Genomic DNA, 254,588 nt, shown 5'->3' on the forward strand with positions numbered 1-254,588 from the left:
GGTTTAACATTGTCCACCGGGGGGTTGGCTCAGTTGAGTATCTAACACCATATATTTCTCCTCATTGTAGTTGGTTTTAAGGTATTTGATGACCGCTTGTTCACTGATTTGAGGAGGACAAGACTCTTAGACATGAAAAGGACACTGTCCCTTAGCTTCATTTTGACCCTCCTTTGTGAATAACAGCACAAGGAAAAGCTCTGATTAATTGTTTGGCCTTTTGCTTCCTTTTCACAGACAATGGCCAGCTGCTCTCATTGCACCTGATATTGTTTCTACTGTAACACCTCCTTAAGACAAGAGCCGAATATCCATTTCCCTTTAACCAATTCACAATTTATTTCCCTCCCGCTTCCAATCTCCCTTCCATTTATTATGCATTATTCGCCCCTTTTAAACGATTTTCTACTAAACGCCTTATCTAATTTGGTATTCGGATATGGTTAGCGCTGTTAGCTCAATTAATACAATGACAAGTCCTAAATGCATTCTCTTCACGATCCAGGTGACATTAGGACACTGGCAGCTTCCCACTTTGCACACCATGATCTATACTTTTAGGAATTAATTCATCAGGATAGGTGAATAAATAAAAGAGACAAAGCAGGCTCAATCTTCTACAGGACTGTGCTTTATTTTAGTCTAAGCAGAATATAATGAACTAGAGAACTACAGAGTTCAGGAGCACTATGGGAGATATCATCCCGAATCAGGGAAACGGACCCGAGCCAACGCTAATTCAAATTACATCTTTGTTTCAAACAAGACAGAAAACAGTAACTCAATTTGTTAGAGTCAAATAATAAAATACATGATTACTTTTTTCAATGTGAATTTAAATAACTAAATATACTGCGATAAATTAATTTTGAATGACAACAATTTAAAACAGTGAAATTATATAGTGAAGCTGGGAATGTAATGATCCATGATACAAAAATCAATGGTGCAAAATGACCTATGACTAAAGGTGTACGCTTTAAAGGCTCTCGTTGAATGTTTGATTGACGCAAACTGCTCAGTTAGCTGAGTTTGTTTACATTTTGGTCCTTGTAACCAATGAAAATGGAGGTGGATGACCACATCCGTATTTGTGTCAAAATGGGCTTGAGGCAAAACTGACTCTGGCTAAGTGTTTGTTTGAAAGAGCATTTGGCATACCCAGTATACAGTGTCTGACCGCTGTTAACAGGTAGTGCTGTCAAAGAGAACAGGCTGGGTTTAAGGCAGAATTCCCTCCTCACTTTAACAAACCAACTTCACTGGAGTAAAGCAATGTGACACAATCTAATGTTGCCACAGTGTCTTCAGTGGATGGAGTCACATTAGTGAAGAGACTGTGGTAGAGACGTAAGAAAAGAAAATATGAAACTCGAGAGATATGTAGGTGGGTGATCACAAATAACCATCCAAAAATAAACCAGGAAAAAAATAAAATCATAAGGAAGAGATATACAAGAAAACCAACCATTGTGAAATCAAATGAGATGACGATATAGGTCCAATATAGAACCAATGGGATGGCAAAGTTTGATCATTTTTGTTTGTTTGTTTTCAGTCTTATTTTTTCTTCTCAATACAGCAAAAGGCCTCACATAAGACTGATTCATTTGAACTCAGTTGTGCAGTGGACTTTTTTTTCCTGAATCCATAGACCAGTGTCATCAATCATCTTTTTGCAGTGCAGTTTGCTAATTTTAGTATTGATTTAACAGCTCGCAGTGAGCAAAATCTCTTTGAACTTGCCCATCCACAGGGGATTTCACTAAGGGATTGTGCAGCCAAAACATAAAGAAAAATGATCAAAGCATATCCGAATAAACCTCATGACAATGGGTCTACCCCAGCTTCAGCCTGTAATAACACAACAAAGAAAGAAAATAAAGAAACATTTATCAACATGAGTATAAAATCCCATTTCTGAACATCAGTGCTTCACTATACAAGAAATAAAATCATTTATCTTCTGTTTTTGATAAATTATTTCATAGGTTCCTTTTCTTAGTTTCAATGAAATATATTAACTATTCCTTTATTTTTTTTTAGATGTCTGAATGTGATCTATTGTATGGCCTATAAAGAATGATAAACAGAATTGAAAAATAAGCTATATTGTATGTACAGGTATAATGCAGCTGTGTGGTCAGGAGAGCAATGGTAGATTGAGTCAAGCAAGCACGGAGTTCTGCTGAGATCTACAATAGTTGGTCTCTTGTTTGTCCCCTTCCTCCAGTCTCAGCCTAACCATGTATATATAGTGTCAGCCTTGTGTATTAAATGCTCGATTCCAAAATGGTTTATGTACATGTTAAACAAATTGTTACCTGGAGTTTCATTTAGCAAAACTAGCCTCTTTAAATGCTGTAAAGCCTAAACTTTAACTTCCAGAGATTTCAAAAGTCTGGTGGTAGCTGAGGCTTTCTTTTAATTTTTTTTCACACTGTCAAGCAGAAAGCATGCAGATGGATGAACTTTACTGTCGCTGTCATATCTGTTCATCAATGGAATTGGACTAATCCAATTACTGCACAGGCTATCTTTCCTCTGTCAGAAAAATCATGACATGTTGGTGTTCACAGAATCTTAATTAACGGATCACATCGGGGCCGTGGCTTAGGTTTGACACTAAGTCAGATACTTCCTAAGCCTTGGTCCGATGCTTAGGGTTGTAGGATGCATGTTCACAGCCCAAACCTAAGGGGCTTAAAAGGACTAAAACTCTCCTAAATCCCTGCACTGCTGTGGATACATTTTATAATGACATCATTGTCCCACAGAGTTAGGCTTCTCAACACAAGTTGCTATACAACCTCTCCCTGTTTTTGTATTTAAAAGGCTATTTACAGTAAGGAATAGAAAGGGGGGGTCTTTGCCTTCAATACTCTCTGTTGTGTCTTCAAAGTTGGGTGCACACTTCCAGAAGTTCTTTGTATTGGCTGCATGGTGGCCTCTTTTGTTGTGTCTTTGTTATTCTTGGAATTGAATGACGGTATTATAAGTCCAAAGCAAGATTTAGGTGGTTGATCAGCCCCTCTGCTGGCTCAGCGTTCCCCATGATTGGATGTGGTCGCACAACTCCTACTGTCCTCATGTGTATCTGCTCAACCTCCTTCAGGATCAGGGATAAGGCAAGGCTCTGAACCGCTCCACTAATCATGACATCATAATGGCTGATGCCCTGAGTATTGGGAGTGATTTTGTGGAGTTTCAGTTTAGCACACAGCACCCCCACAACCCAGTGCCCATTTTCCACTATTACCATCTCCACCTTTTCCTATTCAAAATCCCATTTCCACAACTAAACCTTTTTCTGCACCAAAATGAGATGACGGAAAAGTGTTCTCCCAAAGCAGCTATTAAATGAGAGGCATTAATTTCTTCTCTCCTGTCCACCAGGTTCCTTTAATTATCTCTCCACTTTCAGTCAATTACATTTCACTTCCTTTCTTTGACAATCACTGCTATTTCAGGGTGAGTGTTATGCACCCAGGGGGTTGGAGATCCGTGCTTTAGCAGTCTTCTGGTCTGTTCTGCCATTGGCTGTGACCCTCTAAGGATATGTGCGACTCTACACAATGAGCCTTGTGAGCAGTGGTGTATAGACAGTTGAAATGGGCATAACACCTACACACGCTTCCTATTTCTGAGTAGATACAGGTATCATTAGCTTACGATTTTTTATTTTTTTGTAATTTTAATTCAAAAAGATTTGTTTGGTCCTTACTGTACGGTATCTTTCAGTTCACCACTGATTTATTTGATGCTCATCAAAGGCAGAACAGTGACCACAGATATGATAGGATTTTTCCTTTTGGAGCTATGCATAACTTTTGACATGTCAGCATAATTTATAATTGTCAGAATTAATTAGATTTATACTTATTCCTATAAACTCAAGTGTCAAATTACATTCCCTCAAAATACATTTTTGGGGAAATATCAAATAATAGTTTTAAACATATCCTTGAGTTCCAGCCAGGCCTACATTTCTCAGTACTCATACAGGTGAAACTTATTGTGAACTAAAAAACCCAACTGGACTGATGCAAAGGGCACAATAGGCAGAGACTAATAAAATAAATGGGTAATGAGATAAGAAAAAAAAAAGCATTCTCTTCTTTATTCCTCTTATTTTGGTAGTTTCACTGTGATCTTTGCTTTTAATGCCCGTCACTTCAGTAACGTCCTCCCTGGGGTGTAAAGGTAATGGGAGCACCCTAATTAAACGTGTTGAAGTGCTGATTACACGTTGCCCAATTTAGCCCTGGCATAGCAGATATGCTACATGAATGCTGCGCTATTAGTCAAGCCAGGCAGTGGGATAGTAGGCAAAGCTAGGTTTTGGCTCACTGGGGAATCAATGTGACAGTAGTAGTGGGAACTTGCACACCATCTGATATACAGAGACAGAGAAGTTCTGTGGAGAGTGCTTGCAAGAGTTATGTGACTATGTGTATTCTAGAGAGGACATTTGGTTGCGCATGGAACATTAGATTGCCCATTGATCAGTTCAGCATCACACAGAAAACACATACTTTATGGAGAACATGGCTTTGCTTTGAGCTAATTCATGCAGCTTCTAGCATTTATACCATTGGTTTAATCAAGGGAAGAGGAAGAAAGGCTGGGTTTAAATGCATTTTTAAAAGCTGTTAATTGATGGACATCATTTTGAATCTGAAGAGCTGTGCTTCTGAATATCATGTTAGTGTTGACCAAAACTGTGCTTTGCAGGTGCCCTGGGATACAAATAAATACAAATAAAGACAGCAGTCTGAGCAAGTCATTTTGTAAAATTGGGTGACCTCTGTTCTTGACTGCTGAAATGCATTTTGTTGCTGAAAAAGAATCACAATAGCACAGCAGCTGCTTCTCCTGGATTGAGCGTTTTGTTGTAAAATTGTTGGTTTCGTCCCAGTTTTAAACAACTCTTCCTGTAACCTTTGTGGTGAACCTTTGTCTGCACCCTTCTATTCTAATTGTTATTAATGTCAATTTGCCTTGCAATTTTATCACCTTGTTATAATACAGAAGGTTTTGTTCCACATCCTCCATTGCCTTTTCGGGTAAATTCGACTGTATTATTGGTGCCAGGTCAACTGTCAGCAGCCTTGCCAGGGAGTAGGCACAAACATAATTCGCACTAATCTTCCTTCTGTCATCCATGTGCATGCAGGGGACCATCTCTACAGTCATTTGGTCCAAGTGATTATCCTGGTCATTTTTCACTTGGTTGCTGCTAATGTATAGAAGCTGATGATTAGAGTGTGATTACAGGGAAAGGTGAAAAAGCATGTCTAATATGGTGCTGGAGATAATTGAAGGGTAGTGAGCAGAGACATTAGCCAGGTTTGAAAATGCTGTTCCAAAGGGAGAGACGATGAACAGTTGTGCTGTGGTTTGGAAAGGCATGGCTGCTGTTAGGACAGTGGAAAGAGGAGGTGGTACAAGGCATGCTGATATTATGGACTGAAATCAAGACCTTCAGCCTATTTAAATGACAAAAGCAGTGCAATATAAACAAGAATTTCCTGGCACAAATGATCAGTTCTTTCTTCTCCGATTTGAAACAGATCCGGTTTGCATCTGAATTTTATGAAAAAAAGAGGGAGGTAATGACAAGAAGAAGAAAAGTCTCAGTAGTGAATATGAACTGGTTGGACTGGTGCCTACAGTACTCAAGCTCAGTCCTGATTAATCCTTAAATCTGGTTCTTTGAAATCATATATCACAAAAATCTATAATGTTTGTCACCAGGGGCTTAATTACAGCTTCTAATTTTATCAGATAAATCATTCTGCAGCAACCTAGAAGCATCAGTTCAAAAAGATCTCAATGTGATAAGTTGTTGACTTCCTTTCTTCCCCCCCCCCCTTCTTGCGTTGCCCTGCCTCTTAATGCCAGCTGTCAGTGCTCAGAGGGCTGGTGTACGGATGTGAGCTGGTGTTCAGCAGAGAAAATTGGGAAGTGCTCATCGTGACTGAAACAGCATTGGTCCTCCCTCTAGACACACTCTAAACATATTGATCTGGTTTCAGAGAGGAGCCCTCTTCCACAACTCTAAAGCAGTCAAAAGTAAAGACTATGGGACTCTAAATCAAGACATGACAGCAGCGGAGTGCTTTGCTCTGTCAGTGTCAGAGAAGCTACAGGCGAGCTGAACAATGGTTCAGAGTGGTTGTTAGAATTATAATAGATTTAGCCTGTTTAAGCAGTAACTTTTTTCTCCCCCATAAGGTCTATGTACAAAATATGAAGAAAGCAGGTCAGTAAAGATGTTTACGGTGGAATTTTTTAACATTATATTTGACAGAGCTAAATGAGCCCTAAAAGCCTGCACTTGTTTGCCATCATTGCAGTAAATTGAATTTGTCTTCAGAGAAATGTTTCTTTTCATCTACCAAGAGATGAGATTTAATTTTCTCAATCAAGAGTTTTGCAGCACCTCCAGTATGAACATACAGTCTTGGCATGTCGCTCATCAACGTCCTGGTTAGTTTAGATTGGCGTATTGTTTTGAGGGAAAACCACATGGCCCAATTCATTACTAAACTGTTAATCCTTCTGGCAGTTACAGTAGCTGTCACCTTACTCCTCCTCTTTTCCTTTTTCGCTGCTCCCCTCATGATCATGCCTCTCTCTTTTAACCGTCTCCTTTTAATGACTTGTGGCTTCATAATTCACACTTCATGATGAAATACAAAAGGTCAAGAAAAAAAAATAACAGAAGACACCCAATGTCCATTTTACTTGGTCTTTACAGTGGATTGTCGCTTGAAGACAAAGGCTAGCGAGAAGCCTTAAACATCTGCACTTCGTCCAGCACAGACATCGATAAGTTCAGTCCTTATTTTCTCTTGTCATCCTTTTTTGTCTTCCAGAACAGTCTTTCCATAGCTGTCACAGAGTGCAGTGACTTACACATCATGATGAGTGAGATATCCAGTGGCTGGTACCTTAACATCCAAGAGACACACAGGGGTAGATGAATGTGTTCCTTTATCCCCCTTTTTTTTTTAACCCCCTTGTCATTTCAACTTCAAGTATATTTTTTAAACAACAGCAAAAGTTAGCAAATCTACATCTTTTTTTTTTTCTAGTCTACTTAACTATTCTACAACCTGGTGCTAAATCAGCATCCAGAGCAAAAGATCAGCCCCTATTCTACGATTCCATGTCTTTTTTATACATTATTTCCATTTTCTTTTATTCATACTTACAGTAGGCCACTGGATATTGATTTGATGATTTTTTTGACTATGAGTAAATTGTAATACTTGCAGCTACAAGGTATGAGTTTTTTTAAATATATATTTATATATTTATATATTTATAATCTTTTAAAAAGCATTTAGTCCTTTGGTCCCTATTTCCTAAGGAATGATGCATGTAAATTATCCTGGATTCTCAACTTGTCTCCTCTTCTTCTTGTTTTCTTCTTCGATCCAGAGCTTGCCCTGTCACAGAGCACAACACCTGTGTAGGCACAAAAACCAAAATGGCAGCAGGCTGGTGTGTGTGTTTGTGTGTGTTTGTGTGTGTGCGCACACGCATGAGTTTGCTTCAGTACTTGTGTTGGCATTTGCACGTATTTATACATGTACAAAGTTAGGTTTTTGTTTTTTGTTTTTCAGTTGTTTTTTATTGTCCAGTTTTTCTTTTAAGTGTAGCTTCTTTAAACGTGTATGTTTGGTTTATTTTCTGTTTGTGTGTTTATCTATATCCTGTGTCAGTATGCATGCTTTGAGCATAATGAGTCTATAAAGGTTTTTTTTTTCCCGTCATGTCTAAAAAACAGCAGCAAAAAGTTGGTCTCTGCAAAAAATCTTCTTCCACAGACGCCAAAGCAAAACAGGGAAAAAAGAGGCATTTGCGAAGAAAGAAAAAATCAAATAAGAGAAAAAAACAACTCTGGGATCCTTCATTCAGTCACCCAATCTTTCAGCGGCCTTCCAGGAGGATCAAGGGACCACCCTTCCTTCATGATATGTAGCAGAACAAGAAGTCTTTGTACTTTTACTGCACTTGTGGAAATAAGGTGTTGTGGCCCTTCATCCTGTGACACAGAGAGAGGAGGAGAGAAAGAGACAGGGGAGAATAAGGTGAGTGGATTCAGTGAGGCTGTGGCAAACATGCTCAGGGTTGCTGGCTCCTGGTTATCACACAGACTGACAGGCACAGCCAACAGCATGAGAAACAGACGGGGAGGAGAAAAAAAAAACGGAGAGTGTCAATCACAGCCAGAAATAAGTGGGCTAGAGGTGGGGTGGGAGATTTGTGTTTAAACCATATGGAACAGACATCTACACTGTGACAGCACTAATCCAAGGAAGGCCTAATTTAAACAGACTACATCTTCCTGGGGGATAAAAAAATTTCCAGAGATGGTGCGATCATTTTTCTTTATTATTCATAACAAACTAAAAAAGAGGAAAAGGAATACATAAAGAAAACAAGACTGTCTGTGGATTGAAATTATGTAATAATTATAATGACTGAAAACTGATGGCTGGAAAGAAATGTACATATATCAATAAATATCCTCTAATTAGGAACCCATAACATTTTTGCTGCCTTTAACTTGAATGTGTCCTTGTAATCAAGCTTTGGATATAAAAAAAGATCCTGTTTACAGCTTATCAACTCTAATATGTTATGAGCTCTGATGTGGGCGAAGAAAGGCTACAAAATCACAGCAAATCAGTCTCTGGGAGTGAACATGAAAGGGTCTGACTTTGTGACGGAAGCCCTCGCCCAGGCACTCTTTGTTCTACCTTTTCATTCCTGTAAATGAGCTTGTTACCATTTCATAATAGATCTGCTTTTCAGATAGCGAAGCTGAGATTCAAACATATTTCTCATGTGTAACAAAGCGAGCCCAGCCATTAGTGACATATAGCTCTAACAGTCCCAATTACAGATGCATTCTTTTGTGCACTACTGGCAATTCTCCTTATACATGTTCCACAAAAGAAACACACTGTGGCTTTAGGATCTTTTTTTTTTCATCTAAGTAAACAACTTCCCTCAAAGCATCAAACTATTTCACCCAACAACTTTTTCAAATAATAAAGAATTTTCTTTTATTTCCTCACAAACTAGCATTATGCTCCACATAATAACCATCTTCTTAGATGGCTCCATAAAGGAATCCTGGGGCCAGATGCATAAAACTGTGTGTATACACAAAAGCAAAAACATTCATAGACATTTAGTTTTGCCACATTTATTATGCATTGAGTAGTTATGGTTCTCTTTAATAAATCTCATTAATCGTGAAGCTATAAGCAAGTGCATGAACCAGATGCCCATTCCCACTTTTGAATGGATGTGAATGCTACCACAGCTGTAATTTACGGGGGATGGGTGGGTTGCAACCCACCCAATAATCCACACAAGCCACCACAACCCACCCAATATGATTTCATAATTATTGATGATGAATGTTAAGTATTATAAACAAGACAATGGGGTAGATTTTCTCAATTTAGCAGTAAAATATAGTGGCGTTTGTCTGCGCCCCCTCCCGCTCTGAGATTTGGTTTTGCCCAACTCAGACCTGTAAGTACATCCGTCCTCCAGTGTCTCCCCATGTGTGTACGAAGCATCCATGGTGATATGAAGACAGCACGAGAGAAAAAGAACCAACAATTTTAAGTTGTTGGTTGGGCAAAAGAATGAAAATAGCTTCCCAACAGGAGGTACGCTACTGAATGTTACAGTCTTTAGTTTTTTGCATATAAAAATTATGTTTGCACCACAACTAAATAAACACAACAAGGAGAACAACTGTAAAGAAGAAGTGTGATTTTACCAATATAGAAATGAGACACTCATCAGTGAAGTGGATTTAAGTTATTTGGTGGTTTCAGCTCTGGAATAATGGCCAGAATAAAAATTGCTTAATGGTAAAAAGTAACAAGTATTCAGCTCTGAGAGTTCAGAACACCTGCAAAAATGCTAATAATTTAATTATAAATCAGTGGTCAAAACGCACAGCAGCTTGCACAGCGACCGGCTCAAACTGCAAATGTACAGATATTCTGAACAGCATACAGTGCTGTATGGCGGTAATCAGGAGGGAGACACAAATGTACAGATATTGCACAGATGTTGGCTGGTTTCTTTACCATACTTTATAACCAGTATTTATAAATCACAGTTCAATCATTTTAATGATTAAAAAAGAGGAAAACTTGTAATGTAATTGTAATTGTGTTACATTAAACTTGGATACCATTCTTTTAATTTCCACCTTCCACTCCCCCTCATGAGGGTCAAGTTACTTTTAGAAGGTGTATGCATGGTCTGAAAGATCAGGTTCCCTCATCCTCATCACACATCCGTCCTTTATAAATACTAGTTTGTGTTTAGCGAAAGGTTATTTTTGTGTGAACGCATCAGTTATGCATCAGACTCCTGGTAGTTGAGAAGCATAGTTGATGCCAGAAAAACTTTCTCTTTATGTGAGTCACCTGCAAGTCGTCTGAGAGAATAAAAATCTACTCACTTCTATCAAGATATACCTTGGAGAGTAGTAACAATTTCAATTGCAAAAAAAGACCACCATTTTTTTTTCTCCACAAAATGTGTTTATGTTATTTTAGTTTTTGTTTTTCAGTTAATCAAACAACAATTATCTGACATATAAATACCAAATATATAAGATCCAACTGATCTGGCAGTATTCTCCTATTAAAAACACAAGAACACCATGCCTAAAGATCTGTGTACAATATGCGCGGTGGACAGTTTTTGGCCCATGTGGGTCTTTGGCACTGCCTCCAGCTCTTCTATTGTAATTGGTTTCCACCCTCATAAATAAATAAATGGGAAGTGATTCTCATGTTGGGCAAACAAAACAATCTTGCAGAAGTATTCCCTGTACAGATGGAATCCACAGAGAAGTGGAGTGTCAACATTTGCCTGTGCACTCTGTGTGGACATTAGAGCTTTAATTGGCTACACAAACATAGGGTCATCTCGGCCATCTCTCAGCTAAACAGCTGTCGATCGTATGGGGAAAAAAGTCCTTTTTGCAAAGACTAATTGAAAAACAAAGAAATAGTTGGGTGAAAGAAGAACACTGTATATGTAAATGTGAAGAAAAAGAGAAATAGAGAGTACAGTACATCCATACACATGAACCCCACAAGAGAAAGTATAACATCACAAGGGCACACGGTACAATGGCACAAAGGGTTAAAGGCCACTTCCAGTTTTAATCAACCACCCAGTCAGCACGTCATGTACATTACCAGCCAAGAAAGGCATCGATAACTGCACTCCACAAACTGCCAATATACAATATACAGTATATATATAAATATATATAAAAGAAGGGCAGAATATGAAGAGATAGAGTTCAGAGATATCAACCAACGCCACGTCATGCAACGCAGTCACAGTCCCACCACATGACGTCATCCAAAAGAAAATGACACCATGGGTTCAACTTACAGCTGTGGGAACTTGGCCCCGTGACAGATGTCGGGGGAGGGGGCTGTGTGGCTATAGCGAAGAAAGGCCACCTCACACTGATTGGCCGTGTCAGGTTGCCAGGTTGATGGGAGTGCAAAAAAACAAAAGAAAGAAACAGTGGGATTTTCTTTTTCTTGAATCAGAATTCAAAGCACCCTTTCTATTTTTGTGATCTACACTCTCACTTTATTCTGGCTGACAAATCAAACAAGATTATTATGGTTATTACCATAAAATTGAAAAAGTAAAGACAGTGAAACAATAGTAAGAGGACAAATGATATTCAGCACAGAAACAGGCTTTTTTTGTGCCTAAATGTGGAGAAATATTCTCAGACTGACAACATTTGCAGGTTAAAAGGTTGAATTGATTGAGTTTTTTTTTATATTCACATAGATAACCCTTATGGCAGAAATTTTCAGAAACTTGTCCTGTTTGCAGTAATTGGATTTGCCTAGCATTATTTGCTATGAGGGTGGCCGTGCAATAAGTGCTTCAGCTTTTTTTCCTTTCTTTTTTTTTTTTTGCATTAAGTTTATCTTTCAGACACAGAATGCAATTTTAGAGTAGCAGGGTTCCTGAGACTAGAAAAAGAGAATGCTGTCTGATCGTGTTTTTAATTCAACTTCAAAGCAACGCTGTTAGTGTTAGAGACAAAAAGGGGCTTCTGAAGTTATGCACATTCTGAAGTTATTTAAGTTTTTACCTATAAGAAGAAACACAAAAGAAAATCATCTTTCAAGTCCCATCAAAAGTTTGTCATAGTAATAGAAGTTAGAGTTGAACTTTGTATGTCTGCAGATGTCTGCCATCATGCCAGAATCCAGAAATGAAAAGGAAACAAAAATATTTTCCCAAAAGATTGTGTTTATATAAGATTCTAATGATTCCTTAGAATCTGTAAAGCTATAACTACGACAAAGAACTGGCTTTGGAAGCCCCAGTGTATTGTTTCTTTCATGCTTTCATAGGATTGGTCTCGGTTTTGCTCTACTGATTTTCTTCAACTCAACAACAGAAATGGCATGATAAGGGAAAAAAAAAAAACAGATATGGTTTTAATTGGACCAGAGACAAAAGAGGACATGGAAAACACAAACACCACCATCCATGCACACAACTCTTGCTGAGGTGATGGAATGTTATTGGAGGGAAATGTCTTAACTTGCTTTCAAAGTATGTCTCGATGACTGCCCTGTCATTCGGTGCTGTTGCAGGATATTTTCCATTTGTCCCTCGTTAATGTGCTAAATCAAATTCTCCCACCCACTTTCTCTTCTCCGTGTCAGCTTTGAAAGCTTCTCCTCAATTAGCAGGGCATAGCTCTATTCAAATGCTATCAGGAAACTGATAGAGGGAGCATCTATCATTTGTATTGCATATGCCAACCTATGGCTTTATAAGAGTCAAATCTAAAACAAGCAAATGAGATTACCAATCTTTTATTGATGCAGGAATAGAACTCAGGCTTATGTTATTGTAATGAAAAGTTGTCCAGCCAGTTGGGTTCAGAGAGCATGCATCTATATTATTTTTGCATTGGCAGCTGCGGTTTGTAACAGATGGGCGATGATTATTTGAATCAAGTGTGACACTGTGAAATTAATCTATTGAGGGATGGTGCTGCTAAAAGCAATCTGTATTTTTATTGTCATGTATGAAAGCTCTGACTTTTTTCGGGGTCAAAATAAGCACTAATGCTGATATATGCCAGCAGATGCACCATTTTCTCACCCCAGAAAGGTAACCACACAGCAAATTTTGCAGTATGGCTATCAGGAGTTCACAAAAAAAAATTAAAAAAGAGTGAGGTGACAATGCTACTAAAGCGCCAGAATTTTGCTTACAGATAACACAGTATTAAATCAATGTATTGTGTTTAATTAAGACTGATATTACTGTGCAGTACATTTTGAATATGAATGTTGGCTTTATCATAAAGATGTGAAATACCATTTAATAGAATCCTATTTATTAATGCTTAAAAAAGAGGTGCATAGGAATGTCTAGATTGTCATTACTCTTTAGTGAGCAGATAATCTCCCATTAAGTAACAGAACGTCCTCAGAGTTGCTCCTGAAATGATCAGCAACATCTAAGTGCTTGTAAAGATTTTTGGCACTCTTGTTGGAGAGCTGCCAATAGTTGACCAAATTATATTTGAAATAGTAAATATAATATAATTACAGTATAAATATATTTTTTGTATATTATCCATCCTATCTATGTTTTTTCCTTCCCAAGTTGATATTGAGAAATTCATGTACAACATTTCGAAACATTAACTATAACTTACATACGATGGGGAGCGATATATAGAGAAAATTCCAGAACTAAAAAGTAACACTGCATAAACATTTGAGAAAAGGCTCATTGTTTAATATCTGTCTGCTTCAGGGTTCATGGAGACCTACTTTAACTTAAATAAACTGAGCGCAGAATCATACAGCAGAGGGCTTCCCCAACGCTTGTGTACAGCTGCAGATTTCACAGATCATAGGGAATAACCAATATTCAATAAATGTGTCTTTAAAAATATTAAAAAATGAATCACCAAAACAGAAATGATCTTGCTAATGTAAATTAGTGTTTAGATATTTAGCTAAAAATAAAAGTCAGTGGACAAACTTTTGGAAAGTCTAAGTATAACCAAGATATAGGTGTGATTTAAATCTTCAGTGATCGCCATTAATGGATGGGTGTGTTATTTTTGTACCTTGGCAACAACTTAGCTGATAATGTCACACTGTGTTGGCAGGTGATCCAGGTGAACTGTCCTAGTGGATAATATACGCTCCTTCAAGAAACATGAACTGTAACTGTTTTTAGTTGAGAACAGATGTGCCAAACAGCAGTTGGAACAACCAGTGTTGCATTAGGCGGTTAGAGTAGTTCATAATAGAAGCCACTGCAGCAAGTAAATGTTTTTCCGTTGAGCATCTTTTACTTTTTGGCCAGCACATATCATTTTTCTGTCACGTCACAAGCACATCTAGATTTATTCTTATTCATCTCCTCTCAGATTTTTCCAATCAATCAAGGTAAAACTTTTAGCAAGTAGTTGACAGAAATGCTTTGCTGAGCTAATTTAGGAGGGAAAGAAATGATATTTGGTTTTATAAACTTGTATTTTAAGACCTGGATTTCAGTGCCATTGTCAGTAGACAGATATCTTTTAGCACATCTGGGTAGCAATGATATCATAAGTCCTACCTGTAACTTCCCGAAAGTGTGAAAGAGATCAAACAAACTCCAGAAGAGAAAATGCATTTCTGTGGAGCCGGGTCAGTGCTTTAGATGTAGGTTCTTGTTTTCATATTAATATAGCATAAATATTACTGCTGTGGCATACCAGCAAGACTGACTTTGTCCATCACTACATTTCCCAAGTGAAATGGATGGTTTTCAATGTACCATAATGTTTTATGGCCTGAGTGTCACTGTACCTGGGTATGGACAGCAGACGAGTCAGTAAGGTCGGTTGGCATCCTTTGGCCGCTTTAGCTGCACCTTCAGCCTCTTCATGCCTATTTGAAAGCCGTTCATGGCCTGGATAGCGGCTTGAGCACTGGATGGGTTATCAAAACTCACAAAGCCTGAGTAGAGATCACAGAGCAAGGGAGGGATGAGACATGAAGAGAGAAGAATGGGAGGGACGGACGGGAAGAAAAGAAAGGGGGAGAGAAAGAAGCAAGGAGAAAAGACAACTAAGATGAAAGAAGAGAAGAAAAAAAATCTTTTAAACTCTCAACAATGACATAACAATAGCTCTTTGTTTTCTCTTTTCAGTAGATTAATTGAAAATCTCTGAATTAAAAAAGATTACACAAAATACCATAAAGGCTAATAACACAGATATTAAAAATCAAACAAAGGGTTATTAGTAACCAGGATTTGAACTCAAACAGAGAAAAGGAAAAGACATAAAAGGTGTTCAAAGATTAAAGAGGAAAAAAAGCTTTTCAGAGAAAAGCAGTGTTTGAGCCACACAAGAGCAGTAGGGCTGTGTGTGTGTTTTCATTTTACGTGTGTGACTGAGCATGTATCTAAGTAAAGAGCAAAGGGCAGGGGGTCGCGATGAGATGCTAGGAGCAAGGTGTGTAGGACGGAGGTGCCTGCTGCTCTGAGTTATCACTTGGGTGTCGAGGCAGAATGAGCCCACAGCTTTCCCCTCCGGGACTCCTTGCCTGCTCTTATCAGACACCTCTGTGATTGACGGCCAGAATTTTCCGCCTGCCAGCTGATTTGATCACACTGCTATGGGTCCAATTTAATTTGGGGGGAGAGGGCAGGCTTTTGTCAGTGCTGGTGAGATAAGGCTGCTGCTTTTACAAACCCTTTAAACAAACTGAGCAGGGAAGGGCCTGTCAGTTGGTAGTGATCCCCCTCCCAGTCCTACACACACACACACACACACACACGCACTAGCTCTGGCTGTAATGAAACTCTATACCTCACATTTACATCCTCATGCCAAGAAGTTGATAGGATTTTTGTTGTGCATAGGAGTAGTACAAAGAGTACATTGCAAACTTTTTTTTAATCCATTAAAAGCTTAAGGCTCATTAAAGCAGACATATTATTGCATTTTTGTTTGTTTGTATTTGCCTTTTCTATTTTTGTGTTATATATACAAAGTGCACACTAAAGAGAGTTATCAACAAAACTTTTTGAAATAAGAAAAATAAATCCAGGCGTCTTGATATAAAACTTGAGAGAAGTCTTCAAGAATTTCTTCAATTTATGTTGATTGTGATTATTTTTTCATGTCAGTGTGTTTAGTCAATGTTTATTCTCTAGAGGCGGAAACAGCCGATTGTTCATCTTATAAAACTTTTGAGTGACATCAGATACTCAGTAGCAAAAGGCATTTACATCTTTCCTAATGTGCATCAACTCTTTTTCAAAAGGGAGGAATCGAAAAACCTTTTTGGTAAAATATAGGATTCTTTAAAGATATTTGGGCATTTTTATTAACCTTGTCCATTTCCAACTTCGAAAGGCACATAAAATGTTGATGGAATCATCAAATATTGTCTTCCACAGAAAACCTACTCTTGAACTGTCCTGAAATGCTCTGTTGACAATCTAGACAACTCTTCAATCACTTCTCTTTGTCGTCATATTTTTCCTGAAGAGCTTGAATAAGGGCAACTGGACTTCTTCTTGGATCTTGAAGACGTTTCACCTCTCATCTAAAAGGCTTCTTCAGTTCTAAAGATGGTGGAGAGTATCAGCTTCTAAGGTCGTTACAGTCACATTTGTCATTGAATATCCTCAAGATCCAAGAGGAAGTCTTGACTGAGAATCTACACCAACATATGTCACATTTGAACAATTTTTCCCCAGCAGCTGGACACGCCCACGACCAAACTTAAATAGACTGAACAGGAGCCTTGCCACCTCTGCTGTTTCTTTCCTTGTTAGAAACGATAATGATTACTATAAAATATCAAAGCTACAAGCAAGACAGAACTCAAATTATTGTTCCATTCCTCTCTGAAGCAATGGGAACCAAATGGATCATGTTTTAGTTTTCCTGGCCACTACAGCAACGTGTAAATACTCTTTTTTTCTTTTGTTTGTTTTGTTTTGCTTCACAAGTTGTTCCATTGACGTAAGAGTTGTGATTGGTCTGCAATAATATTCAAGTGGATAATACATGTCAAAGTAACATCCACATCGGTACCATGACCTAAGTTTAGTCTTAGGTCTAAATAGTCTCATAACAGAATGATCAGTCAGTGGGTCTACATGATGAGATTAATTCGAATATAGCTATAGTTGGATTATGCTACTTATTTGAGCAACGGTAATTATCCAAGTAGACATGGTGGTGAATAAATGGAATCATTGGTACAAAGCATGTCATACCCCGGTACAATAGGTGGTGCTGTACCCATTTCAACTATTGCTAATAGAGCCACTTCTGGTTGACCCCTTCACCACCACTAACAACAACAACAACAAGTTCAGGCATTCGAGAAAGATGGCGAACGAAGAGCAAGATGAAGCTGCGTTCTCTATATTTCGTTTGTGATGAGCTGGTTATTGCACAAACGCATGCACAACGGCGCATTCTCCATCACTTTGTTTGTTTCTTTCCAACAGCGGCGACAACAACAGTAATACTGTCTCCTTTGACTTCCAGTTCACAACCCCGGGAAAATATTTCAAGCATGCGCAGAACGTAAAATATACAAAATATACAAATATACAAGTATGTTTAGTGTGACTATCAACCGAGTTATCTCGGGGTCTTAATCCGACTGCAAGTAATCCGATCTGGTCCAATTTTTAGTCAAACTAAGGTGTCTACATGAACTCAGTGTTACTGTAATTTAGCTATTAATCTGATTCTTTACAGTGCCGTGTTTTGATTTAGTTTTTGAACATCAAAGCATATAAGCCTGGTCTAATAGGTCCACAAAATTACAAAAATACAAGTATAGTTTAAGCTCCTAAAAATAATCTAACAGCAGAATATAATATTTGAACTGAATTCTCCACATGAACTGGCTGATGTTTGATATTTTCCATTCAGCACCAAGTATGTAGTACAACGCAACTCAAACCCAAGCATTTCTACTGCTTGTGGTTTATTGCAAGTATCCATGTCAGAGAATACAATACACATTGTAATGTTATGCATTTTTGATGAAACTAATCAGAAAGTTGCAGGCATTATTGGCTTGAAAACACAAGTCAAGGACCAGCTTGAGCAGCAGAGATGACTGCTGCACCTGAATTCTTATATTGGTTCCCCCACCCAAGGTAACAATAAAAGAAAAGAGTTGCTGTGACAATGCTGTGTACTACACATGTGTAATGTGATATTTGTTAATATGAAAAACATTTTCTAATATTAATTTAGTGGCTGTGGCAGTATATAAGTTAGGTCCTGGCTCTTAGCATAGTGTGGGAATCAAAATATGTAATGGAAAACTTCAAGTACATTTGATTTTTATTTATTTTATTTTATAAAAATTTTTTGGTGGTTGATTATATTTGCAAGTATTGATTGCATATTTGCCCTTTTATTAAGCAGATATGGTTATAGCCTAACTGTAAAGTGGTATGTTAACTGATTTGTGCAGACAGAATATATAAATGTATGGACCTGCACTGACGAGAGAAATAGAAATACAACTTTATTTAACTTAAAAGTGAATAATAGCTAAATTAAAAAAAAACAAAAAAAACAACCATGATAAAAATACCGGCAGGGAAAGAAAAATCAGTTTTCAAGACACCTTTATGTACATTATTGTAAATATAATTTTTATTTGTATTTCAAAAGCATACAGCTTCTTAATTTAAGATGTAGTGTTAGTCCTTTCTCAAAAGACCTTTTGAAATGATTTTTAAGATAATTCCAGCTAATTGCACTGAACAGAATAGATCAATTTTAAAAGTCAATATGAAGTGACTGAATACAGAGGCTTAAATCTATGTCAGAAACTCATACATATTTTGTCACCCCGCAAATAAAAGTACTTAACAAAACAGACAGCGATGCATCAATTTAAACTACTGTATCCTCCATGTCCTACTTCAGAGTTAAGTGCCTCTTCAGGGACCTTTCCATAATTTGAAAATTTGCAAACTTCTTGGTAAACACTCAGAGTTAACTCTACTCAAATTTCAATATGTATGTCACTTGTGCAACAGAAAATTAGGCCTTGTCTTATAGATAATTCTGGTAAAACTCACAAGTTACTTACTGCATTGACAAGCAATTTGCCAGAAAAAAATTTGGACATATCTTGTCTTAACCTACACTTTGGAAAATTTCTCTCCAACTAACAGTAAGATCAATGACTTGTTTGTGTAAGAGGCTATTTATTTAGAAGATACTTTTGTGGTGCTTTATGTAACTGGCAAGCTAAGTACATCTCTTTACTTCGACATGAATAAGATATAGTTTTTTCTGCATTTTAAATGAACCATCTATCTCCTCGTTTTTTTTTTTCTATATCTGTATACTGTATGTGGAATCACGTACAGTATATGTACTAATGTGCATGTGTTTGCAGTACCCATTAACCACAACGTCAAGAATAAACACACATTTTTTTTAAGTGACTTATTTCAAGTTCTTTGAGGCATAATAACGTCTTCTTAATCCACTACATCTTTTTCCTCATTTAACGTACTACAAAAGAGCCGTGGGGCTCTTACTATAAAAAGGCAAGAGAAATTAGTGAAAACAAAATCATGAAAAATCACAAGTTAAATAGCTCTGATTCAGCTTACATCCTAATCACCAGCTGTGGTGAGACTGATGGGGTCATTGCCTTTTTGGCCTCACCCCCCTTGTTGACTGACAGATAGTGTTAGTAAGCGGCATATGTTCAGAGGACGACACGCACAGTGGGTGAGAGAGACAGAATGTCCTGAGATGGAGAGATGAGACAGGTGAGGAAGAAGAGAGATGCTCCTAGATATGCCGTGTTGAAGAGAAACTGAGAGAAAGCCAATGATGGGAGTCTCTCTCTCTCTCTCTCTCTCTGCCTGTCTCCTGAGTGCAGCTGTCCAACTGAATCAACAGCAAGGCCCACACCAGTCTATTATTATCTCTTTAAGTCCATGGATTCCACCTGCACCGCCTCCAACCTGATGAACTGGTTTACCGTGTGGGAGGCGAGACATGAGGAAGGGAGGGGTGGCGGGAAGCTACTTGGTTGCCTGGCTTGAGGATGGCGGGCAGTCTGGGAAAATGCTTTTCTCTAGGGTGAAGAAGGCTGGGGTTTGCAAGAAGGGAAATGGATACTAACTGTGTTAGGAATACTCTAATAAAGATAACAAAACTGTTTGGGGGGAAAATGGCAGTTGTGTTTGTGATTTGAGGATAGAGAGCATCTACCATCATTTGTTAGCCCTTACTATTCTAGAATTCTATAAGAGTATAGCCATTAAGACATTACCCATTTGTGTGTTGACTTCTTTTCTGAAGCCTCAAGCTCAGCATCTGGTCATTACCATTTTGAGTTTTTGCAGACAGATTCTAAATGCAAAGCATGGACACCACGTATCTCTACAGGGTAACTGACCTGCCACCTACAGCTTCTGTCTTCTGGTGTTTCTGTTCTGTTAGCTTGGGTCTCAAGTCAGAATTCCTCCCTCCTTCTCCAAACTAAGAGTGCTCTGTTCATTGTTCAATGCAGTTAAAACACTGCTCATAAGTACTTCCCATAATGCCACTTAAGAAAAAGGAATATTCAGAACATATAGAATATAATATAAATATATAATAAAAATATAAAGAACTAAAAGAAATCATTGCCACTTCAGTTGTCTTGAAGGGACAAATCAGTTATGGAGACCAAATCCAGCTTGTGAATGTTGACTTGTTTATTGCTCTTGTAAAGTTGGTCATTTCAGCATGCAGGTCTACAAGGACTGACCTGCTTTTGGAGCCAATCTCAAGGGCCCACTCGAGGAATGTCAATTTTTTGGCACTTGGCTTTGGCTCCTTAATATCCCTCCTCACATTCATTGTGTTGTGGCATGTGACATTACTTTTAAAACATCAACTGCAGCTCAATTAGGAAAGACGCTCAGAAAAAAGGAAAAAGCAAACACTAATTGTTGGGAAACAGCAAGAGTCATGAGATCAGTGCCAAACACACACCACGTGACTTTCTTCATTTTTGTAGATTTTTTTTCCCCCTTTCTTTAACCATTAGTTTTTGACTCACCGAAGCATTTGCTCTGATTGGTTGCTCGATCCACAAAGACTTTGGCGGAGATGACGTTGCCAAAAGGTAGGAACATTTGCATGAGCTCAGCGTCTCCAAACTCCTGGGGCAGGTGATAAATAAACAAGTTGCAACCTTCTGGCCCTGGTGATGAGAGAAAGACAGCAGGGGGGTTATGTGGGATCATAAACAGGAGATGCCCTGTGAGAGGAAGACTGGCCACAATAACATGAGTGGAAAAATAACTGTAAAACAATCAAGGACATAATGTAGGCATGGAGAAAGCATTATATTTGTTAAACCAGATTATTGTGGCATTTGTAGAGCTTAATCCTACTGTCAACATGTTGTTTGAACAGCTTTTTCCATTTCAATGTCTTTTTCCTTTTGAATCCATGGGCCCCATTCCCCATATGCTACTGTAAAATCTAAAAAGGGAGGGGTTTATTTCACTAACTCATGCTATGTACTTACATTTGACTACTTTCTTAGAAAATATCCTGGGAATAACAACATATTATCAAAGAGAAGCAAAAATACAAGGGGAGTAAAAGACAAAAACAGCTAGGGATTTACGCACAGACAACAATAATTATTGATTGACAGAGAAACACTGAGACGTTTACTGGGAAACTGGAGCAATGAGACATGGAAAAACACAGAGATAAGGTAGAGAACACATTAAGACATAAACCAAGTTTTTGCTCCAATTACTATGTGGCAGTAGGACTGTCTTCCAATCTCTGTCCATCCCTCCACATTCATCTAGCCAGCTGCCACATATTGTACAGACCAATCTGGATAAAGGCAGGAACTGGAGGGAGACAGGACAGAGAGAGAGCAAGAGAGCCAAGTATGGACGCAGAGAGAAAAAGAGGAGAGAGGGTGTGATGGACTCAGTGACAGTAAGCTTGGAGCTGGCTGCCTGGCTAGCTTTCTCCCCTGTCTCATTGCTCAGGGTGATAGCATGACGAGATGAGACTGGCTCTGGTGAGAAGGCTGATAAGAGGGCTGCAGTGGTTACTGGCTGTAGTGTACTATGCCTCAGCGAGATAGAGGAGACACACACATATGCACACACGTAGGTTGACAAAGAGGTTATTAATATAGTTTGAATCTTAGTTCTGTCTGTTTAGGGTTATGTGTCAGATAGTGGTGAATTCTGTTTCCATAAACAGTTTTTTTGACTGAATAAAATACCCTTAGATCACATGACCACTTCTATTAAGCTTTGTCAGTAAGTTTTGGCTGGATAGATATGTCAATAAGAAAATCCTACTTCTATTCCAGCACCATTTGTGGCACCAGGACACGATTCACAACAGGTCTTGTGAGGTGGTCAACTTCTTCTATATCACCTGCATATGTAATGATGACCATGTATATGTATTGATAATGCTAATTAGCCATGTGCAGCCAGGAGCAGGCTAGTCAGGTGAAAGCTATAGTAGATTTTTTTTTTTTAATGATGATGATGTTTTTCATGATGTAGTGATCATGCATTTGGAAGAAAGAATGCTCAACGTATTGCATGAACCAGGAGAGATATTGTGCTGAATTAAGATCTATACCAGAAGATAAGCAACTCAAATGTTTAACCCTTGGTTCACTGTTAAAGGGCATATTTGGTAATGCTGGAACTTGAGCTAGGTGAACAAACTCTGGATGCAGAGAAGCCTCCCCCTATTTGCAGCATAACTTAAAATGTGAGACATTTTTACCTTTCTGCATTTTATTTTAATATCTTACACCATGCTGACTAAGATGCTCTAAAAAGAGCACATTTTCTGTCAGAGTACAGATTTGTTTGGTTGAAATCACAGTTTGGGATTTGGAAGGATTTTCTTTCTTGACACACGCTGAGACACGGGCTGATAGAATGTATTGTTGAAAGTGTTAGCTCTCAGTTGAAGCTGAGGCTTGACTGTGCCCGTGTATTCAGGTTTGGATGTATCTTGTTAAATGGCAGGGCTGCAGACTGTGGCAGTGGACTGAGACAGGCTGGGACAGCAGCCAAAACCCTGAGGAGGCCAGAACTCAGACAGGCCACTGGCTAAACCAAGAATAGTTCTCTGTGTGTGTCCATGTGTGTGCCTGTTTCTGTGTTTGTGCTACTGTGACTTCTATCATTCTTGCTAATGAATAGAATGCTCCAAAATATAATTGAAAGATGGGATACCCGTAAATACTGTGTGCTTTTTCTATGGAAGGAAATTATTCTGGCATAAAAATGGAATAAATCACTGAACTATGTAAATATGTGTATTTCAGTTGTTTCCTTATACGGTTCTGCTCTGTGACCCTATGGACAAAATTCAAACATAAACTAACTTTTCCACCCGGCAATGTTGGAAACATTCAATTACAAGTCCAGATATTGAATATTCATGCCAATCTATGCTGTCTCATATAATCATTTAGATGAACATTTGAGACTGAAGAAATGGCGTCAAAAAGAGTGATTTACCGTCAAAGTATATCCTATGCTTTATTACATCTGATGCTGTGGCATAAGAGTGAACACTTCACAAGGAATGGTAGTAAATGATTATGCATGCAGCTAATTAATCTGATGAATATTTATAACCACTTAAACACATTGTAATGGACTGATTAAGCAGTCCAACGCTGCGAGTTTGAATTAGTGTAGTTTTTGAATAATGACAGAGTAACTTTCCATCTCACTGCTAATGTTCTTCTCTTTAAATGGGGAGCCTTTTTTTCACATTTTCCCCAGCCAGCTTTTTTCCCTCCCTCGCTAATTCAAAGCAGTGCAGCTACATTAGAATGGAACATGGCAATTATCACCTTTTATCTTGGGTGGGCGCGCTTGCTCGCTCTTACCTTCCCTCTGTTGCTGGGGAATGATGGTTGGTTGCTGTGGGAACGCTTGGCTGATTGGCGCATAGGCGGCAGGGTAGGCTGCTGTTGCAAAGGGAGAACCAGAGTGGAATTTTTCACATCTCCATTTTCATATTTGACACAACAAAACTCAAATCATTATTCCATTGTTCATTTGTGTCCTCTAGACACTGCATTAATAAATTGCATTATGACTGGGAGCTGGGGCTCATTTGGCTGGTGGATCGCTACACAAAGAGAATGGCAAAAGGGGGAGTGGAGTGCAGTTCAACTAAGCAGACATACAAAGAAAGAGAGGGAGACTTACACCATGTTAATGAGAGATGATGTCAGGCACAAAGCAATGGTTATGAGAGGTCTGTCATCGCTCATGTAGGAGGCTATGGCAGATTCAAATCCTCAGCTCTCAGTGTACTTCAGAAATAAGTTTTTGTAAGGCTGTATAATCAAGCCAAGTGAAAATCCTTTTGTAATCCTAATGTAAAAGTAGCCGAATCCAGAATAAAATTGTCTGGTCATCTGGCTATCTCTACCTGTCATGATGTCTAGTGATGTGACAAACCAAAAGGGAGAGAGGGGCTGCGGGGGGGGGGGACAGATGGAGAAAGTGAGAGAGTAGAGCTAGGGGAGACGGATCACCTGCATAGTGCTGGACACCAGCATAAGCCTGTTGGAGAGGGTCAGTCACTGTTGGACTCTGTGCTGCAGAGATATGAAAAGAGAGACAGAGAAAGAAGGGTGACAGTGAAAAAAATGGAGGCAAAGAGAAAAAGGATGCACACTGGTCAAGACAGACACAAAGACCAAGCTATAGAGATAATCTTAGAGATCAAGAGAAAAATTGGCTTTGCTGTAGAGATCCATCAGGCGGTAAGATCCCACAGGGAGTGAGAGAAATTTAGGTTGTCATATCTTGCAGTTCTTCGAAGTGCCTGTTTGCCCCAGATGTTTGCATCAAATATTAACAACGTGCCAAACAAACCACTTTGTTGTTCATTACGATTGCAGCTGCCTTTTCAGAATGCAGAAAAGGGGAGTGAGTCTCTGTCAGTTCTTCAGGAATTAGTCCCAGGCAACATTAAGAAGCTGAGGATGGGTTGAGACGCGTCAAACGAACTATAATTGACTGATGGATGAACTGATTGATTCATCATGATACTGGGGCAGGCTTCTCAGAAATCTGCCAGAGACTGTTGATTTAGCTTCAAACCACAAATGCTTTAGTTCAAATCAGAGAAAAATGTCATTGAATAAGTGAAATTGAAAAGACCCTTGTCAAACTTTAAACAGTATTGTGTGATATAATACAATTTGTCATTACAAACATATTGAACTTGCATTCTGGAAATTAGATGATGTTCTTATTCAGATCAAATACAGCCCTACAATAATCAAACACTCAAAGATCAGTTTAAGCAGCTAACAAAGTCAGGGTCAGAGCAATGGAGTCAGACAATATATGCAACAGATATATATTATGTTTTCTTGATGTAAATTGGAATGGCTCACCTGGGTAAGGATGAATACCATTGGTGTAGATAGGCTCAGATGTGGGTTGGCCGTTGCTTTGAGGCGGGAGGGTACTGAATCCATTGACCCCAATAGGGGTGGCTATGCTGGGCACGGCTGTGGCAGAAATGCCTGGGGGTGTGCTGGTGCCTGCAAATAGATGCTGAGTAAATATGGGAACTGCATGGTACAGACTCCACATGCTATAATCTCAAAATCTGAAGTGTCTTTTTTGTACTGTAATGTATATTTCCTAACCTATTCTACTGTCTAGCATGCACGTAATAGCCACAAATGTGTATCTTGTGAGTCCTTATGAAATTATACTGTATTTTTGGTATAAGCTGGTACTTATTCTGCTGAGGTGAAGGGTACAGTTACAAACACTCCATCAACACACTAATTGAGGGTAGTGAGAGGAAAAAGCATTGATTCACTTTTGGAAAATGTAATAATGACCACTGACACAGAGGACCCTGAAAAACACAGTGTTTGTGTAGCAGGCTGTACTGCATGTCTGTCACCTTGCCTGTGGCCTTTTGTGCTGATGGATTTTTATTATTTTTCTTATCCAGGTGAAGGGCATTTAAGTCATGTAGGATTATGTGTGATGGGTATTATCAGGACCATGTAGGCCTTGTGGATTACAAATGCCAGGTACAGCATCAAGTCACTTTATATAACACATTTGCAATGGCCTTGCCGTCAGGCGGCATGCCTACTTAGTGTCGAGCCATCAAAGCTCTTCATGACAAGGGCCGAAAAGACAGTTCAGACTGGGGTCCAGGATTATCTCACACAAATCTTTGCACTTATATTGTATAAGCCAAGGACTCTGCATACAAAGTCATCGGATTGGCTGTGTTCCCAGAAAACACACAGTCAGAGACACAGAGGGGGAGAGTGACAGACAGAAAGAATGAAAGAGAGATAATGTGTGAGCAGAAGAAAGGGAGAGACCATAATGTGGCTGCCAATGAGCATATAGAAATTCTTTACATCTTCTCTTGCCACACCTCACTCAGTGCAAGGCTCTGCTTCCTTTAATTCAATGCTAAAAGTCCTTGCTTTTACCCTGAAAATTAAGCCTACATCTTAAAAAATTCAACAAGGGCAACTTCAGAAAGACCTTGAATGAATATATTACTTGTACTTCTGTAATTCTTCCTAATGATGAAAATGATCTGGGGCAGCAGTAAGAAATGGAGAAAGAAAGAGACCTCCTGCATGACTATCTCCGGTGTCACTTAATGGTGCATTCATGTTAATGTACATACCTGAAGATGGTGTCATGGGAGTAGCCACCAGGCCGTTGACATTGAAAGCTGCCATTTGCTGCATTTGCGCGGCAGCGATGGCTGCCATAGGGTTCAAGTAGGACCCTTGTGTTGCTGCCATCAGGGCTGCTTGCTGTTGCATCATCTGCTGTAGGATTAAAGAGCAGTGGGGAGAGAGGCGGATGGAGGGAAGGACAGAAAAGGAAAGGAGGGTGAAATAGCCGCAGGATCAGAACGTGTTTACTCTCACATCTCTGTTTGCTTGGCCCATGCCTTGTTCTTGAACAGAGTGATCTTTGTTGCCCTGCAGCTTTGCTTCTAAACTACTCCACGACTACTCTGGCCTTGTGCTCATTGTTCTTACATAAGATAAAGGCTGTGTGGTGATGAGTTTAGGAAGATGGAGTCTATGTACATCATTATGTTCTGTATATGTGTGTAAGGGAGTAAAAAAAGGGGTGGTTAGAGAGAGAGAGACTGTGTGCAAGTGGGCGATTCTCACCTGTCAGGGTGAGTTGTTAGCTACTGTGTGAGTGTAAAATCTCACAGATGCCAAACTCAGGCTGTGACTTTCATGTGTGAATATGAAATAAGGGTGGGGTGGGCTGACAGAGAAAGAGGTAGGGCGTGATCGGGTGTGCTCTTGGTTAATAACGTGCACCTCTTTTCTTTTGGGGGGGGGTGTGTTTGGGTGAAATGTTAAACAGGCAGGCCTGGGTTGGCAGTTTAAATTATCTTACAAGTCAGGAAATATGGAAATGGCAATAAGTGGTAGATGCTATTTGTATGTAATATTGCTGGAAATTCATGATAATCAGCTTCCCTGGACAAAGAAGGGGATAAAAAGACACAATATCCAAAAAGCTACAGTAATTTTGAGATCTTACTAGTCATTTAATAGTGTGAATCACTTTAGGTCTGTTCACTGGGAGAGTCACAAGCCTAGTGGGAGAGAGAGTGAGTTCAAACCTCAAATCACAATAGTTTTTGTTTTCCATTTTTAAAGCTCACCGTCTCCTCCCCCGCCGGGCTGAGACTTACAGCATGAGAGTAGGCGCCATAGGCCCCAAACTGGATGGTCATGGGACTGAAGATGCCGAGCTGGCCTGCCATCTGGTGCATCCTGCGCAGGGTCCTCTCCTTATCTGTGTCTGCAAATTTGACCACCAGGCTGGATGAGGCACCCTACAGGGACATGTGTATTTTGCAAGGTTAATGAAATATGCAACTTAACTTCAATATTTAGCCATATTTTGTAGATAGATTCATCTTTTGGGTTTTTCCTATGTAAGTGGTCTTTATTGAAAAATAGCTGGAGTTATTAAGTTGATATTTAAAAATAACAAACTCTATGACATAAAATCAATTATTTAATTTAAAACTATGTTTTCAATTAATGTTATTATGTTATTAGTATTTATTTACTCTCCTAAATCAATTATTATGTTTTTATTTCCTTAGAATGAACCATTTATATGTATTAATGTTGTGGGTCCTTGTGTATGTGAGAACCCTTATTTTACCACCATACCATACTGTCGACGAATTATACTGTTCAGAGAGCAACAAAGAGATGGAATGCAGAGAAATGAGTGGCAGTGTTACCAAAAATTTTAGGGTTTATTGCATAAAAGTTGTTGGCTATGTAAGTTGAACGTTGAACTTCATGCAGAAAGATTTATCATAGACCTCTGCCCCTCTCCTTTTCTGATACACACAGGAGATATACAGTGAGAAAAAGCATAACCGTGCTGTTGAAGGAGTTCCTGCAAAAATAGAGCATCTTGTGGTTTAGTAGGCCCATTTTAAAGTCTACAGGAGGTTGCTTGTAGTTTTGGTAAGTGTCTTAATTTTAAATATCTGTCATCTCGTTCATTACAACCCTTTGAGTGGAAATCTTTTGAGAACTTTTTCAAGTTATGTATATACCGTCACTTCCCATGTCAGAATCACAAGCTCACGAGTGCAGTTTGAAGGCACAATTACACACATATTGTAAGTTCTGCAGTTACAGAAAGAAGCCCATGTGAGCTTATGCTAATTACAAAAGTGGTGTTCTAGTTAACATTCTCTACCCTGAAATCTGCACACATTTTAGTGTATTCAACACTATGAATCAGACCACGATCAAAATATAGGTCATCTAGAGACAAACTGATGCATACCCTTTACGTGCTTTATTGTGTGATTAAAAATAGATTTCTCACAAATTTGCAATGTGTGTTCCAAAGGGAAATGACCTACAACAACCTAATGGTTACAAAAATTCTTCTGTCCTGTATCAGTTCTTCCACAAAAGTTAAGAGTGTGAACTTTCTTCAGAGAAGAAGAGACAGAGTGGTAATGACATGTTTAATTTCTATCATCTGATGTTCAGAGTAATTTGCAATCCAGATTTTTAGACCTAATTTCTTAAAACCAAGAGAGCCAGTATGCACCTCTCTTGACTATAGTAATTTAGCTGTGAGCATTAAATGAGAGAATAGTGAGTGATATTTGCTTTTGTGAACTTACCAACTCCACTGTATACACTGGGGGTGAACTGTGATCCTAACCAGATCCCACAGGAACCCCAGTCCCTCACTGGTAAAGCTTCACTGAATACAGCACTGGGTAATTAGGTCTGACAAAAGCCTGTGGCATGTGAAGGGCAAAGTATTGACTAATGGCTCTTCCTTATGGCAGATATAGTTCTGTATTGATATCTGTGCTCCTGAGTTTGCATCCAATTAAATAATTTGAGAGACAGAGACCAGAGTCCATTCCTCATGTGACATTCAGACAAAGAGAGTAAAAGAGGAGTGTCTGTGTGTGAGTGAGAAACAGATACAGAAAGAATGAGGGTGGATGAAGACTCTGTCAGGCAGAGACATCAGCCACGGACACAGTCAAAAGGACCAAGCTCCTATTTAATTACAGGCAGTGCATGCTGGGAAAGAGCACTGAGTACCACCAGGACAGAAGGACAGAAAGAGCCAGCGGCCAGTTAGGATATGATTAGTAAGATCATAAAAGCAAAGACACGGGGAAAGAAGGACTCAATAATCACAACTTGGATTCATCGTTCACAAAATCTCTCTTCCTGACAGGGTCAGTGCAAATGCAGGCTTTGATTAAAATTTCCATATTTTCTTAGACGTGTAGAAATTAAAAATGTCAAAGAACTGCAAGGGACACATAGACTGACTAGAGGGAGTGATGCTGCATTCACCTGTTTCCTGAGCAGGATAGTTTTTGACTCTCTGTGTCAGAAATAGAAGCGCACAAAAACCTCTGCAGGTCCAAGTTTAAGCTAAAGTTGCTAGTTACACATGACACATGACTGAAGTGGAGCGTTCCAAACAGAAAATCAAAGAAAGAAACAAACATTTGCCCTTAAAAGGGAAATGTTTTATTTTAGTAATTCCTACAAAATATCTATTCTGTTTTTGTGATGAAGCTTTCAGCAGGAACAGCGATCGCACTCCCTCTGATTAGTTATGACTACAAAAACTCACCTTGCATAATAGCTCCAACATTCACCCTGCCTAAACTCAACATTGATTATTGATTTTGTAAAGGTCTTAAAAGGCAATCATTATTTTTAAAGCCATGCAATCCCCTAATCATTAATTTTACTCCACTCTGAATCTAATGTTTTCTGTACTAAACTTATAATTATACATGTCCTACATGGACAAGAAAGTAGTTCTTGTATATAAGTTTTTGCAAGGAACCCAGGTTAAATGTCTCTCATAAACAGTCTATTAACACAACCAAGAAAATGTGTTGAGTGTAGATAACCATAAAGGAAAGCATCAGTATGGACCTCGGGGACAATGCATCTTAGATGGGAACCTATCAGAGCCAGCCAGCACCTCACCTCAGGCCAGAGGAGACACATCTGGTACTTCTCTCTTGGTGCCATTTCAATTAGTAAAATCAATACTCCGATATGGCAGCGTTAACGGCACCATTTTTCCCTTTCTAATTTGATTTCATTCCACCTCCTGACCTTGTTTTTTTCTTTGTCAACTTTGTAGGCCAGTTGAAGAGACTGGGCTGTTGGATTTAATGAGGCTGGCACTGAGCAAACATCTTCCTCCAGCGTTGTTGCTCAACCCGGCTCACAGCGGCCTGGCATTTAGATTCGCTCATTTTCTGCTTTGTGTGTCTGTGTGTTTTTTTATTTTAATTTAAAACCTCATGAAGAATGCATTGTGAGCATCATGACTGTGAAAGCCAGAGGCTGCCTGTAGTCACTCCACCATGACTCAAGATTAGGTGAGTCTGGCCTGGTCTGGTTTCTCCAAGCAAAGTGCTCTAGCTTACACAGCAGCACAGGAGGAGACCCTCTCCGCAATGTCTCTACTGAATGGTTTTGGCAGCAACTCTAAAACTCTACCCCAGCCTCTGTAGGTGTTGACAGCAGTGAAACTCATGTTTCAACATTTCTGACTATCATAGCAAAAAAATATCCCTTAGAAAAAATGTCTCATCTCTTAACAAGAATTTCATATCCTCACATCTACAAGTAAGGCAGACTTAAGAACAGATGAAAGGTCTAATCAGACAAGAAGATTTCAGAGTATGAGCCTTTTTACAGGCCAAGAGTTCCTATCTATAGAAAAGAAGAGAAGTATCGGGATAGGTAATGAAGGAACAGGTGGTGGCAAACAACAAGCACTGGATGCAAAGCAGATCCTACTCACTGGCAGCAGAAAATCACTAGCTGACAAACAAACAGAATAATAACCTCCAACAGCATGACTCCTATACCTGGAGAGAAAATGAATTTGCTGAATTTGATAAGGGCCAACAGGGGAGCCGTCACTTTTGACAGGTACAACTAAGGAATTTGTCACAGGTTCAAAAACTAATCTAATTTCTTGAACAACACACTTGACTTTTGAAAATCTCCATTATTGGATTTTGTATAGAGCTCAAAATGTGTAGATGGTAGAAGGCACAATGGTAATTGAGGGATTAGAACACAACTACAGCAGTGAAATGGCATAATGCTTTTATCTTCGTATTACTGTGATAGAAAAACACTGTTGTGAAGCGTCTATGCACAAGTAAACAGACACTTATTTTCTATTCTCTATGGAGGCTTACGTCAATACAACATAACAAACATGTCCTATGAACCATCTTTCACCAGTATTTGAAGCTACTGTGAAAGCTACTTTTAAAGTCCTATGCTAGTATGTATTAATCACCTAAAGATTCCTCTGTGTTTATCAAAATTGTACATTTAAAGGTTTTTCCCATGAAAAAAAATTACTTAGGTATGACCACACCTTTGTCTTTATTCAGTAAATTGGGACCTATGTAAATGTTCATCTGACTCCGCCCACATATCCCCTTGCCAGCAGCAGCTATCAACTAGGCTGAGTTCCTACGATGAGCACCCCCTAGCCTCTGGCTAACTTTTCATCATAGCTTGGACTACCTTCTCATTTCCGCACATTTCCTGAAACATAGTTGTACAGCTCTACCGCACAAGTAGTCAGCATTAGTTTCTCCAGTCATCTTTGTAGGACATACAGACTGTCTGACCTCACTTTTCTGAGGCTGTAGATGCTGCTCTGCTGATTTAAAGCAGAAATCCCTAGCAACAGCACTGATGGCTGATATTGTTCATATTCATGTTGTAACACAACTTTTGGATGTGTTAAAATGGTTAAAAGCTTGACTTTTAGATGAGGAGGACTTTAAATAACAATTGAAGCTTCCCCAATTGTCTTGGCTTATTATAGATCTAAGAAACTAATATTATCAATTGAGGATTTTTAAGAAATGAATTCAACAGACCATAAGTTTGTTTGGTAATTGGTTGCACCCTCTGTGCCCTTTCTGAAACCTGCTGCATCTCTGTAAGCCTTTTGGAAAGACACTCTCTCATTAGCAGTGGAATACACAGACTTGGTGTAGCCTCCCTTCATATTATTACAAAGGCCTGTCTGGCTGCATCTGCTTCCACACTGAATCATACCAAAAGACACTTGAAAACATTTTCATTCATACAAAAATTTTAACTTGCTGGATATTTTAAAAAAAAATGACCGTGTGAATATCAGTATTCACCTGAATACATAAGGAGCACATAAAAGTCATTGTTATTCATTAAATATAGTCCAAGATCTTGCATGTGTCATTTGATTAACTGTGTTTTGCACTGACAGTGTTCTCTGGCTTGGTCTTATCTCTCATTAATCCAGAGCTATAGTATCACAAACAAGTACACTGTTGTTGCTGCCAGCATTGGAAAACTCCACAGGCCCTGCCAGCCACGCTGTGACACCAAACATGACAATGTCTGCAATTTGCTGGGTGTTGTGTGCCTGCCCCTGGCTTTGCCATTTGAAGTTTTGCCACCTGTGCCTCTGCAGCCTTACAGTAATTCAACAGCTGAACCAGTGAGCGTGCCTGCTCTGTGCTCAATCACCTTTTAAGTTAATTTTGGAAGCACCTGCAATCTGCAATAAACATCAATTAAAACTGTGACCCCATCGATCAGCACATGGCCTTTGGTAACATCCCTAGCCCTTAAGCTTCATTAAAGCATTTCATTGTGGGCCAGTGGTTGTATATACATGTGTATGTTGAGAGAGCATTAAGAGGAAAAGAAAGACAGAGTGAGAGACAACTCTTTGTTCAGGGTTCATTCAGACCTCACAGCTGGCAGCAAGCACTGTGTGGAGCAGCCCACTGTCTGAATCCTGCCTCCTGTTAGGCTGTTCTTGACGACATGTGGCAGAGATATTATCCAAATTAACTGCACCCCCCATCGGTACCAAAGCTTTAGTTGGATACTAATGGCCACCTTGGCTATTAATCTGAGAGGAAGTTGGATTTGGGGAGAAGAAGATAACAGGTGCAGGGATAGAGGGAGAGAGCTATGGTTAATATAGATTATTAATGAACTTTTGGCTCTCTCTTGATCCAACCTCAGTCTCTTTGGGGCTCCATATGTTGCCTTGGACAGTTCATCTGCAGGAGACCTCAGGTGGCTCAGTGGCCTGATCTAATACAACTGTGCCTGAGCAGCTAGACAAGGCAACATGCACAGAGTGCACAAGAGCAGTCAGGATGAGCCAAATATCCTGTGCAAGAAATCAAAACACAGCCTCACAAGAGTCAATTATGTAAATCTGCTGGATGTAAACATATTCTATTGATTGAGTCAACAAGATATTTTGAGGAGCGGATGAATATCCTGATTAGACTCAAATTTCAGTAAGAGGCCTGTCATAATTTTCTAAGATCAGTGTGCTGCATGATTATTTCTTGGCTCATCGTCCACTCCTTATTAAATTTTGGCCCTCATGGTTCACTTGCCAAGAAAGTTTGGCGTCTGCTGTACACAACAACCACACACAGTAAACTGACTCTACCACTTATTTTTTCCCCTCACTACTTCAATGTAATGTAAAATGAGGCGGCATCAAAAAGATGTGTAAATTACATCTGGCTTCCTAGGACACTATCTGGCTGCCAGGAAGCATCCGTAAATATTTATTGCGGAACATCAGTAAAATGTGCGAAGGTGCGGATGCCTGCCAGAAAGAGTGGGTGCTCATGTGTGTATCCAGCTGTGTAGCACTGGCAGCAAGATGCCCGGAAAATCATAATTTATTTTACTGAAGGGTTTTTGCGGCCATTATCAAGCCAAACAAAAGAAGACCAAATCATAACGAACTGTTGCTTGAAAAGAGAAGTTTGGCACCTTCTTTATTTGAAGTTTTTAAAAATCAGCACCTTCTACAGCTATTTCATGCCTCTCATAAATACTATATATCAAACTGTGTAAAGTGTTTAGACTTGCAACCAAACACAAGTGCTCTATTCTGTCTATGAAATGAATGATATGACTCTCATGAATTCTGAATTACAGTTGGCCAAAGTGGTAATATAACTAGTGTTGACAGAACAACATTAGTCTACAACATATCAGGATAAACATTTCCAATCCTCGAAAGATGATAGCCATGTATTGATGAATAAATATAGAAAAGCCTAAAGTTAAACGAGAGCTGAGGAACTGCAAGTTTCCCACAATATAATAATAATAATAAGGGCTGTAATATAAAATATCAGGAAGCAGTTAATTGAGCAAAAGCAGCCTATTAATCTGACCTCATTTTGAAGATCCATGCTAACTCTAGGGTGTTATTATTATTGACTTACTTATTATTATTAACCTGCCCTCTTGAGTCTGTAATGAAGTTTCTCCTGATAGGTATATATTTTGAATGTTTAATAGTCTTTAACAAAAAGTAGCCCCATGGCAGAGGCCAAACTGTCACTGGTTTTGGCTTCGATAAGATATTTCAAAGACATATCTACCTTGTTGCTGAGAGAAAGTTTTACTTTTGTGAAGCCCTTTACCTACTATATCCTTATTAAAAACTGCTCAGCTGTACTATATTGTCTGTCTCTTATACTATGGTGAGTAGTTGAATTTATTTTTAGAGTGTGCTACTGGTAGTTCAAATAAGGATTTTACTTATTCTCTACAAAAATGTTAACACCAATAAAAATTTCATGTCTTACTCTCAGTAGAACTGTAAGTCAGTTTTCATTCCAATTTGATTTAATTATTTTTCAAATTCCTTTTTAAATCTCAGTAAATATGCAGGATTCTATTGGGAAGTACCAATTCTACAAGAAAAACTTTCACTCTTACTTTTGCATGGGTATATCATAATGTAAAAGTCCAAACTTTTTAGCTGTTTTCATAATTGAAAGACATATTTGTGTACGACCTGACATCTGTAGCTGGAACTACCACAAAAGTGCTTTTGAGTTTGAATATCTGGTGGCAGATTTTGCTGTTTTTTATTGTTTCTTTTTTCAAAACTACTGTCTTCAGCCATACAAGATGCAGTCAGAAAATTGTTCATGAGCATAGTTAGATTCCAGTGGAATAATGTTTTGAACATGAGTTTGGTGGATACTGAGTGCTGAAGAGTGCTGGAAGATGGGGTGCAAAGAATGTAGTCATCATCAAAACAAAGGTGCAGTTCAAGATGGGTGTAGAAAGAGAATGCATGGTTGCTGTGACTGATGTGATGTAATGGCAAGTTGAGATTTTGTAATATAAAAAAAAAGAAAAAAATATTTGCCCACATAGCATTAAGTACAGTGATCAGATATGTCATCCTCTTTTTTGCACTTCTATCAGGTATAGCTTTTTCTCTAGCTCTCCACTTGCAAATAAATCACCTGTATTCCGTGATTGGTTTTTTTTGTGTAACTCACATCATTTACCTTATAGCCCATATCATTAAAGTTTGTCAGCTTTCCATTAGCATTTTCACAGTCAACACAAAATCAATGGATGGCTAAAAGTGGAGTAAACTGCCTGAAAACCTTATACACATAAAATACTTATATTACTTGAAGCACTATGTTAAGTGAACTATAATCACTCTCATAATCTTACATTCCCTTCTTGTTTATGTAATGTACAGTGAGTGGAAAACATCCATTCTTCATACTTGCTATAGCCTGCTCAGAGTTGTGACTAGAGCCTACTGCAGCATTATTGGGTGAGCAGAGAACACATTGAAAAGGTCACCAGTTCATCACATGGCTTACACGGAGACAAACAGCCATTCATGCTCACACTTATACCGACAGTCAATTTAGAATCACCAGTTAGTGTAACGTGGTTCAGGCTATAAGATGAAACCATGTCACTGAGAAAACCACTGCAGGCACATAGACAACATGCAAATGAAAGACACCATCCAGGGTTCAAACCAGGAACCTACATGCTATGAGGCAAATGTGTCACTATCAGATGAAAAAAAATGGAATGGGTATGAATAATTTTTTATTTAACTGTAGTCGGAAATCTTCAAACCATAATAATCTGTGTCAGCATTAGCCCTTGATTTCCATCATCAGTTAGGCTCCAGTTTAAATGCCAGATAATATCTAATTAATCTTCAACAGGTGGCAAGAAAGAGGTCAACAATAGATAGTCATTTTCTTCAGGAAAAGGTAGTAGGGAAATTAATATGATCAATATGAGCTAAATCCTCTCTCTGGGTTAGGTTTTCTCCCCCACATATTACTAAAGTGAACAAATCATTATTACCTATAGGAGTAATTGTGAAGAGTAAGCATTAGATTGTTTTTGCGGATGAAATTTTGCTGTCAGTTAAACTTATGTCTTGTTCACAATGTACAGCAACATCCCATATAATGTTTGTACCATAAATGCATGAAAATGTTTGTAATTGTTTTCATTTCTAGAACTCAACCTGTGTCTGTGCCTCAGCTTCAGTTATTAAGAATATAACATTCAAGAATGTATGTGTTGTGTGCAGTACTTCTAACTTTATAAAAATGAGAACATATATTGTTTATGCTCAAAAAGCTGTATGAATAGCAGCAGAAGGAAACAGATATTGAGTGAAAAGATAGTGGATACAGAGTATCCAGCTGGGCAAATCAAAGTAATGGATGATGATTGTTGAATTGTTTGTGTGCAATAACAAAGAGTGAGAATGTGTGTGAATCTAGGCTCGTCATGTGGTTTTAGTCAGAGTGACAAGCATAAATGTATTGCTTGTAGATAGCATGTGTTCTGTTACAATACTGTGTGTTATTGGCCTGAGTGTATGAGCTATCAAATACATTGAGACACAAAGACACAGGATGCATATGGAAAATGATGGTCAAAGAAAGACTTGTTCATAAAACACGATTTTCAGTTACCATATTTTAACTATCGGGCCAAAGCAGGAGAAACAGTGGGTGTAAGGGCAAATAACATTTCTACTGCCATTCACATGGCTAAAGGAGGGCTCTCTTGGGGCTAGTGGCCAGAGTATTTGACCCAACAAGTACTAAGATGAGGAAATGGGTTTGCTTAAGAAAAAATTTCTGCAGCTCCCCAGCTCACTATTCCCTTCAGCTAAAATGCATTGGCTGACGATGATGTACAAAAACAGATAGACATGTCTGCCATAGTTACCTCACAATCAGCAGAGAGACTGCCTTGGATGTGATGCCACTAGATTAATATTTATTTTGCCTCTAATTTACTTTGTAAACTGAACAGTGACATTATTTAACTCAAAGACTGTATGTCTGAAACTAAAATTCAAAACTGCAATTAGCGGAAGCTGGTTTGTATTAACAAAAGCTCTGTTTTAGGGTATCTTTGATGAACATCTATCTGCAATAAATGTACAGTTTCTGATACGTTTCTTTAAGAGCAACATCATTTTGACATCTGTTATGACATTTATTTTTTATTCAGTGGTATATTTGTACATTTTGGCTGGATTCTTATGACACATGTTGACATCCATGTCCCTGAAAATGTCAGCATATAAACAGCTCTAACTTTACAATTATAGGTACTATATACATAATCAAACATTTGTGTTTGCTGTGATGGATAATTCATGTGGCTTTACATCTTAAGTTTGCCATGATTACAAATTACAAATACACTGTTGATATATGTTGTTGAACATGCTGCACGTAACTGTGCCACCCATTGCCTCCTCATTATAAGGACTGAAAGAGACTGGAAGAGCTGATATGAGTTGTATTTCCCTCCCATTGCTTGAAGGGGCAGTACATTAAAGTTGATTTTAAAGGCAGAAAACTGCCCATATGACCCCTTCACTTGGAGTACTTGAAAAGAAGGCGGATAATGTGCTGGGGACTGCTCAAGAGCCATCAAGGTTTGTTGTGAAAAAAGGTATGTTGCACAAGCTGCTCAATATAACAGACAACACTGCACACCCTTAACCCATCTATACAGCGCACTGATTGAACAAATAAGTGTCAGACGTTCTGTCAGTTAATAATAAGGACAAATACAGGGAGTCATTCCTGTTCACCACAGTAGCCTAACATAATGACTCTCTATAATGACTACTTACTGTTGTTTTGTTTTTAATTCTATATTTTTTTTGTTCTTTTGGTGAATAATATTCTAATAACTATTGTAATAGTAACTAGTAAAGATCAAATATCCTCTTGGATTTAAAAAAGGAGCACAGAATTTGATTCAGTTTAACTCAATTTTATGTTTCTTGGAATGCAGAAAAAGTGAAACAGGTCCACCTGGCAGTTCATATTCCTTGAAGAACTTTCTCCAAAACTAGAGAGAACTAATGGGATTTAAAGACAGCACGGCAGTGATTGTTGTACTTACAGGCATTGTTTGCCCACCATGCAAGCTGTTGATGGCGGCTTGCGCTTCTGCATGGCTGGAGAACTTCACAAATGCACAGCCTGTAAACACAGAGAAAGAGAGGGGAAAATTAGCAAGATGGCCTTGAATATCTGGGGGAAATACCATTCATTACCATTGTTTTTATGTCATCTGGTTTGTAAATATATTCTGCCATTTGTGTGTTGACTGCATAATTTGCAGTAAATCAGTCTGATTATATGGAAGGCGTTAGCTGCTTGGAAGACCCTGCTCCCTGCCTATTTTTAATTTGACCCTCTCCACGCTAGAGTATGGAGCCAAGGCATTCACTATTCTCACTTGTTTGTAATTATTAGTCTGTTTAATATTTACACACTGTGATTTGTGTTCAGTCACTCATAAAACAGATTATGATGATAAAGGCATACCATTCTAATCTGCCCATCTAACCAAATCTTCTCTCTTGCATACAATTTCAGATGGAATGGAAGAGCGGGTAAGGATGAATTTCTTAAGGGGCATTCAAATCATCTTAGATTTGTTGAGTTGTTGGTGCACAAGAGGAAAATTAACTGAAAATGTTGGCCAGATGACAAGGGAGCAGACATTGGCTGCATCATTCTTGAGCCACATGAGATTAACAATTCAAATGACAGTGGAGGTAATTCAAGTTGATGACGATGTACACTGAGAGTTTTGAACTGACACATTTGGACCACATCATCAAACAGTGTATCAGTGTGTAGGTAAGAACAAGAACTAAACTAACATATCATAAAGAGAAAGCTAGTGACCAGGAATGCAGTGGAACTGAAATGTGGTAATTTCCCAAAAACCATTAAATTATAACAAGACATATTTCTTTCAGCTTTATGGTTGTCACAGACTTCACAGGGTATTCTGTTATGTCCTATTCTTATCCTTGCCTTCAGGTAGCTCATGTGTTAAGTCAAGAGATATCTCATTAACAAACTCAGGGATTAATTCTACCCACTTTTCATTAATTGAATAGCACCAGTGACTTAGAACAAGATAGGCTTTTCCAGAGTTCAGTTCTTGTTTTCTTATGGACTCCTCATGGCTATTAAAATGATTATATATATCATATAGTTACTTTATATGACTGACTTAGTTGTCATTATTAATTTAAACTACAATTTACTGTCTGACAGGAATTCTTTCAACATCTCAGGAGTCAGCTTCACCTTCTCGACAAGCAAGCTAATAATTTTCAGACAAAATCAAGGACTTTTAAGGGAAGACAGTGCAGCATGTGTGCATTCAATGAAAGACAGTTTCTACCTTTACTCAAGGCTTTGCATCCACATTCAAACCACATGGTAAAAGGTAAGCATTTGAAATCATGTGTTTTTGTGCTGTTAAATACCCTCAAAGCTGTATAGATCTACACAGGCAAACAGATGAGTCAAAAAAGCCTTTGATTCTGTCACAGCACTCATGCACCCTTTTACTTTACTTGAATGCCCCTCTGGGTAGAGGCAGAAAAGGTCTTCATTTGTCGAACTGAAATGCACAGGCCTACTGTGTACCATCTGACTGCAACTCTGTCTTCGAAGGAGCAAACATATCTAACTTTTATAGTGGGAATGATAAAGGGGGAGTTTGATTTTGGAAAAGCCATTTGACTTTTTAAGCGAAAGTAAAGGGCTATTGGTTTCTTAACGAGGCTATCGCATATTGTACCACTCTCTCAGTAATGCCAGCAACAACCAAATAGAGCAGACACTCATAACTTGGCTTGCACATCTCATGTTATACATGCAAAGTTTTCATATTTCTTGTGAAAAACAGTACAAAGGCCTTTCTTTTTCAGACCTGAAAAGAAGTTAAGGGACAAAAAGCACGGCTTAGCAAAAGAACTAGAAGTGCTACAGCATCATGCATTATAGTGCACTTTTGAGTGTTTGAATTTGATGGCCTCGGAATGAGTTGGGAAAAGGAAAAAAAGGGAGATTCTATTGCTTTCAACGAGAGGATCTGCACAGCCTTTTGAATTCCCGAGGTAATAATATGTATGCATGAATTCCATCCCTCTGGATGGGTGACATTTATAACACAACTTAATTATATACCTAAAAGCCATCTCTCTATTATTCCTGACAATTCGGTGGCTCTATTCAACTCTGGCAGCAAGTGTTGCACTTTAAAAGTACTTTGAGGAGCAGTGCCATAGAGAGATGGATGTTAAACTTCTCGGCCTTTTTATTGGGTGAAGAGGGGTGCTGAAAAGCCTCTGAGTAGCATAAATTTACATCAACAGGGGACAAAGCCTCAACCATGGAACAGATAGCACTGTCAATTTCAAGGTCTGTCTGATTCAAATTATGGAAACCTCATCCCAAGCGAGGCGGTTGGCAAAATAATTTGCCGTAACATCCCGTAATGATTGCGTGGGACTGTTGCACAGGGAGTGATAGAACCAGATACCTATATATATGAAACCTTTGTCTGGTTGTGGCATTCATAGTTAACGTTCCTCTACGTTTTTTCCATTTCATAGCAGTGGAACTTGAAGAAAAGGGAATGATCAAGTAAGTGATATTAGAGACAAATACCAAATCAGCCAATGTATGGCATGTGATGAGTTGCAGTGTGGGGTGACAGAGGGTGAAAAGGGGAGAGAGCTCCTGTCTAATACAGCAGCATGAGCTTTATTTCATTTTATGCGATGCCAATCAGCTTGAGGCATCTGAGCAGACAGAAAGAGAGGGAGCTGGAAAAGAGAGACAGCAAAGGAAGGAAAAAGCCATGGAGGTAGTGGGCTGGAGGGGTGACACAGAGCACTACACCCAGGTTTAACAGCAAGTGGAACAGATGTAGACATAGATAGGTGTGTGGTTCAGTATAGCCAGGCTTTCTTTTTGATACTCTCAGAAGGATTTGCAACATTGCACATTATCAACTCCTGTGTCTCGCCTTCTACACAGCCCTCTCAAACGTTCAGAAGCTGCATATAGAAGAATAAATCATAGTCACCAGAGAGAAAAAAGGGATGTAGGTTCAGAATAATATCGTGGGAATTCTCATTCCAAATGTGGCTGTGACTGAGACAGAGATGAATAAAATGATGATCCAGAGCCTTTTGTACTCTCTGAATAGTCTCGCCTACATCAGACATATTGCAGCCATCTTTAATTTGACCAGGCTTTATTAACCAAATAGCACATAAACCGCAGACCAGAATGCATGAGATGTTCTTGAATGCAGGCAAATCTGACACTCAGTGAGTGACAGCAGCAAACCCCAGAGCCTCGCTGCTTTATTTACAGTAGGACATTATTGTCCAATGGCGTCTCTTGGGAGGGATGATGGGAATGTGGGAAACAAACACAATTACACCCCTATGCTTTTCAGATAACGGGGAGAGGAGGAGAAGAGGGGTGTGTAGAAAGATGAAGGTGTTGTGTGAGTACAAACCCAGGGTGAGAGAAGCTGCTGCGATGAAGAGACAACATAAGAGGAAGATCGGGAAGGAAAGAAAGAAGGGGAGAGGAGTAAGTGATGGGGTGAGAAAATGAAAGGGAAAGGAAATACAAAAGTAGTGAAAAAGGAAAGTGGGAGGAAGGAGGTGTCAGAGCGATGTGGCAATGAGGTATGAGAGAAAAACAAGTGCGACACGTAAGAGACAGTGGAAAAAAAACTGAACAGCTCAAGGGGAAGATGAGTTATTCAGAGCAGAGAGCATCACAGACAATGTCAATGAGAGCAGCACAGGTGAAGCATGGCTCTAAAAATGTAAAGAGCCCAAACAGCACAAGACTTAAGAGGGACAGACGGGGAGGAGAAGAGTGGGAGATGTGTGGGCTCTGACCCTTACTGGCCCCATCAGGCCCTCGAAGGACGGTGCACTCCTCGATCTGGCCGAAGGTCTCGAACAGCCGCCGGACATCGTCCTCGCTCTGCTGTTTGCCGAGCATTCCCACAAACAGCTTCCTGTCTTCTGGATTGGAAGAGAGAAAGGGGAGGAAGACAAAAGAGAAGAAAGAAATGCTACAGCTGATGGCACCATTCTGCAGAACTGAGAGAAACTTGTGCAATTCACAACCCCCAACCCTTCTTTTTATCAGCAGTCTGCTGTGTTGTTGCTGCTGCCGTTGGTACTGTTGTTGATCTTACTGCTGCGGTGTTCCACCCCACCCTGGTATGAGGGTGATATATTCCTGTATCCAGTGAGCTATTCAAGTCTGCTACAGTGATGTTTGATACAGATAAAGTTAGGAGTGCTGTGTATTGCAGGTAAAGGTAAAGAGAGAAAGGAAATATTTTGCTCTGGTAGACAAACTCTTTGATCGTCTGAAAAGGAACACGAAACAACAGCATGTACATTTTTTCATCACCAAAATAGTAGGCATCATAATAAACAAGAGTAAACTCTATGTGAAAGACGAGCAATGAATATCGTGAGGAGTTTTCAAAGCCTTCACACATTGGAGCATGTTGTTAGATAAAAGTAAAACATATAACATTGACAGTCTCAGTCAGTATGTGCTGTCTTCCTATCTATCTTTTCCCACCTGCTAAACATTCTGTTTTAGATGCTATGTAAAATATGTAGTTTGGAGACAAAGTTAAAGCCACTCAAATTTCTCTTGCATGTATGATTGTAAAAGCTTCTATGTTTGTGGACAAAAACTTGAATCTCGATAAATAACTAATGAAGTGTTTCAGTGAGAAGACATTATGTGAAAATGGTTTTCAGACTTATCATTTTTTAACTGCTGCAAAAAACTAGAATTTGATAGATTCACAAAGTGCAGTGGAATAAAAGAAAGATTCATTTTGTATATGTGTTACATATTTTGCATACATTTTCTGCGGTGAAGAGGATATATTATTTCTGCGTTACTTTCTCTTCAACCCTTTTGATGGAAAATGATGTATGTGAAAAGTAAGGGAAGGCATTTTGAAGCTACTATTAAAAGTTCTTATGCCTCACAATAGATTAATGTCAATGTATTAAAATTTGTAGTTCATAACGCCAACTACAGATTTATGTAGGGGTGTTATTAGATATTTTACTTTTTATTCTTTAAAAGAATATGTTATTATTTTTTATTCCTTTATTCTTTTTAATTATTTTTAAAGTGAAATGTGTAGATATATCAGATGGATCCGACTTCATTGTAGTCATCTAACTCCCTTAAAAAACATACTAGGAAAAAAATTATTCCTTTTATGAGGATAAAATTCTTTTGATTCTCAAATTTTCCCTACAGTTGGTCAACACTAACTTACATTTCCATGAAGAAAAATAAGCAAATTGAAGCTAAAAGTTCTAATATTTCCTCAAACCCACTTAATTTTACCTCTCTCTTTTAAAAATGAGCCAAAAACAACCACTTAGCCGGGACTTTATACTGCAGTAAAAAATAAGATTTTTGTGAATTTAAAAAAGAAAGAAAAAACATCCAGAAACTGATAAGGGTTAGAAATTAATCACAAAACTATCAAGGCTACATTCTGACTTTCAGTTGACATCTTTTTTAAAGTTTACACAAAGCAGTTACAGCTTGGTGGTGAAAGTGTGAAATTAAGAGAGGAATCCCTATTTTACAGTTAGAATAGTACTTGATTGTAGAGGGACAATGAAAACCAACTTTTCCTAATTTTTTAACAAGAACTCAATGTGAGTAAAATTTGCAGGGCTGCTCTTTTTTCAACTTTGAAGGGCAATTCTATATTTACCAATCTCCCAACTACTACTCCATGTTCTTGTCCTGCCTGAGCTCCAGAAGGGGGTTCTCATACTCAGATGTATGGAATCTATACAACAAAATTCTCAAAAGTCAGGGAGCTGGATTTTTCTAATTAATCTTCCCAGTGCCCTGGCATTAGACAAAGCATTCATCTTCTTTACATCTCTTACATTATGCATCTGCTATTCCTCTGTGTTGTGGAAGGAAATGGCTACTAGCAAGAACCTATCGCCAGGACTGATGGAAAGTGGCAGGAAGAGGAAGAAGAGTTTATTGGAAATGACACTGTTGATCTTCAGTGTGAGTCATTTGACTGGTAGGGAGCAGGCGAGAAGTGGGGAGGAGCGGAAGGCAAGAGCATCACCTGGGCCTCGACAGATGTGACGCCTCCTGTACCTGCCAGGCCCCATTAGACGCAGCTGTTCTAAAAATAAAGCACCAGGGCTTCCTTATTGCAGCGGGGAAATCGGATTCTGTTCCCTTTCTGTAAAGTTCAAATGAGACACGTGCCTGCTACCCGCTTGGCCACACAAATGAACACCTGCATAATCAATAAGGGCATGCTGCCTGGTCTCCACTGCAGGTGTTGTAGATGTAGTCAGTCAATGTTCCTGTAGCTTCGCCTCACATGTCACGATTTCTAAAAACCACCAACGGAGCCAGATACCAGGGTTGGAAGAACCCTCAGATCTCAACAGCCAGTGATATCGACTGTTGGGAAAAACTACATCTGGCTGGGCATCAGTGGCAAAGCTGTGTAACTGTACAGTAGACAAGTGATAGAGAGAAATAAGCCTTATCTCTGTCTGTGGTACCAAAGGAAAAGGAATGTAAGAGCTCCCTGATATTACAATAGACTTTCCCTTGATTGTCCTCTCCATCTTTTGGGTTTTGACTGAGGTGTCAACGTCACAACCTCTATGGACAGAGTGCATTTTTACAGGCCTTCTACGCTATGTTAATGTTTTGGGACAAAAGTCTCATCTCAGTCCTGGCCTGAGGAGATCTAATGGCAGCTTTACAAGGCTAATTAACAAGCCATGAGCGAGGTAATGAACTTTCCAAATGCGCTGCCAAACGCAAAAATAAATCACACCCCAGTGAAGGCATTAAAGGAAGTGTGAGTGTACTTGTGAGCCTTCCTTTGGGAGAGCCACAGCGAGAAAATGAATTTGGAGCTGCTATCTTTTCATTGCCGGACCTAAGAGTATCTCAGTCGGCCCACTGCATGCCCCGGCCACTGTATAGATTGCTATTAATTAGTCCACTTTGCACCTGTCTCCCCAGAAGCTCTGATCTAATTTCCATCCATTTCTTATGGCCACTCACAAGCTTTTATTTTTATTTTATTTTATTTTATTGCCATTTTCTGATTATAAATAAATATTCTTTAATGATAATTCTATGATTCCAAACAAGTCCAATGAGTTATCAATGAAAACAGTGGAAGGGGGGTTTTATTATCTTGTTAAGTACAGTCATATATTTGCATTAAGAGGGGTGAGGACCTTCCTATGCAACACACTTAGCATAAAAAAGTATGACATAACTATATGACAAAAAATTGAGTGACCTCTTTGTACTTATCTTTCATTGAGAAGGGCCCATTTCATCCCTCAAACTGAGTTGATCCTCAGAGCTCGAGAACATTTGAGCTTTACAGCACTTTTCTACTCTTCTCTGAAGAGACCTTTGTGATCTGCTCTTCAAATATTACTACTACTTTAGAAAAATGTGTGAACTAATAGGCAGCCTGACTATTTTTTTCTAATACTCCATTCAAGAGACAGTGTTTAGCTGGGATATTCCTGCTATTCGACTTAAAACAGGAATACCACATGAAAAGATACAGAGGTGTATCATATTTCCTGCCAGCACATGCTTTCATAATATCCATAAAAATGATATACTGTAAGAGTATGCCCACAGTATGTTGATAATAAAACACTGAAGTTTTATTTCAGTCACCAGCTGGTTCACACTCACATACGCTGTCATCTACTCATCCTCTTTTTTTTTCCCTTCACTGCAGTATCTCCAAGCTGAAGGTGGGAGCAATTGTGTGGAAAATGGTTCCATGTCAGTCTCCAGCCATGTCCAAACTGAGGTGGCATGTGGACAGCCCCGTTTTATGAATGCAAATAAAAAGGGAGATCAAAAAAGTTATCAAAACACTACTGACATCTGACAATTGCTTGTCTCAGGAAGCCTTTTCATTTCATCGCCCGGTATATTAAAAATTAATGGATTTTGCACAGACGCCATATGCTGTCAAGATTGATGCTTCTCTCTCTGGAATAAAGTGCTACTTGTGTTGTAGGCTGCAGTATATGCATATAGATTGTGCTTTTCTTTTCCTCTCTTCTTCTTTTGTCTCTCTATTGCTCTCTGTGTATATTCTTTACCCTTTATTGTCATTCCTCACCCTTCCCTGTCTCTCCAGGCGAAGAATCAGTTGCTGTGAAGACTACTTTTCAAAAGTTTCTGCTGCTGTTTGCCAACAATGGTAGTATTATCTTTAAAAAATATATTCTCCTGTTAAGCTGTTGTGGTAAATATTTCTTTTTTAAATTTTTTATTCAGTGGTTCTATCCCTTTTTGCCCGCTGGCAGTGTAGTCAAGGAAGCTTGGTGGTAGTAAGTGTTCAGAAACCATAGACAGCTGCATCCAACGATAAAAGATGCATACTAGACCGCTGGGTGCATTTCAAATGCAGAGTAATGTTCCAGGCAGAACAACAAAGAAGTTGTGCTTCTTATGGACTCATTAGAAAAGCCTGATGATGGTACTCTGCTGCCTGGGAGGCCTGCCACCAGACACGCTCACATGTGTAGGCGTACTGACTGGGTGCACAAAATGTTTGGAAGGACTGCTTAATATTGAGTTAGACTGAGCTTTTTTAATCATCCAGTAGATTTTCTTTTTGGTGTGGAAGCTGCTGGAGTTTGTTAAAAACCAAAAGGTGCCATTTGTTGTCAGAGTGAAATTTTTCTGGATAATGAGCATTAACTATTTACAAAGCATAGAAAAAAAAAACATATATCAACCACTTACTAGATGTGTTGTCAGCGGCATGATTTTGCTATGGTCAGTTTATTTAAACTCTTAGTCTTCAGATGATAGTGCATTAACCAAAACAATTTATCTTCCTTAGCAGACTGAATTTCCTTTACTCCGGGGAATAATTTACCTCCTAAGAGCCTAATTTAGTTGCACAAATTTTATGCCAGTTAATGACACATTTTGTGAGTACATGGATAGATTATTATGACATTTCTTAGAGAAGACACAGTGCTAAAAGAAGTTAATTAACTGATTAATCATTTGTTATACAAATAATCACTGACAGGGAATGATAATCATTTGATTGAAAAACTGCAGTTATTAGTGGAAACGTAAACTGAGGAAACTGAAAGCAGAAGATATTGCTACATGTCAACAAATTGAATTACCCCAGGAAACCATAAATTATCTTTAAAAAACGGCAGATACATTGTATTCTATTCAACGACACACATCAACTAGTGATACACCATTTGTGTGTGTGTGTTTTTTTTAAGTCCTGACCTGCCCATTCCAGTATTTTTTCTAAGAACATTAATTGGTAGCATAATGAGTACTTTTTTTTAAATTAAGCTGTGTTAATAATAAAACATTCACTCTAAATAGCTGTGCTCCACTTTACTGGACATAAGTACAGTAATTTTATAAATATAATTCAACAGTTACAATATATCCTCCAAATATCTATTCTAAAACTAATTGCTGCTTTGGAAACAACTTTCAGCAAGTTAGGTGGGATGAAACAAGATTAAACAATTGTGTGAAAGCAACATCCCAGAACTATCTCCTCCTGGATGTTGTATATTTTGGGATCAAGCAATGTATCATATTTCCTCAACTGTTCAAAATGGCTTGCTGTCCAATGCCAGGAATTCTATAATTAGCCTTGTCATAGCTTTTTCTTTTTTGTTGCTGATCCCAGTGAATGATGTGAAGCTACTGGTTTGTGTCTGGCTGTGTGCTCTTACTCTGTTGAATTTTAACCACTTTTCTCTGTTAGTTTAATTAAATTTGGCATATTCAGCTAGATGATGTTGTCTTAAGTGTTTGGTGTCTCAAATTTTCACAGAATTTTTCCTCAATGGTTTATTTTTTACCTTAGAGATTATTTTCAAACATCATGAGTCCCAGTTAATAAACTTTCACAATGAAAGCATGCTTGCTCGTGAGTGTGTGTCTGTGTCGTGATGTGCATCATGCATTTGATTTACTGATATCAAAAACTATTTATCTGAGCCTGATCTGTTGGTTACCAATCCTTGCTAGTCAAGCTAAAAAATGGCCAATTCTAGTCATAACCTTAGAGAACTGTGCTTTCCTGATATAAACAGAACAAAGCTGTGAATATACTTTCTTTTAACAATGTGTATGGGTGTTTATGTTGACTGTCTTCTATACCCACCATTTGCTTGGATCATTGTGCACATTGTCAGAAATTAACTGGAATTAACAGAGTAACTTCACGTCACCAAGGGGACTGTTTTTTCCCCCAGTTTTACAGAATATGGGCGTGTAATTACAATGACAGAACAACACTTATAATACAGGGGTTGATCATAAGTTAAAAGAGGCTGGCTTGAATGACCTTCTATGCATGCACTCCATACATGATACAGATTCCCATCATGCAAATACCAGCGCTTAATAAGGATGACTGTTATATGACTGTAGATGACATAGATGACTGTTATAAATTTGACTGTAAAACTTGAGCTTGTTAGCCTGATTGCTATTTTCCTTTATCAACCTTCCTGTCAAACTTCCTCTTTCCTAAATTCATGACAAAAATGTAATTATTTCAACCTACTCGAGGTAAATTCTGGAGGGGAGAAAAATAGAGGGTGAAGTTTCACATGCCCATTAGATTACAGTGACCCATGGGAATAAATTGACTTTCAGTTGACTTCCATACAAATACACAAGTAAGTGGAAACGAGGTGTGACTCCACATGTACTGAGGATGCTATATATCAGTAGAGACATTGTAGGAGCAAATATGAGTGTTTGTCCAATTTCCTTGATTTAGTGATTTCAAATACCACCAACAATGCTGCAACATAAAACAAATGCTAATCTCCTTTATTATTTCCAAGTTCCTTGTTTACATCCTGGAAATACAAAAATGCTGTACAATCTAAACTTACTAGAGTGCCCCTGTAATTGTAATGGTGTAATTGTTTGTGTAACAGATCTATTACAAAGGCAACTATATAAAGGCAACAATTCCACCGGTGAAGACAGCAACTTATGTGAGAGGAAGGTTAAAAGGTACATGTAAAATTTTACAAATTGTCAATTCACAGCACACTAAACTACAAACTTCTAATTATCGTTAAGTTCCTGACCAACTAAAATAACTAATTAGACCCCATCCTACTGTAAATACTGATCATCCATACCCTGAACCTTTCTGCTGCAGTCCATATCTGATGCATGCAAGTGGATTATCCAATATAGTGAGATGATAAATGCAATAATTAGAGGACAACAAACACTTAAATTGTGTATCAGACATGATGAGAGGATACAGGGTTTGTGTTTGTAAATGCATTACTCAGAGCTGTCACATCCATTTAACTAGTGGAGTGGACAGAGGTGGGGGATCTGATACAGATGATCAATAACCAACACAGAATAGTCAGGGGAAATTGTTAGAAATAGCCTGTTGCAGTTTAAGTTAAATTATTCTAGAGAAATGCATGCTCTAAAAGCTGGGCTCAATCAAAAAAAAGCAAAAGAACAAAAAAGAACAACAAAACAATATTTAGAAATAATGTGTGTGTGTGTGTGTGTGTGCATGCGCTTGTGTGTGTCTCAGTGTATTTCACAACACACACAACCACCACCAGGTTTCTTCTTGATTTTTCAGAGTTTTGTTCAACTGTGTCCAGAGGCACAGAGGGATCTTTTGGCTTCATTTGCATGTAAAGTGGTGCGCTCTCCTCTGTGGGCACGAAGTGCCCCCAGATAGCCCCTCCCCCATGGCCTGCCAGACTGAGCCAGCCAGCAGCCTTCACTCTTCCCTACCTGCTGTGGTAGGGCATGACAGCACAGTGCCTAACATCTTAAGGTCCCGTCAATCTCTTTACTGCCCAACTGAGGTCAGCCTTCTGAAGAGCAGCAGGTTGGCAAGGACAAACATGACCCATTCACAAAGACTCCCCTCAGCCAGTCAGACAAAAGACATGGACAAGATATTAAAAAATGACTGACAGCTGCTGAGTATCGAGTAGGGGGATTTCGATGATTCTAGCACCGTATGAGTATCCAATAAAACAAAAGTATGGGGAGCTAATAAACTAGGGTAAGAAAATCTTGAAGACAAATGCACAGTGAGTAGCACATTGTAAAAAAGCCTATGTTGATGGAGGTTACATTTTGGGATGGTGTTGAAATCATCTTATCAGAGTTAATAAAAGCAGAGGGTGTTGCTGACTGACCCGTCATCTTTCTTCTCATCAGTGTGGTCTCCAGTTGCACAGCAGTGGTTTGAGAAGTGGGACCTGGCTCCAAGATTGTGTTTAGATAATGGCCATCTCCAATCATAGATAATCTGGACTCATCTTTTCTTCACAGACACTGCGGCAGACAAGGTCAGGGTGAAAAAGATTCCTGGCGAGCCAAGGCGGAGATAGGGATGGGGCGGCTCTGAGATGATTTACTGCTGAGATTCACTCAGCTGCCTCCATCACCCTCCGTTAACTTTCTCATCCTGTCATCCCTTCGCCTCTCGCTGTTCTTCTCTTCTATCTCTCACTCTTTCGCATTCCTCCATGGGCTTTGTACTGAATCCCACCTCCCCTCTATCACTCGCTTCATTTCCCTGTTTGCAGTGCAGTACCAGTAAAGCAGAAAGGGAGGGAGTAAAAGAAGAAAGGAGGCAACAAAAGATCAAGAAATGTCAAGTGTTCGTCATTCATGCTTGTTCTGGACTGAAGCTAATTGGTTTCAAGTGGATATATAGTTGTGGCTGTTTTCAAAGACCCCTCTTCTAAATATGTCTAAATATCTTCGAGATGAAATAGTGCATGAAGTTTTATGTAAAAAACTGCAAGGTACATGGAGTAGAAGTTGAATATGTAGAGAAGAGGTCAGATGACTCAAGAGACAAAAATAGATTTAAGGGTGCAATGCTTCTCTCCCAGGATCCATTCTGTCTCGAAAATCCAAGGAGAAAAATTAAGTAAGACATGAGTCATTGTAACAGACAGCCAGAGCATCAGCTTTGTGATCCACAATGGCAGCCAAGTGGCAGGTTTGTGTGGTGCCAGTGTCTCCACTGTTCTCCACCCCTCAGCCATTTTATGAGCATTGGCTTTACTTCTCCTCCTGACTCCCATATCCCTAGAGAGATGACGTCTCACAGGGACTGAGTGAGCCAAAGAGGGGCTTCTGGAGCCTTGAAATGGAATAATGGGCCCTAATACCTACACAGGCACGGAATCAAGACCCTGTGCAGGTTTCCATGACAGATAATTGCTGATGTCTTTGTAGTGATAAATGTGACTCAATTCTCAAGGTGCAAATGTCCTGGATCAACCCTGGGTTTGACAGCCTAGTGGCCCCACTGGGATTGGTGTACCTGACTGGTCGTCAGCCTTCCACAGAATCCCATTCTACTTTCTCTTCTTTTGTCAACCCTAGCTGGGTTGTCTATTTTCTTTTAACCACAAGCCTTCATAGTAAATCTCATTTCATTGTCAGCCGCGACTGTGGTTTACTTCCCCAGACTGTTTGCTGACTTCCTGTTGCCATTAACGCTCAATATCTCTGTTGGGGCCTGTCTGCTTGGTCTTATTTCATTCTGCGCTGTGTTCTGTCCTGTCCTCCTATATAGAAAGTTCATCTGACAGACTAGTTGGGGCTGTGCCTGTCTAAGATCCCTCTGTATTTCATTCACACTGGCTGTTCATCTCCCTTCTTTTTCTGCAGAAAAAAGGGTAGTAATTGATATTGGGAGCCATCCATCCTCCCCTCTTAAGCTGAAAGATCCAATTTATCTTGGTGAGAATGCCGATTGGCTCTCTCTCAGGCCTTGTCGGTCAGATTTTGCCTGTTTTTAGATTGCCGTTAATTAAAGTACCACCATGACAAAAATAAGACCTGCATTGGAGTGTATGGCAATGGAAATGGGCCGTCTGATTCACACTTGACCACATAAATCAGCAAAGTGGCTCAGACTAATCTGACCTCGGCAGTCTAAATCACCACTCTAAACTGAAAGCACAAGGCTGACGCAGAACGGTCCAATTAGATCCGATTCAGCCCATGTAAATCTTTAACTGGCTTAATCTGCATTAACTTAACTGATGTTATTCACAAATGGCTTCTGGATGATCTAGTCAATCACTTTGTCAGTGAGACTATAAATGGAGGGAGAAGCTGAGCAACAGATTCAGCACAATGTAAAAGCAGATTTGCATAATTCAGAGTCACATTTCAAGCTTAAACAGATATATTTACATTTTAAAACACAAGATTGCGGCAGGATGTCCAATGTGTTCAACTGGAAGTCTTGCATCACACAAGGAATCATGCTAAAGCTGACTCAGTTCACTTTCAGTTGGTTCATTTGTTTGCATGGTCATGTGACAGCACTGTTAATGGGCCTGATGCACTAGCAGGGAGATGAGCAGGTTAATAAACAGGTAGGTAGACCATTATTGGTCCACTCAGATTGAGTTTGCCACCGTGGATGTCTATTGAAAAATGACTGTAGGTGATGCCAAAATTGGAAAAAATACTGCCTTTTGGAAATTATTTGTCTTTTCAACTTTTAAGAAGCTTACCTCACAAAAAACAGAACATGCAAAAGAGATACAACTCAAAATACTGTTTTGTGTGCATGTGCAGTGTGCATTCTGAATTGTGAATGCTCTATTATAATGAATTCTGGCATCTATTTTGGTAGATTTTACTTCAATAATTCTTTCATTATAGGTTGTGGAAAGAAACAAAATAGACAGAAACAAGAAATGAACTAAAGAAATAGAAACAAATAATGACATGAACATAAATGTACACATTATGTTGTTTATATACCACACTGTCACTTTGATAAACGTCACTGTTATACATGACAAATTTATATTTCTAAACTAAAGACTTGTACATCAATTAAAATCAACTAGAATTTTTTTAATTCTTTGCATTTTTTGACGATTTTTTTAATTTTTGCAACTGTTTAGATTGCACTTCGATCCATTTTTGTGTGCATATAACTAACTAAAAAAAATCCCATATGATATTGACGGGAGCCTTAGACCTCGTGCAGATCTACTCAAATAATCAACTTGATAGACACAAACATTTTTGTGCAGCCTTTTTTAGTGCCTATACTTTATGCAAAAAAAATGTAAATCTGATCAATTCTTTGTGGCTGTAATGATTCCACCATGACTTGAATATTAGGGATTTCTCCTTCATATGGATATTTCTTTTTTTTATTTTACTTAGATTAGAGGTGGGGGAATTTATAAGAATTGGCTCAATTCACATGGAATAGGTAGGGTTGAGGAGGCACTGTAGGTTATGTAATCATACTTATTGTGGACCGAACAAAAGAAGTTTCAGCTTTAAGCTGTTATTAGCTTCATGCTGATGTTTTTGAGTTTTCCTTTGTTACATATTGTATAGATGCCGTAGGTAAACTGAGAGTTGATGCAGTCAATTGACTGTGCTGTTATTTCTCGACAGAACACATGGTTGCCACTTCAAGATTTGTCAAATCAATAGGGTCTCTCTGAGCAGCCTTTGTGTCAGCGTATGTATGGACAGTGAACTTTTCTTGTTGGTTTACAGACTTTACCACGTCAGTGAAAATTGAATGGTGGAAATCCTCCACTCCATAGCTATTTTCCTTAATCTTGTTCTTTCTCTTCTCTTTCTCTTGTTGTCTCTCTGTCTTGTCTTTGAACTACTCTCAGTGACTGTGAACCTGAGACAGCCCCTCTGCTGGCACAGATGGGAAGTCAATAGAAGCAAGTGACCTATATTACGAGCTACTCTACTAACTCCCAGTGTCTCAAGTGAGAACAGAATATTAAGGATTGCATGAGCACTGTTCCAGTGTGTGTGGGTGTGTTTGTGTGTAGGTGCGTGTGTGTGTGTGTGTTTTTTTAAGGGGGGTGTTCAACAGAGACCAGAAGAAGGTTAATTACCTCCCCGTCCTTCGCTGTCGGCTGGCTTCACCTGGATGGGCCGGTTCATCTGGCGAGAGAGGGAAAGAAAGAGGGGGAGAAAAGAGGAGAGAAGAAAGATAAGGGAAATCCCAGGTTAGCTGGAGATGATACAAGCGACTGCTAAATATGTAAAGTGTGAGAAGTAAGCATGAAATGTTGCATTGGTCCTGGTGTCAATCTCTTGAGTCTGTCCTGCTCTGTGATCTAAGCACAAAAATCAAATAGTTACGATGGTGTAAAAAGAGATATATCAGTGCAATACTTCATGCCAGCATGTTTAATTAATCCAGGGTAATGTCTCTAGAGATGCCTGAATTCCCCTCACAGTTCAGCAGAATTAGCACTTTTCAATGACGGAGCCACACTGGGTGTCAGATGGCACTTGGAGATTAATGCCATTACATCAGCCACTCCCTGCACCACCGGGAGAGGTCCTATATGGCTGGCCCTTGCTCTTCCTGTCCCCTCCTGGCTCCAGACTCCCAGCCACCAGTAATATCCTGCTCATCCCTGACCCTCAGCAATCCCTCGTGTGCTGCATCCATCCCTCCCTTCTGTCTTTCCTCAGTACGCAACAGTCCTTTTTGCAACTCAAAACCATTATGCCAATGGTCTGGTCAGCCAACTCCACACTTCACAGGCCCTCTTCTGGAAGCTATTGAGAGCCTTTGCACAGCAAAGCCATGAAACAGTTTGTTAAAGTTAATAGTGAGAAATAGATAAACAACCTTCCTTGATCTATTGTACAGGTAAAAACAAAATGTTGCTAAACCTTTCGTATAAGAAAAATAAGTGAAATCTGAAAGCCAAGAATACCCATTTTTTACTTACTTTTCCCCTTTTACTTTTTTTTTTTCTTCTTTCTTTTGTTATCCCTGGAATTCAGATCTGAAACCCATCTAAATACATAGCTTACTGGAAGTATCTATTGGACTCACATCATATTTGGGATTGTGTTTTTCTGACTTAATTTGGCAGTGGATCTATCTTTTTAACAATGTCATTTGGGAAGGTCCATCATGTGAGTGCCCGTGACTGGCAAACAACACTGCCCTCTCAGATCAATCAGCTAGAGCAATATAGTGGGTGTTGGGTCCTCAGGCAACCCAGCACTTGACAGCAGTTGACATGAACTCAAACTATGGCTAAATATAGAGCTCGATGTGGTGGACATGTAAAGACAAGCATATGCGTGGTGATGCCCTGGGGACAAGTTGTATTCCCCTGGCAATAAGCTGTGACACTGGAACAAAGCTTAGCAAAATGACAGATGCATCACATAAGCAAGCACACAAAGCTGCGTGCAAATGTACACAGAAAAAGAGTGGCAACAAAAGAAATACTGTAAATCATCACTGACCACACTTTGCTCACAAATTTACACATAGAAAAATTATGTTAACAATTTACATACTACATGGTACCAGAAATACAAGGTTAATACATTCAGTTTCCTCCCATATTACTGTTGATGATTTAGGCCACCTCTCTGAGAATAAAGACACTTCCATGTAAACAGCATATTCTAAATATTCAAAGCCCTATGAGGTCATATTTGGAGTAAGAGGTTACTGTGAGTCTGCTGAAGAGAGAATTAATGTCAGCTGGAACATTGTAAGCAGTAAGCTAAGAAGTGCTGTGAGTACATTTTACAGTAAGTGTGTGTGTTTGTGTGTTGACAGTAGCTCAGGTTAGGGGCAGAAACGGTCCCACATAAGAGGTTTATGGTAGTCTAAAATCCCAAGATCCCTTTCCAGTGATCAGTCAGCTTCCAGGTCTTAAATGGCAGTGACTGGTCAGAAAGCTTCATTAGTAGCCCCTGAGCCACTGCAGCAACAACAGTCATTTAACAACCCAAAACTACACTTGGGGTTGCTAAGCAACAAAATGGAGGTGGCCAGCAGGCAGGCAAGGCAAGCTGGTTGTTGGTCTGCAACCAATTGGCAATCCTCTCTTTCTTCTTTTTTTTTCTTTACTTAGTCCAAGGAGGTGAGAGAGGAGGGGGAAAAAAGATTTTTCAACTCCCACCCTCCAGCATGTCCCACTTTCATGTCCTTTTTTAGGGACTGTGACAATAAGTTTTCAGAGCAAGTCTGCTACAACTTCTGCTCCAGCTTCCTGCCAAATTATGCCGTTCAGCTTGATGCCAAAGTACGCGCTTGAAAGTAGTGATGCTATGCATATGGCTGGAGTCTAGATGCCTCTCTGAGTTATTTCATAGTGTCCTCTATGTACATTTACTTGAGCAGACAGCTGGAATATTTGTCGCAAGCTAACTTGCTGCACTGCCATTTTGAACATAACTTTACTTTTATCCTATCTCTCTTTTCTCTTTTTACCTCACACACTGTGACACAAACACACAGAAGCACAAAAGTCTTGGGGCTCAATAACAGCAGGTGGCTTAGGTGACATTTTAATCCCTTATTACTGAGTGCAGGATTAGCCAACAGATCAAGGCAGAGTTAATTATATGAATTCTTCAGAGGCTGCGCGAAGAGGCTGCCTGCTTTCCCCTTGGGCCAGGACCCACCCCCACACCACCACCCACCCTTTGTGCACACACATACGTACAGAATACACACACAAAATGACAAGTGACACTCTATGGAAGCTAGCTGACGTATTAGCATTGCAGTGACAGAAAGCTAAGATAACACATACAGTGGAGCCTCCAGAGATGCTGTAAGACAAATGACATCTAATACCTTCCCGTTGGGCACAGTGAAATGAACTGCATAGATGGCGGGGATGAAGACTACAGGCTTTTTCATCCTGCAGACATGTGGCAGCTGAGAGTTCAACCCTACCCCACCCCTCCCCGTCTTGCTTTATCTTTCTCTCCTCCTGCCCCTTTGGCCTCCAAAACCAATATGCTTCCCACCACAGCCCTTTAATGGGTTGATCAATGCTGACAAATAGGCAGCTCATGCTGTCTTGCAGGGGAACTCGTAGCTCTGTGCCACTGTGCTGCTGCACTTAGAGAGGCCATCTCTCTTTTTCTCCATCTTTCATTTTTTTCTTTGTCTTTCTTTTCTCACTTTTTTTTGCTCTCTATAGTTTCCCCCTCCTTCATGCTCTATTTCCTTTATGTCTATACATTCATTTTTCCCCCTTTGATCTAATCTCCAGGGGCAAATCTATATTTTTCATCCTGTTATGATGAATAAAAGTCAGCTGAAGTCACAGAGACATGGATATCCAACAGTGTGGAAGAGAGGAACTTGCTTGCATTTTCCATTAAAGGACAGTGTATGTAAGTTTCAGAGCATAAGTCTCTGTGCTTGTGTGTGCATTTCAGTCTCTGTGACTTTGGCTGCTGTGTCTGATTGAAAACAGAGCAGTGGAGAGAAGACAGACAAGGACACCACTGGCCTTTGACCGTGTTGGACCATGCTTTGTAAATATCATTGCTCACAAAGTCAGCAAGGAGAAATAGAATTTAACAGACAACTTTACTGTGTAAAAACTTTTCTGTAATTCTGACACATATTTTTTTTCTATGTAATTAGTGTTTTTGGGCATGAAAACCTTTTAATGAAACAAAGTTAAGCTTGGCAAGCAATTTATCCTTTTGATATAGACTTGAATTCTTGTCCTTTCTTGCTTGCTATCTGTATTACTACACAACTGGAAAAGTATGCCTGTGATTAACTGTCTAAAATCATGTGCAAATTCACTATGACTAAATAAGATAACTTGTGCAAGAAAACTACAAAAATGGCCTTCAAGAGCAGATTGTGAAGTTTAACTTAAAAAATAGTGTCTCAATAATGGACAGCAGGGTAAATCTTTAAAACAGACAATAAATCCAAATGTTGATTTTACGAGGCTGCTAGTTCTTCACTGAGCATCAATGCTTCACAGTGGTGTTGGTAAATGCTAATATTAATTGGGAGCAGGGATGATGAATCGTTACCTTCTCAGTCTATCACATTACTTATTTCATAGCCTTTGAACAGTTATACTGATCACAGTGGCATATGACGAATGTGGTATATCAAATTAAATGAAAGACAAAAATATTCACAGTTTATCTGCACAAACAGCACACAGATTGAGGGTCTCTTTGTGATTATTTGATATTCACAGAGTTACTGAGTTTTTGGCCACTTTTTTATCAAGTAGAACCCAACTTTAGGGTAAACGAAACAGTGACCATTTCATAACCACATGTGCAGTTTAACTGTAGTTCAGTGAAATTGGAACATTAGAAACAAAAGTAGAAATGTATACAGTGCAACATTGTCATTTCGGTTCCCTTTTGCTTATTTGATTTAGAAAATGAATAAAGTTGGACTCATTTAGTTTGGCTGTATTTTCCTGTCATTTATGGCCTTATTCAAGTCCTGCATAAGCTGAAAATTTTCCCCAAACTCCTTTTCAGACTTCCACTGAAGAACTTTGGAAATATTTGCTTCTCTAAAACAAATAACTTACGTGTTTTAATGAGAAAATTACATCCATGTTTCTGATTTCCAACTTCAATTTGTTCAAATCAGACTCGACTGTGAAACACATAAAACACAGAAAGTCTTCCTACATTGAAATTGTTTTGAGGCTTCTGTATGTTGTTACACTTTTCCAAAAACATATAGTCACAAATAGTTAACTAGATTGAAACAGATAGTGTTGACTCTGGTTAATTAAGTCTGTCCTTGTTATGTAAGCTCAGCTCCTTTCAACTTAACAGGTATCGTTCTCTTTATTAGCCATCCATTGTTTGATGCCTCTCATTATCATTCTGCACTTTTGCCGTCAGCTCATTCAATGGAGTTCTTGATGCTATTTACAGCCTTTTTAGCTCAATTAAAGATGGATAATGCCAACTGACTTTGCTCATAGAACAAGCAAAGAGCCACTGGCACTAGAGATAAATACAGAGAGATGCCCCATTACAAAAAGGTGGATTCTATAAGGATGGTAAAACTCTGACCTTTGATCATTATAAAGCCCCCTGACCTCTGACATTTCTTTCTGTGCCTTTTGAAGTGAGGAAGATTAAGAAAACTCTGTTTCACTGAATGCAAGTGACATCTTTGTCAATACTCATTCACTCAAATGTTAAGGTTTGCTTGAACATTCAAGGGTTTTTGTTTTGCTTGTTTTGAGGGTAGATTTTTTTATTCTTCATTCAGCATTACGCTTTAAAAGAAAACTGCCATGTAAACAGTAATAGAAAATAGTCAGATAAGAACAAATTTAGACCCTTGTAAATTCATGGTCTAATCAGGCAACACCATGTTTGTTTTATCTTTAAATGTACATGTATCTGTCTGCAGACTTATATCACTGGCAAACAAGCTCCCAGAACCCACACAGCCTATACTGTTGCAGCCCAAATTACTGTTTCCATCACCCATCGCTCACACGTCAGGACATCCTGCTCCTCATTTCTGTGTGGAAGGGAAACAGAGCCACCACCGTGGGAATGAGTCTTTCCCTCAAATTGGTGTGCGAGTTCATAGCGCCCTCCCAGTGAGACCAGCTAGACAGGTTGGATCTGCTGTGTGTGTTGGAGGAGATGGCTTTGACTTGGAGTGATCACACACTCTCTGTCTCCCTCGAAAACACATGAAGGAGAGCTGTGTCTGCCTCACTCTGAGGAAGAGTGAGAGGGGTGCTGACAGCTCAGTAGAGGGTCGCTGTTGGTAAATGTGGCCTATTTTTAGCTCTGAGCCCTAGCTCCTATATAAGGACTAAATAGTAAGGGTCGATTTGGGAAGGAATGAAAGATGGCATCTGCTCAAAAATAAATGGATAAATAAATACATTAAAATTAGCTCATATTTAGCTGACACAACAATCCCCGGGGTGCTGCGGCATTTATGTTTTTTTCTCTATAATCTCTATCTTGTTTTCCATAATTACCTGGCCTTTGATCCCCCGATTGAGAATGGATTTTTAAAAGATTTTTTATTTATCCCCATGAATGTGGTATTGGCTCTCTAGTCCTCTAAGAAGACCATCTGGACTTAAAACCAAGTATTCCATCCAAATCTAGTCTTGGGGACAGTAGTCCAGTTTGCATTCATAAATAGTCCTCTTCTTCTATTCTAGTTCTATCCCATTTCTATACCCAGCAGACCTCCTGTAGAGAGAGGAAATCTTAAAAAGACAGAAACAGTTTGAAGGATCTAGTGATTGTGTTACCTTTTGCTTCATAAAGCCTCTGTTCTTCCTCTGACTGTAGATGGATTGCTGTGTAGATCACTGCAACCAATGGCCAGTGCACTATATAACATTTATTGCCCCCCTCCCCTATCTCCCTCCCTCCTCTTCCTGTGGTTGAGAGGGGGTGGAAAGAAGGACAGGGTGAGTTGGCGTAGAGGTGCATCAGGGGAAAGAGGGGGTGACGATTCGACATAGTGAGACAAGACTAACAAATTAGTCAAAGTGACAGGGAGTTTTATGAGGTCTGTTCTTGTGAGGCGAGTACTGCTCTCGCCTTCTTTCTCTGGGCCGCAGGGACACCATGCCGAGGCCATGTGTGTACGTGTGTGTGTGATACATATTTGCACATCTGATAAGGCGAATAGAAGGGAAGATAGAGGTGGAACAAAAAAAACAAGAAAGTAGCAGTAAGGAAGTGTAAGATGAACAAGAGGGAGAAATAATACATTTACTAGAAAAAATCATATTATTTTGCTACATACATGAATGAGGTATTCAGCATGAAAAGTTCTAGATTCAACAAAAGTGAATATGGGATGATGCTGTAACTGACAAAAGAGAAAGTTTGCCTTGCAAGAAAACCACTTGTGTGCTTATGTTTACATCATCCTTTACACTGTAAAATCTCACATTAGATCAAACTTTTACATGTTTTCCAATATTACCCCAGTGTAATTCTACAAGTTTGTCAATCAATTGATTTGGAAATTTAACTTATCAAAGGAGATAATTTAGAAAAACTGTTTGTTCTGTGTTTAACTCATCAACTGTTGGTCTATTTAATCAATTAAGTAATGATGCTGGACTCTCACTGATTTCAGAGAAAGTGAATCTGTTTCTGTGAAATATGAAATCTGTGTAAAAACAGAACAATGCAAGTTGATGATTATACACCTGCTGCTTTCAGTGCACACACCAAAGCACACAAGGTCAAACGCTCAAACTCAAGCACACAAACAAAAAGTCAGAGTAGGAATTGCAGCAATACCTTTGAAACTCCCCAGGAGCATCTATCATTCTTCAAGGCCACAGTACAAATGTCTCTGAGCAAGTCCAGAAAAACAGTTAAAATGGCTTACAATATAAAGAGGACTGAGAGTATAATAATAAGTGGAAGGTAATGACACACCATGCATCTGTCAGATTTATGACTGTATGTCCCACTCTGCTCCTTTTATGTACCAGCCAGCCAGGTCTCCACTCACACCCGTATGCACCAAAATGCTGATGAGAAGAGTCAGCAGTGAAAAATCACAGAGCAGTGGGAAATGTAGCGCCGGACTGTTGCTCTGCCACAACATCAAACAATCAAACGCTAAAAGCCCAAAGCTGAAATCATATATGAACATTGTACATGCTGAAGTAAACTCCTGAAATCTGTTGCTGTGTGCCCTTCTCAGATGAGGCCCTATCAGGTTATTTGTTCTTCAATCAGTCTTGCCGCACTTAGCTTTTGTTCTACTAGTGAACAGTGAAAGGTGCTCCATTAGTGCAGGATGAGAAAACAAAAATAAGTATATTTTCTTAAAGTTTTGTCAATGGAGTTTGCATGTTTGATTTTTAAACCATAAAGAGACCCCGCCTGCTGACAACATAAGGAAAACAAGTACGCAGTGACACACATAGATTTTGGACACGACAAAACATACACAATGGCATTCTGACCACCAATATTTGCTTTTAGCATCATCTTGCCAATAAAGACTTTATTTGCCTCAAATTACATTAGATCTCATCTTCTTAACACAACTCATTGTATTTCCTTTGGTATCTATCTATCTATCTATCTATCTATCTATCTATCTATCTATCTATCTATCTATCTATCTATCTATCTATCTATCTATCTATCTATCTATCTATCTATCTATCTATCTATCTATCTATCTATCTATCTATCTATCTATCTATCTATCTATCTATCTATCTATCTATCTATCTGTCCCTCTAAGAGTAAAGTACATATAAACATGTATACTAACACATATACTAACACATAATAATTATCTAGTGTTGAATTAGTTAAATAGGCTACGTGAATACAAACATATTTTGATGACATGCACTGGTTGTGGCAGGTGGGTGTGCAAGCTGCTTTAAAATAATAGAATTGCATACATTGTATTTATTGTGCCTTCTGTGATTAAAACAGAAAAATAACCCACTCATCAACCTGAACACCAGAAAAAGATCTACAGAGTTCTTCTGTCAAAGCTCACTATGTGCACATATATATTTTTGTGTTGATTTTTATTTCTATGGTAACAAAGTGATGCATTGAGTTTTACAATTCTATTCTGATTATCAATGATATTCTCATTTAACCTAAATTGAAAAAAGCCTATTTTCATCACTGTTTTTCCTGCCACTGCTAACCAGTCCTCTGTTTCGGAAAATTTAAGGAAGCTAAACAATCTTTTGCCATTCTTAGAAACACAGGCGGCAGATGTAAAATGCAGATAGGAAACACAGATCATGCTCTTGGCAATACACATAAAGGCACAGCGAATTCATAAACATATCGACATGCTTTCACATACTCACAGCCTGTGTATAACAATGGAAAGCAAAAGCAGAAAGTTGCCTATCAAACGGACACTAATGTATTCAAATGGACTCATAGATATACACAACAGAATGAGCAGAAATAAAATACTAATAATAATCCATCAGAATATGTATTATTCTAATGCTAGAGGACTGTGTTACATAAATTCATGCACTTGGATATCCATGTATGTGGCATCATAGACTGTTAATCTTTCTTGCTCACTTTTACACAAAACTATTCATTTATGCACATACATTCACACATACATACATGAACATATGTTGGCAGTCTTGCAAGGAGATACCTTTAGACTCAAACTAGCACACACACAGCTCTGCAAGTGTGTTCCAAGACGCCGTTAGCACAGAAAGGCTGTTTGTGAAAATGATCACATCAATCGGAGTGATAGATAAAAGACTGGGAGCAATTGATAAAGTGCCACAATTATTTGGAAGATGAATGGCTGAATTTGCTTTTGAAATTGGACTGGATCTCAGTGCAATGGAACAGAACTCATCATCATCAATGAGCCTGCCGTTAGATTGCTTTCTGTCACAACCCAATATCAGCGTGGACAATTGGATCCATCTGCCAAATGGGATCAAATAGACCTACTCACGCAACATCAGAGGTGATATATAGTGACCATGTGTAAAGGTATTACACTGAAAATGCACGATACATCATCATGGATGTTGTTTTATGTGTTTAGGTGTAAAACTTAAACGTCATTAAAGGAACACAACTACAACATGGACAGGATTTATACTAACAGCAAGGAGGCAAAAATAAAACATGATGCTTAAATGCCACAAATGAACCCATAAATTCATATAATGTTGCAAATGATTGTAAAGTCACAGTCTAGAGTGGATGTCTCGAGACTGATGTGCAGTTAAAGGTGGCCTTTAACAGTAGGGAGAGGAATCATTTTCTCACATCATCCAACACACTGGTTCCAGGATATTTGTCTTTTATTGTTATTATTTAAAAGAATATTTGCAAAGTTGCAACTCATAAAACTTGCACGATTGTATCACATAATTTATTTAAGCCTATAAATCCTTTGGCTTTTGCAGTTATAAGCCTCATAATGATGCATTGGTTAACACTGCCTGAATATTTGAGCCACATAAAAATGGTAATAGATTAAACCAGGGGAGTGTGTAGAGCTGTAGCGAGTGTGTGTGACTGCGTGTCTGTGTGTGAGCGGAGCTATCAGTAAAGAAGTATTACAGCAGATTACACAGGCCTAAGCATATAGTGGGAAGCATCAGAATACGCTGCACAAAGGGAAAGAAGAGGGACAAACGCAGCAGGAGGTTGGATGGAAATTCGCTAAGTAATGTATTGTGCTGGCAGGGAGGTGACAGGGGTCTGATGATACAGAGGAAGCGTGTAAATGGTCCGCTATTAAGGGAGAGGAAGGCTGAATGATTGTTTATGGCCACTGATCTGCGCAGAGAAAACATCTTTACACCTAAAAATTACTTGTTTACTTTTTGTTTTCACTGTCTGGGGTATCTGTGGCAGCCATTACATCTAATTCACATGCACTATTTATCACATACAAATCTGCTTCATCGTGTCAGTAAGGACAACACTGCAGCTAAGTCTTTATTTTGTATGCTTTGTCACTTGTATGATCTCCTCTATATTCAGTGGTTTCCACTTATAGATGAAGTATCCTATATTTTCACTCTATGATAGCTTATTACAGTATAATATGTTTATTCTGTTGTAGACCAATACCTGTGGTAGCAATAAAGTAGCATCTCTGTCACACATGTTCTTACACACACCTACACTGTATATTTTTCTACCTACATTTGCAAGAAATTGATCTTTTTTCTGCTTGTCAGTGAGAGAATATATGTACACTGCATTCCGACATACCCTTCATAATTTCATCTTGTCTTTTTTTTCTTTTAAAGCATACAAAAATGCCCCCACAGACACAAACAAACATGGAAGCATGACCGTGCATGCACACACACATTCACAGTTCTTGTGCGGTCAGTGTCTGGGGGAGTTCTGCAGGGACCTGTGCTGTCAGAGAGCAGACCACGGAGTGTCCCTGGTCCCTGCTCCACCTGCTGTGACAGCTAATTAGGCTTGGCCACAGTGGCAGGCCTGTCTGGTTGCTCAAGTTGGTGTCATGGCATGGCATGGCAGGGCATGGGATGGGATGGCATGGGGAATAGTGTGACCAGCTGATAAGGTGCCCTGCTGTGTTGTCTGGGGGCTATACTTCACCTGGGAACACCCATGCTCACGGTGGTGTGTCCTCGGTCTTCGTGACGCTCCCCTTCAGTCATTAATTATGCTCACACGCTTCTATTAGTCCTCCATTTAGACTAATCAACAAGCAGGGCCTCCTCTGACATCATTAGCTTTCATAACAGGCAGCAACACTCTGGGAGGGACCCTTTGGAGCTGTTTGTGAACATTAACCCTTCCTTGACAGTAATGAGCTATCCTTATCTTGTGCTGTACCTCAGGGCCTTTTGTCCTGCTCCTGTTGCCCGACACCCCCCAGCCTGTTCTGTCATTAGGAGACAGCAGTAGCTAGCGCCAAAGCTGTGGATGCTCCAGGCAGACAAGGAAGCTTAAATAGCATGGCAGGAACTTAACACTGACAGGAGAGAGAGGGGGGAGGTTGTGGGTGCAGTGTATTTTTGGGAGGGTTAGGGATCAAAGGCACTGACGAAATGGGATGAGACAGGGCAGTCTAAGCCCCTTGGGTACGTGTGTTTCTTTGAGTGTATGTGGCTCGGATATGAGGCAGGGAAGGAAACACAGGTTGGAGAATGGTGACAGGGAGCTCAGCCGTTTGCCTGGACCAGCAGGGAGCATGAAAAGAGAACAGTCCCCTAAGCGACTACACAACCTCCTGGAGTTTGAGCTGTTTGGATGTAAAATTTTAAACACAAACACACACATACACGTAACTACACACGATGAGCTAGAATTTGCCAGTTGTCCTCAAGGTGTAAATATGCCAAACTGCAATGTATGTCAATGCTTTCAGTTGTCATACACACTCTCAAATAGTTTTAGGCATCCTCACATCTAAGCATGCTCTCTTAAATGCAAATAGATTTTATTTGTAATTCATGCCACCTCACACACAGATACTTATTCTTATTTGTGTCCTTTGAAATCCTGAGCCTATCAACCCTCAGATATGTGCCATGGTGCCATGGACAGTGCTGCCCTGTGCAGCAGTTTCAAAATCCTAGACAGCCATGTACACCATGTGGGCAAGTTGTTTGCCATGCAGAAGCAAATTAGGTTATTAGGTGAGAAGCAGGAAGCAATACAAGCTTTTTTAGTGTGCAGTTTTAGTTTGTAAAGGTGTTTTCATTAGATTTAATGCATGAATACCATATCCATTGTTTAATATATCCATGGTAACTAACACCTGTGGGATACCTCTCAGCAAAGATCCTAAAAATCGTAGCTATCTTTACCAAAAAATTACCCTTTCTATAATGCACCAGATGAGCACCATGGACCATACTGAAACAGCAGAAGGAGCACAAAAAATACAATAACATCTGAGAAACCTTCATTATGCTGATGTGCACAGCTTCAAGTTGACACTGGAGGAGCAATCCTGGCCAATTACTGCATCCCAAAACTTATGCTGAGGGCAAATTGGTAGCCCTTTCTGTTCTTTACTTATTAATCCCTGCCAGGCCTTGTGTGTAAAGCCCTGATTGACGGATCATGGTGAAAAATTCATGTTGTCTGATTCTCCTCCTCTGTCTAACTCACTTTCTTTGCAACCACAACTGCCTAGTAACTGAATTTTCTTGTCTTCTAAGCTGTAATTTAGAAGGGTACACATGCACTGCTGCTCCCTGTGGGCTATTGAGGCTGAAACAGGTGAAACAGGGCTTTAAAATTGTTGCTGAATAATGTAGCCATGTTGGTGAATGGTATATGACCCATAAGCTGTGGTGTAACTTTGAAGTGCTAGCCAAGTTGCTGGTCATGATAAAAACACAACTCATCTTTCAGCTACGATTCTTAGGATAACACACAGACTGAGGGATAAATCTCCAATGATGTGTATTATATGCAGTACTGAAATAAGTTTGGGTGTTCATGTTTGTTTGCTTGTTTTCTAAATCATTTGTTGGTTAAATGTTCTTATTCACAACAGAAAACAAACATGCATATGCATATATAATTTGTGTCAAGAGGGTTTAGGTATGTAAACGGTTAACACACTATTTTCTAGCTCTTATCAGTGCTTCTAAAAGGATAAGGGGAGGCAAAGTGAGAGATAGACGGAGGGGGAGCGAGAAAATGCCATTTGGGGGGAGAGCCAAGTGGGTCTGCTAAACGAGTGGATTCTTATGCAAATACATGCTAATTTATGCGCACAAGGCTGTGGCAGCGCCTGAGGCTGCTTTGATTGGCAGTTGCAGGTCTGTGTGTGCTGAGGAGGGACGCTTGGCTTCGGGTGCTTCTGTAAAGTTTAGCACGGCTGCCTCTCCATGTTCTACATGTACTGGATTCACCGACTGCACACGTCTGTAGCTCAGCCTCTCCACCGGACTATAGTCCCACCAAACAACCAGCAGGCTCCTGTCCAAAAAACTCTCCACACACCAAGAGCTCGGCTCAGCCAGCTCCAATTCCTCCATGGCTGGAAGCAGCCAGGGCATCATTATAAAATCAATGCCCCGGCTTCATCTAAACTGGCATGTGTGTGTGTGTGTGTGTGTGTGTGAGCAGTAGGAGTAACGTTCGGGGCTTGTTTGTGTTGATTCTAGGGGGTGTTTGTGAGCAGCAGAACAGCCGAGGCACCGATGCAATACTCTCCACACTCTCTAATGGCCTGACAGAGAGGCTCTAGGTCAGGGCCTCCCATTACTTCAGGAGGGAAACTGGCTAAATGAATAGGAACCTGCGCCCAGCTGCCACCCAGAGGAAATGTAAATGCCATTTGTTTCTGAGGCAAGGTGTTATCATGCAGAGCAGTGGTACATCTTGATAATGTAAACATAAATTTCTGAATACAGTAATACCAGAATAATTGGGTGGTTGCTATTTATCATATTTTCTTTTTTTCTTTTTTGTATTTGCAAAGCACAAGAAAGAAAAACAAATTTAGCCAGGCGAGGATGAGGCCATTACTCTCTCTATTACTCATTCACGCAGGCCCCCAGGCCAATAGAAAAACACTTGGAAATCATCAACATAAAATAGAATATGTTCCCTAAAATGTAGTTTATTTTATGCTACCTCATAAATATACTTTGTCATGATGAGGTTTCTTGCTATGAAACAATAAGATTCTTTTTTTTCACATTACTTCCCCACTTTAATATACTGTATACATATTGTATACAGTGTGTTGTGAACATTTCGGTCTAATGTGAAACCATGCTTGTCCCTCAAGCATAAACACATGCACACCATTTTTTTTCACCCACATGACTGATAATTCCCACTCTGCCCCCTCAAGCTTTTCACACGTGCCAAAGTAGAATGGGTATTTTTAAGGTCTGCAATTATACCCTCTGCAGAGCACAGGCAGTGAAATTACTCAGTTGGCACCCCTGGCACCCCAATCCCACATTCCCCGCACACCCTATCTCAATGGAAAATAAAGCAAAAACCAGTTAGATGGATTTGGAACAACACATCCAACCTTTTGTTTGTCACACCTGGGGACCACAAATGGATTCTCATCATACAGAAGATTGAAAATGTATGCTTATTTACACCGGCACCCCTCCCTCTCCAAGTATTCCACTCATTGTGCCAGACATGCCGTGGTCCCAAAACTGTCCACTTTGTCCTCACTCAACTAATTCCCGCTTCTCAGCTTTTGATGACACCAGAGACATGATGTGATGTTCACTCATCACCCGTCATACACTGCCAAACGTCGGCTTTTTGAAATGGAGCACGTGCCCTATGCATATTTCATCCTTCCTTCCATCGCTGTAGAAGCAATGAATAATACATCTTTTATTATATTATTGCAAGAGATTTGTAACACTTGAAACAGAATGCAATATGCAGTTTATCTCCATGCATTGCGAACACAGGGTGCTTCCGTAGTGACTGTCTGTGTCACCAGGCAGGGGAAGAAAAGAGAACAGAGGAAACAAGCTTGTGTGACTCCTGACAGTCCATCAACTTCCTGGAGCAATTATTCTCCCAGCTGAGGCACTGGATACAGAGACTGGTGACGTTCTTCGTGCATGTCTACACACATGAACAAAGGATGTGTAATTTTCAAACATGTTTGTGTGCTTTGTGCTGCTTTTCAACACAATATATTTAAGAAGCGCCTCATGTCAGCATACATTTAGCATTAATGTCAGTGGCCAAAAGCTTTGTAAGCTGTTGTGACAGTTTGGCTGTTTAACTGGCCATATCACTCAACAGTATCTTGTCTTATGAGCATACACCGCAACATCAACTGATATTCCATGACAGGGACTCTATTATGTATCCCAGATATCATCACTGAAAATGTTTCCACTCTTACTTTGTCAGGGTTTTTGTTCAATTTACTAACCTTTAAAGAAAGAAAAATTATTACATTAATTTCCCTTTTTCTGCAGGCCTGTGTAGAAAAAAAAACCCTGTCATTATTAAAATCCCTCCTAAATCATCAAGTGCCTTTTGTTTTGCCTCTGTAACCATGGTCCATGTTGAAATTTAATTTCCTGAAGTAAAGGGTCGAGAGCTAATGCCATTTTATATGGAATAATTGAAGTGGGTTTTTTTCCTCTATGTGTGAGTAGTACAGCAGTGTTTGTCATCGGCATGCCTTTTCCTCTTAGAGATGGAAGGGTGAAAGCATGCTGAAGGCCTGCAGAAATCCCTCCAGTCTCTATCGTTTAATTTGACGAGGAGGCGTGAGGTGAGCTGGAAGAGGAAATACGTCTTGCTGCTGTTTGCCACTTGAGAGCTCATTCACTGCCTGGGGCTGTTGACCACACCATGTAAGGTTTTTATGCTACAAACACGTCCCCACACAACACTTAAATTACATTTGGAACTTGGCTGGAGTGAGCAAATGCCTGGCTAGAAATCAATGGGTGGACACAAGCCTCAGTGGATATGTGAAGGTGTTAGCTTTCATTCCAACTATTGATGAATGCCAGGTATATTTCATTAAACTACTGTAGCTCACTGAGTTTTTGTACACATGCAGTATCTGTAACAGGGCAGTTGCTTAAAGAGACTGGACTTTCATGAAAGGTTAGACATTTACCATTAACAGTTGGGATATCACTTAAGTGTTCTTCTTTCGGTAGCTCGGCACGGATAAATGTATGAATATCTTGAGGGAGAAGAAGTAAATATTTAAAAAAGAATAAATAGATGGATAAATAAACATTGTATCTTAGCTTTGCTTCACTGAACTGTGACTAACTGGATAGCCATTAAGGTTTAAAAATCCCACAGTATGAAACAGACTGGAACACATTGAGCTTTGGCGTAGCAGAATAGATTTTCATTTCCTTAATCAACTTCCTTATTCATCCTTTTTTTCAAAGAATTAATATAGATCAGTGTTAATGGGAGCCAAATACGTGAGTGGCAGCATGCAGTGAGCAGGCTCAGTGGAGGAGAGCAGGCTTTTCTCCTTCACCAGGAGCAGCATCTGTTGCTCCCCTGCTCCAACACTATTTACAGATAGCTGTCATTGTTTACGCCTGATGAAACTCTATCTAATGTCGTCATTCCACAACATTCACAAAGGGCAATATAAGAATATAAAGGGAAGTAACACAGTGAGATGGTGCATGTAGTTGCCGTATCAGCAATGGCTACAACAGATTTAGAAAAAAACTAAATCATACATTTTTGCAATTTTGCAGACAAAATAAATTTATATTTGTTGTCAAATGGCAGTAAACAGACAGACACTGAGATCCATGCAGCACGCTCTTGATGCAGCTTGTTAAATAATCCAAAATTGTAATCTAATTTCATACTTATTAGTTTTAATATTATCAAAAAGACATTACCTTTTCTATCCATTGTTTTGTCACCATGAGCATTCAGAAGAGGCCAACTAACTGATGCTCTTTAATATAGTGTAGGAGTGCAGTAATGTACAAAATACATGGTTTGTTTCATGATTCACTGAACACTGACAGCTGGATCCTGCTGATTAGCAGCTCACACCGAACAGCACTCTCTGTGTGTTACTACTCAGCTTCCATTGACTTTGCTGAAAATGGGCAAAACCAGGAATGATCTCATGTGATCATGCAGCCCAGTCTTACAAGAAAATGTGTAACTAAGTAAGTTTGTCCTCATATTCAAAACAAAGTCATTGGTAAGGCAGACACTGCAACATGGTCACTGCCATTAAGGCAACGTGATGCAAACCTGTTACCATGTATGTATTCCTATTTAAGACTAAAAGGTGTTTTTTATCTTTAACCCTAGGTATAATATTTCTCAATGTCTTTATCTAAACATAGATTTGTTAATGCCTACCCCTAACTGTGGCTGACAGCAAAGTGGAAAAGTAAACAATTGTTGGACAATATTGGGTTGGAGGGGGCACATACTTGATTACATTGAGCCCTTTTCACGTATCACCTGTGGCTTACTGGCTAAGAAAAGACATTGTTATTAACCAATGTCTTTGGTAACTTATACATGCCAAATAGAGATGGCTCAATCCTGCATTGGTGTGTGCTTACACACATCCACCCGGTGTTGCTGAATCAACTAAGTAACGGCAGCGTTGTTGGCTAGAGTGGTGTTTTCTGTGATGTCCTTTCATACATAGTCTATTACACCTCTGTTACTACGTCCCTTACCAGCTCATAAGTTCATCAACTTGGATACCACATTAAGCCTCTGCACTGTTACTCATGACATCTGTGTGCAACAACATAGCATGTGAGGCTTTTGTATGACGGTCTGTGGTCTAACACCTTTTTATACCTTCCTACCTTTGTATTGTCATTTAATAGTTTTGCAGTATCACATTTGGCACCGTTTCACATAATGCAAAATGTAAGCATATTTCAGTTTGCAAGCGAAAACGTTTTGAGCATTTTTGGAAAGTGGAAGATGATTTTACAATATTTCAGCATGGATCACAGTTTCATGTAGTGCAAAATGTAACCATGGTAAGACTTTAAAAGACAGACATAGATATAAATAATTTGTAGCCCAGTGGTCATTTTACAATATTTGAGCCTTTATTGTAAACTGCTATGTTTTGTACTGTGGACCAATATAGCTATTATACATTCTCGTGTGATACTATCTTACATAAAGACTTTGCGTGCTCTAAGTGTTCCAACTTTATGTTTTTTTCCAACTTATGTCATAAAGTGGATGCTTTAGCTTTGTCCTCTTTTCTAAAAGTTATCATTCTGACTATAGTAGGGGTGAAAAGGTATACCATATTTCGGTATACCGCGGTGGTGTAAAACCACGGTGGTGACACCGTGAAATTTCCAAGCTCACGGGGACGGTAATTAATTAATTATTTTGATATTATGCGGCACTGTATAATATTAAAATTACACGACTCATGTAAGTGGAGTTGCGCCGGCAGCACCGGCAGCGCCACATAATATTAAAATAATTAATTATCGTCAACATGAGCTTGGAAATCTCATGGTGTCACCACCGTGGTATACCAAAATACGGTATACCTTTTTACCCCTAGACAGTAGTTGTATCCACATAATGGGACATGAGATAAGCTAACATGGATAATGTTAGCTAATCTAGGCTACCTTAAATGCATGCATCCTGTAGCAGACCCAGGGCATTACCAAAATGTTACAAGTGGGTTTTGCCTTAAGTTTTGCCTTAAGGAATTTAACTTAGAGGAGTGAGTTTTAAGATAAATAGATTATTTCTCACAGTAATTGTTTGGCTCACAGGAAATACTGAACCACCATCATATTGAACCGATGGTCAGGATGAGTAAGTGTCACAGTTTATGTTTCGATTATTGTTATGTTTCAGGTTCTGTCACGTTTTATGTTTGATCTTCATGTTTTCCGGTTCTTATGTTCCAGGCCATGTTTTTTCCCCAGTCACTTAGTCTCACTCAAGTCACCTGTTTCTGTTCCCAGCTGCACATCATCACCAATCACCTCCCCACAGCATTTAGTTTCCAGGCTCAGTCACAGTCTTTGCAGAATCCTCACTTTCCCTTCGACACTCATGCTGAGAGCTAAGTCTGCTTATGGCAAATAGTCTTGTTTTTTTTTTTTTTCTCACAGTGCCATAGTCTTGTTTCATAGTCTTGTTTGTCTTGTTAAGTTTGCCATAGTTAAGTGTTTTGGATATCCGGCCCTGCCGTGCCCTCTGTTTTTGCCTTGCTCCTTGTTTGTAGAAATAAACCTTTGTTAAATTTTGAAGACTGCATCTGCACCATAGTTGACAGTATGCATACCTTTGCATCCCTACAAGAGACACAATATGTATACTGCGATACACAAATCTCAGGAAAAAATTTTCTCCAATGTAATTGTCTCTCTTCACAGAGTCATTAAACTCTCATGAGCACCTCTGCTTCAGTACTGCGTCTTAACATCACATAGCTCTATGCAAAGTTTGATTTTTCAGCTCTTGGCAAGGTGTGACTGTTATTTTTCAATTGAAATAATGCATTTTGAATATTCTGTGCAAGTCACTGTTTTGTTGATTTTTGGATATCATATTCGCTTTCTGACTTTAGGGACTTCACAGAAAAAAAGATTTATTTATGTCTGAGTTCGTATCCGCGTGTGGGTGTGTGTCTATAACAGTGTGTAAGGAGATGGGAACTGAGAAAGAAATGACAAAACATGTTGCAAAGAGTGGAAGCGACAACGAAACAAAAGAGCAAGAAAGACCAAGATAGGAAAGGAGTAAGTGACAAATGCAACTAGAATAAAACGAGGCGACAGGGAGAAAGAGGGACATAAAAAAGCAAGGCATGTTGAGAGTAAAATAAAGGAGGAAGAGAAAGAGAGAAAAAACAAGAGCAGGCAGGACTCACAGTTCCAAACGGAGAAAGGAAGACTTTAAGAGGGATTGGCTGTGGCAACAAAAATGATCTCTCTATGATTGCAGTTCTCTTTCCAAATAAGATATGGTGTCAGTTTTAGTCTGCTCCGAGCAATAGATTGATGGCTTTCCCACATAAGGACCATTCAGATGTCAGATATTAAATTGTCAAGTGTAAAGAAATAAGTTGGCTTTCAAATTTTCGAAACTGTCATATGTCACCCCATCAGACAGCAAAGTGATGAAAACAAAACAAATATTTGACTTTTAGAGGCAGATATGTGGGTGTGCATTGAAACACCTCCTATCAACACTTGCCTGAAGAAATGTCAACAAAATCTTCCTTGAAGATTACAAGAGAGTCCCTCAAACTGTTTTGGTTCCTAATCCACTTTGTTGTCTGTATTCTAACAAATAGACTTTTCTGTATAAAGCTTTAAAACATACATACATCTGTCAGAGATTGATTTGCTCATTGCTAAATCAAAATGAAGATGGGTTCTTTACATGGTTTATTTTAAGTGTACACACAACTAATTGATTCCTTAAAAAAAAAAAATGAAAATTATGAAAATGCACAAATTGGAAACCCAATATTAACATGCCATGTCATTCCAAAGGAATGCAATGTGGATAAAAGGATAAATAGGGAGAAGCTGTGTGAAGTTACATATTTACTGTCATTACCTCACTTAATGTATAAAAGGATAGATAGAGAGAACCTGTATGAAGTTACATATTTACTGTTCCTACCTCACTTATTTTATGATAGCTTGCACTGTCCATTATCTTTATTCATATATCACTTCAGTAGGAATCATTACTATGATACACATACACAAACACACATTGCACATCTCCCCAATTTTGCCAGGGGATAACCCGATGATGCTATATCGATGCAGGGTGCAGCATCTATAAGCTCCTTTTTCTGTCTATTGAAGGAAAGCGTTCCACCCTGGTACATTATGGTCAGGGGCGATTAAGATCTTTGCTTGACTGAAGAAGGCAAAAGGGGGAAAAATACATGCTCTTTGTAACCTAAAAAAAGTAGGCAAAAAAGGAAGAGAAAAACAGAAGAGATAAAACAGATGAAATCCTTCCCTCACTCCAGAGCCCCAGGCTGCCCAGTGGGTGTGGCAGTCCCAGTGCATGAGCAGCATCATTGGCTTCCGTGTCTTTGAATGTCTCTGTCTTTCTCCCTGTATCTTGTTTATAATTCTCTCCTCACTGAATCTCCTAGCGTCTTTTCTCACCTTACTGCTTTAAAAACAGAAGGAAATATCCCTTGTGTGTTTGTCCTTCACTTTGATCTTTCCGCAGTCAAAGTATTATCAGTACACTGAGGCAACACATTTCATGTCAGATGCTTGAATATGAGCTCAGTCTGCTGTTGCACTTGTTGTTAGTCAGTCTGGGAGAGTGCATTAGCAGTATTCCTGACATGACATAAAAATTTAGCAACAAATAAGCCCAATCAGAATTTTTTGGCAATTCATTTTAGCAGCATTTTTAATGTGGTGGTGTTCCACAAAAGTGAAACTTATCATAGTTTGTCATGTAAAACGGCTAATTCCTCCATTCCCCTCTCAAACTATGGTTTGTCGATGAAAGTGCCAGGTGCATATCTTGGACACAAGTGGAATAAAAGACTGAATATGTCTTGGAGCAAAATTACATAGCATGATTTTTTTTCTAAACATTTTTAATCATTACAAAAACCAAACTATAATGTATATGTCAACAAATCTGTGGGTAGAATAGATTTGGACACTCATCGAGAGCAAATGTAAAAAGTTTTCTGAGTTGAATCAAATAGCTACCCTCTGTGCATATTTCTCAGTTTGTATTGATCGACATCTGTTGACACTCCGCTGCAGCGACAGTGACTAATATATCTGATTGAGTATCACAAAGTCCTGAAATCAGTTACTTTAACCCCACTAATGTCAGCAATCCTTAAACTAAATCATTGTTATCTCTTTGAGAATAATGGAATTTTTCAGTTTCTTTCAAAAGTCATTCATTTTTAAATGCTCTTCAAATCCCATGGTATATTAATCCTGACTAGAATTATGGTTGAAATTATGAAAAACATCACTGAAGCAAACTAACTTTGACCATGAATACATCAGACTTCATGCAAAAATGTCTTTGTTGGTGTATTGGTGTCCTTTGACTGCTTAAATATGATAATAGAAGCCAAAGTCATTTTTAAACTTTTTAAAGATGCCTGATGTCATTTTGGGTGAGACAATTATTGGTCTTTGCTGAAATGCTGAAAAGTGGATACTGTGAGCTACTAGTGCCACAGAGTAAAGTGTATAATTTGCCATAACAGAGGTTATTGTCTGTTGAACTCCCCCTGCCCACAATTTCAGAAGCACTGTCTGTTACAATTATTTTGATCCAGGTCCAATCTTTTCTGCTCAATAAATGAAACAGTCCTCTAGAAAGGATTTCATTGCTTGTGTCCTCAAAGAAGAATTTACTGCAAAAGTGTCCTGAAACTCTTGTCAGGTTTGAAGTCATTACTTGACACAGAAAATTACAGATAATTTCCCAGACAACGCCACGTGCACTGTTTTAGTCATTTTTCCTGTCTGCCTTTTTTCTTTTATTCTCATGTAAGTGAAGGAATTTAAGCCTTCTCTTTTTTACAAGGAACTGACATATATTTATTTTAGAAATTAAAATATTCTCTCTCTATAAAAGCTCCACTGCTTTACTGCTGACCCTCATAAAGAGCCAGGATTTTGGTAGACATTACAGTTTCTATGCACGTTCTTGAAGAGAAGGAGATATGGCAGATAAAAGCTCTTTTTGTGGCTCCAAACCTCTGCTTGCCTCTTGTGCCCAAAAAAATCTTTGGTTATTGGTTATTTTTCTGTTGAGCATGTTTCAGTTGTTTACTAATTTGTTTAATTCAATTGCCAAAACTTTTTGAGACTCATATTGTCACATGAAAATTTGGCAAGATAATGTAAGCTTATTCAGTGAAAAAGAAGTCGGATTGCACTGGAATCAAGTCAGATCATCTCACAACAATGGCATTTTTTTGCTCAATTTTAGAGAGTCTCAGGGCAAAGGAAGATTAAAGGACTTTTAGAAAATAGACATTTTTCACAGTGCTTTCTGTCTCTAGTGCCTGCATTCACTTTGCTCCACTCCCTCAGCCTTAGCAGGCCATATGGCAAAGCATCCCCTTATTCCTGTGAGCTCTCCGTTCCTCCTCCTATCTCCATTCTTCTTAACACACTCACTCCTACAGGAAAAGCGTGGAGTAAACCACAGGGATGCTGTGGCTCCTGCTACAATAGTGCATTGCAGGGTGGATGACCGGAGCAGATGTCCCTCCCTTTCCCTCTGTCTCTCTCATACCCAGCCCTCCTGGCGGTGTGTGTATTGTCAGCTCATGCCAGGGCACCACTCGGGGCACCATGGCACTCCACATTGACTATAATGTATTCATACAGAAGTTGTCTTTGGAGATTAAGCATCTCTGCGGTGTCGGCAGGATGGGGTCAGAGTTAGCTGGTAACGAGAAGCGGCAGCACAAGCGCAGGGCAGACAATAAATCTTTCCTGTGTGCCAGCAGACCCATGAACCTACAACTCACTGAATACTTTGTTTTTTAAATGAGCCGAGTTGACCTTAGCGGTGCAATAATGCATATTTCAGATGCAAAGACATTCTCTCCCAGCTGAAAAAAAAACACTGCCTCTGGCTATATAACAGTGAAAATTCACACATGGAAAAATTGCAAGAGAGGGTTTATTGCTATGACTGTTCACCTTTTTATTCCGACTACAGAATTAATTTCAGCTTTTAAATGCTAACTCTGATGTTTAGCTGAAAGATACTGCCAGTGCAGTGATCCTCAATAAAAGGCTATGAGTGCTTTACATGGAAAGAAACATTTGCCATTTGCAATAGGATGCCCATCGGATCACAAGCTAAAGGCTCAGGGATAAAATTTTAAAAAACCACTTCAGTTTTCATGTTAAGTTGATGCCTCGGTGCACAAAAGCTCTGTCATTCTAGGGTGGGAAAAACATTATTTTCTGTATTCAGATTATGAAACTGTTTATGCTCCACTTGGAGTTCAAATGGTATTTCACACTGAAAAAACAAAGCTGTGGAGATAAAGGCAGCTGGTGTGAAAGTTACAGTGGCTGTGATGCTGCAAACGTCCGTGGCAGGTCCAGTTGTCATTGGCAGATGGCTGCTGTACAGACAGACCAGGATGAGCCTCAGCACAGCGCCCCCATCAGGCAAACTGCTTCCCACCGTTCCCCTGGAGAGGTAGACCCAGAACGGGAAAGTGTTGACAAGCTGTTGTTTCTTCATTAAGGGCTCCTGACTGGCACCAATATATTTTTCTCACCCATTTTGCTTCCAGCACCCCCTGCTGCCTATTTTAGTTCCTGTGAGATGAATATCCAGTGTCCAATTTGCCATGCATCCACAACCTCATCAAAGCTCCCTGTAAAGGCCGGGAGTGCATATAGTCAGAATGCCAAGATGAAACGATATGAAGGGGACACCAAAGAAGCTCTAGCTGGGGCTATATAATAGCCTGTATTTGCCACACAAACCCTTGTGATTTGAGGCCAAGGTCAGACAAGCAGGAAGACACAGCTGGGCGCAAAGAGTGAGGCATTCCAGCGGCAACTGGTCAGCCTTTGATCAGGCGTGTCATTTCTGTCATGAAGGTGACCCACACAATCAGACCCTGACGCCTCGCCAGTGCTTTTGGCTGTTGCCTCAAATTATGGCTAATATTCATACTTTCTACCCATCCTCCCAAGTAAAACTGGAAGAAATCTTCATTTGTGACCATGTCAGCCTCATAACATGAGGTCATGCCCTGAACATAGACCTGTTCCTCTGCCATACCTTAACCTCCTCTTTATGAATGTTTCTCAGAGAGACAGACAGGCTCATCTCAAGAGACCAAATGAAAGGACTATCAACAAAGCAATGTTGCAGTGGCAGCGTCTTGAATAAAACTACACCATCAGCATGATCCTATGTGCCATATTCCCTTTTCCTACTTAGTCATCTCTTCATTGGCTTTTCGGCAAAAGGAAGACATATTGACACTTAAGTTAATTAAGATTTTAATCCAGGGTTGGAGTGTCAGTAGAATACCATGCTACAAAGCGAAACTCAGGCCTATCACGACAGGACTGAACCAGGGAAGGGAGATTTGCATGTGCACTATTTAGTGTGCAACGACAATATTCACTTGCCCTTCTAAAAGTCAAATGTAGTCAGGCAGTTTGTGGGGTGATCAAAATTAGCTTTACATCTAGGTCCTTTTCGTCAGGCTAAGGGCTCAGTTTAGTGCCATCTACAGCTGAAATGATGAGTTCATTTTCAAAACACAAAATGCATAATCAAAAGCCATGTCTGATGTTGTAAACATGAGAAAACAAATTACTCACGATGGTAGGAGGGCGACAATCTATGACTGACTAGAGGAAAGAAGGATGAAATTGACTTGGAGACATTTGAATGCCTCTGTTTCTTGAAAATTCTCTTGTAACTCGACTTCAAAAGAGGACAGTTTGCCACAGTTGACATGTTTGGAGATGAAATATGAGCTTGCACAAAGGCTGATTCATTTCTCATGTTTTTCCACTTAGTTCCGAATCAGATTTGAGGACCTTTCTCTATCAATGTGTCCCCGAGTTCAGTGTAGCCAAGAGTAGGGCCTTCTGGGAAATGAAGTTGGAGTGAAAACACGAGCGAACCGTCCCACTGGCCTGATATCAGATCAGGCAGCAGCCTGCAGGAGAGGCAGGGGCCTATCCCATATTAGGAGGGTTCACCTACGTGGCAGGGTGTGTATGGAGGAATAAGTGGGACATCTCCCAGCAGGCTGTGAGAGCACTGGCCAATAAATGATAAAAGAGCAGGACGAGTCCCCATGCAGCCTTATTGAAGTTTACCTTTGTACATTTACGCTGAATCCCAATTTGCCCTCCCTGCATTTTTTTAAACTCATCTCCCCATTGGAAGTCTGGAGATCATCAGACACATCTAGAACACTCTTACCTGACTGGTCTTCATCAGTGAAGATAAAGGAGATCAAACAGAGCTGTAGGATAACTATAAAACTATAAAAATAAAGTAAAAAGAATTTCCCTGTAGACTTAGAAATATGTTTTTTTAGGCACATGATTAGATCTGTAACATGTCTGGTGTTACAAATTGGTGCCCTTGTCCAACTCAGACAGGGCAGTTTAAGCTGAAGCCCCCATGGTTCCACTTTACAGGCCCTTAGCCTAAGATTAAAGGACCTAGATCCCCTTTAATTACTGTAGAATGCCTAATTTTGTGCCATAGCTTCTTGCATATGTAACAACTTTCCCATTTTGCAGTGATGAGCGAAATGTTTAATTATGCTGTTATTAAGCTATTCATCCCCCTGGACAAGTTCATGGATGGCTGTGAGCACAGCATGGAGATGGGATGAAATTTAATGAATGATTTTTGTGTCTTTTGAACCTTCACTGCAGACAAAGTGAAAGCGCAAAAACTAAAGTGAATAACAATACCCCCCACAAAGTAACTTGTTTTATTCAAACACATTTGAATATCTAACATTTACATGTTAACTAGAAGTTATTTACTTGTAACTTATAATGATAGCTCTGATCTTCATCTCTTAAAGCAAAATGAAGGCCTGTATACATACAGATTATCAGTGTGGTGTTTTCAATCTTAAAAATGAAAATATTTAAATTAGCTGTTGAGCATAAAATGGGTAAACTCAGTGCAAGCGAGAGTTAATGTAAGTGCACATTCCCTCTGCTTCATTAGACCTGAACAGACGTAAGCCTGATAATACTATGACCCATGCAGCTGACCTGAAAACTTTAATCATATTTGCGCTGACTCGCAAACATAAGCACTTTAAGTTTGCTCAGATATGCAAATATGACCCCACAGCAACGCCTATAAGACAAACTGGGTGTTTTTGTTTTTTTTTCCTGTGCCATCCAGCTCAATACCTTTCCACTTAATGTTCTGCCAACTTAATCAGCGCTAGTTGGAATCTAAGAGATCACAGGCACTTTAGCTGCTGATGTGCCTGGTGTTCCTCAAAGGCAATGGCTGATGGATCTCTTGTGTTCATTATGGAGAAAAAGAGTTCACTTTAATCAGCCTGGGACTCACTTATCATAAGGACACGCTGTCACACGTGTATGCGTGTGCACAGAAACTCGCGCTGAAGTACACGTATGGACAAACCTTCATGTAGAAAAGCACAAATAACACAGATATGCACACATTAAGGTGCCTCACCCCTCACACACAGTGTGTTATCAATACACTCACACTCGTGCCCAGGCAGACAAAGGAGACAAAGTAGCCTTGTTTGATCATTGTGCATAATGCACAGCCACAGAGGATGTCTCACACTGCTACACGTGCACACTCTAAAGTCATTGAGAGCTTCTTCCCATTCAGAAGCAAAAAGCAGTTTACAGAGAAATGTTGACATATATCTTAGGACATTATATGAACATGCTTAATTATTCCACTGTTCACACACACAAGCAGCTGTAACTAAGTATAATAAGTCAGCTGCCATATCCTATCTAAATGTGACATGCTGAGAACAATGATTTTGTGCATTTTTAAGACTAAATAAATATTGGGGGTTTTGTGTTCAACTGCTTGTCGGGGGGTGCACATAAAAACATGAATCTGTATTTTTGGGCCTGCACTGTGTCACTGTGTATAAAAATGTGTCCGTTAAGGTGACTGTCATTGTTTGTGGTGTATTCATGTGTTTGTGTGTGTATGCATGCCAATCTCTTTGGCTTGTAGACAGGCGTACACTGATTTAATCACTCCCCAGGCAGAGTGCGGGGGAGGCAGAGGAGGCTGTGAGGCAGATAGGAACAGACAAACGCGACAAGGCGAAAGAAGGAGAGAGCATGCTCGCCCTGTGGGCCAGCTCTGCTGCACAATAAATGCAGACTTGTACACATTGTACTATAAACTACACCTGCATGGACACATAAATACTGTAGATGGATGCATGAGCTGTGGTCTCGCACAGATGAACATTAAAGCACAAAACAAAAGTGTATTAATTTATGATTCCATGTATGATGTTTTTGTGCCTGATTAAACATGTCTTTGTGAGTGTTTCACTACATGTACCCTTGCCTTTGTAAGTACAGATGTGTGTCTGTGCATTCTGGATGCACGTACTGTATATCTTTAGTCTCAGCCAGAGGTCACTAATGGAGAACAGGGTGGTAATGGGCCTGGCAGTTGAGGCCGTTCTGTAATTGCATCACGCTTAACTCAATAAGGTAAAGGTCAGTCTGCCCCCAGTAGACTTCCTGTCCCTGCTTTGACCTGCTGAGACATGGAAGGCATGGCATCACAACTTCAGGGCCACTGATTGCATCAGGGTCAACACAAGAATACAAGAAAACTCTTTTAACTGCCAGTTATTTTGATGTGCAGTACATATATGCTTTGAGATTAGACCTTTCGTTAAAGGTTTTTTGAGTCTTGTCAACTCTCTTAATCTCACACAGTTGGTCGACGACTGGCAAGTCACATGAAAGGGAACATAGAATGGATCTTGCTGTGTCTGATGGACGGATTATATTTGTGTTATGCTTTGTTATGTCAGCCAGAGTCTCTCATGTTACAATAAAACTTGAGCTACATCATATAGTATTCTTTCAATAAAAAGCTTAATTACATCACAGCTGTTCAAGACTTGATAGTCTGTATGGTTATTCTGATCTGATTGCTGCCTCTGCTGTAATCATTATCATAGCCCTTGTTGAAGAATACTTCCTACACTCTGAGATTCACTGAGACAAAATGAGAGAAAATAGGATAAAGGTAAGCTTAAAGTCTCCTAAGAAGTTTTATGAATCAAAATACCAGAATGCCATTACAAGTGCTTCAAAAGGGTTTAAATCAATATTTTACTCTGCCATCAATCACAGGTCCTAAGTTGCTTTTGTTGTTTGTAGTAATCTACAGCTCTAAACTTCTGTTTTTGGATACAACTTTATGTTCCTCCAATTTCCGCAGCGGTATTTGAGCAGTTCAGCGCTGTAATTGTTTACCTTATAAATGGAGATAGCTCATCATCTGGGGCCTACAATTGTCCCTTAGTCTGTGTTCCCTCTTTCCTAATCACTTTATGTTTAAAATTATGTTCAGCTTGAGCTGTGCATTGGCTTTGGAACTGTCTCGAATAGTTCAAGTCATATCTAATAAATAGTAGTTAACATAAGCAAGTAGTCTTCAAAATGCAGACCAACAAACTTGTGCAGTACCCCAAAGTTCCATTTGGAGCCCTAACCTCTTTTCATCATATATGTTGCCCTTGGGAACCATTTCAAAGAAACATAAAAATCCTTTTTTATGGTTTTGGTGATGACATACGTATCTATCTGCACATAAAAATTAAGAGTGAGGGCTCTATCCAGCTTGTACTGGAGTGTTAAAAAGATATTTAAACCTGGATTGGCTAAACTTTCTCAATCTTAATGAAAATAAGAATGGGATCATTAAGTTTGGACAGCCTGACTTTTTAATATATCTTGATGGGACTCTTGGACCTCTGGTTTCATTCTATCGATTATTTGTCATGAACATAGGTGGGATTTCTGACAGCTCCTTCAAATTAATTTGACAGATCAGCTCAGATGTCAAAACCATATCTTTCAGTGAAGACCTAACCTCTAGTAAAGGTCTGCTCCTCTCTTTAATACTTCAAAAGAGTTTTTTAGGGCTTTTTGCTTCCTGTCCATTACAGTATATTTATTTATATGAAGGTAAAGAACATCTGCCTCCTTGTCTTTTGAAGCTGACAAAAAACGGCAAAAAAATGTCTAACATTAACAAGAAAACACAATCATATAACAACCGCGCAGGCCACCCTTCACTGACCTCTTGTCCATTTTAGGCTTGATTTTAAGATTCAGTGCTTGTTTTTAAGCTTTTAAGTGGATACACACCATCATATTGTAGAACGCTCAAATCAACATATTATAGTTAGAGCAATTGAGGTTGACCAACTACACAAAGTTCTGTGATCCAAGAAACAACTAATAACTGTAATTACTACTGAGGATCCACGTTTTCTCATTTGATTTATTTTCATTTTGACACCCTGACTTTATCTTAAAAGTTATTGTGGTAGATCTGCTGTACAAATGTATTTTACTTGACTTGACTGCAAACCCCCCTTAAAGCTTTTTTTCTTCCTCCTAACTTTAAAATATCAAAGTTTAGGAAAAAGCTTCTGTTGTTTTGCAAAATGGTTTCAATTTCAAAGAGGGACAAAACAAATATACTCATGCTGGTAATTTCAGGTCTCTCTTGTTGTATTCTTTGCACAGAAAATTTTCATTTGGGCATTAGCATTTTCAGGGTGACCAGATGATGTTATTCACTCCAGTGCTACATCACGGCCTAATTTGAGCTATTACATCAGAAATAATGTTATATTGAAATAACCCAATCTTCCTAAGCTTTAAGATTTAATTGCATGGTAAAAAGAATAAGGTTGATTTAAAGATACAGTCCCTCTTTCACCTGCAGTACATGACTCTTTTTTCAACGTGCTATGCTTTCTGTTCAACCTTTGAAATATAAAATCAGACTTCAAAAACTGCCTGAAGAAAGGATTTTTCAACTAGAATAAAGCACGTTTCATTAATACAATGTATATATACTTTTCTGATCACAGGATACCAGCACAAAAAAAAAAAAAAAACTGTCCTCTGACTGTCTGCCTCTCTTGCAGCTGTTTGAAAGTTTCTACCAGTATTTGACAGAATCAAACCATGTGATCAATCAAAGCACAGCAGTGACAATGAGGACCAATGGGTGAAAGATTACATATATATATATATATATATATATATATATATATGCACACTCAGTGGAAAGCTGAAACCAGCAGCGAGAATTAATCAAGAATTCCCCGCAACATATATACACACACACACACACTACAAAATGACTTAAAGGTAAAGTAACTGAAAGGTTAAAAATCGTAAAAAGAAAAAAACTTTCTCCTAGGTCTCCATCTACCCTACTCTCAGTTTTCTTACATGGAAGGCTTGCACAGTGAGGTAGGAGCTTAAAGAGTGACCCGGGAGTCTCCCAGTGAAATACTTCTAATCAGCCTCCAGGGATTGTAGCATCCTCTCTGGCTTCTGGCTGAGCTGGGAGCCAGGGCCAGGCACAAGGCAAGGCGCACATACTTGCTTCCCAAAGATCAATAGCTAGACTTCTTTTAAAGAGTGACATGTTGAGACGCAGACAAGGAATTTTACCTCAGAATTCCCAGGGAGACAATCTTTTTACATGACTTTCTGGTGAAACTACCTGACATATAGTGCATACCCGAACATCATGTGTGTTTATGAGTGTTGTGTTGCTTTTGATTACATCAGCCAAATCTTACAGTAATCAAGATGTCGAAGTGAGTGCTTTGGGAGGGGGAGCACATGTCCAATATGTGAAATCAAATACCCATTAAACCAGTATAACAATATGTAGAAGCAAACATTTCTTTAGTATGTATTTTTTCTTCTTGTGCTGTTATAGTTTGTTACTCTGATCTTTTTTATGTGTTCAGTTATATTACTGCTCATACAAGCAATGCAGTTCATGCCCTGTTTAATTGTAATTCAAGCACCACTGTTGCATCTGAAACAGTAAATTTCTGATTTCATACACTAAGCATGCAATATGTTCCAGTATGAAATAAACTGTTAGAAAAAAGTTGTAGATTTTTTAAGTCTTGCATCTCAGTTAAATGGAAAAATGTGGCTCATAGTATTTGAAATAATCTCATAAGATTTCAGCGATGCACTCTGAGAGAGGTCCTCCACAGAATATGTAGTGTCATGACTAATCAGCCAATTTAAGAAAAAACAGCTGCCCAATATATAATTTTCTGCCAATATTTCAGCGTCTCAATGCACACTTTTTATTGTCTTATGAGACAAACAACCAACACCTATCTGGCCTGGCAGTACATGAACTTTAAAAAAAACAGCCTTTGCCAAAACTACCTGTTCCAGACAGGCTTGTGCCTCTGCAAAACTATCCCTGCCATCCATCCCATCTGACATCTGGCACCCGGCTGACTGGGCACAGCTCAGCCCGGCTCGGCTCTATAGCTTTAGGGGAGGTCAGCAACTGGGGGCTGAGCACTGGGCCGTCAGGTAGGTTGTTCTGCATACTGCGCAGCCTGATTAGGCAGAGGAGCACAGAGGGGGCTATAGCTTGAGAGGGCCAGTGGGGAGACAAGCATGACGACACACATCCGTGCAGCTTTGTGCCACCGATGACTAGGTGCTCGATGACAAGTCGCAGACCATCTTCTCCTTACAAAGAGGATGAAACAGGGAAAACTCTTACTGTACACTGATTTCCAGGTACCAGAGGGAAAATATACACTCAATATCCTGAGCAGGACTGGATTAAGTTTTATTCAAAAACAACTTTATGGTCTGTACCAAACAGGTCACTGTGATGGACAAATTATTGACAAATATATAGTGATAATTAATGTTTACATGATACAAAATCGCAGAAGGCAAGAGTAAACATATGTAAAGCGTTTGCATGCTAATTGAGGACATTGTGTATTTTGCTTTAGAATTATTGTCTTCTAAACCACTCTCTATTCACTACTGTCATTATATCAAGAGCAAACTGATAAAGATAATGAGCCAATGACAAGGCAGGCTCACATTAAGCCAAGCACTGCTGACTGCCCAAAGCGATGCATCCCATGCACAGCCTCCATGGACACATTGCAAGTGTGACGGATGATTTGTGCAATACCTTTCCATTCCTTCTCACCATACCTTTCAATCTAATCACACCCTCCTGCACCAAAAATCATCAGCACCAGCATGGAACATGCCCATGTGCATTATGGTAGCTAATGAGTGTTATCAGGATAAAAAATAAAATCAGAGCGACATCAATCAGCCAGTGATTGGGGAAATTGTTTCTGTAACATGGGCACAAGGTTTATGAAGCATCCCTGACGTACATGGAATAATTTTCATTCTTCTGACATTGTCCCTACCCAGTGAGGTGAACAGTTGATATTCTGGGTGTGGAGATGTGGACTTGTACATGATGGCTGAAATGAAAATGTGAGTATGCAGAGACCAATTCAGTGATTTTCTCACATCATTCCCCTTGGCTCATTGTTGTTTCCACTTTGTCAGAAGGGTCTACCAAGGGCCCTGCAGACATTTGCATATATATGCTCAACTAGGTACATTGGAACACCCAAACATCAGGGAGTAAAGGGACCTAAGGCTCTAAAGAGCAAGAGATGGAGTGAAAGAGCAGGAGCAAGAGAGGTAGAAGGGTCAGCCATCCGCTGAGATGATAATGAAAGAATAATAATAGAGTACAGAATGAAATTACTGAGCATTATCCACAATATCTTCTCTCATTAGCGCCAGCACTAATGTTGCCATTTATGCTTGTGTTCTACACCAGCTCCCCCTAATTAGGCATGGGCTTCCAAAAATAAACAGCAAACTAAATAGTGGCGTGAAAGTACATGCAAATCTGTTGATGTACAGGAATAATGGTGGCAGGGTAGCGGAGGAGTTGGGGAGGGGATTAGTGGTGCGCTGCAGACTAAAGTAATTGAGTTGGTTGGTGTTGACACCCAGGCGCAGTCAGAGTGCCCATGTTGTGGAACATGCTGAGTGCGTGTGTGCTACAAGGCTCAGCCGGCATTTGTTTAGAGTGGCTGGTGTCATGGTAAAGGTGTTAGCTCTGGATAAAAGGCTGAAAAGATACTAATCCCTACATTACTTCAGGAGAGACGAGCAGGGTGGAGTCCTCCTCCTGTGAAACAGCATGGAAAATCTGTTGCAACACCTGAGCAGGGCACAATACAAGCAGAACTGGGGCACAGGGCTTGGCACTGCAAGGACAAGGGGCTGTTAGGCTTCCGTCAAGACTAGGGAGAAAAAACTAAATTTAATGCCTTTTTCAAAGAAAAGGTAAATTAAATCATACCTGCTTACATTGATAATAAAAAAGGTAGGGAAATGCCTACTCAGAGAACCACAGTTATATTTCTGCAGCTGCACATCTATGATTTGCTGGAGCTCTACCGCAAACACTATGAGCACTTGACAAGTTCTGTGTGCAACACAGAAAAGGGCACCATGTTTTACTGTATGGGGGGGACACTGCTTTCCATTGCACCACTGTGCTGCTCCCCTGTGAAATATCACTGAGACGAATTAACCATAACAAAGACATCGAACCCTTACAGAGCAAAATTCAAATTCAGTAGCTCTCATATTAAATCCAATATCAATGAAAATGGGGTAGAATGTTGACAGTTTTATGATATGTGGAAGATAAGTTGGAAAATACAGAGATTTAGAATTTTCACATCAAAGTGCCTGTTTAAGCACAACATGGGCTAAGCAAGGCCAGGCACATCCTGATAATGCCTTTCTTATCCTTATCACTCCAACTGTGCAACTTCGAGGAAAGTCTCGATCTCTTGACATTGTCTTAAGTTATTTACTTTCCTATGCTTGCACTTACTTTTAACATATGCTTTTTAATGAATTTTAATCATAGTATTCTCAGAAACTTTAAGAGTAGAATGTTTTCATTGCAGAATAGATGTGTGTGTAGTATCTTACTAGCATTATTGTGCCACCTTAACAATAGTTTAGAAGGCAGCAACGTGATAAATAAAAAAAAAACATATAACTTATCCAAAACTTTCTGTAAAAAATGTCTGTAAAAGGTAAAACTTAAAAAAGAAATGTGACAAATGTTTACAGAGGCAGAAAAATCAACTAAAACTCAAAAGCTCAGTACTCTATCTTAAAGTGTGACAAAGCTAACTTGAATTACAGGGTGAAGTTTCTGTCGCTGCTTTGCTTCTCTGGAGCTTAAAGAGGCGCTTTGTGGTGAAAATCGCTGTAATCCAGTGTATTTTATACCTTATCTGCTTCATATCATAAAACTGCCAACATCCCAGCCAATTCTTGGATATATCAGATGTTATTTGAGAGCTATTGAGCTTGAATTTGTTGCTGAGCGATGTCACTGGAGGACACCAAATCTTTGTTATGGTAATTTCTACTCAGTGAAATTATGTAGATGAAACAAATGAATGGGAGAAAGTTTCAGCAAGAATAGCACTAGGGAAAATGCAGTATTTTTCTAGTTAGTAATCTTTGAGGAATCCGTGTAGCTTGATCAGGACTTTAATCAAAGCAAAACACTATGGCAAAAAAATAGTAATGATAATCATTTTACTTAAAACGGTTTTGTATTTCCTCCCTGGGAAATCTAACACCCCAGATGGAGAATGATTGAGAAAATATAACACAAGCTTGTAATGATGAATAAAATCTTTTCACCTATAAGAGAAACCCTTTATCTTTCAAAAGCTTTTCTCTCAAATCCAAAAAAGGCACATTTTCTTTCCAAATCCTACTGGCCTCAGTGGGTTGTTGTAACCTTAAATGGTTCATTTGCAGTTTGTAGATTTTGGCATCACTCATTTATCCGTTCAAAAGTATTTGCGCTTTTATACTGTGTTCAAAGGGAAAAGCCTGGTGGTTAATTTCTGCCTTGAATGTAGTCCATTTGGCCTCGTTTCCAACCCACCTAAGTCCATTACTGCAGCTCTGAGTCACAAACCTCCAGACCTGAGGCTGTCAGCAAGAGTCACCCTGACTGCAGGGTTTTTCAACACACAGACGAGCAGACATACATGTCCTCGCATGTACACAAATTTGTACTATCTGCTTCTTAAACCATCGTGCACATTAATTTCCCTTTTTTCCTTCTGTCTCTCCCTCTCACATAGACACAGCCTTAATCTCCAGGAATCAGATCTTTTTATAGAGCATCTGTGTGTTGGCGTGGGTGGCGATATGGCCGTGCTGTTTCACCCAGCTCAGACTGGATCTCAGATCAATATCCTGTCCCCTGCCAGCCAGCTAGTTCAGGCCAGGCAAACTGCCTCTGAATGCCTGTCCTCACAGTCTCTCATAAAACAAAAATACCTGGTCATTTTGAACAAACTCTCTGATACATGCAGTACATTGCTTTGTATATTTATACAGTGATATTAAACAACTCTAAATGGACATTGTACTAACTGTCTCAAGTATAACACATATGTGCTTGTCTAAATGAATAATTAACTAAACAAGTGCTATATACCAGGCTGGTTCTATTTGGTTTTTGTTTGGCTTAGCTTTGGTGGTGTTAATCATCAAAATGGAAGCAATCCATTAACTTGTCTGTCCCTGAGATTTGTGATGAATTACTCATTTTCTCTCTCTCTCTCTCTCTCTCTCTCTCTCTCTCTCTCTCTCTCTCTCTCTCTCTCTCTCTCTCTCTCTCTCTCTCTCTCATGAATTTTATTCTAACATGAAATCAAAATCTTACAAGTAAATTTTCATCATAAGCTCTGTAAGGGCATTGAATTAGCTGATGGTTTTCACAAACATTTTTCAAAGAGCCAAATCTGTCCTGGTTCTTTACTGAAGTTAAACTTCAACTGAAGTGAAGTTGACATCTTTAAGCTCTGCCATAAAGAAAAGGCAAGATTTATTCATTGTCTCATGAAATAGGTACAGGATGTCATGGTAACTATGACACAGCAACCAATACTTGAAAAAGTGAACTGAAGTTTTCTTAGTCCAAACTATCCCCACACGTGGCTTTTATAAGAGCATTTACTGCAGCCTCACACTGTCTGTGTGGAGAGGATTTTCCAGTCAGAATATAGAAAGTGTCACTGACTCAGAAAGATCAAATAAAATATGTATTCCATTCATTTTGAGAATTCACAGTTATTATGGATGATTTATTTTTACTTCTCACATTTCGCGCAATTCACTTGACAAGACTGAAATTCAATGTAATAAACTGCGGTTAAAAAGGTAGAAGACAAAGAACAGGAAAAAATAGAACTAGAATAAAAGGAACAAGTAGAATTATTTATAAAATAATCCCACTGATCCCTCATACTGAAGACTAGAAGAAAGGCAACAAAAAGTATAAACTGCAAAGTATAAAATCTGAATAAATGTTTGGTCTTAGATAGATGAAAAAAATTACAGTTTGAGCGATTATAAAGTCACAAAAACAGATTTAGTAGAATTTGATACAGGTTTACAAACTGATTTATGATCTAATTATACTGATTTCCATCTATCTTTCAAAATGTGATTTGAGACCAATTAATGGGCCAAGAAAGTAAAGTCAAAGTGATCCCAAAGGCCCAAGAAGCATTAATCAAGAATGCTAACTATACAGTTCTCTATTTGATTACTCAGGTAATTACATAACATACCTAAAGACCAGTTAACAATTACTAAATTTCTATTCGTATAGTGTCATTTTCTACACAGTTTCAAAGTTGGAAGCTACTCTAAAACCAAATCTCTCAGGTTTGGGATGGGCTGCGCAGACTGCGGTAATCTCTAAGGCTAGTTGGGCCCTTTCACAATCCTGTCAGGCCCTGACGGCCCTTGATGATCAAGGTGACTTATGGGAGAGCGGTTGGCACTATGTTGCTGCGGTCAGGATCTCATTCCCTGACAGATTACAGTGTTGGACAAGCTGCCACTCGCAGCAGTGTGACTGTGATGGCTTTGATAATTGTAGTGCTCAAAGGTGGATGGGTTGGACAGATGAAGCCCTGCTAGTCAATGGATCAATAGTGTAATCGTGAGCTCCAGGTGATGGAGCTAAATGGGCCAGGTGGACTGAGCTTGAATAGAGGCTTACTAAAAAGGTCACGGTGTCTTTAATGTTCACATTTTGTCATTTTTGTTTAAATGTATTTGGCACCCTCAGAATTTTACCATTATGGGAGTAAACAGGTCAGTGCTAATAAACCCAATTTAGTTTACCATACCCTGGGCAATATATGTGATATACAGAAAATGACAAAAGAAAAGAAATATCTTTATAAATGTTATGACAGGCAATATCATATAACCAGTATGGGTTTACGTTTACAGGACTATTGTTTGGGATTTATCCTTTACTTCCTGCTGTTATTGCTTTATCTCTTTAGTCCCATTTTACTGATATAACCATCTATTTGCCTGTCTCCTTCCTGGCAAATAGACAAACAGACTGCTCAACATTCATAGTGTGGCAGCAAACAGATTTCATAATCGTTGTGCGTGTTGTTCACAAGTCAATAGCTATGACTTTATCACCAGGAAAACACACAGACAGTTTGTTCATGGACTTAATTGAATAGGAGTAGCTGAGCCCCAGCGTCATGCACGCAAAGTCATTTTCATATCGCTCAAATGTCACCAGCCGATGGGGTGACAGGCTGGTCTGGCCACCTGTCAAGCCCCCCCTCTGACAAGTACCAACAAAGAAAACACCCTGAGCCCAGGATTAAAAAAAGACTCAGGCACAGAAATGAGCATGTGAATCATATTTAACCTCTATAAACCTATTCATGTTTGGTTTATGGCAGTGAAAAATCATTTAAACTCAAATTGTCACAAAATTCACACAATAAAGGAAGAACAGCAGTGCCTTAATTTTACTAGGATAAAGAAACATTGCAGAATATAGATGCCACTTCATAGATACGTTATTCAGTTAGTAAGCACGTTCAGACAGAACTGAACATAGAGAAAGATAATAAGGTGTGGTTTACCAAATGCAGATGTCTGTAAAAAGAGCAGCTTCAAGGATCTGTGGAGATCAGGACAGAAAGATGACTGGATATGAAAAAGTCAGTGGTCATGATTTTAATCTATTCAGGTCTTTCAAGAATGAGGGGATCAGTCACCAGGAGGTTAGGAGTGTAATCAACTAACCGTAGCGCTAACCTGCACACCCCATGATAATTTACTCTCAACCCTTCCGTGGCTTAGCCTGTATAAAGGTGAAATGCACAACAATGTGTATAGCAGGGGGATTTATCCCTGTCTTTAAATAATAGGAGGCTGCTTGAGTGGAAGGACAAAGGATTACATTTAACCTTTTCCCATTTACTTGATGCTCTCAGTCAGGACCACCAATCAGAAAAGCTTAAACTGTTACATCAGGAGTATGACAAGCAACTGAAGATAAGTACAAAACATGCACTGATCAGTGAGAGGACAAGGTCAGATAAAGATAAATGTAAGATGCTGGGGGCCAGGAATGTGATTGAGCTCTACTGGAAGAAAGATCTGAGATGTTGTTATAGTACAATAAAGAAGAGAGAAGGAAGGAGTTTTAACTAAAAGAGCAACAGTGAGTGAGAGTTGGAAAGCATATCCAGAGTGAATGACGAGCTTTACAGAAGTAGAGGAAGAAGGATGGAACATGGGGGGGGTGTAAAAAAAGTTAACACAGAGACAGTGAAGTAGAGATAAAGAGAAATATCCAATTAGCAGAAAGTCAGCAGGTGGGCTTTCTGGACCCCCCACCCCCCACCCCCCTTTTTTTTTTTTTTTACCCCACATTCTTGGTATGGGGTAGGGGAGGAGGTGGACTAATGCTGTGCGGGCCTTAAAGAGCAGTGAGTTGCTATAGCAACCGCCTGGCACACTCTGTCTCCAGGGAAACGGAAATGTCACAGCTTAAGAGGACTCACAGAAAGCGAGTGGGGAGGAGAGAAACAGAAAAGCTGTTGAAAAAAGAAAAGTTCCAGGTAAGAGTGAAGATACGCTGTGATGGGATCAATGCATTGCTCTTCATCTTTGTATTAAAGCTGTCACACCATCTATAGTTTCTATAAAATCTAATTAATCATCTGGCATCACCAATCTGCCCACTCTCTCCTTAACTTAGTTTACATGAGAACAGATGACAATCTAGACATTAATTTTGAGGCACTGCCTTAGTCTGGTACTGAAACCCAAGTCACCTGAGAACAATGTTGTCTATAGCCAGGCCTGTGAGAACTAATCAACCTTCATTTATTTAATCAAATATTTACTGTCATAGGCAGTAGAGGAACTCGAGGGTGTGGCATGAAAACTGATGCCTGCATCGGTAGCGTGTGGCGAGGGTGAATGTGACCGGTGTTTGCTGCTGAGCTATGGGCTGACCCTCCAAATCACACATTAGCCAGGGCTGACTAGCTGAAAGCCCATTAACCTGAATGGCCGCTGATTGCTCCACTATTAACACAGTCTGACTCCTCTCCTCCAGGGCTGTACCCACTTACACAGGTGCTTCAGTACCCCTCAAGGTCTTGGCTTAATCAGGATAAACAAATGTTGTTTGTCATGGCAGTGCCACTTTGTGTGATGTGTGCCACACATAGCAATTATAGTTGCTCCCACTTTCCTCCCCAGTTTTTTTTTATTTATTTACTAAGTGTGCCCATCTGGTATAATTGACCTTTTGTGTGTGTCCAATCATAACTCAAAAAGGTTGTTTCAACTGGTTTGGAAAGTCACAAAAAAAACAATTATGAGTGTGCTATGTGTGGGTTCTTACCAGCATGGGGACAGTCAGTTGTTGAGGAAAGAAGATGGTCAACTAAGTGTAGCATTTCTCCAGCATGCCACTGCCTGCCTGAGAGTGTGGCCTGGCCATGCCTTATTTATTTCCTCTTTTATACGTCGTTGTCTCCATTCTTCGGTTGATTAAACCAACCTCATGCAGCTATGCTCGACAAATAGCCTAATTGAGTATGACCTTGGCAAATGATGTCAACCCTTTCTTCCAAAAACACCACCAAGTGCCATCTTGGCCGGCCCATCACTCTGTAGGCTGCCACAGCAAGCACAACAAACATAAACAGGGGATTTGCCTCCTCAGCCAGAGTCATTTCTTGCACGACCTTTCTCACAAATCACGGTGATGACACAAGGCTGGATGGATCACTGAAATAGGACACATTTGTATCACTTAGACCTTTCATCAGATGCAAGCAGATACTCATCTATTATTCCCCCTTCCATTTGCAACTTTCACCCCACAGCCTGCACATTGAGGGTAAAATAACTGAACAAAACATTCCCATCTCTACTGTATGCAGCAGCTGGAGCAGACTTAAGCAGCACAGAATTCTCATTAAATTTCCATCCCGTCTTTGTGTTTAGACGGGAGCTGGAATAAGAGAAGAAAGGGGGGCTAGTAGTTTGTGTTCAAAGGGGCCCGCTATAGAAGATCTGATGGCTCTCTCAGCGCAGTCTCTGGTGGGATCTCTCACAGGATACAGATGCCTGCTCCGAGATGGCTTCATACCTAATGAGTCTGAGCTCCAGCAGAGCTGCACACAAAGCAGCACTGCCCTCGATTCTCTGTTTGTTTGCCACTGCCAGCCCCACCCTCGCTGTCTCACCCGCTCGCTCGCGCACTCAGCACTGAGCGATGTGCCTGCCCACAGCTAGTGTGTGACACTGATGTGTTTCTCAGGAGGGATGCGTATCCTGCAGGTAAACACCTGGAGGCTGAAAAATCACCCTCCGAAAGCAGGAGACAGGGGCTGTGCTGTAGCCAGGGACTGTTAACAAAGTGAGACTCATCCCTCTGCCTTTTTCCATGCCTGCCTTGGTCTGTGCACTGAGGCACTGGACCACAGGACCAAATTCTAAATGACATGCCAGATGCTCGAGTCTGAAGCACCGTCAAGATTTTTTTAATTTTTTTTCCTTTTTCGGGGCATTGAACAGATTGAATTCCATACTTGTAAATTGAGAACTTTTGACAAACTGTGTTGGAAACATATAAAAAAAAGTTACAAAACAAAGGAGCAAAGAAAGCTAACTTCAAGTCTTAACTTGTAAACCTTGACCAGTTACCTTTCAGAAGAGTTGAATATGTTGAGTGTAACCAACAAGGGCTCAGAAGCAGAAACTATTTAATTTTCTGTTTGTGAACAAAGGATTGTGTTCAGCAACAACAAATTTCAGTTCTTCATCTTTATATTTGCAGATCAAGTGTGTGTAATTCTATTTCTGTATATGTGGAGTGTAATGTGCCTTTGTGTGTTTGTGTGTGACAGAGCCCATGCTGTGGTGACCTCTACTAAAGACATGGAGAGGACAGTGGCTTGGTAAACAGCAAATCTCCCCTCCACATCCCTCTGAGCCGTTCCGCATCTGGCCTGGAGGTGGGATAGGAATGTGTTGATAAAAATAGGTCACACTGCCAATATACAGCCTGAGAGGATGGCAGAGAGGTTGCCACAGTTAGAAGAGGGAATAGAGGGATGACTCTGTCTGTCCATCATCTTCAGCCTGCTGGGAGATTAGAGCAGAGTTGTGTGGAAGAATAAGGGAAACAAGAGAATTCTGGTCCACTCTTGCCATTGCAGACAAGTCACATACTGTCCTGAACACACGAGCTTTCTGCAGCGCTTATAATTTTCAGTGACAGCATCCACAGGCATCCACTTTTTAAAGTCAAATGAAATAATCACACTGGGGGGTAATGCATACTGTTGCTCATTAAAATTTCACTTTCGAGCTCTTTGACGAGGTTCAAGCTTCAAGACAGCATGCCATCGAGGGCGTGTGAGAAGTCCCTCAAGGCCACTCACAAAAGACAAATTGTAGTGGGTGTCTATGTTCTCTGCCATCAGGGCGATTAATGCATACTTCACTGAGGGTTCCATACAGTCCACAGTCCTCATGCCATTATATGCCTGCCTAGAATGAGCCGTCACCTCACCACAGAGGCCTGCTGTCCCAAGGCAGAATGGCTTTAATCAAAGCCTGTGAGGAGCCAAGAGTCACTAGGGACAAGTTTCATTGGGAGTTAAGTTATAAGAATGAAGGAGCCATGCAATCTCAGCTCCTCCCAGATGGGATAGAGGGATTAAACAGTGACGAAGTGGCAAAGATGGATGGAGAGAGAAGGACATTTCTACATGCCGCTTCTCGACTTTACCTTAGAGAGCTGTCATGATAGCTGGCCTGACCTGCTTATTTATTGAGAGCTTTCATTCACAGGCTGCCTGACTGAGAGCACTTAAACTCACCTGGGTCTCTGCCCATCAGCATGCCTTGCTTAAGCTGTCCCTGCTTCATAACATCAATCAGTTCATAATTTTGTCAAGCACCCCCCACATCACCAACACTACACAGCAGCAGGATTTCACCAATATAAGACCTTAATAATGTATTCCTTTCCACACCTCCTTGAAAACGTACCAGGGGATTTATTAAAAACACTTCCCATAGTTAACAATCTACATATGGCCAATATCACAAGACTTCATTAGACAAATAATCTGGGATCACTTCTCTCCTCAGTTGTTTGTAAATCCAATTATTGCTTTATCAAATTGGATTCCGGCGATATTATTTTTATTTTTCAGGGCGTAGTGTCTGGCAGTAGGATGATGAAATTGGTGCAGTTTAATATCGGCGCTGCTGATAAATGTGTTTGGTTTCATCACTGCAGCTGTAGACAGTCCAAAGGGCAGACGCAGTGCTTTGGAGCATGGGCAACTGCTGGGACGACTCCTGCGTTAATCATATTACAGCACAGCTCCAAGGTGCGCAGAGGACATTTGCACACAAAGAAATGTGTTTAAAAAAAGTGGCAAGCCACCGCAGGGAGCTTACATCACTGCACGAACAGGACAGTTGTGCATGTTTAAAGATGCAAAGAGACTAACTTTCTGTGAGGAGTATAATTAGTTATGAAGCATCAAATAGTCAACAAAGAAAAGACCATGACACTGCCCCTGATGCATATCCTTTAAGTCTGCGAGGAGATGCCATCTTCACAGAAGATTAAGATTCTCCTTTTTGTTTCTCAGACCCTCTGCTCTTTTTTTTAAGGGGCCAGCTACATGTTTTCAAAATTAAAACAAAGGCAGCGGAGGAGAAAGGATTCTCGACGGGGGCCAGTGTAATAGAATTGTTCCAAATAAGTTTTCCCCAGAGGTAACAAGAGAGTGGCAGTCCCCAGAGCGCTTGTGTCCACTCTGAATGATACTCCAACAGCCCTGTTCTCAAGGGAGATACTATTCACAAGGCACAGGAAAGAATGATAAAAAACTAAAGTAAGTAAAAACCTCTTCTGAACACTTCTCTTTGATGCTTCAGTGGTACAAATATGGCTTCTCTCTTTTAACACCATGCAACTGAAAACGTGTGGGGAAGAAAAGGAAAAATGAAACACCCTACAGCGAAAAAAGAGGGTAGAGAGTGAACAGGGGACCATTGGGGCTGTTCATATAAACAACTAAAAAAGAGAAAAAAGTAGAGCATCTTGTTAATGTGCCTCCTACAATACAGCCTTACCTGAATGCCTAATATATCTCAAGGACTGTGAATGTGTTGTCCTGCTTACCTGTGAGCGCATAAAAGAAAACTATCTATACTATATATCTATTTATACATGAACAAAAAAAGCTTTTCAATTGGAAAGCCTGTCGTTTGAGTTTCTGAGTGTGAGGACTGTTGCCAAGAGAGACAGACATTGTGGCACGGTAGGCACTTTTGGATCAGTTTGCTAAAAATTGTGCCTCACTGCAGAAAACATGTTGCCTATGAAATGTAATCAAAAACTGAGTACCACTGTGTAGCATCCTCTCTTCAGCAGTCTGTAAATGTCTGGAAACTGAGTAGACCAGTTTTTGGACCTTTGTGAAAGGAATGTTGGCTAATTCTTGTCTGTCATAGGATTCTAGTTTCTCAGTAGCACAGAAATATGCTGAAATATGCAAGGTGTTTCCTGAAAAAGACATCATTTAGATGGGAGCAAAAGTCGTTGCCATCAAATTCAAGATGACCTGATGTTTTCCACTGTATGGTGGTGTCTCACTTTTAACCTTATCTTTACTATGTTCAAATGTGAATAAGGTATTGGCTTTTGAGATTAGTTTATCACTGCATTGTGTTTATATTTAGATTTAACATAGCTTCCCAACCTTTTTGTGACTTTTTCAATTGAAAGAATGCTTCCTTCTTTCAATTCATCCTTCGCTTGCCACTCTGCACATTGCTGTCTGTTGCTGTTATTTTACAGTTTACAAAAATGAGGACCTGTAGCCCCATCATGAAATGGCATGCAAAGTTGTTTCACATATCATCCCAATAATTAGCTCTGACTTTTGTAGTTAAAGAGATGAATGGCAGCTTACGTCTACTCCTCCCTTGAACCTAATAATTATCATCAAAGAAGTTAACCATTTCAGTGTGTAGTTTTTCAGGATTACTCATCTTGTCATATTAACAGCATTAAAGGGCAACTGAAAATTTTAAAATATGTTGACATGACAAAAGAAAGGTCCTGTCAGCAGCATGTTTAATTTGTAATTCCATGTGATTGTACACTCATTTAAAGTTTCAATTAGTTTTATTTAGGCTATTTAATTGAAGTTCACAAACAAAATGAACATTTGGGCATATTACAGAGAAAGTAAAACAGTTCAAGTATATCATGCTATATATGTCATGATCATGATATTGTATCTCTTCCAGTCTGGGATAACTGGAATATTGGTGAAACACTGAACAAGAGGCATTAGCTCATTAGGCTAAATTTTTAAAATATATTTACTTCTAAAGGCATCAAAAAGACAATACTAAAAACCAACCTGCAAGACAAACCAATTCTATCCATCCTTCCATTTTTTTAATACCGATATAAGGATGGCAGTCGATTCCCTATACTTGGAATTTTTTTTTTTGAAAACACTTTTTCAGATTGAAATTAAAGACTAAATTCTAGATTCATCAAAATGTAAATTGTGATGTAAAAACAATTGCAACATTCTTAAAATACACAGACAGAAAAATCATGAAGAATTACTTGAGCCGTGAAGCTGACAAGCATAATTATAGACATGTTAAAGAGCTAGCACTTTATCAATACCCAAACAGGCAACAGCGCTATGCCAGCTTGTGTCATCTCCTGGGACCTAAATGTGTTTCTGATATAGGCATTCTAATCTATATGTCCTCTCTTGCGTTTGAGGGGGTGAACTGTGAAAATTGGGTTGGGGGCTTAGGTAGCTGTGACAAACAACAGGAAACAAGCCTTGAATCTATGATGTATGGCCAAATGATGCCTTCACATCCCAGCCCTCCTCCACATTCTCTCTCTGTCTGGCTCCCAGACACTTATAATGGTTCTGAGCCATATAGAAAGAGACATTCCCAATGCTATCGGTGTCTTCTGCCTGTCCTGTGCTCGGTCCATCATCATCTATCCATTTATCCTGATATTGAAAATAAAGAGAAGATTGAAAACACACCTTTTGAAATCTTGTTTCTTCATTCAAGTACTTTCCAGCTGACTAAAATTCATATTTATGCTAATATGCTGCACCTCTTTCCGCCTCAACCTCGCATGGGAGATAGGAGCCAGGCTAGAATTAATGACATTGCATTGGCGGTAATGTTTGCCGCGTTTCATTAGCTAGTATATCTTTAATTTCCAATAAACACAGTAATTAGGGAAGGTATCCGTGGAGACAGGCCCTGGCAGGCTGCTGCTGTGGTAACAGCTGTAACCAAATCTGCACTGAAGTAACAGCAGTCAAGGAGGACTTTCAGCTTAACCAAATCCTGCCTCGCAGTGGGAACGGCCTCGATTAAATTATATGAAAATGAAGACCACCACAGATATCAGTGCGTCTGTTCAGAAAAGTTAGAGGAAGGAAAAAAAAAGTCACAGAGAATCTGTGGACACAAGGCTCCATCTATCTTTATGTGCATTCTCTATGTGCATCCATCCATCACAGCATCTTTTTTTTAAATCAAATCTAAATTGATCTAAAAATCAAACAGCAACATAAATAAAGACTTTTTACCTTTCTTAAAGAAAAAAACTCTTAAAGCACTGTCTCCCTGTGGTTCGTGTTACAAAGGCCTACGCTTTCAAAGAGGCCTTGAGAGGGAGGGGAGAACATTCACAGAATGTTCGAAAAATCTACCCCTCACATATTACACTGTCTCTTCCTCACTGTGAGCACAAAGGGCAGGAGAATGGATTAATCCTACACATTATAGTCAAAGGACTGGTGAGACTCATGTACAGAGAGGCAATTTACCATCCTGACCTTTCAATCTTTAAAACGCTCCACATATCCCTCCCTTCCCCCTACGCACATACTTTTGAATTCAATCCTCCAACACAAGTGCTGCAATCATCTGAGAATTTCTTCATCTCAACATGTCTTGATGAACACAGTGAGATAAAAATGGAGGAAGAAAGAATGACAGAAAGAGTAAAGGGATCGACTGGATGGGGAGAAGATATAGGGATAGAAACAAAGAAGTGGGAATTTCTTCTACACAATACTTGCCAGGTAACTGAGTGGCTGTGCTGCGAAGGAGAAAGGAGTAATAATGGAAGCTGACACTGTCTGCATTTCCAGTTCTGACCTCTCGCTCAGAGTGTCCTGATTATTTAGAGACAAATAAATACTGAAGTACAAAGAGCTAATAAGCTGTGTTCGGCACTCAAACTCAGTCACCTCAGTGTAAGAAAAGAATGTTGAATTCAAATTGCAGGGCACCGATCTTACAATGTCTGAGGTTGGCAGGTATTAGATTTTCTTACCTATCTTGGGAAACTGAGACAAAAAAAACATTTCAGCTTTGCACAACAGTTTTCAGAATAGATCAATTTACACCTACATTCAGGGCATCAAGGTTGAGGTATTTATCACATAACCTCAGCATCCATTTCTTAGTTCCCAGATAAGAATCCTTTGTGGCATTCCACTCCGGTCTCTCTGCCCTTGCTTTCACTCTCAAGATACTCACCTCTTACAAACACAAGTATTTTTAGAGCTGAATGTGAAGTCTGATGTACTTAATATCAGTTTAGGTTGAAAATGCCACATATCTGCATTGTTAGACCAGTTCAGTCTCATAACAAAAACTGTAATACCTACATTGGTCCAGACAGCTAAACATTGCAATTTCAAAACAATTGTACAATTGTACGACTAAGTTTTCTAAAAAATGTATTTCCTGTAATGCACTTTTTGTTTATCATGGGTCAGCTTTTGAAGTTGACATGATAATGTGAGGATGTAGTCAACACTTGATACTTTTGGCTTCCACAGTTCTCATACGGCAGATCGCAAATTCAGCTCCTGTCCTGCACAGATTTTCTACTGCTTTCTACTGCACAAATTTTCCCTTTTCTACATCCTGTCCAACTTGTAATTAATTCATGAAGGGTTAGATGAAAAAGATTAGGGTTACACAATTAGGGTTTTAAAAGTGGATTATTCAAAACTATTTGTCCATAGGTTGCCATCTTTCAATTTTTAACCATGAATTGTAATGCAACTCTGTTTTCCACATTTGCACAAATAATTACTGTATGTCTATGTTTTCTTGTGAGGCTGGACTGGTTAGACATAGCATTATTTTGTTGTATACACAGCACAAAAGCCTAATGCATACCTAAAAGTAGCCTGTGACAAATTTATGCTTGTTCCATGTCTGATAATTTGCTCAGAGATTTTAAAGAGATATTATGATGACACTCTTAAATTCATTTTAGTCTCTAGTTTCAGTCATCTCTGGGGCTTTGTTGAAAGTAAAAAGAATATAATTACCTTATTCTTTTTATCTTAGTCAATTTAGCTTTGTATGTTTTATATGTGTTTTTTCACTTGTCCATTTTTTCAACTCTTGATAATACAGCCAATCATCTGCTAAAGATTTGACATACTCTTGTCACTTCTTATGCCATGTCCTCCTGTTCCCAAGATGCTACCCCTCCGCTCTGCTGTTCCTTCATTAAGCACTATACTCCTCACGTGCATGCCAGGTCATGTAGAGGCTATGGAAAGGTCATGGCTCGGCGGTTGGTCCCTGGCAGCCATCCTCCCCCGCTGACCTCCATAGGATCACATTCTGTATCCAGGTTATGTAGGCCACAGAGCAGTCTTGCTTCCCAGTGGGGTCCTTGAACACCCAAGCCCAGTTTGGTCTATCAGCATGGATGATCTGTAATGTCAGACATCTATCTATATGCCCCATAATCATCAAATCAGCATGGGACTGTATGCAGGGTTGTGATTAGCGACAGTGGCTTAACATTCCTGTTCAGACTTCGCACAGGAGAACAATAATAGTTGACGTCTCCATCTGCTGCCATGAATTACTGCTGTTGCCTCTCTTCTCTCTCATCACTGAGAGAAATTCATAAGCAGGAAAAAGAAGAGCTCATACACTTCGAAAAGCTTGCACCCTAAGTCAGAAAGTGACTGGCTCAAGCTTTCCCTCTTTACCCTCCCATTTCAATTGATCTTTGGGTGAACATATGGCATGAGATTCGACAAAGTGCTGTGTCTCGGCAGGCTGGATTAGGGATGGAGTAACAGGCTGTGAGGGAGTGGTGATGGGCACTTTGGCGGGAGCATGCCGTAATCTACCCAGCAAGGCAGAGCACAGATGCTGGGCCAGGCAGGGAGGCTCGTAAAGGGTCCATTACAGTAACGTCCTCGTTAAAGAAACACCACCGCGAGGAGAGACTGTCCGACAGATGAGCAGGAATGGAGAGGAAAGCATTTCATTAAATATTTAACAAATAGTCTCACCATTTACAGAGTGATCATGTCTCAATTTCTCTTAATATAGATATACCAAACTTGTTGGGTTGATCAACAAAAAGCCTGTCAATTTTTTTTTCTTTGCTCCTACATTTGTTTCCCTTTTGCTAAATTTCACCTAGATTTTGTATTCTGCCTGCGCCTGCTGACATGCTTATTTCACAAGATGCTTTTGGTTAGCCAAGCAAGGAGATGTGGCAAGGTAAGACACAGGGAGAAGCCTGAGGAATTCTGCTCAATTGAGCTCTGGGGAGGACGTTAACATGGGACTCTGACACCTCTGCCAGAAAGAGTTAGCCTTACTTGATGTTTCAGTGTTGATTAAGAAACAGGGATGGGAATAGGTTTCAGCTCTGTTTAGCAACGGAGCAGCAGGTGCAGGTTGGGATGTGCCAAACTGATTATGGTTTTCACTATAGCGTCAGTGTGTACACTGTAAAAAAATCTTTTCTCAAACAAGTGATTTATTGTCTTCTCGGGATCAAGGAGAAGAGAAATCCTTCACCCTACCTTGTGCAAATTAAACATTTATATGCTGGTTATATTTATATGTTAAGTGGCATCTTGTGCAACTAGTAAAACCATAATTTCTCTTGGTTTCTCATCAGTTTACATGCTTTGGGGTACATAAACAAATAATTATATGGAGCCATTTGTATCAAAATCGTTTTGTCAGACTTCTACTTTGACATTAATGAATATCATTCTTGTGAAAGAGTGTCTGTATATGTGTGTTCGTGTGTGTTTGTGTTTCTAAAGATAACATTATAAATATAAAATAACAACCCAAACAGACCCAGTTTACTTTTCTGTTTTCTGATTTATTTTTTTTTCTCAAATGAATGATGAATGTGGTCACATTCAAAAAATTACTACTTCCAAAAACTCATTATAACATTATGTTTGAATAGATGAAGTACAAACTGTGTATCTTCACTGGCATAAAACAAAATGTTGAGTCTGCCAATTTAATAATCGGTCTGATCATGATCAGTCTATCATCTCTTAACAGAATAAAATTCTTGAACCAATTAAAGTTTGTTTTATTGGAAATTTAAAATTATGTCACCCTAAAATCCAATAGGTTCACAACAATAAGATTTAATGATCAAGTGCAATTCAATAATATTTCATAAAGACATTTTCTGCAGTGTGGAAGCTAGGGGAAATTCTCCAGAGAAGCAAAGAGGCCGAGCTGATGTAGGGAAGATTTTTTTTCCCCTCTTCTCACTGTAACAACCTCCCTGAGCATTTCATAGCTGCATATGCTACTGCTTAAAGCATTGCTGAGATTTATGCCGTTGTCAGCTCACAAGGGTGCAATCAGGAATAAAGATCCCATAAACCCCTCTGATGTGTCCACAGGTACAGCAGTACTAGGTTATTGCTGATGATGGATAAAAAACACGCAACTGGAGGTTTCTTTTTTCTGTTTTTCTTTTTTTTCTTTTGGGGGTATGTTTTGAGGAAGTTTGATGACCCGCAGGAGTTTGTAACCTGAACAAAACCCTTAGAGAGTTTCACAAATGCATTGATATTAAAAAAAAAAAGTTTAGCATTTCCCGCCTTCATCCAACAATAGGAGAGGACAGAAAGAAGCCATAAAGATTGTTAAGTGACAGAGAAAGAAACAGATTAGGATGGATGGGGAAACATTCACGCCTCGTCAGAGCTGTAGGCTCTTTTGTTTTAATCCTAAATAATGCTGAGTTCCTCTGGGTTACTGCTACTGCCAAGACTGTTAGTGTGTCCGTGCATATAGAGTGCATGTCGCTATGTGTTTGTGTACGTGTGTTTGTTGTTTGTCCACTTGTGAAGTCAAGCCAGGTTGGCATCTGCTGCATCGTGTATGGCACTAGTGTGAGGCTGCATGAATGTGGTGAGTAACGCTTGGACCCCAGAGATTATCCACCATGCCCCATGTGTATATATGTGTATTAGGTGGATGTGTGTGTGCCCACCTGGCTGTCTCTCATCGGGTTACATAAGTATGTGCGAACCCTTCAGGGGACTCCCCAATATTGTGTCCAGCTGGCACAGAGATCCAGCTCCAAGCTTTGCCTTTCAGCACCATCAAACAACTGACTTTATTTGTCTTTCAGTTGTGCTCAAATGTTTGCTTCTTCACCATCAAAGTGAAGTTTTGGCCACCGCTTCACTCTTAGTTCAGTGTTTAAGGGAAGTTTTGAGTCATCAAACTCAACAGACCTCAACGGTCTGTCAGTCTGTGTAGTTTAATGACTAATGGACAAAGTATTTGCACAACCGCCAAGATATAACTAGTGTCTCATTACTGTTTGTATGCAATTGCTTAGTAGTAATCAAAGAGGTGGGATAGTGCTGTAGCAATCTTCCGGATTTTTATTTTTTTTTACACAGACAAGACCACTGAGGTAGTGCTTGAACATCTTGGGCTGAGCTAAGGTTACACAACAAACACTGTCCCCATATCTACCTCTGAGCTTCTCGAGGGCCTTCTATTCCACTACATGGTATCACTGTAGCGACAGCCCTGGCCTCCTCATCAATCCCCTGGCCACTCGCAGCTTTCCGATCTCCCTGCCAGCTCCTCAGCCAGTCAACAGCTGCCCAACAACACCAGGCCTGACAATCGCTTACCCTGCCACCTTCAAGTCTGTCAGCCCTGTGCCTGTCAAATTACTGTCAGCATAAACAGTATGGCAGGGGAGGAGGAAAGGGCAAAAATATAAAAGGAAGGGGTAAAATTGGATGGGTAAGGGGTGGGCAGAGAAAGTTGCACACACACACTCACAACTCTGATACAAATATATATATATATATATATTACCCTTGCCAGATTTTCCTCTGATGCTGCCACTTGCCAAATTCCATCAATGCCCCCCTCCCCCTGCTTTTTTTCCCCTTTTTTTCTTTCAGGTAATTCCCTCAGTCACATCAGTCCTACTCATCTCTCCTTGCTTTTACTCCCCAGTCCTCCCACTGCCCTCAACTGCACATCTCTATCTGCCGGTCTCAAAGCGCCAGCTCAACATCACTTTGATTCAAAAAGCGGAGGGAGGAGAAAAAAAAAAGAAAAGAGGACTGCGAAGGGAAAAAGTAATAGGCAGAAAAATGAAATGACTTTCTGGGCCCTCACGTATCATGGCTCGCTCTTCGAGACAGGCAATATTCCCTCAATTATTGCCACTCACAAAACCCTTTTTGCCAGTGGATGAAGTTTTAATTCCAGGCCGCCAATAAAATGGATGCCCTAGATTTAATGTGGAAATAACTCCTCAATGTTTCAGGATTTGCATGATAGTGTACTGTACATGTAACTGCTTCACATAATCATTATATGTATGAGTGTACATATTCTCATACTGTTTAAACTGAGTAAGAGCATATATGGAAGCATTATATTGATCCGACTCAATCAATGTCAGTTGTCCAACCTTTTTTTATCATTTTTTTTTATTTCAATTTCTGGAGCAAAGCTCCCACTGACGTTTTCAGTACCATCTGCCAATATACAAGCCAAATATAACAAATGCTTTGATCAATATTCAAATGTATATTTTGAGAAATGTTCCTCAACCAAAACTGTAACAATACATACAAAAGTGCTTTTAATTTGGAATTATTTAAGTGAGATGTGAAAAATGTTTTGTTGACATGTTTCTCATATGATATGAGAGGCGATCTGTATTAAAGTAGATTCTGGCTTGTTGTTCTACAGTGTTAGCCAGATTCTTTCATTGGAAGCCCAAGAACAAGCTGGAGAAATCTTAAGTTAAACAAAGTATTTATTAATGATCACATGTAAAGTATATTGCAGCGCTGGACTCGGAGTGACAGAGCTCTCGCAGGAAATCCATCAGGCCGAGCCCCTGTATCCGGAAACATTTCATATTTATATTCAGCTTAATCTCACAGAGGTTGTATTTACACTTGACGGAGTATAATTGGCCAGTTTTTAGTGGCATGAGCAGGCCAACCACTGTCCTCGTTGTGTTCTTTGGATGTGATAAACAATGTGTGTGTGTGTGTGTGTGTGTGTGTGTGTGAGTGCTGTGAGTGCGTGTATTTAATGTTCCAGACCTATCTAACCCAACAGAGATGCTTTGTCTGACCCAGTTGTTTTGTCTGCCTATTATCATCCTAAAGTCTTGGATGATTTAAGGTCATCTATTGTGTAGTATGAGCAGAGTGGAAAAGTACAAACTAGGAACCTAGGTTATTTAGTAAAATACAGAATACGAATACATAATGTCTAAGAGCAAAGCCAGTTATAACAACACTAACATCAGGGAAGTCCTCCATTTAAAAAACTAAATACTTTTCTGGAGAAAGAGTCTGTCCATCAAAGTCATGAGTAAACTTAGACTAATCAAACTAATTTAGACTTACTTATAGAATCAGTAAATGAAACGGAATGGAACCACCGTTGTCATTTTTGTCACATCTCAAACTACCATAGCTACCACAATGTGCAAATCTAATGTTATCGGCACAAACGGATACCTTGAGGTCTGGCAAAATAGGTTCATTCGTTATTGTGATCTCATGAATCTCACAAGAATTCAGCTGCTTTGGATTTTTATACAAAAAAGTGCTTGAAAAGGAAAATTACATATTAACTGCAAAAGACAAAATAATAACGCGAGCAAGAGCCACTCATCAAGTATCCAGGAATTCATACCTGGGATGTTTAGAACTACAACGTCTGGAGTGCTTAGACATGGCTCCAGTTAAGACGGCTGTAACACAACCACAACTAAATAAGATTCACATGTTGCAGCCTTAAGATTGACACAAGACATATCTGAGGACAAATTTCCTGTGGTGGTTCAATAACAAACCCAGGACAAAGCTTTGAGTTGGGCACCAGCTGGGTGGAGGTGTGCTTTTATGTGCTGCTGTTATTACGGATGAGCTCATTTTACCTTTCAGAGGATTGACTGAAAATCAACTACCAACCCATCTTACATTTCCTGAGACATACTTTCTCCTCACAGTGGTATAGAAGGAAGTCTGCTGCATTCATGAAAGCTGTAATCCAGGACAATGCTCCTTCACACATTTCTAAGCACTCAACTGCTTGGAAAGCTAAAATACCTTAAAAATGATCAAACAATGACCCAGCTCCATACCTTACCTGATTTGTATTCCATAAAGAAATAGCAGCCCTTCCTAAATGTAAGATTTAAAGTGTAGGAAGACAATACACGTCTTTGAACAGCTTTTGGAAGGCTGTGGTTGCTGATCCTGAATAGATCAGGAAACTGAGTCCATCAATTTATGTACCTATTTGTTACTATAAATCTAACAATTGAGGATTAAACAGTTAATTGGGAATTGATTTTTATTTGAATAAAAATTCTACACACTGAAAAAACATACATATGAGGCAGGTTAATGAATGAATTAAAACTTCAATAAATCAAAAGGCTTAGAAAAAAACAGACTAACCAAGCTACCGAGGCAAAGTCCAAGAAAAAGTCTAACTCAAAAACATCCAAAGGTTCTAAGTGACTAAGGGAGTAGAGGAAAAACTGAAGATAATGTTCATAAAGATAATCAGGTAGGTAATTGGAATCAATGGATATGTGACATCAGTGGTAAGCTGAAAGATGAAAATAACTGTAGAATACCTTGTAAATGGAAAATATAATGGATTGAATAACAATAATAACAATGATAGTAACAAGAAGAAGAAGAAAAATAATATCTAATCACTAAGATCAAGAACAGTTAAAGTAAAAAAAAATAACATTCAACTATGATTGTGTTTCAAATTATAGCTTATTCAGATTCTACCAGTACTTCCTTTTTTAATTCCTTTTTTAATTTCCTGTTTCCCATCTTGTTTCACGTGTACTTCTGGTTATATTCTGCTATTTTATATGTTAATATTGACTTAATGTTTTAGATACAGTTAGTATAATTTCTTCATGAGTTTGCAGTTATATTGCCAGTTGTAATTATAGCTGATCTTGTAGTCCTGTTGTTTTTTTCATATGTAGTTCTTTTTAGCTTGTTGTAGCTGGGATTAAAGCTCATTTTCAAATTATATATATATTTTTTCTGGCTATATTCTCCGCTCTTGTTCTTGTTTTAGATACATTGTTTTAGTCCACTTTGCAGAACTGCCTTTGACTTTACATTGAGATTCTGGACTAATTTGCCATTCTAACTAACCTCAGGCACTCAGATTTCTGATTGGTCATGGGAGGGGAGTGGCCCCGCTGTGCATAGATGAGTACTCAGATAATTGGTTAAGAGAATTGGGAGTCGTGAGCGGCCACTCTAACAGAAATGGGTCCAACCAGCTGAGCTCACAGCTCCATAAGTGCCATTTTAACACAGTCATATCCCCCCCGCCTTTTAATTGCAGTCAGACTTGGAGGGCGAATACATGGCCCGGGCCCTCCATCATAAACTGACTTACACATTTCATATGCATGTCAGTGTGAGAAAACATGCCCATTCAGGATAAAAACAAACAAACAAAAAAAGACATGTCAGAACTATAACTGTAATCCACACAAGACACACTCACGTTGACAGAGCAGACTTTGTTCAGATCCACACTGCTGACACACCAGTGGGAAACATGGCAGCAAATTCAGCTTTGTCTCTGACTCACTGAGAAAGAACAGGCAAGACAGAGGCTTTGTCTTGGGTGTAGCTGTGTGGCTCTGAGGATCGATAGGTTTAGCCAGCAGGCGCTTAGGTCTGTGGAGCCGGAAGAGACACAGGCAGGAGGTTACACTGCTGGGTTTCGCAGCCTGGAAATGCGTTATCACCACTCCCAGCAAGGCACTGTCTCCCATCAGGGGTACGAGAAGCTTTGGGACTTCAGGGTGTCTGCGTATGTGTGTGTAACTGTGTTCTGTGCCAGGGATATGTCATTGTGAAAGCATTAACAGTGCGTGGCAAATATTGCATTATTGTCCTGAGTGTTTCACTTGCACACTTATATTGTTTGATTCAACCTGGCATCTGTGAAGACCTCAGGAAAGCCCTCTACTATTGTTTCCATTTGGCCTCACTTACTGAACCAGATTCAAATTGAGTTATTAGAGAGAAATTTGGAGTGGATAGTGGATGAGACAAGAAAAGAATGGTGGAGGAGGCTGAGACAATGTGCTGACCTGTCACACTTTAGTGCCCAGAGCACATCAGTGACAATGACATCACCCAGCTTGGGGCAAAGTAGTGCAGCTGCATAAATCCACTATTACTACCTCAGTGGTACCAAATGGTGAAAGATATGACAGCACTTCTTAAATTTGTCACCATCTGATGTCATATCACTGTGAATCAGTGTTGTTTATTCCGCTTTTCAAACAAAACAAGCTGAGCATTGTTGAGTTTCAGTTGAGACAAGAATTGAAGTGCTTGTTGAAGAAACTGAACTACAATAGAATCCCATGAGTTATTCATTCAAACATCAACAGATTTGGCCTTATAAAATTTGATGAATTAATCAAGACAAATTCTACTTTACTTGTACTAAATAAGATAGTCTTAGTCCTTTAATAAACTATACTGCCATGATTTGTTTTTTAATCAGACAGCATTATTTTGGGTCATTGAATATGCCAACTGGCATTATCATCAGTAACAAAAGAAGCAGAACTTTACACACTAGTATTTCCCGTCGAAGATAGCAGAAATACTAACTTTGTACAGTATAGCTACAAATATTGTCTTGCTGTTTATTGATTTGAAGGACATTGTTTGATATGTATGTTGTTGTCTCTCTATGTGATTTTTACCTTTCACCTGAATCAGAGCAGTTCTGTTCTGTGATCCTAGTACTTTAATTAAAATGCGCGCCTCGGCTCAATATTTGGATTAGTTGAGGTTTAAGCACAGACTGTGAAATTTAATTTGATCATATTTTCTGCTATAACAAAAGAGCAGGTAAACAACTGCAGACCTTTCATGTAATCCTCTCCATTTCCAAGTGGCAATTGGGATACACGTATATAAAGAATATGTCTTTGAAGGTACCGTCAAAAATGTTGTGCATGTTGTGCATTCTATATGTGCAACGTTGTGGATTCTCTGATGTGCAGTAGACATCAGAGCAATGCGCTTTGTGTTCTCATATTGTTGCTGTTTGCAGGGTTTGAGAGAGAAAACGGGTGATAACTGGTAATTAAAATAATCATAAAATGCAATTTCTTCAACCAAATCCCAGGATTTTCCCAATTTATCTTTTCAAGCATTCTTCAGAATTTGTAGAAGATATGTTTTCAACAAAAGCACTCAATGCTTGAAAAGGAACACTTTGCCCCAAAAAGTATATTCAGAATATACTAAGGGAATCTATGAAGCCACATCAAGCAAATACTTCATTCAGTTTACCGTCTGTGTAACTTCTACTTACATGGTAATATTCTGTCAGTTTGTGTTTGCAGTGGTGCTCAGGATGGGAAAATGAACATGCATGAAAACAGCTTATCCTGGAAAAATAAATCAGGAAATGAGTTTTACTTAACTATAACACTCATCAGGAGATTAAATCTCCTATTTTTAACACTTTTAAATTATTTTTCTCAGATGAACTCATTTAGTTTTGAAATGTCAAACTTGCCGTAGAACACCACGAACCTGCTCAAACATTGAGATGTAAGACTTAAATAGTTTGCGCTGTGTTCCAGTTTTCCTGTTTTACGCACTTGGTAAAATGAGAGAACAGGATAAACTGCCAAGTGTTGCTCCTACTTGAAAAAAAGCAGAAAACCAGATTCTTATTTAAAATCTGCATGAATATGGAGATTTGAAAATGATATATGGAAGCTTCCAAGTAATTTTGGCACTCCTAAGATTATCTGCTGCACATCAAAGAGCTGTTATGCAGCATCTGCTCTAATTCTGAGACAGCAAATGTTAACATCACATAAATGCATACAGTAGATGTTCCTATATAAACTCTTCAAGTAGGGAAAATTCAGTCATATGACCATAATCGGCCCGTAAATAATTTTTTCTTTTTGAGAACACCTGCAGCTGTGGATGAAACCAAATTAAATGCAGGCCTGAAGAGTAGAAAACCTAGTCACTCAAAAAGGTTAGACGAGAGTGTTAGTCAGTGGGTCTACATGATGAGATTAACTTGATTATAGCTATAGTTGGGTTATGCTCCTTATCTGAGCAAGGGTAATTATCCTTGAATATATGGCGGTGAATGAATCAAATCACTGGCACAAAGCATGCCATACCGCAGTACAATAGGTGGCGCTGTAACCATTTCAACAATCGCTAATAGATCCACTTCCGCTTGACGTCTTGACCACCAACAACAACAAAACTAAGGCATTTGAGAAAGATGGCGAATGAAGAGCAAGATGAAGCTACGTCCCTCTACGTTTGTGATGAGCATTGTTATTTATTTATTTCTGACGGCGGGGACAACAACAGTAATATTGTCTCCTTTGACTTCCGGTTGACAATTGCGGGAAAAAATCTCGAGCATGCGCAAAACGCTCAATCCGATCCACTACGTGCACGTTCAGTGAGCATTTGGATTGAGTTATCTCAGGGTCTTAATTTGATCGCAAGTAACCCGATCTGATTCGATTTCTTGTCAGATTAAGGTGTCTACATGAACTGAATAACTCAATCTTATTGTAATTTAGCCATTAATCTGATCCGATGGCACACATGTAACCGCACTGACTGTTGTGTAACCCTAAAAATTGAGTTTAAAGAACTCAACAACATGTTTAGATGTTTATTTTCTTTAGCACACTTACACAGCTTTAAGTTCAGCTTCCAATTACCTGTTAAACATCGGCTATAGTTTATGTAAGCTTCTGAAACTTTTTTTTTGTTCATTTGTTATTCAGCCTTTTGTCACACCTTTTAAACCAATTCAACATTGTCAGTCAAAGCCTCAAGAGTTTGTCTGGCAGTGTGTTTCCTTGTTTTTTGACAGCCAGTTTTTTCTTATTTTGTCTTTGTTTTTTATAGATGCTCTGGAGGTCCACACTCAGTGGGCATTCATAGCATAAACACACCAGTTTTCACCATGGTTCGATTTTTTTTCTTTTTGAGAAATCGCTCTAAGATTCCATAAATAACCTGTCATGGTTTACTGTTAGAAGACTTATACCACAGGATGGAGATCAGGAAACGTATTTCTGGTCTCAGCTTAAAAAAGGAAATCTTGCTTAATATAAACTTGAATTGGACCTTTTCTATGCTTTACTCATTGCTGCCAAAACATTTCAAGCAAACCAGATATATGTCAGAAACAGGACCGAGCAGCTTGAAGGACCAATAAAGTCTTTTTTCCCTCTAACCTTTATTAAAGGGGTTAAGATAAGTCTCAGATCACTGCAGCTCACGATACCAAGCAGGTTTCTGATTTGTCAGCTCTGGGAGAATGCTGTAATAGGGGACATAACGGCAAAAGGAGGATTGTTGTAGGAGTGCTTGTTTATGTGTGTGGGGGTGTGTGGGATGAGGTGTGTTGTGGGTAGACAGCAGGAGTGAATGACGGCAGAAAAATGTCCACAGATGGAAGCTGAAACAGTCATACATCCTTGTTATACCCCCTGTCTCTCAGCTGCCCCAACAGTCCCCATATCTTCCACATACACATAAATTCCCATACATACAAACGCAAACACCTGAGCACACATTTTTCCATCACCAACTATACATACCGTATTGTTCTTGAATTTCCTACCCTGGCAACAAAGAACTAATACTTACTTGGTGGTTATTGGTGGTTCTAAAATTGTCTTAGTGAGTGTGAACATGCACGCTTACTTGTCTCATTTGTCTACCTTTTACCCGATGGCAGCTGAAATAGACTCCAGCCCCCTGAAAAGTGAATATGGAACATTAATAAATGAAAAATTTTAAATTTATGGAACTTACGGAATATTTTGTTTTTCTTGAAATCCTTGAAAGCCATCCTTGATTTGAACTTACTATGTAAGAATATCATATTTTCATAGTACCATCTTTGCTAACTTTGTTGCTTTTACTAATATAAATTAGTTTCATTTAAAGGTTTGAAAACATAAAACTGTGTGATTGGGGTCTTGCTGAGACCAGTAACTATTCTTAGAATGTCTAAAGCAAATTGCTGAGAAAATAATCAGCAGATTTATGAAAATAATTGTGAGTTGCAGCTGACATGTAATAATTCAGATTCACGTCAGTGAAGTTGAAGAATAGATTAATTGCATTTGATGATTACATGCACAATGTAATGATGATTATCTAAATATTAGAGTGACAATGTTTACATGAGCAGGTTTATTTGCAGTGATATTTCATAACTTTTGATTAAGTAAAGCTTGTGAATACTTCTTCCACCACTGACAAGTTTAAACCTAAATTTATGAAACTGACCTGATTGAACCTCACGCTAAGGCAAGTGCTTTTTTCTTCGAGCTCAGAGAACATGAGGATGCAAACATCCTGTTGCTGCTTGCTGACAGTGAGGAAATAGCAATCCCTCTTGTTTGAATATAATAAATTAGCTTGCAAAACTTTGGAGCTGTGGGAATCATTTTTCACTCTTTTGCCTTTTCATTAAACAATTCTTGTATGCTTAAATAGACAAATGACCCCTGTCTGTCCTGATACTCTGAACAAGTTTTTCTTTAAACAATGGCAGTGTAATACCAACTGCCATCCTTTTTCAGCCTAAAATAGACCCCCCCAGCCCAACACCCCACTTGCAACTTTCTTCCAACATCATCACCTCCTCCATCCTCCTACAGAATATCTTGCCCTGAAGAGATGCCACTGAGACAAGCAAAGAAACAAATGACCACTCCAGACAGCTCCAACTTGCATCTACATTCATTGCCTCTCATTTTTGCAACTCACAAAAGCATGTCATACAGCCACCATTGTGCACTTATCACAAGCTTCATGGTGCCATCACACCAGCCTCCAGGGCTCATGACTTCCACCGCTGAGACAGTCAGAGGTCAGTAATGAATATACATGTGTGGTCTGCAGCACGGATGATACTTGGAAATGGAGCGAGGGAGAAAGATGAATATTGAGTTAACGTGCTGAGCAGGGAAAGGCTCCAATCCCAGTTCCTCAGTCATTATGTCCTCTGCTGTTACTCTCAGTCTGACTTGTGAACATAAATATTTACATGGTTGTCACGACCAAGATTTATAGGTTCCTTTGCTCTTCCTGCACTCTCTTCTTAAGAGAAATATAAAGTACGCTTTATCCCTTCTTTTCTTTTGCAGATGCAACTTTCCTTTTGCAGAGAGACAGTGAAACTCTTGTGTGCTCTGGGATGTTTACCCATTTTTTTGTGTATTGTGTGCCAAGTGCATGCTGTGTGAATATTGTCTCATTATATTGACAGTTCTTGTCCTTGCCACTTTCAATAACCGAGTTTCGGCAAAAGAAGTGCCGTAATATAAACAGTTTGGATATATTTCCAAATGGTGGCGTGGGGAAGGGATTGAACAGAGGCAATAAAGCACAAAATCATACTTATTGTCTGTCTTTGTTATACTGGATGCAATAACAATACTGGGGGCTAACCTTTCTGGCATGTGTTTTCATGTGGATTTGTGGATGTCCAAACAACTCTAAACATTTGTGACCATTACTGGAATGTTCCCAGCTGATCCAAAAAACATTTTCTCTCTATTTTTCTCTAAACCTCTCTTCTTCTACCTGATTCTATCCTAATCTGCTAATGACAAGGCTGTTTTGTCATGTAACTCTTCTGATGGGTTGGCATGTAATTAACTCCCTGGCATACAGTCAGAGTTGTCATTTGCATGGTAATACATCTCTCCTCCTTGCTGTCGGTGGGAGAAGCGAACAGGACTATGTGCTGTGCTGTGGAAAATAACTGTATTTACTCCCTTATCAACTCCCTTGGACACAACCACTGATCATCAACATTGCATTTAGTTTTATATATGTATTTAAGGGAGTACTGCGGAAAATTAAGCTTTTAAACAGCTCACAGCCATTAATCTGATGGTGCATTTGGAGCGTTGTATTTATTTGTCCCTACAAGCCTTCAGCCATCCATTACAGTCATTCCCTTTTGTCCACTTTATCAGTTGTGAGGCTCATCCTTCCTGGAGATACCTGGCTCTTGCCCAACTATTGCTTATATACAGCGTATCTGCCAAAACCTCTGAGAAGATACCAAGCTTTACTGTTGGTGTCCCTGAGCGCACATGTGCACACAAAAGCACTGTGAAGAAATGAGGGGTTTGGGGCAAGGGGAGCAGGAGTGGAGGGGATAGGGTGGGCGAGGTGATTATATGTGTGTGTTTTTAGAGATGGATGAACGGAGTAAAGATTGCACTCATCTGTCGTGGTACAGTGCTCCCATCAAGTCTAATGAGTGTGCCGGGGTGACCTCAGTCTCGCAGGTTCACAGGCCTGATTAAACATCGTCTGAGGCTCGGCTCAGGGGATGCCGGGCAGACCAGCATCGTCTCTCCCATTCTCTCCCCTTCTCTCCCCTTCTTTGCTCCCTTCCATCTTTCTAATGGCTCCTTTTGATCTAACTCCATTTATCTCTATCACCACAGCCACAATACACGCATGCTCACACACTGATGTCTTACTCTAGTAGTGATTTTTACTTTTGTTTGACTGTCATCAATCTTTATTAATAGTTCCTCTCTTGACGTGAGTGTTTGCAGCCTGCAGTTTAGGTCTTTTGAACGTTACAAGTAATAGTGTGTGCTCTTCTTCCAAATAGCAAAAGCCCAACCCTCACATTTTCTTCGACTACCATCCTTCTGTTTATCCAGAAGTCGTAAGCCGTAATGAGGCTGAGGTTGAAGGATGATGATTAACTACAACAGAATCCAGGAACTGGCGTAACTCTTGATAAGACATCTTTCTGTGGAGACTTTGATTTATTTGGTGTTAAGGTGCAGAATATCAGACGTTCCTCCAAGCTGGGGGCCATGTGGGGGCACAAGTCGGAGACATGCAGTTAACGCAGCCAGCCAGTGTGTTTTAATCTTTTTTCTCTTCACTTTGATCACAGTAACTTCAGTCGAAGGCTGCTCAAATCATCACCAAGACATTTTAAAGGGTTGCAATTAGGGCCAAATAGCCTGCCATTTATCAAGCTCCTTTCATGTCCTCCATTTTATTTTATGAAAGCAATCGATTGTCTCTCTGTGGCATGGAGGCGCAGCCCAGCCTCTGCTTGTGCTCCCAGGTGAAAGCGATGAGCACAGCCAGGCCGCTGCTCCAGCAGTGACAGAGAGAGATAGAAGGTAATTTGGCTGGCTGAAACGCCACGGCCGACACCTTTTTCACATTTACACCAGAGTCATCAGACAGCCTGGTCTGGTAAAGATATAGTAGCTAGTCAAAATGCCAGAGGCGCCGGGCATCTGTGTTTGCGCTGAGGGTGGGGCTTGGTAGTTTGGAGGGAGGCTGAAGATGAGATGGGAAAAAGTAGAGGTCAAGAGAAGGAGAAAGACGAGCAGAAAAAGTAAGTGCAGAAGGTGTAAAAACAAAGACGGGTGATACAATACAGTGTGTTTTGTTATTTACAGATTTCATTTAAATCACTCTTGCAGGGAGGGGGACACACATCAGTAATTAAATTCTTCAACTATATTAAAACATTTAGGATGTATTCTTTTATGATTTGGTATTCAGGTTTTTTTCAATATAGCAAGTAGGGCAGCATGCATATTTATTTGCAGGCTATATAAATTAATTAAGACACACAAACTAAAAAATAATTCTACATTTACATGGAGTGCATTTCGATGCATACATACACACAAACTGAGACACACATTGTCTGAGCAGAGCTCCAGCAGTGTGGGGCAGAAGAGGAGGCTGCCAGGCCCTGACCAAATAATCATCTCCTAGAGAGTGATCATCAAGGTCTCCAACATCACTGCACAAATACACCAACCCCGGACCCCCTGGCATGAGGGGAGGGAGGAGGTGAAGACAAAGAGTGTTTACAGGAAAAGGGATGGAGAGAGAAAATAAAAAGACAGGAGAAGGGAGGGGGAGAAAAGGAAATTAAAAAATGGAAAGCGGCACACGAAAAGGAAGATGGGGTCTGTGTTTACGGGGAGAAATGGGTGGAGGGCAGAAAATTGAGGAGATAGAGTGAAGTAATATAAAAAGGAGGAATCTTGACAGAAAGACTGAAAGACAGAAAGGTTGAGGGAAGAATGGATAGATGGGGTGTTGATAATTGTCAATTCCTATGAGGGAAAGGAGAAAGAAAATTAGGAGGGTAGGAAATATATATTTTGATGGGTTGGTACAAGGAAGGAGAAAATTGGAAAGGGAGAAAGGCAGCAGGAGAAAAAAAGTGGACGAGATGGGCATCTGTGCATACAGGAGAGGAGAGATGTGAGAGAAAACCAAAAGAAAGACATTACAAGAAGAAGAGAATGACAGAATCAGAAGAGAAAATTGGGCTTTGTTGACAGGAAAGATAAATGAAGGAGAGAAAGAGCAACAAAAAAGAGATGATAAAGACATAATGTAGAGAATGTATGTGTTTGCCAGGCATGAATGTACAGCACTGTTGCCTGGGAAACGGCAGCTGCTTGGATTATGAGCTGATTAGTTGCTCTCCTCTTTGAAACCCCCCCAACCAGACTGCCTCAACTCAACAGGGTGTGTGCATTCTACCTGGGACATGGTCTGCAGAACAAGTGCACACACGCACACACACACACACACACACACACACACACACACACACACGCGCACACACACATACACACAGAGTCTTCAGTGAGACACATACATTCAATAAACTTAGCCTTTACTCTCGGTTGCCCATTGTAATCACCAGAGCCAATGACTTTCCACATCAACATCTCAATCTTTCAGTCTCCGCTGGACTCTCTGTTTCTCTGTGTGTGACGTGGCAGGGTGCTAATCTTGGCTCTTATCTTAGCCTGCAGCTCTGTTCACGTTCCCTTCTCTGCAAGCACCTTATCTACCATCACTGTCAATCAGAGCAGATCAGGCCACCTGCAGCTGAGTCCACCGACCCTTTTCCTCCCCTTATAACCGACAACCAGCCTCCTTGCATGTGCATTTCAAACACTCAAACAATAGATCCTCTAGCATGTAGCAGCTGAAGCACACCTAACACACATGCAAGTAAATTTTACAACCATTATAATGGTATAATTATAACTGTTGGCATCCTCGAAGCAAGTTTGTCTGAATTTGGCCAATTGTCTCAGCGTCTGCCCTGCACAGTGGCCACAAACACATTTTCCTTTGTCGGAACCTGGTTTGTATATTTGACCACTAAACTCTGCATGTGTAGCAGCTAATTGCCAGATCTATTCTTGTACCTGCTCGTGGCAAAAACAAAGGGGAAATTTAATTCTGATTTTAATTGTTCTCAGGGGAAGGGAGCCAAAGTGCAGCAGTAATCCAGTCAAAACTGTTACTCTAAACAGAAGATGTTTTTTAAGCTTTTACACACATTTATGATATGTTCAATTAACCATAAGGGAATTTGTCATTTTTGTTTTTTTGTACCTAATTCTATAATCATAATGTTTAACTTGTCATTAGAGTTTTGCTTCCATTTTTCATACTCCCCTTTCCTCCTGTTTATGCACATAAAGTCACCAGCACCGCAACAAAGTAACAAGTGGGCAGTCAAAAGAAATGGGAATGCTGTTTTTCCTCATAGGTTTACAGTCATACACATGTGCACAGTGAATCAAACAGACATGCTAATTAATGCAAAACGCTGCAGCCCATTGGCTCCCTCCTTCAATCAGGCAGGGCCATTGACCTTCTTCTTGTGATCTCTCTGTGAAGCCCACCCATCTAAATACTGTACACACAGACCCACACACTAATCAGGAGCATTAATCCAGACTGCTGGCATTTTGGTTCACAAGTCTCACAACGAGACTGCATCCGCATCACAGGTACAACAAATGGGAAAAAAATAAAATAGCCCAAATCCCTTTTGGGTCGATTTAATATTTTTAGTTGAGGGCACTTTTATGTGGGGGCAGGTGTGCCCTGGCTCCCTAATGCTGAAGTAATTGTAGATAATGGAGTTTTAAGGACAGCTCCTGATGCTGGTTTAAGTAGGATTTAGGTAGAGATTTATGGTTAAGGGAAACTGGGCAGACGGATGGAAAAGTTGGACAGTGTAAGAAAATGGAGGAGGAGGTGTGAAAGGTTTGCAGAGAACGGCTGTCTTCTTAGCTTTATCCCAGCACAGGTGAAATCAGGATGAAAGAGACTCAAGGAGAAAAAAACAGATATGGTTCTATCATCTTGCAGATAGAGCTCTGGATTTGAGAGGGTGAAAAAGAAAACCAACTCATCCATAGTTTAGTGAGAACTGAGAGCCCGTATGGCCTGGTGCTTCTCGAGAATAAGAGGTTAGAGAGGGCACAAGCTGGATGACTAATTGGGGAGGATATGAAATGAGGCTTGACTCAATCTACACCCTTGAATCAACTCTGCCCTACAGTATACATCAAATGGGTTCCCTAAGTGGTGCTTTTCCATTGATTATACCCTTTCAATGTTACGCTCTCACTTCTTGCTGAAGAATTTTGACAGAAAAAAAAGAAGAGGGAACTGAAGGGGGCAGTTGAAATACCGGTCAATACTTATCAGGGGCAAAAGTAGAAAAAGTAGGAAAGCAGAAAGTGAGTAATATCATATAAACAGATAGCTATGAAAGCGATTTGAGGGGAAGAGAGAGAGGACAAGGTGTGTAAAAAGTGCATTTGGCCTGCTGTAAACGCAGCGGTGCATGGCACTTCGGCTGGCATGGCACTCACACTTTATGAGGTGTGGAGCGGCCGTCTCCCTCGCCTCTCTGCCCGTTTTAATGATACAGTTTAAATGGAAAAGCTGGAGCTTCAGTCGGCACCAAGGACTTCCTGTGCTTCACACACGCAGAAAGCCCAAACAGGGACGCATAAATAAATACTCACTCACATGCATAACAGTTAACGGGAGCACACATATCAGCATGATCTTGTGTTTTTCTCATTGATGCAAATCAAGAAACATAATATTTAAAAATATATGTTTTAAGATTTGTCAAGCCTTCAAGGAGTAAGAAAAAAACATATATGTAAAAGTGCAGGCTTGTAAATTTGAAAAGAAAATAAAAAAGCTGTTTATTTTCATATATGAAGTATTCATGCACACATAGACTCACAAACTCACAGACATATGCTCTTTCAATGATCATAGGCTGCAGGCAGAACCTTGGATGAGGCTTGGGAAAAGCAGCAAGAGTCGGAAAGTAAAACTGGCTGTCAGAGCTGGGAAGTCTCTTCAGATCTGCCCCGTGCGCCTGGCCACTGCTCTGACACACGAGAGGGTTTCTGCCCACACCTCTCACCCATCACTCTACCCCCTCAGAGGAGAACATACCGCTGTAATGCAATATTGATCTGACAGTGTAATATGTGTGCGCGTGTGACACTGCACAGGTGTGTGTGTTTGAGTGAGATATGCTCACCTGCCTTGTGTACAAATGAGGAAACAATGCGAAGTTTGTTGACATGTCGCATTGGTTGTGTGACAGAGGAGTGTGTGTGTGTGGAGGCAGCTATGGGAGCGATGCATTAATAAGCAAGAGGTAAGGTGTTAGCCTCAGTGCTATTTCTGACACCTCACTGTCAGAGCCTTCCTCTGCACTGCCGGGCCTGACTGAAAGGAAACTGGTCGGGCCCTGTGCACTCTCATTTCACCTTTCACTTCTCTGAATACTGTCTTGTTTCCTTTCCTTCTGACTCTTTCTGGCTCTCTACCAGTCTGTAGCTGTTTTTACATGCACTGCAGCCCTGGAGTTTTTTCGAGACGTTAGCCAGAGGGTGGGGTAATGTCCGAAATCAGTTGGATTAGCTATTGTATTGAGTTTACTCTGCCAGCTGCTAGAGAAAAGTCTGGATGATGTGAATGTGCCCAATAGAGCAGAATCAAAGTACTGCATGTCCTGCATTTGTAATTTCTGCAATTAGTATTAGCCTAGTTTTTTTGCAAAATATTTCATTGAACAAAACAATCGATCACAGAGACCATAGATATTTAGCTTTTGCTTAGATTTTTTGCTTATTGTCCTTCAGTGGCTTTAAAACTGGATAAAGGTTTGCTGCTTTATTAAAGATCAATATTTCATAGGAGTTTACTTAGTCAAGTCAGCCAAAGGGCAATATCATTACCCTTTCCAATCAAGCAGTAGCACTGAATTCGTATCAAAGAGGGAATATTTTATTTTTGTTATTATGAAGGTAGTTAATCTTGACATGGAATTGTGACAGAGAAAATCATTCAGTTCAGGTTACAATAAATAATTTATCAATAACAAATCTTGAAACTGTCTTTGTGTCCTGTAAGCTATCCAGAAATATGCGGTAAAAAAGAGAGGGATAAAACGCAGAGGCAAGAGTCATATTTTGTATATTCAATGTTACCTCACTGTTATCTGTTTCCAGAGAGCTTTTATTTTGATATTTGTGTGACTCAGCATTTATGTATCAGAGTCTGTTGAGAATAAAAAACAATATCTTAGTGTATTACAAAAAGGGGACATAACAACAGAGAAACAGAAACACAAAGAAAGAAAGAAACCACATCTTTTTTCTTTCTCTCTTTTTTTTCCTCCGCTCCTGTTGGTCTCACGTTAAGCAGGTGCTGTTCGTAGCTGGTTCTACTGACGTTTTGAGGTTGGTTCAATTTTAGAACTCTCTAAAAACCCATTTGCTTTTCCATATGCCAACGATCCACCATAAAATCTCTTCATTGCGCCACTTTAAGGTAAATTTGAACACCAGTTGTGATTCGTCTAAATCGCCTTTTAGCAATTTTCTAAATTTCTGCAAAACCACTATGCAAGTAGAAGCTGTTTTCTCCATGGAAAGTATTTGTCTTGTTTTTGTACAACTCCTTATCTAACTTTTGCAAGTATATAATGATAAAGGCTGTTGTAAAGAACAGTGTTTGTTAAAAGCACCTGAAAACCTTTTGTAGTGCTTAATGCAGTTTACCAGTTAGCCTTTATAAAAACAGCCATTTGATGCTGGTGCAAAGGCAGTTCTAGATCAAACATCAGGTCAAAATTAGCCTGTTCTGGACCAGCAGTGGAACTTCGCTGGTTAAAAGGGGGGTATGGCCATAGCTATTTTAATGAACAAAGTTGTCCCTGTAGACAAGACAAAGAGACAACATTTTAGAAAAATAAGAAAAAAGAATTGGATAGAGCACGAGGTATCATTTTCAGATACACTACCAACAACATCACCACTGGTTTCAGGTAGTTTACAATTCCATCTATTTATGGTGTCAGGTAGACATGAAAAAACAAACAAAGCCCCCTTAATTCCAAACTGTAAGGGCTCTACACAAACACCTTTACTTCAAAGGTCTAAAACACAAACTGGTTCTCGCAAAAAGAATTTAAGCGCTCTTACAAACATCACACACAGATAGCATCTTACTGTACACAGACTGACTCACAAGAGCCCAGAAGCCACAGTTATTCCCAGTGCAATAAAACAGGCAGACTAACTAATAGAACCACCCACATACCAAACATACTTTTATCACATACCACTTTCAGAAACGAGCACACACGTGCACAAACACTTTCTCTTTCGCTCCCTCTTTCTCAGCCCACTCATCGCTCGTTAGCTGCTACATAAGGGTGGTTGTTTTTCCTGTGACACAGTCTGGCAGCAACTCGCAGTATCTGCTGCGAACGCATCACCAAAAATACTTCACTTAACAGACTCCTCTGATTACAGTTTGACTTTCTCGCTGTCTCCTCCTTTCCCTCCTGTCTTTAATCAGCATGTAAACAAGCACAAGGTCATTTTCTTTCTTAAATAAAATGGGGGAGATAAGAGGAGCGAGGCGCAGTTAATCCTTTGGACACGCTGATGGAGGAGTTTGTCCGGGTGATGCTCGAGTGTTAATTATGCAAGAATATTTCCTCTCATGGTGTCTCTCTCATGATGACTCGTCAATTTATCTCTTTCTTAATGTTCTCTCTTCCTCCTCATCTATGAACACCCCACCACCACCACTCTCCGTGCCTCCTACATTTGCCTCCTAAAAATGTCAGATGGTCCCATCCCATATTTTTCATAAGTCCGAGATGCCTCGTGGTACTGTGTGGGCGTGTGTCCGATCATTTTTAAATTAACACAACGTTTATAAACGTGTGATTAACTGCCGTTTTTGATGACTCACTATACCAGATTGACTTTTTTTTCTCTAATTTGCTTTAATGTCTTTCGCACTTAAGGTGGAAAGTAGGGAATGAAAGGAAATAGAGAGGAATTTTGTATGAAACTGAGAACAAGAAAAATAGTTGATTCATCAGTGAGTGCATCTCATCTGTGCCAACTCAGTGTGGTGTCAACACCTGTCTTCGTTGAGACATCCTGTCGTCTGAAACTAGACTGAAAAATCTTTTGAAAGCACTAAACTTTCTCATATGAGTCATGCCTTGATCTTTATATTTGGAATAAGATCCAGGTTAATTCACTTAATAGATTTTTTAAGACTATCAGGACAAAATGAAATCTAATACTAATTTTCAGTTTTTCCTAGTAAATTGCTATAGCTAAACAGCCTAGGATTGAAGCAACAGAAACTGTCAAGTCTAATTGCTTGAGACAATGTCATTGTCCACCATGCGGCTTCACAACGAGACAGCAATCCAGTCTGAGTAAAAGTCTAAAAGCATCATTTTTGGAGCAATGACAGCCACCAGGCCTCATTTCTATTCTTTTTGTCAGCCTTCTCTTCCCCAGTGAAGCAGTAACGGTAACAATGCTGTCCCCACATTTACCAGTTCTGCCTCATTACAGCTAAAGAAGTGGACAAATTAGCACAGGAGAGCTTGCATGGCGGAGTCTGACTCCACCTGTCAACAAGGGAAAGATGGTGAGCGTGTTGAAATGGAAACGGGAGGTGTGAAGAAACTGCTCAGCCTTCAACACATTTGAAAAGAAAAGCCACCCATTAAGGCAGACTCTGATCCTTCCAGAATCATTACCTGAGGTTTGTGGATCCAGATTAAAAAAAAAACAGTCATATTTTTGTTAGTAAAGGCTTTTTAATACGGGATTTATTTGGTTCATTATCTCTCCACTCAGTTTTTTTTTTATCTGTTTTTAATTCTTATGTACATCAAAGTGTAACTATTTACTGTAGTGTTTTTTCTGATTATTTTTAAAACTTTCATTTCATACATAAAATTATATTACTTGGGTCTTAGCTTGTATTACAATATGTGTATAAGATCAAGATCACAAATAAGCCTGATTGTTGCTGGCCTCTGGATTCCAAAGCACTGTCACCCCACAGTCTTTAAAAAGCACTATCTCTCCTGCTCATCTGTCCAATGCCAAGGGCCTGCCATCTTTATGGGCTGGTTACAGGTGCTCTTGCAATCAGCTGTGTTAGTGGCCTGTCCACATTCCACATTGTCCATCTGCTTGCCTGCCAGGATTAAAATTCCACACTCTCAAAGGTTGAAAATCCCATCAGACGGAACTAAATTAATTTTTGTACAATATTCAGGGCCACCAGCCAAATAATATGAGACAACGCTGAATGCATCCCTCGATTGCGATTCCATTCACTCCCTAATCGGTAGGATGGCCGAGTGTGGTACAGCAGCGTAGTAAATGCTTTCATGCCAGGGGGATAAGAAAAAACAATGGCCCTTTTTAATTTCTTTACTAAAGCGGGCAGCAGAAAGAAAATGATATAGACGTAATTGATGATGAGGAGAGCAGGGGGAGCCTAAGAGGAGGTCTCACATCCAGTGCCCCGGCCTTTTTTATTCTTTCTACCTTTTTCTTCACAATGACAATCGCTCTAAGCTCTGAGGTTTGAGGTTTGACAAATCTGCAACAGAAGACAAATTGATCAGCAACAGAACACAATTTATCTCTTTAGGAGAATGGGTAAAGGTGCTGTGTGGCCTGAGAAATTAGTTTAAATTGCAGCATGTCTCTCGAGGAGAAGACCTGCTGGAGAGTGGCTCTGTGTGTCTGCCGATAAGATGCTGTAATTCTGCAACATAGAAACATGGTTCTCCCCTGGGATCGTCTTCATAGAACCATCACAAAGGAAGCCAACCATTAATACATTTTGGATTGATGGGAACTAGGTAGGACACTTATGGTTTATTTGTATGCATGTAACCTTTCTCATCAGAATAATGTCACACTTCAGTGAACTAAAGTTGTGTGTGAATGTCTTTGGGAAATTCATACAGATTAAACATACTTTTTTTGTTTTGTTTTGTTTTTCCTTTTGGCTAGGTTCACATCCTCTTCTTGTATTAGCCATATGAGATTTAAGTGATTTAAGTGAGTGAAAATATGTGGTAAAAATGTTGGTTTCTTATTCTCACTGCGCTCTGAGGCACAAACATTGGCCACGTCTGTGATGATGGCAAGCAGTGTCAAGAACACAAATGCACTGATCCATGGCCCCATGGTGTGTGCTTAGTGATATATAATACCAATAATGCACCACATCACCCCCCTCCCACATGATACATACAAAGTCAATTTTGTGCCTTTTCAAGCAGTGATGGGAAAAAAAATGTTTTAAGTCACTCGTGTCAAGGCTGATACCTTCAAACTTACCCTTTCAAATTTGAAGAGAAGATAAAAATTTTGATTTTTAATCTCTTATGTTTTTCACTGGTGTGAATAAACTTTTGCATAAAATGCATGAATGGCTGGGGTGCCACCCTCCTCATGGATGATGTGAAAAAGGAGGCACTGGGAGAGAAGTTATGCAGATATGGTCAGGCTAGAGAAGATTTTGGACAGAAGTTAGAAAGATCGATAGAGTAAATTGATTAAGAGACAAAGATAGACTGAATGTTCTTTTTTGATAGAAATTTTTAATTGGCTTTTGGGCTACTGTAGCACCCAATTAGCATCCTTGTTACATGCAAACACTAACAGCTAATTGGCTTGTGAGGAGTAAGCAGCATGGCCCTGAAAGTAGAGACCAGAATTCATTTGAGGCTGTGCGGCTCCAACAGTGCCATGTTGGAAGGCTATTTGGCAAATAGTTGAGAATAATATTTTGCTGCTGCAATTGCAAATATTATTTATACTTTCTTACAGTATTTACTACCAGATGGTGTAACAAATAAGAAGATAGAATAACAGCAAATAAGTTCATGGGCTATTAAAGGGAAGCTTTTGGTCATCAGGATTATTTCTATGATCAACAGCTTACCTTTGTACACAAATTGTTTGTATGTAAAAAGGAGATGTTAACGCTTTGTGCATAAGCTACGATTTAGCCCATGGTTCAGGTGTAGATGTCCCCTAAATTTATCATATCCCAAGAGAGATCATTCACAGGCAGACCAAACCTGTCAGTACACACAAGTATTCTACCCTACGGTGGAGAATATTCTGAATGCTCACCAATACACAACACTAACCAAGGGCAGGAGGCTGAATCTCTGATTACATTTACTGTATAAACTGCAACAGCAGGACTGATGCAAAGGACACCAAGACCTCATTGTGCTCTTTACATGCAATTGATCAAACCATGTAAACAAAGCTTGCCTCAGCCACAACAGACAGACATGGATTCCCTGGTGGCAACTCGAGTGTGATGCACACAATACAAGGCTCAGTAGATAAAGGAATTTGAATCAAGGAAAACATAAGAACCATGTCCTGTTAAAGCCACAGAATATTATCTCTCCCTCTTCTAGTTCTCCCTTATTAAACCTATAGTTACCAGTCTTTGTAAAATGCACAGGGAACATTGATATAAAAATATCTGTGTAGGACAAATGAGACAAATACACTTTGTAGCAAAGAAAGCAACAACACACTCCGCAAGTTAAACGTTTAATTTTACAACATACAAAATACAACGAACAAATTGGGAATTAATTACTCCAACTTAGTCAACTAATATTTTGCATGTTTGTCACAAAATGCACCAACTAAATAATGAATTTCATTATCAATAGCTACCATACCACCCTGACAATTGCAACCAGTCTAAATTACATAATGTGTGACTACAGTGCTGTTTATGAACCAACAATGTGGTGTTCCTTCAATTAACAATGGGACTTTTGAGTTTTCTGTTGTCAGTTGTATATAAAATTGGATGTAGCCACTATGACATCACCCATTACTTGTGAACTGAGGTTTTTTTAAAAGCCTCGAGCTTATCATTGCGCAGTCAATATTGGAGCCAGAAGTGACATACAAGTAATAGAGCCAACTTGGAAACTCAGGACAACATGCAGCATATCTATTAGGTAGCAGGAACAGCAATCACTTGGCTAAATATAGAAAAACAGCCTTTGCTATAAGGGCTTTAAAAATCTTATTGTTAGGTTTCTGCTGTCCAGGTTTAATGTGCCTTTTCTCATGAAGACTGAACAGCTTGTGGCCCTGACCTTACAGGACCATTTGAGGAACACTGGCACCCATGCAACTTGAATGTAACCTGCATTGCTATTTGTAGCCAGTGAGCTCATGTGAGCTTGGAGGTGCTTATCATCTCATGATCAGAGGCGGCTGTTTTCTTCTCAATGATATCTGTAGGAGTCCAAGGTAGTCATGTTCACAAAGATCTGACTTTATCAAAGAAAGACAGTCGGTCACCAGTACAACAGATCCTAAAATCCACATCCAGACTCTGTGTTTACCCTCCTAATTATTGTTGGAATGTTTTCAAGTCTGTGTCAAATGCAGATAAGACATTTTGCTCTGTAGTTTAATTGATGTTTCAAACACAGAGGCTAGACTATAACTGTGTACATTCTATGTAGCTTCCCCATATCCTGATATGCCAGAAATGTGACTTCAACTCACAGTAACGCAGACCAAAACAAGTATGAAAGGTTTATTTAGTACGTTGTGTGTCTACGGCATATTGCTTTACTGTAATCAAACACCTGAAACAGATATATAAACAGTAAAAGTCTGCAGTTGTAGGCTTGGTCATGATGTTAACACAATAACCAGAAATCTGCCTTTGTAGCTATAGGCTGTTGACTTGTTTTCATGGTACAGCCTGTTGCCATATAGACTCAGTCAGTTCAGTGGGTGTACACATCCTCTCCCCCAAAGTCTTTCCTCTTTTTTTTGTGTTGCAGTAATTGCACTAAAAGTTTCTTAGATTCTTATGTACTCAGTAAAAGCAAAGTTGCATCAAATAACCTCTGTTTTAAGCTGTGATTGTTGAAGAAATCCACCACACCGTTATAGACACCATGCTGCAAAGAAGTGTGGGGGTCAAACTGCAAGCCCAAGCAGATGCACTGTCACACAGGTAGAAATTATCACATAGCAATGGGAAACTTGAATATTCTTCTCCACTGGCTCTGCTTTGATCTAACATGAAACATAAGTTAAGCTTAAGGGAGGTAACCAAGCAAGGACGTCATGCTGGTAATGTGTGTTAAACAGTTAGCTGTACTCAGAAATGACTTACACATAGAAAAAAATATGACTTTAATGACAGTCAGTTATAACTAAGCCTGCAGAGCTAAACACATACAGCAAGACTGTGCCGGTGCTATTGCAAATATAATAAAGAAAAGTATTTCAGGCTGTGTTTGTGTTATTTTTGCAGCATTTTTTCTTAATGCCACATGTCTTATTGGAACAAAATGCGCATTTGGTTGCCTGACAATCACACAGCCACAACCGGACTGCACAATCATGTCTGCAACACTGTGAGGAGAAGCCACTGAAAGCATTATACAACTAAGCATCTCAAACCATTAGGCCATGACAGTGACAATGAGGCTTGTCCAGAAGTGTCACCTCTCCCAGTGTTTGTCTGTCTCTGTCTCTCTTACCCTCTCCTTGTTTTCTCTTTTTCCCTGTCTCTGTCCGTGTGTGTGCATGTGCATGTGCATGTGTGTCACACACACACTGTCATACACATACACACAGTGAAAAAGACAGAACATCTTTATTAGTCTTCTGTATGCAGGCTGTGCTCTGCCTGAGATTGCAGGACTGACCCCTCACTGTGAGCTGTACAGGGGAAATGTTTACTCAAACCCCAGAGAACATGTCATTAACCTCTTTCTAGATAGAAGACAAACAAGAATATCCCTCCATGAGGGCAATAAAGACAGGAACACCAATCCAGGACCATCATGGCAATCATCTCATTATGAAGCTGCAGGAGGCAGTGAGAAGCCAGGGAGCCCAGTCTCCCAGGGACACTTTCGCTGCAGTGTACCAGTATGCCTAACATTCAGTGAAGTGTCTATGATATGCAGAGAAGTGCAAACAATTGATTAACCTAACAGTCAGGGACAATATGAAGCCCGATAAATGCATCAACCACCTCTGCTCCCCTTTACATACTAGTCCATATGCATAATTTCTTCCTCTTCTCCTGTGTCTCCTTCTGTCTCTCTACCGCTCCCTTCCTCCCTGGAGATTCGAAAGGATATCCTCAGGCTCTGATTAAAGTTTCAACTTGGGAGGTTGTCTTGGTGGTAAAAGGAAAAGAAGGGCAGAGGGGCCCAGAGAGGAGCATGGGCACTAGAGAAGTTTCTCCTTTCTAGGGACCTGCGGGCGTAATTCAATCACACCTCGATAATTCCCCCCGATGTTAGAGACGAATCCCCCCTCCCATGCATCAAGTACGGATAGACAGCACAAGCTTATGCTCATCCCAGACTGAGGGCTTCCTTCTGGGTAGGCTTAAGAGCGCACTACTGGGTACATTTTACCTGTGTCATTTGAAAAGACCATTATTTTAATTGAAAAAGTTACCAACCCGCCAAAGGCAAATGTTGGAGGGAGACAGGCAGGAAAAAAAATACACAGAAAAGAACTAAAACAAAAACACCAGATGGGGATATACATGATAAAAATTATTGTTTATACTTACTGTTTGATTATATGTGATAATGGGAACGGGATTCCTCAAGGCAATTAGTGTCTGCGGCAGCCATATTGTGAGAGGACATGAGAAGGACAGCACGGGCTGTTATGAAGGAGCGCTTATCAAATATCTCCAGCGGGGTGATTAGTGTAATAAGACACTGCAAGGTGAGATAGGCCACACTCCTTTGTATGTCTGTGGGTGTATGATTCTGTGTGTGTGTGTGTGTGTGGGTGTGTGTGTGAACAAGAGAATATGTGTGTTATAATAAGCGAGAAACAGAGGCTGAGAGGGAGTTTGAGAAAAAAATTGTGACTCTGTCTATTTGTTTCAATATATGTATGCTTGTGCTTGATTGTGTGTCACAATATATAAGAGTGCCTAAGAGCCTCCAAATGTTGGTGAGTGTGAAATAATCCTATGATCATGTAGGTGCCTGCCCCAGACTGGCAGCCCCAAAAGCTTTAGCCGGTGACAGAGTGCAGAATGGGGACACTTACCCCTGGCAGAGTCTTCTGTTCATGGAGGGCGCTCTGGGCCTTCAGTGCTGACTCTCTGGCACAGTAAGTTAGAAAGGCACATCCTACAGTATCAAGGAAACAGGAAAGAGACGATAAAAGTTTTGTTAGATTTCAGAAATTAGTGAATTTAACTTATATTGGGCTTTTTATGATATTTGCAGTAAAAGTAATACTTGCAGTGAGTACAAAAAGTCTAAAGTCAAATTAACATAATAATAAAAGGATTTCAACGTTTAGTCCTGATGTAAACTCATTAACACAAACGCGAGTCTCATTACAAAGCCTTAACTTATATTGATTGAAACAAAGGTCCAATGTTAAATGGATGGTTCTATCATATGACTACAAGTTGCACTGAAAATATGTGAAGCCCCTGGCACACCTCTAATTCAATGTTTGTTCAAAGATAAAATATCAGTAAATATCTGTACAGTGACTAAAAAGCTGTATTCCAAACGAAGCTAGAGATTTAAGATTTTATTGAGGTAATTCTGCTCCATGCATGGCCGAAATATAGGGCTCACTGGAGTTTTACAAGCCATTGGAATTCATATAGCCCATCAATTGGGATGTGGCTCTCTAAAGTTAATAGCTTCATACCCTCAGAGAAAATAACATGCTGCTTGAGAAATAATATTAAAATTGAACTTTTTTCTTTAATGAATGACAACCCTTTCAAATTAGATCTAAATACCTCATGCATATCTTTGCTCTGTGAGAATAAAAAATGTTGCTGCATTGCTTATATCAATCTAATGTTGTATGGTAGAGCAAGCAAAACAAAGCCAAGTGTGCATAAGGGTTTCATTCAAATGGAAAGGTGATCAAAATGTCTAGCTACTCCCAAGTGGGAAATATATTTCCCCCATTAGTTAAAGAAATTGTGCCTACTTCTTTCTGATCAATGATCACTATCATAGCTACTGAACTGCAAATCACTGCACATGGTGATGAGCAGAAACTGTACCCTCACACATCTCTGGAGGTTTGTCTTTGAGTTGGAAAATTCATGAAAGTGAATGTAAATACCTTGTGTATAGTAAATACGGCTCTGACAAAAACGTGACAGCTTTCATTAAAGGTTGAGTTGTTGCTCTGTTACGTGCTTGGCAGCGCTGACAATGGGTGACCCTGTTCAGAAGAGGTTTCGCTCTGTGCAGCATAATTTCCCATTACTACATGTCACACCTACTGCCAAGGATTCCCATGGGAGAATACATACACACACACACACACCCACAGACACACACAAACACACACTTACACATACTGATGATACCCAGAATGCCTAGCAAACCATCATCCCCCAAAAGCAAGCAACTCACTCTGGCACCTGGCCAAAAGAGCTCCCTTTTCACGACAACCTTCACCCACCTCCGCAACTAGTCAGTTACTCAAGAGGAATAATCACCTAAATGACACTGATGAAAGAGCAAGCCACTCAAGCAGAGCAGGAAAGTTTGGGAGCCTGGGGAATCACACTTCATCCTTTGTGACATTACAAAACTGTGGAGCATGAGCCTGAGGCCTCATGGGGGACATGTCTTAGCAAAGACTCGTGGGAGCTGTAGGCTAAAGATGACTCTGTGTCATAGCCCTAAGATAATTGTTGAGGTTTGTTTTCAGTGGTATTTGCAGTATATCACGTGTAAGTTTGACACATATGTCAGCAATGTTTTATCAGAATATACTAATTCATTGAAAACTGTTTCTACCTCATATCAGTTAAAAAATTCATGCAGTCGAATAAAAATCTATGTGACCAATTGGCTTTTTGTCAAATAAGTTTTTTATTGTCTTAGGTCCTCTAATCTTAACATGAAATGCAAAAATTTAATATTACTTCATATTATTAGAGGTTTTTTTCCTCCTCACTTAGAAATGTGCTTACTGAGATAAGTGCTTTTATAAAAGTTTTGTATATAATTTGTACCAATTTCTGTGGGACTTCTGTTGTTACTATTTGGCGCTTTGAGCTACTTTGCAGTTCAGCGGGAAATATTGCAATTTACTCCACTAAAACGTTTATTAAATATTGAAAATATTGATTTTTATAGACTATGTATATAAAATGTTATATTAATGAAGATAAATGTCTATATTAATAAAACATGAAACTGCCAGGCTACAAGAATAAATGGCTGACAATTACATATATATTAAATGTAAATGAACCATTAATAATGAGTATAATTCACAGGCCATTCTTCATGGGTAATATTTTGATGGTTTAACTAAAATCTATCACTAATGCTTTTGTTCCTTTTACGTGAATAACATTTTAACTGTTGTATGTTTTATTGCAAACAAGAATTTTTACCTAAATGATTTGAGCATGACTTCCACCACAGTTCAGTCTCTCTCAAATAATAATTAAAGCTAGTGGAACTACAAATAAAACAATATGCCCCCAGTGCCCACTGACCTCTTGATCTATTGTTTTAAGAATGGTACCATTTGATATTTAAATCACATCTTGACCTGTATTTCATGTTTATCTTTTTGTGTCCGGGCCAGCTGAATTGCTGCATCTGCTTCATAACAGCAGTGCAATATCTCCAGGACTTAGGAATGGTTCATATTTATCAGAGCTGGCTCAGGGGACATCTGAAGCCCAAAGGAATCACTCACTTAGAGAGCCAGATGTGAAACAGATGAGAATTCAGCTTGAAGAACATGAGGAGAGAAACAATGACACTGTTTGAGAGAAGGTAATGGGGATGTAGCAGCTGGTAGCGAGTAAGCTGTCAGTTTAAAACTTTAAGTTAACTAACTGGCACGGACAAATATATATTATACTTGTAAATTATCATCATTATTGCACCCCTCCATGTCACATGCACTTGAACCAATGGACTTTTCAAAATATGGAAGTTTTATTGGCCTTTGCTCATTGGAATATTACCACACACACACTGGATTACAGAATTACAGAACTCGAACAGTATCATCATGTGATAAATTTATTTGATTATAAATGGGTGGAAAAAATGTGCATTGCTTCAATTCACATTTGTGTTTAAGATCTTGTAATGTTCAGCAAATACCATCAATAATGTTTAAGTCATTCGTTGCTAAATTCAAATTCTCGATATATTGACCAAAGATTGGGGAAATAAGTTCCCTACATTGATTAGGAAAAAGAAGAAGATGAGCTCATGGACACGATTTTAAAATTAAGGGTAAGCTCTTGATGTGGTTCAACTGGCAGTCTTGTGACTTTCTGTGATGAGCAGGTTAAGTGGGGTGAAAATAATACTTTGGTAATCAAATACAATTTACCACACTATAATTTCAGTGAGGGACAAAAGTTCAACCAATTGTATGTAAGGCAAATGGAAAAGTAAACCCTGCGAACTGGTTCAAAGAGAAAGCATTAGATGTGAAATTGGCGTTTGCATTTGCAAGACACGTTTTGGGTAATTATGTTAAGAACTTCTCCCCCCCTTTTGCTTTTTCTAACACTTTGTTTTAGAATGGAAATTAGTATGTGCTCACAACTGCATTCAGGCATTAAGAATAAATTGTGCTTTTTTAAAGGCTTCAGGTACTTGTAATTGAAATGACTCCAGAGCAAATTTGTATAAAATTTCAATTCATTAGCAGTGAATTTACGAATCATGAGCAATTTGCTCTCCTTCAGTTTCCTCAAACATGCCTGATTCAAGATGCTCACCAAAGTGGGAAAATAATGCAGATTAATTAAAAAACAACAACATAGGCATAAAAGAATGAAAAGAAAAATTGTAAAACAACTGAGACAAATAGGAGGATTCATCCACCGCTTCCTGTGTCTGAGTTAGAGCATCTTTCCATCTCTCACTTGTTCCATCTCTCACTTGTTCCATCCGTCTACTTTGGAACTGGTCTGTTCACTGCAGCCGTTAGCTGTCGGGTTCACACATAGCCCCTTTTCTAATGATCAAAGAGGTCATCTGTAGACTTAAGCTACACCTGTCACTCAGTTTATACAAAGTGTCAATCACTGTCCGGCACTTCCTCAACAACAATCCTGCTGTAGATTAGATCCAATACAAGCATGGCTCCATGACTCAGTGGCCATCATTTAAAGTCAAAAGAAGTGAATTTCGTGGGAAGCCACAAATCTATTTCAGAATTGAACGGATACTCCCATGGATTAGTTTTGATATTACTTTTCTACTGTGGTTTACTTTTGACATTTCAGGGCTGAAAAGACTTTTTTTTCTTTTTTTCTTAAATGTCAATTTGGGAAGCTATTTATAGGCAATTAGACTGCATGGCCCTACCAAGGAGAGGAGAATGGATGAGGATATTTAGCAACTCTTTGTATCCCTTCTTCCTGGCTGTGTGGCGCAGCTCAGAGTCCCTGCTCTCAGCATCAGAGACGGATTGATAGATAACGCTACTCAAGCAAAAGATTTGCCCCCCACTAACATTCAGCATGTGTGAACAATGCATGCGCTCTGGCACTGACACTAAGTATTATGATAATCTAGTGCTCAGCAAAATGATGGATGTTAAGCAGCACGACCTGGCTGCACCACACACTGATGAGCTCTGTGCATGCCAATAGTGTCAAGTCATCCCACGCACTTTATATATAAGGCTCCATGAAGACATGCAAACCATCAAATCGACATTACAGGCAACAGTGTGTAACAACTGTAAGGCAGTATAGGATTATTTGTTAAAAAAAGAAAAATGTAAAAAAAAAGTTCAGATATACGTATTCACTTAAATGTGCAGGACAATAGGAAATATACAATTCCCCAGATACCTCAAGAAGTCCCCAGAGATACTCTAAATGCCTAGAGCAAGAATTTTCAAAGCACCGAACATTTTTTCAAATTGCTGCAATAAATTCCACATGAATTAGTTATGAGCAAACATGACATATTTTGATCTACCTTTAAATCCATAATTATGGTGCGATTCCATGTCACAGGACTTGGGCTGTGAAAAAAGTTAGTGCTGCAAATGATCTATTAGGTACGGTTTACTAACTGATGCCAACAGCAATATACATAATTTCTCTGAAACAAATCAAAGCTCTCTAACCCACAAATAAGCCCAAAAAGGGATTTCAGAGTAGATAATGAACTATATTTACAGCAAAGAACGCAATCTTTCTGAACGTTTTTTTTTGTTTGTTTTTTTTTAGGGATCATGGAGACAAGCTGATTCTTCCCAACTCCTCTGTTGGCCTGCTGTGAAATGTGTGTTGTGAGAAAAAAAAATAAAGTGGATTGAATTTGTGATCATATGCCTCAGACATAATAGCTTGCCACTATCCATCAGCGAATCATGCACTTTTGTGAACAAAACAGCATGCACTAAAGAGCTATTCCTCTACGTCTTTTTAGAGACAGAGGAAAAGACTCAGTGTCTGTTTTACTGCAGCTTTGACAATAGTAACTACTTTGTCAAATCATCCAGAGATATGTCAGGTTGAAATAAAACTCCCCAATACAGAGTGTATTGTAAAAGATCATTTGGGAGATTTCTGGGAGGAGGTGATCCTGAGACTGACATGTGATTCTTACATCTATCAGCAACCCAAACATAAGTCATCTAAGGGAGGTTAAAAGGTGCAGGTTTCGACAAAAGCCAGGAGAATCCACCTAGATTTAGTTGAATAATGACTTCAGTTACGAGAAGCCGATATATCAGTTAATTCAAGCCAGAAACTGTAAAATCTGCTAGACAAATTTTATTTTTTATTTTTCTTCCAGTTAATGTTTTGAACCATAAGATATGTTACTGTGATTGTTAGATGAGCTGCCAGCAAAATGAAAATATTTGTCTGTCGTGTTCTCTGCTGGGTAATGTAGAGTTCTGTTTTGGAATTATTCTGCTGAAAAACAGCCGCCTGTTGTAGCTATAAACCACACAGAGAGAGCGCTGAGAGTTCAGCAACAGAGTAAATTTGTCTGTAAAACCAAAACAAAAAGCTGAAAGATGCCAGAGAGAGCCAGAGAACTTAGGGGAATTGCTGATTCAGGTGAACATTTTCTGTTGACCCATTTAAAAAAAGAGTAGTCATGTGACCCACAATCAAGATGACAATTATTGTAGTTATATTAAACTATGTATTTAACAGGAATCCCACTATCCTGAAGCATTTAGGTGTCTTTGATTGCTAAAATATCTACATTCTGAATAAACTCAGTAGGGCCCTGGGGAAGCTATAATGTTAGCTGTTAAGCCATAATCCTAATGGGAATTGTAAGAAGTTATGCCCTCTATCCAAAATTAAGCTAATCCACAACCACGCAGCTATCATGGCTGAATGTCTTAAACCTGCAAGTATTTGTTTGCTGGTACAAATGGCTCAAACTGTGGACACTAAAAAAAGATACAGGGACAATGTAAAGTTTCTACAGTGCTTAGGTTTTAGATCACAATTTAGTTTAGCATGTAGAATTGAGGGGGTTCTTTGTTAGATTGACAGCATCCAATTTAGGTGCATAAAAATTTCCTTTTTTTACAGTTCTAAAATACTTTAAAAGATTTATTTTTTTGTTTGTTTGTTTTGGAGTTTCGTTTGAAAGTTAAGAAGGCACTTGTTTATGATTTCACAGCATGTAATTGATTTTACGTCAGTTCCCTACAAAAGCTTTTCATAGTTTCAGAATAAAAATCCAGGCTGTAATTTTTCTCCTTGAGTGACACATCCACTTACGTTCTCTACCTAGTTCTCTTTTGTTAATGACTCTAATCCCATTTTCTTACTCGTGTACTTTCTTCCTTCAGCCTACATATAGCAAACATGAACGCAGTAGGAGACATGTACATGCTTTGGATGAGTGGCCAATAAGAAAAACTCATCCATATAATGCATTTGTGAAATCTTATTAAAAGTGCACGCCTATGCTCCCAAAGTGACTTTGAATGTCATACAGGATGAAGTGAGCATAGCGCATACATCAGAGTGGCCTTGGTGGAGGATGATTTCAGTGAGCATGCGGTACAGTGTGGCTTCGGAACAGGATTATCCCTCCCGTGGCAACCATCCTCCAGAGTGTTGACATTCAGGGATAGTCGAGGACAGGCGTAAACAACAAGAACATCAGAAATATTGTTTTAATCGATCATCCAAGAGGAACACCAGAAAGAGGAGGAGCAGCTTTAACACCAACGGCTGATGCCTGGAGGAACAGGTGGTGCACAAATATCTTAAGGGGTGCACTTATAAGACAGCTATGCTGAGCCTACACTCAGTTTTCCCACAAGAGCGCGTTACTCTTCAGCAAATCAATAAGATCATGAACTGTAGCCACTGACTTAAATATTATACATAAATTGCCTGTCTTGGGATTTTTATTCTTATTTTGTACCGAGGGTGAGCTTATTGGGAAATCATTTCCACTGGTGCATATCTGGGTGGGGAAAGTGCATGATTGTTATTTGGTTTGTATGTGTATATGTGTGAGAGTAACTAAAGTTGCATAATTTTTTTCAACAAAAATAATAGTTTATAGTTAAACAATCAGCTATAAACTGTAGTCTTCTTATGTTAGCACAGATAATATAAATCTAACAAACAACAAAACTAACATAATAATAATGACGTTATTTCTCTTTAATTATTAGGCTTTTTTTAAAGTGATTCAAGACTTTTTGTCTTAAATTAGTCTTAAATAGATAAATATATAGATAAATGCACATTTGAATAAAGTCTTTCAATTACAATCACATGATAGTTCTCCAAGAATTCTCTGTTCTGTTCGAATCAGACTAAAACTTGCAATTTTGGACTTTTGTCAGAATTTATTTCCGCTGAACTAAAACAAGCTTTCAAGCTTTTTCTGAAATTGAAGCTCTAATTGCTCAGTGGCATTGTTTTATAATAGACTATCATTAGTATTGATCGATCCCTGGTCATCCGTGGCTTGTCTCTCTAATTACTAAGTGAATACAGAGCCTGGTCGTTTTGGACAGTAAGTAGAGTTGGGGAGCGGAGTGTGAGCAGAACAAGCGAGAAGAGGACGCATGCTGGATCTCAGCCTCTACTATTATCCTGCTTTGTACTTCCTGACTGCAACCCGCCCACGGAGCACCATTACAATACAGCTGCCATGTAAATACTCTTATCCACAGAAAAAGACGCCCGAAAGTATAGACAGCATTCCAACCCACTGAAAGGTCAAAGCAGAATGCAGGCACCACCTTAATCACCGATGCTGATTGTCTGATAATGGCTTGCATTTTCCGCTTCCCGGAAAGCGTTTATTTCAAGCTGACAATATGCATAAAATGCTCTCTGTGATGGATGATGGATGATTTTATCATTATCATTGTTATTACTGAAGTTTTGAAGAAATTGATTCAGTTGAAAAACAACACAGCATCCCGCGCGTTTGCCTATACCCTGTCCCGCCCCCTTAACTGGCCTTAACAGGGATACTTAGCACATGACAGTCAATGTAAACACACAAAGGCGTTTTCAGCGTAGTATTCACGTGGATTGGCCGGACGCGGTACCAATTAACCCTGAACTTGCGAGCCTTTCGCCTCCACGTGTTCTCCCTCTCGCTTCCTATGTACACATATATGTTTGTATGTGAGTCTGCGCGTGAAGAGTCCTCGGGGCTCCCACTCTGTCCCAAACATCTGCAAATTAACACTCTTTCCCTGCCCTGTGCCCTACAACTGAGCTAGACCTCCTTTTGCATTTCTTCCCTCGTTATCTCTTTCTTAATAGCTACAGTATCTCAAAAGTAAAGAGAGCAACACAACCAACCTTTATGCATTCCCGTAAACCTGTCTTTCAGTACAGTGAGTTCGTATATCTTTCCGAATTCCTCAAACAGGGGTTTCAGGTCTTTTTCCTCCAGGTTTCTGGGAATCTGCCCGATGAAAAGCTTGATGGCGTCGTGGTCCTTCATTGGAATGGTGTTCTGGCCGATGGTAAGCCCGTTCATCCTGCCGGCGCTGTTCGTGGTGCTGAATCCATTCTCCTGCTGCACTCCGTTTGCAGTGATTGTAGCCATCTTTCCTCAATGGGCCGGCGGGCTGCACTCTCTCTCTCTCTTTCTCTCTCTCACCCTCTCCCCCTTCTCCCTCTCTCTCTGTAGTCAACTGCACAGTGCACACTCTCCCCCCCTCCCTTATATCTTCCTGTCTCCCTACTCCTCCTCCAGTTCCCCTCCCTCCCTAATGCTCTACCTTTACAGCCTATAAGCTGCCTTGTTTAGAATCAGCCCTATTTATTTTATCTTATGCTTTATATGTTTTCATTTTTAGGTGTCCACCCCCCACCCTCCCCAACACCACTACCCCTAACCCCCACCAAGCTGTCCTCTGACGTCGGCTCGTACTTTGTGAACAAGCCACACCCACTCCATAATTTGCATAATGAGACTGGCCCAGCCTAATAGAAGAGTGGGATGGCTGAGGGCAGAGTAAGCAAACAGTTGTGTAGAATGGAAATCGTTTTTTAAATTATGATATATTATGTGTGCTTCTTTTGCACCCTTTGTTTGGTGATTTGGTTTTGTTTTAACATTACTAAATTGCATGTTGGTTTGATTAAGATTTGTAAATCTATTGACACATTGACTTGCTTATCATAATTAAATTTTTGTATGAAGAATTCACCCTTTATATGCTCATTTCTGTTTTGAATTAATTAAGCCTTTTGTTTACAGCACAATGAAGGCACATGTTGAAATGTTGGATGTTGAAACAGGGTGTGACAACATGTACTTTTTATCCTCTGACGGACGTAATTGCATTGCGTAATTGTACATACAGTACATAAGAAAGTCTCAATCCAAAGTTTAAAAGAAAGGGGGAGTGGGGTAGCAGCTCTACAATAAGGGCTAAAGACCATGTAATGGCAGGTTAATCTCATTAACTATGTGAGAGAGTGGGACACATGTGAAATGACAACCACTGCTCTGCAACAGAGCTCAAGTACGTTGTTAAGTATATGAAGAGAGCCCTAATATAAAACAGAAGACAATATCTCAAATGCTTTAAAACACAAGCATTTGTTATGATTTCAAGTAGATTTGCATTTAAAAATATTCAAGAATTATTTGTGATTTAAGATATAGTAAGCTAAATTAGCCTATCAGAATTAAGAATCAGCAATAAGAGTACAACAAATGCTGACCCGAATTTGAAATTAAATAAACAAAAAAAAAAACAACAAAAACAACACAAAAAAAATCCTACAACATCCAACAAGTGCATGGTTAGCTGATGGAGAATGATCACAAAAGGCCAGAGATTTTCTCAAGACAGTGTGTTATTTCAGTGTCTTTTCTCAAATAAGAATATCGGACTATTCCTGAAAAAAGGAAGAAGAAAAAATTGACATGCATACACAAAGCAAGACAATGTGGATGGATGAGCATTTAAAAATCCTCAAACATCACGTCTTCCGTGTTGTGTGTCCCTGTCCATGGTTCTGAACCAAATCTGCCTTTCACAGACCATAAAACAGGTTGTTGGAGCTACAACTTTAACAGTTCATGTTTGCACTTCATATTATCCCTGTTTTCTATTTATCTTCTGTGCACATTTCTTTCTCTCACACATAATGATGCATTCAATGGCACTCTTCAGAGTAGTTTTATTATTGATGCAGGTGAGTATGTCCAGTGGTTATGTTTCTTAACTCGTGCAGTGTATTCTCTGCACAGAAAAGGTCTAATTAATGCAGACGGGAATGTAACATCAATACACAGCAAGTTCAGCTCATACTCCTTGATATGACTGGCATTTTTATGGATCATATCAAGTATCAATAATTGATTGTGTATAGCAAGTGTGTTGTAGAAAATGTGAGCAAGGGCTGCATGCTTGTGTCTGCAGTAATTAGATTCACCCTATTTAAGTGTCTGAGAGTGAGACAAGGTGTCTGTCACACCTCAAGAGGTGTTGCTTTCTACCTGAGCTTGACCTCTGATCCTCTGGGGGAGTTTGGCAAGTGGAGAAAAAAAATGTCTTCTGGGATCAGTGTGAGTGTATGTCTACTAAAGTGCATTCACCAGACATGCTAAACCTCTGTTAAGTTAAACTTAATTGGGCATCAAAAAGATGTAATTAAATAGTAATTATTAGTTTGTTACATTGCCTCTGCTAATTAGTACAATAAAGCAGGCTCACGATGGAATGTCACAATCATCTATCTATCTACCTGACAATCTTTCCAAAATATTTTTGCAGTGAGCTACTAAGTGTTTATATATGAAACATTCTTCTCTGGTGTGAATTGACAACTGAGTGGCATCCCTGAAGAAAAAAAAAGACAAAAAACAAGAAAAAGAAAAAATATATATATATCACACTACAGAATAAGAAGAGCTTACATCTGTGAAAGACTCACCCCAGTGGAGTTGTCAAAATGTACCCAAAGAACTTAGTTGGTCACCAGGTAGTTGAGAAATCAGCTTTGATGGATTATGTGTTGTTTGCTTTGTGGGCTTTCGTATGTGTGTACACCCCTGATGTTTGTCAGAGTGGGTGGTCTTTAGGGAAAGTTATGTTTTGAGAGTAATACTAACATCTGGTACTGCATTGTCTTTGTTCTGATTATTTATTTATTTCCTATTTAATCATATATTTGTAGATTGCCTAAATCGTGTGTTGTTTTGATTTTGTTTTTTTTTTCTGAATGGGGATTGAAAATACAACATGCCTCCCTTGTCAATACCATCAGGGCCATTATTTCCCAGAAAGACATAGCTAATTTGGCTTCAGTGCCACTTACTGGCATTGTGATTTTTTTCCCTTGTTTTTTCATTCCTCTGTGGCATAGTTTTCCTGCACAGCTGTGAAGACTTGTAAACTGCTTGGCAGGAAGAAACACAGGTACTGCATGATCTCTTCAATCATACCCACATGTATAAGTATCTTCTTTGTTCAAACATGCGCAGGTGTATCAGGAAGGTTGACAGGGCTCCTCCTCTCGTCTGTGCTACAAACGTGGATGGTTGCACAGGGTACTTCTGATTACTCTTCTTTAACCAAAAAAAGCGTAGTTGTCAGAATGGTTCCATCCTTGTTTGTGAAGTGGGGATGAACTTGCGAAGAGGGGTTAACTTTATTTACCCTGGGGTTTCACATAATGCAACTGCTATTTCCCAGACCTGAGTGTGTGTCTTTTCTGTTTTTATTACTCAAATTATTCACGGTGCTGTCAAGGTGACTTGTAGGAATGTCACAGACACACCACTTGAAACCACTACAAAAAAATATAGTTCCTTGAAGAAGCCAATCAGTGACATAAGGCATGCATTTTGCTTAACAGTTTAGTGTCATGCACAATTCCTTTATACCATGTGTTCATTATACCATTAAACTGGATATATGGACTGGGCTAGGTTGAAAGTAGTCATGCATGAACATTTTCTTTCACTGTCTGTTTTGTAGAATAAGTCTAAAAGGAGAGCAGCCATTGATATTCATGGAACAGCCAGTGTAAGGTGTGACAGTATTTTTTGTGAATTTCTGAGAGTATATGGTAATACCAGAGCAGCCTCAAACCTTAACTGCAGTCTCTGCCTGAGGGAGGGATGCGCAATTCCCCCCACACCCACTCTGCAAGATAAAGAACTCAGAAGCCATAATATTCTCTCAAGACACAATTCCTTGTCAATTCATTTGCTTCTGTGCTATAAGGAAGACACATGAGTAATTGCTGAACTATTTTTCTGTTAAATTCAGTTTAGTTAATTACTATTTTGAAGAGGTGTATTACATGTCTATTTTCCCTTTATGGGTTGTATTTCATGCATGCTGCTGTTAAGGTGCTGTTGAAGGATAAGCAGGCAACATAGTGCATGTTTAACTTCACAAGTGACGCAAAATGCTGAATAAATGAGAGAACAACAAATAAGAGGTCAGTGAGACAACAGTGAGTCATCTGCTTTCTGAAAACTAATGAATCCCACAATCCGCTGTGCAGGCCTCCCCTGAGTACAGTCGATTGGGTTTTACGTACAGCATGGAAATGCAACATTTTGATTTTTGTTGAGATTTCAGTGAGGATCAGTTTACTGTAGAAGTATTATGTGTGGGCTGTGGATATCCTTCAACAAACATATGCAGAACTTTGAGAAGTTATTTTGAGTAGTGGTTTCAAGTTGTGGAGTGTTAAGTGTTGCCTATTTTCCAGACTTTGATGGAAAGCTGCATTGTCATTGTACAGCTCAGTGGTGTTGAGTTGACCCTCATCATGCAGCCAAAAGAGCTCTAAGCAGTCAGGGTTTGTTTGGGCAACTGGTCTGCAAAAATGTTTAGGTATATGGAAAGAGTCAAAGGAAAGAGTTAAAAGTTTCCCAGCAGCGAACAGAACTGTAACAAGATGAGCAGTGTTACTTTACCTGTTGGTTGTTTTAATGTTATAGCAGTTGGATGCATACAGCATGTGTGTATTTTTTCATAATGATGTTCAGGGGAACAAACATGCACATTCCCCCTTTCACTCACTTCACTTCCCTCAGGATGTTGATACAGAATTTTCCTGTCAACCTATATTCTTCCAAAGAGGATTAAAGAGTACCTATGGCTCATCAACCACATAACTTGCAGCACAATTTAAAATATTTTTACACATATAAAGTTAGTGCTCTTGTTTTTATAGGTACTGGTATTTAAACTTTACATTAAAGTTGTTTTTGTCAGTTTATCTCTAAAATAGCCATTGATTTGAGGGAAGTTGCTATAGATTGAAGGGTTCTTCTATCATTTTAATGTTTCCTTTTAATGTAAAATGTATTAAAGCTGTTTTCAAAGCCACTCAGCACTCATACTGTTTTCATTACCTACAGTAAGTTGACCTAGGTATATTATTGTGCAAATATGAAAAAGATTACCACAATACACTGATACAAAGACGAGCTTGTGTACACTGAAATGAGCACATGCCTTAGAATAGTTGTACAACCATTCCATCCCAGTTAAGTAATGTAATTGTGTCATGCAAAAAAGGGAGTATGCTCTCACAGAATAATGTTTTTCCGTATTAATGAAAAAGAAGCTGACTGGAGAGTGGAGGTGATGTGGTTAGGATATGATGGAATCAGTTGGGGATGAGACTGAGGATGCAGACAGCATCTCAGCCAGCAGTCTTCAGGGTGCCTCTGAGGATCCTTGGGAGAGCAGACTTTGAAAAGAGTTAAGAGAAGGCCAAAGGGAGAGAGAAGAACTTAAAAAAGATCAGAAGCCAGCTCCGCTTAGAACATGCAAACTCAATTTCCAAAACTTGTTTTGGAAATCTTAACAAATGCAATAAAAACTTGAGTTTGTTTTGGCTATTTTTTAACCTTTTATCAAAACAGCACAATCTCAATTAAACTATGCTAAGTGTGCTCACTGACAACTTACTTTGTTTGTACTTCAAAAAATGTCCCAATTTATCTTTTAATAGTCTTATTTTCAGGTAATTTGTTATGTTTTCAGCTCATGTTTTTTCCCCTGTCACGTTAGGTTCATTCATGTCACCTGTTTTCCGTTTCCCAGCTGCACATCATCACCAATCACTTCCCCACAGCATTTAGTTTCCAGGTTCAGTCACAGTCTTTGCAGAATCCTCACTTTTCTTTCTACGCTCACGCTGAAAGTTAAGTCTGGTTATGCCTCATAGTCTTGTTTTTTCACAGTGCCCTAGTCGTGTTTTTTTCATTGTCTTGTTTGTTATTCATCATAGTCTTGTTTTGCCATAGTTAAGTGTTTTTGATATCGGGCCCTGCCATGCCCTCTGTTCTTACCTTACCTTTGTTATTGGAATAAACCTTTTTCGATTTTTGAGAAATTCTGCATCTGGGTCCTTCCTGCACCACAGTCCTGACAAAAAATAAAAAACAGATAAACAAAATTGATTCCAGCAACACTTATGTGTGTCCATTTCAGCTCCTTGACAGTCCATAATTTGTTATAGTCTGATTCTTCTCCTTTTAATGCAGCATACATTTTCAAAGGGACACAGCAGGCAGGCAGGCATTCCCCTTGTTTATGAAGTCACACTATTAGAAGTTATACAGAACTAGGTCTGACATTGTCCTGTTGAAATATGTAACAACTTACTGTACCTCCTGGGAAAAGATGCCACCTTGATGGTCTATTTGTCTCTCCAAAATTGTCTCTATATCAATGGTACCTTCACATATAGGCAATGGTTTTGGTTTTTCTACAAAAATGCACCCGAAATGTGGACTCATCTGACCTCTGTGTGTCCACTATCATTCAGTCCATCTGAGATGAGCTCATGTCCAGATAACTTGGCAGCCTTTCTATGCAAAATGGATATTATGATTCCTCTTTGGGTAATATCTGGTTACATTTCTGGATGTAGCAGCACACCGTGTAAGTGTAGATGGTTTTTCAAGATATTCTCAACTCTTTGTGATCATGGTGGACTGATGGTTTGTCATGTAGTGCAGCCTGAGTACTCGAAGATGCAAATCTAACAGCTTCTGGTTTCTGCTCTTGGTTTTTTACAGAGAGATTTCTTTAGACTCCCTTAATCTTGCACAATATTATGCAATGAGGATGTTGAAAGAGCAAAGCTCTTTGCAATCTAACACTAGTTTCTCTGAACAAGTTTGGCACACAGTGGTGAACTGCAACCCATCCTTGCTTGAAAAGACTAAATCATTGGTGGATTTATTATCCTTTCATAGCTAATCTTGACACCCTCAACTGTCACCATTTATTCAGCTGATTGTAGTCATCCAGTCATTCAAAAACTTTTAAAATGTGCTTTTTTTAAATTAAAAAGAAATGATTCAAGTTTATAAATTCCCCAGTTTTTCTGGACATGGAGTAGAGTCTATCTATAGTATATGCTTATTAGTACCGTTACACACGCTTAGGTATGACACACTTATTAATTCTTTCAGTTTTAGTTTCTTAGTTGTTTCAAGTTGTTGTCCCCATATACTTATGTACTGCACAGACATTAATACATATACTCATGATCATTTCCATTTTGTTACTCTTGATTTAACTTTCAAGTTAACCTGCTAGTTATAGAAAGCACCAATCTCCATACAAAGTTACTAATGACGTCTTTTGTGATCAACCCCCTAGAAAAAATGGGACAGAGATTATGAAAAGAATTCTGAAAAGTCATCTATGAGAACAAATGCATCGCCATAAATCTTTCATAGATAGCTGTAGAGTATTTCTAAGGGATTCAGGAACATATAAACATTTCTTAAACAATAGGAGTTCAGAATAAGCCAGATTCCTTCTTTAAATGTTTTTCTTTATATACTAAGTAAGTGCATGAAGCTTTTAGCATATTTGTGTAGTTTTATTTCTGTAAACTTACAAGGTGATGGCAGAGAAAACTGTGTTGAAACAAATTGCTAAAGAAAGGAAAGCATTGAGAGTAGATATAGATGTGGAGAGTATGGAAATACACTGAACAGAATAGATCCAAACATAATGACCAGCTGTACCTGTAACCACACAATGAATGTCCTTTATTTGTCTGAATAGACTCCTCAAAAATTAGAAATGCTTTTCTTTTCCAGACTAGGCAAAGAAAACATAATGACTTTAGACTATGGAAATTGTTATTTCAGCAGCTTGGAAAGAGAAGAGTTTTCAAAGCTGTAGTCATAAATGTCTTTAAAATAAACACCCATCTGAGCCTGTCATTACCACCAATACCATCAGCACAATGTCATCAGTATCTGAAAACATCAGAGTGAAATTGTTGTTTCAATTTGCAATAGCGAGTGTTGACAGATGTTTTTGTGTGTGTGAAATTAGTACAGACTCAAAAGTAGATGTACCACAGTTGTCCTTGGATTTTAAATCAGAATTCTTTTCAAATGCCTAACTCTGGAGGGGCCACTGGAAGCATGAAAATCATTAACGTTATGGAAATTAGTAACACTTATCTGTTCATAATCATCATGATACAATAAAAAATCCAATTGTGAAGAAGTATGATTGAAAGATTAACTTAGTGCAATGCCAATAAAAAGTCTGTCTTCTAAGTTTGATGATTATAATAACAGCAATGTCCTCATTAGCAAAAGATCTCTTCAGCTCAGTAGTAGACCTGGCTTGCACAAATTTAAGGGTTTGTCTTACTGAGACCGGTGCACATATATTAACATCTCACACTTTATACTGAGGCGACGAAAGCACAAGGACCATCCATCCATCCATCCATTTTCTATACCTGCTTAATCCGACGGTCAAGTTGCGGGGGGTCTGGAGCCTATCCCAGCAGTCATCGGACGAGAGGCAGGGTACACCCTGGACAGGTTGCCAGTCCATCACAGGGCAAGCACAAGGACAATGGGACTTAAAGGAGACATATTACAGAAAAATCACTTTTTCTGAGAACATATATTTGGGTGTTTGAAGTCACTACCTACCAGTTTAAAAACTCAACACAACCCTGACAGTTTGTTTTGGGATCCATTCATCTGAAAATATAACATTCAGAGAGCTGTTCAGATTTGCAGGAGAAACTTGTGTCATTTTACAAGGTTATCCACCCCTTTTTTTATTGTCTCTGCCTTGAACTTCAGATGATGCTGCATTCACTGTACCATGGATGTCCATCCATTCATCCTTTTATTATACCCACTTAATCTGATTCAAGGTCACAGGAGGGCTGGAGCCCATTGAAGCTGCCAATGGGTGAAATTCAGGGTATGCCTTGGAAGGGTAAGGAGAACATGTAAACTCCTAACTGAAAGGTTCGACTGAGCATACGAAGATGTTTTTAGCAAAATAGGTTAATTGGCCACAGGTCAGCAATATCACTGGGTATTAAAAGGGCACCTTAGAGAGTCTCTCAGACATAAACATTTTCAGAACTTCAGCAATCAGCAAAAAATATTGTCTGTTTTGCTTAGGGTTAGCGTTAGAAATAAAAAGCCATATGTGACCATGATCCTATGATCCATTTGAAATCTAATTCAAATACAGACTGACCAAAAGTGAAAATCTTCTATGCACAGATAGATTGAAATTTGGAATTATTTTAATTATTTTACTCCAGTCTAAAGCGGAGAGTGACCATTTCGCTTGTTTTCAGCACTCCATATCTGATGGGATGGGGTGCATTAGTGCCTATGGAACTGGCAACTTGTACATTTGAAGAGGCACTGTCAATGCTGAAGGATGAATGCTGCTTTTTGAGCATCATGTGTTTTACAAAGTGTTTTAGGGCATACTTGCATATTTCAGCAAGACTATGCTAAACTGCAAACTGCATTTATTACACCAGCATAGTTTCATAGTAGAAGTGTCCAGCTAGCCTGCCTGCAGATTAGTCATATTTTTTCTTTACCAAGAGATGCAAATGATTATAGTAAACATTCATTTTGTTTCTTTGTTTTTATTTGGCAAAAACAACACTTTGTACCTCTTGTCTTCTTGTGAGTCTTTGTTGTCCTGTTGTAATGGGTTTGTGTCTTTTTGTGGTCATGTTCTGTTGTTTTAAAGTATCTATTGTATCACTGTTAATCTCCTTACAGTCACTTTGCCTATTTGCTCTTTTTGTGTTCCTGTGCTCCCATTTGGTGCCTCTTAATTTGTATCTCTTTGTCATTATTTTTCAGCTCTCTGTGATCATTATGCACTTTGTACATGTGCCACAAACAGCAAACCCTTTGACCCTTCTCCTGTCCGAGCTCATCCAATCCATCTGTGACTTGTCCCACTATTGTGGCCTTTTATTCCCACAAAGGATGCGCATGTAGGAACACAAGTCCTAGGTCAACATATATCATTCTATGTTATGTAACTGTCACATATGTAAGAGTCACATGAGTACATGGAGGACATCTGTAGCTCAGAGAAAAGGCAGTGGAGAAAGGCAGCATTCGTTTATAAGTGTGCTCCTTGCCATTTTTTGCTTCAACAGCGTGTGCTATATGTCCATTAGATGTGAAAATGTTGAATTGTAGCCAGTCAAACATTGTTAGTAGCTTTAGGCATTGTTTACAAATGTATATGTAGATATTTAATTTTACATTGAGCAGAGATGGTTGATCAAGAAGAATAGTTGACTCTGTTTCAGCTGCATGCATTTTAACCAGTTTGAGGTGAGATGGGGCGCATTTGACAGCACCAGAAACACACATTGTTAATAAGCGTCCTTATGGCACCACACAGTTGTCATCACAGTCTATTTTTATTTTGGTAGCAGCCTTGCAGGATCAATGGTGTGGCATTTAGAAGCTCATGCTGCTGACTCACAAACAGCATTGCTTTACAGAGCCTACACAACAAGTTCACAAGCTGTTTGGTCGCACATGTTGCCTGCCATCCTGTTTCTTTGGAGAGACTGATATAATGTAACCTCTATTTTCAGTAGCTCATTGTGCTTTGTTGTGTGAATTGTTTGATTTTGGCACAACTGCCTTTTGAACTTTGGCTCAACACATTAAAACTCCTACATTTTCAAATAACTCCTTTAACTGTTAGCGATTCTGTTCTTGTATCTGAGTCCAGAAATACGAAACACTGAACAGACACAGCGGAAGCATGTTTGGGCTTTGATGAAGCGTGTATTTTCTTTGACAGAGCTTTAGTTTAAGTTTATAACATCACTGAAATAAATAGATGTTTTATGTTTTAATAGAAACAGGCATTGCAGATTTGCTGATACAAATAAAATGATGAAAAAGAACAATAATAACACCTCAGCATATCATCATGTCATTTTATCCTTATCTACACCTGTAACTGTCCTTGCGTCTTTGAACTTACTGAATCCTTTTCAATGTCCCCACTGAGGTCCATATATTGAAACCATATTGAGCATTTGTGCGTGTGTCTATATCTGTCTATGTCAATGTTCCTCGCTTGGATTCCTCACACCAGCCTGAGTGTGTGGTAGAATAGGAGCCTTTCTCTCCTAAGATGTCTGAGGACCTCAGGGGCTCAATATAATATTGTTGTTTTCTACTTATTTTCTAAGAATGTTCCATTCCCAGTTGTGTGTTTCCATCCAATGATGCTATTTGTTGTGCTAGAAGGACAGAATATGTTTGTTTTGCAGTCTAAGAGATGTATTTTGTGTCTCCAACCACTCAAAGCTATACATTGAATACTGCCTAACAGCTCTGACACAGAGTACATGTAAAGGTCCAATTGTTACATGTTCCAGGTCATAACCTTTCTATATGTTTTACTCTGTATGAATTATTTTTATATTGTTTGCAGTACATTGCAACCTAGATGAAGACTGTACAGCAAAACTGTATTGGAAACTTAATTTGTTTTCCAAGTGTTTCTGAATTACTTATTGTTGTCATCATTCTCGCATTCAAGCATGTTGCATGAGCAGCAAATTAGGGGCAAATTGTTCCACTGAGTGTTTCATAAACTAATCAGTTTAAGTCAACCTTAGGCTAAAACTATATTAGGAGCAGCATTTGTTTATAATTATGTTTCTTGAGTGGTTGCAGTTAACATATTATTGCTGATATTTGGTTATCTTTAAACTGCAAGCTGTTGTTTGCACTCTTACATTTGCAGTGCAATTAATTTTAAATACTTTTTTTTCTGTTGATCTTCTCAATAGTATCCTTCCTTTATTGAGACACACTTGTGAAGACCTTTGACTACAACAACATTTAAAGGTCCTCAGTAAAATGTAAAGCCAAAACCAAATAAGTGCAGATGGTCAAGGTTATAGGCTATGGGTTTGTTCAGTTTTATAATTACATGATGTTGTTAAAGTATTAACTCTCTTGTACAATGAAAGATACCTCAGATACCTGAAAGTGTATATTAGATATAGGTAAGGCAGATGACTTTGGAAGGTAGCTTAGAAAAGGAAAATGTTTTAGATAACACTTACATTGTGACTTTAGAGGCATTAAGTGAAACCTTCAAGCACTGAGCTGGATTGCATCCACTGTTCTCCTCTGATGGATCATTTGCAACAATCCAGAGATAAATCTGCCTTCTATTTTTGGGCTCTGACAGCCTCTACCTGTATCCAGCCGCCTGCTAGCCCCCATCCAGACAATGACTGGCCTAATGTCTGGTCGCAGTGGCTTCCTTGAAGCGCTCCTGCAAGTTAATAAATTCTGGGCCATCTGTTTCCATACAGCCTACCCCAGCACCCCCCTCCTTGGACTTCTATCTAATTAACTTTCCTCTCTCAGCCTCTTTGTGCCCACATTCAAACTGGGGAAAGAGAGGTAGGGGAAGGAGGACACGCAAAGTGAAAGAGGGGAAAGGTAAATTTGTTCACCCTGATGTTTTGAGGCAAAGTAAACAGTATAGTAACCTAGTTAGCTACTGTGTTTTTTGTGTGATTTAGCAATAATGTTATTAATAACCATGTGAGTCTAAAGGGTACTTAGCCATGCAATAAAGAGATGGGGCACAGAGTGCCACCGTTCTACCTTCGCTTTGGAGAGGAACACTAATTGCCAGCTGGGGAATCTAATGAAAACCCTCCAAACAAATAACAAAACAGACAGTGAAGAGTGTATGAAGTAGAACAAAGGCTGGAGAACAATGCACACAAGAGGATATGTGAAATAATCATAATAATAAACACCGTTGGTATTGATATTAAAAGCAGCTGATATTTTATAAAAACTGAGCCAACAACAATTGAAACTCATGAGGTGAAATAATATGAAAAGCCAACCATGACTTGGGGAAAAAAGGGTCCTTCTGACACACCTTTTAAATGGAAATTTGAAAGCTAATTTCATAATTGGATGGCTTTTTATCAGATAAACATGAGCAAAATGTTTTGCTCTTGCATTTTGTGTCCCCTTTCTTTGTATGAATGCAATTGTTGAGAACAGAAACAGCTGTAAAAAGAAAAACATCTTTCTGATATTGAAAAGACAAGTACTGCCCACACCATACAACACCTTTAGATACTTTTTGCTCTTACAATCTAACTAAACGCAATCATCAAAGCCATTAAGGTGCCAGAGTGTGCCTGTGGTGTTGCCATTAAGTCCAATATACATTGGCAGCAATATGTAACTATGGCACTGTAGTATCATCATACTATCTGAGTATGTGGCACATGCATTACATGGCCAAAATAACACAGCACTCCACACAAGGTTAGGAATTCCTATCATGGAGGAAATCCAAGCTATGTGTCTATATTAAGCTGAAATGGTGTAGAAGATGATGACACTTTTTATGGTGAGGCTGCTGACTATTCATGAAAATCATGGAGGCGGCTGTAGGAGTTTAGATTTCTGTTGCTGCAGAAAACCCTTGTAAGTCCAACAAGTAATTTTCAGGTCTCTTACCTAGGCTGTGGGTTTATGTTGTTCTTTATAAGAAGGGCCAGCTGTGTGAACCCAAGGTCCACACTATCCATATACCACTATAAAGGTAGATGATTGTCTATATGGAAATAAGGCTGCTTTTCAAAGATACAGAATTTCTACGCAGTGCTGGCAATATTTCTGACATGTTTTAGGCACTTCCCATTTGCATGAATCCAATGCATATTGCATTGCTCCAACCTGTTGGCTGCTATGGGAATTGTCATCACTGGTTGCAGGCAATAATAGTAAGTTACTGCTGGTTGTCATATGCCACCCTGCTTCTGCTATAATTCATGAGTATAGGAACATTGTCTTCTGCCCCAGGGGGAATTTTGTGTAGTTCTCAGATTTCAGCTTTTAAGGCACAATGATCACAGAGCTTCCAACAATGCCAAGTGAACCCCAACTCACAACTGAGAATTTTCCATTCCAAATGCATGTTTCAATGCAATAGGTAAGATGGGAAGGAAACACAAGGCCTCTTTTCAACAGAAAAGAACTCTACGTATGAACAAAATTTAATCATAGTGATTGGGAGGGTTTACACCTCCAAGGAATTCATCCAGAAGGGCATGTCCCTCGTTACAGCTGTTAGGAGGGAGATTTTGTTTTGCCAGCATGCCCTCCACTGCATCATCCACCTACAGCAGGTCAGGGAGGGAAGGAGACATCTCTGACATGACCTCCAGTGAAGTGAGCATGTCAGGAACCGCTGGAGATTGAAGGTGGAACCAATGCTAAAGAGGGAGAAACACATGCCTTGCAATCAGGCATGAAATGCTACCTGGCACCAATTTGACTAGGCCTGCAGGGAGCCCTCAATAGACCTAAGCCTGCAGAACAACGGGGAGGGAGGAGTGAGGAGAAGGCGAGGTACGCAGGGGTGTGGAGAGGGCTGCGGAGTGCGAGGTCATTCTACCTCAAAGGGTGTTTTATTAATGTAATTAAACACAGGCGAGCTCTCTGGCTTCGCATCATAGCTGACCTCCACAGCAGAGGGAACAAGGGAGGGAGGAAAATGAGTGAGCGATGGACAGTGGAAGTGGAGAGTGTGGGAGGAACAGGGAGAGACAGAAAGAGGGAATGTGGAGGGAAGAGAGCAGAGGGATAACAAAGACATGAGATTGGCAGGATAAGGGTAGATGAAACAAGGGAGAACAGAGCTAAGCATGGGGATAAAAAATAGATAGATGCTGCATGGTGCATGAGAGGGAGAGGAAGATGTGAATTTAGGAAGAGAATAAGTCCAAGGTACAAGGGAAGTGAACCAAGGAGAAGTCACAGCCAGGTCATTTGAGGGAGCAGAGGTCATCATCAGAGCAAGCTAACGCCTTTGAGACTGGTAAAAAAATGTGATATCAATTCAGAAATGTTCATTTTAAATAAAGTTTCCAAGGGATTTTAAAGCAATCGACTTTCAATGCAGTCAGGTCCAGACTAGTTTCTGCAAAGTGTGTGTCTCATTGCCCATGACCACCTCAAATTAGTTGGTGGGTAAAAAAAAAACAGTTTAACCAGTTTAAAGTTTGGTTCGCTCATAATCACAGCTTTCTGATCTTGTGTTAGATATGCATCAACTAAAAAAATCCCATGAAAAGAACACCTCCACAGAGCGAAAGCTAACGTAATCTATTTTTGTTTATTTGTAATTTTTGTTGTTTTTTTCCTGCTTTTTTTTTTCTTTAAAAAAAATAAGCATTCCTGTTATAAAACGGCTGTGACTCAGTCCAAAATAGTTGCCTGCAAATTGTAGACTCTGTTGTTTGATCCCAGTTTTCACCAGTGCCCATGTCGAAGTGTCCTTGGGCAAGACACCGAATCCTACATTGCTTCTGATGTGCTCATTGGTATATGAGTGGGTGTATAATAGAAAAAAAAGCCTCTGCAAAGTCTACAACCCTGTATAGACTTAGAAGTGTTGTATGAAAGTTTGTGTGAATGAGTGGGTATGACTTGTCATGTAAAGGCACAGTTAGTGGTCAGCCGGACTAGAAAAGGACTATATAAAAGCATCTTAATAGTAAAATGTTTTTATACGGTATTCCATGAACAACCACTCACATAAAGTATTCCGACATAACTGCAACACCCAGCATCTTTTACTTCCAAGTAGATTTTTTATAACACCATCTAAGACTAGTTTGAAAAAAAAAATGTAATGGTTGGCATGACAACTAGATTTAAATGTCACAAACCTGGCAATAAACTGTAGGCAGTTCTCACAGGAAAGCTTGCAAATAGACGGTCTCATGATAAGGGCACGCAACAGCATTGTTAGGCCATGGTCATTGATCCTACAAGTCTCTTCTAAGATCATTTTAGTCATTCTAAAGATGCTTTTATCTAAAGAGACTTAAATGTGATGAATTATGGGCAAAATGGGGTTCAATGTCTTGTCCAAGGATATTTTGAAATGTGAGAATCCAGGGAACCACCAAACTTTCACAATGGGGATGGTTGCTCCACCTCCTGCCACAGCTGCCCCTGAACATGCAGGATGCACTCTTTTTTTAAAAGATTTTCCCTCATTTGTGGGGGAACATTTGATTGGTTTTGATTGGGCCAACATTTTCTGTAAGTGGTTCCCACAATATAAAGACATGTATTTTATGCTTGTAAATTCTTCTTATGCATTAACAGTGTGCTTGATTGTCTGCTTTTGATGAACCGACAACCTGTCTAGTGTTTCAGCCCCCCCAGTGACCCTGAAAAGGATTGAACGGGTATAGAAAACAAATGGATAACAGTAGTTCTTTTTAAGTACAGTATTCTTTTCACTACAGACCAATTGCAATGTTGATGGGTTTTTTTCTCGCAACAGGATTGACTTCACAAACAACTTGCGGTAAAGATGCAGTCATACAGATGAGTGTGAAGCTTGTGTCAAGCACAACTGAATGTGTACACAAACTGTACTGCTGGAAAGCACTAAAACATTTTTGTGATACAGTCACAGAGGCTGCAATGATCTCTGCACCAAAATGGAACAGAAAAAAAGGATGTTGCACAGTCATATCGTTAAGGAAAGAATGGGCTCTGAGACAAAACACAGCTAAGGATTACAGCATGCTTCAGTGCAAGAGACTGTGCTACAGGTAATGAAAACATGTTTGAGTGAGAGAGTAAAAGGTTTTCCATAGGTGCTCATTTACATCTTGTCTGGGAACATCTTGATTGTGGATTTAGTAAATGAATTAAAAAAAAATTTCAACAAACCAATCAATTAAAAAAACAAACTGAACAAAAAAGCACAAAGTTTAAGAAACCATCACGAGTGTGGTAATGGTGCTGAGAATTACTTTAACTTTTAGTGTCTCCACTGCCAGAAAATATTTGCAACTGTGAGGGATTTTCACAGACTTGTGCTCTTTTGCATTTATGTGGTTGTTAGAAAGTGAAAATATTGTGGATTCATAGATACAGTAATCCCCACCCCTACGAAATGTATTCAGCTTAGCAATCATAGGGGAGTAGTAAAGGGAAGTTCTTTCATTGCTGCTGTTAAAAACAAACAAAAAGTGTTTTATTCTTAGTTTGTCACTTTCCAAAATGGCCATCCTGAGGAATTGCTTTTTCATCACCTTAAATTTTTAACAAAACATATCTCATAAGCAGCACTTTGAACAATGTTCACCTGATATCAATGAAAATTAAAGTTCTAAGAAATCTCCATGCTCTTTCTTATCCTCAGCTGGCTCTGAAAAATAAAGAAAAAATATATTCCTGCTGTTTGTTCTTCTATTCAGAATTTACATAGTGATGTAGGTTCAACCTTGCCTTTGTAATGCTTTTAAGAGCTGCAAAATATCAGACTCTCACCACATAATTATGATGCTAAAAGCGATTCAAGATAACAATATCACAATTGTCAAGTTCCGTTGTGACTGTGAACTCAAACGCTAGACTCAGCAGGCAAGAGTGATGAACTAAGACTTCCTTAAAACAAACCAAGGTGCTGCCAAAGCATGACATCCAAAAAAAATAAGAACGAAACTCAAACCAAACTAACTAAGAAATGTGCAGAGGTTAAAGCAAACACCATCCTGGCATGGGAGAGCAAATATGTTTTGGCATTGAACAGCTGGGAATACTGTATTGCAGAAGAAGCTAGTGACAAACAAAAGGCAGGTGTGAAAATTGGTAGGAATTGGTGTAGGAAGAGTAGAAAGCAAGACTAGCTGAAAAGAATCTAAAGAACAGACCAGGAATATGAGTCATAAGAATAATGAAAATATAAATGATTAAATCAAATATAGATGAATAAAAAGGAAACAGAAAACCCAACATGAACTTAACAAAGCCACATAGAAAAGACATGAAAATCAGAATGGCAAGTAACTCGAGAGCAGAGCAAGTAACACAGCCAAAACCAACAGACCATGACAACATTGTTTTGTGTACTGTGGAATTATTTATTGTCAAAATTCAGTCTTATGTAGGTGAACAGGGAGTCTTTGGTGATGTCCATGCAAATGTGTGTGAATATACTTAACTAATGTCTGTCCTCAATACCATCAATATCTTATTTTGAATTACTTTGAATGAATACTGGTTTGCAGGAACAGCACAAGGTTGCGACATAAGGATAAGAAAGATGTTATGTTGATTCACTGAAACATAGAAACATCATAAACCACAACAATATACCCTGTTAATGTATATTTATCTCTCTATTTTTATGTTGATCTATTGCAGATGAGTCCTATACACTGTACCAGCTTACAGATGGTATACACCCTTGAAATATGGAGCTCTGTCATCGGTCTGGGCTTTTGAAGTGTACTGCATTAAGGGAAGGTTCTGTGAGAATTCACCACTGCATGTGACAGCTCCGAGCACACCCCGTCAAAATCCATTTCTCATCCCTATGGCCTGCATCGGACACCTTGTCACAATAATTACATTTCTCTGCATTAATTGATGACTTATAATGCAAACAAGAGCTGTCGGGGAATGTATCAAACTGTGGCAACAATACTGGTAAAGGCAATAGGCTAACAAATACAAATGGACAAATGAGAGAAGTGTATTACATATGATTGATGAGGAGAGCCAGCACAACCACAAACACACTGAGAATTTGATAAGAGACGTGCTTTTGTCTATTTGACAAGCTTTTTTGTCTGAGTGTGTAAGTAAAGCTTATATTCAACAGAGAATTTAAGGAACTGAACACACTTTTTTTGTATATGTGTGTGTGGCATTGCATGTGTTTATTATTAGGAGATAGCGACCGCTTGGAGGGGAATTTTACAAACTAATAGAGCAGGAATGAGGAATGTGTAATGCGGGTCAGAACTGAATTACTTTCCAATAATGTTTATTTCGGTACACATAAAGACATAATCTCATTTATCTGTAAGCTCGCCTATTGTCATAAATGTTAACAAATCAAAATATCAATGCAGAAACACATAGAATATCAATGTAGAAATACAGAGGGTTTGCATTATTGATATGAAAGCCCATTTGTCCTGTGCCCTCTAAGTTCTGCACGGCTTAATGAGGTACATCACTTTTTTTTCAGGTATGAATATTTACAACTGCTATATAACAGTTATGTGCATGTCATTTGAATGTATCCTGTCCTCAGGTGTAATGAACTGAGAAAAACATGCGGTTAATGATGCAAGCACAAAGTGTGTCTATGTATACAATTAGCGATGCTACAGAGTATTGTAATTATCTGTTTTTACATCAGTTATTTTTTTGTCTTTTTCAAAATGCCTTTCTACTGAGAGGAGAAGAAAAACAGTCTAAGAACTTACAGAATGAACAATAATAATTTGTAAAACACCTTCACCTTTTGTCACTCCCACATAAATACTTTATCCATACACACCATCCTACCACCTCTACCTTCACTGTTTTATTTTTTTATTTGATGCATATGGAACAATACAAATTGGAAGTAATGCTTGATTTGCTAAACTTTTTTATTCAGTTCTATTTTTTTTTTAATTTATTTTACAATTAAAAAATTTACAATCACAAAGTCACTCTGGGCCTGTAAAAACTGTAACTGAAAAAAGAAAGATTCACAAATTGACCAATCCTGAAGTAGTGTTGACTGTCATCCATGAAAATAGACTAAATTAAATCTGAAAGTCTCTTTTAACCTTGAAACTTGGAACCTTGCAGCAGCCAAATGACTTCAACCTGTAAACATAAGTGGCTCCTGAGGAAAATTCCTCTACAAGGACGCATAATAATGCCATCGAAGAGTTTATAAAAGAGCCTAGAAAAACAAGGAACTGTGGAAAAAAAGATTACATCATAGTGGTCTTGATAAAAGATATCAGTCGATATTCTGGCTTTAAAATCCTGCACGGTTTTAACTGACACTAAAGCTTGCCTGTGCATAAGACTTTATGAGCATCTTTTATGCTTTAAGTATCACTAAAATACATTGTACACCGTAGAAGCTGTAGAGGTTTTCATGACCACTCAATAGTCTCTAAAAGATGCAACTTTTTAAACAAAAAATAATGCGAAACATTCTCCACATTAGGAGTGCTGCCATTTTACATACTTGGGGGCCATATTGCACTCTGACACTAGTTTCCACCTGCAAAACAACACGATGGAGCAAGAGAAGAAGAAACTATAGTTGTAGCTATTTGCTTGTCATTACTGTGTTTTGCATATAACCATGTTAAAGATGACAATTAGTAGTGCTATTTTCTAACCTCACACCAGGAGAGTTCCCTCTGCAATGTGAGGTTTTTTATTATTATTATTTTAGATTCATAAAGAGTAAGAGAGAGTAAGTAACAGTTAGTTTGCCACCTCTGAAAGTCTGAATTTAAACATTTATGTTTTGGTTTTGTTCTTAAAGCTAAGATATCATGACACTGGACTTAACAGGATTTTCACTCCGCTGATTATTCAGTAGACAGTGTGAAAGAAGTGAGAGGGGGCCAAGTTGTGGAGGCCAAGGTTAAAAGAACTGATGTGCTATTGTTTCAGCTGACAATGTAATTAAGCCTTGTGAAGCTTTTGTTAAGTAGCTCACTTTTCTTTTAACTCTCCATGAACAATGCAGAGTTAAAAGAAAAAAAAACATTCTACATTTTTCCTTTTTTTCCCTTTTTTCCATTATTCCTTTTTTTTTGTATACTTTTGTAGAGTTATGTAAAATCATACTTAACAACTATAGATGCTTTTCTTTACCCATATTTCAGAGTGATTTATTTTGTCAAGCAAAAGGACAAATCATACAATTAAAGTTTGTGATGAACTTACTTTTTATATATATTGTAATAAATAAATAATATCGTGAATTTCTTTGGCTATGACAATCTTGTGGTAAAAGTCTGACACTGATACAAAAACACATTGTATTAATAGAGTTCCAATTATTTTTTTAGCATTCTTACATATATAGATGGGTAATACATGACCTTAAGAAACCACCAGGTAGATCTTTAAAGTAACAGAGATCACCATAGATCAAAACTGACCAAAAACAGTTACGATTATGTCTCATCTCTTTCTGTATGTAGGAATGTGGTTTATTCTGTGGAGTAAACCCAGAACTTTACTCACTGTAACAGATAAGGACATGGACATGCATGTGCGGCCATTCTGGATTTTAAAACAAAGAACTTGTAGGAAAGAATCACAAGATACACATAAAGAAAAGCTGCGCAGTCTTGTAAGATCACCATTACAAAGCTATATCCTCATATAGTGAGTAGTTGTATGTTTCATGCATGTTGCATCCAGCAAAGACACCTTTAAGATGAAAGTTACATGTCCACAGCATAAGTTCTAAAGGTAGGGGATGCACCCTTCTGAATCAGCAACAATCAATTTGCCAACTCAAGTCTTAGAACAAAGAGTGAGTGAAAAGAACAGTCAAAACTTTTCTGAATGTAATTGTCAAGCTTTAAGTTGAAATACTGTATTCATTTGTATGTGGAAAGCTGAAAACAGATCAAACTTTTTTTTTTTACATATTTATCCTCCATTTCACTTACCATATCAACTATCAAGACCATTTTACCACCTAACAAGCCCAAGACACTCTAAAATATCAGGGACAAACCTAAATGGGAGAAGGGTGCTTTGAATAAAAAGCAAACTATGGGGCCTACAGCCATTATAACTTCTCTGAATAAATTTGTGGGTCACACGTATGACACAATCTCCGAGAGAGTGTGCAAAGAAATTGGCCCAAAGCGGTTCAACAAATTAGGGAAAGGCGAGAATAGGTCTGTAGCAGAAATGAGAGGAGTTGGAGGAATGATAGCCTTTCATGAGACTGAGCAAAGCTAGGGAAATATTCTCAAGTCCTTTTTCATGACTATCAGATAATGCAAACATTTGGAAGTCATTTCAGAGTCCAAGTGATATCGCCAGTACTCTGCACTCAGTCTATTTGGAAATTAGGCCTCATCTGTCATGTGTGTCTGGGGACAACAGTTTCTTCATAGGAGTCTGCTGAACTTGACATTTCACTTTTGACATTTCACCATTTTGACATGACTGTGAAGGAGTTTTTCAAGTATGATAAGGCTAACTGGGGTTCAGCTTAGCCGTCAGGGTCAAATTGGTAATAGTCCTTTTGGAGGTCTGTAATGTGGATGGAGGGCTGCTTGCTGCAGTATCAGGTAGTCCTGGAAAACTCCCACTTGAGGCTGGGAGAAAGGAAGATGTTAGGTTCACCAGTTGCAAAACACCTTACAAAAATCGTAAATTTGTTTCCACTGTACTAAAATGTTGTATGTGCACAATATCTTCATTTCTTCTTTGTGTCACAATAGTAACTTTTTTGGACCCACAAAGCAGACAGAAGCTGAAAGTAAAATCCAAAATATTTATTTTACAAAGAGTAGATCATTGTACATGGGGACTGTTTGTGCTGCACAAGTTTGACAAAAGTTTCACAGCAATTGCTGTCACACTGCAATTTAGAAAGTACTCTTTAGCATCATTTTTTCAATATGCAGCTAACACTTAGAAAGGGGGTATTTGAGGGCCAGACCATAATAATTTAAATCCTAAGCAAGTGGTTTGGATGGCTAAACCTAGCCAAGTGGTTATGATTCCTGAAGCTCACCAAAGAGAGTTTAAAAGAAGACTGAAATCAACTTTACATTACATACATTACTCAAACCTGAGATTTCAGGACAAAAGTCACATTTTTTTTATCTACCACCATCCCTACAATGTCAAAAATTTTATTTGTTGCTACTATAAAGGAAGAAAACACTCCTGCATGTTGAAATTTTAGCTTTTGGACTTTTCATGGGAGTGGCAGTGCTCAACTTTCAGCCTTGTATCAAAAGACTGCATGCAGTCATGGGTCTACTATCATCTCCAGTCGATTTGCAGTGATTTGAATGTTGACAACTTGGTGGACTTTATTTTTCAACTCTGCATTGCCCTTACTCTTGTAGCCCCAAAACACATTTTAAGAAATACATATTTACTGTAACCCCTACTGCATCTCACATGGAGGCTCTGACAGAAACATCTGCTGCAGGTAAAAATGTGATGGGATAGGATGGATCCCTTTGAACAGTCTGTACAGCAGCAGAGAGCTTGCACGCTCAGTCCCACTGTGTGGGGCTTACCTCTGTGGTCCAGTTAAAAATAATAAACTAATCTTGCCAGAAAGATTCTACAAAGTCATGTTGATCAGTAATTGTGGTCTAAAGCCTGTAGGATTGCCTGAAGCCATCCCTTAGAACGCAGCTCACAACTTTGATTTCCAGCCCCTCACCACACCGTTTTCTTTTATGATCACTGAACATTTTTGACAGGTTTTGATGGCATCTTTGTGGCCTCTTTAACATGACAAAAAAATCATGTATGTGACTCTGAAGGGCTCAAAGAGCAAAGAAACTTATTATCTAGTGTTACTTTGAGGCCTTGCCATCTGCATCTACAAACCATCCAGAAGGTGTACTGTGCATTCATGTTGTTAGAATATGAAGTGCATAGCCAACATTAAGCTTTATTGTGCATAGGTATATGTCATAGTTGTTACCCCTGTCATGAATCCACTCTGATTGTTTGTGCTCCATCCTCAACCTCCAATGTCATTTCAGACACAGCTACTTCCATCTGCCCCAGTTTACAACCAGTTAATCACCTAACCTTCCTCTGTTCTCTATTCACCTGCGTCCCCTTCACAAATCAACCTCTGCTGTACTTATGCTCACAGGTGTTTGTGCTACATTTTCTAGATTGTCTTTGTGCTTTTCCTCTCAAGCACTGTTTTACTAGTTTGTGCCTCCCCTGGTTTTTAGACCTGCCTAATATCCTGGTCTTGTGGTTTACTCCCTCAACCTTTTCAGCTTTGCAGGCTAGCATGCATCTTCATCTATTCAGGACAATTTCAGATAGATAGATAGATAGATAGATAGATAGATAGATAGATAGATAGATAGATAGATAGATAGATAGATAGATAGATAGATAGATAGATAGATAGATAGATAGATAGATAGATAGATAGATAGATAGATAGATAGATAGATAGATAGATAGATAGATAGATAGCTAGCTAGCTAGCTTTGTTGGTATGACGAGAGGAGGAGCTTCAGTATAGTTTTGATGATGGGTTACTTAGACAAATTGTATGAAACTCATGTCATCAACAGCCAGCATGACAGTGTGTCCTCAGTCAGCATACATACATATTAATTAACCTTTCACTGACATCTGTTGAAGCCTTGATGGTTGAAGCTCTCCAGGAATTCTTTCCTTGTTAAAACCGACATAGTTGCTGTCGGTTCTATCACAGACACTTTCTGTTTACAAACTTTCTTCCACTTCTGCTTCTCCCTCAGCGGTTGTCATGGTATGGAAAAGCTGTCTTTCTCAAGAACAACAACAGGAAGGGAGGGATAGGGGCGAGGTAAGTAGGTTCTCATTTGCCCCTCTCTCTGCCCCACAAAACACTTAACTTAAATCAACAGATATTCTAACCAAAGCCTGTCTTGTACATTTCAGTGAGATCTTAGGAAATTGTGCCAACTTGTAAAAAATAAGCATATGTCACCTTTAAGAGCTGAGTTGCTTTGTGAAGTAAAGTCCTCAGGAGGAATTGAATATACCCTGTTGCACTGTAGCTTTTTTTCCATCCTAAAATGGTAAAAGTTTGGAAACACTAATAGATTTCCTACATCTCACTGAGCAGCCATACTGAAAAATTACGGATGAAGGACTTGGTTCAAACAGGTAGTCCTTACCTTTTTGTGACTTGGTCACATGAAGAGTTTATGTTAGGAGATGAAAAAAAAACAGAAGAACAATCACTGGAGAAGGATTAAAGGACACTTGAAAGGTTTGTAATAATAATTAAAAAAAAAAGCAGATTAATCTTTCTCAGACCATGAAAAATAAAATCCATAATTCCCTGGTCTGATGAAACAAAGACCATTTCCCAATGGAATGTGTGGGAGAGATCTAGCATCTAATCACCTCAGCATCCCTTCATTAATACAGTCCCTTCCGTCAAACATGGTGATGGAAGCAAAATGCTTTGGGCATGGTTTTCTGTAACACGGAAATTAGTCAGGATAGAGAAAACAATGGATGCAACAAAAAAAAAAGAAAGCAAAAAATATTGAGCATGTCTGAGTGAAATTATTTTCCAGAATGATAAGATTTCAGACAGGGTTCAAAAGTTACACTTAAAAAAGAAAAAGAAAAAAAATGATAAAACAAAAGCAGAATGTGGACCAGAGCCCAGAGCATCTCGGAAGAGACCTGAATATGACTGTGCACTAATGGTACCTTCTAACCTTGATGAAGAGAATAAGGGGATAGTTTTGGCAAGCTTGTAGAATCATTTATAAGAATACTTTAAGCTGCCAATGCTGCCAATGATGCTTTAATCAAGTACAACAGGAAACGTCTGAATTCTTATACAGATGGTATATTTTAGTATTTCGTGTAATTTGTATAATACCCCAAAAACTTTTTTTTCTTTGCCACTGAAGTGAGTTATGTGGAAATCAATGACAAGGAAATTCACTGAATCCATTTTAAGACAAGTCTGAAACGTAATAAATGTGAAAATCTTAAGGGATTGACATTTTGAATTGACTATTAATTGTGTGACCATTTAAATATTCTATTAGTCTTTTCTACCTTTGCCAACCCATTTAATTTTCAAAATCATTCCCAACAGTGATAAAGTTGTTTCATTTTACATTAATTTGATGGTTATCTGAGACACCAAGTTGTTGGATGGTTTAAATTGCTTGCTTACCAGTTGATGTGGAATGTTGTTTGCCACTGAATCAACAGGTTTACTCAGTGTGCACAGGATCAAAACCAAACAAGATGAAGCAGCCTTTAGTTTCTATGTTTCCCGCCTGTGGAACAAACTTCCACAATATCTGAGGTTGGCTGACACTGTCAGCTCATTTAAATCTGGGCTTAAAACATTACTATTTAATGCAGCTTACCAGTGAACTAGATATTGTAGGATAATCTGTAGCTATTGTTTTTATATTTGTCTGTTGTTGCTTTTGCTTTTTGTTTACTTTTTAAATGCATTTTCTGCACTGTTTTTCTTGCTTTTAGCTTTTGTTTTTAATGCTCTATTGTTCCTTTAATGTATTTCTCTTGTAAAGCACATTGAATTGCCTTGTCTATGAATGGTGCTATATAAAGAAAATTCCCTTGCCTTGCCTTACCTTCCCTTGGACAGGTGAAGGTTATTCACTAACAATGGGAGGTACCATTTTCGCTTTCAACCAGTCCTTCATTTGAAACAATCACATACTTAGGGAGTTTCTTCATACCCATAAATACAACCCATAATGACATCCTGTACAGTGAAGCACAACTTGGTTATTGTTTTAAAATAACCAATAAACCAACTAAGGAAACTTGGTCACTTCCTGGCTGGATCTTGCCAATAATCTAACTTAAATTGTTTTTACATTATGACTGTTACCATTATGGATCACAATTTTATAATTCACATACATCTCATGACTGCTAGAGGTCACATATTCTGCAAACATAACTATGGGCTGCTATGGCCTGCATGAACAAACACTCAGTGGGAACTTATTTTAGTACAGTTGCTGGACTTTACTCTACTATAAATCATGCCTGTAGTTAGAAGAAACTGGCTCCTACCTTCCTTTTCTATAAACGATGATCATCCCACTGTCAGTTTTAAAGCTATACAATTTATATTAACAATCAGCAAAGTCTTTAATGCCAACTTTTTAAACCCTTTATAATCATCTCTCACTGAATTCACCTGGTGCATTATTTTCAATACAATCCTAAATGTGCATCATGTTACAAGAGATGTGATGATCTAAAATCATTTGGTTCTGACTCTGTTTCAAAATCCTTAGATTACAGGTCATCAGGTTACCAACATGAAATTTTGAGCAGCACAATTGGAAATACAAGTGGAAGCCTGTAAGAATCAATATTTACATCAAGAAAATCAATTCAAACAGAACCCAAGATGTTAGATGAGCATACACAAATAATTTAGTTGTTGTTGGCTATTACAACAATACAGCAGGTTCACTAGAGGACAGAAAGGAGCAGACTTATTTCTTTTGGAAAAAGCTACTGCATGTTACCCTCTCAAGTTAGTAAGAAAATAGAAATATACTTTATGTTTACAGCTGCATCTGTACACAGCAGTCATTTAGCTTCTCTACTGATACAATGAATATAAGTTAAAAATGCTTCAGGAAAATGACACATTTGCATGGGGATGCATACATTTTCACCTGAGACTGGGTCAAAACTCCATATTTAACTGGTTGGGCAAGTTGGTAAACACCAGGAAGGAGGAAGGGAACAAGGAGACAAGTTAGGAGTTATAACAGCATTTGCTAGAATCTTACTCCCTTTCCAGCCTCTCTTGAAACAAAATGTCTCTTTTCTCGTTTCTGGAGTCTTCATCCGACGAAGACAGATGGATTTGCTTTTCCCTGAATACAGTCATTCAAATCCACTCTCACGAATGCCTATAGATACCACATGTATACCCTTACTCATACGTAAAAAAAAAATAAATTATATATATATATATCTAAACCAAAGGCACAAATGATGTACAGATTGCAGACATAGTGACTTTGACATAGTAATAGACTCCAGCAGGCACACACTCATTGCTTCAGAGATGGACAGCTGCGCAAATATGCCCAGCCCTCATTCTTGGGATCTGAGTGGAGCTCCAACCACAACAGCAAATATTTTCCCTGCTGTCATCTTCTCTATTTTCTCTCCCTTATTCATCGGAAGTGTGCCCAGGCAGTGGCAGGAAAGGTTCAGCAGCTTCGTGGCACAGCCGGAGAGCATGTGTCGCATCCGTCTTTTTTCCATCTTCTCCTTCCAAGAGCCACATGCTGAACGAGGGAGGAAGTGATGTCAAGGTGGGACCTTACCTGTCCCTTGGGGAAGATGAAATGTAAATTTTGCGAGGTGGGCTCATTTTCAGCAGTCTGGAGCATTCTGATAGGACATGACTGGAGGCTTATTTGATTAGCTTAATTCCATCCTCACGTGGACCACCACAGAAATGTTCCTGGGACATTTGTTTGAGAATTAGGCCCAGAGTTAATGAACAATTTGTTCCGTTGAGCAACGAACCACATGAGCAATCGTGTACTCGGTGAAAAGGTTTTCACGGTTGTGATGCCTGCCCAAGAAATTAGAAGAACCTACGACTGTAAAAAGTACAACCTTATTATTTTTTCTGTCCTCGGATGATAAAAAAACAGCCTTGTTAATTTCTCTATGGTTGGTTGATGCCTTAATTTGATGACTTGCAGAGGTTTTGTATTATCCTAGGGGCCTACTATTAATGTTGTTCCTCATGATTGCGTCACATGTTGTCCACTACTGTGCATGCAGCTGAATTTCACTCTGAAAAATATATTTTATCTGACTGTATATGCTGCATACAAAAAGATTCGCTCGAGGGTTGACATCTAAAAAGTTTCTCAGCATGAGCGTAGACATCACTCGAGTGAGGTCACCACATTTTCAGCTTACATGGTGCATCATTTACATTCACTCTATATGTTTCAATGATAATATCTCCATGAGATAAATGGCATCAGTCTAACGATTATATACATATACAATAACATTCAGTATTCAGTAAGAGACCAGCAAATATTGGAAGTAAACAGCTGACCATCTGTGTTAAAGCTGAAGAGAGGGTGGCTTCTACAATAGGATTATGAACCTAAACACACCTCAAGAACGAGAACTTCCTCAAGAAGTGCAGGATTCATGCTTTCCTGTGGCCTGAACAGTTCCCTGACCTAAACATCACCAAACATCTGAGTATAGAACTAAGTGTGTAAAAGATAGCTCAAGAGTCTCACAGAACTTGACTTTGGCAGTAAATGAGTACAGACAGACTATAAACTGCTAAAATTCAATAAAAGAAGTCACACTTCCATATGCTTATTTTATATTTCCCAACTCTTAAAGATGCAAATAAAATAAATCTTGTTTAAATCTGTTCTGATGATGATGCCAACTCTGTTCAAATCCAACAAGTTAGCAAATAAGGGGTTTATCTAAATTCCTCGTTTATGAATGACGGTTTGAAGGTATGCCAGCATTACACTAATACTTTGGAAATGGCTGAAAACATAATACATTGGACTGTGGTCAAAAGCTTGTAGAAAGTTATTAATGTGTATAATCATAATTCACAGCTAAGATTTAACAGTTGTTCTGTCATAGAACAAGCATACACTGAGAGAACCATTCAGTCAAATAGTAATACTTTTCTCCTGTAATTTGATAGGAAATTATGTTCACAAACAACTGTTTGTATCACATTGTAGCCATATTTCAGTGTTATAATGCTTCTGTTTTGTTGCTCCACAAAAAAGACGGTGTGAGTAGGGAGAAGGAAAGGAAATCCAATAATGTATTAATTATTATATTACATATATCTTACAAATCATTTAAGTGGGAGGTTACATTAATAGTGATGGTCTGCAGCTCGCTGCTCATATGATAAATGAAACATGATCCAGACAGACAGGATGAATATTACATTCACATGCATGAATGTGAATGCTTATGAGATGCCAAAACAGTGGTTTACAATAACTAATACAACCCAATTCCCTTAAAGGTTGGGAGGTTGTGGAAAATGTAGAAAAAACATAGCCAATGTTTTATTTACAATAGAAAACATAAAACTTATTGAATGTTAAAAATGAAACATTTCACTATATATAGGTATATATTGACTTTTTTTCATTTCTACATACATTTATCTTTTTGTTTTCTTATTATTTTACAGATTTCTTATTTGTAGCAGTCCTAATATTGAGTTAAAGCTCAATATTCAAAGAAGCCATATGTGAGCATGATCTTGAAATGCCGCCATCTTCTCTGGGCCTAAACTAATCTAAAATGAGCCGAGGTAAAGTGGAAAAGTCTTCTGTGGTCAGACAAATCTAAGTTTGAATTTTTTTCCCGGAAATCATGGACACCAAAGCCCCCCGTGGACTAAAGAGGAGAGCGACCTTTCAACTTGTTATCAGCGCTCAGTTCAAAAACCTGAATTTCTGATACTATAAGGAGGCATTAATGCCAATGGAATTGGCAACCCGCACATCTGGAAAGGCACCATTAGTCCTGAAATATATATACAGTTTTTAGAACAACATATGCTCCTCTTCATTGCTTTAAACATTACAAACTACTTGGTTCGGGTTAGGTATAAACAGTTAGATGGTTAAATATTAAAATGGTTAAAGTTAGTTCCTAAAATAAGATGATAAATGTTAGGAATACATTTAACAGATTAAAAAAGACCCTGTAATAATGTGTAGCATCAAAATACTCTTTCCCTGGAATCTGATCTTAAGGACAGACTTAAGCGTTTGTTTGTATTCTGACTTCACCAATCTATCTGCATGGGTTTCTTTGGTAACAATGTAGGTGTCAGTAATTACATATCCACGCTTGTGACTGGCTTTCCAGCTGTTGGCTCCATTCATCTTTGCCTGCAGAATCCTGCCAACAAAATGGTTGCAGACAATTTGTTTCTGCATCTATACACTGTTTTCCTTCATTACCCTTGGCTTATAGTGGGGTTGACTCTGTACAGCACTGTCATTGCTTTAAATTCATATTATCATTGTATGTCACAATATGACCAATAGTTTTGAAGAAATCTATTCTCAACTTCATTATAAACCAGCTCCAAGTTCTGTGGCTGAGTATAAAATTTCAGCCTTTTTTAAGAATGTACTCAATTAAAAATTAGCACATGTCAGTTGCCAACCAGTTGCTGCTTGATCATACATGCATTCGGTCCTTCCATACCACCAGGCTACTAGCACAAACTAGGAAAAAAAGAAAGAAGAAAAAAGTGTCTATCTGTATATCACCTGTCTTTTTCTATATCAACTCTACATCCTATCCTCTGTTCCTCTTATTCTTATTTGTCTTTCTCTGTCTCCCTTACTCTTCCTCTCTCTGCCCTTCCTCCTCCGGCCTGCCACGCTCTCATTTGTCACATTTACAATGGAAACATCCGAATTTACAGATGCTATCAATTAATCACCTCCGCTCTAATTACAATCCAATTAACCTCTGTTTCCACGCACCACGCTGCAGGACGGCCAACACCCGCCCTACTCAATCACTCTGCTCAGAGACAGACAGACAGGGACACAGAGAGGGAGGGAGAGTGGAAAAAAAGTGAGATTTAATGGAAGATGAACAGAGTGGTGTGGAAAAGGAGGATAGACAGATGGACTAAGAGCAGTCCTGCCAGCCCATATACCGTTATTCAGGAGCTGTTTCGATCACAACCATTATTTAGATTTAAAACAGTGCATCAGCTTGCAATATTCAACAATACTGTTTTGTACTTTAAACTAAGTGGCAACTGTTTAGGGAAACTGACATTAGGTCCATCACAGAATGAGCCTATAGCTGCATGCATACATGCAGCACATAAACTAATCACTGGAAAGTAGACAGAAAACTGTAAAGCAAAGGAGTTCAGAGAGAGGGCGGGCAGTTATGAAAAAATAAATTAGAAAGACGGGGAAAAGAGAAAAAAAGAGGCTTAACTCAAGAGCTGATGTCTCAGTGGAGGATCACAGGTGTGACTTGTGCAGAGACAAAGAAGGAAGAGTGAGCTCAAGGGGGGGAGAGTTAGAGAGACAAAAGAGGAGGGAGGGAGAAAAAGAGGGACGGAGCATTCTTGCTGCTTTTGTCAGGAGGATTGAAGAAAGAGGAAGGATGTGTCCATTACAGACACGAGTGTTCTCCTGGTGCACTGGGAAGCTGGATAGTCACCATAAACCACCTGTGCACAAGTGTGTGTATGTGCATGTGGATGGGACGTCTACACACTCATATCTCAAACATACATGTACAATATGCTATTGTATCCATTCAGTCACGCATTGACATGTTATAGCATGTGCTTACATGAATTCGGAAAGAAAAACGGCAGACACGCTTAAAATAGACGCATGCTACATGTCACATATTATGATACACTTATATACTGTACATGCCTTATGTAGGCATGCTCACATTGAACTGAAAATGAACACACACAGACACACACATCCTCTTATTCAGCTCCAGCACAGATGGATATACACCATGACTATTAGCAGCTCTGGATTTACAGTGGCCCGTCAGCCTTCAGCTTTTAATGCCACGTGGGGCCTGTTTTACAGCGCTGCCCCAGGGCCCCAATCGGCTTTCAATTAGCAGGTGAGCTGCAGCCCTGTTCCCAATCAATAGCCCAGTACAGGAAAGCTGCAAGCACCCTGGGGTCCCAGCTTGAAGGGAGGAAAGAGGAGGAGGAGGAAGGGGAGGAGAGTTTGGAAGGGAAGGGAGTTGGCAAGAAAGGATGAGGTGGAATCATGCCATGCTACTGGGCCAGAGGGCTGTTTGAAGGGGTTGGACCTGTCACTTCCTCTCTTTCTGCACACATACTAAACACATTGGAAGAAAAATGCATCAATGCAAAATTTGTACGAACATTCAATATTCAAATCTAGCTTTTCTTTTCTTTATTTTCTTACACATAAACAAATCTTTACTGTTAAAGTCGACTAACAAATCAATGAGTTTTAATGTGCTGCTGAAAACCACGAGAGAGGAAGCTTCCTTCTAGCTAAAATTTAAAAAACATAAAAGTTGCAATTCTGTATGTCTTGAGGGAAATATGAATGAAGAAATCTTACTGACTACAAGCTAAAATCTTAATTTCCACTTACAACTCAAATAGTTGACTAGTTTTGTTGGCAATGATTTCTATACAGACATACCGTACTTTGCAAAACTCTTTAGCCATTCCTCAATTCTTTAAATATTGTCAGGAAATAAGGAGATAGCTGCAGCGATCTTACTGAAAACATGTGCAGATCATTGCTTGTTCTCTCTGTGCATCCACAGGTACTCTTTAAAGACTCCGGCTTCCTCCCACCATACAAAAACTTGCATGTTAGGGCAGTCTGTGATTCTTAATTGACCCTAGGGAGTGTGTATGGGCATGTATGGTTATTTGTCTGGTTTGTCTCTGTGTTGGTCCTGTGATGGACTGGTGACCTGGCCCTTCCCCAAGCCTGAAGAGGGCAGCCTGAACCATCCTAGACAAGTTGTCTTGCAGTTTCTTTACGTAGTTCTCAGGAATAGTTCTTCAGGCGTCTTGAATGGATGTTGGCTGCCTTATACCATTATCTGTCAAGATGATCCAACTCTGCTTAAAAAATAATATGGTCCGGGCTCTCTGTAAGTTTCATCACTGCGTAAGACCTGTTACTGACCTGCCACTGATTTTCAGACCAGTTCTTACTAAAGAATGGCTTCTTGACAGCCACTCCTCCATGGACACCATTTGTAATGATGCTTCAGAGAACAGTGGAGGGATCAACTGAAGGGTCAGATGCATCTTTCAGGCCCTGTGTCAGCTGAATTTTCCCCCAATCTTAAGTACATCACTTTCAGATACTGTTCATCCGCTTTTTCTTTTGTCCGCTATTCATAAAATATCATAAGGACACTGTACACAATGCTGAAATATATGGCAAGTTTCCAGCTAATAGCTCTTTGGGAATCACCTCATTGGGGTGAAATATTATTTTATGACTGTCAAAGTGTTGTCACTGGTCTTTTTGGAAGATGCAACTAAAGAAATGGTGTGTCTTAGTAACAAAGAGTCTAAAGATACTATTTAAAATGGGTTCTTTGCTTAGTTCTTTATGTGTAGATAAAGCACTGGTTTATCTGTTGAGTTAGGAGATTTTCAATTATTCATATGACAGTGTGAACTGGCTTAACAAATACAAAAACATATTCCTCTGAAAACGGGCAGCTACGAGAAAAGAAAGACTGAAATTGAGAGGAAACCCCACAGACCACTTTAAAAGATCACAAGAAAGTCTTTTCCACAGTAATGTTTTTCCCAGGTAAAAAATCATTTAAACAAGTGACAGAGTGTGTAAAGAAGACAATAAATCAGCTTATTTCAAGGAGAAGTCAGTTTATTCATGAATACTCTTGAAATTGACTTTGTGGCAGAAGGCACACAGGAATTTGTGCAACTCACTGCTTTACTTTATGTGGTGACTGATATCAACACAGGTAATAAGCTAAGATAATAAAAGATGGAAAATTTGACAAAATATTGTGAGATTTGACATATCTACATCTTTCAAGAAATATCAATAAAACCAACAGGAGTCAAACTAAGCTGATAAACTGCCTGACAGGAGAACAGCAAATTCTGCACTTTGTGGTGGGGACATTTTAATGCTCCTGCATTGGAAGTTAAATTATTTATGACTATAGGACTGAATACAAATGAAGCGACTTGGGTACTTTTTTTACAGTGCACACACTCCCGTTCATATGTGCACATAGACAAATATGCATGTCCATGCCTGCACAGCTGTCAGATCCACATTCTCATCAAGGCTCAGCTCAGTCCAACTCCACAGAGAGGAAGCGCCAAACGAAACAAAATTAAGTGTTTCAATTCTCGTCCACCTCTCTGAGACACTATCGCATGGCAAAATAGCCAAGTCATTTTAATTAGACTCACAGAGCACCACATGCTTCGGTCCCTACCCCCAACACATGAAAAAGAAGAATCCCGTTCCCTGTAGTGACAGCAGAGGGGGAGTGGGGGGGGGGGGGGGGGGGGGGGGGGCTCTGCCAAAGCAGGCAGCTTGGCACAGAACTGGCTTTCAGTGGATAACGATACAGAGCGCCATTTTTACATCATGCTGCACTGATTGTTAGAGGAGCAACCCCCATCAAGCAAATTTCAGACTGCATATATCTATTTATTTCCCTCTCCTGTGTGTTTTGTAACTATGTGGTAACAAAGGAAGCGTGTAGCAGGGAGAAGAGGTTAGAGAAGAAAGGAAGGCATGGAGGAAGACGAAGAAGAGAACGAGGAGGGGAGCCAGAGGGTTACTGAAATGACATGGGTGTCTTTGAAGGCACCACAGCGAAAGCTGGTTGGAGGGGCTGGGTAGATACGGGAGAGGTGGGAGAGATAACTGTGTCCCATCCAACACCCGGCGCCTCCGCTTTTCTCCATGTGCCAATTTTATCCAAGGGGGGCATTGAGGGTCTTTGAAGGCATTCCAGCAGGAGCTGTATGAATGTGTATGCTTGTGTGGATGTGTTTTTTTCACATACATGTACACAACTTCATGTGCACAGATACAAAGTGGAACATTAATGTGTGGCATTGAGAGACAAAGTAAATAAGGCAATGTGAATGAGTTCAGGTATATGTACCAAATGTGTACACTGCACATTTCTATTCATGTGTGTTTGAATGCGTGCCTCCATGTGTGATGAGAGACCAGCCTGCTACAGTACAGCTCACTCTGAGTGGTGGAGAGGCAGAGCTGGAGCTGCTGGAAGGCGGAGAGACAGGCAGCTCTTCCCTCCACACATCTCTGTTCAAAGGCGCCATCAAAGTCTGGCAGAAATGTCAGTGCTGCAGGCAGGGGACCGGCCTCTGAATGTCAGTCCTTCTCAGGTCAACACCGAGAGCCAGCCCGCCTTGCACAGACAGAGAAGGGGGGAGAAGAGGGGTGGAGGGGATGATGAAGATAAAAAGTGGAAAACACAAGGACAGTGATTAGGAGAGCATGATAAAATTATGAGGAATAAGACAGTGACATGATGTTATAGAAGGAGGAAGGGAATGAGGAACGAGTTGGAGACAGTGGAGTGAAAATATCAACCGTGAGGACATGAGAAAAAAATGTTGGGTTTGGTTTGGTTTTTGGCAGGACTGAGTTTCTTTCATTCTATCTCTGTGTGTTTCTACGGGTGCGGCAGGATGTCAAGCGACTACAGGACAGAGATCTAAGGGCGACTTTGAGCGTGAGAAGTGATAAAGGCACAGAAAAGAAAAGCAAGTCACACAATGGAAAATCGTTTGCTTTTGCATGCATTAAAAGTGCAGGGAAATCACACGGTAACACAGATAGAATGGCACACACACAATAGAGAGAGCGGGAGGGGGCAAGCTTATATAGAAGACATGCACAGTCACAGACACACACACTAGTGATCGTCCCAGTGCAGGCCATGAGGAGCCTGTCAGATTATAGGAGGGTAATTGAATGGTAACGGAGCAGACAACACATCTAGCACAGCCGGACTCCAGAGGCGGCCGCCACCATACCAGAGCTCAGGGGAAATTCAGGGCCCACTCTATGGTGAATTGGAGATGGGGCATTGCTTGTGTGTGTGAGAGAGAGAAAGAAACAGAAAGAGAGAGATGATGGTTGGTAGGGACAAAGGGGAGTTCTCGCTGTAGCACTGAATACGGTCACTAAGAATTTGAACATGGCTTTTTTGAGAAATGCTTGATATAAGTGGAAAAAGAATGAAAACATTTTGAGAAAATGATACAAATGAAAAAAGAAAATGAAGGAGCCAAAAAACAAACACAAAGACCCCTGTAAGATGCAAAAAAGAAAACTATGGAGTGATCAACAGAAAATAGCAGAGAAAGTTGTACATGGGAAAATATAAGACTTCCAATGCAGAGGCAAGAAAACATCTCCAGGGCAAAGGAACCGGAGGAAAGAAGACTGTAAGAGTGACAAAAAGAAAGAAAAACAGTACAAGAAACAAAGACAAAAGAGAAATGGCTATATAATGAACATGAGTGGCCATCTGCCGACGATAAAGAAAAATTGACAATAATTGTGTGTGTTACAAAGGCTTCAAAGAGAAGCATGTGCCACCCAACATAAAGAGAGGAAGACAAGTGATAAATGAATGTAGATTTTTTTTCCCCCAGTGGCACTTTAATGGCAATAAACACTGAGTGTCATTTTATTCCCAAATGAATATCAAAAGACAAGCAGACATGACATGCACACAACACACATTATAGTACTGACTGAATGATTTGAAAAAGTGTGTGAGCAGAAGTCCGCTGCCTCCCCATGGACAGGAGCTCAGACGCTGGAAACTAACATGCAACTTCACTCTGGGGAGAAAGACAGAATAAGGTTGTGGAGAATAAGAATAGAAAAAGAGAGAGGGAAAGAAAGACACTATAAGGGATGAGGGAAATAAAATGAAGAGAGGATGAAAGTGTGAAAAGAGGAGAGAGACAGGAGGGGAGAAAACAAGGTCTGCTGGGTGTAAAGTTTCCCCTGGATATGATATGTGGATACAGGCATGTCATCAAGCCTGTGAAGTGGAAATAATAAAGAATTAGGATTGTCTCTGAAGACAAGGGGAATTAATCCAAACTGAATTACAAAGGGGGGAGTGGAGGAGGGAAAAAAATCAACATCAGCTATTTCCTTTTCCTCCGCTTCAAGGCTGATAGGGGGCGGTTTGTGCCAGTACTGTGAATCCCATAAAAATTAAATTAATAACAAAGGAAAGAATCTCTCACACACACAGATAGAAGCATAGCTAAATACAAGCTGAAAATGTTGTTGCACGGGGGGTGGAGGGAGATAGTTTTGCAGAGAGCAAGGGTGCAGATGGAAAAAAGAAAGATTTGAGGGAACTGAGGGTGGGCACTGTTGCTGCCAGATTGCACTGCTCTTTTGTTCCCCCTCGCCTCTCTGGAAAGGGCTGCCGGTGTTAAAGAGGAGATGGCGCGGAGGCCATTGTAATAAATGCCACTTGTAAATTGCGGAGTGGAATTATACAGCGTGCAGATGGATCCATACGCCTGAGCAAAACGTGGCCAAAAAAACTGGGAGCGATAATTAAGACTTAGGGGGTGAATGACAGAGCCATTTGTGACGACGGAATATGGCGTCTCCCTGCTCTCTGGGAAACAGAAGGGCTCGAAGAGGCTCGGTGTCACAAAACATTACCCACACAGCTGTTGGCTTTATGAGCAAGCAATGGTGTACTCCTTTCCTCCCTCCCTCTCATCCACACCGTGTCTCTTTCTACCACCACCACGCACCTCTCTCCCCTTTATCGCCACACAGGGGTGCTATTCTTTGCCATTTTGTGCCACTTTAAGATGCCCCCACTCCCTCCAAAAAAGGACACCACCACCATCAGCTATTCCATCCATCTACAGCCCCTTCTTCGCCTCACACCACCATTGCTATCTCTGAGGGACAAGACAAGGACTTGCACTCCATCATTCATATCCTGGCAAAAAAGAGGAGGAGGAGGAGGAGGAGGATGAGGAGGAGGAAGAGGAGGAGGAGGAGGAGGAGGCACTCCGCATGCACACAAATATAGAGTAACATCCAGGCTGAAAATTCAATAAAAAGCACCGACTCTGACAGTGCTTGGTAATGTTTTGAATGGGAGTTTGGGCTTACTGGGGCTTTGGGCTGACTGTAAAGTAGCAAAATCGAATTCTGTTGTTTTTGCTTTCTTTGCTTTCAAAAACATGTTTGTATGCCATCCTTGCAATTACGGTGATCACACGAATCCCTCATGCGTCACTGCTTGTGAGGTTCAAGAGTTGTATCCGGGCTTTGTTCCCGGTGGGGTTTATTTCACTTCAGTCATCATTAGACATTTGCCTCCGTTGCATGACTGGGAGTTCACCACACCTGCTCAACAAGTGCAGCCACACTCTCATGTAGCCAAAAAAACAGATTTTGCTTTTTGTAAATTAGTACTGCGCCTCTACAAGGCACCTCTGCAAATGTATCCTTCATGGCAAATACAATCTTCACAATTGTGAAGTGTCTACCATACTCAGCCCTCCAAGTTCTAATTCCCCCCGCTTAAGTTAATCTATCTCTTTACCCGGGTGGCAACCCTGTCTTCTGGTCTGGTCTGGCTCTTCGTCCCAGACCCGGGGGGCCTCCATGGTTTGCAAAGTAGCCTGCGAGTCTTAATTCAGACGAGACCCCTTCGCGCCCCGTTAAACCACTGACCTTCTCTGTCACTGCTGTCGCCCGCTGCCGATGACGACGGGGGCCTGAGCTGCAAGCCAAGAGACCCTGTGCTCAATAAAACTGTGGGTGATTAAACAACTCCCAGTAATTGCTCCTTTTATGCAGAAATCAAACGGTCACACTTATTACAGAGGTAAGAGAAAGGGGGGCCGGGGGCCTCTGCTTCCGCTGAGGGCCAGACACCCTCAGTGACCCTGCGCCCTCGCGTCACTATTCCTTTATCTGACCAAACAACCACGGTGTAATGTGCGCCTGTGTTTACCTGCATGCGTGTGTGTGCTAAAGCCTCGTGTGTGTGTGTGTGTGTTAGTGTCTATGTTCAGTACGCAAAGGAAGCCGTCACAACAAACACAAAGAAGAATAACACCAGAGCTCCCCTCAGTGGTCAAACGTTGAACTACGTATGAAAAAACACTGTTTGGACCGTGACTTGTGCCACTAGCCAGCTGGCTTTGGTTATAGGGGACAAAGCCAAACCAAGGGACCATGTCCAACATGAGGGCCGGGTTTCAGAGATCATAGTAATTCGTGAACCATACACATCATCTGCTAGTCACACTTACAAATACAGATATTAGTACAAAGGCCCAGCCACATGCCCTCAAATGGTTCGGTTCACAAAAGGGAGGCGCCCAATTACCGTGGCCACAAGAACAGTACACACATAAAGTGCCTTTCAAGGGTCCACGAGTGCTTCGGCCTCCCTGCGATTAAGCCAGCTCTACACAAGTCGTACGCGTACCAAAACCTATGACAAAACAGCCGTCAGACCGAACTGTCACAGAGATTTGAAAGAGGAGAGCTTTCTGTGGTCAGAGAGAGCCAGAGAAACCATGGTAGGGAAGACGGTTTGAGCAGCTGACTGGTCAACAGCTGTTAGTGGTGTCGCCCTTCTGAGGTGAGCTGGAAGCTGAAATATTTCAAACTAACTGAATTGGGTGTAAAAAAAAATGAATGAGTGATGCAATAGAACGAAAACATTTAGGTTTCATGTTGGCCTCTAATTTGCGCAGCGTATGTCTGGCTTCTCTTGCACCACTTCCTCCTGAGCTAAATTAAGTACATTTAAGAGGGAAATTAGTTCAGTTCTTTAGCTAAACACTGAGCTTAAGAAGTAAAACTTGAGTATGTGTTGTCAATAGGAAGTTATTTATATTCTATTGCATTAGTACTGTTTAGTCTGCCCATAGACCATAAATGAAAAGCTTGTAGCTTGTACTTAAATCTATGACAAAGCAGCTCTTCTCTTTTTATAAGAATATTGTGTTCTGGGCATGGCCCCTATAAAAAATTAAAATAAAAAAACTAATTGGCTATTCCTCATCATAATGAACTGTTTTGATTTCTTCAAAGAAGCCTACATGGGAAACACAAGCTTATCTTTTGTTATTTTATCACTTCTTTTAAATGTCCCAATCTGTCAATTAACAAAATAAATAAGAAAAAACTTACAAACTTATATTTTTGAATAATTTGTTAAATAAGCCACAAAACACACTAATCACAGTTCAGTTTTCTCAAGCACAAACATATAATAATGGCTATATGAATAGTGATGTTGATTGAAGATAATTGATTTATGTTTTTTTATAAATCAAAAGAAAGCATAATTACTCAAAACACAGTAATATACAGAGGAGCTGTGAATGAGAAAAGTCTGATTTGATCTTTAAACTAGGCTTAAAGTGCATTGAGGTCTCAGGTGGTCCATTCTAAAGGTGATGGAGTAATAGTGCCCCCTTCTGCTGAAAATGCAAGCACTAAAGCTCAGCAGCAATAGACTTGATTGTGGTTCATGGTCAAACCATTTCAGTCAGAGATGTCAAAGAAAAGAAGACTGTTTGTAAAACTGTGCAAAATCAGGCTTTATTCTTTTTCTCCTGCATTGCCACCAGGCATCGGCATCGTAATCACCATCATTGTCATCAACATCATCTCTGAAAATATCACCCACTGTAGACAGACTGCAACTGAACAGCTTCTCAGAGACTCGCAGCTCAAACCTTTTGGCAGAATCAGGCATCAGTTTCCTGCAGTGTCCAGCAGCGCACTGGGTCAGCATCGCATGTGCATCTCTTCCTCTGCAATACATTTCATCAGGGTCCCAAATGTACTTATTTACAAAGTGACTTCTTTTCAGAGTCTCACTGTCCATTTGATAGTCAAAGTTTCAGTTCCAGAAGACTTTCAAAGCCGATTTTAGTACAGACACAGTGAAGATGTTGGATACTATAGTCTTTCCCAGCTCCATAAATAAGGGACTTTTTATCTCATTTCTTCCACTGCCCACAGACTGCAGGTCCAAGGACTGTCAGTTTCTCCAGTTTAGGCAAACACTGAAGAAGTGCGATGTCTAGTATAATGTCAAGAAAATACAAAGCCACATGTACATACATACATACAGTACATGACTAACTGATAAACTTCATTAGCTATACAAGGTTGTCAGTCTCAAAGATGAAATCAGAGAGTTGCACATAAATGCACCTCAGTAATATACAGAGTCCGTTGCGTTAGTGGAGACAGGGATGTGAGCTCACCTAGACTGAATACTGCCTGTAGATAGTTTGTGAAAATTGTTCAAAATTTCCTGAACATGGGGATATTGTTTGTGAATCCACTGGTCTGTGCAGTTCATACACAAAAAAATTCATTTAAAAACAAGTTTGACGGAGGATCTTTAAGTTGTGATAACTACTTTAAAAATGATGTGACAAAACAGATTATGGTTGTAACATCATCGCAGATCCAGTCTCTTTATGTTTTTCCTTTTTTTCTTTTTGATGAGCAAGAGGAGAGTTATATGTAACATTATATCTGTATATATGTATACTGCTGTTTGTGAAGCTGGCAACTATTGACAAGTTTCAGCTTAACATATCCATCATAATGTCCAAAGTGCAAAGCCAAAACTTAGACAGAGCGGGAGTTGATGAAGACAGCAAACAATGACATCTTTTTTTTTAATCATAAGTGTAAAGTGAAGGCTGGGTGTTAATTATCCATGACATCAGTAGTACTGCAATGCCAGCCCTTCAACATTATAGGCCTTCATTTCTTAAAACATTGAAAGAAAATTTTCACTAGATTAAATATTTGAAGAACTTGTTGACATTTGTCCTCAAACTTGAAATGTTATACTTCTGTTACATTAGATAAGGGCTTTTTCTTTTGGCAGGGGGGGGGGGGGGGGGGGGGGGGGGGGGGGGGGGGGGGGGGGGGGGGGGGGGGGGGGGGGGTTGGGGAAGTTAAAGTTGCACTATCAATCAAAGCTGCAATCTTAATGGCTCGAGTTTTTTAAAAAAATATTCTCAAAAACAAAGTGTTTTTTGTTTAAGTATGTTGAGTTTCAGCCAGACATTTTTACATTGGGAGCATCAGTGAACAAGAACAAAACAACACAGAGTAATGCTAACCCCTTCGGAAAGCATGTCTCAGACAATATCTCTCGTCATTAGTCAAAAGAATATTGAATGAACTGATTAGACAAAATGAATTTGCAAACACAACAAGATAACACATTTCTACGTGCATGGAACTCCTTGCTTATTCGCCACCAGGAGATCCATTATCATTTGGAATGGTTATTAGCTTTACTATATTTTTACAAAGAAAAATGAAAAAGCAGGTAAAGGAGATAATTAATCCATAGAATTAGTAAATGTAAACAAAAAGGGAAGAGCTCAGAAAAGCCCCAAAGAGTGTATATGAGTGTGGATAACAGTTCCAGGGACTGCTTCCTATTTCTCTCCCTGGTCTGTAAACGCTGTGAATGCTAGAAACTGAGGAGAGCAAATTTAGCCTGGTTAAATCAAACAATTCAGAACAATTCAGAGAAGAGGAACACAGCAGTAAGAAAAGAGAAGCATAAGAAGGCCAGAACAAAATCATATAGGAAGTGATGTGCTCATGAGCTCCCTCAATCTTCAGTATCAGGCCTGAGGACAGCTCAACCAAATATTTGCTTCGACTGTCTGCCTGCCTGTGTGTCTCCAGCTGAGAGCTGAATGAATTCATTAGCTGGAGTAGATCTGGGTCCCAATCACACGCATTATCTCCTTTTGCACTTTAGGCTCTTGGGTGTTGATGTTGGCATCTCCTACTTGGCCATCTTCATATCTGCAAGTGTACAGAAAATGTTATAATTCTGTTGAACAACTTAAGTTCCATATTATATTGTCTTATTCATTTCTCTTTACTCTCTTTTGTAGGCTGCTATAATATCATTCAGTGATAATTGGACCAAGAGGCATACAGTAATATTGATAATAACAATAAGCCTTTCAATAGACAATTGTGTTTCTGCTTGTTGCTATTGTCTGTTAAGCAAATTAAGCAAGAGATGTATGGTCTGTTTTTTTTTTCTTTTTTGTTAATGCTGAAAAACTCAATCTCACAGAAACCACAAGGTCAGCATTTAATGATATTTAGCTGTTAATTGCAGGGAAACCATCAAATCCTGATTTCGAACTACATGACTCTCAAAATTTCTGACATGCTAAAAGGGAAAAAACGCAATTTAGTGCAATTTTAGCATCTTTCAGCAGAGTGAGGGATGAAGGACATGTTAGATTAGGTTGATTATGTAGTTGCTTTGTGGATATTCTAAAGAAGGTGAAAGCGCTGGGAATACTTACACAAAAAAGAAGCGAGTACAAACGTGATCGGACACAGGACACACCCATATGTTACCGTGTTTCTGCAGATCCTTAGATGTTATAACTGGTTAAAAGAAACATTTGTATTTAATGTACTTTCCTGTTGCATTTATTTTTCATTATTGCACATTGTAGTAATGTTTCTGGGTTTTTTGGAGGTCAATAATACAACAGGAAATGTGCTGCAGTTTAAGGGAATAAATTCAATTATAACCCAAAGTGAAACACCTTTAATTCTTAATTATCTAATTATTATTTTCTACAATAGCAATGACTCATCATTTGATGATAACCAATTTGACTTTTTATGGATAATTTCAGATCAAAATAAATTAATTTTAATCTAATTTCATTCCTTTTTTTTATCTTTTTGAAGACAATGGTTTTGAAATTTAACTAAAGAAAGGACTGCGCTGACTAAAAATTCTTTATTATCTATGATAAATGTTGAATTTCTTTGAGTAGTTTGAATATGTCTCCACTGTAATTCAAATAGATGAATGGTGCATATTCACTAACAACGAGTGTACCTTGTACACAGGTATTACCTTCACAAAGGGCAATGCAGTTCAAGTTTCGACTCTGAAGAAACCTTGATTGTATTGGTCGGCTCTATTGTAAAAGACAAGGAGGCGAGGTATTGGTTGCAGTAAAAACCAAAAGGTATCAAGAGGACAACGTCACCATAATAATTACAGACATTCACACTGCACAGCATGCAAGCATCAAATCAAGGCTTGTTGTAGTGAACTGTTTGGAGTTGCAAAATATTCAAAAATATATTCGACCTTCAGTGCAACAATCCTCCTCTAAAAACCAGCATAAATTTATCTTAAGGTTTCAAATTGTTACATGTCTCTTCCCCTTTATTTGCATGGTTTTTATGCGTGTTAAAAGTTCAAAAAGATTATCGTGCCCTAACATTTGTTAAAAAGCGGAGCTTTTAATTAATAAGTTCAATATGAAAGAAGGATGTATGTGTCCCTCACCTGCGGTATGGTGTTCATGCGATTGTAACGCTGCACCAGCTCATCTTTGGTGGGCATACGGTGCTGTCCTTTCCCCATCCCTGCAAGACGAAACACAAGGGCAGAAAATAAGCCTCAGTCAGAGCAACTTTACCTCAAGACACTTATGCTGTCAAAAACCTGCCTTGGGACATGTTAATGGTGCAGAACAACCTGCTAAACTGATGTCCCCTCACCCACCACCAAATCAGACCACCACTGTATGACTCGACATGAATGTTTCTGTGGAAACACTACAAGATGTAAGGTGATGAATATTTACAGAATACACCTAAAAAAAAAAAGAAAGAAAAAGAAAAAGCCACCAAAGCAACAGACACATATCCAGTAACAACCCTATTTTATACAGCCACAATAAAAAGTATGGTATGGCAGGTGATACACAAACTCACAGGCCCAAGACCGAGCACCCAAAATGAGTATACATGGTACAAAACAACAGGATAACACATGGAAAGCTCCCATATGTGTCAATGGCGTGTTTCAAGATGGTGATCAGGCCATGTTACCAATAAATTAAATTAAAATGGTTGAAAAAGCAAGAAGAGGCCGGTGGGGTCTGAGTGGCAAGGAATTAGCCGTTCCTACCTGAGTATCCAAAAGATATGCTGGAGATGGGGCTCAGATAGATGCCCTTTCCATACGCTGCCCCATGCAGCTTGGGTTTGAAAAGAGCAGGAGGGAAGGAAGGGTAACTAAGCAGTTGCACAGCACAACCTTACATTTACACATACAGTACGGCTGTACTTACAGTACTCACAGATACAGTGCAATTCATGCCTAACTTGCTGTAGTCAAATCAAAGGGAAGTCTATCAGTAACAGTTCTCTGTGTTTCTGTGACAATTTACTTTGCAAACCCTATCAAACAAGCGCATATGTCGAAGAGAAAATCCAAACGATGAACAATGGTTAGCCAAGAGCCAAAGAAAGGATGAATAGATACATGTTCCTTTAGGTTCTCCAATCATACCTCATACAAAATCATAAAGATGACTAAACCTGACACCTTCTGAATTACAGTGGAGATCACGTGACACTATTGAAGGTTGTGTGTGAAATTCTTACCCACACTGTTAAGGTATTCAAGCAATAATCATATGAAAAATAAATTAAATATGAGATGTATGCTGCCATGAACATAAAAATAGTAAAGTTTGAGGATGGTTGATGATGATCGTCCTTCAGACAAGAAGGTTGGTGATGAGGAAACAAAATAACCACAAATTTAATACGGAAAATTTAGAAGAGAAACATCAAAGAGCAGATGAAGAGGACAAACAAGAAGCAGCCTCATAGTTTGGAAGTACATGAAGAAGACATAAGTCGGGATGTGGCACATCTGGAAGAAATGAAAAGGAACAATAGACAAGAGGTCTTGTGATGGCTAAAGATGGAGACAGACTCAGTCCCTCTTTTATTGAGAAACACAGTAAAGGAGGAAGTGTGTCAATGCTCAAGGTGAAATGGAAAGGAGAATGGGGAGGCAGACGAGCACCAGGAAAAGATCAAATATGGTAAGGTTAAAAAATATGGTGAACAAGAAAGGAATAAATGAGACACATCAGCAAGAAAGAGCTGAAATTTTCAAAGTCTTGTGTTTTCAGATTTAATTGTGCATAAGCAGGACATGCCAGTGTATCTTCAAGCATTACTGGCCATATTGTGCAAATGATACAATTTTCTGTTCTTTCTGGTGTTGAGTTATAATCTTTGCATAATAATATATAGTTATAGATGGATGCAGAAATTATTTTTATGATCTTAAAGTTTAAGAGATTAAATAGTGAATTGAAATCCTTAAACAGTTTTTCAATGATTTCCTGCTCAGGATTTTTAGGGCAGGTCTGAAATCAGCGTTTCATGATGCAGTGAGTATTGACGGTAAGCAGAAGCTGTCCCTGCCCCAAACACTGTGATGGTACAAACACACCTACTATTATTTGTTAGCCTCAAACTAGTCAACCATGCTGTCAATGTATGTGATGACTAGCTAAATAACTTTTCTGCCTTCACTATGAAAACCCTTCCTCCCTGGATGCCAGAATTATAAGACTTGGGCTGCTTACCTAAGTTGCAGAGAAACAATAAGATAAAGAAGAACTGGATTCATCTGAAGAGTGAATTTGAAAATCAGCACTGCAGATGGTGGAGTGGCTCAGCACAAGCTCAAATAATCAAATTCTGCTTGGTACATTGAATGGCCATGTTAATGATTTCACACCTCTGCTGTTACAGACTGTATGTGCACAACTTACTAGAATTAAATACACCATGGAATAATTTCAACTGTATGAGGGTTGCATACCAAGTTAGAGAGCCAAATCTGGAGGATTTACTACAGCCAGAGTGCACTTCAATTGATTGTTAAGAGATCCACTGGGATGAAGAGTTAAGGATCATCCCCAACACCTACATCAAATTTTCTCCTGGCAGTTCTACAAACTTTCAACAGTGACAGCAAACCAAAAATTTAATGTCAAATAAATGTGTATTTGTGGTTTCATATAAAAGCAGTTTAGTTTGGTTAAACCTAACTCCTGTGTCCTCTCTGTGCTGTTCATTTGTCAAGCAAAGCGGTTTCGTCAGAGCAGAGAACACTACTCATTATTCACTTGTGATTTTGAAATTTACTCTATTTGGGAATAGCTATAATTATTTGTGTTTGACTGAATGGATAATATAGCAACGTTCTGCGATGTGACAGAGTCAGAATTCATTGTTTAATTCTGCTTTAGGTTTTAATCGTTGCAATTTGCTTTAATAAAATCTTTGGCTATTGTTTGTTTCAGGTTTGCAAAGAAAATGGATGTAACTAACCTTCAATAGAAACCCCTGTTCACCCAAAGGAAGGCAGTACTACAGAGCTCATCCTTTGCATCCTTCACCTTCAGAAATAACCTACTCAGTGCTCTATGTGGTTACCCTAACCAGGGCACACAAGCAGCCCTCTGACATCCCATCTGACACCACAGTCCACTTCCTACATGACACAACAGGGAGGGTCATGCTAGCTACTGCTGTCGGCATACAAGGCAGAAATTGGCCAAGAAAATATCCAAATGTGCCCTGCTTGCTAAAATACCAATAGCAAAGCAGACAAAAGGAAAGCTGGCATCCATCGACTGCAAAAATAAATCAGCCCGACAGTAAACTTGTTTTGTCTGAGAGCAGGTTTACTGTCCAAGGAAAGATCCGTCACAAATTCCAGCCAACTGCCAGAGTTACGTACCTGCAGTTTGGTATAAGAGGCATTGACTAGTCCATTTCTCAGAACAGAGTGCCAGTTCTCTATATGGGAACCACTAGAGCAGATGGAGGGAGAGAGACAGAGATAAGACAGAAAAGATAAGATAGAGTGCTGTGCGACTGAAAACAACCTGGATTTTTGTGTCCATGTTCTCGTCTGCAGTGGCTTGACTCACGTTGCATTTAATAAAGTAACATTTTTACATTTTTCAGCAAGATCTTGGTTAAGAAAAACATGATGGGAAAATAAAAAGTCTTGCAGATAACACCTTAAATCAAACAGTTTTAAAGTTGCTTATGTCACTTTTCAGTAACTGAGTAACTAAATCACATTTTTTCTTTTCTATATCATCTGGCACTAGAGAGAAACAATATGGAAGAACAAATAGTTGATTGTGTTTGACTATTTCATGGATTATTACTTCTATGTGAATGATCCTGAGACTTTTTATCTGCAACTGAAACTCACGAGGAGGGAAAAAAAATGAGCTCTCCTCTGCAAACCACAATAGAACTACTGCGGTCATCTATTTATACCACTTATGTAGGGACATTTAGGAACATAATCGCAGTTCTCCAAGTTTATGTCAATTGTGTTTTGGAAATGAAATATTGAAAAATACAGATGACAAGCCATGATAGCTGACAGCATCTCCCCATGAAGATGTTGGACTGTATTAAAATAAAATTCAATTGTCATAATAGTGTCATGCACTGTTGATATTCTTAACAGGTTTTGAAGCAGCATTAAGTTCTTTTCCTTGCGCTTTTAAGCAGACACACACACGGAAAAGTTCTTAATTTCACTTAACAAATAGTTGTGAGTGGATTTCCTTATATATTTTTTTGGTAAATTTCTGTTTTTAATATCATCGATATGGCAGTCAAACTGGATTACACATCTGTCATGTTTTGTTGAGAATTATTCAGTTTCAAGCATTGACCAGCATAAAACAAGATTGCTAGCACTGTGTCTGTATTAGTCGTATCGTTCTAGTGCCCAGATGAGTCATGTGGATCTAAAATATTCAGCAGAGCCCCATCTGCTACAGTATAAATCTCTATATCACGATTATTGCTGGCTCCATCTGATGGCCAAGGTGCTTTCTGTGTCCAACAGAACTGCCCCAGCTTCGTGTTCTTGTTTGTGATAGTTCCATTAAAATCTGCTTGACTGGCCTTTTCATGTACAAAATCATCACCAGGTATAATAAAAACATAGTAGTGCTATAATGTTAAATATCAATTGTATGAAATTTGCCTAAAGCCATAAACAAACCAACATAATGACGATAAATTGATATTTTAGAATGACCAAGCTGAAAGTTTCTGAAGTTAATCAAAGAAAACTTGCAGTTTTAGAATGTATGCAAAACTATGATAGGTAATAAGAGGTGTAACTTACTGGAAGGCAAAGGTGCTGCCGTAGAGCTTCTTGGCCGTGCGAAATCGAGCTTCCTTGGCTGGGGGGCTGCTGAGCAGCAGGAACTGGTGGGAGGTGTGCATGAATTTCAGTTGCTATCACGATGTGATCAGAGAAAGGGAGAGATGGAGAGTTAGAAAGAGAAGGAGCATTAAACCTAATTTGTTTAAGCAGACTTGAGGGGATGCTGTCCTGGTTTCCTACCCTACTAAGAGGCAGCTTGACGATATGAGACCTGTTACTTGAAATTATCCTGCAGAGACACAGAAAGGAGATATAAATATTAATAATAACATGAATTGTAACATAATTTCAGCTATTTGGATCTGTACCATCAATGTCAATTTAACCACATTGGGCCTTTTTCACAGCAGACATTTTTACCAATTCTATTAGGGAAAAGTAGAGCATTGATCAGTAATCTCCTATTTTTCCTGTAAGCAATGATAGTTTTCCAGTATGTACAACATCAGAACCCTGAAACCAAAGCAATGGAACAGAACTTATTTTTGAGTGCAAAATTTATACTTCTACTCTCACTCTGACCAGTCAAAATATCCTCCATGAAAAAGAATACTATGTCACACAATTATTGTGCTGTCCATCAACATTTACTTCGTGTGGTAGCTTCAACAAGCTCTCTACTGATGAATAGTATTATGTAAAATGGTGTTTTCATACAAAGAAGGATAAATACATTTTTGGGCTAGATTTTATTCACGCACCATTGTAGCAGGGGATGAGCCAAAGGGTCTAGTTTGTCCATCTGTTTCTTAATCTCCAGATATGAACCCTGGAAAAAAAAATAACACATACAACCATGTGCTGTTCTCAGATTTTTCCTCTCAAATAATAAAAACAAGTAAGTGTTGAGAATCAGACTTGTGTTGTGAATAATATAAAACGGCACTGATATCAATATCACGATAGTATAGATGCAGGTCAACACCAATGGATAAACAAAGAGAATGAGTAAGGGCATCACAGATCAAATGTAATTTTGATAAGTCAGTGAAAATACAAAACAATGCGCCAGCCTGCTTTGCACATATGCTCATCTCCTCCCACCTCCTATTTGTACCTGGGTCATTTCACGGATCGACATAACACTATCCAATGCTTTCTGCAGTCTTTCATAATTCTTCTTCTGTGTTCATCAGTTGAGCCAAACATCCATCGTATCCAACAAGAAAGGGAACAACATAAAAGATGTAAAGGTTTGCATTGGTTTAGTTGAATATGCATGCGTAACAACATCATTTTATGAAGATATTTTTGGTTTGTCCTAAAAGAACAGACAGTGTGTTTTACCAGTTAATCATCAGTTTGGAATTAATTTTTTGCATAGATTCAGTTTGTAATCCCAACTACAGCAGTGAGGATGCTGACCTTTGGGTTGAAGGCAAGAGTCTTGGGGTCATTGGGATCAACGACTGACGGGTAGGGCTCAAAGATGATGCTCTTACGGGGAGACTCGAGAGCTGCTCGACACATTGCAACAAGTAGGTCCACCACCTGGGAGGAGGAGGATTTCAGTTTTACATTTGAATTCTTTAACTGAAGCTGTTATTTATTCACTTGTAATACTAATAAATCATAATTAGACTCGGTTCCAATAACACTCACATTTAAACCAATCAGGAGCTTATATTTCTCGCTAAGAATATTTAAGGCAAAAAATAAATAATCAGTCTTATCTTAACTACTACTTTTTCTACTGGGTCTTCACCTCAGCTCCAGTGGCCACTTCCTCTGCAGCTCCTGACATTACACCCAGAGTGTAAAATGAGAACACGCACAGCTCCCTGGTGCACACAGCAGGCTGCATAAAAACACACAGGCAAAGCAGGATCAAACGAGAGCCGTTAAGTTTGTACAACCATACATTGAAAAGTTCATTCGGTCACTCTCAGTTCAGTATTGGAAAATCCATTAACAGGATCAAATTACTGAAAAAGAAAGTTTTCAGATACATAATGTTCCAAGTTGTATCAATTTTCTCATATAAATGAAAATATATATAAAACTTCAGTAAATACAAATATAATTTTTTCATGTCTTTGATACCTTCAACATGGATCCATTTTGAAAGACGTGCTGTTCATCACAGACCACGCAGTACTCGTTAAGCGTGGGGATCCTCTGCTCTGAGTATTTCATTATCTGTTCGGAGAAAAGCACAATGGAGTTCCCATTTATAACTCCCACCTCGAGCACTGCCAAACACAGGAACAAAGACGACAAGGCAGAATTGGCACTATAATTACTCCGAAATTTCTGAGATTTAATCTGTTTGGGGCTTTGAAGAATAAGAAGATACCGAAAACAATCTAAACAAATAGCTAATGCAATACAGGCAGATGGTTTTGCTGCTCACAACCCCTTGGAGACATTTATAAATCACTCACCACTAACTGTACTACACTTATATATGCCATTTATCAACAATTCCAGAGTATTTTTATTCTGCTATAAGAGCCCAACAGACTTTCTTCTTAAGCATGGTCCAATAACCCTGACAGAGAGTAGTGTCTTTCTTAGTGGACTCGTAGCTCCTTGAGATCTAACCTGCACTAAGAAGCCATACTCCAAGGTGGGGATGTTCTTGCAGTGGCCGCCCGCCTGGGATGAGAAAAACAATTCAATCAGCTGCCTCGTGGTAATCTGCGCTGGGGCCCTGGCCGCTGGGACAGCCACAGTCTGATGAGTCAAGTGAAGACAAAGCATTATGGGAAAGGGCGCACCAGCCATGTTTTGGTAAGGATGGGGGGAGAGGCTCAGGTGGGAAGAGTGCATTGGGGACTGAGAGAAGGGTAAGAGTGGATCAAAGTGGGTCAGAATAGAGAAGAGCTTTACACAGCACACGCAGCATTATGAGCTTTTATGTCACAGCAACATTACAATCGACTGGATAAAAGAACTGTGAAGCTGCAAGGATCGGAGATGTGAAATAAACACTGCAATTACACACTGACTTATATCACACACAAATCAGTGGAAGATGAGATGAATTTTGTCTGCAAATGAAATTGTGTTCATAAATTACAATTCAGACTGAAATTATTAGACATTTGGGCGCTGACTGGTCCAGACTGGCTCTGACCTGGCTATTTGGTGGATAGCTGAATAGCTCTCCTTTGGGGTTCTTCATGGTACATGAGATAGAGCGGTTCATCAGCCGGGTCACTCTCAGCTCAGGGACACTCAGTTTCCCTTTTAAAACTGTGTCTTGGATCAGAGGAAAACTTGGAGACCTGGCAAAGATCAAACCATAGGACATGTGCGTAACTGCAGATTAACCATGCTGATAAAAGAAGGTACTATTGTTGTTATTGTCCAACTGATTAAGCAGTGTGGAGGCTAAGGCTTTGCTATGGCTCTGATGTTGCTATGAATAAAATTCTATTGACTAAAATCACATTTTCTAGCGACATTATCCGAAGAAATACCCATTCTGTTCGTATCGTGCCGCACTGACAACAGATACGACCTCAGAAATCTGAAATCAGTTTGGACAGCAGCTCCAGGCACTAACAGTTTGAGCACAAGAACCAATGCTCACTTCTGCCATTACATCTCTGTGCCCAGCTGCCATGAGACTCCTGTCAAGTCATGAGGATGTCAAGACAATCTAGTTAGTAAAGCTGACCACTATCAAGTGGGCTGGGATCCATTCCCTGGACAGCCATAACTGTCAAAGCATCCCAGAGAAAGACAGAGGCCAAAAAGACGATTTTACCCCCATGGGAACTTTTGTCAGACTTTGAATTTAAGTCAGTCTGAACTATGCTCTGTCAGAGCTTCCTTTCTCCTGTCAGTTATCTTTGCAGCAATTTTCACCTTTTTTCAGGACGGTTTTCACAAACTATTTACATCAACACCTTATTATTTCCTTTTAGAGCCTTTTGTGCTCAGATTAAATTGTACAAATTTAGGTGGAAACAATACTGGAACTACTTATGATTTATTCTTTCAAATCAACAGAAAAAAAATTAAGAAATATCTGCATTTACCTCAGCTCAAATGTCACATACATCAAGAAGTGTTTTATTATCGAATGTGTAGGTGCCTTTAGAAAGAGAAAAGGAGACTTACTTGGGAATAGGGGAGAAGATGCTAAGCCCGGCACGGAACTTCTTGATGGTTCCTCCAGCTTTGAACCAGCTGTGCCTTTTCTCCTGCTGGGCCTTGAGGAACTCATTACTGAGGTGCTTCCACTGCTGTGAGGTGAATGTGCTCAGGATCCTGCCACATTAAACAAAAATGTGAGTGAACTTAGTCTACATCTAAAATTGAGAACCATATAAAAAACATGTTGCTACTTATCGAAAATCCATACTTTTTCGTCATAACAAAATCTGATGCAAAATGTCACTAGCAATAGGTGACAGTTATATACATTAGGTGCTAAATATATTTAGGATATATCACCTACTTTTTGAGTTGCAGGCCCAGGCTGAAGCCCTCTTTATTTGAAGGCTGGAACACTTCTACCGACGGCTCTGAATAAACAAAGATGAGTAATATTATAACAAAGTGGACACATACACAAACGCTCTTTCTTTCACTCTGTTACTTGTACAGCACATATTGTACTCACCTCCCACGCTCAGTGAGTGGCACAAAATACCTAATGTCCCTCTCAGAAAACCAACATCCACACTGACATCTTTACTCACCAGGTCCATCGAGGTACTGAGAAAGAGAAAAGCGCAGTCTCAGAATAATGGGCTCTGTTCTGATAACTTTCCATGCTGTTGCAACCTCCTCCTGAGTCAGACACACACACAGATACACAAATATACAGAGTTAGCAGCCCTAATTAGGGCCATTTCTCATTACATAAATAACTTATGAGCACCCAATGCATTATAAATTATGTGTTACTTTGCAAAATGTCAACGTTATAATAGTAATGGGCAGAATTGGTGGAGGTGTTTGCAGTGTAAGGAGAATGCTGACTCACATCTAAGAAACCGATGTTAATATGAAGATCGATGTCCACATCATCAATGGTTCCATACTCCCTGCTCAGAGACACAAGAGATACACTCGTCATAATTTATATATAATCTGATACTCAGATTAAATTTTATCAACACAGTTATTTCATTAAAATATTTTTTTAGAAGAATGTTACTGCATGTCACATTTTGAGTTTTGTTTTGTCATGTTTTCAGGTTCTTGGTTCATTTCTGTCCTGTTTTTTCCCCTGTCACGTTAAGTTTCACTCACGTCACCTGTTTCTGTTCCACAGCTGCATGTCATCACTAATCACCTCCCCACAGTATTTAGTTTCCAGGTTTCCCTCGACACATCACTGAATCCTGACCTCACCTCATGTCCCATGTTTCGTTTGTTACCTAGTCAAGTCAGGTTTTGCCTCTTGTTATTTATAAGTCATAGTCTTGTTCTGTTTATTTTTCATAGTTAAGATTTTTAATAGTTAAGATTTTTCATAATCCGGCTCAGCCGCGTCCTTTGTTCTTGCCTCTTTGTTTTTGGAATAAACCTTGTTTTATGCCTAGTTCTGCATCTGGGTCCTCCCTTCGTACCACAAATCCTGACACTGCACATGTGTGTTTGTGTGCATGCACACATCTGTGCTGTACCTGACAGAGACAGCACCGTCAGTGTAGATGTCTTTCACAGCCTCGATGTCTGCATCTAGCTGAGGGTGGCGGTAGAGGTCAGCAGCACAGCTCCCCTGCAACAAGCAGCACTGGTCACAGTTATAGCAATGAATGAATTCTCCATGGTTCCCAGCAGTTTAGTCCCACTTACACCCAAACTACAAAGACACTACACACCTGTTGTGTTCCAGTTTGATAACTGAAATTATTTGATTTTGATTTTAAGACATTTGTTACAGATTGCACACAAACAAAGAGTCATGCCTGTGTGGAAAAGTTTGCCTTTGCTCTAAAAAAGGCAAAAAGCTGAGGGTTTCAGCTAGAAGTAAGAATGTTCTTTGGGTACCTCAGCACATTTGATATTTAACATAAGAGACATTTTTCAGCTTTATTAATAACAGCCAATGAGTGTTTTACAAATTTATAAAATTGTCTGGTGTCTTGAAATCAGACTCTCATCTGCTCAGTACAGAGTGTGTAGTACAGATCCTGCATTTTTGTTCTTATCTTCACTGCACTGCTTTCATGTTCTCTGACTTCACTGAAATGAGCTTTACTGGATTTACATTTCAATCAAGAGACTTGGAAGATAACAGTAAAGGGGATAAGTAACATACTGAGATCTTATGTGGAAGTGAAGCAATCAACTTTATGAGATAAGATGATACACTGCTTGTTGGCTGTGGAACTGAATTTGGTTGGTCGCATAGGGTGAAAGTAGTAAATGATCATGGGATCGCTTGAGAGAAAATACTACATTTCCAGAAGCTGTACCCTGTGTTGATTTTGTTGGGAAAAGGAAAATACAAATTTTGAGCACCTTCGTTGAGGGTATTGTATTTTCTTCAATATAATATGGCATTATTTTCAAAATAAACATGTATCAGCAGATAGAAATACAGACTAGCACCTGTACTGTAAACACAATGTCAATATCTTTAACATAACACCAGATTCAACAGAGAGGTAACAGTGCCTGCTCTACCTGAATGCCATAAAGGAACTGTTCGGATTCATTCTCCCCATCCGACTCTTCGTCTGTCCAGCACTGGCCTTTGATGTCCTGTGGGTCCACACATTGTGAAAAGACCATAATAGCAGAGCAGAAAGAAAAAGCAACCTCCTTCTAACATCCTTTCATCAGCCATCTCCCTGTTTAGTCTCTCATTCAAGGGCTTCAAAACACTGCTTTATTTAGCCTTTCAAAGGGAGAGAAGAGCAGGCATGGTTTATTTCTAAAAGACAGAATATTCACTGAAATGTGCCCTCAAAAGAAGATCGAACTGACAGTGAAAACGGTGATTTTTAGAGTATGAAAATAGACATATCTTGTCATTTCCAGCAAATCTTGAGGTTTGGATGAATACTTAGTTTTTGTCACACAGATGAAGCTATTATAATATTTAAGTGCCTATGTGATGTCACAGTTCTGTGTACAAGATGCAAAATTATGATTTTTTTAAATAGATCTTAAGTAAAGCAAACACATTTTAATGAGATCCAGTAATTATACCAATTGGGTCCCAGCTTTCTTACCATTGGGTCTGCTGTTCATAGGGCTCTCTCAGACAGGTTTGTGCCTTTGATTACTCCCAACCATTGCAGCCTTTCTCCAGCTGAAAGGATTTAGAAAAGGTTACCAAAGAATTTTGACTGACCGCCCACCTTTCTCTCACTTCTCAGAAAGACACAACCTCGGAAAAAATGGCAATCTAATATTCAGCAGAGAAAGACAGCATGAAACAAAAGGCTGTTGTCAGTGATGCCATGCTCTGTCAATGGTGCCCTCCTCCTTTTTTTCTTTAAATCATCTGCACTTCACTTTGCTATGTATCCTAGCAACAGCCATCTCTGCCTCCTTTCAGAGTGGCATTAATCACTGTAGAGAGAATGTGTGGGAGATATGGGCTGTATTTTCAGTATCCAGCATGACTCAAATTCTTTGTTTAGATTTTTTTTTACCAGGAACTTAATCTATTAATATCAAAGCCCTGAAGGTTATACACCTTTGAAGAACAAGGCAAACCGAACAGCTACTGATTGCAGCATATTGTTTGACTGTTTTATATTGTTACGATATGTCTGTTATATGAATGTGAAAAGAATTCAGCTATGTCACACAATTTTCTGCATCAGTCTTAGAGGAGCATTTTGTGGCTACACGCTGTTAGCTAAATCAACAATTTATAGTGTATGCATAGAAATGAATGCTTGCCTGTTAAAGAAAAGTAACAACTGTTAAAATAATTTAAAGAAGACTCAGGTCAGACTCAGAGACAAGTTGTGACAATATGAGAAGACAGACAGAAATGGTAAACAGCATTACTGACTAGTAAAATATACACCAAATTACTCTTTGTGTAAAGCACTATGAGTAAACAATGACATCCTTACCACCTGCAAATCCAGATGATGAGCATCACACTGCAGCATCATAATAAAATTTACAGTTAACATTTTCTAGAACACGACAGAACATGACGGAGAAAGGAATACATTAAGAAGTGTGCAAGCAAAGCCTGGATGGTAACATAGCTTAACACTACAGATCATAATGTCTAAGAAAACAGAAGCCATTTAGGTCTGCATAATCAAAAGGAGACTAATTCTCCATTTTTCTTTTGTTTGCTGCACTGACTGAGGGATGTTTACATATCTACACAATGTGCTCTTCAAAATTGCTCCTGATTATGTTTATTTGTTCTTTCTTTTGTGAGCATGTCCTGATTTGGCTTCCTATTCTTTCTTAAAATCACAATCCCCTCTACATCCTCAGCTCCTGCCCTTTTCCCTACATGCCTGCTGCTCTGCCATATCCTCAACCCTGCTAGCATCTACATTCACATCCCACTCACCCCCGCGTTCGCTGCCATTCTCCTAGCCTCTGTCGTCTCACATACCAATAGAGTCACCAGAACATTGAACCCACCCACCCACCCCTCACACACACACATTCAACACTACCATTCACATTCCTCTTTCTGCTTTGATTAGTGTTAAGCACAAACACAGATGCAGTCAGGCAGATTTTCCCCTCCCCCTACGCTCTGCACCCCCACCACATCCATCCACACTTACCTCCAGAGAGGATGGAGACTCGGATGCTGTCCTTGCCTCAGCTGCTCCCCCTCTTAAAGGGCACACCTGCCTCTCTCTCTCAGTGACCGTTTTCCACTGAAACGATAGGTGGGAATAAGCCCGTTAAAATCAGGAAGCGGAGAAACAAGAGCACAACAATCCCACAATTCTGCAGCGGCTGTCTCTCGATGCTTGCGGTTTGTGTCTGCAATAGAGCCAGCTGGTGTGTGTTGGTCTCTGTGTTTATCTATTGCAGATCTCTGCTCTTACTGCTCTCCTGTATTTTGCCTGACAACACTGAGGGGTCTGGGCATGCTCAGTGAGACAAGCCAAACCAGTCATGTGACTCGCAGCTGACTGCACTGCTGCTGAGAAATAAGAGTGGAAAAAATGGCCCTCTGACTCTGTGTGTCTGTGTCTGTGTGATTGCATAAGTGAGTATTTGTTAATGTGCCATTGTGCTTAGAATTGAAATGCTTTCATGTCTTTTCAAAATCTGTTCAATAAGACAAATGTGCAGTAAGATACATTTGAGCTTTACATTGTATCTGAATTGCATGCTGTAGATTCACACATGCAGTCAGCATTATAGTTTTGAAATTCTATCAAAATAACAGGACTTATTTTTCAATAACATCCTTAAGAATATTACATTATTAAATTGCAAATGTTCCATAACATCTATAAAGCACTTTGTCATTGTGTGCATGTGTGAGATAATGGTTATTAGGCCTGTAAGCTAATCAGTATTTACCCTCATTGTCTCAAGGCATCTATTTAAGAACCTAGAGATTAATGGACATGTATTTCGATGGGTGGCTGTAGTCCGAAGGAAGTCACATCTTTTAAAAATTTTGTTTGGCCTACAATATTGTAAACAGAAGGGCATTGACCTTAACTGTACAATATAAACATGGGGCACAGAGGTTGGCGTAATTTCATAGTTGATTTAACAGTCATGCAAAGTTATAATAATTCTACAAATTACTACTAATGCTTTTGACTACTTTTCAGCAGGCAATTTTCTGTTTTCCATGTTCAGTACAATCTGATTGCTGAAATTGCAGTATAACTGCAACATGTTCTTTTGTGGCAAAAAAAAGCATTAACAACAATTCAATGGTCTGCTGATGAAAGCCACAACTCAGACAAAGTATATCATTTTATTTCCCTTCATTTTGCACTATAAGATGGTCTATATTTTAATAAATACATGTATTTGTGATGGGTTTTATTTCGGGAAAAAGCATAATATTTCAAATCATTCATCCATTTTCCCACTTAATACTGGAGCCTATCACAGCTGCCAGCTGAGAGGTGGGGTACACCCTGAATAGATCGTCAGTCTACCAAAAGGCCAACACAGAGGCAAACAGCCATGCACACTGACACACTTCCAAGGTCAATTTAGAATCACCAACCAAGATTTGAACCTTACAACTATGAGGTGACAGAGCTAACCACCACACCACCATGCAGCCCTGTTTCTATATAACATTGAATAATATGTCATTTCAATAACAATATCATACAACTATAGCTGATTTACATGTGTTTCCAATCAAATATTGACTATGTTTTTCAGATTTTTCCTTATGATTGTATTATGCTCTTAATTTAATTATGATTTCCCATTTTACTATCTTAGCTCCTCTGTTATACTGTTTTTGATCATGTTTGTGTGTTGGGCTTGATGGCTCTGGTCCTTTCATTAAACTACCATTGTTAGCTGTTGTTTTACTAGTGCAGTAACATGTTTAGAGGCATTAGACATCGTATTTGTTTATCTGAGATTTATCCAAGCACATTCCCACAGTGTCTTACTGGACCGCAGTGGCTCAGGTGTTAGCAGCCATTAATGCTGATTGACAGTCAGGAGCTTCGTCAGTGGACAGAGAGACTGCACAACTGCTTTGTTTCTCACCTGGGCAGGTGTGTCCATTGGCCTCAAACACTGGAGTGGTGTGGATCCAGGCAGAGGCCATCAACAGAGAGTGAGACATCAACATGGGCAGTGGGAGTAGCAGCACTACCAATACAACTGTGAACGGGTGAGAAGAAAATCAAACAGGGGGAGATTGTATAATTGATTTTGGACTTCGTGAGTCCTAAAAGAACATAGCTGTTGGTCAGTATTTTTTTGTATCTGTAGAGTAAATTGATTTTTTTTGCCAGACTTATATGTGAAATCTTTGTAGTAGAGTGACTGTTTAAATCTGACTATCCCTACAGTTGAGATATGGTAGGCATTTGCGCCATGTGTTGGGGATTTACTTTCTGTCTGACATCTCTTTAGTAGAGCTGATTATGGCAACTAGATAAGAAACATTTGCAACATAGTCATGTGGTGTCTGCAATGGACAAATATTACGTATTCCAGAGTTGTTGGCCATCAGTGGCTCTATTGTGGCTTTACAGTATTAGAAAACTAAAGAGTTGTAGCTGTGATGCATTTGTATTTGACATAATGGTATCATGGTGAGTACTTACTACTCCTATTGTGCACATCTATGCTTAAAATACTTCACTATTAAATATGGTGTGAAATGCCTATTAATAGCAAAAACATAAAGACCAATCAAATCCTGTTTTCTTCACTTAATATTAAGAACAACTGATGGAATGTTGTACAGTACAACCCCATTTTTTAAATAGCTGATGCACTGTATAAAAGGTAACTAAAAACAGATGCCAGACAGCAAAGCGCGTTGTTATGTTTTGACAGATGAATGCTCATTTTGATTTTGATGCCAGCAATACCTTCCAAAAACTTGGGACATGGGAATGTTAACCACTGTGTTGCATCTACTGTACATTTATTGACACTCTATAATTGTTTGGAACTGAGGGGATAAACTGGTCATGTTTTACATTTTTGCATCATTGCTTGATATAAGACATGGTAAATCCAGGACCTCAATTGTCATGTATTTCACTTCACAATGGCTCAAATATTTTCTGTGTGAAACCTCATGTCATCATAGATGCTGACTTTTGATCTGTGGGATAACAAGCAGGATGATACCTCCTTGTTTTAACCCAAAGGACAAATTTTGGTTAATCACACCAAAGAACAGTTATCTAACAATTATTCGAACATGCAAATCAAAATAAGCACCCATCTATCAAAAAATTGTTGTTGTGTTTTAGAAAAATCGCCTCAGGCATCTACAACATTTAAATGCAGCTTGAGGGTTCATGTATAACATGTGCAATGAATTGGCCTACTTGACATAATCTAAAGTGCATTTTGATGAAAATATTTATATATCTCAGCAATATTTGGAATGTACGTCCATCTGTAAGCAGGAATTCTTAAAACGTGGCAATGTTATTTTAGATAAGTGGAAGATCTGGATACTTCTTTCGTTCATATAAATGCTCAATGCAGACATCGGTGCTATATTATCATTCATCGGTAGATGGAGATAGTGCCTCGCAGTCTGCACACCAGCGATTTACTCATTTTATCCCCTTATTATCAATTCACTGTTTGGAAGCTACTATCCAGTTCTGTTTAATCTTTGTAGCATGTTTTAGAGGTGAAATAAAGATGCTGACAATTGGGATAGCTTACAAGTTTAGTTTGCCCAAGAACCGTTTTGCCAGCCGATGATTTACGCATCCGCAAAATGATGGAGCCAAAATATTCTGATGATTAGTAAAAAACTGTATTGATTTTTTATTTCGTATTTCGAATAGAGTCAATGAATCAAATAAGTGGAACAGTGGGCACACCAGAGAAACCAACCGAGCTTTTTTCTGTCTTTAAGGAAATTACCATTCGCCATGCTCTGCAGTCACATGTCGCAATTCACGCTCTTCTGATGCATTCATGCGCCCTGATTGGCTCGCAGCTTTACCAAGTATTTCTATCACGTATTTGTATATCCTTCCGCGTCGTTCTTAATCTTTTACCAGTTCTTGATTTATCACAAACGCAGTACTGCAATATAACAAATTAAATGGTGAGACATTTATGGCTACAGCTGATATAAATCTCTAAGATCAGTCTATACGCTTTCTATTTATCTATTTAGCGTCGGATGGATATGCCTCAGCATCCCTAGAAAGTAGTTCCACTGAATTAGAAAATAAGAGAGATCACCTTGAGCTGGTCTCAGTCTCAGCAGTCACATCGCTTCGACCCAACTTGCCACGAGACGAGGTGGGTATCTTCAGCAGGGCCGGTGGCTTGGTAGTTATCTGTTGTTTGAAATGATTTTATGTCACATTACGTCCTTTAAAACCTTTTTCACCTCATGTTTGCTCTAGTTTCATCTTCCACGCTGGTAATTAAAAAAATATTAGTCTTTAATAGATGTGTGGAATGTCCTTACTTTCTGTTGAAGCAGAATATACGTATAACTTAATGTACAGGTTGTAATTTATCTGGACAGTTGTGATAAGTAAGTTATACATTTGTTCTTTGGTCCTTGTATTCCGGCTTCGCGTGTGTTCAACAACGTTGTGACTTGGTACTGCACTGAATCGACGGATAATCTGAGCGAATTACTGTGGGCTTCAAGCAGCTCTTTATACTAGAGACTACTTATGCGTTGTAGTCTTATTTTATTATCAAAGTTAATACATGTAAAATAGTGACATGTAATGTGATGCGTCAAGTGTTAAACGTTGTAGAATCGCTTCCTGTTGCCTCCCGTTGTGGGTGTGGCCCCTCCGTCTTCTCGGTCTCCCATTGGTGAATCACTGTGATGTATCTAGATCAGGAAAATGTGACGCAGGATGAGAGAACGTGACCTTTACCGCATCGTCTTTACTGTTGCTTCAATTTTATGACATGATTATCTCGATTAGCCTGCTACATGGACGCACAAAAGCTTAAAATGCCATTCGTAGTTGAAAGTCGACTGATGTTGCGTATTGCAACTTTGCGTCAGTTGGTGTTATGGGTGGAATTCCAATCGTTCGTCATTCGCTCATTCTAACATTTCTTCGGAGATTTTAAATAAACGCAAGTCAGTATAGTTTTGCTCAAGAAAAAAAAGCCCTTTATGGTGAATGCAGTTTGAAATTAATTTTTTGCTCTGGCAGTTTCAATGCAGTACTTTGCTGCACTGTTAGCACAGACGGTAGACTTATTGACACTGAATACAAAAGAATGAGGGCAGGTCTCATCTTGCCTTTACAGCCCTGGACTGGTATCCTTGGTATCGGATAACTCTTCCATTTGGTCTATTCCAAAAACAGCAGAACATGATTTTATTTATGATTTTACTAAAAGAAGGGTTTAGTCAAAGGTCTTTTTTTTAGATCATGATACCCCTAATCAGATATACCCACTAGGACTGAGCCTGCAGCATAGCTTGCGAGTGCTTTTGTTATGCTGCGAAAAACAGGCATTTCTGCAGATCCTGTCATTGTTTTTCCTCTTTGAAGGCTCTGTTGACAAAATGTGGTTTTAAAACTCAGAGAAACAGGCAGGTCATAATGTCAAGGGACACTGAGTTTTTTGCTAAGGTCGTGAGTTAGACAAAGGGAACCTTTTTAGTGACAAACTTGCCACTCAAAACCAAGTCGAATCAAAGTTTCTTAACAGATGATTGAATCTGATTGTATCTGAAAGCTGTCTTTCATAAATCTAGACTGGAGCTTCTTCCGACTTGAGCTGTTGATGTTTGTCATCTTTCACAACCACCAGGACAGGTACCTGCTGCTTCTGTGAACAGTATGAGGACTGCAAAACTACAATTATCTCTCTTGGGTATAAGTGTCCTTGACCTGCCATTAAGAATCTGAAAGTTTAGCCGCAGTAGAGAGTATGGGCAGTGCGGTAGGCTTGGCCTGTCGCAGCTGGCACTGCTCCCATGCCACCTCACCCCACTTTTAGGTGCTTGTTTGATGGATTATTTCACATAGAGCTATCTTGTGGGTTTTCCTTTGCCATAAAGGACTCGCTTGTGCTGATTTGTCAGAAATTGGACTGAAGGCTCAGTTTCTGATGTAAGGCGTTCACTTTCTGTCCAAGATGCCCAGATTATTAGTTAACCTAAACTGGTTCAGCACACCGCCAAAAGACTGCATCGCAGTTAAATGACCAAGCAGCATAGTGTAAGTACCATCGTACATTCTGAGTGTTACATTTCTAAACAGACTCTCCGTGCTGTGTTATAATTAGCATAGATTCTGTTTTTAGCCCTCGGCTTGTATGAGCTATGCTGGGAGTAACATCGGTGTGACAGTGTTCTGATGTGCTGTGGTGGAAGCCTCATGCGTGTCCATTGGATCAGGTCATGGCAACTGCCCGGTTACAGCAGGCGCTCTTCATGTCCTTTATCCTCATTGAATGGATTTACTCTTGAGCTCCTGAAAGTGTCGCACATATGCGCACGCACAGCAGCCGTCGGTTCTGCTGTTGCAAGGAATAGTTTGTTCACTGGCGCTGGACGCTCGAGCACGCTGGGGTGGCTCTGGAGGTCATTGTTGTTAACGTGCTTGACTGTCCCCAGGAGGAACAGGAGGATCTACTGGGGGTATGTAGGGTACTCTGTAAACAGTGCCTTGGTTGAGTGGGTGTTAGTGGTTAAAGGCATCGACTATCTCAGAGAGTCAATTTTGGATTAGCCCAGTGTTACATCACAGCCGTAGTAGGTGATTGTGAATGCTGTGCTACACTGCAGCCATGTTACTATGACTGCTTATGATTGTACTGGCTTATTTCATAAGTAAATGGTAAGAGTTGCATGGAAATTCCTCAGTTTGACAAAAGGTTTTGCCAAAGGTTGTTTCTGAGGTAGATGAGTTGAAAAGGGATTGGAAGGGATTATTATGGAGCCATCTCTTAAAGTAGTCCTGCATCTGTGTCAGTGTTGCTGCTGTTGGCCTGTTGTGGTTACTCACCGGCCATCCTATCATATCATTGTTTGTTGGCAGGCTATTCCTGCTGATATCATGATTATATATTTCCATAACAACCAGGGTCATAAAGGTAGAGTTGGAACTATTCTGAGGGATGTTTCCAACAGATTTTAGTATTTTAATTTTATCAGGAGGGGGTGTCATATTCTCTCTGGTTCAAGACTAATACCTCATCTGAGGATATGGGCAGTATTTTAGGCCTTGTTGCCAGAGGACAGTATTTTACTGAAATGATACTTGGCAGCGCCTTACTGCGCAATTTGAGACGAACTGAGGAAAGTCATGATCTGAATTGGGGGGTTTAAGATGTGCATGCACAATATTAGACAGCATGCATTAAACATTTAATAAATCAATTAATGATTTATTATTGTAACTGTTATTAGATATAGTATTTAATCTGGGATTTGATATTATTTGTTATTCATTGGTATTGTTACCTAGCTAAACCTTTTCAAAACAGAGTTGTCTCAAACTTGGGCTTCACTTTGAGGTGGAAATGCATCCACTTTGTCAAACTTTGAAGTTCTAATATACTGGGAAGAATTTAAAATGGTGTTTCACCAAATGGCTGCCATTACCTTGTCCAGGTGGCTGCTAATACACAACAATGATAATCATTTTTAAGATTGCATAGGAAACAGGAGATCATATTCTCATATTTCCAAAGTGATTACCAGCAACCTCCAATAACTGGATTGGAGCAAAAGAAAAACCTGCAATGGATTATTTATTTTATCCAGATATGTGGGTTTTGTTCCCAACAGTCAACAGTGTATGTTGAAATGGTCCTCTCTTATTTATTCTCCTCAAGTGCTTTACTGTCACACGTACCCTTGCAGTCTGTCCCTGTGGTTCAGCCCAGCCAGAGAGGTTGTGTGTGTGTGTGTGTGTCGCAGTACTGGGATGTGACTGCTCTCACGTACAGCACCGGTCTGGCTCACTGATGGAAATGTTACATCATCAGTCTGCAGCTCATGTTGGTATAGTGGCTCTGTCTGGAATCCCCTGCCATGATGCATTTGTAAATTGGGTGTGATGAGTAAAAGGAAGTCGGACCACGAGTGTCGTTTGAGGTTGCTGTGATTGTCTCTCGTTGCAGATACATCAACCCAAAACTGGTGTTTCTTTCTATCTATGCAACTCTCTTCTGTGAGTTACACCAGCATTTGCTTACTGTTGCGTTGAGATGTGCTAGTCATTCTAGTTCAGCAAATTTTCAGTAGTTCCAGCAGGCTGACATTGAATATGAAAGCTGTTGCAATCATTGATATTCAGCACGTAACACTCTGAACACCCAGCTGGATCAAATTGTCCGTATTGCCCTGCGTTGTCATTAGGACCACCTGCTGAGGGTTAGGTTTATAAGACATAGCCTCTGAGAATGAGGGGAAAACTATGAAGTGGTAGTTTTCCTATAGATAAAAGGTTGTTTGCTTGTTGCTCAGCCAGTGAGCGTTCTTGCTTGGATGGCACTGCCATGTATAATTTAACCTGAGGGAAACATGATCTCTCCTTTGGGTAGTTCAGACTGTGGACTGAATTGGCACATGGTATAGACAGTAATAATATAATTTTATATTGGGCAAAGGGTGTTATCTCAGCTACAAGCCCGTATCGCTTGCTGGTAAATGCTAGTTTAATTAGTCTTTTGCTTTCGTTATCTTTTTTTTATAACTTATTACTGACTTTGATAAAGCATTTCATAAGGAAATCCTTTTTTTAAATTTTTTTTTCTATTTATAATTTTTTAAAACTGTATACCTGTAAGTTGATTCAATACCAGAGTTTATTGAAATTTGGCCAATATACTTTTCCACCAAATAGACTGGCCATTGAAGCTTTTTACGCTCAGTGAGCTGTACTGTAGTTATGTAACCACAGCAACCAGAGCCATAAAAGAGGCAGCATTCCTCATCATAACTGGTACAATTCTCCACCTTGCTCAAACACACCTTGGCTGTTGGTTGAGATACGTGTTTAGGTCGGTGAGTTTATTCATGGAGTCATGTTGAAAGAGGAGCAGGGAAGGGGAAGTGTGTGCAACCGACAGTAGTGAGTCTTTGACTTGACCAAAAAAAACGGATTTTATGCAACATCTCTTCTGTGCTACCATGTGGGGTGCACATCGTGACTAAATCTTAGAAATTCCACCCTTGTAGCTTCGTGACTCTGTTGTTGCCATGGGTGACTCAGCAAGAAGTGGGCGGGGGGGCAGAATGTCCCACATTGTGGAGCAGCTCAGTAAGCCACACTATTCTGTTCAGTACAGGATATGAAAACGGTGTGGTATATAAACTTAAGAAAAAGACAGTCTTCCTGACAGTAAGCCATTATTTATTATTTTACATGGAACTGCCCCCCCCCCCTTTTTTTTTCTCCTTTCTTTATTTCTCTTTAGCTTTCAGTTTTTAAAATGCATGTCAATGGTTTAGCACAGACAAAATCAAGCTTCTCAAAACTGGACAAACGTGCTGTCGGCTGGCTAAAGGAGTCAGAAATTGTGATTGAGAATAAGGCCAACAGGACTACATGCCAATTGCGGCCGTTGCTCTGCTCTAATATAAACCTGACTGTATAACCGCATCATCTGACAAAATCCCCATTCAAGTATCTTAAAAAGAAAATAAAACATCTGTGCAGTGAATTTGCCTTTACTTACAAGTACAATGATCTACCACAGAGACTGTGAAAAGCAGCAGAATATCTTTAAATACTTCTCGAAGTAGCGCACAGCGTTGTGCGTTGGAGAATCTTCAGTCAGTAACTCTGCTCCTGTGCATGTAAACTGTTGTAAGGACAGTGGTCCTACGAAATGTCAAAGCTCGCCTTATTGTGCATGTAACTGCTGAATGATCCAAAAATTCACTCATTAGTCGGAGCTCTGTGTGATGTCACAAGTAACACTGAATGTAAAAAAATAAACGGATGTCAGCACGACTTTATAAATGAATTGCAAGCTTGGATGCACATCAGTGTATTCACAGGGAGATGGAAAGTTTAGGTCATTTTTGTTGGTTAAAGGGATGGTGCATGTTGAACAAAAATAACTCTGTTGCCTTTGGTCTGTCCTTTGTATGTTTTCTCATGCAGAACTTCTCCAGTAATTGCCATGCCACAGTCAAAATCAGATATGGGCTCTGCCTTCATCCAGACTCAGCAGCTCAATGCTGCCATGGCCGACACCTTCCTGGAACACATGTGCCTGCTGGACATCGACTCCGAGCCCACCACTGCACGCAACACTGGCATCATCTGCACCATAGGTTGGTCGATGGTTTTTGTTTGCCTTCTTTAGAAGTTAAAAAGCATCTTACATGATGCAGTGTTGCAGAACTCCTATTACTAGAGAACATATTTAACCTTATTTGAACTTTGACATTAAATCCTTTCCATTACAATAATGTCCCACAGGACCAGCCTCTCGTTCAGTGGAGATGCTGAAGGAGATGATCAAGTCTGGAATGAACATCGCTCGCTTGAACTTCTCTCATGGCTCACATGAGGTGGGTTTTTTTTTTTTTTTCTTTCACACACATTGTTGCTGTTTGAACATGTTAAACAAACAAATCTATCATTCTGATAGTAAAGTCACGTTTACTGATAATTCCCTCCCAAGCACGGTTCTGTGCGTTATCACAGAGTGGTCATTGTCAGTATGTTGAGCGATGTGGCAAATATAAAATCTTTTTTTTTTTTTTTTTTTTCTTGTCCTTCTTTACTTTTTCAAGCTATTGTGAAATCCGCCGTGTTGATGGCTTACAGCAAATAAGCACATATTGCATTGTGAATTGTAATCGGCTTCGTGCTTCAAGCAATAGTAGGCCAGCCAACATGAACCAATAGTTGGACTGACTTAGTCCAGGTTTAAAATTTTGGCTCAATGACCATGCTGGGCTCATAAATTATGCAACTTTTCAATTTAAATAACTGCTGAGTGTTGTTCTAAATTGTCTCAATATGTAGAAATGAATGTAGAAATATGAAGTATGGCCAGGTGAATTTTTTGCCCCATCCAATGTCAGCCCAACATCATACAACCTGAGCCTCTCTTTCTGAAGGAAGAAATTAAAGAATTCCAAGAACCATCCTGTTTCTTTGATTTGACCCTTTACACACTAAAATAAGCACTTTTTGAAAGAAATTGGATCAGTAGTGCTCCATGTTTTAACCTGAAAGATTAAGGTTGCGCTGTTTCTGGATTTTAAAAGATTTGCATAGATGAATAAAAACATAATTTGATATTGAAATGGTGGCTTCCGATTCAGATGTTTGAAACTCACCTTAAATGGTCTGACATTGGTATCTCAATGGCCTATGCAGGGTGGGCGTTTGCTGATGTAAACCGGTGTCATATTGGTTTGGCCTGTTTGTTTCTGCAAAAATACAGCTACAATGTTGTCTCGTTCAGTGTTAAACTTATAACTGTGGAATCTAAAATAATTTTGTAACACTTACGTAAAACAATTTCATCTATATAGCCTCTGCAGTTGGCATTAGATGAAATATTTCACATTCAATTTATGCTACTTAATTTTTGCGAATAGATTGTCTGAAATCTAAAAAATTATGTCCATTGGTATTTAGAAAACTGATGTTCCACTGAACCTAAAGTGAATAAATGATTTATTTGCCTGAACAAAAAAATGAAGCTGCATGAATAAGTTAATATATTTTTGGTAACAGCCACTCTGACTAAGCAGTTAAATAAGTAGCATCAATGGTTTGTGTTGGTCTAATTTCAATTCAAACGGATTAAACATTACTCTAGATTCAGATGATGGAAAAAGAAATCAGAGCTGGGATGGCTTGCAAAACTTCCTGTAGGTTATTTGTAACTTTCTGCTCATCCTTTATCTCCTCATCAGCGTGCTAGACTCTGTAAGTTTGTAAGCACGAATTAACGCCAAGGTCAGTCCATTTTAGTGGCAAGTAGAAAGTAGATTTTGTTCATAATTCAGAAAAGAAACGGTAATGAAACTGGAGACAAACTTCCTGAATGAAATGAGACCAAATCACTACTGGTATTCCAGGGAAGTTGTGATTTAGATTGCGCTATGCCACTGTGAGCCTTCCTTTCTGACTGAAACACTACAGCACTGTTGAAGTTGACAGGAGACAATGCATCAACCAGAATATTTTTTTTGCTTGACATCATGATATTTTAACTTTCTGAAGCTACATTTTTAACTGAATTTCATACCCAGTAGCTTCAACGGCCTGCTTAAAATGCAAATTAGCAGATTTACTCTTCTTTAAAAGTAGATTTTTGCTGATGGTGACACTATCCAGGTCAGTCATAGTGCCGCAAGTATAGTCGCTCTCAGTCTGTTGCCTGAGTGGAAAAATGGCTAACGTGATTGCCAGCCACTTAAGTAATTACTGTAGGCTCTGTTTACCCAGGTGAGCAGCACAGGCCATGCGCTGCAGCCAGCTGTCTTCACAGCCACAAACACTGTACTAACTGTTAATTAGCCTCCATAAAGCGTATGAAAACAGTCCTACTGAATGTCTTTCCTTCCAACATTTCCCACAGCCAGAGTAAGATATTGCAGCCATTGTGACAGCATAGCAATCATCATGACCGACGACAACACTTTTAGGAAAACAGTGCACTTACTTCGATTGTCTCTGTAATCCTTCAAAACAAAGGACCACATCAGTTAGGATTTTATAAAGGCTATTTGTAAGCTTTGTACACTGCTAACTGTGCTTAGGTTTAGCTTGTTCAGGTTTATTGTACCCTCCACCTCTTCAACTGACTTGCTTATAATGAATCGCAGTAAAAGTGCCTGAAGTTTATCATGTGCCATAACATTAAGGTGTGCTCAAGGACACCATTCTATGATGGCACCATTCTAAATTAGACCACTTTGATCTAGTTTATTGCTGCCAACAACTTTTAGACGCATTCTTGGCAACTTAATTGGCGTTGTCACTACACATTACACAAACAGTATTTGACAGAAACGCTTTCAGTTTCTATCATCAGCATCTTGCGTGTCAAGGTGGGAGATAAGTGTATGACCCCCATAAGGATGCTGATAGTACACACATAACTAATTTTATGGTTGTGTGAGTTGTCATGTGCACCTTAACAACTCACACAACCATAAAATGAGGAAGACTGGCTACAGATCTCAGGATTGGTCACAGTAGTTATATGTGCAGTTCCATGTCTTGATTTGTGTGGCCTTTTGCAGATTCTCATATATGAAAGTCTTTCTTTCTGTAGTATCATGAACAGACCATTAAGAATGTGCGTGAAGCCTGTGAGAGCTTCGAGCCCGGCAGCATCCAGTACAGGCCCATCGGTATTGCCCTGGACACCAAAGGCCCAGAGATCAGGACTGGCCTCATTCAGGGAGTAAGTTTGTCACTTTTTTTTTTTTTTTTTTTTTGTTTCTGGTTCGCCTCACTAGAACATTTAGACTGGGTTTTCATATCAGATGTTCTTGAGCCAATCTTTCAAAAAGTAACGTTATGTCTGTTGATGATGTGACAGAGCGGCACAGCTGAGGTGGAGCTGAAGAAAGGCAGCATGATCAAGATTACCTTGGACGACGCTTACCAGGAAAACTGCAGTGATGAGGTCCTCTGGCTCGACTACAAGAACATTACTAAAGTGGTGGACATTGGCAGCAAGATCTACATCGATGATGGACTCGTATCCCTGCAGGTCAAGGAGATTGGTGAGTGGAAGAGTGATGGGCACGAATAAGCGTCACCCTACGAATTCTCCGGTGAGCCATGAATTGCCTTTGTGTGCTAATGATTATTTTTCCTCTAAGGCTCGGATTTCCTGATGTGCGAGATTGAGAACGGTGGCACCCTGGGCAGCAAGAAGGGGGTGAACCTCCCCGGGGCTGCCGTAGATCTGCCCGCTGTTTCGGATAAAGACATCAAGGACCTGCAGTTTGGTGTTGCGCAGGGAGTCGACATGGTCTTTGCCTCCTTCATTCGCAAAGCAGCAGATGTACACGCCGTCAGAGCAGTGCTGGGAGAGAAAGGCAAAAACATTAAGATCATCAGCAAACTGGAGAACCACGAGGGTGTCCGCAGGTGTGCATGTGGATCAATTATTTGCTGCAGAATATTTTTCTTTGTGCTACCCAAGGTCATTCAACATCTTTTATTTACATGATGGTACATTTATATGCAGTCAAGTAAAATAATCTTCATCAATGTTAATTCTTGTGGTTATGAAAGCAAATTTCCTGACGTGAAGCAGCCCTGATAAATACTTTTAACATGCCCGTGGTACTGTTTAATATCCTCTAAATAACAGTAGTTATTCAATTGGTTATTTTCTGCCTGTTTCCCAGATTTGATGAAATCATGGAGGCTAGTGATGGCATCATGGTTGCCCGTGGTGACTTGGGTATTGAGATCCCAACAGAAAAGGTCTTCCTGGCCCAGAAGATGATGATTGGTCGCTGCAACAGAGCTGGCAAGCCAATCACATGTGCCACTCAGGTCAGAGTGCTGAACAGCAAATAATGCTAAGCTAGATTTACACCAGGAGGTCAAGTTTGTGCCGACGACTCGGTGTACTTGCAGGTATGAGTATGTGAAACAATGCAAGTTTAATTTTCCACTCAGATGTTGGAGAGCATGATCAAGAAGCCTAGACCCACCCGTGCCGAGGGCAGTGATGTAGCTAATGCTGTCCTGGATGGAGCTGACTGTATCATGCTGAGTGGGGAGACAGCCAAGGGAGAGTACCCTCTTGAGGCAGTGCGCACGCAGCACATGGTGAGTTCATGCATATTAACGGCAATTAAAAGGTCTATTCAACAAGCACAATTTAATGAGTAGAGACATCAATTATGTTTACATGAGGTTTCATGATTTGTAATCCTTAATTATAATTTAAGAAATGAGGTTTTTATAAAGAAAAGGGGGAAAAAACAAAACAGTAGCTTCTTAGAGATTGAGCTTTTCTGGTTTTTGTGTGTTCACCTGGACACATCTGTTACTCGTCACTCATTTTCAAATTGGTGCTTCCTTTTTTTCTTTTTCTTTTCCTTGCTTGGCCAAACAGCAGTTGCTGAAGATGGTGTCAGCATGAGTTCTGAACCAAATCCTGTCACCTGTACATCTTTATTTCTAGTGATTATCCATAAGGATATTCACTTTCACTGGCTGCTTTTACACATGAACACTGGAGAATTTTAGGAGAATGTGCTGACAGTTTGGTTCTGCTGAAGACTAGATTTCATAGCTACAAATAAGTGAGTGCACGCGAACATCTGTCTTATTGTTAACAACACGTTTCTAATAGCTGCGTTAATGTGAAGTTCTGTTTTCTTAACATATCCCCAATAGTGAGGAGCAATTGGAAAGCGCTATAAGGGTCAGCAGAAAACTCTCCTCCAGACAATATAGAAAACTGTATTATTTAGTATTTCAGAACTCCAGTTCATGTGTAAACATGGCTAATCAATGTGCTAATGGAAAACGGTCAATCATTATGAATAATTTTTTTTAAAAATCAGTTTGGTATGATTGTATTGACAAACCCTGAAGATCTTACAATATTCTTAAGTCTGGGAAATTTATTTCAGGACTGATATATAATGCATGTAGTTTTATTTTTATTTTTTTTTTTTTACTTGCTTCAATGGCATGTTGGTACTTTTCCCCAAAAACCAGTCCAGATGCCTGTTGCCTAAACCTCTCTGTCTAACAATGCACTACAGCGGCTGTTCTCCTCAACTGATTGCTTTGCAATGGAATCTCTAAACTGATCTGCTAAATTCTTTGTCAGCAAAGACTCGAGGTGCCTGAAAACATGCAGTATAAGTATGGTATCCTGCATTAAATATACAAAATGAAGTCTAACGAAGAGAATGAAATCTGCAGTTTTTAGTGGTTGCATGCTTGGAATTAATGAAATTTTGATACACAAACGGTGCACTATAACTAATCACTGACATGGCATGGAGGACATTGCTTGAAATTTCTGTGTGATAGCTGTTTGTGATTCAGGGAAAGAGCAACTTGTCAAAGTCTTGGACTCAACATTTTTAAAAGCTAATGTAGTTGTAATCAGAGTTTCCATCAAAATTATGGAAATGAAAAGAAAATGCATTCAGTGTTGTCTCGTCTGTCCGTCACTGCTCAACCGTATCTCGGCTAACTTCTGCTATCCTCAGCTACAATGTTGATGTCTCAGTGACTCAGCAGCCCTAACCCTCCTATACAGAGAGAGCTTGTTGCACTTTTGCTGAAGTTGTAACTGATGCCTCAAAATCCAGAGTCAAGCACTACTGTAGTTAATCCTGAACAACTCATTAGTTAGAAAGGAAAAAAACTCAATGACTAACCTTTGTGCCACTATTACTAATGATTCCAATGCTTCTTTCTTTCTCCTGGCTTTTTAATCAACAGTCTAATGAACTTTATGTGCACCAGCTTTGTGCACACGTTTGCTTTTTATTTTATTTTTTTTAAAGCCTAAATGTGACATTTAATGTTTAATATATTTTAATGTCAGTCCCTTTCTAAAAATGTTCATCTAGCTGTGCATCTGCTTTAACCTCATATTAGAGTAGGCTCTATTTCAGTTTTAAATGTAACATCATGTTAATAGTTGTTTAAGTTTTGACCCTGTTTTAACGTTGATGTTTCCCTGTGCCCCCCCCAACTACACCCCCCCACACACGCACACTAACTGCACACCTAAATTCTTCTCTTGACTGTCCCTGATCTTAACTGATCTTTTCTTCTGTCCTTTCCTTTCCCTTTAATTTCTTTTGTGTTTCTCCATCTTTGTCCATCTGTTTCCCTTTTTCTTTCTTTCTTTTTTTTGTCTTTTCCATCTGTGTGCGCACTGTGTGGGAATGCATTTGCTCGATGCATCTTGCCCTGATTTGTGCCAGATTGCTCGTGAAGCAGAGGCAGCCATGTTCCACCGTCAGGTGTTTGAGGACCTGCGTCGTTCCACGCCGCACTGCAAAGACCCCGCTGAGGCCATTGCAATCGGTGCTGTCGAGGCTTCCATTAAGAGCTTAGCCTCTGCGATCATTGTGCTCACAGGCTCTGGAAGGTAGGCAGGTTATCTGGTCCTGGCACGTCGTGGAAATCCCTGTTGAATACTTTAGGAGAGGGAGAGTAGGGTCAGACAAGGGTTAACAAAGGGAGTAACTGGGAGAACTGGCAAACACCTTAGCTAGACTGCTTATTTATGTATTCAGCCATTTATCTATCAAAATATTAATTTCCAGTGAAGAAGGTTTTAAACCTTTTTCAAGCTGGTGTGAAAATGTAAAAATTTCCACATGAAGCCACCACTTTTTTTCCCCACTTGACTGATGATTTGGGACATCTCTAAATTCACTGGCCATTGCTGTTTAACCAGGAGTCCGGCTGCATGTTTGCCCGTTACGCCCAGCGGTGTGAGTGCCTCAGCATGTAGTTGAGGCTTGTGTGATTGACAGTAACCCTAGGCCCACCCTTCCCTTCGGGGCACCAGATAGCTCGGGAGGCCGAAGCAGCCACCTTCCACAGACAGCTGTTCGAGGAGCTGAGGAGACACTCCCACCTGAGCAGAGACCCCTCAGAGGCAGTGGCAGTTGGAGCTGTGGAGTCCTCCATCAAATGCTGCGCTAGTGCCATCATTATTCTCACTAAGACTGGGAGGTAAGAAAGAGAGGGATAGTGGTACAATGATTCTGGAACAGAAGGTAAGTTTTCTTAACTCATGCCAGCCTATTTAACACAACTTTAATTCTCCCTAACGTGCTGTTAGAAATCCCCCTCCTTTAATTTTGTGCGTGCATGTGTGATATTGTGTGTGTGTGTGTGTGTGTGTGTGTGTGTATGCATTTATGTATTGATTTGTATGCCTGTTGCTATGTAGGGTGGGTAGAGTAGAAAACTGATTCTATGAGTGAATGTGGGGAATGTCAGTGGCCCAGTCCTGGTGTCTGCTTGTCCAGATTATTGATATCACTTCTGATTCTATGTGAGTGTGGAGAGGTTCTGTATGCTGCATCAAGAATCATCTCACGTGTCTCATAGGAGAATTGAAAGTGCTCTAATGTTAGGGAAGAGCTGGCAAAATATTGTTTTCCAAACATAAAATTTCAATATTGTCGGAGATGATTTTAAATGCATTTTCCTGTTCAGTGGCCCTAAGCCCTGACTGCTTCTACTGGGATGTCTGTGTGGACATCAGCTGGGCTGCTGACACTGATCTAAAGCCTCTGCACTGCCATGATGTGTTGTCACTTATTTTGGCTGCTTTGACTTCCCAGAGCGTCGTCAGCATTCAAACACGTGCACTACATGGTCTATAAAGTGGGACAACTCGGCATATTTTGCTGTATTTAGTTAGTTCAGTTAAAATGATAAAGGAGGTCCGCCAAACATGAGAAGTCAAAATGTGCCAGAATATCTGAAAACGCTTGAAATTGGTGGGACGCAGAGTTTTTACTCGTATGGAAATAATTCTTGTCAGATCTCTGTGCATGGAGGTAATTTAGATGTAGTGAAGTTTTTTGGGTAAATGGATTACAGAGTGATAAAACATTCAACAGTTCTATAAAAATGTTATCCATTTATTTCTCTTTTAAATGTCCGATAAAGGTCAAAAGTCTGTATGTGTGTGTATATTTTTTAACTTCTGGTAATTCAACATTGTTCATCCACTTAAGGAAGACATCAAACATTATGTTAGTTGGAAAAAGTGTGTGAAACTCCATGGTCTCTTCACAGTGAATGTTCAAACAAGCCAATAACTGACCAAAGTTGCAGTGAATTGGGGTTATAACCCCTCAGATTTACGTGAGTTGTGTCTGTGTGTATCAAGCTGTGCATAAATGAGCTTCACCTCCAACAGCTTCTGCAGCAACGGTCTACTCACACACTGGTGCCTCCATTATAGCAAAAATCTCAATCAAATGGAGATGTTGTGGGATGATTTTTAAGGAGTTTTCCATCCTAGACAACCAAAACCGGTAACATTTTATCCAGTTGTATAATTCCATGGCTTTCGCTTACTTTTTCCAACTTATGTTTCTTTATAGTTCCGTCTTTTATCATCATTAGATTGCATATCAAATCTAGAATACCAAGTCATTTAAAAGTGGTTAAGGGTTGATTCTTTTTGTAACCACAGGGCTGCTCTTTATGCATCGATTTGTTGTGCTCAGCTGTATTTTGGTGTTTTTGCAGGTCTGCCCACCTGATCTCCAGGTACAGGCCCCGTGCTCCAATCCTCGCTGTGACCCGTAATCCCCAAACAGCGCGCCAGGCCCACCTGTACCGTGGGATCTTCCCAGTCCTCTACACCAAGCCCGCCAACGATGTGTGGGCAGAAGACGTTGACATGCGCGTCAACTTTGCAATGGAAATGGGTGAGCAACCCCTTTAATATTGTACTCTTATTCTCTGAACACTGTTCAACCGTTTCTGCTGTGGAATGTTTTCTGAACATCTCGTGTTGAATTTTCCAGGCAAGGCCAGAGGCTTCTTCAAGGAGGGTGACGTTGTCATCGTCTTGACCGGCTGGCGTCCTGGCTCTGGTTACACCAACACCATGCGTGTGGTGCTGGTGGCCTGAACAGCCAACATGGCTGCCCTGCTTCCTCCCTTCACTTTCATCTATCTTTCATAGCTCTCCACCTCCCACCTCACTCCTGCTCACAGCCTTTCTCATGCAACACCAGGGCTCACAGACTCGAATATTTAGCTATTAGGCAAAGATGCAAAGAAATGTTAAGACAGAACTTAGCCATAATGGCCCGAGAGCTGTAATGGGTGGGAGTGGAGTTTTGCACTGTACAATTCCACTTAATGTGTCCATTCCATTAACATAGATTTATCTTCTTTTTTTTTTTTCCTCCTTTTTCCAGTCGCACCAGTCTTTAGGGCCTCAGATGCATACATCTTGACCAGAAACTGCTGTATTAATTCACTCCAACTCTTGTTTCAGTACAAGTTAAATCTATGGGTGGATGCTCCCTCGTCTGTGCGCATGTGTGTGTTCTGGCTTTTGTTTGGCTGTGGTTGGTGGTGCCGTCTGACCTTTTTAGAGCGCCTTAAGCACTGTAACAGCTTACTGATTACACTCCTGCCGGTTTAACGAACAAAGTGTTGGCATCCTAAAACAAAGGGCTCCCCTTGCGGCGCTGCCTTGGCTCCACCTCCACACCCAAACGGATCCTTCTGTAGTTCTGTCTGTATGAAGTGTCCGCTCTTATATGCCAGCTTTAATTGGGTGTCTGTTAGTGCTGCACTCCCAATCTTCTCCAAACTTTGTTACATTCAATATTATACTTGATGTTTGTGAATGGTGAACTTTTGTTTTGGGACATCCAATTCTACTTACATTTTGTCTGACCATAGGAAAAATGTCAGATCCAGAGGTGTTGAAGAAAGTTACTGTTTGTGTTGTTAGTGTCATGAAGCCTTCATATTTCTTTACATTTAGCAAAAAATCGAACTTGGAACTTGTGAATCAGGCATGGTTCACTAAAGTTGACCTATGTGACTGAGCACTTTTTAAGGTATTTTTTCAGGTGATCAGATGAAGCTCTGTCTTTAACAGTGACAGTTGTATAGAATCCCACTCCTTGTCCTCTGAACTACTGTAGCTGTCTTCATGAGTCCAACACGCTTCTGATTGTAATGCTACAGTGTGAAAGCTAACCATATGTGAAGGGGTATTATGTTTTGCTGATGTACTGAGCTGTCCCACAAGACTGAAGTTCCATCAATAAAAGAGATGAGCACCTATCTGAATTCACCTTGCAAATGTTTGGTTTCATTGAGTAGAAGTTTGACTGGTACTATAATACATTTATGAGAAGTATAGGATTCGGGTGAAAAAGGTACAGACTTGTTCCATGAGGAAAATTGGCAGAGATTGTATTTTATGAATGATAAAAGACGTCATAATGTTGAGGTGTGTAATTACATAAAGCATTCAGTCAATTTCTGATAGTCTTTTTAATGTTTATGTTCACAAGGTAAAAATGACATCCCTAATGTATAAGAAAAAAAAAACATGTCTGGCACCTTTTAACAGAACAAATTAACCATAATGAGGTCAGCCATGAAGAAAAAGAAGACATGTTTGTTATACTGTTGTAGTGTATGAATACAAAATCCCATTTCATCACCAAGAACAAGCTATTCTCCACCGTGAGTTCATGTAAAACATTTATTGGCAGTCCTGGCTGTACACCACCCCCACCTGCCTTCGAATCTCATCCTCCACCTCAGCCAGCAGAAGAGAGTCGGCGTGAGACATAACTGCACTCTCCTTCAGTCCTACAAGGGAAACATACTAATCAATCTGTCTGCAGGAACAATGAAGGACCAATAAGATTGTGTTTCTGATGCCACCTGGTGGCAAATTTGTGTCATGACAATTCAATTCGTTGAATATTCTGAAAATCCTAAAAACACTGATTTGGTAATATATGAATAACAAATCCGAACATAAATGCAGACTTAAAAATGGTGAATGTTCTGATACCTTTGAGCAAACACTGTCGGACCTCCTCCGCTTCATAACGCATCCCTGTACTGTTGGCGAAGTTTAGAGGCAAACAAGGTTCTGGCAGTGGGTACTGGGTCTCCTTCCCGTTCACCACTAATGATGTGGGACACCACATCTGAGTAGGGATCTGAACAGGCAAAAAAAACAAGACGACACAATGGAAAAAAATTCTATCCTGATGTCAGAAATTTGTGGCATTTGGGCTGAGTTGGTAATACAACCCTCGTCACGACTTACCCTGATGGTGCCCTTTGTTCCCACAATTACTGCATCATTTGGTAGCTGTATACCTGAAGAGTAAGTTAAAACTGCCATTTTGTTCTTGGAGAACTTAAGAGTGACGACCACGGTCTCATCCACTCCTAAAAAGAAAAAAAACCCAAAAAAAACATACAGGTACATGATTCCTATTTGATGAACAGATTTTAAAATAAAGGAAATATGTTAACAAAAGTAATTTTTTAGCCTTTATTGTGACACATAAGACACAGAAACGATAGATAAGGTCCTAGAACTACTTTGTAGGAGTTCTAGTAGCTTTAAAGCTGGAAAAACTCGGTCACTCCGGTCGTCAAAGGATTGTTGTCTATCAGTGCCTACACCACGCTCAAGACAATTCAGACTCTTTTCATGTGTCGTTTCACGATGGTGGAATGACCACCCGAGTGCTGCCAGGACAGGCAGCACTCTATCTCTATCTCTTGAAGACCCAGCTCTTCAGAGAGCAACTCCTACCCTAACAAGCACTCTCCTTCTGTGCTTCCCTCTATGCCTCCACTCTACTTCTACACTGTCACCTCTGAGAGAACCTGACCAGTTGATGTCCTTCTACGTAGCTTATTATTAGCTTTGATGTTAGCTGCATTGTTATATCCTCACTTGTATGTCGCTTTGGATAAAAGCAAATGCATAAACATAAATTTGAAGGAGTGACCTCCTCACAAGGGCAATCAAGGTAATCACAGCAGCCTCACTAGTTTACTTTAGAGAGAGACTATAAACAAAGTATCGTTGTGTAACCCATAACTTTCATTATTGATGGAGAACCTATACAGGACATGACCATAACTAAGCACTATTACTGAGAGAGCACAGCAATGTTGATGAAAGTCAGAAAGTTCTCTTTTTTTCATTTTTGTTTTCCTTTTACAAATCTACACACAATTACCCGTCATAGCAAAACAACAACAGACTTTTAGAAATTTCTGCAAAATGCATGAAAAGGAAGAAATTAAATATCAGATTGACATCGGTGTCTCCAGATTTGGCTGAGAACACTTTTGTAGTCAAACTCTTGGAATTTTAACAATTGGATTTCAAAAATAAATAGAAAAGATAAGCTACTGTACATCTACTTTTGAATTACATTAAAATTAATTGTGTGGCTCTTTTTAGCAGAAAATGAACAAGGCTACAACATCCAAAAGTTCCAAAAATCTCATCTTAACACAGTCGCTTTCGGTGCAAACAAACTGCATTTTACTGATTCAATATCTAAAGTTGGTCAGGACTAATTACCTTCACTCATGCGTTACTGTTTTTCATTTTTCTTTCTGTTGCTCCTGCTACTTTCTTCATTAAATACAATGCTTACTTCTAATTCCAGTTCATGTAAAGACTAATTGAAACTCCATTCACCCATTTTCTGCCAATTATCTGACAAGCGCAACAGAGATCACCAGACCTCCCTCTCCCAGCCACCTCTTCCAGCACTTCTGAAGGGATATCAAGTCGTTCCCATGATAGCCAAGCGATATAGGGTCTGGTCTTATTTTGATAAGGAACCTTCACAACTGAGTAAAATGACTCAGAAGTATCTAAGTGGCATCCAAGATAAGAGCTGTTTGAACTCCTTAAATGCTAATGAAAGAAGCTCAGATGTTTCCCTAATTATTTCCTTTATCATACGCTGAACCATCCTTTGAGAAAAAGGAGATCATTCTGTCCCACAAATCCTCGCAGCCACAACTTTTATAGTGACATTATCATTATAATTTCTTATCCAGTCGTGTTGACTGTGATTCATGTGAATTAATATGAAGACAGGGTGATGTCTTTGAGTAGCCTGTCACAACACTAGATTACACTTTATTTAAATTTTCTTTCCTTTTTCAGTTACAAACTATGACAATAAAATTATTTTCTAGAATTATCTCTAATAATATCAATATGACAATTATTTTTCAAGTAAGAATGTAATAAGATTGCTATAAACAAAGTATCTGAAGCACTTCTTGTAGAATATTTATGGAGATTTCACTTAAAAACCTCTTAGAAATTCTGCTGTAGATTAAAGCAGTTGGGGGACATCCCATGATGCACAAAGAACCTCCACTCAAATCTCCTTTCATTCCACGCACTTATACTCAACTAAAATATTGTATTTGGCTTTCTCTCAGTCCTGACATGTCTTTCTGTCCCTGCTGCTAACACCCCAGAGCAGAACACTGCCACCACAGTGTTTGACATGAGGTACAGAATAGAGGCCAAATAATCAATCTTGGTTTGATCACATCAGAAAAAAAGTGTTTGGATATGTCCCGTGTGTCAATTACACTTCACCATCCTGCTGATTCATTACCTGTCTCCAGGCAGATCCCAGTGGCTTGGATGCTCTCTGGCTTCTCTCCCTTGTACACCATGAATATGAACTGCAGGCAGTACATGCCAATACTTAGCAATGCTCCTCCTCCAAGCTCCTTCTGCACTAATCTTTGTACGTGTAACACCGGTATACCAAAGTCAGATCTGACCATCTTCACCTCGCCCAGCTCCCCCTGAGCCAGCAGCCGCCTGACCTCCACAGATACTGGGAAAAAGCGGGTCCAGACAGCCTGGAAAGAGGACAAGTACTTTATACAGTTACATTGCAGATCTCTAAATCTGTGTTACACTGCATCAACTTAAAATAAACTCACAGGAGAGACTGAATTTGGTTGTTAGAGTTGAAACCGTTAGACTGGTAAGGCTCTCACAGACGCAAGAATTTTAACAATGGTATTTAAAATAATAATAAATGAAAATACTGAAATATTAATGCTGTTTTTCAGAGTGTAATGTTTTCAGTGTAGCTGATTTACAACAAATTAATCATCCTGAACCTAAAATTGGTTATTGAAGAGAAGTGGAAAAGGCAAAAATACAGCCATTAAAGAGAAATCATCTTTTTCTCTCACGTCTGCTATAAGTTCACCTCCATGAGGAAGACGTCATTCTTCTTGGCCGAGTCCACGATCTCTTTCACCTCCTTGGTGTTCATGGCCAGCGGCTTCTCACACAGCACATTCTTCTTGGCATTCGTAAAGAGCTGACAGACCTTCAGATGGAGCGGGTGGATAGTCCCAACATACACCACATCTGCACACACATGAAGGCACAGACCAGAGAGAATGCGCAAGGACAGACTGTTAAAAACACCTGAGATGGATATTTCAACAGGAAATTAAAATGATTGTGTGTGTAATAGTATAACAAAGTAAATTGGAAGTTTAGGGAAATCGAGAGGAGGGTCAGTAAATTGAACAACGGCTCAGCTCCGACTGAGCTCAGCAGCAGGCAGTTTACATCTGGTGCACAAAGCACACGACAAACAGTCTGACCTCCACACTGACAGACACTGACCTATATCTGGGTCTCTGGCCAGCTCCTCGTAGCTGCCGTAAGCTCGGGAGATGCTGTGCTTTTTGGCAAACTCCTGAGCATCCTCAAACTTACGAGCGGCTACAGCCACAACCTGTAAATACAGTCACAGATGAGTTTTAGTACTCCTCTGTTAGAGGCTCATTGCTGTTGCATTCCTATCATTGTGTTATCCATAATATCCAAACGACAGTCTCTTTAAATATGATGGAAAACGTCTGCATAGTTCAATAAATGATCCTCTCTTGGCATACAAGCTTTCTTAATGGTACTTCTGTGTCACATCTACTAGATGTCATCACTCATAAACAAAAAGTTTAGCCTTCAGTACAACTTCTACTGCACTTATAGCACAATGTTACAATGTTTGTCCTCATTGTTGTTTGACTGTGACAATGACTGAATTATAAACGCATTGATGTTAATGTAGCGTAATCATTGGATTTAGAAAAATCCCAAATCCCCGTTTAGTCTGTAACTTACGGTAAAAGTGCACAACCTTGTGTTGACAATGTGCAGGCTGTAACAATTAGATTACACAAGTTCACCGAACGGCTTCTGTTGCATTTAGTAAGTGAGTTTAACCGGATACATCTTAACAACACAAGCACTTCAAATGATAAAAAATGGTTTATTATCAGCGCACAAATACTGAGAGTCAGTCAACGCGGAAGCAGTCGTTTCAATGAGTCCTGAGGGGACGTCCTGGATCTGAATCACAAAGTTTATTAATGTCTGCACTGCTGCTAACAGAAATACCTGATGGTCCTCAGCAGGAAGAGTTTTAAGAGCCACAGCGAAGTCATGACTGATCTTCCCCGCGCTACAGATTCCCCACCTGGTCGCCATGCTGGTCATTTCAGGAGCAGCTACTGTCCTCTACCACAAGGGGGCGACAAAACGTTGTCGTCGTGGTAGAGGACATATTGACTACTGATAAATATGATAATAATTATAATAGAGTCTTGTATTCTACCAAATGCATAAATAAAGTGATTTCAAATAAAGATATTTACCATAAAAATACAAAACTAAAACAGAAAAATTCAACATTTTAAAAAATGTTTGGTTAACTGGTTCTCAAACATTCTTAGGTATAAAATGTGTCGTTTTAAGTTTCACTCTCACAGGAAGAATCCCTTTGTCTCTTTGGCTTGACTGGGCTCAGGGCGTTGTTTGGTACACACACAATAATGAAGAAAAGGGTGTAAAATGTAAATTAAAATGAAAAAGCTATCATTAATTTACTAATATTTTTAGATGTAAGAAAGACTTTTCTTTAACGTTTCTTTAATTTTTTGAAAAAAATTCAATTTGGTGCCAGAAGATTTGAGACTGCATGGTGGTGTGGTGGTTGGCAGTGTCACCTCACAACAATAAGGTTCCTAGTTTAAATCCTGACTCGGGCCTTTCTGTGTGGAGTTTGCATGTTCTCCCCGTGCATGCATTGGTTATTCAGGTACGCCGACTTTCTCTCACCAACCAAAAACATGCATTTTAGGTTAATCAGAGGTTCTTACAGAGTGCTTATATTTGGGGATTGAGGAAACCAGCCACTGCAGTTTTGAAAGTGACATGTTTCCCAATCTTTCGTCATATAGAAGATTTTAGCAGTTCAACAGTTCATTGCCTCCTTAATAGCCATCTTTGTTCCATAATGAATCAACTGTTTTCAGTGGGTGACGGTTCTGGGCTGCAGAAAAGCCAGATTGGCACTCAGACTCTTTTGCTGCTGTGCCAAGCTGTTGTAATATGTGCTAAGATAGCCATGTTTGGCAAAAACCAAACACAGCATATCAGCACAAACACTTCCTATCAACTGTCAAGCAGGGGGGGGGGTTGGGCACTGTGCACTCATTGAGTCAAACATGAACTCTCAAAGAGCTAAAACTTGGTCCAAACTGTCTCATGTGCCAGGACTATGATCACATCTACAACAGATTGAATGAAGTGAAAGAGAATCACATCTACAACAGATTGAATGAAGAGAAAGAGAATCAAGTTGTTGCGATCACCAAAATTCCAGACCTCAGACTAATTTAAACATTTTGACGAGTCCTTACAAGATCTATGTACATAAGCTAATGTCTGCAAACTTCAATGAACTGAGGCAACGAAAGAAAAGTGGGCCAAAATTCCTCCACAATGCTGTGTGAGACTGACAACATCATCCATAAAGTAATTACCTAATGTTTTTGTAGCTTAAGTTTGTTCTACAAGCTACTGGATTATGATGTGTGCATAGTGGTTCACACACTGCTTCTGTTTCATTCAATAAATAATGGCACAGTTATACATCATGGTGTGTTGTTAATGTGAGGTTATATTCCCCTAAAGTTCAGAGCAGGATGATTTACCATATGTCCTGATATTTAAAACCTTAGAATCAATTTTTTTATTTTATAAATGATTGAAGGTATCAGTGTTTCAGTGAGTTCATGATTATTTTAATAGGTTACAAATACAACCGTATGCAAGTCCTTTATATTTATGCTCACAAAGTAAAAGTGGTGCATAACATTATTTTAACCTATGTCAAAAAAACACGTTTTGCATTAAATTACATCCAGTCAGTCAAACGTACACATTAAACTTAAGTAGCAGTTAGGGACACACATTACAGTTGCTGGATCAACAAGAAGTAATTTTCTATGGTACACTCCTTCTCTTTAATTACAGTGCGAGTTCATGTGGAATATTTATTGGCAGTCCTGGCTGTACACCACCCCCACCTGCCTTCGAATCTCATCCTCCACCTCAGCCAGCAGAAGAGAGTCGGCGTGAGACATAACTGCACTCTGCTTCAGTCCTACAAGGGGAAATACAAATCAATCTGTCTGCAGGAGCAATGAAGGGCCAATAAGATCGTTCTGTGTTTCTGATGCCACCTGGTGGCAAATTTGTGTCTAACTATTCAGACACAGATTATCCATCTGAAAATCCTAAAAACACTGATGATTTGGCATTAAGTGAATAACAAATCCGAACATGGATGCGGACTAAAAAATACTGAATGTTCTGATACCTTTGAGCAAACACTGTCGGACCTCCTCCGCTTCATAACGCATCCCTGTACTGTTAATGAAGTTTAGAGGCAAACAAGCCTCTGGTACTGGGTACTGGGTCTCCTCTCCATTCACCACTAATGATGTGGGACACCACATGTTGCAGGGAACCTAAAGAGAGGGCACGCACAAACGTAATCCCACAACGATAACACTACATACTTTTATTAGTTTTTTGGGTTACACATTTAATTCTCGGGTTTCCTCATAAAGGTTTTGATTTATTGAACAAGTTTATAAATCCTCAAAGTAGGATATGATGTTGTGTTTCTGACAGTTTGAAAGTATGCAGTCACCTTCCTTTGGTGACTTACCTTAAGTGTTCCCTTTGTTCCAACAACAAGGGCCTCATTGGGCAGCTGCACACCCGAAGAGCAAGTCAACACCGCCATTCTGTTCTTAGAGAACTTAAGGGTAACGGTCACAGTCTCATCCACTCCTACAATTGCAAAGAAAGACATAGAATTTCAGCTAAAAAAAGGCAAAGTCAGTGAGACAGTAAATAAAATTAATGTTCAAGAGTAGTATTTAGTTGGTCAGACAAAAGTGAGATAAAGCTTCATCAGAACTGAGCAGACACACTGAGGACTGAAGGCTGACCTCAGCTCACACAGAGGGAGTCAAAGCGATACTGAGGCTGGCTCGGGTGGTAAAGTGGCTGCTCCCACTCTTAACATGTGAGGGGCAGCTATGAACGTGTCCCTGTCAGGAACAAAATGCACGCCAGATGCATCGAAATATGAAACAGTGATGAGAATGTTACTGAGCTTTACAGGAAAACTTAAGAGTAACTATGTCACACATCTCACTAAAAGACACCCAGACTGAGCAAGCCAGTTCTACTGTTGCTGGTGCACTTTAACATGTGTTATTATTATGTATAAATGCTCAGTACTATGCATAATTCTTGAGCCACTCCTGATCTCTTTATATAGTTCAGGAGGAAATGGGCACAGTGACTTATCAAAGCATGTGCAAACATAAATATAAATATGGTTCTATAAACTAATTTCAACCATCCTGCTGATTCATTACCTGTCTCCAGGCAGATCCCAGTGGCTTGGATGCTCTCTGGCTTCTCTCCATTGTACACCATGAATATGAACTGCAGGCAGTAAATGCCAAGATCTAGTATGGCTCCTCCTCCTAGCTCCTTCTGCACTGATCTTGGAACGTCCTGCAGGGGCACCCCAAATTCTGATCGGACCATTTTCACCTCGCCCAGCTCCCTCTGAGCCAGCAGCCGTCTTATCTCCACAGATGCTGGGAAAAAGCGGGTCCAGACAGCCTGGAAAGAGAACAGAAGGTTTTTTTATACAGTTACATTGCAGGTCTCTAAATCTGCGTGAATAACACTCAGTCATCTCAAAAGAATATAACATTTTGAGAGTTTTCGGGAGACTGAGGGTTTCATATAAGATAAATATCATAAATTTGCTGTTTGGTAAATGCAAATCATAATTCAATGCATCACACAAGACCAAGAGCTGTATAACTACATATTACTATGTGCGCAAAGTTTAATTGAAAATGTGCCTATTTTGTTTGTTTGTTGTTGTTTTTTTTTTGGTTGAGCAGATCATGCCATCATTAAAGAGAAATCATCTTTTTCTCTCACGTCTGCTTTAAGTTCACCTCCATGAGGAAGACGTCATTCCTCTTGGCCGAGTCCACGATCTCTTTCACCTCCTTGGTGTTCATGGCCAGCGGCTTCTCACACAGCACATTCTTCTTGGCATTCGTAAAGAGCTGACAGACCTTCAGATGGTGCGGGTGGATAGTCCCAACATACACCACATCTGCACACACATGAAGGCACAGACCAGAGAGAATGCTGAAGGACAACGGGGTATTCAGACTGTTAAAAATATCTGGGATGGATATTTCAACAGCAAAAATGATTGTGTGTGTAATAGTATAACAAAGTAAATTGGAAGTTAAGGGAAATCGAGAGGAGGGTTCGTAAACTGATTTGTCAAGTCTCAGCTCCGACTGAGCTCAGCAGCAGGCAGTTTACACACTGACAGACACTGACCTACGTCTGGGTCTCTGGCCAGTTCCTCATAGCTGCCGTAAGCTCGGGAGATGCTGTGCTTTTTGGCAAACTCCTGAGCATCCCCCAACTTGCGAGCGGCTACAGCCACAACCTGTAAATACAGTCAGAGATGAGTTCCAGTATTCCTCTGTTACCTCACTGAGAGGCTCATTGCTGTCATACTCCCTTAATGCTGTAAGGAAACTTTAACTGCCTTTTCTTTTTAAAGTTTTCTTGAAGGTATTGCTCCATAGCTATATAGGAGAAAATATGTGTTATTTGTCTTTCTTTAATCTCAATCTATGTCTCTGCTAAAATAAATAAATAAATAAATAAATAAATAAATAATCCGCATGGCCATTACGACCTTTACGGTAAAATTGTCACGGCATTCATGTCTAAACAAATGCCAACTAGTGCTGCAGTTAACTCACCTCCGGTGATTATTTTATTCAACTCGAAAAAAAAAGGCACTGGCTTCTTGTTAGTGGTTGTGTGTCTTTAATAGGTAACAAGAAGTTGTTTTTAACTGAACTCATGGTCAGCCGAATACAATTCAGCACGAAGGGATACGCCTCAGTGAGTCCTTAAGAGACGGCTTGCATTTGTATCACAGTCAGTCAGCAAAAATACCTGATGGTCCTCGGCTGGAAGAGTTTTCAGAGCTACAGTGAAGTCATTACTGATCTTCCCCGCGCTGCAGATTCCCCACCTGGTTGCCATGTTGGAGAAAGTGTCTCGAGCTGCTTCCGGTTGGCTGTCAGCGCCAATTTTACCGACAGCAGCAGTAGCTGTGCTTTGCCACTAGGTGGCGACGGAGCTTTAATTTTCCCAGTGTGACTTTGCCTTTGTTTATTTACGTTAAAGAAAACATACAAGTATTATAAAGCATATTAGTTATACGAATCTAAGCAGCAGAATACAGTAAAACAAAGAGGAAAGAAAAATCTGTATATGTAATCATATTAATATCAATTATATTATTATTGATGTTATATTACATTCTGATGAATATTAATCTTCAATGATTAGAATGTAATGATGCTATTATCAGCTAATTGGTTGTGATCAGTCAATTTTTTTCTAAAGGAGTTTTTTAAAATCTTTTGTTGGAAAGTTGCTCAACAGGAAACGAGGGCAGAGGACATGCAGGAAAAGGCCCTCTGCTGGGATTTGAATCGGGAAGGGGTGTGTCAAGGAGCTTAAAAAAATGAGCATAGCAAAAGGGGTGCCTGCTCAACCACCAAAAAAGAAAGAAAATAAAACTACTGAATGTAGCCCAGTCCAGTATTGACGTTAATACTTTAAAGTCAGGATTTATTCTTTGGAGCATTTTGGGAATACTTTTAGTGGTTAATCACATTTAGACGTTCTCCCAGAAAACACTAGAGATGTCACATTTATGAAACATGTATAATTTTTTCATCTTTTAGAATAAAAATGACAATGGTCCTTTGGGGATAAGATTTAGTGTTCATATCAATGCAAGATATTGAAATTGTTTTGTTGACCTTCTGAGTTTAAAAGCTCTTTTACCACATGTACAATTCAATTGTACACTTAGTTTTTTTCATGATCAGAGAGAAATTCTAAAACAGGTTCTTCACAGTATGTGGTATTTTGTAGATGGGCATGTTAAGGCTGACAGTTATCACTATCCAGTTTGAAGCCAAATGGTTCGTTTATTTCTTCTCTTAAAATGCAGCTGCTGGTTTAAAGCATAGCATTGGAGCAGCACAGGATGTAGATAAACAAAATATGAATTCCTCACTAATCAAGCAAAATCAAGAGGGCAAAATTACATTATTGGATTGAGATGTTCCACTTTGCATTCAAGGGACGCATCAATTAAATTCTTGAGCTCAAAAGGTTGAGAGCGTATTAAATGAGAGTATTAAATGAGAGTATTAAATGAGCCATGTTCTTTGCTGGCTCATAGAAGCCTTTCCCTGTCCTAACCTTGAAAAGCAGACACTGCAACCCATTTTTTAATCTATTTGTACACCGCAGTAAGGGTCAGACATGACAGAACACTTCCATTCCAATGTGCCACTTGGAGTCTCCTCTTCTATCCAGTTGTGCTATTTGAAATGAAACATGGCTTCCACAGTCAGTCCTTTACTGGATTCATCAATCACCCACTTTACAGTGACAGCTGGGTTTGTCTTTAAAGGTCCAGGACTTCATTACAGGATGGAGACACACAATGCAGTTGCTTTATTTGTTAACATGAGGATTTATGTCGATTGGGACATATTTATACCTGATTTCTTCAATCTGTGTAATGCAAAATCAGGCAGTGTCTGTCATATACAGTATAGTGGGAGAACATCAATTAAGAGTCTATCTAGTTGCAAAAAAAAAATATATATATATATATGGAGTGTTAAATCTCAAAATGAAACACACACAATTTACATTTACTGATAATCTACTGATTGTCAATTATATAGAAAATCCCAGTCACAATTTGCTGCATTAATAGCTACTGCTACTGCTTCTGCTCAGGCTTTGTCCCACAGTGCTGTGCTTGATCTGCTAATTCCAGCGAACCAAAGCCTTTCCGATAAGCAGCTTCCTCTTTTCCATGTGAGTAGGTTTACTATAGGTCAAGTGAAACAGCTTTTGAGTGATGTCACTCGTTGTCCTGGCTGAAGACAACTCCCACCTGTTTTCTAATTTCATCCATGATCTCGGTCAGTAAGACAGAGTCGGCCAGAGGCATCCGAGGGCTCTCCTTAAGTCCTGCAGTGGCAGAGGAGTTAAGCAGGAAAATAATCAGACTGAGGGACAGATATCTTTGGAAAACCACATTTAAATTATGCACATATTCATAATGAGGCGTACTGTGCAGTAAAGCAAGAATGAAAAGATTATGCAAATGCATATAAGAAGCAAAAACAACAAGCCTGTAATAAAACACATTATAGAGGACACTCCAAGGGCTGAGAGCAGCAATATTTCCGACTGAATGGATGCATTTGTATATTACTATTCAAATGAAATTGCATCAGAAGCCCCAAGAATGCAACTGTTTCATTGAATTGCAGTATTTTCCTTTTCAATTTGAAGACAAATGCACAACTTTGCCTTTATTGTCACCTACCTTTAAGGAGGCACTGCCTCACTTCCTCTGCCTCGTAGCGAAGCCCAGTGCTGTTGGTGAAATTTAGAGGGAGACACGGTTCAGGCAGAGGGTACTCGGTTTCTCTACCATTCACCACCAATGTGGTGGGGCAGTGCATGGGGCCAAGAACCTGAAAGTGTGAAAACAGGGCACATTTCTATGCAAATCCCATCCCTAAACTTCTCAATCATCAATCATATTCAGTCATATAAGTCTTTGTCTAAAGACTTACACTGAATTAGATGTAAATGTTATCATAACTGATTTAGTCTTTGTGTGTCCATTATTTTCAAATAGGTGAAATGTTACTGTACAGCACAAGATCAGCATACTTGAATGGAACCTTTGGTGCCGGCAATGACAGCATCATTTGGAAGTCGAGCAGCAATTGAGAAGGTACAGAAGGCCATCCTCTTCCTGGAGAATTTCATAACCACAACCACTGATTCATCCACTCCTGCCAAACAAGTAAAATATCAAATCACTGTAAAAACTGGTGAGCAGCAAATAATCAAATGAATGAATTATTGAACATGCTGTCTTAGATCACTGTGGTCTTTCCATTTCACTTTATTTACCCTTAGTGGCTTTCTTTGTATTTAAGATAAATTTTGTTTTACAGATAAGCTGACATGAAGGCAGGAAAATGCTCATCTTACGTATAGTGTGACAGTTACTTTGCAGGATATCTTTCTGAGTCATGCAGTTACATATTCTCCTGACAGTTATACTGCATTACTGTATTCTCTGAGGGGGATTTGGATTAGTCTGACATTTTAATAATGAGTCTTGGATTTTCAGTTCAGAGATATTCTGCCTGAAGGTTTTGCATTTTAGTTCATTTACAAGCAATTTTCTGTGAAAGTTTCTCTCCTTCAGTTGTGAAGCCCAGTTTGCGATTACTTATTTTTTCTGTGTGGTTAATGATACTGATCTACATCTCACATTTTCTGCACATCTGCTGCTGTGTGCTGAATCATACCTGAGTCAAGCAGCACCCCTGTTGCCTGGATGGACTCTGGCCTCTCGCCATTAAACACCATAAGCACAAACTGCAGACAGTACACTCCAATGTCCAGCAGAGCTCCTCCACCGAGCTCTTTCTCCACCGAGCGAGGAATATGGAGCTGAGGGGAGCCAAAGTAGGCCTTCACTAGCTTCACCTCCCCTACTGTCTGCTCCACCAACTGCCGGCGCACCTCAGCATGCACGGGAAAACAGCGGGACCAGATGGCCTATGAGAGACAGAGCAGACGACCATGCACCACGACAACACAAGCAGTTTTACAGAAGTTTCACCTGAGCAGCAGTTTATTAAAACAGCTCTCGACTTATGTGACACTGTGGCAGACGTGTACAATGAGTCATGAGTGTTTCCAGCATACCATAGGTTCTTTTGGTGTACTGGATGCTGAAGTCTTTATTCATTAAGCAAAATAAACAGACGTCAGTGTTACAACTGAAGGATCTATCTCTCATCACTCTAAACTACTTCTCTTTTTCAATGTGAGTAAAAACTATGGTGTAGTAGTGAAGTAGTGTCCCACTGGAGCAATCATCTCATGCAAAATGAAAACAGGAGTTCCAATTCGGCCTATATATGTGGAAGGAAGATTGGTTTAATCAGATTTGTTGTATGTATGTATCACAGTATAACAGTATCACCATCGGCTCAGGAGTGTTTTATTTTGGTCACAAGGTTAATAGCTTGTAGCCAAAAAGGTTAAAGGTTTATATAGCACTTAAAACCTAACCTGACAATATTTGAGAAAAGAGCTATTAAAAATACAAAACTTATGATTAAAAAAGGTTTAACTGGCTGAGCGATCAGGCTTTCCAAATAGGAATTGTTATCCAAATAAGTTTCTTAGAAAGAGATCTGAATGCATTAACAAAGACATTTTACATTCCTGAACACATCAGGTGTTGGTTTACCATTGTCTGGAATGGTTCATTTTTTTACACTCTTACTTTATTGTTTTTATACATTAGTTCAGATCTAACTTAACTCAATAAATTACCAAAATTCAGGTTGACCAGTGAGTCCTGTGACTATCAAGTTTTAACTCATTTTAAGTGTGTTGGAGCACAAAAATGGAACATTTTAACAAAAATGAAGAGGTCTTAGTCATATGTGAAACGGTGCCTTCAACCATGTTGTGACACCTGCAACAACATGTCGAATATCTGTGTATGTCAGTGTAGAAACCCCAGAATATCCAACAGCTTCTCTCACAGCAATATAAGAAAATATCAATGTGTGTTAATATCATTATCTTCATGTATTTACAACACAGCACACCTTCAATATTTCATTTTGGGGATAGCAGAAAAGTGCTACTGCAATAACCCTACTCTAAGCAAGTGGACCCCAGGCAAAGGTCTATCTTACCTCCATCAGGAAAACATTGTTTTTCTTGGCTGTCGCGACAAGGTCTTTCACCTGTCTAGAGTTCATAGCAAAGGGTTTCTCACATAACACATTCTTCCCAGCATTCAGGAACAGTACACCTACTCGGCAGTGCTCTGTGTGCAGGACCCCCAGGTACACAATGTCTGTGAAGACACAGGCATTTAAAACAGTCATACCAAAACAACATTACATCTGCCTGTATCACCAGGTCACTCTTAGATCCTAACTCACCAATGTCTGGGTCACTGGCCAGCTCCTCATAGCTGCCATAAACCTTAGGAATACCGTGTTTTTTGGCAAAATCTTTGGCTCGCTCCAAGCTCCTTGATGCAATGGCTGCAATCTTTACCATAAGGGCAAAAAAACCACACACAGAGGACCTTGGCTCAGAAGAAAAAAGGATACTAAGAGACAATGACAATGTAGTGAGCTTGTTTGTGTAGAGTACCTGATGATCTTCTGAGGGCAGAGTTTTCATGGCAACGCTGAAGTCATGGCTGATCTTCCCAGCTCCACAGAGTCCCCATCGAGTTGCCATGTTGAATTGGATGGGAAGTTACAAATGAGAGGGATGCTGCTTTGGTAAAGAACTGAGCTGCAGACAAGTTATGACCTTGAGAAGGGTTACACGTTCAGGGGGAAGAAACTTACGAAACTGTCATGCTATAGAGCCAGCGGCTGCAAGGCTCCATTTATATGCTGGAGAGGCACAATGTGTCACCTTCCTTCTGCTCCCACCCTGAGGTAAAGGTTGTAACACACACACATGCACACACACAGAGACATTGCTGAGTTGTCGTGTTGTTGCTGATACAGACCTTTCAATCCAGGCTGAGGTAGTTTGCACCAGTTGTCTCTAACAATCTGTAACTGGATGATCATTGGGGCTCTTGCCCATCATTAACATGCTGAAGGGGAAAAAGTGCACATTTAAGCGTGTGCAGACCAGGGGTGAGGGTTCACCTTGCCTACAGATTAGCTCAGGTCAAGTATTGAAACCAGTGGCTGCTTTGCTTTGTTTCCCTATGGGCCAGAAACTGAGTAGCACGTGAGGATTTGACAGCCACACGGAGGCAAATTATTAAACTGAAGTCTTGTGCCAGAATAAATAGATATGATGGTTTACAGAATGTTCATGAAGCCCAGCTCAGGGAAATTTGACTGACCAGTAAGCTGAGCAAGGAGGACTATGGAAAAGCATTAGTTCACTCGCCCTTGAGCTAAATATTATCTGTTTAGCCAGACAGGCAGTTGTGTAAACTTCCTGCCGCATTCTACCAGTAGAGGACACTGTGTTGTCAGTAGAGTTAACTTTCTCTCTCATGAGGATTTGGCATGGCTCAGTGCAAGGAATTACACATAGGTTTCCAAAATCAGGTGAACTAAGAGGAGGGAAAATAGAGTGATAAAAAGTATCACAAATATAAAGTTGTTATTAGTTGTAAAAACAAAAGCAAGTAGGAGTGCCCTGGATAGCCTGACAGTCATTTACTAAATGTTTTAAACTGAGCCAAGACTAGGTTTGCACTGACAATAACAGTTTTACATATATTCTAGTTCTGAGTGTGTGTACATGTACGTGTGCTCGAGCTACTGTATAGTGACTGCATTTACAAGTGAACATGATGTCAACAACATTTTCATTGTACAAGAAGAAGGAATTTCATCAATGACAGTGTTCCTCTGTGCCTGTTCTCCTTTTGTATTTCAATTCCAAATGAATTCTGGGAGCTATGTGCCGTTGTCATAACAACAAGGTACCAGCTGGGCAATTTGTATGCAAATGGCATTGGGCTTGGCTTGATCGCTGCCTATACCACAGGACTTGGTTGCCATGGGAATGCCCAACTTCTCCTTGAGTAATTTTTACTTTTTTGAGGTAAATGTGACAGTTTTTTTTGCAGGATGGGACGGGACTGGGGGTGTGAGGAGAAGAGGTGTAACCTGACTGGGTTACACCTGCAACTAGATGTTGAATTGGTGTGAAGTAAGGAATTGGTTCCGCACTGCCTGACTCGACATCCAGCAGACACAAATGCAGAGGCTCAGGTGGTCAGAGAGGGCAGTTCTGGACAAAATTTTGGAAGAGGTCCAGTCAAGCAGCTCCGGGACCTTCTGATCTCACCTTCAACTGAGCCATGAATAGTAAGAAAATGAAGAAAAAAAATGAAAATGAGGAGCTATAAACTTATCCGACTTTCAGTTTTATCAAAGAGAGGCTTAGAGGTGCACAACTTAGTATGAAGATCTGGCTTTTGAGCCTCATCTACCAGGCCTAAGGATTGAGGTGCACGGTGAAGATAGCTGATGAACCATATCGTTTGGGAATCTAGGCATACGGAAGGAAGAAAGTACTTCATTAATTCAGCATGGCCAGGACGACTGCCTTACACTCCTAGCACTTTTCCCTGTTTTTATTTGATTAAGAATTCATGCATCATCATCACTCGTATGTGTCCTTAGTCCACCATGACATGAAAGAATGACGTTTGATGGGTCAAGCGACTGGTCACAGGTTTCCTCACAGGGGAACCCACACATTTTGCTTATGGAGGTGGTTGATCACAGAAGACAGTTTTGTTTCACACATTGTCACGTCATTTAATTTGAGTATCTTGCTGCCAGAAACATTCCTTGTCACTGGCAATGACTGTGAACTTAAATTAAATACATTTTAAATATTTTTTTTTTACTGCACCTGCTAATACCTGAAACATAAGTTTGTGTTTTTATAACAGAGTTTACCACTCAAACTGTCAAAACTATAAGGATGGCTTGTTACTGGAAAAGAACATTGATATGTGACTCTGGAAATAAGGAAATTATGACAGCGAAAGCAGCAATGTGGCTCTCCAACCTCAGTTACAATGTAACAGCTCTGTATTTCATCAGCAACTTTAACTTAACAAGAAATAAAAAGGACCAGAGAGAGGCATCCTAATCCTATTTTGATTGATGTAGATATGCAAAGGGTGTTTCCCCCCTCCTCCAGCTGTCAGTGTAACTGAGAGCCATTTTGTGACTGTGTATGTTTATCTTGCAGGGAGAGAAACTGTATTGCAGCAGTTATGGAAGCACCAACACGCCTTCATCGCTGCCTCAAGGTCACTGCAGAGGAAGGGTGACAGGCTAGACTAGCGCAAGGAGGTGCCAGCCATTTTGAGAGGTTTTGATGAAGCCAAGGAGGGAGAGGGAAGTGTGTAGCGAGGAGCAATAAGTCATTTTGTCAATGCTACACGTTTTGATGTGTGAGTGAGTTTTTTTCTTCCAACACAAAAAGTATGATAGAGGCAAGCAGAAATGGGAGCCTTTGAGCAGCATTGTGCTGGTCCTTTGAGAGTCATATCTTTGTCTGCAGCACACACACACTGGGAGGCTGAGTTGTGGAGCAAGAGCAGGCAGGACCAGAGCTGACTTAGTGGCTTGTCCTCCGGATGTTAGTGTTAGTGGGTAGGAGAGCAGCATGTAGACACAGACACTCTTAAATTAAGATTATTTTTTTCCATTATGACACATTCTCATTTCTTTTTCATGTGGATATAGTCCCACATGCTTAGTCATCTCTTGGGCTTAATCTTAAACTGTCAATTCAATTAAATTCAGTCTTATCTATATAGCGCCATATCACAACAAATGTCATCTCGAGGCACTTAAAAGATACAGCCTAATTCAAGCCAATTGCAGTCCAATTCATTGTAATCCAATCACAATCCAGTCAATTCCAATTAATTAAATCCTAAATTAGTCCAATATATACAAAGTAAATTAAAAAAGCAGTTGCCTATCTAACGAAACCAACAGACTGCACTGAAACTTCTCTTCCATCCGATCCCCTGTCCTGAGCATGCACGGGGCGGCGGTGGAAAGAAAAACTCTCCATTAACAGAAAGAAACCTCTGGCAGAACTAGACCCAGAAAGGGCGCCTCAATCGGCCTCAATCAGCTGGGGTTTGAGAGGAAAGGGAAGAGGGGACAACAAGCACCATAACACCAAGACAATAATGTCATATGTACATGGAGGGGACAATGGACAATAGTGTGAAGGATTCCATGATTTCCCTCTCTTATAGAAGCAATTTTAATGGTGAAGAAGCTCATGAAGCCATCTCTACTGAGAGTTAAAGGAATGCATGGCTAGATAGACCTAGGACTGTCAGTGATGAATAATAAGCAGTTTGAGCTTTGTAAGTGCTTTCTAATATAAAATCTAATATTAAACTATCTTTCCAGACTCATTGAGATCCCTCTAAGTTAGTGGAAAGCTATTTTCTTTCCAACTTTAATGTGGTCTGCTTTATGGCATGTAGCTGTGAATCAAACAAAGAAGCCAGCCTCTTATGACCAAGTAACTTCTTTTTTAGAGGGGCAATATTGTCAAATGTTGTACGCATTGAATTGTAGTAGTGTACTGTGCAAATTAATGGCACAGTACAGATAAACAACCATCAAAAGATGTCCTCCCAGCCTCTTTTTCAATGCCATATTTCTGATGTAGGCCTAAAGACGGTGTGTGTATAAACCAGGATCTCCTCAGTCTTATATATATTCTAAGACATAGGTGGAAAGATTAATTTTTGGGAAATTAATGAAAATGTGGAAGTCAAGGTTAACAAATATTGCCCAAGTAATTGGCTTGAAAATCACGTTTCTTGTGTTCTTTGATTTGTTTCAGTCAGCGTTCTGAAAACTGTTGAAAATGTATTCACATTTTGCATCATCATAACTCGCAAACATTTTGACTGTTTTCATTTTGAATTTGTTCATGATATGGGGTACGTGGTAAAATTAAAAACGGAAATAATTTGTGTGAGATTAACTCTATTCTTACATTCTTTTTTCACGACAGTTGCTGACTGATGTTTCTGACAGTAGAGCTTTTTCTCCAACCAATAAATAAAGCCCTCTGAATGAGGGTTTTTCCATTATGGTAAATGTTTATTTTTGTTTGAGTCATCAGTACTGTTGCTCTAACAGAGAGGGTGCTATGTCTCCATTAACTGCAGCCTGTACTGAGGGGACATGAGACACACTCTCACACAATCTCTTTTTTTTCCCTTATTGTATCTGTCTCATTCACTCTCTCACAATCTCACACACAAACACAATACTGACATAAAATCCTGTCCCTGCCCAAGTCCAGGATGGTGCCACCTTGTATCATTGAGATTGTGTGAGGCGATATGGAGTCCATCACAGAACCCCTGCTGAGGTGAGAGTGGTAGTCATGGCAGAGGCCGAGACATGGAGCTGATACCAACCTCTATCAGCCTGCTGATAATGTCCATTTGGGTTCCAGGAATGTCCATTACGGAGTGTAGATCCATCACCTCTATGATGATCTACACGTCTGCTGGCAGGCTCACATTTAGGGTCATGATGTTTCCATGCACGGGGAATGCTTCCAGGGTGATAGTCCCTGTGTCGTCAGATAGTGAATTGTTTGTCAGGGTAAAACCAAGTTTGGTAGTGATTGCAACACAAAGTGGGACTATAGGACATAGATGATGGTATTTAAACATAGGCGCTATTGTAGAAGTCCAATCAGCCATACCCATGATAACAAAAATATATTCACTTTATTGATTGCAGATAAAGTATGGAAATAAAATTAGTTTAAAAATTAGTTTGAAATTTATTTACGAAGTCTTTTAGATTTCTTTAAATTTATTTGGGTTTTATAGTTTAAAAATCAATAGACTAAAGCGGTAGCTCCTTCACAAAAAACAGTGGGTCCTATGTAAACATACACTGCCCATCAAAAAAAAAAAGGTCACATACTCTAATGTGTTACCAAAGCCTTTAGCTTTGATTATGGTACACATTCTAGTTTCTACAATGTCACAACATTTATTTACATCCAGAGTTGCATTCATTTCCAAGATCTTGTAGTGATGATGGGAGAGTTGGACCGCTCTACAAAGTCCTCTCCAGCAAATCCCAAAGATTCTCAATGGGGTTACGGTCTGGACTCTGTGTAAAAATGATGTCACATGCTCCCTGAACCATTCTTTCACAATTTGAGCCAAATGAATCCTGGCATTGTCATCTTGGAATATGCGCGTGCTATCAGGGAGGAAAAAATCCATTGATAGAATGACCTGGTTATTCAGTATATTCAGGTAGTCAGCTGACCTCATTCTTTGGGCACATACCGTTGTTGAACCTTAACCTGACCAACTTCAGCAACCCCAGATCATAGCACTGCCCCCACAGACCTGTATGGTAGGCACTAGGCATGATGGGTGCATCACTTCATCCACCTCTCTTCATACCCTGAAGTGCACATCACTCTGGAACAGAGTAAATCTGGATTCATCAGATCACATGACCTTCTTCCATTGCTCCAAAGTCCAATCTTTATACTCACTAGCAAATTTAAGCCTTTTTTTCAGATTAGCCAGTTTTTTAGCCAAGATTAGGTTTTCTTGAGGGTATATATGCAATCCCAATCCTTTGAGTTCCCTTTATACTGTTCATGTGAAAAAGCTCTTACTTTCACTATTAAACATAGTCATGAGTTCTACTGTTTTTTTAAGATGACGGCTCCCCACTATCCTTTCAGAATGTGTTGGACAGTTCTTAACCCAATTTTGATAGTTTCGACAATCTCCTTTTTTGCTTTCGTTTTCTTTGCCCGATGCATTCTAATAATTTTGACTCTTCTCAAACAAATTAGCATCTTTTCCATGACCACAGGATGTGTCTTTCCAACATGGCTGCTTAATAAATGAGAAGCTACGGTACTCACTGCATCAGGTAGTTTTTCATAACTTGTTGCCAGCTGAACCATCATCATCCGATGAGAGGTTCTTACCTGTTCGTAGATGGTGACTTTTTTTTGGACAGGCAGTGTATAAAGGCACCAATTCTCAGTTTTTCTTTACAGGTTATCAACAACTTATGATTGAGAATTACCAAATGGTGTTGCATTAAAATCACATTCATGAATTCCTTTTTTGAATATCTAAGGCTTTCTTAATCCCTTTGTTTATGTTTATTATTGGATGTCACAACTTATTACTGGGCTTAAACGTAAAATGATTTTATTTAGCATTATGAATGCCAATCTTCATCTGCTAAATGTAATACTTTACATACCTCAATTTTCTTGTCTCATGCATCATTCTAATTATAGTGTCTTATAATGTATTGTAGAAATTAACTTCATAGAAAGTGTTCAGTGGTTGAATCTGATCAAATAAATTATTAAGCTCCTTATCATACACAGAGTACACAGTAAATCTTCCAGAACAAGCCAGAAAAAACTGTTCACTGTGACTGGTGTAGCTACTATCCTCTCCTTTTTATTTCCCACTCCATCAGTGGTCTGTATCCCCCCCCCGTTAGCCAATCACACTGACTTCTCTGTGGGGAGGCTGAAGCCATTAAGCAGCCAACACACTCTGCTGCGTCTCCCTGTTTAATTGCCTGATAGGGCTTCTGATATTTTCATTGGTTGCCCTGTGGTGGATGGCTGCTGAAAGGGGAGATGTTTGAGCATGTGTGTGTGTGTGTGTGTGTGTGTGTGTGTGTGTGTTTGTGTGTCTTTACATGTCACGCCTCGATACACCTCTGACAAGAGAGCTGCCTGCATGCTGCAGGAAACCCTGTGCTTCTGTGCACCTGCATATCAATTTATGTGACCCAGCCTCTCAGCCGTGACATGGCACAGAACATCCATACCTAAATACAACTTTGGCTTTGACGCCTCATCATGATTGTGGCTCGTGATAACTAATAATGTCCTATGCATTTTGGAGCTTTGCTCCTTTTATACTATTTTCCAACGTACAATATACATTTGTTTCACTTTACTGTATAAAATACAGTAAAATAGATGCTTTAACATCTGTGTGAGGTTTAAAAATAACTGAAAAATGCTGAAAGGAGTTATCACTCCAGCATACTGTCAGCATTACATACGGTGCTTTTTCCTGGACACACAGGCCCTCTTTCACTCACACACATGTACACACAAATACAAACACACCTTGGTAATGCAATTCCCTGCTGGCAGTTAGATTTATCAACTGTATGCTTGTCCACAGCCAGAGTGATTTAAGACTTTCGGGAGAGGTGAGGGGAAGAAGTGTCAGTGGGAGAGACAGAGAATGGGACAGAGGAGTAGACAGCACAGGATCCGTATTGGTGTTTTAGTTTTTTTTTATGACCCACCAGCAGAAAACCAGCTCGCTTTTTTTTCCAGCTGAGATTTTGGCAGGGGATTAGGAGGTGGACTTCACATTGCTGGAATCTCTTTGAGTGCAAACTCTGTCTTATGTTGGAATTATTAAATTTACTCTGTGACTCCATTTGTGCAGTTTAAGGCATTTCACTGTGGCCTCTCCACACAATGATTGGATACAGCCAGTTAGTCTCAAAAGGAAAGCACATATTTTCTAGAATGCAACAGATTTAAAATGATGAACCCATTATGACATGGTGGAAACACAATTCTTTTTGCAAGATTAATACTGTTAAGACAACAAAAACATTAGACAGTCATCTGCATTTTTTTCTAACTCATAAACTCAGTTTAATATTCTGAGATAAAAATGTGACTAGTAATTCTGGTCATGTAAACACGTCTTGTGTGGAAAATATGATATTCAGCTCATCAAAAATCTCATAATCGTATTGTTTGAATGTAGATTTCTTATAAAGATGTTCACTATTTTAATGTAAAGCTAATTTAATGGTGAATATATGTGTAATTTATATCTGTAAGTAACATATTTTTGTGTGACCTTAGCTTTGACTGACAATCGTACCAATATGAGGCCAATTATGAAGCATACCAATATGGTATGCTTCATAATTAAAGAACTGAATAATGTGAACAATTAATCACCCTTTTGTGTGATGTATGATGTAGGTTTGCTAGGTTTTCTAAATATAAAATAATGTTGACAGCTTTTTCAATGAGTAAAATGTTGATTTTTAATTGGTTTGAATAACCAAATCATCCAAAACATGTTGCTAATGTTTTGCAGAAAACTGACCTTGGACTGGACACTAATGATCCAGTCACAGCTCAGCTACAGTGGCTTTTTCATGACAGACATAAATCTAGAAAATCTGTGCAGCTATCTCATTTGCAGCCCCTGGTAATGTAGACAGGATATCATGAAGAGACTCAGCATGCCCATAACTCTAATTTTTCCTCCACAGAAAATTAGAAACATACCATTTTCCTTCAAATTTGTCACCTGTCACCAATTCTAAAACTATCTTCAGCGCCCTTACAGAATCCAGACTTGTGACTAGATCACTGAAGATACAGCAACAGCCTATTATGCCCTGTGAGCAGGTTTCTTTCTATGTATTATAATTATCTCCAGTTGTGTCTTTACAACATGTGTAGTCTAAGGCACAAAATTACCTTCAAGTTAATCTCACAATAGAATATCTCTCAGTCATTTTGATGTCTCTCCCCCTGTGAGAAAATCCCTCTCACTGTTGCCATGTCTATGAAGCTTTACTGTAAAACTGAGGCGAGACGTCCAGCAGGCCAGAGAATGATCCATGGAGAGGACACTGTGGTTACTATTCAAAAGTATGTCTTAATAACAAGATATTATCAAAGTTTAACTGCCCCCTTTGGTTTGATTAATAAGAAGAAGTAGGAGTGATATTAAAAAACACTGTCTCTTTTGGCTTCTCTGTCTGTAAGACACACACCCGATACACTCATTGTGGTCTCTCACATCCTCCTGCCCTTTCCTGCACAATCTATGCTGAGGCTTCTCTCCTTCACATTTCTCCCATTTCACTATTGTACACAAAGAGGCTCAAATAGCAAACATATACTGGTTCTGTCTTTTCTTTTCACCACTCCTTCTTCTTGTTATTTTCTCAGTTTGGTTTCTGTGCATGTTAGCATGTCTGTAAAAGTCTGTTGGATCTACTGTGATGAGCTCTGTGGTTACACACTCATACAAACAACAATTTGCCACATAATGCTGGGAGAGTTTGCAAATAAACACAATGCCCTTCGAAACATCTAAAGAGGAATCATCAAAGGTGCAAAAACTCAGAAGGATCCATTTCTGGAAATGAAAATGAGCACTCTTTTACTCAAGTAGGATTTGCTGCCTGTATGTTATGTAAATTTTTTTTTTCTAAATTCTCAAAGAATCAGTGAAACGTGCTTCTTAGTTGGCTGGTAGTGCTGTTTCCTAACAGCGCTATTTTTTACAGACAAAAATATCTGGTGATATACACAATACATCTATCAGTCTATCAATCTCTCTTGCAAATATAAAAAGATATATCCACTGTATCGAAAATAAAAATGATTAAAACAATCTTGGCATAACCTGTCAACATGACTTGTTTCTACTGCCCCCAAGTGACCGAATAATAATAATAACAATAGTAAGTGGTAGTAATAGGAAGTGCTTGTGAAAACCCAAACCAAAATTGTGTTCAAACCCTAACCAGGTCATTTTTGTCAGAAAATGTTTCTACTTTAGAAACAACTTTGGAAAGAAACAAGAAACTGACATAAATGGTTCAACGTTTCAGGGCTGACAGGCAGGAGGAGAGAATTAACTATTACACTATTGACAAAAATGTAGAAATAATTTCAATACGCCTATTGCAAAGTGCAGTAAAAGAAGATCAGACCTAACCAATAGAGGATGTCAATCAATACGTAGGTATTCTATAATTTACACTGTGTAGCCGTTGTGTTAAACTTAATTAAGTTTGCTCAAGGTCTCCCTTTTGGATCGACTCTCATTATTCTCTGCCTTACTCCTTCATCCCTGGGTTCTCTCCTCTTCCCAGTGTAGCCTTCTATTTGTGAATGTGCTGCTGATTTCTCAGCAGTCCTTTAAGGCTTATAGTGAGATCTATTTCTAACTCTTAACACAACTGAGGTGGTCAGCAAAAGGGAAGCTTCATGTTATATAATAAGATAAAAAAAATCATTATGTGGAAGGCCTTTCAGCATTCCACTGCACAGAGGTCTAACAATCATGGCTGATTCTGATTTCACTCAGCTCTGCTATGTGTAACAGCTCTCCTGGGTTAAATGACATAACAGTAAAGGCCACTTGACATAAGGAGGACGATTGCAGTGCTGGCTTTGACTCTTTCACAGTGTGCTTACCATCTGTGGTCAGACTGACGAGAAACATTTTGTTTACTAATCTGATGTGTGTGTCTTGAAGAGGCTACCTGAGGAATTAATCTTCGTTGAATCTCTGTCAGTCAGGAGGGTCTGAGGGATGTTTGTTTTGAAACAGTAAGCACTTAATTGGATTTCCCTCTCTTTGGAGAATTATCAGAAAGAGGTCTTTAAGTTTGTGTCAGTCTCATTAGGAGAGCCTGAAATCCACAACATGAATGACAAAATCTGTTTCTCTCCCACTAGTGGCAGAGACACTTATTTGCTGGTGAGATGAAGCACGGAGGTCACCGAGGCCAATGTGACATTAAGAACATGGGCTGGCTTTAAAAGTGTTATCTGCTCCTCTTCTGTGTTCTCCACCAGGACTAATTCTGCATGACAGACAGACAGAGTTTTTTTAAAATTGTTATCTCAGTCATTTTGGACTATGGCAATTATTAGAGTAATTTAATATTTTGAGATACAGTGGGAAATGTTTTAATACTGGCTGACTTGCACATTTTGGCACAATATTCAGTGTTTTTTTTTTTTTTTTTTTGGGGGGGGGGTTCAATGAGAAAATGATAAAGGACTGCTTTTGATTTTTAAGATATCTCTAAGCAAAGCACAAGCCCACCAGATCAGCCTATCAAGTCACTTCATTCTGAATTTAAGCCTATATTATTTATGGTATGGTCACCCTGGACTGCTTTCCCTCCATAGTTCAAAGGCAGTGTTTGGCAACAAAATACTTAAGGCCATGGACTAATATGATAAAGAGAGAACAGTGGCTGCAGGCTGGAGGTCGGTGGACTTTGCTCTGCTCTCTATAGTTCACCTCAGCCTGTGAAAAAGAAGTGATGGTAAAATGAGGGGTGCACTGCACTATTTGCAGAGCCACAGATAGAAGGAGGGATGTGAGGAATAGAGGGCTTTCTCCCCCTCAGCTCTCACTAGGGGAAAAGAGGCGGGGGAATTGGGGGAGGGTGCCTTTGCAGGGATCACCAGTCATGGAGGATTATAACTGCTAAATATAAGAAAATGGTATTTTCTTCTCTTTCAAATGAGATCCTCTGGGTTCCTTTACAGATTTGTTTTTAAAAAAAAAATATGCAGGCATCATTCATTTAACTACAGAGCATGCTCATGTATTTATTTATTATTTTGATAAATTGCTGTGAAAGGGGGAAAAATCAGCTTGTAGTTCATCATTTCAAATATCACCACTCTACATCCCTCTACTTTAAATCGAAAACCAAAAATATCCTCTGGAATATTTCACTGACATGCCAACAATGAGTTAAGCAGAATAGAAATAGGGGTCATATTTTGGACAGAGCCGCTATCACATTTTGGAATTAATCTCTGCAATTCAATCCCAAATGCAGATTCAATAAACAGTGTTTAAACATTTTTATGAGTATTGCAAGATGGATTTTAGGCAGCTGACCGTAAGAGGCTCTGAGACTTTGGGTTGATTGGTTGGGCTTTGAAACAGACATTTAGGACAGACTATTAGCAGATGGCAGGGTGACAACTTCAGCCACTGGTTCTTGTGTTGACATGTCACAGTGGGGGCAGAGCTCAAGGCAGCACATCATCACATCAAAGTCTGTCTCGCTCAGTTTTGATTAACACTCACCAGATGACCTGGAAAAGGACAGAGAAGGCTGAAAAGAGTCCCTCTGATGCATTTCCTTTTAGGTTATAGTTTGAGGACAAAGCGAATGAGGGAGGAGGAACTCAATCAGCAGTTTGGTTTTTGAATAATTTGTATATTATTTGTGAAAAAGTGTGCAGTGGTGCTGTGTATCTCTGTCGGCAGCAAAAAAAACGATAAGAACTACGTGAGAAGTTTAGAGGGGAAGTTTTGAAAAGGGCAACAAGTAAAAAATCCTAAATGACTATTAACATAATTTTAAGATAAATACAATTCTACCAAATTAAACACATCATCCTACCAGAAATGGAATACAATTGAAAGAATTACAGAAAAGAAGAGGATAAAATATAAATAATATAAAAGAGAAGTAAAGGAGGAAAGTAGCTCAGATTTTCTTTCCATCCGGGAAGTTCATGATAGAAAATCCTACTCTGATTCACCACTGAGCTAATCACATTTCACATGTCCCCACTGGATGATGGACACCATTAGCTTGGTGGCAGACCTTATAAAGTATTATCACCTTAACAGCCTTTAATTTATAACACTATCCAACCCAGCGGTTAGTCAGCACTTTCCTTCACCTCTAAATAGGGGACATAAGGCCTTTTTCTGACCATCATCACTTTTCAGCTGAGTAGCAAAGGAGCAAGCAGATGACTGTGCCTTTTTTACGGGGGGGGGGCCAGACCAGAGGAGTGAGTGGGAAAATCAGGTTGACAACCTGTGGTTATTTGTTCTGCGTTTGCTCCTATAAACTTAATCCCACAAGATGCAGACACACACACACTAGTACAGAGTCTCTCACGTGTAGGGCCACAGGCATGCGCACGGACACAAGAAAATATTGCAAAGTTGGCATTTGGACAATATATGCTAACAAACTGGCAGATGTCAAAAGGCTTTGATGGTAGGATTTTAGGGGGGAAAAGCACTAATACGGATATGCTGTAGTTACTGAGTGTGTTTCTGAGTGCTTCGGGCTCTTGACTGCCAAAAAAATATAGTGTCAGATCTACACGCAATGACCGTCAGAACATATGGAAGATAAAAGTGTTATATAAAGACTATCAAACAAATTCAACGTATGCTTGCTGGGGAAATTTAGGTATTGAGAACCAGGTGATAACACATTTCATGTTCTGAATTCATGCAGCAATTCTACTTTTGATCCATGATTGCTCCGCAGATCTGACTGAAATTCCGCACACACAAATTTTATCCCTCAGGCAGACAGAAACACTGTACACCCCTAATCTCCATGTTCTTCTAAGATGTCACTATTAAAATTTTCTAATTTAAGTAAAAGTCAAGCCATGCTTTGCCCTATTCCAGCTCCAGTGTGGATCTGAAAGGGGCTGTCTGGAAAAAAGAGGAAAAACCTTGAGACATATGCAGAGTTTTAACCCTGACGCCTGCAGGGTAATGGTAGGATTAATTACTGTTGAGTGTGACCCAAGAAGAACTAGAACAGATTATCCCAGATGCTGCAGAGGAAAGCTTTAGTGCTGCTCATCCCTCCATGGCTGCCACCTCCACCACTAGGATGTAAGCATGACCTCGCTGACGAGGCTTGCAATACAAAACCACAGACAGACAGTATAGAACGGTCACGTGTTAACAGCATCCCACTTACACCACACTCGTGCATGCGTTTTTGGTGCCATTAGATATCAAGCAGGTGGCTGTAAGCCAGCTCCTCACCTCGCAGTGGGTAGGCAACAGAGGAGGAGAATAATGTGTAATTACAATAGACAATCTAAAACAAAGCCCTTCAATTACAATGAGCTCCTCTTGGAGAAGGGAAGGTTACCTCAAGGGGGAATTGTAATGAAGCAGATGGCTGAGTGCACACAGGGGCAGACGTAGGCTGTCCTCCTTTTTACAGTCTGCCAACATTTCAAGCATTCTGAGGAGCTTCACCTGTCTCTTGACTGCTCTTTGTGTGCATCACAAGCTGGGAAGAAAAAAAAAGGGAGCAGCCTCACAAATTTGCCATTTTTTGCAACATAAAAGGGAAAAGGCTCACTGTGTTGCATTTAGGTGAGTTTGCAAATTGCATACAGTTGTAAGAATATTCAACAGAGAAACAAAAAGCACTCCAGGCAGGTGTTCCTTATAGTTTATTTTATACCGTTTTATTTCATCCAGTGTGTGTGCTTATTGACAGTTCAACCCTTTCACCGCCACGCAAATGATCAACCACCTCTGTGTCTGTGGCTGTTGCGTGAGACGGTGCAATGTCCATTGGATACACATCAAGTCACACCATATCTGCAGTTTCCTTATTGCTTTTTCCCATAGTTCCCATGTTAAACACAGAAAAAATAGATATCCATTGATTAATAGCAAAGCAGTCAAAATACTGTCCTCCTCAAAAAGGGTGCGAGTCCTCATAGGAAGTGTCGTACTACTCACTGCCTTCATAAAACAAAAAGGTCAAGCCTTCGGGTAGAAAGTCTTTATCTGTAGCATCATATTGAAAACATCCCATTCCAGCGCCGTAACAGAGAGATCATACAATGCAAATGACTTTAAAAATCATGGACATGTTATGAACTCCGTACATACACAATTTGGTGCTCATTGCTTATCATTATCTGGTACGGTGCTGATATTAAGAGTCTAAAATAAATGCAGAAATATAAGTAGGTCCTATGCAAATATATAAATCTGTATAAGTGAGTACCTTTTTGACATATGCTTCCAACATCAGATTAAGTGGAATTTTAGTATGTACTTCAGCAAATGAAAGACAGTTCAGAGAGGCAGGAAGAGGATTTCATTTTTCAATATAAACCCTCATCTCTCCAAATAGAGTATAAATGTGCCCTTTCTGTTTGCCCCCTCACTAATCCAGTGAAGAGCAGCCCCACGTTTGGCTTCGACAGAGTTGTCTGATCAGCTACAGCTAAAAGAGACACATGCAACATGTATTTTGCAAATCTAAGTTTCTAATTTATATTTTCATTAGATTCAAGGACCAAGTCAAATTTTGCACTGAAACTAGCTATAAAGTAGCATAACACAAAAACTTATAGTGATAACTGCAATGAAAGACTCTTGTCAGGTGTTGTTGCCCTGAAGGATCCAACTATTTCTGCATGGTTATCCTCAACTGGGTCATATTCAGGTTACACTACACGGCTCAATAGCCCACCTTGTGTTCAGATTGTCATGTTGTTCTGTATAACTCGAGCAGCTGTAACATAAGTGGGTTCTTTTACATGCTACAATAAACAACTTTTCACCAGATATATGTTCATATCCTATCCAATCAACACCTGATTCTGCTGCTTGTGTGCAAAACAAAAGATGTTTATGGACGAGTAAAGGGAATTTCTGCTCATGAACAGCAAGAGGCTACGGGAAAAGAAATTGCAGGTTAGATTCCATTGCTGCTACATCTAATCCTCAATCACAGCAAACGATTTCAGTTGTGTGTACTGCTGATTCACCAACTTATATTTATGGGCAAGCACAAAGGGAGAGGGAGGCTAAGATTAGGCAGAGAAATTGGAAGTGCACCAAACAGAATCCAAGATTGCTGCATCACAGAATTGGAAATGGTACAGAGGTGCCATGAGGGACTTCACAAAGCTCAAACCTGCTTCACAACACATCTAGCTAGTTAGGACCAAAAGCAGGGCCAGAGCTATGTAGGGCTACAGGGAAATGGGAAAAGATTTATACTTTCCAGAGTTACATGATTTTTTTCTTTTGAATCTAAACACTGGGTAGTCCTTATTTACATTCAAATAACTTAAACTGATTCAACAAATCTATACTCATGCATGACTTTTAAATAAAAACACCTTACAGACTTAAAACAGCCATGTCAGGTGCTTTGCCATTATTTCCTCTGAAGTGATATCTAAAGAACTGAGCTTGGAGGATTTGCACAAAACACTGCCAGTTGTCATGATCTTTCAGCTGCCCTTCACTGCTGTCTCCTCTGTTGCTCTCAAACAGGCATCATTTCCCCATATTTAGATGGATGACACAAGGAGACATAATGAAAATAGTTTGCTGCATGAGAGAGTGAGTCACCGTTGCTTTTCTTTATTCATCTCACTCAAAAGACACAAAGTTTCAAAACCTCTTTATCTAATTCCCAGCTGATTCCTCGGAAAAAAACACTGCCTCTATGCTACATTATGCTACACATGCAGCAGTGACAAATAGTCTGAAGGATGTAAATATAAAATCTGCTTGAAGAATAAACACTTCTGTCAGGTGGAAATATTGTCATGTCAATTTAGGCTATTTTCATGTCTTTACTTGGAATGAAGGATTATATGGGCTTCTGTGAGTTGAAAATATTTCATGACCCTCAAGATTGTGAAAGTCCTTCTCATTTCCAGCACATAATTTCAAAGCTGCATGGTCATCAATCAAAAACTACGTCTCACGATTTCATAAAAATGTGCGGTTTCTTACATAAAAAGACCAAGACAGGAGAATTTTGAAAAGAGGCCGCCCCAGATGAAACAGGCAGAACGTCTTTCAGGTTTGTCAGCTTTTTAACTGACAGTGACAGATTCAACTGTGCGCACCCACCCCTCCCCTAAACCACTTATTTGTGATAATGGACCTGACTACGTTCAGGCTGACTAATCAATCCCTATCCAATTCCTCTCTAAACTATGATCTTTGCCTCCCCTGTCCCTCCTTCCTTCAACAGCGCCCACCCTCAGCTATCAACCCTGACAGCTAGTGTAGGAAACACAGTTGCGCACACAAACATCCCAAACACTAACTGTTAGCTATAAAACAGTACTCAAAGCTGTCTGTGATATCCTCCTGATCAATGAAACACCGGAAAACAACCACAAGCACTCAGAAACAATCATATGGAAGGGGGAAACATGCCAAAAGAAGCCCATCAGCATGAGTACCCCATGGAGTGCCTGCCTGTGTACCTGTCCTCCCTGTGGCTGAATGTCCGACTACATCATTCCCTCTTCGCATCAATGTCTCCACACATCTATATCTTTGTCTCACAGACTGGCTTCATACTGTTTTTAGTGACGTAATTTTTACAGGAAAAAGGGGACTTTTCCCTAAAATGATAGGTGCAGCAGTCTGTCTAGTTTTGTGGAGTGGGTACATAATTATGGCTCTAAAGCCTGCCATATGAGCAGACAATCTATATTCCATCTGTGGAAAAGTTCCAGTTCTTTACATGCTGTCAATTTGTCAAAGAACTCTGTCCCTCTCGCCACTTTGCTCCTCTTGATGATGATCAACCACACAGTGCAAAGCTAGAAGATATGTTTCACAACCTGTTTAGCGCAGATGTTTCCAAGGTGTTACATGCAGGAGAGGTCAACGAAACACTGGTGTATGTATTATTGACAGTCCATGTTGGGGGGGTAAGAAAACCATGAAAAAGTTTTTTTATGTTTCCACATTACTTGATCTTGAAATCCCATCATGACGCTTACATTTAGCAAGTTATTTAAACACAAATAAGGGAAATACACTGTTCATCAACACACATCTCCTCAAAAGTAACAGAGTGTTTCTTAAAATACAGCTGCACGATTGCATATAGAGGAGTGTCAATATTCAATGACAGTTTTTTTCCCCCAATAAGCAAAATTCTTTTACTTGTGTTACCATCTCTGCTGGAACAGCTGCTTTAATATTGAAATTCTGATTTGGGTTACAGAGTATGCATTCATAGCTTTAGCATAAATCATAAAGTGCATTAAATCTCTAATCACATATGTGGGAACTACATGCTAAAACCGGCCCAGCTGATTTGAATGCAACATGAAAGTGGAAAATCAATCAGTCATAGATTTGCTCATTGCAAATTTAGTTAAGGATGTCCCTACAACATCAAATATAGTAAATAGAATCTGTGTTTGTTTTTTCTAGAAGCAGGCAGTGCTAGAAGTGTTTGTGTGTGTCTGGAAATATGATTTTGTGCAGCTGCAAGTAATTTTTGTATGGGTGCACGTTGTTATAAGGACTTCACGCAACTTTAATAAGGGGACAGTGTGGTCACCTCTGTGTGTCACTTGTGAGGGTCAAGGGATTACAAACATGTCTTGTTAAATTAGACTGCTGTGGCTGAGTGCTGTGAAAGAGTTGGGGACTCAGCTGTCTAAGTGGTACCTGGGTATGTCTTGTTGATGAGCTACAGACAAACACTGAGATGATATCACTGTACCTCTCCTTGGGGAGTTTAGTGATACCCTCCTCTACTGTGTAAAGAGTTTTCCTGACAACTGCAAGACTTTCTGATTGTGTCAAAAGATTGTAGTAGGAATGTAATGTGCTGATTCAAAGGGCCCTATCACATGAGACTTTTTTAATGAAAAATATCAAAATAATCTAAATGTCATCTGTCTCATACAGTGGAAAAAGTAAACGTGACCTATCAGAATAGTTGACTTTGTTGACATATTTGGACAACCAGATGTCCACTCCTCTTTTAAACAGTGCTAATTATTCTAGTTTATATACATGAATCACATAAAACATTATAACTGTCGTTATGTTCATGAAGCAGATAGACTGATTAATAAGTGAACAGAGTAAGCATATAACATAAGTACATTCATCAGATTTTGAAATCTATAAAGACAGAACCAGTGGTTCCAGATTAGGTGCCATTAATTGCAGTATTCTTATTGAGTGAGAGGTGGATCCTGTCATAGCTGGGACCTAGTCCAGATTAGGGGAAATTATTGACCAATGGTGGAACAGCAGGATTATGTGTCAAACAGCGATGAAACATTTTAATATTTAATAATTTGCACTGGACAGAAAGACAGAAATCAAATATAAGAATTGTCTGGCCACAGCAATACTAGGCATGTTT

General features: G+C 39.5%; 6 protein-coding genes across 25 annotated transcripts; 1 reads left to right on the top strand and 5 right to left on the bottom strand.

Moving 5' to 3' along the window:
- Window positions 1–625: 625 nt before the first annotated feature.
- Window positions 626–141,677, bottom strand: celf6 (CUGBP Elav-like family member 6). Of its 4 annotated transcripts, none has more exons than XM_072380221.1 (13): window positions 141,351–141,677; window positions 132,605–132,687; window positions 54,940–54,988; window positions 42,832–42,960; window positions 39,000–39,079; window positions 27,872–28,015; window positions 26,831–26,978; window positions 25,554–25,703; window positions 24,684–24,746; window positions 24,027–24,107; window positions 21,183–21,326; window positions 14,928–15,077; window positions 626–8,056 (listed from the first exon to the last, which is right to left on the bottom strand). In XM_072380221.1, exons 1-12 carry the CDS (start codon window positions 141,598–141,600, stop codon window positions 14,950–14,952), a joined length of 1,449 nt encoding a protein of 482 aa, XP_072236322.1. In that variant the 5' UTR covers window positions 141,601–141,677; the 3' UTR covers window positions 626–8,056; window positions 14,928–14,949. The 4 variants fall into 4 exon arrangements, with proteins under 4 accessions (XP_072236322.1, XP_072236320.1, XP_072236323.1 ...); XM_072380219.1 differs by having other exon boundaries at window positions 27,842–28,015; XM_072380220.1 differs by lacking the exon at window positions 626–8,056 and adding an exon at window positions 11,465–11,537 and having other exon boundaries at window positions 27,842–28,015.
- Window positions 16,578–225,191, bottom strand: LOC140301651 (trans-1,2-dihydrobenzene-1,2-diol dehydrogenase-like). 2 transcript variants are annotated; one of them, XM_072380225.1, is made up of 8 exons: window positions 225,094–225,191; window positions 224,317–224,428; window positions 223,889–224,052; window positions 223,277–223,529; window positions 220,933–221,057; window positions 220,672–220,822; window positions 220,334–220,463; window positions 16,578–16,591 (listed from the first exon to the last, which is right to left on the bottom strand). In XM_072380225.1, the coding sequence occupies exons 1-7, from the start codon at window positions 225,181–225,183 to the stop codon at window positions 220,354–220,356; spliced, it is 1,005 nt and encodes a 334-aa protein (XP_072236326.1). In that variant the 5' UTR covers window positions 225,184–225,191; the 3' UTR covers window positions 16,578–16,591; window positions 220,334–220,353. The 2 variants fall into 2 exon arrangements, with proteins under 2 accessions (XP_072236326.1, XP_072236325.1); XM_072380224.1 differs by lacking the exon at window positions 16,578–16,591 and having other exon boundaries at window positions 220,223–220,463.
- On the bottom strand, window positions 182,084–201,277 carry LOC140301645 (protein mono-ADP-ribosyltransferase PARP6). Of its 14 annotated transcripts, none has more exons than XM_072380204.1 (24): window positions 201,229–201,277; window positions 199,305–199,400; window positions 197,763–198,650; window positions 197,212–197,289; window positions 196,206–196,315; window positions 195,560–195,620; window positions 195,273–195,363; window positions 195,029–195,095; window positions 194,689–194,838; window positions 193,697–193,847; window positions 193,162–193,293; window positions 192,661–192,756; window positions 192,323–192,415; window positions 191,983–192,108; window positions 191,675–191,740; window positions 191,319–191,386; window positions 190,798–190,846; window positions 190,576–190,688; window positions 189,154–189,226; window positions 186,511–186,580; window positions 185,884–185,963; window positions 185,443–185,506; window positions 184,874–184,958; window positions 182,084–184,355 (listed from the first exon to the last, which is right to left on the bottom strand). In XM_072380204.1, exons 3-24 carry the CDS (start codon window positions 197,763–197,765, stop codon window positions 184,253–184,255), a joined length of 1,929 nt encoding a protein of 642 aa, XP_072236305.1. In that variant the 5' UTR covers window positions 197,766–198,650; window positions 199,305–199,400; window positions 201,229–201,277; the 3' UTR covers window positions 182,084–184,252. The 14 variants fall into 14 exon arrangements, with proteins under 14 accessions (XP_072236305.1, XP_072236307.1, XP_072236308.1 ...); XM_072380206.1 differs by lacking the exon at window positions 201,229–201,277 and having other exon boundaries at window positions 197,763–197,842; window positions 198,621–198,650; window positions 199,305–199,600; XM_072380207.1 differs by lacking the exons at window positions 199,305–199,400; window positions 201,229–201,277 and adding an exon at window positions 199,082–199,115 and having other exon boundaries at window positions 197,763–197,842; window positions 198,621–198,650.
- On the top strand, window positions 203,363–219,932 carry pkma (pyruvate kinase M1/2a). Of its 3 annotated transcripts, none has more exons than XM_072380216.1 (11): window positions 203,363–203,472; window positions 209,277–209,449; window positions 209,598–209,689; window positions 212,419–212,550; window positions 212,689–212,875; window positions 212,975–213,245; window positions 213,509–213,659; window positions 213,786–213,938; window positions 216,068–216,234; window positions 218,364–218,545; window positions 218,645–219,932. In XM_072380216.1, exons 2-11 carry the CDS (start codon window positions 209,296–209,298, stop codon window positions 218,749–218,751), a joined length of 1,596 nt encoding a protein of 531 aa, XP_072236317.1. In that variant the 5' UTR covers window positions 203,363–203,472; window positions 209,277–209,295; the 3' UTR covers window positions 218,752–219,932. The 3 variants fall into 3 exon arrangements, with proteins under 3 accessions (XP_072236317.1, XP_072236319.1, XP_072236318.1); XM_072380218.1 differs by lacking the exon at window positions 216,068–216,234 and adding an exon at window positions 216,661–216,827; XM_072380217.1 differs by lacking the exon at window positions 203,363–203,472 and adding an exon at window positions 203,482–203,502.
- A 1,575-nt stretch (window positions 225,192–226,766) lies between the features above and the next one.
- On the bottom strand, window positions 226,767–230,220 carry LOC140301650 (trans-1,2-dihydrobenzene-1,2-diol dehydrogenase-like). Its single transcript, XM_072380223.1, has 7 exons — window positions 230,068–230,220; window positions 229,435–229,546; window positions 229,035–229,198; window positions 228,435–228,687; window positions 227,714–227,838; window positions 227,360–227,510; window positions 226,767–227,143 (listed from the first exon to the last, which is right to left on the bottom strand). Exons 1-7 carry the CDS (start codon window positions 230,155–230,157, stop codon window positions 227,034–227,036), a joined length of 1,005 nt encoding a protein of 334 aa, XP_072236324.1. The 5' UTR covers window positions 230,158–230,220; the 3' UTR covers window positions 226,767–227,033.
- A 1,582-nt stretch (window positions 230,221–231,802) lies between these two features.
- Window positions 231,803–235,619, bottom strand: LOC140302386 (trans-1,2-dihydrobenzene-1,2-diol dehydrogenase-like). Its single transcript, XM_072381212.1, has 7 exons — window positions 235,423–235,619; window positions 235,206–235,317; window positions 234,954–235,117; window positions 233,544–233,796; window positions 232,894–233,018; window positions 232,541–232,691; window positions 231,803–232,179 (listed from the first exon to the last, which is right to left on the bottom strand). Exons 1-7 carry the CDS (start codon window positions 235,510–235,512, stop codon window positions 232,070–232,072), a joined length of 1,005 nt encoding a protein of 334 aa, XP_072237313.1. The 5' UTR covers window positions 235,513–235,619; the 3' UTR covers window positions 231,803–232,069.
- Window positions 235,620–254,588: the final 18,969 nt, after the last annotated feature.

The sequence above is a fragment of the Leuresthes tenuis genome, unplaced genomic scaffold, assembly GCF_036924035.1.
Source record: "Leuresthes tenuis unplaced genomic scaffold, fLeuTen1.0.hap1 SCAF_2, whole genome shotgun sequence".
NCBI classification, from domain to species: Eukaryota; Metazoa; Chordata; class Actinopteri; order Atheriniformes; family Atherinopsidae; genus Leuresthes; species Leuresthes tenuis.

What these genes read in the sequence shown, in the direction of transcription:
- LOC140301650 (XM_072380223.1), bottom strand. Translation starts at nt 230,157, where the DNA reads ATGGCAACCAGGTGGGGAATCTGCAGCGCGGGGAAGATCAGTAATGAC. An exon ending in TTCCAGCCGAGGACCATCAG is followed by an intron (nt 229,547 to 230,067) that starts GTATTTTTGCTG and finishes CTGTATTTACAG; the next exon opens with GTTGTGGCTGTAGCCGCTCG. An exon ending in GAACAAAGGGAACACTTAAG is followed by an intron (nt 227,511 to 227,713) that starts GTAAGTCACCAA and finishes CCCTCTCTTTAG; the next exon opens with GTTCCCTGCAACATGTGGTG.
- pkma (XM_072380216.1), top strand. Translation starts at nt 209,296, where the DNA reads ATGCCACAGTCAAAATCAGATATGGGCTCTGCCTTCATCCAGACTCAG. An exon ending in GGACTGGCCTCATTCAGGGA is followed by an intron (nt 212,551 to 212,688) that starts GTAAGTTTGTCA and finishes ATGATGTGACAG; the next exon opens with AGCGGCACAGCTGAGGTGGA. An exon ending in AACCACGAGGGTGTCCGCAG is followed by an intron (nt 213,246 to 213,508) that starts GTGTGCATGTGG and finishes CCTGTTTCCCAG; the next exon opens with ATTTGATGAAATCATGGAGG.
- LOC140302386 (XM_072381212.1), bottom strand. Translation starts at nt 235,512, where the DNA reads ATGGCAACTCGATGGGGACTCTGTGGAGCTGGGAAGATCAGCCATGAC. An exon ending in TGCCCTCAGAAGATCATCAG is followed by an intron (nt 235,318 to 235,422) that starts GTACTCTACACA and finishes CTTATGGTAAAG; the next exon opens with ATTGCAGCCATTGCATCAAG. An exon ending in AGGGGTGCTGCTTGACTCAG is followed by an intron (nt 233,019 to 233,543) that starts GTATGATTCAGC and finishes CTTGTTTGGCAG; the next exon opens with GAGTGGATGAATCAGTGGTT.
- LOC140301645 (XM_072380202.1), bottom strand. Translation starts at nt 197,319, where the DNA reads ATGGTCTTTTCACAATGTGTGGACCCACAGGACATCAAAGGCCAGTGC. An exon ending in GGCAGCACCTTTGCCTTCCA is followed by an intron (nt 189,227 to 190,575) that starts GTAAGTTACACC and finishes CATCTGCTCTAG; the next exon opens with TGGTTCCCATATAGAGAACT. An exon ending in CATATCTTTTGGATACTCAG is followed by an intron (nt 185,964 to 186,510) that starts GTAGGAACGGCT and finishes TTCGTCTTGCAG; the next exon opens with GGATGGGGAAAGGACAGCAC.
- LOC140301651 (XM_072380225.1), bottom strand. Translation starts at nt 225,183, where the DNA reads ATGGCGACCAGGTGGGGAATCTGTAGCGCGGGGAAGATCAGTCATGAC. An exon ending in TTCCTGCTGAGGACCATCAG is followed by an intron (nt 224,429 to 225,093) that starts GTATTTCTGTTA and finishes CTGTATTTACAG; the next exon opens with GTTGTGGCTGTAGCCGCTCG. An exon ending in GGCCAGAGACCCAGATATAG is followed by an intron (nt 224,053 to 224,316) that starts GTCAGTGTCTGT and finishes ATGTGTGTGCAG; the next exon opens with ATGTGGTGTATGTTGGGACT.
- celf6 (XM_072380219.1), bottom strand. Translation starts at nt 141,600, where the DNA reads ATGGCTACAATCACTGCAAACGGAGTGCAGCAGGAGAATGGATTCAGC. An exon ending in GCCTGATGGGGCCAGTAAGG is followed by an intron (nt 39,080 to 42,831) that starts GTCAGAGCCCAC and finishes CTGTGTTTACAG; the next exon opens with GCTGTGCATTTGTGAAGTTC. An exon ending in TGGTATTCATCCTTACCCAG is followed by an intron (nt 24,747 to 25,553) that starts GTGAGCCATTCC and finishes ATATCTCTGCAG; the next exon opens with CACAGAGTCCAACAGTGACT.